Raw genomic sequence first — 248,770 nt, forward strand, 5'->3', positions numbered from 1 at the left:
AAATAGGATAATTTTCTCAACCCATGAATGTACACTTCAGTTCATCAATAAAAATCTAAATCACTAAATCTTGAGATACATGGTTTTCAAAAAAAAAAAGTAAAGTAACTACAGCTGTCGGACAAATGTAGTGAAGCAAAAAATACAATATTTGCCTCGGAGAATTAGTAATAGTGCATAAAATGGAAATACTCGAGTAAAGTACAAGTACCTCAAATTTGTACTTTACAGTACTAAATGTACTTAGTTACTTTACACCACTGACAATCACACACACCCTAAATACAGAAATGAACTGTATCAGCAAATCACCAAAAAAGAACATAAAGTAGATTTGCTGCCCCACTAAGCAGACGTTCAAAGCCTTTAGACAGGAGCATTGCCTGGTTTTAGCTAAGGCCTGGCGCAGTGCAGCAGGCCACACAGTTGGCCTTTACAGGCTCACTGATCCGATCCATAATAACTGCACGAACGGTTCAGGGTCGCACAGTTGGAGGCCCATGTCTGTCTGTCCACCCAGCCTTTTATATCCACCTCCCCATCCTGCCCCAAGGTCTCTCTCTGGGCAGTGTGTCGGTGTGTTTCTCTCCTGCCAACCAAATGCTGCAACACTGGAACAAAGATACTCGTTATCCTGCTGAACCCACAGGCCCCCACAACCCATCACAGACAACTCTGAGCCCCTCTAGTGCAGCCAGTCTGTAACTGGGTCTGACTTGTGTCCTTCAGTTTAGATAAATGAAGAGTGAGCGAGAAACAGTCAAGTGAAACAAAAGAGAAAAATGAAAGAGGAAGGTGGAAATGTGACCTCCACACTAATTTCGTGCTGACATGCTGCCAGTCAGCGGAGAGAGGAGGTAAACCAAAGTCTCAATCTAGCAAAGGGATCAAAGGCAAGACACATCGAGGAAAGCTAACTGGAACTCTGTGTGTGTGTGTGTGTGTGTGTGTGTGTGTGTGTGTGTGTGTGTGTGTGTGTGTGTGTGTGTGTGTGTGTGAGTGAGTGAGAGAGTGAGAATATTCACTATGAGAGGAGATATTTGTTCAGCCGGGGAATTCACTGATGAGATTAGGCACTGGAGCTCTGGTTAGGGGTTTTGGGGGGGGGGGTGGAATGTAAACAGAAGGCAAGCGGAGAGAAAGAAATACTTTAGATCCAACTTCCCCGCTCCCTCCCCATCACCACCATTATTCTTCCTCCCTCTGTGGCTGCAAAGACAAGTGGGGTTCAGGGACTGGCCCCTGTAGTTTGTGTTAACATTATTAAGTGTGTTTTCTGCAAACATTTGCGTGTGAATTTATGAATAAACATATGCACAAGTGAGACAAGAGAGCATGAAACATTAAAGACTGCAATGGTTGTGCACAATAATGATGGTTTGATAACCACACAGCTGGACAGTGTATAAGCCTTGACAGAGTTTCTTCTCTGTCATAACTAACTGGATGTTGGACACTTTAGAGAACAGTGACAGTGAATAATGATCTTTCTCTTTCGCGCACATCACTAATGCTGGTGCTAATGGACACTAATGGATGACAGTATGCTTTCTTCCTCTCTCTCTGAGAGCCGACCAAGTTTTGGGGGTACAGTGAGAAGGTTCATGTACTATCAGCCAAATTCCATAATTAAAGGATAATTCTGGTTTATTAAAACTTCAGTTTGCATTTTAGCAATTGTTTCTCTCAGTTAAGATGTCATTGTACTCACTAGAGTAAAGGCTGAGATTGGGAACAAGTTGACATAGCAACAACGAGGTTCGAGAGGAAAATAAATTTATTTAACAGTTTAGCCAGATTTGTGAAACTGAAAGTGAATGCACCACAACATGCCAGTAATATCCCTTATTGCACAGGAAGGATGTGTGTGCGTACACCTTTGACATGTACAGTATAGGTCAAAGTCGAATCAGAACATCCTGGGTGATCATTTTACAGTTCACCCTTTGTTTTCTCTTCCCCAAAGCCCAGTTTGACTAACTGAGAATCTTTTTGAAACCTGTATGATTGTCTGACTGCTCATATTTCTTGCCCACTCTGACTTATTTTTATTGTCGCCGCTTAATCCCAAGCAATTAAACTTGGTGAGTACAGGGTAATCACCAATTCACCAAATGTCTGTTAAAAACATTTGTGCCAATCCATCTAGTAGATTTGGAGATATTCAGAGATTCATCCTCTGGGCACCATTAATAGCTGTACCAAATGCCATAGAAATCCATCCAATAATTGTCAAGACAAGACATTTTACTCTTGAATAAAATGTTATCAAAATCAATGCAGCAGAACTAGAGATGTTGTCCTTTATATTCCACGCATTCTTCTTCCTTGTCAAAACCTGGCGCATACATTGCCCTCAATACAGTTTGGTTGGTGATTCGGGTGTGTGAGTAGCGTCTAATGTAGCCTCGAGCCTCAAGCAGAAATGAAGAGTGGGCTACAGAGGTATAATACACTCACTTCTTTCTAACTCCACACCCCCAGACTCTTTCATTTTCAAACTTCTAGCCTAGCCTTCAGCCCCAACACAGGCTGACATCAAGTGACACCACTCCGTGCAGCTCCTTCTGTAGCCATAAAAGGCTCAACACAACTTTTTCACATAAGCAGTGGTATTCCCCAAGACCTGCAAACAGGCTTTGTTGTAGCCTATTACATTGGTGGAGTTCCACTTTAACCAAAAAGTTCAACCTCACGGTGTTGCGAGAAGAAAAGTAAGGGGATAACCAACAGACCAGCATTTACATCTCTTGTTTATAACAAAAAGAACATAATCTGTAGGAAAACAGTAAATGCACTGTACACTACATATTATAGTATTACCCATTATCACACTGCTGCTGAATCCATCATCCAGACTTGAGAGCCCCATCGCATTTCCCCACTGTTTATTTTAGGGACCTCCTGATATGCAGCCTGACTGTGGCGAAAGAAGGAAACATTGATCCGCTCATGATCCGGGCCCCAGGAGTGTGTGGGTGGGGCTGTATGTATGCAGGAGGGTGACAGGCCTTTCCACAGTGAATGTGATTGAAAGAGTTATGGACACCGCATGACTCTGTGGTTACAAAACAACCTCAAGAATCTACTCTGTGGCCTCGAGATGTTCACTGTAATTTGGTGTATGTGTGTGTGAGAGAGAGAGAGCAGGGGGGAGAGGTAAGGAGACACAGATGCTGAGATTTCCATTTACCCCTCAGTTCCACGTTCATTACAAATCCGTCCAGAGCAAAGTGAATGTTAAGACGCTCCAAATCAACCCTGAGAGTGACAGAAGCTGCCTCAGCTGTCTGTGGTATCACTTTCCATCCAAATGGTATGGATGGGGGTCTGACAACTGTTACCCTGACCTTGCTTCTATACACCACTCTCCCAAGACTCACTAGACTCTCTGGGGCGGGGCGGGATGAGATTACCAACATTCATAATCTCCACTGTCTCTCCAAAAACACAGCCATCTGCCAATCACAGAGATAAACTTATGATGGGGTAGTTTCAAGCGTATGAAGAAGACACTAACATGTTAGGACCTCAGACTATGTCAACAACTGGGTTTATATTGAATAAGATTGTTTGTGTACCTCTCTTGCATGTCACCTTGAATCACAGCAGAAGGCGACTAAACTAGTCCGCCAGAAATTGCTGACTTGGTTTATTGACTAAATTGGCAAGCCATGTCTGATTCACATAACTAAATGTCACAGAGATAAGTCACATAATTTTCTCTTTCCACTTTACATCTTCATTAGGTAGCATATTACTTCGCTCTCTCAACTTATCCTCCTTGTACCTTCATTCTCATCTTATCATTGGTCCACATTTTGAGTTGAAATTTTCACAGTTCTTGTATTCCTCCATGGTCATTTTCTGGATTGTTCCCATCTCTTTCTTGTTCCTAAACAAAAAGTCTAAAGCCATGCTAGCAGCTCTTTTTTGCTGTTCTACAGTGATGCTAGGAGCTAAATGGTAACACATCTTAGTTTAGCGTGTTAGAATGCTAACATTTGCTAAGTCGCACAGCACTGCAGAAAAAGTTAGGGGGTCACCAATGTCATTAGGACACTTTGTCTGAGCACCATGGCATCTGTACCAAATTTCAAATTGCAATCCATCAAATAGTTGTACAGACATGTCACTATAAACAAAAATGTCAAGGGATCACCAATGTTATTAGGATTCATTAGTATAGTCGTTTAGTATTTTAGTTTGGACCAAAGTGGTGGAATGATTGACGGACGGACATTGCCATCCATAGAGCCATGCTGCTAGCTATCATAGCTAAAAACAGAGACAGTCCCACACCCCTGTCTATCACATATGAACCTCAGAGCACACCTAGTACTCACAATATCAAATGACACGGATCACCCCCTAAACCAACACTTCACATTACTCCCATCTGGTCGGAGATACAGAACGTCTGGGATATATAAATCTAAATCTAAAACAGAGGTAGCAATCTTGAGCTTAAACTTCACTGGGTTTTTCCATGAGCCCTGGTGGTCGTTACAGTTGTCAGGCCAATCAATGAGAGAGGTGACACAGAAAATGCAGTGACAGGAGCCCTTAATCCTGCTAATGACAGACATGATATTAGCTGTCGTGCTAGAATGAATAAAGTCTGTAGGCCTACATGTCACATGTACTGTATACTGTATATATGGAAATGGGATGATCCTTGTTGACACTGAATTTACTTCTTCAAGCTCAAGCTTCATTGGCTGCAGACTGTGACAACCAACCGGGAGCCATCAATTAAAGCCAGAACTGTGTCTTCACATTAAACTGGTATATGATATCCGATCGAGGCTACTGGTTTCAACCAAGGCCAAGCGAGGGGCGAGAGGAGGGAGGGGAGAGTCCTCAGGGGGATGCTGGAGGGTGTGTGAAGCAGTGGCCTGCGTGCCGTCGACCAGCCGCCCAAGAGGGAGGCACATGGTGCCAACAGCTGCCATGGTGAAACGCTAACCCCTCTAAATGCTCCGTCCAGTAAACAACGCCGGGCTGAACACATGCCAATGGGGGAGCCTGGGTGAGGAAAGGGTGAATGTAGCGACCCAGCTGACGCCGTGGAGAAAGGAGAATTGACCCCTGTGAAATGGCTTATTAAAGTGTGGTGGTCACCATTCTGGGGGGCCAACGCAGGACAAGACAGTGAGGGAAACTCAAAACCCTCTTTGGCAGACTATGCACTATGCACGCCACAAGCCGCAGACAGGAAGCCCCAGATTCAGGAGATACTTTTATTGGATGTATTTACATAGACAGAGCCCACCACATGCATGAAATACTGATGACAGATGCTTTTATTTTCATTGCCGTACCCAAAGACTAATCATGCAGATAGTTAATTTTATCTCAAAGCTGGATGATGGGTGGAACTCTCCAAATATCCATCCTTCCCCACCCAAATAAAATGCATTCAGATCCATGTATTTACTTATTTTACAACAGTTGATAAATGGAGTGCACTCTGTGAAGCCTGTTGCAGCCATTGGAGCTACTGAAGGTTCCCATGCTCTCAGGCCTGCTAGGGAGTGGTACGAACAGATGTGACGTCTACTCTGCCTTGCTTGTAAAACAATCCATCTTCCACTTGTAAAAACATTACCTTCCACCTCCCATAACTCTCGCTTTAATCAACGTGAAAACAAAATTACCCTTCATTTTGTAATGCAATAGTTGCATCCAGTCCTAATTGATGGTTAAATGTGATACAGGACCGTTAGAGTAATCTAATAAGTGTCCTTCAATCTGTCACTTCATTTTGCTCTCACTACTTCTATGTCCTAACATACACGCTCAATAATGCACACACACAAACACAAAACAGGAACTTGCTGGATCAACACTAAAATTAAAATAAATAAACTTCTTACCAAACTTCGTTCTCTCAAAAATCTTCAATTAAATAGCTCATCATGAAAGGCAAAACTAATTCTAAACCAGCACTTTTAATGTGTGGCATTTTTCCCACTACTTTTCATCTGTGTCTATGGACAAGCCAGCTGAATTCACCATTGTCTTGAGCAACGACGCCCCCATCAGGTTGTGTTTTCAAGAACCTGAAGGCTGCAAAGGCTGTTCACTGCAGGCTGAAATGTTTATGAGATATGATGCACTGTTATATATTAATACCCAACATCATTTAAAGCAGTTACAATTAGCTTCCCCTTGACCAGCTACAGCTACTGCTTACATGTTAACGCAGCATAATAATAATTCAATAATATACTGACAGGGACAATTCATACATATGGAGTAGTTTTACTTTATACAACTAAGTATATTAAGTATATTTTGACACTGCTTTACACTCAAAGTGAATATGCAAAATGTGTTAAGTATCATACAAGATTTTAGGCCAGTAACTGTGATACTCTGCTTCCTTCTAAATGACTGCATCTGTGCAAACTGCAAACAAAAATGCAGCAGCATGACAAAGGGTGGGTTTCTCATGGCAGCAACTTCATTTTGAAGGGATGTGAGAGATTCTCTGATAGGAGATGTTCTAATACCATCATCCTAATCTTTGCATCCTGTAGTGTAAAAACCAGGCCCACACCTGCCCATACAATCTTTTCTATCACTCTATTAACCACAACTGTGTGTGAGAAAGACAAACGATGCAACTCCACACCTTAGTATTTGTTATTCCCTTCTGACTATTCAAAAACATGATGTCTCTGCTGAGCTCCTATCTCAGACATCACACACCTGCCAAACGTGACAGCTGATTACAAGCATACGTGCCTCAGCAAGGATGAACTCACTCCGGGAATATTGTTCAGAGACCCTGGGCCATTAACAAACCGCAGGGCTCAGGTTGATATTCAGGGGGCTTATCAGGAGTTTAGACAGTGGTTAACCAAACATGAACCACTCTCCTGGCTTTCCTATAAACACGACCTTAATGACAGGGTAGACTGAGTCTCTAAGGACAAACACTGTCAGTGTCACATACACTGTGTACCCACAGGAAGTGATGTAGGCCACAGATATCACTGATTGGCCGTGGATTGACTGTAATGACGTGGTGGAGAGAAGTACCTGTTGCAATTTGAGTCGGGGGAAAATGAAACATGAAATGTGAACAGTGAAGTGTGTGGTTGTGGTGTGCATCTATAGGTGGGGCGTGCAGATGTTGTGTACTGTGGTGGGTGGCTGGGTGGGTGTGAGAAACAGAGTGTATGCATACCTGCATGTAAAACCTAAAAGGCCACTTCAGTTACAGCACTACATCTTGAGTTACTTCACTTTATCCCCCCTTTGGCATTGTATAAGCACTATGTAAACATTTAATAAATGTTTATCACACTAAAATAGTTGTAAGCAGATATATGAACATTTTACAGGTTTGTTAATTTGCAGTATTTGTCAGCTATTAAAACTTTTCCTATGAAGACTATATTCATATACCGGTATATTACAACTGTGTTTTACGGTATTTTCTTTTATTATGTGTTTATACACCTTTCTCCATTTGGATGGGTGCCCACACAAAGACTTATGGTTGTTGACAAATACATTATTAGACCTTATATCGGCTTAGAACTGCATTATGTAATAACTGTGACTTTATCTCTTATCATTATCAATAAATCCTGTGTTACATTAACTTAACAGAAATAATGTGAAACAATCAATTTAATAATGCATTACCACAGTATGATTCATAACATGTTTATCCTATCACGACAAACACTATACTACATTCTGACAAGTTGTTACATTATCAGCAGCTACAAGGCTTCACACAGACAGAGCTTAATATCACTCAACACACTCACCCTCACCGAGAGGACCAGCCAGTGGTTTTTAGGTGTTAACGTGAGGGTCTGTTCCAACCTGCCCCTTTGCCCGTAGTCTCCAGACACAGTCTAGTGGGAGGGTAGGTTTCGGTTGACAAGTCTGAGCGAAAGCAGAAGAAAATTAGGTGTGTGAACAAAACATAAATCTGCGTGTATCGTTGGTGTTTAAACTCTGCACTACGAGTGTGTGGTTTCTTGCATTTGTGCTATTTGACCAGAACTTTTCCAGGTGGACTTTTCCATTTCGTTTAAAACAGGGGGTGCATTTTATGAATTTTCAAATGTAGACTGCTGTATGGCTCATGATGAGGGACTGGTGGTTGCATGGAAATTTAGATAATGTTTAACTGGTACTAAGGTGGAACGTAGAATGGATGTATTATCACTGAATATTTAAAATGGTCTTTGAGTATAGTTGCTGGACACATGCTTCAAGAATGATTAATCTTTACATTAATATACATAGAATGACATATTATAATATATCAGTATCAAACACAGATCCCAAACATCTGTATTTGTAACTATGTCTTTTTTATATTTAGTCATACATTCAAGAAAAAAAAAAGCATGTCTTGCTGATATATTGCTATAAATCAGTCTGTTGCTTTAATCTTTATCAGCTAACCTAAGCCAAAGAAATGTGTACTTTAAACCTGCCAAAACATGACATTGATGGAAAGGGGCCCAGGTAGTATTTTAATACGCTGCTTAGTAAGATAGTGTAGCCCAGCCTACATAGCACCAGAGTGCCCCTTAGTGGACAAATGCCATATCCACATTGCCTGCACTCTTTAAATGTCCCTGGTTCTTATCTTTGATTTTTGGCTCTTATCTTTGGGAATAAAGTAATATACTATAATCTGGTGTTGCACCTACACATACATCTTGACTTTTTAATGTTCAATGATGTGATTGGCATACTGTTCTCATATATAATTCAGAATTTTGTTTTGTTGTATTCTGTAATCTCATATTAAATATATATATCACATATTAACTCATTTAATACATTTTGTCGTTATTTGTTGTTATTGTATTCATATTACTTTATGTTTGTACACATTATGCTTGAATATATTATTATGCATATACAGTATATATTTCAAATATACTGTATCTATTACAGTATATCTATTATCTATCACTTTGATCTGGAATATAGGGAAACCACTCCATTGGTTTTTGCAAGTATGTTTCATGTATTCACATGATGTAGGGTAATGTACATTATAGCATTTTAACTTGATTTATTTGTTATATACCTGTGTTTTGAGCAATTGCAACACTTAAATTTAGCCCCCATTAGCGTTATTGCGATCAGCAAAGTCTTATAATGATATTAAAGCTGCCTTAACATTTCACTGTGGACAACCCTTCAGGTGTAAAAAATATTCTGGCATGCACCACACATACATGACCACTTCTTGAGAACAGCTAGGTTAAAAGATATGGCTTGACATTTTTAAACATTTCCCTTTACTGCTCTGTAGCTCTCAGTACCCTATACACCACTTACAAAAGATCATTCATGCTGTCTTAACTAACTGCCTATATATATTGAAGGTCTGAGTGTAAACACCTGCTGTAAATATAATTAGTAATCCCCTTTACTCAAGGGTTTATTATAATTCCAGTTTTCCAGACTAACTGGGACACATTCACTTAATTTTGGTAGAATGCTAACAGATTAACAAATGTACTGGAATGACATTAACATAAAACACCAATCACTTTTTGGATGCACATAAACTGATTCAGATAAACACACAGAATTTACCTTTAATAAGCCCCGCGGTGACGCAATCGTTGTTTGGCCCGTGACGCTGCTTGTACACGTAGCCTAGTAGGATGTGTTCATTGAAGATGGTGGCGGTGTGTCAGACTCACTGTCCTGCACATTTGTAAGAATTTATTTATTTGTGTACACATTTCCGACATCGGGTAAGAGTAAATATATACGATCATTAGCAATATTTTACTCTGAACGTTTTAATGTGGTGTATATAACAGGCATAAAACTGTTAGCCCTGTAGTTAGCATAGGCTAGTTAGCAAGCAATGCTAACTAAGCACCGACGCTAATGCTAGCTGACCAGGCAGTGAACCTGTTAAATTATGCTCGACGAGTGGCCAGCGACCTTTAATTGCTCGGCGTGTCCCCTGTCATTGTTAAATATGTATAAAAAGATTAGGTCATTCGTTTACGGACAGTCTTTAGACGACAGGCGACTTTAGGTATCAGTGTTTTGCTGGGTATGGCGTTTAGGACATGTAGAGCAATGTAACGTTACCGTTAGCTGTTGAGCCAAGCACTCTGGACCTTTCCTTTTGAAGCTTAATGTGTAACGTTAATTTAATCTCGTGTCAGAACAAAAAGTGTTAACTACCAGTTAAAGTTCAACAAGTGTGGATAATGATCAGAAGTCGATAGTGTATATCTAGGCTAACTTTGTTTTGTTTCGTTTTGGCTGTCGGTGAGTTGGCTCGTCGACGGCGCTAACGTAACGAATTTATTACCCGGGGCGCTTAAAAGATCCGGATTCCGGGGTCACGTTTGTACAGCCCACCTGACCAAGACCACTTTCCTACTAACACTTTTTGTTATTGATCTTCCTATTCCGAATGCTCAATGTCAGCCCGTGCTGGCTCCCCTGAACCTCCCACTGACAGATGCACAGAGTACGGTATGTAGGCTATCTGGTAGATTTAACATCATGGCATAGTCGGCGGTTTTACGATCGTATGTTTTCTATTTAATAAGTTTATTTGATATAGCACCTTTTGAAAGAACAAAGTCACAAAGTGCTTCACACGAGTACAATTGTTACAAATAAGACCAAAACCCGTAAAAAGATACAAGCAACAAAGCAGTGAAATAAAACTTAAAAACACACAAAGACCACAGAACGTTTGAATATAGGAAGGACCTTCCACAGTGGGAGCCTCCACTTTAAAGGCATGGTCACCTTTTGTAACCATTTGTGGCATCTTTATTAAAATGTATCGCCAACAAAAGCAATACAACTGCACAGGTCAGAAGCAGGACTTATTTGACACTTGTTCGTTGGAGTTCCTGTTTAGAAAGCTTACTTTTCACAGATTAGTGAGTTCATCCTTTCCAAACCTCATTAACTAACACTTATTGCAATGGCACTATGTTATTTGTCAGTAGCTAGGTTCTAAAAGCTCTGATAAAAGCTGTCTGTGTTCCAAAAGCAGGTGCTTTTTAAATCAAATGCTATTGAAAAACGACCTTTGTAGCTTCACTTGTTTCAGTGATATTACCTTAAGAACATGGCTTTGTATTTTTCCCCTAAAACAATTCTGATTTATTTTCCTATTTTTCTCTCTTAGGTGATGGGATTTTCCAAATAAATGTTTGCATCCGTTTATGTGATCCTGTTTCTTCTGATTGTTTGAGTAAGATAAGCACCAAGCTCTAAAAGTAAAACCATTATATTTAGATTGCGTGATGTCAAGTTGGCATTCACTGCACTTAATAACGTACTGTGATATTTGTCATAACATCTTAGCGCTGATGTACAAAGTGCCACGTAGTACCCTTTGTTTAAATAAGATCATAGACCATTACACAAATAAAGGTGTGGTATCGCCATCAGAGAGGCAGGTGTAGCTTTTTGTTAACCACTCCTTTCCTTTTCGTTACCCAGCTTTGCCTGACTTCAGTCTCTTCAGTGACATCTACTAAAGTGACCTGGTCTTCGGACCTGTTAGCTCTGCAACCATGCAGCCCCCTCCTCGGACTGGACCTCCAGGTGCCTCTGGCCCACCTCCTTCTGGGCCCAATATGTTCCGCAGGACCAGGCCTCACAAGCATACAGCAGCAGCTACTGCCACAATGCCACCTGCTACTCAACCCATGATGGACCCTTTTGCTTTTGTTAGAGCTCCTCCCCCTGTGGCTGCAGGTGGTCTCCCAACAATACCCAACAGCAACCCTCCACCAATGCAAGCCCCACCAAACACCATGTATTCTCAAGCTGGCTCAGGGCTGCCTCCACAACCACAGACACTGGAAGATGTCCCAGCTGCTCCCCCTGGTCTCCCACCATCCTCTCTACCAGGGGTGACACTGTTCAACCCTCACAGTACAGCATCCCCTGGTGTTTACCCGGCACCTGGTCCCGCAGGATATGCATCCTCACATAGTGAACAGGGCTATTTTAATTCAACAGAACAGACTCCATCCATGGCCACAGAATCACCACCTGTGGCCTCAGCCCCAGCACCAGGTCAGGCACTATTTCAAGGACAGCCTGTGTCCTTCCAGCCTGTGCCTCCCACCACCTCCTATTCTCAGTGGGCCCCTGATAACGGAAGTCGCCCTCCATCGGTTCAGAACTATTTCCAGCCTACTAGTGACCCGCTCCCACAGCCTTTTAATTTACCTCCGCAGCCCCAGATGTACCCCTCCCATACCCCGTCACCCCATCACAACACCCCCACCCCTCCAACACAACCTGGACATCCCCAGATTCAAGCTCCTCTTCCTCCCCAGAACCCTGCAAATGTCCCCAGTTCTCAATGGGCTGACCCAAACGCACCCCAGCAGCATAATTCCCACTTCCAACCTCAGAGCTACTTCAGTCAGAGCTCTGCCCCCCAGGACGCATGGTTCAACATACCTCCACAAGACTCAGGCTACCACCAAATGGGGACTGGCCTGGCCCATCCTCAGCCCCGGCCTGACTCTGCTGGATCTCAACACGTGTCCAACACTGGGCCTGGGCCTAATTCTGCCCCTGCCCCAGTCTCAGTACCATACTCTCAGGAGTCTGGTACACTCTCAATGTTCTTCAAAGACAACGATGTGGAAAATGAAGAAACACTGGCTGGAGAGAGAAATAAAGCAGTGAATGGTATTCCTGGGTCCTTTCAGCATCACAGCAACCCGCAAGCCCACAGTGGCAATGCAGATGGTCCTTTGGATTACCAAGGACCTTCTCTGCAAGATCATTCACACCTACCATACATGAATGATGACAACCATGCACCGCAGGAAAGTATCCAGAAGCCCCCTGATTCCCAGTATGACCATGTGGAGAATTTAGAGTGTGTCCCGAACCAGGAAGTATTACCCAGTGAAATCCATGGCAGCCCTGCTGCTACTGCAGCCCATGGAGTAGACCAGTTTGAAACGGGGCCTAACCTGGAGACTCCAGATTCTATTCCAAGACCAATTAGATCAGCCAGTGTGTCCTCCAACTATAGTAATATGAGCCATGGAAGTGGAAGTGGCCCTCGTCGGCATCAGGGAGTAGTAGGTACCTTTATTCAGCAGGAAAGTCCACGTCTCACTGATGATGCTAACCTGTCTGCTGCCACTGGAGGCTACTTTGAGCAGATTGACACTTCTCCAGCTGGAGATATGGGTGCGCAGCAGAGCTCCCTGGAGCAGATGTGGCCTCCAACACCTAGCCCTCCCAAACCAACTGGTATCTTCCAGGCCAGTGCTAACAGCTCTTTTGAGCCTGTGCGCTCACATGGGGTTGGGGTGCGTCCTGCTGAAGTTGATAAGGCTAAAATGGTAGCAGAAGGGGGTGCAGATTCTACACCTGGCAACCTGGAGCAGCCACCAGATAATATGGAAAATATTTTTGGCCCAGGACATCCCCCGCCTGCCGGGGCTGGAGGTGGTGTTCCTCATCTGCCACACCCAGTTGTTCACACTCACTCTCGACCTTCATCCCGTGCTTTCGGGGCCAGTCGGCCCTGTGAGAGCCCTGCCACTACTCTGTGGGCTCAGCATGATCCTACGAGCTTGGGCGCTAACATCCTCCTAGCCCCTGCTGCCCCGACAGTTCTTGCTCCTTTACGAGAGCCCAGTGCTGATGTCATCCAACCTCCAGAGGATGGCCCACTGGACCTGCAGCCATCCCAGAGAATCCAGCCAACTTCACAGCAACACTCAGAGAACCTAGAGAACCCACCAAAGGTGAGTGAGGCAGAGCAAATTGACCCTCAAGGCAACCTGGGCTATGCATCTCTCCTTGTGTCCGACTCGCTCCACCAGCCTGTTTTAATTGCCCCGCCAGTATCCAATTACAGTGTGATTCCCCACAGTGCCCCTGCTCAACCACCCAGTCAAAGTAGCCTTAGGGAAACTACCCCCCCTGTAAGACTACTTGCACAGGGACATGGTGCCAGTACCTCCCAACCACCTTCAGTAACCTCTAATCAGAATCCAGTGTTTGCTCCTGGACCTATAAGCTTCAATCCTTCAGCCTCTAACCAGGGCCCGCTCAATCTGACCCGAGACAACACAGAAGCGGCAACGTCAGACATCACAGCTCCGCCGCAGTCTCAGACAGTCCGCCCTCCTCTTTCAAGGGGCCAATCACTGGGTGGAGACAGCCACTCTGCTCTCCAAGTTAATTCACAAGCTTCTCTCGTGACTGCTCCTCTCTCTAATCATAATCAGCCATCCAATTATGAACTGCTTGATTATTCTATGCACCAATCACAAGCTCAAATCCAAGCATCTGGCCATCCTTCCTCTCTACATGAGTCTCCACAGCCTAGTAATGGATTTTACCTACAGGTCACCAAAGACGCTCAGCAGGGGGTAGGAGCAAGAGGGAATGTCCCTGTCCAGACCCTGGTCTCTACATCTACCCCACAGGTACCACCAGCACCCTCCCAAGCAGCTACAAACATCCAGCCGCCACAAGCTGAACCTCCTAAGACATCAGATTCTCAGAATGCACTGCCGAGACAAAATTATGCTTCTCTTGTTCCGGTGAGTGGACCACAACCCTCCCGTGACCAGTATCCACCTCCAGCACAGGGGCCTGCTGCAGGGAGTGCTCCTCCTCCTGCTGCATACCCTCCAGGGCCTCAAGGACCAGTACCTCCAGGAGCTTCCCAGCCAGCTCCTGCAGAGCCACCTCGACCACCCTCTTCAGCAGGCAGCCAGCAAGGCTATGGGCCCCCTCCTCCGGTGCCAGGACAGATGTATGGTAGCTATTATAGTAATTATGGAGAATACCCGGATGGCAGAGCACCTTATCCTCCTAGCCAGTACCCACCTCCACCTGGGGACCCTAGAGCACAGCAATATTATCAAGTATGTTAGATATCCTTTTTTATATGCTAGCTTATTAGATGTGTTTATCTACTTGTTTTGTAAATATGCACATTGCAAAATGCACAAGATCAAGCATGAGCAACTGCTGCCATGAAATGTAAAAATTTGAACGGAAAATCCCCTATTGCTGTTATCTTTTAGGATGGTCCATACAGGGGCAGAGCAGATCCTTGGTATGGCAGATATGAAGGACAGACCCCAGCGTATCGAGATCCAAACTACCAGTACAGAGAGCCTCAGCCAGAACGACCCAGCTCCAGGGCTAGTCAGTACTCTGACAGGCCCTCATCCAGGTCTGTGAAACTGTTTCTCAGTCATACACCATCATTTATATGCCCTGTACTTTATGCCCAGTCAAGACTTTTTTTATTTAGTCGTTAATGTGATTAAGTGTACTACTTAATTAAGAGAATATTGAGAACTAAGTAAGAAATCCCACATGATGAGTTTGGTTTTGTTTGGTGTAAAATGTGTGTAAAATCAACTTAAGTATGTTTTGGATGGTTCTTACACTTGACCTATAAATCTGACCTTGTTCTTGCTTTCTCCCATAGGCAAGGCTATCCTGATGATTACCACAGAGCAAACCAAAGTGCCTATAATGAATATTATGCAGATTACACCAAGCACTATTATTATCCAGGTATGTGCCACAGAGTTAAAAGCTGTGATTACTTAACTAGTATGAATATGACTTATTTTCCCCCTTCTTGTTCACTGAATTTGTTGTAAATAATTAGTTCACAAAACACATTATTCCTTCTCTATATATAAATGTTTTCTTTTGGAATCAATCTCACCCTCCTCCTCTCCATATTTTCTGTGGGAAGGATATAACTATGGACAGTATGACCCTCGGTACGGAGGATACTACGATCAGTCCTACTGGGCTAATTATGACTACTATAATCCACAGGCGTATCCTGCCAGGTATGCAGAAAAAAAATTTGTGTACATGTGAATAAAAATCTAAATTACATAAATGCACGTTTGGTAAAAGTTGGAACTGTTTATCTGTGCCGTTACGGTGTATAGTGTCTGATGGGAAAGGGATTTCAAATAGAAGTTAAAGTAAAGTCAAATCTGTCAGATGATAGATAAACAAAATACTGTACACTCTATACACAGGAAAGAGGGCTATGATGATCAGTGGCGGTACTATCCTGGTTATGATGCCAGTTTTGATGATGATTTCCGTCGACGTGGAGAGACGTACGGTGATGACTTTGACCGACGCAGTGTCCACAGTGAGCAGTCGGCGCATAGTGTGCACAGCTCTCAGAGCCACAACAGCAGGCGAAGCAGCTTCAGCTCACGGTCACAACAGGTAAATGTGCAGATTTATTTTGTATGCATTGGTGTTTTTACCTGTTACTGTAATATAATACAGGGGCTCAAAGGCTGAGCTACTTGTGGCTCCGTCTGTGAGCTGTACTTGTGTTTCAAAACTAATCTGGAAAGAAAAGTGGGAATGTGTTTAACATTGCACTCATAACAAGCTCTTTATTATTTTTCATTTCCACTGGCCACAAGAAGAACTCGGACATGTCTTCTCCTACAGTACTGTATGCTTATTCTCTTTCTTGCATAAAGTTGAAGAGTGAGAAGATCACATTGCTAAATACAAAGCTACAGCCAGCAGCTGGTTAGCTTCACTTAGCATAAAGAGCTACATATATTCATATTTATAGACATCAGAGTGATATCGATCTTGTCATCAATCTCTTGTCAAGAAAGTGAATAAGTGTATTTTCCAAAATGTGGAACTATTGCGTTAAGGGATGTTGTGTTTTTACCAGGGCTGGGACGATATGCTTTCAATGATTCGATTCTTTCACGATACATGGGTGCCGACTCGATTTTTATTGCGATTCTAGAAGTATTGTGATTTGATAGTATTGAGTATTGCGATTTTTTTTTTTCTTTTTTACAAAAAACAAAAGTTGAATAATACACTTCTAGAGACAATATATCATGAGACATTTCTAAAAACTGTTTTCTAAAAAGAATACACATCACATGTCAGTCGGTCTGACATTTATTTCATTTGTAAAGAAGTACATAACATGTATTTTATGCATTTTCTGCTTTCGTTCAAAAAACGGATATGATGTAGTCGCCGTCAGTGGTACCGTATAAACAGAAAATATTAAGTAAATCATTGGTAAAAAAAAAAAAATCAATTCTAGGGAAAATAATATATTTTATAAATCGTGTCCAAAACAAATCCAGATACATACAATTTTTTTTTCCACTCTTAGTTTTTACTATTTCTTCTAAAGGATGCAGCCAACATGAAGCTAGTGGCTGCTTTCCCATGTCATCCCCTGTAGCATCTTCTCTTTACGATTAGCATGCTTTTAAGCAGTCTCATGATCATTCCTGGTTCTCAGCTGCTTCCTTTAACGGCTCCTTGACAATTTTGGGATGGTTATAATAGAGCTCACTACAGTGAGGTTCAAGAAGTGAAAATCCCATTCATATTCGTGATTTCAATATTGACCAAAATAATTGTGATTATGATTTTTTTTCCATAATCAAGCAGCCCTACACTTCCCACAATCATAAACGTAACATGGACGTCTCTGATTGGTGGAGCGCGTTCTCCGCATCATCCCAGTATTAGTAGCATATACTTAAGATATAGATACTGAACAGGCAGCTCATTCTGAAACCAAGTATCATAATTACCAAATGTTCCAATCTCTTGAAACTAGTTTTTAAGCTTATTTGTTGTTGGTCTTGAAAATGTGTGCAGCTTACAGTATGTGGTTGCTTTTATGTTTTATTTGTCTTCCTATTTGATTAATTACCTCTGTTTGTCTTTACACCCTACAGAGCCAGGTATACAGAAGCCAGCCTGACTTAGTATCAGCAGTCTATGACACCACATCATCCACTTTGGCTGTGGACTACACGAACCAGACTGATGCGACCCAGAACTACAGCCAGTACCTCTATCCGTCTGAGTACAACGCAGACAGCACCTGGATCACCCCTGATCAACGTTAGTACACAATCTTTATACTCAGAAAGTTGGCATTTAGTGAATGGTAATGCTTTAAAAACACCAACATAATTGACCAGTGTTCAGTCAAATACTAATTAAACCACTAGGTTTGCGACATTATACTGGTTCACTCTTTTGTCCACCTGTTCTTAGTCTGACTGATGTTTTCCCTCTAGCGCCTCCTCGTCCCGCAACTCCAGAGAAGTTCACCGTACCCCACCGTTGTGCACGCTTTGGACCTTGTGGTCATCTGATCCAAGTTCTTCCCAATCTCCCCTCAGCTGGACAGCCTGCTCTCGTTGATATCCACAACATGGAGGTACATTTTTAACACATTTTATTTCAGCACTTTACTGTGAAAGGTTTTGGGCTGAATATCAGTTCTCTTAAATTGTATCCACGGTTCCTTCACTTGCTTCCCTTCCTCGCGTCTTAGTCCGTCCCACTGAGGAAGCACAGGAGAGACCCTCTCACATAAACACTAATGTTTTTTTTAAAGGGAGCACGGTACTAAAATCCCTGTAACCCACAAACTTAAAACTAAATAAAATATAGCACCCTAACTGCTTATTCAGGCTATTTAGGTATGTTGCTTAGCCTTACAGGAAAAAAGTCTGAATATGGTAGCTTTGCTTGTGCATTTTGTTCTTTTTGTGCTAGAGAACATGCTTATGACAGTCACACAATGTTAAGGTCCTATAAAGGAATATTTTGAACCATATCTGTATTTGCAGACCATGCTGCAGGATACCCCAGAACAGGCAGAACTACGAGCTTTCCCTGGACCTCTTGTTAGGTAAGTGCGAGTGACCTTAAAAGCCAAGGCTGGCAAAGTTCTGTTTTTATTATTGTCAATATATCCCATGAAAAGACCAAAACCAACCACCATGCATTAGTCTGTCTCTCAATACTTTCTGACTTCCTGCGCCTGTCTGTGTCTTTCCTTATGAAGTCCATTGGTTCCTAGTGAAAGTGTAACTCTTAAAAATCAAATCAAGAGTTTATATTTTCTTTTTAATGTTTTTAAGTATTATCAAAGTGGAGTAGATAGTGTATTTGTTGGGGCTTTGGCTACACAGACAACACTTGCAAAGCTTGTTGGTTTTCGTCTTTTAATGGTTTTTTTAATAAAGAAAAAAAAATCACCACATGTATCCTTAAGACTTTCCCAGCACTCTGCAAAATTTGCTCCAAACTACCTATTTACACCAACCTTTTGATGTCCATATCGTGTATCAATGCATGCAAAACCAAAACTGTTATTTTGTGTCTTGATATGTATGTATAAAAGGTAGCACTGGTTTGACTTGTCACTGCTAACCTGTCTCACATCTTGCGTCCTGTGCATCAGAGAGGAGACCCACAAGGTGGACGTGATAAAGTTCTCTCAGAACAAAGCGCTAGAGTGTTCCCGCGACAACAACCTCTTGGACAAGGACTCTGCCCGCCTGCTCTGGGAATTCATTATGCTGCTCTGTAGACAGAATGGGGTAAGACTGTGCGAACATAACTGAATCTGTCAAAGTCTAAATGTGACTATTTTCCTCATGCAACTTTTTCACTGTGACGCTCTTGTTTTTTAAGACTGTGGTCGGCACAGACATCGCTGACCTCTTGATGAAGGAGCATCGCTCTGTCTGGCTACCGGGCAAAAGTCCTAATGAAGCCAACTTAATTGATTTTAACAATGAACCTCTGGCACGAGCTGAGGAAGAGCCAGGAGCTGGACCACTGTCCCTCCTATCTGACACCTTCATGACTGTCCCAGAGAACCTTGGCAAGGAAACAGAACGCTTCAGGGAGCTGCTACTGTTTGGCCGCAAGAAGGTAAAGAAATACCCTCTTTTTAATTACATTATAGTCTAACTATATAGTCTAGTCTAGTTTAACTTGTATCTTGTTAAATCTGAAATGAGTTCTACTTTGTCTGTGAAATAGGATGCGCTAGAAGCAGCTATGAAGGGAGGTCTCTGGGGCCACGCCCTGCTGTTGGCCAGTAAGATGGACAACAGGACACATGCACGTGTCATGACAAGGTAAAGCACCAGTGACAAGAAATGTTGTGTCTCCTAAAAATGGCTGCACCTATATTCTTTGATTTGTTTTAAAAGATTAAAAAAATATTTAATTTGTCTGTCTCTGTTGTTTAGGTTTGCCAACAGTTTGCCTATCAATGACCCTCTCCAGACAGTGTACCAGCTGATGTCGGGGAGGATGCCTGCATCAGCCACTGTAAGTATTTCTTTGGCCCTCTCTTTAACCCTCAACTATTTTTCATTATTATTCTGAATTGCATAGGCTCTGTCTTTAGGTGTGCAATCATGTGTGTCTTTATTGCCACTTCAGTTGAGTATTTTTTTATATTCATACAGTGCTGCGGAGAGGAGAAGTGGGGTGACTGGCGCCCTCACCTGGCCATGGTGCTGTCTAACCTCACACACACTCTGGACCTGGATACTCGCACAATCACCACCATGGGTGACACTCTCGGTAGGATTGCATCAAAAAACGCAGTCTTTCACTGCACTGAACTAATAAGGTTTTCATTCCTCACAACAAACACATTGCCTCACATTCTGTCTGCACTCATTTTGTGTTGTGGCAGCTTCCAAGGGGCTGATTGATGCTGCACATTTCTGCTACTTGATGGCCCAAGTTGGTCTGGGAGTGTACACAAAGAAGAGTACCAAGATGGTTCTGATTGGCTCCAACCATAGGTTAGAGATAGAGGCAGGCACAGCACTGTAAGAGACCTTCTTAGACCACATTTCAGTTATATGCCATAACCTCATCTTTGTCTCTTCACTTCAGTTTGCCATTTTACCAATGTGCGACAAATGAAGCTATCCAGAGGACTGAGGCCTATGAGTATGCTCAATCTCTGGGCTCCCAGCCATGCTCACTACCCAATTTCCAGGTAGATGTTTTGGTATTTACAGATAAATGAATAAACCAATAAACTCACAGTTTGTCACTTTATAGAGGTGCCTTAAAAACATAATAATTGATTATACTGTAATAATATTAAATAGGTCCGTGTAAATTCCTAAAGAGTTTGAGTGTTTGCATTTCCCTCCCTTTATGGCATAGAGAGATTTTGAGATTATACCACTGAGGAATAACACTGTTCTCTGCTCTTTGTTGTCTCTTATTAGGTGTTCAAGTTGATCTATGCATGCCGTTTGGCTGAAGTAGGCCTCAGTGCTCAGGCCTTCCACTACTGTGAAGTCATTTCTAAGAATGTCCTCATGCAGCCATCCTATTACTCTCCTATTTTCATAAGCCAAATTATACAGGTATGCACCTACTCTCCTACTTGTCTTTCCCTCTGTGCCTCCTCTGTTCATATACGTACCAGTTTTAGCATGATAAACAAATGTAATTTTATGCTGTTTGTTGACAGATGTCGGAAAAGCTGAGATTCTTTGATCCACAACTGAAGGAGAAGCCAGAGCAGGAGTTGTTTAATGAGCCTGAATGGCTGACCCACCTCAGACAGCTGGATGGACAGATAAGGGTGAGGAAACATGTTCGTAGTTATGTGTGCTTATTTGTATTTACACCAGGGATTTACAAAATGAAACATTTTGTTTTTAGTAGTGGCATTTCTAATGTTCTACTTGATTGTAGCCATAGTTGAAAACCAAGAATTCATCTGTTTTCAAAAAGGGTTGTATTTTCAAAATTCAGACATTTTTATTGATGTAGAGGTTTTTTGAATTGTTACTTACATTTATTGTCTTTGAATTATTATCTGTAATTTGTTCCCACGTAACACGTTTGATGGTTGTCTTTTCTTTTAGACGGGGGTGATTACATACAATGAAGACAGAGCAACTCCTTCACAGTTCGACTGCAGCAGCCCCAGCTCTGACTTGGAGAGATCACCTGAACCTTACAGCATGCCTGTGGAGTTGGATGGCCCCACCCCTGACAACCCACTAATGAGCTCATTACTGCCCGGGCCTCCGCCACAGGGAGTACAGCTGATGCCTCCAGGTGTGTGTGTTTGTGTGTAAATGTATTTGTGTTGCGTTTCTTGTCGTCTCCTTTTTAACCTATCTATACTATGAGCCAGATTCAAAAATTCATCAGATCTCTTCTCTTCTACTTTCCCTCAGCTCCCACCTCTATCCTCCAAGATGGGATGGCCCCTTCTCAGCCTTTAAGCTCCAATGATGTGCCCCAGTTCTACCCAGTACCCCCCAGTGGACCACCAGGCCAGATGCCCATCTCAGGCTACCCTCCTCAGAATCCTGGCTTCGCCCCTCCTCCCTTCCAACATCAACTTGAGCAGACAGAGATGTACCCAGGAGCCCATCAGCAGCCGTGTCCCCCACCTTCTCAAGTGGGTCAAATGTCACCACAAATGCCGCCCCCTCAGGGGCCACATTCACCTGCACAGTTGAACTACCAACCACCCCAGATGCCCCAGCACATGCCCCCTTCTCCCGGGCACATGCCATATGTAGAGCGCATGTCCCACGCCCCACCAGAGATGCACCCTGCTCAACCAATATCATCCTCCCCATCCAGGAGCTCCTTCACACCACAGATGGACTTGTATGACCAAATGGCTAACATGGTCAGTATCTGGCTGTCTGAATATCTAAAAAAAAAAAAAATCTTTAGTTAAGCCATCTTTTTTTCAGCAACCCATCTCATGCATCTCAATTCTCTCTCCATAGAAATGTTGTGTTGTGTAAATGAGGAAAACAAATAGTAACTACATTGTCTTTTCTGGCACTGCAGGGTCCTGGAAGGAGAACAAGGACTGCTTCGCAATCTTCAATGAATATGGTGCGTTTGTGTGTCACGTCTAAACTGCTACTGATACTCTGTGCCTGAAGGTTCTTCTGTTTAATCTGTCCATGGCTTGTTGGTATTGGCACTTGTTTTCAGAACTGATATGGAGCAGGTTGTTTTTGCTTAGAAAAAAGTAACTTATCGTACATGTATTTTAACTTGGCTTTAGTTTCCAGAAATTTAATTGAATCTTGACAATGTGATTTTTAAAAGACCGATCCTATCGATTTATCATTGCACTCCTTTAACATTGTCGGACTCAGAATGGACAGTAAAAACGAAAGGCACCCCAAAAACAAGCTCTTTCTACGTGAGGCTCAAAAGGAAGGTGTATATTATTTTGACCAGTGTTTTCTGGTCTACAGGCTTCAGGACGTCGCTCTCGCACCACCTCTGAATCCTCCACTCACTCTGGCGGAAGAGAGAGGAGCAACTCGGCTGTCAAGCATGCCTCTCCACCTCCACCTTCAATTCCTGAACAGCCCTGCATAGAAGAGGCCAAGAAAGTCAAGAAAGACTCCCCGAAAAAGGTTAATTTTCACACAACCACGCAGATCTTCAGTGAGTACTCCTACAGCATTCATTAGTGATCAGTGCTATTTCCTTTCTTTCACACAGGGTGGTGGTGGTGGTGGAGTTGGTGGCTGGATAACGCGGATCTGGAAGGGGAAGAATGAGGCTCACTTGCCAGATGACAAAAACAAATCTGTAAGTTGTAGCTGTTATATGCGCGGGTCTTATTTTAGCATTCCTCTGTATTCAGTTTCACATTGTTGAACGGGTTTTGTTTATGTACTTCTACATATGACCAGTAGTAATAAGTGATGCTATGTTGTTTAATTTCAGATTGTGTGGGATGAAAAGAAGCAGAGATGGGTCGACTTGAACGAGCCTGAAGAGGAGGTCTGTAATGTTGTAAAAAAGAAATATATTTAAGAAATAAATAATTTTTTAGATAGATACTTTATTCATCCCGAAGGAAATTTTAGGCATCCAGTAGCTTAGACAACCATAACACAACAAACACATACACATATATGTGCAGTAGATTATTATTAAATATTAACTATGACTATGAAGTATTAACATAATAACATTAACATATTAACTGACAGATTGAATAAGAACAATATATAACAGGGAATAAGTTATAAGATGTAGATGTTATGACCACAGTCCAGATTGTGTAGGAGGGCTAATATAGCCTATAAGACAGTTGTACAGCTGAAAAGTCCACCCCCCCCCTTGTGTGGTATTGAAGAGCTGGATGGCCCTGGGAACAAAGGACCTCCTCAACCTGTCTGTTGAGCGTGACAGTGACAGAAGTCTACCACTGAACATGCTCCTCTGTTTGATGAACGTGCTGTGTAGTGGGTGGCGGTCATTGTCCAATGCAAAGCAGACTGGCTTTGTTAAAAGCTTTATAGATCAACCAGTTCTGATTTTATGGTTTTCTTTTTAGAGTAAGCCCCTTCCACCACCTCCTCCTGGCTTCCCCAAGATGCCTCAGATGCCTGGCCCTGGAGGGCCTGCCGCACACCTGGGTAGTGGTCCTCCTGTCAACATGTTCTCCAGGAGGGCAGGTGAGATTGAGGGTTATTGGCTGTGGCTTTTGGCTTCACAAACACCATGCTTGACCTTGCATAATACATTTGACAGTTGAATTATTAGTTGTTGAGAAATTCATCAAGGAGTTACTACATTTTATAATTGTCTAACAAATACGTCAGTCAGCTTTCGCACCTGTTTGCTCTGTTTCTTGCCACTCAGATGTGTTTCTTTCTTCTCAGGCACGAAGGGCAGATATGTGGATGTTCTGAACCCCAGTAGAATTGCTAAACCAAGCGGGTCAGCCCCTGCTCCTGCAGACATCTTCGCTCCTTTGGCACCAATGCCCATGACCGGTAACCTATTTGTGCCTAGTTCAGGTGCGTGTCATGTGTCAAAATGAATTCAAAAAGTTGTAAAACAACTTGTCTTCGTCTAGATGTGTAACAGTACATTTACTCCACTGATGGTTTTTGTTTGATTTTGGAAGAAGCCACTGTACAATTTAAGGATTAAATTAATGAAATATTTTTTTCTGTATCCCTGGTTTAGCTCCTGACGATCAACAACCTTTAGAGGCCAGCGAAGGAGGAAATCAGGAGCAGAATTCACCAAATACCAGCGCTGCTCCACAGGTATCTATTTCTCTTTACTAGTGAACCATTTAAGTTTATAAAAGTTTAAAAAAATGTTTTCACATTGTTGGTCTAATGCTGAAAATACATTGTAGATTTAAACCTGTATCAGCATTTCACCTAATTTTCATCATACCTCTCAAATAGTAATTACCTTTGTAATTATATCACCTAATAATTACTATTGTTGTAATGTGAAATCTGAGAATAAGTTCAACACTACCATATCATGTATGCTGTGGAATGAATTGGAGAGCTTTAGAGGCATATTTCTATAAGTAGCTTTCTTCTTCAAATAAAGCGAGAGAGAGCCTTTATAACATGTCAAGATGGCAGATTAGAGTTTATTTAGCCAGTCAACATGAAATACAAAGCTGAAGCTTTACTCAACCACACTCCTTCTATTGCACTTGAATGTATCTGTTTAGATGTTCAACCCAACGTTGTTACCACCTGCCCCAGAAGGTGCTCCCGTGCCCGATGGCTCACACTCCGGGGAAGTAAGACAAATTTTCTTCTGTCAACTGTTACTGCCTAGCTACCATAGTATCATTATGCCACCACTGAATCATGAACAGCCAGTGCGTGCAGTGTGCTTATTTGTATAAATCTAAATGAATGTAAGAGGGTGAATGGGAATGCGAGCATGTCAACTTAAAATCTTTCCCCATAATCATGCTAAATGCACAGCCTTGGTGAATTGTAAAATCTGTGTTCCATTTGCTGTATTAATCTAATTCTCTCCATGTCTGTTTTTTTTCAACAATCATAATTTTATAACGATGATTTTATTTATTTCCATTCTGACCTGGTGGTTAGTTGAAACAAAGCAATGCATGTGAGATGAATAATATGGGTTTGTGTTTCTGTTGTCTACTGTTTATTTCCCTTCTGCTGTCTTTAGCTCTCGCGTTCTAGCTCAATGAGTTCTTTATCACGCGAAGTGAGTCAGCATTTAAACCAGGTACCTTTTTGCTGGGCCTCAAATGGTCCACTCTCACCCCTGCCTGCCCACCCACCTAGATCAGCACATCACCAGTAGCATGCTTCACCATTTGCACCTAAAGCTTCACCGCCCATCTAACCCAGACACCTGCCTGCTCACCTGCCTGCTGTCTCCAGCACTTCTAACTTTACTCTGTATTTGTTATGAACAACCAAACCCAGCAAATGATCAACAAATTAAAACTAATCAGAGTTGCAGTGACCACAAGGAAGTTCCTTATTTTTAGCCATGTAGTGGATGGTAATGTCAGCTTGACGCTCCAGTACTTTAGAAAGTATCTCAACAACTATTGGAAGAATTACCGTGAAATTATGTAGACATTCATGATCGTCAGAAGATTAATCCTGACTGACCTTTTCTGAAGGGCCACCATTTATTGACATTTTTGGTTTTGAATGAAATGTTTTGACATATATTAGATGGATTGGCTTGAAATTGACATTCATGTAACTACATGTAACCTTGAGCCATAGATCAGGCTGAAGTATGCTGGAGACTGTTGCAGGACAACTCCCTTGCAGGACAACTCCCTTGCTTGTTGTCATGAGAACACACAGCTTCAATAACCTCATCATAAAGCTTGCATGGTTACTAAATCAAGTGGAAAAAGTGGTTTGTAATGCTGCCTCGCTGTGGATCCCAGTCCTCTTTGCCATTACTTTTCCACTTTTCCTTAGCTTCTGTTGTATAATGTTGCCAACCATTTGTGTGGCAATGTAAGTGCTTCTTCCTCTCCACCTCTGCCCATAGAAGTGATGGGATAGTAACAATGCACACACTGTAGTAACACTCTGTTCTTTGCAGAGTCTACCTGCCCAGGCAACTGCACCCGCTGGAGGCGTCACCTTTTATAACCCTGCACAGTTTGCACAGGTGAGGATTTAGCAAAAAAAAAAATGTTGATAGTTTTGCAGTTGTAAAATGGGGTTCTCTCAATTACCTTCCTTTTACCTTCATAATGCTCTTCCCTTGCTGTTGTTTTTACCCCTTTTCTCAGACGAGTGCACCATCGGGAGGTGGACACCGCCCTGGACGTTTGGGCGGTCAGCGCCAGTACCCAGTGTTGAAATAAACATCATCTTGCAGAGAGATTGTGTAAACAGACTTGTTGGATAGAGTGATATCCTACCTGGACATGGACATACTGCTCTATGCTTAAAGGACCCTTTTTGCCCGCACCTAAGAAGGGCATAATCACAGTCTCCATCATGTCGATCTTTGTCTCACAGCTTAACCACTCTTTCATCTTTTTTTTCGGTTCAGCAGTTGTCACTGGTGTATTTTTTTTTTTTAACAGGCACGGTGTTTTCTTGAAGGGCTTTTTCCTGCATCTTAACAGAAAACAGACAGTTGTGTAATGTGTTTTAAAACACACTTAAAAGGTTTATCCATGGATGCATTCATAGACAAAACTGTATGTTCATGTACAATAAATATGTTGCTGTCCAGCTTCCCCTTAAATCTAACATTAACAGAATGATCATCCCAGATCCTGTTTTAGGTTTACCTTTGTGTCTAAAGTCCAAATGTTTGATTGATTGATTGATTGATTGATTGATTGTATGTGTGATGGATAGAAAGAAAGTGGCACCTTTTTTAATTTCCTCTTATGGACTTTTGCTTTTCAGCTCTTCCATGTTCGTCTGTCAACTGGAGCTGGCATGTTGTGTGAGAATGAATTGTGTCAGTAGTGCACTGTCTGCTATGTTGTTGGCTTTTTCTCAGTCGTCCTCCGGTTAAGGAAAGATGTTGGATGACACAGAAAAGAGACTCATACTGGCTTCACAACCTGAGAGTTGGGAGAAAGTCTGCAGTGTTAGGATGTTGCTCGTTTCAGATATTTATTTAAATGTCCTCCTGTCCATCAACAACTCCTGACTTTAAAAGATTTGTCAGGGTCTTTTGTCCAAGTTAGGCTTCAGTTTCTCTTCTGAGAAATTTGACAATATCACTGAAACGAGGGGTGGTCTTCAGAACAACAGGAATTGGGATTAAAACGTCAAATGTTAAATGTCGCTAAAAATAAATCTATCCAAATATTTGTATATCAGATTGATTGTATTTATGAGATGTAGGCATAAAGGTGTGCGTGTGTGTGAAGAGCAACTCATTTTTTCTGATTAGCTTTGAATAAATGCATTTATGATTCACTAGAGATGACGTGGATTCATATTGTAATTGTTTGTATTGGCCGCTTCTGCAGACAAATAAATCTTTATCTAAATTGTGAAATGAGAATGAGTACTCTAAATACTTGTCATTTTAATTCACTGATGTGATTTTTAATGCAATCATTTGTGGCCCAACTGTTTCCGATTAAATGATTTTGTAGGCATCCGGTTATGATTTTAAAAGGTCCCCTTTTGTTTCAGAGGAATTGTTTTCCCCAATGTTTTAGAATTCCTCATGTAAAATTCTTGACATAAAAGTTGAACACAAGATGTGAAAACGAAATGGTAATAAAGTTATTTTTGCGCTCTGTAGCACTTTGGAAGATGTCTATTGGTTTTTTTTTCATTACATTGTTTTCAAATCATTAAATTATATATATATATATATATATATATATATATATATATATATATATATAATTATATATATATATATATAATTATATATATATATATATAATTATATATATATATATATATATATATATATATATATATATATATAATTATATATATATATAATTATAATTATATATATATAATTATATATATATATATATATATATATATATATATATATATATATATATATATATATATATATATATATATATATATATTTATATATATATATATATAAAGGACAGTCTAACTGTCAGTTGGGAGTAAACTGTGGAGCCACTACCCTTTTTTTTCCACATAACTAGTAATGCAGATATGATGGAAAATAGCTCCAATATGATCAATAATAAATTTCATCAAAGATTTTGTGGCCCGGTAGCCAGGAACATTTGGATAGTGATGAAGGGGAATTACAGGTTTGATATACAGGTTAGCATTTCATTTCTACCACTGATGTGACCATGTTGAGAAATTAGATAATATAGATTCAAGTCAGTCCTTCATTTATATATAACCTGCTCTATTTTCTGTTAGCAAAGACATTTCACCAAGTTACACTTACATTATTATGTACAGTACAAATCCAAAATGTAATACATTGTCATAGCATGACTGTTGGCAACACTTTTACAGCCTTATAAGTAAATCCTCTCTTACTGTAAACATATTCATCAAGCAGCGACAATGATTCTGATGTCTTGTTGTGTAAGTTTGGCTCCCAGATGGAGCAATATTGATTGATCAGTGTTTTTCATTAGACACTGGCACTTATGTTCAGTCCACTTATCTGAGAAAGACAATCACCTGCTAGCAAAGTGAGCAAGGGGGTAATATATTTTGATACATTTGGGCTTACTAGACTCTTCAATTATTTACAGTGAGTCCAGTCAAACCAGACTCCACAGTCCGCTCAACAATCAGTATAAAACAAAGATAGCTGCTTATATAGGTAACTTGTATGATGTGCCAGCTCTTCCCAGAATTATATTATCCGAGTTCATCAAAGTCGTTCATTTATTGATGTCTTATTCTGTGTGTAAAATGGTGTTGTCCTCTTCTGTTTAAGTAGAGAGAGTTTGATTCTGTGTGTCCAGTGCTGCTTGTGCTTTCTGAACAGCAACCTCCAGCACCGTGTGGTCACTGAGCAGCTGTTGGAGAGCAGCTGGGTCCATCTCCAGTAGCATACCTGCACAAATAGATGCAGAAGAGCAGAACCCAAATATCATTAACGTTAACAAAAAAAATCCACACCTTGCATGCTTATACCGTAAGAAAAATGATAAACTTCCAAAGATATTACATCTAGGAAGATTGATGATATTTACAGGGAATGCTACCACAGACAGAGTATCAGGTCACCTGTAATATCATTTGCATGAAGTGGATCCAGCTCTTCCACCAGTGAGAAGATCTTCTCTCCCAGCCTCTCAGTGTCGTCGGCGTCCGACAAGTCACCAATGTCCATCTCCTCCATGTTCTGTCTGAAGAGAGGCAGCAGGGACATTATCTCAAACAAGGGGTTTAACTGTAATTTTGCAACGGACATTGGTTCTGTTTTAATCTTTTATTTTGTAGATTTAAATTGCAAGTTAACAGTACTAAGTCACATACTCCTTAAGTGTCTTCAGGGCGAAGTTCACCTGCTGTTCCAGCAGAGTTGGATCTGAAAGAAGGTTTAAAACTGCCTCTTTGTGCTGCTCCAGAAGCATTCCTGTTAAAAGAAAAAAAAAAAAAGAAGCAAATTATATTTTTATGCGTTACAGACTAGTAGCTCATACACTTATTTGCATATAAATGATAATACGACTTGAGTCAACAGCCATGCTTAGCAGCTCTATGGGGCTGTACTTAGGCACAGCAATGGTTTGAGCAGCATTAAATGCTGCAGCAATGGCAACGTGCTCACAACGACAATGCTAACATGCCAATGTTGCTTCACGTTCAAGTGGTATTTTAATAAATCATTTTAGGTGTTTGTTGAGTCACAGGACTGGTTGCTTTACCTGTAATTTTCTGTGAGTGGCCAGTGTTGTAAACATTCACCAGCTCAAACAGCTGCTCCCCCAGAGAGTCAGAGGACACAGACACATCATCCTCGTCCTTACATGTTACCTTGCTGCAAAGAAGGTGCAGGGACATGACAATGCACACTTTGAAAGGTTTTTGACATTCACATAAGAATCTAACATACACATACAGCAAGCAAACACATATATTAACTTTCCCACTGACCTAAACTTGGTGGTAAATAGGTGATGTTACCTTTGTGGACAAAACTACCCACATAAAGACACTTCCTCTGTTTCCTCTGTCTCTGTTACATTAAATGTGCCCTTGGCATCTAAATACTACCTTACTCCTCTGCTTATGACTTATGAGAGCCAACATACTCGTCTAAGACCAGACTGTTCATGATGATGGAGGTAGTAGGAGATCAGGTCTGGCAACCCCCTGGCCATAGCTGTACCTGGGCTCCTGCGCCAGCTGCAGGGCTCGGAGGGCTTTCTCCACGGCTGCGTTCAGCGTGGCCTTGTCCTGCAGCATCTGACTCAGAACAGGACCTGGCAACTCCAGAAGCATCCCTGGAACACACAGGTAGGCTTGGGAACTTTGGCCGTATGTCGTATTTTCAAAGTTGCTATCATACAAATACTTTTATAATGTCACAAAACAAACAACGTGCCATGCAGGTCACCTCACCTGTGAGTTTTCCAGCATTCTCTGCGTGCTTGGGGTAAATCAGAGTGTATAGTTTCTCACCAAGTGTCTCCAGATCTTCTGCTTGATCCATGTTTGACTTTTCACATTAAGACACTGCTTGCAGGTGCCATGTTACACCACACTGTATCTTTGTAATTAGAAGATTTACAGAAGACTTTGACCTCTGGCAACTTTTTGGTTCACAGCTTAATCCAATCACATTAACATGAAGACAACATCGACAAAATACTTGACAAAATCAGACTCATTAAAATCATGCGTCAAATAAAAAAAAAAAAAAAAGATGCAGACTTTAACTAAAATAACTGTCTTATTTTATTTTTGGGGTTAAAGTAGCTGAGATTTGGAAATTCAATTTTTGACGGCTGTCTATAAACACGAGTCGCGCATTAATGACGCTAGGCATTCACAAAGAGCGGCGAGGACGTGTTCCTCCGCTGGGCTTGTGGATAACTAGTACTCAATAAAATTACTTGCAAAATATGGTATATCATCATTATACAAATACTTACACTGCTGTAATGATAATTAGAAGCATGTGTATGTTTTAATTGTGTAAAAATGTGGGATCGATGGTAAATGTTTTATTTAAAAAAAAATAATAAGAGTCTGTAGGTGCGCAATGATCTGTGACAGAGGCTCCGTAAAGCGGTTTCCGGTCTCTCAGGTCCTCTTCCTCCGCTAAAAGGTAACGTGGTCGCCTCGGCAGCTAATAGCCGCTCACTTAAATGTGTTTATATGTCTCCTAACTTGTATTCAGTAATAGAAAGTAAGATATTTTCTGTGTGGTGATTATTGTACACCCTTTGTGGTAGGAAATGTCCCTATATAGTGTAGGAATGAAGAGATACATTTGTGAACGCGTCGCTCATGTTAGGCCTCGTCGTGCTCCATCAGTTCCTTGCGCTGGGCTATGGAGCTAACCGTGTTTCAGTGTAACAACAGCGCTGTGTTTTCTTGATACGAGTCCAAACGTAAAATGCACTCTGTAGTTTGTATAACAATACCTGAACACTGGCTAATCATTTTACCACGTAACTGGTGCCTAATTTTAAAAATCGTGAAACGAAGACGTGAACACGTTTAGCTGACGTTAGTTGCTGAGAAAATGGTAGGAGACATAAATGAGCCCTGTCAGTTGCAGGTAGTGGCCGTACGTCTAACCGCTGTTTGAAGTTGTCTTCAGCTGGCCACGTTAGTTATTTCGGTAACACTCCCATATGTCCCGTCTTGTCCAGGTTCATCATGTCGTCCCATTTGCAGTGGATGGTCATCAGGAACTGCTCCAGCTTCCTCATCAAGAGGAACGGACAGACCTACAGCACTGTGAGTAACGTTACACTGATTGACAGACCTGTGTCCCAACTTAGCATATTAGTTCTAACCAGGGTTTTGAGTATGTGGTGTGATCATGCAGTAACAGTGACATAATGTGGTGTTCGCAAAAAGTGAATACTAAAAGCCATTTTTGTGTGTGCTATTGATGTATAGTATGGCCCAATAGTGCAATACACAAAGGTAGTGAAAGAGGTGCTGGAAAACAATAAATATTAAATATGTGGGTAAAGTTTTTCTTTGAACTTTAATTGGCAGTGGCATTCCAAAGTCATAATTGAATTGCTCAATGTTGGCACTCATATTTCATAATTTCCTACTTTGATTTCTTGCATAGTAACAAGCAAACATCCATCCCACATACCTAAGCAAAGCGTATTTACTACTGTAAAACACTATGTGCTCAGTATAGATCTTGTAGCTAATATGATGGGGCTGGTCTTGATGTTGAAGTAAATACCTAATCAGTAATCAGTCGTTGAAGTTACTAACACAAGCCTAGCAGGGTTATCTGAATGAAATCATTTTACGTGACAGGAGCCCAACAACCTGAAGTCCAGGAACTCTTTCCGCTTCAATGGTTTGGTGCACAAGAAGACTGTAGGTGTGCAGCCAGCTGCCGATGGCAAGGGAGTCGTCGTCGTGCTGAAGAAGCGTGCAGGTAAACATTTGACTTGGTTTCCATCTTTGGGCACTTCCTGTGTCTGTAAAACAAGTGATTTATTGGGTGTGATAAAACTGGCTTTAGCTGATGTTCATAAGAGGTCATTTAATCCTTTCAATGAAAACAGTCTGAATGTATGTTGTACAACCTGACAGCTGTTCTTATTATAGTAAAATTGACCTATAATCAAACATCGGTGGCATTTTTAAGGAACAGCAGCTACTTTTTTTGTGACTTACTGATGCTTCCTTGAATCAAGTGTGCTTTCTTCCAATTAATTCAAATAGAGATGCTCATGCTCTTCCTGGAATCAGCTAACGTGCACTGAACTGTGAGGACAAGCAACTGAGCACTGCACTTTGAGAAAGATGTAGAGGGTTTACATAACCTCAGACTTTTTGCAGTCTTAGGTTATTTTGTTTGTTGTATCGTTACAGCTAATGAAGTAACATTGAAACGTCCATTTTGTTTTCTTGTTCCACAGGCCAGCACAAACCTGCAAGCTCTTACGAGAAGATTACCATCAACAAGAACTCTCGCGCCACCCTCAACAGCGTGAGGCACATCATTAGCAAGAGCAAGTACAGGAAGGACCTGCGCATGGTGAGCTACATTTGTGATTTTTTTTTTTTCTTTTTTTTTTCTTAGAAAGCAAAATCCCAAATGTATTACATTATTTGTAGTTTGTATTTCACAGCTTTCACGAACATCATTTGAGTTTAATTTGTTTCAACAGGCTGCCCTGCGTCGTGCCAGTGCCATTCTGAAGAGCCAGAAGCCTGTTGTGGTCAAGAAGAAGCGCACCAGGGCTGCCAAGACAGCATAAACTGATACACATGATAAATAAATAAAAGCTTCTTGTTTGGAGAAAAAAAATGAATGTTGATTACATCCGTGGTTTGTAATGTGCAGGATTTTGCAGGTATCTGAAGTTATTTGGTATGGAGATGAATCAAGTTATTCAAGTATTTATTATTCTATAGTTGTCATACAGTTAATACTTTTGTATGTCAAACACTTGACAAAAGTCGTAGTATAGCATGTTGAGAAAAGTCATAACCGGTCATAATGTATGTCGAAAGCCATATTATTCAGTGTTTTGCTCATGTACACTTTGACATGTGGCCTGAGATTGAGCTCCCAACCTTGTGGTTATGAGGCGACCACTCTACCTCCAAGCCACAAGTAGATTATTTAATATTTATTACTTCATATATTACATTATATAAGTGGTATAGTATGTCAAGTCATTGTACAAAATGTCAAAAGTAATTAACCCTTGTCTTGACCTCGGGTCACATTGACCCGTTTTAAATTTGTTTTATATCAGAAAATATGGGACGTAGAAATAAGCGCTGAAAATGTGTAGAAGAAAAATTTAAAACAAGAAAAAACAAATTGTGAAAAAAAGGCATCAAAAATGTCAAAGGTTGGAGGGACGACAACACAAGGGTTAAGTCATAGTATGTCAAAAACGTAATTATGTCCATACTGTCATCAAAAGTCATAGTATGTTGGAAAAAATTCAGTATGTCGATAAAAGTTGAGAAAAATCATAGTATGCCATGTCAAAAAAAGTCATCAAAAAGTAGTAATACAATATGTCAAAAGTTATTAGTATGTCAAGTCATGAAGTCATGGGGTAGGATAGTATGTCAAAAAAGTCATAGTATGTCAAAAAGTCAGTATAGTATGTTGAAAAAAAGTCATTAAAAAGGTCATAGTATGTTGAATTTTCTTTTTTTAAAGTCATTAAAAAATCAGTATAGTATGTCGAAAAAGTCAGAAAAACGTAATTAGTATGTCCATAATGTCATAAGTCAGTATATTATGTGGCGCCAGCTCTACCTCCGTAAAAATGTAGAATGTTGGGGAAAAGATGCATATTAACGGACAGTAAATGCCTTATAAGCAGGAAACATGTTTCTGTAGTATGTTAAATGTTACTAATATTTTTGTTGACTTGCTTTTGAGTCGTGCTATTTCCTTAGCACTAAATATCCTGAAACCTGATATAAGTAATGTAGTCGCTATGGATAGAAAAAGGTCAGTGAGTTAGTTTTACTGAGCTTTTGTTGGGCCATCTGCTGAATGATCTCAGCAGCACCAGAGCAACCTGTTAGGTTCATAAAGTTAAGATGAAATCTACAGAATTATTCAGGGAATATAAATGCAACATATTGTACTGTCCTCTTGACCTCACTGATCTGATTTCCCTGTGATGATGTGCATGCTGTACTACACGTGACAGAAATGAGCTGCAACTAATTAAATACCAGGAAAGTGTCTGTCTGCATCGATTATGTGTGCACCCAGCTGACACATTTTTCACTTCTTTACCCATATAGTTGAACTGTTTTGACCTACATTCCTGAAGAACTGAACACTTGTGTGCATATGTTTGAAACTTCATTTTCATCAGAAGTAGATTATACTAAAGCAAACGGGGCCTCTGTTGCTTTGGTCACAGTGACTAGTGATGTGGAAACATTGGATAGATTTTAAAGCAGCCCGCTGGCAGCTTTCCACCCATGGCTTTGGAAAGAAAAAACAAACTGTTGTCACCTCCCCTTGAGTTTAAGCAGATAACATATTCTGGAGTGAAGGGCATCTCTTTCACACAGGATTGGGACTTACCTATGACAGGGATGGCTTGGCATCTGTGAAGATGTGATAGAGGCTGTGGTCGCTATGAGGGGACTAAGGCCAGTGCTTTTCTTCATGCCCTTGGCTCTGCTGGTCTTGCAAAGTCGGAGCTTTGAACTACAGGATACAATTCATTCACTGATAGAGGAGAATATCCACCTTCATGACCAGCTGGAAAACCTCACCCAAGCCCTCAGGGAATTCAAACGAATGCTCTGGCATCACTCAAATGGTACAAATGGTCTTTTACCTTCTATATACAGTATAAAGTACTTGCTTAGTTATTTAATACACATAATTATAGTGTAAAGTTATTTAAGGGGTGCAACATAGAGCCCAATTAGAAACTGATGTTCAACAGTATTCAAAGTAATATTGAGAGGATTTATCAAGTTTTCACCATATTCACTAAATAGAAAACACTCTTAAACTAATAAAAATATATATTTTTTTATTTTATTTTAAATCTTTTCTTTTTTTTTCCAAACTCTTATTTTTACTCATATTGTGATTATTATTATGCATTGCACACTAGTGCATATATTGCTTGTGTCTATGCAAATAAAACCTTTAAATTGAATCTTAATCTCAAGACACAGGATGTAATCAGCAGGTCCTCTACTGCATTGTGGGGCCACTACTGAAATGCATATTATTTTTTTTGAAATGTAGTGTTTTTAATGTTTGGTCCCCAAGGTCAAAACAGCTGCCTGCTCTTTCCCCCGACTCTCATTTCCTGTTTATGTCCTGTCCGTTTAATCTTAATCCATTCCATGTTGTCTTCATTTATTCAGGTTCTTATGTGGCTTCTTTTTTATATATAAATGTATTACTCCTCCTCACCCGGAGGAGTAATACATTTATTCAGTCATGATTTGTTTTGTGTTTTGTGATTAATGCAGACCCAGATCACCATGAACACCATGAACATCACAATGAGGATGCCCAGCATCTGTGGGACGAATTTTCGGAACACGGTGTGTAACACAACGTGCTGGTCTCTTCAGCTAATTTAAAACATTTAATAACTTCCAGCAGATTATGGCCTACTGCAAAGTTGTGGCAGAGCCCATAGCATTATTGATTACATGGCCGTGTAGGCTGCAGGGAGGCCTACGGGTCACGTAGCCTGAGCACCAGAGGGATAATGAAATGTTAATCAACTCTGGCATATGTGAGCATTTTTAGCAGCACAATATGTTGCACACAAATGACAGGAATAAATCATTCCTGCACGAGATGATGTAACAGTATGTTTTCCTTCCTGGCAGGCATCAGTGCACAAACCCATCTCCTGTTGGAGCATGCCTTTTGTGGACCTGACCTGCATGGCTCAGCTGCTCCCCTCAATGAAGAAACAACCCTCCTGCTGCTGACGTTACCCTGCCTCACCCTGCTGCTGCTGATGACATATTTCTAGGCTACATTAGCCTGGTGTCCACTGAGGAGCTACACAGAACTTTAACTGTTGTCCGTGTCGCTCAATTTTTCATACAAAGTGAAGTTATTATCTTGTGGACATTGGGGGATAAGTACAAACTATGCCGTAATGATAAAAGAATAGTGAGTTGTGACATAGTTGCAGAGATTAGCTCAAGCCCCACCTTTTTCTCTTCAGAGTGATTATTGAGTGGAAAGGATTCCATGAGTTGACCTATCAATCTGTGTTAGACCAATCACCTCTCTGGAATTTACTGAACTGGAATGGAGCCTGTTGATGCTGGTGTATCATCATAGAGAAAGCTGAATTGTAGCAGGATAAACCTGGCGACTGGTGTAATTACTTCCATTGTGGCAATTTTTTTTCATCTATCAGTTAATTGTGTTGTTAGTTGTTTCAGGAACTGCATTTTTGTTTTTTATGATAGTGATGATACGAGAATAACTACATAAGATATTCAACTTTTGGCTACTCAATGTACCCAAAAATGTAATTCAGTCCAAATTTCAAGATGTTAACAAATACAATCGTGACTTTTACCTTTATTTGTCACGTAATTAAGACTATTTATTTGAACTGTTCAGCTATAAACACTGAGAAACATCGAGTAGACTGAAATAGAAATAATCATGGGTATAGACCTTTTTTCACAGCAGACATTTCGACTTGTCAAAAGCACAGGTGGAACTAATAACATTAACGATGGCTTTGTTCCAGCAATTAACATTAATTACACCTGTGTTTGACAAGGCAAAATGGCTGCTTTGAAAAAGGTCCACAGTGTCTGTAAACACCAGGATTCATCTGAGCTCATCTGTGAATACAATTAATGGTTACTAATGGGATGAACTTAGCAGCCCGGTGTGTTTAACTTTTGATTACTAACCGACCAACAGAATGAAAAATGCAGACAAAGCTGTAAACACAACACTGACAATTACCACCTTATAAAAGTTATGGGGAACATCTAGGCAAAAAGTTGTATTTAAACTAACCCTAACACATACGGAGGAACATTAGCATTCATTTGGAGCTGTGACTCAGGCCACCCTACAAATACCAACTGACCAATAATCAATTATTTCTTAGCTTTGTTGAGGGAAATAACTGGCTCTTTAGCTGCTAAATGCTCCACTGTGTTCACCAGCCAGTTTCTAAGTTAGTCTTCGTCTGTTGCTGAGCAGATAGCATACAGTGGGTTTATCAGACCTTTTTTTTTTTTTTGCTGAAAACTCAGCTAGAAACGAGGTTGATGAGAGCAGTTTGTGGTTTGGAAAACCCACACAATAAATTTAAAATGGCTAAAATGCTCAGTGGAGCTCAATGGAAATGCAGAGCTACAGTAGTTGACAATTATCTGTGGGTTCGTTACAAGCCTTTTTACATAACTCTTAATCAATCAATCCACTGTTGGTATAAAAATATTGAGTAGTGCAACTTTAACATTCCTGAGATCCTCCTGTTTATTTTAGTGTCCATCATACCTACCTTGGACAACTGCTAAATAAAAAATACAACAGGCAGTGAGTCCAAACATTTGTTTATTATTCCCACTATTTGAAATGGTACAGCACATATAAAAGTTATAAAATTAACTACAAGTCAGTTTGGGCTGCAGGACTCGTATTCTATAGAGTGAAACACATTTAATACAATGAAGATGCACAAGAAACAAAATAGGGAATGTGTTCTTACACAACGAATAAATAGTTGACAGTCACAGCTCAAACTAAACATTTAACCTAACATCTACATCATTCTCACTGTGAATAACAAGTCCTCGATATTATTAATGGCAAAAATGTACTTTTATTAATAATAACAACTTATGTTTACTATAGATTGATGTCATGATAAAACTCACAGGGCCATGATGTTTTGTGTGCATTAACTTTTGCTTCTGCAATGCAATCCTGGCTCAGTCCCTCATCGCTACGGGGGCCACACACATAAAAACGATCTATAGTCCATGTAGACTGTGTACGCATGTTTCCCAAGCATAATGCATGTTAGATATTATGGCTCTAGTCTATATCAAGGTCGGAGTCTTCATCGCTCACAGTGTTCTGTACGATAGCTCCATTGCGAACCGTCTTCGGGGCGATGCGGGCCTTGTCAGGCAGCAGGCCGTACTCCTGCAGAAGGGCCTCCAGGTCTACAGCAAAGAAGTCTTCCCCGAGCTGGTCCGTGACCCGCACAAAGTTGCCGATCAGGTCCCCACCTTTGTAAACAAGCAGAGCAGGCAGAGCACTTTCCTTGAACAGTGCACTGGTGCTGATGGCCGAGCTGCGTACGCTGCAGAACTTGACCAGCGGGTATTCCTGAGCCAGGCACATCAGACTGCCTCTCATGGCCTCACAGCCCGGGACGTCCGGCTCGTAGATGTGGATCATGACCAGTGTGCTTTGGTCCTCCCTGTCCAAAGCCTCCAGGAAGTCCTCTCCGCTGTTAAGCTCATAGACCTGCGCAAAGCGTTTGCCGCGGCAGAGCTGGCGCCGCATCTCTTCAATGCGCTGCAGACGGTAATGCTGGAGGAAGTCTTCGTCATCATCTTCTTCCTGGAGCATGTTGTACTCTTGCATGGTCATCTGTGCGGTAGACAAAGAGGAAAAAACATGCAGTTAGTAAAAGGAACAGTTTGAGGTTTTGGGAAATATGCATTCTTACCGAAAATTAGATTAGAAGATTAATAGCACAAAGAATGGAGATTGGGGGGGGGAGCGCTAGCTTGGCTCCGTCCAAAAGGTAACAAAATCCACCTACCGACTGAGACATCTAAAGCTCACTGATCATTAACACATTATATCCCGTTTGTTTACGCGTACAAAAGCCTGGGTGTAAAACCGCCAATTCCCCATTTTACATGGGTTATGTTTTGAACTATATCCTGGCCAGGACCAGTTGCTAGGCAACCAGCAGAGACTCTAGGAAGTTACTGGTCCCAGCCAAGATACATAACCCCCCATAAGATGGTGAATTGTTTGCACAACGTTTAAAAAATGTCCTAAAAATGAGCAATTTCATGGGCTGCTTCTTTTACAGAATTTTTTTTTAAATTATTACCTGCTTCATGTAGTTCTACTCAAACATAGGGTCAGTTTCAGCAAATATGACAGAAAGTTAGTTTTATAAGTCTTATCTACTGCAACTTTAATGCATAGCGAAACCAAATGTGTCACTAATCTATAATTAGACCGTGTCAGAAATTAGAGGATGAAGGTGCAGGGATTCCACTATGTTAATCAGGTCGTCCTTAATTAATATCTTGCCTTTATTTAGCCTTTTCCCATAGCAAGTGTTCCATTAGCAAGTGTGGCAAAATATCAAGAGGGAGTCTGAGGAACAAGACGTTTAAGCTAAGGGAGCTTTTAACAAGCCTTTCTTTCCCATGTTTATATATTTTGTCCTTCCCATGTTTATATATTTTGTCCTCATCCTACTTACTTTTCCTTTGATTTTGTCCTGCATATCTTTCTGTTTCTCTTTGTCTTTTTCCAGGTCGAGGTCTGAGCGGCAGGTCATCGACAGCTTCTTGATCAGTCTTTCCATCTCTCTTTTCTGCTCTTGTTTCTGCTCCACCTCCAGCTGCTTGTACTTCCTCCAGTCATTGATGACACCCTTTGGTCCTAAAGGAGAGAAGCCAGTGTCACCATGACTGTAATTCCTATACAAAGTTATGTACAGTGGTCTTATTAGGACAGTACTTTTGTGTGTGTGCTTGTATTAGTACCTGTGTTGACAGCACTTCCATCGGCGCTGTAGTCTATCTCAGGCTCAGTGACGCTAGCGTCCCTGATGGTCTTGTTCTCCCCATCCTCATCCTCGTTGTCGCTGCCTTCATCCTCACTACTGCTATAGTAGTACTGCAGCTTCTCTCCGAGAATCTTGTCATCTAAAGTCGTCATGACAACGGTTCACCTAAGGGCAGCAGTAATGTGTTAGATAGGGCACAGATCCAACTCACTAATACAACTTGGTACAGGACGCAACGCTAAGATAAATGCTTTCATATGAGATGGTATCATTATGTTTCTGTTTATTCTTCTTATTAGCATGAAAGAGCTCATTCTTCATCTTTGTACTGCATGCAAAGAAAATACTGTACAAAGTAATATTAATATGAACTAATATCCACATTGTTTTTACACCAATCTTCATTTTGTTGGGTAATTTGACTAATAATTTGCATGAGCATTGCAGTTGACAGTGAGACAATACTGCCATTTGCTTTATCTTTTAAGCCTCATAGATAAAACCTCTTCAGATAAACAACAGTTTTATCACACACTAGTAGGGCAGAGCACATCACTCACTGGATCACAATAATCCAGATTGACAGCCATCCAAGCTGTCATAGGTCGAACAGAAAGGGTTTATTTCAAAAATAGGACATCTAAACATAGCTTATAATAAGTGTGTCAACAAAACTTGGGCTGAGAGGCCTTTAAATGGTGCACTGAGTCGTATGTAAGCCAACTCATGTGCACAGATGGAGAGACAATGAGCCCCCTGATAAATCCCTCTTACTTACTTACCAGTGAGGCAGCAACATAAAAAGATAATATTATGCCCAACTACAGCTCTTTTGTTTAATAATGTTGCCATTAGGTGACAATACAAAACAATATATCTCTACTGCATTTGAATAAAATGTCTTCAATACAAGTAAACAGTAGCTAGGAGCGAAGGCCTACAGCCAACACCTAGCTAAATTGTCTGAGAATCCCCGGCGATGTGACAGCTAGCTAATGTTACAATAGCTAAATCGGGTAGTTATCGTTATCAAGCTCGTAACTGTTATTGCTATTTCCTCAAGTGTCTAAACGCTAGCTACTGAAAGAGAACAGAGACAATGCAATTATATTATTTATTAAGTAGGACACGGGCCGAACCGGTAGACACAGCTAGCGATTGCAAAAGTGAGCTAGATTAGCGTTAGCCAACTGAGCTAGCTAGCCTTCCTTACACTGACTTTCTGTGACAACCAGTAAACATTAGCTAGCCATTAACCAAGTACAGATTAAATTCACTCTCCAAATATAGACAACACTACAAAAGCTAAAAAAAAAAAAAAAAAGCCCGGTACTTATAAACGATTGGTTTTGATCTTACCTTGATTTTCTGACCAGCTACCGTTAAAAAAGTATCTCTAACTCCCAACTGCCCTCACTCCAGTTAATCTGCTGGTTTAGCTCGTTTTGCTGCAGCAAACCACTCTCCTGGAGTATGATGCCTTAAAGGTTCACGTAAATGTCGTAATTATTAAGTGCAAGTACATAGAGAACTGACATTTAGCTCAGGAGTTGCGATTAAAGATATATTTATGGTCACTAAATCTGGGATGTGTGTTACAACTTTGGAAACACAGATATTTCCCCAAATGCGCACATTTACATTTTATGTTTTAGTTAGTATCAAATAACTCAACCAAACCACAGCCACTCAAAATGAATGAGCTGGATAGGTCATTCTGGCGTTATTGCCATCGAAAGTTGTATTTCAAAGTATAAAGGGTAAATATTCTTTTCTAAGTGACTGTGCTGTTAAGTTGGACTTTACAGAGAGCACTTAAAGGCAACACGACAGCACGTTCAGGTTCATCCCACTGACGTATGAAAATGTAGGAAGATGCTGGAAGTGCAATTGTGCAGTTCCCACCTTTACAACTAGAGGGCAATATGACTGTGAAATATGACAGATAATACTCTACACTACTACTACGTTATTACTACTACTACTACTACTACTACTACTTGTACCACTGCTGCAAGGTTCACCAACATTTTCACTAAAGGTACCATAGGCTACCAATAATAGAATTATAGGTTCAGTCTCCCTTTTGTTACAAATCACTACATAATTTAAATAATTTGAAAAGACAGAATCTGTGGATTTTCTGGTGGGTCCCTGACACGAATCATCTCACATGTATCCTAATTTAACTAAATATTCGAAGCCAAGCGCTAACCCTGTGTTTTTAAACCTTCCTGTGCATCCTGTTTTACACTCATTTTTTTGTATTACCAGAAGTACTCAGCTTTAAGCCAAAAGAAACACATGATTCACAAGAAGCAGTGGGTGAGAGCTGGAAGTGGGAATGTAGCAATACGGAACAATGGATAGTCAACACAAAGATTTGAATACCTGCCAATTTAAATGAATGGACAGTAATCCACTTTGGGTCTATAGTTTTATTTCAATGAATGGTTATATAATTTCTTTTAAAATAAATCTACAGACAGTACATACCTTTATTACTGGACAGTGTGAACATTATGGTATTTTATCCTTCAGGCACAAAGTATTTACCAAAAATTATATATTTATGTCTTCACTGTTGTGTCGGTTGGTGTATGAGACAGAGTGAGCAATAGTTTTCATACTGAGGTCTGAGTCCTGTATGATTATCCAGTGTTGTTCAAACAACCATTAGTGTATCTTCTCAAATCTCCACACAAACATCCTGAACACTTATTTTCTTAGCAGCAGCCTCATTTACCTTAATATATGGATCTCAAAACCGTAACCTTCTGGTGTCTGGAAAATGTCATAGCTCATCAGTCCTTACTTCACTGTCATCATTCCCTCGTTGTGATTGCTGCTTTGTTGGTACTTTAAACGCCACATAAGGACACGTCCTGGTGTTCAGACAGACCAGCTTTTTCAGTGTGGCAGAGTTTACTATGTCAAAGCCGACTTTTCCTCCAAAGGTACTGGGCTTCCAGTAGCCTGGAGAACATATGGGGTTTCCCATGAGGCCTTTAAGGGAGAAGGGAGCACCCATCTCCACCATGCTTTCTCCAAATATGGCCCCCTGTCGTGTTTTCTCCAACAGCAAACCAGGATAAAATTCAAGAGCATCAATGTCACCGTAGAATTCTTCAAGCTCGTGTGCTATCTCCTCGTTATCTGGGAATGGAATCACAAGTATTGCATAGTTAATACAATTAATTAATTAATACAATGCATCAAGGACTAATATATACAGTAACCTTTTATCCATGCAAGCAGCATGGGACTAGGGATGCATTGCTCTGCTTCAGAGGATAACAATGGAAGATATTGTTAAAGCAAATGATAGCAATGGAGGATAGTCTTTAAGCAAAGGGAGTGGATACCATTCATTTTCTAGAATGTGTGCTCAGCTGCTCTCCTCAGGGACTTGTAAAAGTGAAAAATGACATGCTTTGTGCTTTGTTGCACTTTGTGTTGTGTGGTCTGTACACAGGGATTTTTTCTTACCAGTGAATTGTCTAAACGATGTGTACGGCTTGAGGTTAAAGCGCTTCCTGTACTGGTTGAAGGGCTGCATGCGGAGTTGGCGGGACTCCTTTATGGTCCTCACAGCCACATTGGTCACGGCAGCATTGATGTTATTGCCACCGCCAATCTAGTAGGACAAATGTTTGACAATTAGGCATCTAATATGAAAACTGGCTTATTCAAAATACAATATGGTGATTTTAAAATCTGTGAGATGTTGAGTTAACGTAGCCTGATCTAAATGGCAGATGAATGCATCATTGAAATATTTAAATGTGCAATTTGAAACATGAATAAAAACATACATCAAAATGTCAGACATAACCTATATATATATATATATATATATATATATATATATATATCAATCTTCATATACAGCATAATGCTTGCCCTTCATACACAAATTAAACCAGTCTAGACAGGGTTGTTATAGGGCACTAAGCAGCTCATGTGGATGTGCTTTAATATGTCTGGAGGCGGCTGGGTTGTGTATGTTTACTTGTGATTAACTTTCAAATGTAGCATGTATGCTGATGTAGGCTAGGAATTATATAATGATCTATGTGTAATTAACAAACATTAATGTTGTTTACAGGCAGTACATACATCTCTTTTTGTGGCAGGCAACGCAAAAACAATGGCAAATGAACCACCTTTGTAGCTGCGACTGTTATCACATTGTCTTCACTCTTGGTGTACTTTGGGTTCAGCCCAACATAAAGCAGTGTAAGTAGAGATATAGTATTCACAAACATCCTCAGTGAGTCACACAACTATACCAAAACATTCGTCACCCTCAGTAATTAACCACTAACAGGATACAAATCCAGCAAAACAGGAAAGCGTTAAGTGCAAGTGTCAAAAAAACCTTTTACATGGATATTTGAAGCACGTCATACTGCAGATTCTATCCCATAGTTAAAACTAAGAGTTGGTTGTAACTATGGGGAATTTCCAAACAACAGTACACTAAAAAATTAACATTTTTCACTGCATAGGTATGATGTTACATTGTCTGTAGTTTGTTACCTGGCCAGCGACTTGCCGAGAGAAGGCATCCACCAGCTTCTCAATGCCGTAGTTTGTGAGAACAGAAGTGTTGAAGATGAACTGTGAGTATGCCAGTTCCTCTCCGTTAATAAAGAAGCTGTCAGGCATCAAAGGGTGCCAGTGGTAGAGCTGGCTGAACTCCAGAGAAATACGGTTCCCATACTGGAAGTTGGAGTTAAACAGCAGGGTGGGATCAAATTTCAACTGCAGCAGGTATCCACTGAGATGCTGCACGTACTCCTCTATCACTATTTTTATTGTCTCACCTGAGGGGAAACGTGTAGAGACAGAGGGCAGACAGATTAAAACAAAAAAAATGCAATTTGGTAATGATTTTGACTGAGTCACGACGGAAGAGGTTCAAGTAGACTTGATCTTATGTGGGTGTGTGCTGACTAACAATAGATTACCATTAAACATCAAGCACACCAGCACTAGACAAACTAAATAAAAAAATAAAAAAATAATAATAAACTGTAAATTCATTGAAGAAATTGTTCAACATTTTGGGAAGTAAGCTTTTTTTTGCTGAGAATTTGTTGAAAAAATCAATAGCACTCTCATATCTGCCAGTTAAAATTTAAGCTACACCCAGCAGCCATTTAGCTTAGGTTATCATGATTGAAATCGGCAGCTAGCCTGGCTCTGTCCAAAAGTAACAAAATCTGCCAACCAGCACCTCTAAAGCTCACCCATCAACACAAAACTATTCCTTCAAAACTGTGTCCAGCTCACCAATGATGACGAGACGTGAGGTCTGGAAAAGCTGCTCATCATCCCATGTGGGATGCTCTGCCTTCAGGATGTCACATACTCGGTTATGCTCCCTCAGCCACAGCGTGGCGTACATTCCCAAACCGGGGAGGAGTCCAAACACTTCCTGACCAATAGCCATCTGACGCTTTAGAGGGATCCCAGCAGGGTAGCTCATCCTAATGGGTGCATCAGCTACAGAAGGAGGGAACATCTCGCCGTCAACTAACTGATGGGAAAAACAATAATTAATGATATAATATACGTTACAACCCAATGCCTGTCTTTCCCAACATCTCCACTTTATCTAACAGTATAGTGTTATCCATTTTGTACTCCTGCAGCAACATGTCATCTTAAAAAGCATGTATAAAATTATGTTTGTTCCAATTTTGATCCACATGTTGAGATAAGTCTTTGTGCAACAGTTTTGATTCTTTCACCTGATACTTGAGTTTTCCATCTTTGTGAAGCCTGAGGTGGAGCTGACGTTTCAGGTTGTCTCCATAAATGTGCCCTGCATCCACCTGTATGTGTCGCGGGATGAGACAAAAAATGAAGTGAGACAATGAGAGGAAATAAATGAAGGTATTTATTTATTTGTTCCAAGCATGCATGCAAAGTTTTATTGCAGCCAAATTCTGAGGCCTTTTCTACTCGGTCAACAACACTTTCACTTAAAAATATAAATGCTTCAAAATCAAACTCAAGGAAAACACAAGCAAGAAGAGTGCTATTCAAATAAGGTTTATTATTACTATATGGACAAAAGCTGTAAATGGACTAACCCCATGCGATAGAGCCTTCGTGAAGCCCAGACCCATGCGATTGTAGGTCTTAAAGAACTGGTGGGTGAAGTGCTGTGCGAAGAAGGCAAACATGAGGTTGGAGCCCTGGGGGTCAGGTCTGAACGTCCTTCTCTTCAGCAGCCTGTCAACCAGCAACTCAGGGTCAGGCAGCCCAGCCTTGCCTGAACAGAAACACCAGGACACAGTCAAACACAGCACGGGGCAAAACACAGATACACCACGCCTCTATAGGCCTAGTCATAACACTGAAATAGTGCATCAGTGAAAACAGTCCTGATACAGTTAACATATCACACTGCACTCCTGAAACATCCAAGGTCAGTAATCTGCATGCATGTCGCTGTGGTGAACTGTCTAACTTCACCAACTGAAACAATACTGAGCTGATGCTGTCACACATTTGCGCCTCGTAATGTAATATGTTAAATACTATGCAGTGGTGGAAAGTAACTACATTTACTTAAGTACTGTACTTCAGTTCACCTGAGTATTTTATGCTACTTTATACTTATACTGTAATACATTTCAGAAGGACATATTGTAGTTTTCCTTTACTATCCACACGTATCTTATAGCTACTAGATATTATTATCTTTTAAAGAATTTGTATCCAAAACATAAAACCATTTTAGAAAATACAGATTAAAATATCAAACTGTTATTTGTTATCTAAATAAAAGATAAATGAGTGGCTAACCTTTGACCCCCAGAGGTGTAGGGCAGTCCTCTGGCACTGGGGGCAGAAGCCGAGTGTAGTAGCTCAGATTATGGTAGGATTCCCAGCTGAGGTAGCCATACTTTGAGTTGAAGGTTGGAGGGTTCGGTATTAAGGTAGACCTCACTGTTCATAAAAAAAAAGTTATTAGATACATTTAATATGTGACAGCCATGAAGGAATTTCATTGAACAAAGGAACAGCTGACTCTGGACCTGTTAGAACCAGTCGCATTAGGACGTCCCGTAGGAAGGTGTAGTTGATGATATCCCAGAGCCAGTGGAAATGGGTGAGTGTGTAATGCACCACATCTGGGCTGGGCTTGAAAAGCTGACGCACTCTGGTCCAAAACTCCGCTGTGGTGGGAAAGTGAGACATGGGTGGGTGGAAGAGAGACATGAAAAAACAATCTTGTTCTTATTGGAAGTCAGGGCAGGTAGGAATTCGTTCAGGATAACAAAAACATTATGTCACAGTCCAAGAGGATACGTAGCAAGTTTGGCCTTGGTATTATAGCCTGATTCCAGGCCTCTGAAAAGCCAACCACATCTCTGAATTGCTCAGGGATTTTAAAGAATGAGGTAACACAAAATGGGAGCCCTGGGAGTAAGGCTGGATTACCAACCAGGCAAAGAGGCAACTGTCCCAGGGCCCAAGAAAGCTCCTGGCTTACTCTGTGTCAACAGGTTTGTGTTAATTAAACTGAACATTTGTTTGAGATATTGCTCCATTAAAGCACAATATCAACTGATATGACAATGACTCACAAAAGGACTTGCTTTATTACTTTATCTTAGAGCCTTGTGTCGAAATATCGTTTTTAAACCATCATTATTTTAGTTTTTTGAAATTAGCATTGATTTGGAGTTGTGTTTCTGAGCACCTGAAAGATGTAAGTCCAATATTCACTCTCTCCTAGCTCTGTCTTTGGTCTCCAACAACTCCTGAGGGAAATATTTGGCTCCTTAGCTGCTAAATGCTCCACCATGTTCACCAGCTAGTCGCTAACTGTGTCTGTCTGCCGGTTGGGATTCATGACCTCAGTATTTCTAAAATCCTGAAGCTTCGTAAAGATCTTTTAAAGTAGATTCTGTTTCTCTAAAATGAGCTACACATGTGGCTATTCTACCGTATGTAAGAAACCATTATATTAAGTGAAGGTTATCACTCAATCCCATTTCCCCTTTTCCTGTTTGACTTTGCTTGTATTTTCCTTCTTTTCTTCCCACTCTCTTTCTTTTTTCTCTCTGTACAATCAAATCAATGGTTAAATGTTATTATGCCCGGTGAGTGTGATGTAACTGCATAACTGTCAGCCATTTACATCGCATCTAATTAGGGACTGTGTGGACGTAGTGTGCCAGGGTTCCTTGTTAATGAGAAACAGAGCGACAGAGTTAGTAGGGGGTTCAGTCAAGGGATCTGCAGGAGCAGCTCTGATCCAGCTAGTCTTGTTCTGGCAGTTGCTCCTGTTAGTCCAATTTTTCCAAATATTTGGGTCTAGACAAGAAGTCCCAACTCTGTGAGCCATGAGATATGCTGCACTATTTCCTGATTTAATAACAACAAAATGAAACGGTGAACTTTTTCCTCAGCCTGACTTTTGATCCTTTCCATCTTGTGTACAAAGGAATAACAGAACATTTCACATTCTTTAAAAGTGCAATTATAAGGGAGGATATGAGAACTGTATCATGAGGATAACTGGACTTACGGACAGTGCAGTTTTCTCCGCTGTAGCCGGTACGAGTGCAGTCACACTCGTACTTGTCCTCACCATACCTTACACACACACCCCAGTGCTGACAGGGGAAATAACAGCATGGGTTCACTGTGGAATACAAGAACTCCTGTCAAATACTGTGAGAAATACTTATATAAACTTATAAATGTGACATTGTGAGACTGAAAATTGACTTGACACTGTTACTTTCTGCAAAATTATTTAGTTTCTATACAAAAACATCTGTCCAAGATTGGATCTTCACTCCTAAAAACACATCTGTCTTTTAGTCAAACAGGAAGCGCCAGATTGAGCCGCCAGGACCCACTTTTATTTAAAAAAAAAAAAACTCTTTAATGGCTAAAGTGAGTAAATCAATTAAATTCCTTCACAGTGCAGATTTGTTTTTCAGGAATACTTTAAGTATCTTGAATAAAGATTGGGGATTGTTGTGGCCGGTTAGCTCAGTTGGTACAGCGGGTGCACATATGCAGAGGTTTATTCCTCAGCACAGAAGGTCCAGGGTTCGAGTCCGACCTGTGACAGTTTTCCTGCAAGTCTTCCCCCTCTCTCTCCCCTTTCATATCTCAGCTTTCCTATCGAATAAAGGCAGAAATGCCCAAAAACTTAAAAAAAAAAGATTGGGGATTGTTGTACACAAATGACGAAAAAATAAAAACAGATTTTCGAGACGTTTATTTAGGCTGGAAAGAGGTGAAATAAGCCCCCATTGCCACACTTGGTAATTCAACTTTTACAGGTCCGTTATTTCCTCTTAATTTCTTTTCTAGAATAAACTTTAGTACACATTTTAGGGAAAATAGAGACAGAGTTCATAGACAAATTCAGTTTACTGTGATATCCAGAAGAATTTCCTTAAAAGAAGCTCAATTTAAACCCAGGAAAATGTTTATTCATCATTCACTGCTCATTGCATGTTGAATTGCATATGTTTGTATGTTCAGCTGACCTGCTGTGCACACTAGCTTACATCAAACTTAAACTGATTATTTGATAGTTTACCAAATGTAGCACTACCAGCATTTTACCTCTTAATTAGTTCAAAATTATATGATTCTTTCAAGGAGCCTTCCAGTGATATTATTAAGAGTTCATGTACCTGTAAAATAAAGTGTTACACCTTATTCTTTGTAATTTTCAAATACGTTTATCCACTTTCTGGCTGAAAGTTAGCGAAATGAGAAGATCACTCCTACTATGACAGTGGTTTCGATCTTCTCATCTAACTTTCAGCCAGAAAGCAAATATTTTAGAAATGTCAAACTATTTCTTCTTTAAGAAAATATGATTTGAGGACTCTAAGATGGATTCTGTATCTGGGGCAGCCTCTAGCTCACCCAGTAAGAGTGTTAAATCCAACCCGCTGCTCTTTACTGCGTGTCATCCCCTATCTCTCTTCCCCTTTTATGCCTATCCACTGTCTCTATGTAATAAAGGGAAAAGCCACAAAAAAATAATCTTAAAAAAAAAAAAAAAGATGGATTCTGTATCTAAAACCAAAATTGTACAACCACACAGATGTTACAAAGCAATATGACTAGCTCTGTCAGTGATGTATGGTTGAGTTTATGTTTGTGTAATACATTTACAATTCAAACAATAAAAAAAACTTTTGGCCAATAAAGTCAGACACATGAAAAGGCCTTTGTTCTTACTCACAGAGGAAGGAGGAGGGGAGGACTGTCTAAGACATGTATTGACAATATATAAAACAAGCAGATCATCTTAAATTACAGCATAATAGCAGATATGACTGGATAACAAATTCCTTTATCCTTAATAGTTCAGGGTGTTGCATTACAGATAAACATGTAATGTGAACCGTGCAAAAAACTATAAAACATTCAAGTAAAGGGCAAGCTCCGCTGACGATGTATACACTTCCCTGCACGTGCAAAAACATGCCTCTGTCTGCCCACGCAGCCCCCAATCCTTCGCTTTCTCCTAGCAGCACATCCAACAGACCTCATCTGCCTGCTATGTAAACTACATGGACACTATCTGATTCCATAGTTCACAATGAGTTCAGATCTCACATGCAATGGGGAAATTCAACTTGTATTATAAATGTAAATCAATCACTGTCACAGAGTCAACAGTTTACGCAGAAAGTTATTTCTCGTGTTTGTCTCAAAACCCCTTGAGTGCAAGTATCCCTGTGTGAGCCTTTACTGCAGCAATAGGTGCTTTCCGACTGGATAGTACTTGTACTTTTTAGAGGAAAAGTACACTTCTAAGCAGTTCTAAGAACTACTCTCCCCCAAAATCTTTTTTTCCATTTGCATTCCCACTGGCCAAGTGGCCATAAGGACTGGTAGGAGGGGTAAGGGAGTGAAGCAAGCACGGCAACGGTCTTTATAGCATCGTCACTAGACCTTAGCGCCACATACAACAACAACAAAGCAGCATGGAGGAGGCCGTACACCTCCGCATCAGTCCACTTTTCCGAGTTCCGTCCATTCTCGTAGTAATTCACGTAATGTTTTGCTCAACTTTAGGAGCTTCACACAGTCTGACGAGAAAGCGGCAAACTCCATACCCAGTGAAAGTCACCGTTTCTCGGTTATTGGACGACCGGGGCTTGGGGCTCCGCGGAGCACCGGAGCTGGCTGGCTGCCAGCTGCTGGCATAACTTTCGTATATTTACAGTTTGAATTTCGTCACGTCACTTATAAAACAGCTACCCCAAGGTCTTATAAAGCTAACCATGGTGTCCAATTTCAATTTAATGTATTTTTGTGAACATTAGCGGTCTCCTTAGGAGGAGCTGCTAGCTAGGCTATGTGTCCCATTTAATCCTATGGGAAAGATTGTTGCTACACTTTCGGCATAATTTTCGTATATTTACAGTTTGAATTTCGTCATGCCACTTATAGAACATCTACCCCAAGGTCTTATAAAGCTACCTATGGTGTCCGATTTCAATTTTTAATGCTTTTTTGTGAACATTAGGGGTTTCGTTTCAGAGGTCTAAGAGGAGGCTAGCTAGCTCTCATTGATAGAGATCCATCCAGCCGCAGGCTCTATCAATGAGACTCGCGGACAAGAGGCGTTTATTTCCCCGATCGTTTGTTTAAATAACTCAACACACCATTATAAGATTAACTGGAACCTGCAGTAAGAGATTGCGGGCGTAACAAGCTCGCTGACCGCGCTCTCACTCGCACACAGCGGCCATTTAGCAGGAAGACAGGAGCTGCAGGCCCTGGAGCTCTGTCAGGGCAGCGGCGTTTGGTAGTCCATTAACCCAAAAAACGGTGACTTTGCGTGGGTATGGAGTGCCGTGGGCTGCTAGCCGTGACGGAGCTCCATCTACCTCCTAGCAGGCCGGGGTCTGTGAAGGAAGGCAGGCCGGGCGGCGAGGCAGCAACACAGGCAGCACCGGCCGCTGAACTCCCGACACACAGTTGGACAAAATTTGCAATTTGCCATCAATTTTCGTAAAACGGCCCATATTTGACCTCTACATAGTTGATTTCTCTATCTATCTAAAATGTTGTCAGAAGTGAATTTAATGATGAATAAGATGGTGAAAATTGTTAAAAATGTCCCATTGTTGATTGTTGCTCCGTCTGCAAGTTCCGAGTTGGCAGTGGGCGTGACTTATAAGTTCGACCAATCAAGTACACCTAGGAAAAGGGAAAAGGGAAAAGACCCTGCTCTGAAGTAGGAGCTAAAAAAGTACGCTACTGAGGCCAGAGGAACATAAAAATCCCCAAATTTTTCCTGTTGGCACACAACGAAAAAAGTGTTCTAGGAACGTTTAGTTCTAAGAACTGCAAAAATCCCTTAGGACACAGCATCTCATTCAGGAAACTGGATGAAAGGAAGAGGTGGAGAAACTTGTTCACGTGTGAAAGCTGATAATGTTGGCCTGAGGCAGAATGGTATTGTGTGTATAAGGGGTGTGAGGGGAGGGGGTCGGTGGATCTGGAAGTACAGGTCAGGCTAAATATTTGCCCACAGGTCAGGCAGGAAAAGTCTGACTGGCGGTTTCACTGGTAGGAATATGCGCATCCAATTCCATGTCAGTGTTAAGTCTCGAAATGGTATCTATTAGGGAAGACTAAATATTCCTCTTATTAGATGAATAAAATATGCATTGGGAAAATCCATAATTATGCCTCCCAATGCTACCTTTTCCTTATCATAACAAATAAGGTGTCAATAACATGACACTAAATAAATTGTCTCTTTTTGGTTGCTGTGAATCTTTTGCTGACCTGTAATTCTACCAGGAGCAGGCTTGCCAGAGCCTGTCTTTGTTATCAGAGTTAGCCCACTGGAATGTATTGGCAGCTTAACCCGCAGTGCTAGAGGAAGACCTGATAAAACCCACAGGGAGAAGGAAAACAGCCACGCACATTGATAACTAATGTACATATGTTCCCTACATCTGACCAGTGGCAGCTATTAAAGCAACACATACTCTGAGAGATTACAATGCAGGCATAACACTCAGTTCAAATCCACTGACCTCCCACCTACCTGTGTTGGAAGTAACCTCATCACCCCAGCATTCAGGCAGCCACAACAGCAGGAGCAGAGCACAAACTGATCCTAGGACAGAAACTTCAACAACAGTTGGGAATCAATTTGTGTTTAGGAATAGAAAGGTAAAAGAAAAAAGAAAACCATACAGCAGCCACACAAGCAACAACCAGACATACTTACATTTCATTCCAGCAGCCTCAGTTCAGGATAATTCTATTCCAACTCATAAAACTGTAAGAAAAGTGTCCGAAAGAAAAGATCCGGGGCTGGTTTCAGAGAGTTGTGAGAAGGAGGAGGAGGAGGAGAGCCTGTTGTCGACAGACAGAGAGTGAGAGCATCAGAGAGCAGCAGTGCCAGAAATACAACTATATTTTTCCTGTCTGAGAGTGCTGCAGCCCCACCGCACTGCGCCTTTACCTGCAGTCACATGTAAAAAAGGAGAAAGTGGGACGGAGACTTCACCTAAGTGTTTAAAATTTCACTGTTTATGGTTTGAACTTCTCTATCACCCCCTGCTGGTGGACAAAGCCTCACTGCAACTGCATTCTTTCATTACATTGTTACATTACATTTAGCTGATCCTTTTTATCCAAAGCGACTTGCAATTGCTATATATGTCAGAGGTCGCACGCCTCTGGAGCAACTATGGGTTAAGTGTCTTGCTCAGGGACACATTGGTTGATGTATCGTAGTGGGATTCAAACCCAGGTCTCCCACAGCAAAGGCATGTGTTACATCCACTGCGCCATCACCACCACCACTTTTGGCTCACAGCAAACAATGTTGACATTCCATAGTAGGAAAAGAACAAGTGTAAATAATATCAGTTATAAATAAATTAATTTCATTTAGGTGTTTCAGATTCAGGGTCATGGTAGGCTACCGTTCATGCTGGCTCCCTGTCATCATTACTGGGACACTTTAATATAAGGAAGCCCTCATTAATATTATCAGTAACACCTGTGATTTTCCTATTACAGTATGACAAGTCAAAGTGCTGTGCAGTCTAGATCTGCTTTAATATGGCTTTATTTGGAAAGGTCATAATGATAATCAAACGTAATCTATAAGATATCCCATTTCATACAAGAAGGCTCCACAATACATTAAATACACATTCAAAAGAAAGATGCAGAAGGTAGCAACATTAAAAACAAAGCAGGGTGAAGTTTTTCCAACTGTTCCATGTTACCTTACAACAAGAACCACAGTAGGTGTATCACTCCCACTTAAGACAAAGACTTTACAAAGTAGGGAAACAGCACCAGCAAGTAGAGGAGGTCTGTCAGGACTGTGTGGATGTAATGGATGATTATGATCATCCATTACATCCACATACCCTGGAGTGTAGGAAGCCCGTAAGAGGTGGTGTTGCAATCTACAAGACTGGGGACCCAGGGCAGGAGGTATCAAATTATATCACTTTTTTCCAAAATACATTTTACACTGACTGTTTAAGTTATTGCAAAGCACATCAGTTATGATATAGAAGTTGCATTTTCTGCTTTGGAAAAAACGGTAGTTTAATTTGGAATTATTTGGATATTTGTACTTTCATTGCTGTAGTTACTAGTTATAAACACAACACACAAGACTGGCAACAGTGCTATACTGCAAACAGGAGAAATTACAGTTCATTTTTCATTATTTTTTCCTTTAACATAAATTCCAAATGTGTATATATCCAAAAATGGCAAATATGCACTGAAAACATAACAAACATAAAAACAGGACACATAAAAACAGATATGATACAGATAAACTGTAGGGAAACTGGCAGTACAATAAGTACAACTTTGAAAAAAAAAGAAAACTACAGTACTATTTCAGAGCTGGACAGTTTTTTGGCAGCCCAGGTGTATGTTGCAAAATACTGCTGCTGGGAAATCCATGCAGGCTTATTCCATGACCACTCTCGCCAACAGATAAAACAATGTTTGTTGATAAAGGTAGATACTTGATATCAGGGAAAGGAGAAACCACACCCCTGAAAAAGGCTTTATTGTTACTCGGAACAATCATTTTCAGTCATGGAACGGTCTCAGGACATTACACTAATTAAAATGTCTCTTTGATGCATGTTCAGGGTCACACTATCATGCTGGGAAATTATTCTTTTTCCTCACCAATTTCAGCTTGAATCTTGAGGCAGGCATTAGCAGAATAAAGCTTTAGGATACTTCTACTACTTTTGTCAATATGCAGTTGATGCTCCAAATTTCCACACCTAAACACTCCAGGCACATTTGGCTGCTGGTTTTCTTCACTGTGGCATCCTCCACTGGCGTTTTCCAGCTGCCACCATAAAACACAAACCTTTGACACATTTGTTAACTGACTTCCTTCCAGTCATATGATAAATATCAGTATTGTTTAGCTCCTGCTAAATATTTAGACTTGTTTTGTTGCTGAAGCGGTTTGGAAACTGCTGCATTTTTCAGTTTATTTTCCAGCTGCACTAAGTGAAGGAGACAGGGGCGCTGCTAAAAGTTCTAAGCAGTTTGGAAACAACTAGTCTGAGGCTCACTCTGCAGCCATTCTGTCTAAATGAGCTGTTGTGTTGATATACTAGTATTTAGATGATCTTGCGCTCAATACATGACTTGGTCTAAATCTTCAGCATATGAAGGCTCAATTTAGCGTAAGTCTGCTACTGAAACCATTTTTACTTAGCACTCAAGTGGCTTTACACATTTATTTCAGTCACAAACTGGACTGCAAACGTAAAACTTCAGGACGTTATTTTCCTAGTTTCCCAGTTGCAGAAGACAAACAAAATACCATTGATTAAATATACAGTACAATATACAGTACATTTTATTTAAAAATCACATTAAATTCACTGTACGGCTGAAATACATGGTGCGATTTCAGTGGAGGCTTTGCCAAATTGTGTATGAAAAGTAACTGACATGTTCTACATGCCATTCTCTGAGATATAAAAAAGGTTCTGCATCAGTTCTGAATAATGTATTTAACCGTTAGCATAAAAAAAAAAGTTTACGATAAATGAACATTGGTATGGACAATGGACCCAACCCTACCATAAGTTATTTTGGTTGGATCTCTACTTTCTATCCAAATATCAGTCTTGATTCAGTATTAATAGTGAACTGAAATATGGTTTTAGACAGTGGTTGGACCTCCAAGGTGGGTGATTGCAAGTTTTCCCCAAAAAAAATCTGTTACATCATGGACGTAGTAACTAGTTTAGTGCGTCGTTTCCATTTTAATCAAATAGATTTGTTCATACATTTATTCCAAGTGTAGCAGTTTGTAACAAAATAATAGTTCAGGTTTCTGAAAACACCATTTATTTCAGGTTTGTGTTTAGTTATTTTTTCAACAACATTTTTTTACTTTCTAGAGATTTGCACAAACGAATCAAGTGGAAATAAAGTCATTACAGCCTGTGTATATTTAATCTGTTGATAATCAACCACGGGGTCTGTCTTTTGCTTTTACTGGCCAGACATCAAGGCTTAAAAGATCAAGAGACAAGACTGAAACTCCTTTTTAACATCACATTTATTTAACAAAAAAATGTGTCTTTAGGATGAGCTGGAGGCAGCCACTGCAGCACGTCTGGGTTTGGGGGTGGTGCCTTCCCTGAAACCATTCCTGGAAAAAAGAAAAGTGAATCATAAAAATGCCATTTCAGTAGAGTAATATAACTTGGAGGTAAATCCTGGTGAAAAAGTCACAAGTCACTATAGTTCATATTCCTAAAAAAAAAAAAAACTGTGCTAAAAGCTTTACTTTATGCCACACGGTCTACCATCTTCTGCCAGTAGTTACAAGCTGGTGAGCTAGCTAACTAGCTAAAATAGCCACAGCTGTTGAGAGCTGATGATTGATTCTTCTTAATTATAAATGTTTAATTCTCCTTGACTTGCTTAAAACAAAAAAGTATAAATATAAAGTCTGTGGCACAAATGACAGATGTTAAGCACGCTAGTGCTTTTGGTAAGTAAACACAAATTGGCATTTCAGTAAAAAAAAAAGTCATCTAAAAAGAAATGAGTCACCAAAAAGAACTAGGAGTTTGATACATTCAGGCTTACTGAGATTTGGCATCCAATATCAATGAACAGGTCTTTTTCAAAGCAGACATTTTGACTCGTCACATCAGGGGAAGCACAGGTGTAACCGATTAAGTGTCTTAATTAACGAGCATACACAGTACCAGTATCCTGAACTGGCACAGCTAAATGAAATGCAGGCAGTAATAAATGAAATATGAATTACAATTAAAACAGGCGTTTGTTTTGCTTGACACCTGGAACTGTCAATTAGAGACACCATTGGGCTCACAGCCCTCCAGAGTATTGGTCTGTCCCTAATCTCGTTTAACAATGATGCTTACCTCAGAGAAAATACTGATATCATACTGAATTCATTTGTTCAGACATTTATTTTTCACCATCATTGGCAAGCAGCATTGACAAGGCTTATAACAGGACCATAGACCGGTTGCTAACAGAATCTCACTGTATTTGGCAAAGCACAAACATTTCCTCTGCCAAAATCAGTTATATTTTATAGTATGCCTGATGTAATGTGACAAAACAGCCAGCAAATGTGTTGTAAAAAACGGCACTGTTCACTATAAAGTACACCAGATTCCCTGCCACTGGCAGCACATTATGGTTACAAACAGCCCCCCCTTTCTGATTGAGTGGAAGAGGGAAAAGACCTGTGGGAGACTAAACTCCTTCACTTGGTGGTAAAAATACCCTCTGTTCACTTCCCCATTGCAAAAATGAGCAAGCAATGAAAGAAATTGTCTACTTGAGGCACACTTGCATTGTAGACAGGCCGTGCTACTAGAGATGTTTAGTTTACAGCCTTGTGTTTATAGTCTCCAATTGAAAAGCAGCTCAGTAATTGCATTAGTCTCGTGTTTTTGTAAACAGTTTTAAACTGTTTATAACCATGTTTTTGGATACACCATGTTTTCATGATGCAAAGTCAACTGAAGTCAAATGCAAAGTTTCTTTTAACCGTTTCATATCACGGCCTGAAATCAATATGACCATCTGAATGGGGAAATAAGCTGATAACAGCTTTCCCTTGGCAGTTAAAAGTAAGATGCCAGAATCTTGTTTATATCCCCTGATGGGAATATGTCAACACAGCATCAGAAGATCCAATGTTAGTAGTTCAAGTTGATTAATCAATGTAGTTATCTTAGAAAGCTGTAGAAGCCATTTCAAGCAAACACATTTTCACTTCTTTGGGTTAATTGTTTTGAAGTCTTAGCAACAAGATGACATTTCATCCTGTGTATTACTGATGCCAAGGCAATAAAAACCCATCACCACTGAACTGAAGCACATACAGCAAAAAAGACAACACATCTAGAACCACTTGCTCTGCGTTATCTTAACCGTGTACATGACATCTTAAGATCTTACCTGAATCTGCGGTAGACAACCTTCAGGTGTCTCAGACGGCCGGTTCCAGTGGTGTTCCTCCTCTTGGCCTTAGCGCTCCAGTTGTCTACAAAAACAAACATCAGTATGCATCAAGGCAGCTTGGCCATTCACATCAATGAAGAGCTGGATAACGTACCAACACAGTTTCTGGTCTAACACTTATATGTAGTGAAGTGATACAACATGTTGAGTATGTTCTATTTGACTACAATTAAAATGACTGTGCCCTTCTGGACATCACATCTGAGAATAATCATTTCTCAAAATACCACATCACCCAAAACTTAATGTGAAAGCTCCAACAGCAAAACATTCACATTAGGTCATAAATAAGTCACTGTGGGCTGTTACATTAAGGCAATCAAAACCTGCTCAAAGACTTGTACCTCTATTAAATAAGTACATAAAGCAACTTCCCTACGGGGTTGCCTGCCATTTTCAGTCAACAGCTCACTTGCATGGCATGTTTTGAGTAAAAGACAGTCTTGTTATTTAATGTTTCATTAGGTGACTTACACTTTCTCTTGCGCTTCTCGGGGTAGCCACACTTGCCACAGGAGGACTTCTGCAGGTGGTAGGCCTTTGACCCACAACGACGGCACAGGGTGTGCGTCTTGTTCCGGCGCTTACCGAAAGATGATGTTCCCTTCGTCTGAGAGGAGAGAATATTAAGAAATCAGAAACAATTCCCAAAGACTTAATAACGGGCCAAAGCTCTGACAAGTCTTGTCTCAGTACAGAAGAATGAATCATAGGAAATCATTTGTTCAGACATTTGTGTTTATAAACATCATTGACAAGACTCACAAGGACGCTATCACCACTAGATGTTGGATGCAAGGGATTTAATATTGATCACTGCCTCAGTGTTAGCAAAACTATAGGTACATTTGTCTGTAGATCCATAAATTGGTATAAAGCCACCAAAAGGTAGCATCCCGTCCTCAGGGTTTGCAATTCTGCATTTGTCACAGCTGAATACTAACAGTGTGTACATACAGAGGAAGCACATTCAACGCGAGTTGAACTAGTCAGAAATGCTAACATTAGCCGCTATGGAAAAGCTAGCACGCAATTTAGCTTGCTACCGTTACAAGACGAACAATAACAGTAATTCCTATGTGGTAACCTGCCGGGTTTAACTAATAATATTCAGAGTATTCTTAACGTCATCGGGTCTTTACCCGACTAGCTAATTTAGGCCCATTCCGTACCCTGAACCTCGATGCTACGAGCAGCAACTAAATGCTGGATGGATGCAACAGGAACAATGTTAATTTTATTAGAATGCAGCATTATCTGAAAAATACTTAACCCAAACGGTTACGATGTTTATCCGACATCGAAATACCAACAGCCCGTGTCAGATAAAGAGTACATTACACAGATGTTAAGAGATTTCTGTCTGCCAGCGTTGGAGCTTACCATTTTCTTCCAGTGGCTAAGGGAAAAGAGACCGGAAGAGGAGCTTGCGCCGCATCAAATCATATCCGCGCTGCTTCCTGTGTGACACAGAAATGTGATCCCATGTAGCATTTTGGTAACATAGTTAGTAAAACGAGACGTTAATTTGATTTCCCTGCCTACGACATATAGCATTTTAGCAACATACGTTATCATAACACAGTTACGTACCTTTTTTTCGAAACGGAGACAATAACACTAGAATCAGTGAGTTGACAGAGTCAAGAGTATTTTGTTGTTGTTTATGAGGCAGAAAATAATTACAAATAACAACTGACACTCATTCCCTTCTAAAACATCCAGCTACACGGAACATTACGACATATAGCCTATGCTTATATATTTTTTTAAATATCATTCTTATGTTTATGTTTATGTCTATATCTATATGTTGAACAAAATTAACTACAGACCATCTTGTGTTGGGATCACATCAGCTGCAATGCCAAATTGGGCCAGGGGTGCCCTTGGACCACACCCATCTTTAAACTCGACCTTCGTTTTGGTCTCACCTACACGTCTGTAAATCATTGCATTTTGCACGTTTGATTTCGTGGTGACAAAATGTGTCCACAGTCAGACTGAAATATAAACACCTAGCTAGTTCCTTATAGGTGTCACATTATCCTATAAGACACACAAGCATGCACACAAGCATGCACACGTGCACACACACACACACACACACACACACACACACACACACACACACACACAGTGAGAACAACACCAGTGTCACTGTGGTGGCTAGTATAAACCAACCTATGTACCCAATTTGTAACTCCCAGCATGCACTGATGAAGCAATCCATGGCCTTCTCAGAATATGAGGGATCCCTGTCATTTTGGGATGGTGTTGCTGCCCCAACTGATTGTGTTCAAGTAGCCTATGTAGTTTTTGTTGATGAGGGTAAAATGGAGCATAAGATTGAAAGGTGTTGAAAAGTGTTGTGTAGGTAGGCTTGGGACCTATAGTCTTGATGTCAAAATATAGTCTAGTTTTAAGACTACCTGGAGGCAGGTATTATTCTACTACTATCGCTGGAGTAGGCTACTTGCTGGTTTCTGGGCTTCTGTAGCAAAATATAATTGAGCTTGAAAAAAATAATGTAAAGTCTAGCTTTGTCTGAGGCTTTTTTGCAGTGTCGCCCATCTTGCCGTCTGGAGTTTGCTAAGTTGTTATCATCGACTAAACGCATACTCAGTTGCCTACAGAGAGTGAGAGTAAGCAGAGGTCAGTAGATCCAAACAGTTCCTTTTTTTACCCCATGCTATAGGTTAATCCGGCCATGGATATGTTCCAAGTCCACACACAAGCAGACATAAAGAATACGATTGTGGATACAAGGCAGAAAATAGTTTCCTTTGCAGAGTGTCAAGGCTCACTTATCTTTGTATTGAGAGGAGGAGTTGATGTCTTTGCACTCTGCCTTTTGGAGATATTCTGTGTATGTCCAATTAGGAGGAGCCTTATAGGGCAGACCCAGACCGCTGGAGGACTATAGCTGGCCTGGGAGTGCCTCAAGTCCTGAGGGCCATTGCTTAAGATAAGAATGTCTGGACTTCTTTGCTTAACCTGCTGTCTCACAACCTGGCCCAAGATAGGCTAAGTGACAAGAAAATAAATTGATGGATGGCTGAAAGTGAAAAAAAAAAAAAGATGTGTGTCCCTTGTACAATATATGTGTCACTAAAAGTGGCGAATGTGACAGGTTGTCGTTGCAAATGAGAATTTGTTCTCAATGAACTTACCTGGATAAATAATATAGGTTAAAATAAAAAAATAAAAAAGGAGTTAAAGCAGCCATATTATGCTCATTTTCAGGTTCATAATTGTATTTTAAGGTTGTACCAGAATAGGTTTACATGGTTTAATTTTCAAAAAACACCATATTTGTGTTGTACTGCACCGCTCTCTCTCACTGCTGCAGATCCTCTTTTCACCTGGTCTCTGTTTCAGCTACAGAGTGAGACCTCTTTTCTTCTTCTTCTTCTGTACTATCTTTGATTGCACTGCACATGCCCAGTAGCCCAGATGTAGATCATGTCAGCTAGCTAGCTCCATAGACAGTAAAAGAAAGGCTGTTTCTACAACTTTGGTCAGTTACAAGGCAGGATTAGCTGGGAGACTTCTAAATGAGGGCGCACATGGAAGTAGTTCTTTTGTAGATTATGGTGAACTTGTGTGTGTTGTAGCAGTGCTTTGCTATTGAGAACGAGGTAGCATGCTAGCGTTAGCATGCAAGCGTTAGCCATAGCGTTAGCATGCTAACGCTACGAGCTAATGGTTGCGGCAAAGAATTTCTAATAAGGGAAGAAGTTCCACTCTCTCGTTACTTCCGGCTTCTGAACTGGTTGCAGTTCCACCAGAGTTCCATATAGGGGGCGCTCACAGGCCAGTGCAGAATGAATGGGACTCTATGGAGCATACCCCTCAAAATCCACTTTTCTCAGGATATCATTTTTTGTCTAGTAATTTGAATGTTGCATTTGAAAGGGGAGGCTAAGAAAATACACACTGCTGGGTGTTAGATTTTTTTAAAGTGGCTTTTTTGTTCTAAAAAGCCTTTTAAAATGTCAATGACGTCATACACATATACGGCCAGAGATTCTGCTTTACGGCAAGCTTTGAGTCGCTTCCTTTTTTCTCTCGAGGCATCGACAACACAGCTGACAGATTAGGCTCTCCCTGTTAATACACGTGCTAGAAAGAGGTTTGCTAATGTTTTAAAGACCACGCCGAAATATTCACTCTGGCATTCTGGTTCTGCTTCGGATGCCGTCAAGCGGGATCTCCGATCGTAATCTGTCCTTCACTGACCAATCAGCATTCATTAGCAGAATGCTAGCGTGTTATGGGCAACAACGACTCAACCTGTAACAAATCGAAAGGGCATAAGTACTCGTTCATTCAACTTTTGACCTATAATCCATGTTGAACTTGCAAAAACTACAATCAAATCTGAGATTTCTCAACGACAATCAGGCGAAAGAGACAAATTTAGCCGTCTAGCTCCATAGGGTCCCATTCATTTTGCACTGGACCGTGATCACCCCCAGTGGAACTCTGGTGGAACTGCAACCAAAGTAGGTACAATGGGGCTTAATAGGGAGTGGAACGGCTTTCCGTAGACGGGCTTTGGTTGCGGTTAGCCTGCTCGTTTCGGTTTGTGACGTCACAAGCCGTGCCGATTTTGAACAGCTCACCCGGAGACTGAAGGCAGGACACATTCAGAAACTGTATCTCACTCTAAACAGCATGGGTGGATTTTTTTCAAAGTTTGTATGTGTGTGGAAGCACCAGAGACACAACATAACACCCCAAATCCCAGAAAAAGTGATTTTTTCATAATATGGGCACTTTAATGCATAGGCTACTGCTGAATCAGTCCAGGCTATAGATGTACTTTAATGACACATTTAAAAAGCTGTCAAAGTGGACACTGGCAGAAATGAATGTCACTAATACAGTTATCAGCAGCACTATAAAGATCCACTGGTTTCTGTCAGGAGTTTGGCTCTGGGGAGGTGCAGGTGTCACGGCATCGGGGTTGAGCTTTCCACAATGTTGCTGTTAAGGTTTTAAAGTGTCACGAGGCCCTTAACGGTGGGAAATTCAAATTAGACAGAAGATGGGTAGCCTATCATTAATGCAGTGCAGAAAATCTTTTGTCTTTGACATGAACTGCAATGAATGATAATCATAAAGGGAAATGCTGAGACATAAAACCAGTTACAGGAAGAAAAAGAAAATCATGTGCAGGGGTTTTGCAACAGCATGATTTTTAAAGACATTGTTGTGCTGATACTTTTTTATCCAGCCTAACGAGGTCAGATGTAGCCTATCAGGTGAATGTATATCTTCCGAGCACGGGTGCATCCTTGTAAAGGAGAGCATGACCTTGGGTTTTGGCTGAGTGAGGAGCATCTGAATGAAGCGCAGAGCGCGCCCCCGGCTGGCTGAGAAAAGGCGCATCCTCCTCCTTTTACATTTCAGTCACGCAGCTTTGCTCAGATTTGAGATGAAGCATGGAGGATGTGTGTTTTTGCTCGCATCAGTAGCCTAATTTAAATAAAGAAATTCGCGCTTGGCATCGATGCCTTTGCTTTATCTGATTTAACATTTGGGGGGTTATTCTAGAGCAATTACCTTTGGAGCGCGTCATTTTGGATAATCTGCATTGCTTGCATCCGACTGCACCTCGTCGAAGGACGTTTTATGCTTTTACACCCGTCCGTTTGCAAAATAGACTCTAGCCTAAATATAGCCAATAACAATTATTTTGGCTGACTTGGACACAGGGTCATTAATGATTGGCAATTAATGTCACAGCTGCCGATACATTGCGATGCTTATCATCCAACAGCAATAATGCTGCAGTACGAGAGCAGTATAGCCTAGGAAGGTGATGGACAATGTCCTGTCCAGCGGGTACACGACCCCTACGCTCCTGGTCCTGAATGCAGCGGAGAGAGACACCTAACCGGGTGTCACCGTCAACCCTGGATGCTGCGCCGAAGAATGGGATACGCCGACCCATCGTCGGGTAAAGATATACTCGGCAATAGATCCCTTTGTTTTATATTTATTTGCGCATTTGGACTCGTCACACTATTGCAACAAATTCTCTACGGAAAAAACTACATTAAAAGGTAAGTGTCGATTATCTCTGTTCAGTCGCCATTAACAAGTCAATTAGAGCGCAGGCCTTGCTGTCTATATACACTGTAAGGATAACATCCAGCTTTCAAAAGCATGCATTCATAGCCGTTTTGTGTGAGGCTTATTGCTCAATTTTGATCCCACATATTAACTGCATAGTGAATAACAAATCATGAATGATAAAATGATAAATTGTTCAGTATAAATGGGAGTAGTCTGGATGAACTACATGTCGGGAGGCATGGGGAAAACAAGCTTTCGTGGCTGAAAAGAACAATAGCAATTAACCATCCATCTTTTTTCCCAGTGCATAGAAACAATTTCCATTGGATTTATTATTTTTTGATATTTTCTGAAAACGAAGCATCACATTCATGCCATACACAGTGCTCCAGCTGTGTATGGTAATGTTTTCCCTTTCTTTCTTTTTCCCCCAAAGATCTTTATTTGATTTTCCGTTTCAGCCTTCTTGACTGGTCGTAGCCTACATCTTACAGAGGCATCAGATTATCATAATGCAACTGAAAGCTATTGAAGCGGATGATGATTACAGATATCAACAGGATAAGGATGATGTGTATTTCTTATTGGTCTCTGTTAAATACATAATTTACCAGGCTGCACTCACAGTGCACACACAGCCACTGCAGAGCCATGTTTCATAATACCTCTGCAACAGTATTTGTCTCCCTGATATGGGTTCTTGAGCTGGTTGGAAGTCCACTTTTGCACTAATCTACCCCCATTTAAAGACCAATTTATCCACTAAAATGCATGTGCTTTTCATTGACATTCTGAGAAAAATTTCAGTGTGAGACGAGCAGATGCTGAGAAGCTGGGATGTTTGATCTTTAGGTGGTTAAAGAAAATCTCACCAAATCTCACTCCAAACAAAAGAAACAATCTGAAAACTTTATCCCCACCTCCAGATATTTGACAGACAGGACATATATGTTAACTTCAAAGCAAACATATATGTGCTGCAATCTGAAAGCTACCCACAGCTAACCCCTCCCCTTCCACCCTGCCGGGCTGGTCTGATGGTACTCAATGTGGATTCATGGCATCGCCACCTCTGCGGTGAGATTCATGAATTCGGACCCAACACACACCTTCCTTCGCCTATGCCCCTCTAGGACAAAGAGCTAGAGAGAGAGAGAGAGAGAGAGAGAGAGAAAGAGAGATAGAGAGAGGGGGACATGCCATACAACAGAAACCAGTAGACTCCTGCAGCGGCAGCCATTTTGCTACAGTCTGTCTGCATACACACCTCAGTGCTAGTGGGGGAGAGAAAGGAGGGAGATGGCAAGAGTGAGAGGGAGTTATGAAATGTGTGTGTGTGTGTGTGTGTGTGTGTGTGTGTGTGTGTGTGTGTGTGTGTGTGTGTGTGTGTGTGTGATGCAGAGAGAGAGGGAGAAGACGTCATCTTATGACATCTCTCCAAGCGTAAACAACCAGAAGTCATTGTCCACATGGGTTCGACCACACCCAGCCTCTTTTCCTGCTAAACCCGAGCATAAGAACAAGGTGACAGGCTGTTTATCACACGCTCTTGTGTTTCGGGGCAACAAAAACAAACATCTTTGCAAATTACTAGAGGTGTCTAACGCTAGCAGAGGAGACATTTGGGTGCTTAGATTGGGAGAAAGCTGAGGGAATAACATTTCATCAATCTTACACCAGCTCACTTTGTGTATATGTCCATCGTACATTACCAAAGGGCAAAGGGCTGTCTTCTGAGGACACCCATTAAAGTCAGACAAGTCATGAACTATATTGTTGTACTTGATAATTTTGGCCATTCAGTTTCCATAGAGTCACACATGGTGTCCCATGAATCAACTTGCTGCCGGCCTTCACTCACATTAAGATGAAGTAGCGGAGAATGTAGGATTGTAAAATGGCAGTGCAGATTCAAGAGGGAAGCTTATTAAATGATCACAGTGAGTGACACACTTCTGCAAATTAAGGCATATTAACTTTCAACTCTATTTGACTTGAAGAGGGTGATATCTAAAAATACTCTCAGCTACAAAGAGTAGCACCAAAGGCCCCAGGCTGGAGCAGGTTGGTTAGGAACCATCCAAAAACATTGTGGCTTTGCAATTGCAACTAATGATTATCTTCATTGTCAGTTAATCTGTTGATAATTCTATATCTATATAACAGAAGAAAAAGTTAAAAATGCCTCTCACAGTTTTCCAGAGGTCAAGACGACATTCTTGAATTGCTAGTTTGTCTGACCAACAGTCCAAAACCAAAAATAAACTCAATTTTGAATTATTTAAAATAAAGAAAGGCAGAAAATTCTTAAGCTGAAACCAGCAAATATTTGGCATTCTTGCTTGATAAATAACATAAAAAATACTATTATCAAAATGGTTGGCTTTAGAGTAAATACAGTCTAATGTTGTATGTTCTTGATGCATCATGTATTTGGGTTGTATCTTCGCAATTCTGAGAGGTTTCTGTGTTTCTTTTTTTCAGGGCTGTGTATGAATATATTGATTCTAACACATAGCAGCACATAGAACCAGTAATTCATCATTTATAAGACACAGAGGTTACACCATTTGTGGTTCCCTAGTAAAAGTTAAAGCAAAAAGGAAACAAGAAAGAGATTGAGTGGAGCTCAAATCTGTTTTCATAAATTACAGCATTACATTTCCTATTTTGATAAAGACAATAACGTGCCCAGCTTAATAAGGAGCCAATAGTCGTTAAAGGAAATAACCCTGGACATAATAAATGGACATCAATGTGTCAATGTGCCAGGCCTACCTTAAAACCCAGCCAAGTCACAAAATCCATTAGTATAAATGTCCTTCCTGCTTTCAAGTACCATTAACAATGCTCAAGGGCAGAAACAGACACACAAATGCTGCAGAGCAACTTTGTTTGTCTGATCTAATGTTGAGATTACTGTCTGAACTGTGCTCATAATTAAGTCAATGGGAGATAAATGGACTCTTAATGTTTAAATTGAAAACACTGGATTGATCTGTGAGTTAGTGGAAGTCACATCAATCAATCAATCAATCAATCAAACTTTATTTATATACAGCAACCAGCAGGTATCCAAAGTGCTTAACACTACACTACGCTTAATTACTACTTACATGAGATTGATTAGGGTTTTGTTGGCAACCACACTATTGGAAAATATTAGTATTGTATATGTGATATTGATCAAGTCAAGCTTTAATAGGCATAGTGTTTTGGTGATGATTAAAATTAAAGGTATAAGTGACTAAATCTTCTGGTTTGATTAGCTTTTCTGTGTTACAGCTGTCCTCCTTTAGGGACACATCCTAAACCAAAGCTGATTTTAGGATGTTCTGTTATGCAGCTGTTTACAGAGTGTTATTGAGGTGTTGAAGTGGCACTCAGAGAAAGCGCCTGCAGATCAGTATTGACACGAGTCGCCAATGGTGAATGCTCGATCACATAATGTACCCAGAAAGGCTCTTCTGGTTCAGTTTCTCTGCTAAACTTATTACACCACCCACGGAGCACTCTCAGAAATGAGTCACACATGAATACTTGCATAATAATCAGTCGGTAATGGGAGGAGTTGTACACCCATTGATATTCAGATGTAAAATGTGAATTGTCTGTTCACACATTGAAAAACTCCTAACCTTTCATATGTTGAGCTGATTTTAAAGGATACTTATTGTCAACAAATCCAAACAAATCCCATGAAAAGACCAAAACCAAAAATAATCCCAGTCTGATATAATGTATTCCTTTGTGCCATAGGCCTCCATTTTTGTCCAAAAAAAAAAAATACATGAATGAGAAACACAGTTGCACAAGGTGACACTTTGCTTCATTACAATAGTATAGTACACCATCCTAGTGCTGTAAATACTAGCCCTTTTTAAAGAATATAAATATATGTATGTCTTATAGGAACCAATAGGCTTGGGGTTTAGAGCCACAGCAGGCTGGAGAGCTCAGAAAGTATTTAGAAACGGGAGTTATGCATTGTTGGTTTTGATCTTTTTATGGGATTTGTTGACTATAACAAAAATGTAGAATATTGTAAGCCATATCCTTAAATACACAATATATATGTTTGAAGCCTTGATATTATTTAAGTTTCCCCTTGTTCTCCCGTAAGGAGACTAAACCCAAAAAGATTACATTACTGAAAACAGGCTCTGAACATGATTAACTGATGCCCCTTATCTCTTTAAAGATTTGTTAGAATGCACAAGATTCTCATTACAGTAAGTATGAGTGCTTTATAAACAACCTGCACCAAATGGCCTCCTCCGATAAATCCACTGTGATAGTTATAGTGAAAACTGATGCAACATAGGTTATGATATCCTGTCTCTAGTAAAAAACCCTGCACTACATTTACGATAATGCAGCCACAAGCGTCTTTTAGACACAGATACAAATTTGTAGTCTCCATGTCCAAGTTGAGATATTCCACAAAGACATCACCTTTAAAAGTAATATCTGGCTGAAAATATAGTATAAATCGTTGAATCTGCTGGCAAGTCTGTTGTTGGCATCTCTTCCTCAGCAGTAATTTGACATTCACAGCAACATTATGGGGCAGTGGTGGTTTAAAGGTTTGAGAAGCCGGGAGGTCGTTGGTTCATATAAAATCTGGGTGGGGAAAGTGAAAGAACAGGGCTTGTCCCTCCCTCATTACCACCACTGAGGTGCCCTTGAGCCAGGCCCTTAACCCCAACTACCAGTGGAGTTGCTCAGTGGCCAGCAGATCAGACTGTGGTTGTACTGGGCAGCTTCCAGGTATGAATGTGTAACTGTGCATGTGATCAGGATGTTCCTGCAAAAGAGAGGCTTCCTCTCAGTGAACATTTCCCTGAATAAATAAAGGTAAAAAAAAATAAAAAAATAAAAAAAATGTTGGCAACTATTATTGTTCCCCCTTAAATCACTGTGGCTTCAATATATTGAACTAAAAGTCTAACACTTCTGCTTGCCAATATTACAGTGTGAATGTTTGAATCACACTCAGCATATTGGCAACAGCCCAGCATTTAAACCATGACGTCATTACCATTAAAAAGAAATCCATTCTAACCATGTTTGGTGCCATACTTTGACTTGTTTTTCTTGAGCCAAAAAGCTGGTCCCCTTAATGTGTGCATGTGTGTGTGTGTGTGTGTGTGTGTGTGTGTGTGTTTGAGAGAGAATGTGCAAATTTGAGTTTTATGAGTGAACACATTGGTTGGGTTGTATGTGTTTGACATTTGCACAGTAAGAACACTAAATCCCAAATAAACTGACTCATTTTCTTACTAGTGCGCAACAGTTTAGCCGACTCAAAGGGGACGAGACAGGAAATTGGACCGGTCCCATTAATTTCTCGGATGATGGATCTCTGAAGCCTGCCAGAAATGGAAGGAAAAGGTACCTTTCCAGCGTGACTGCACTACACCTCTGAGAAAGGGAGTGAGAGAGAGAGAGAGAGAGAGAGAGAGAGAGAGAGAGAGAGAGAGAGAGAGAGAAAGTAAGAAAGAGAGAGAGAGAGAGAGAGAGAGAGAGAGAGAGAGAGAGAGAGAGAGAGAGAGAGAGAGAGAGAGTGAAAGAGAACACAAGTTTAAAATACATGTGATGACCCAGCCCTGCATGTGTGGACTGGGCCGCTGTTACGCACAGCAGTTTACTCAGATGCTTTAGAGAGAATAGAAGCTGCAGCACATGTACACTTTTTTTTGCTCTACTTGTTTTGAAATCTGCAGGTTGAGTAAGTTAGCAGGGGTGGACTTCAACACATATTTAACTCTAACTTAACCTGTCTGCATGTTGACAGATGTTTCCGTCAGAATTTTCAGCCAGATTCACAGATCTCCGTAATAGTCACACCCTGCCTAGCCGATATTAAGAAGAAAAAAAAAAGGTAGGCCAGTTTGAAGGCATTTTTAGTATTTTCACAGAAACCCAAGAATGCCTCTTTCTTTTTCATTACTCTGAAAGGTATAAACTCTCATATTTTTTCAGTGGTGGTTGCACTTCAGATTTGCTCTTGCATGTTGTCTGATCTCGTCCACCTCGACCCCAGATCCCCATCCCCCCCTTCAGAAGCTGGTTGAACCACGGTCTCCTGTTGATGTACTGGCTTCTCCTCGTACGTCTGTGTCCCATCCAGCACCCATCTCCGAATGCCTTGTCCTCCTCAATCTGTGTCTCATGTGTTCTGCATAGCTCTGTGTGTATGCCATGTACATAGTGTGGCCACTTCTTCAGCTCCCCCTATCTCCCCTTCTCACATCTGCATTGTCTCTCTCTGCGACCTGGATTTACCCCCTTTTCCACTTTATTTTCCTTGTTACAATAAGACAGAAAGCTGCCGGAATTGTTTTTGCCCCAAAAGGTCCAAATCCAAATTGCACTGAGCAGTAGATGTCAGTATCTGTGGTAACATGCTGGTTAGTCTCATTCTGGATTGGTTTTGAACCAGCATTGTACGCTTAACCTAAGATGCCACATGAGATGAAAATCATCTCATCAAGTGAATTGCTCTCTCGCTTTCAGAACTACACAGAGAACACTTGCAAAGGTTTCATCATCTTAGCTAAAACAAGCATGAATAGCTCTATTCAGATATAAAAAACAGACACTCCTCTCAGTAAACCCTCAGAAATACATCATCAGGTGGATGTAGACAACCAGTTTCATCGTTCCTCATTTCTACGATTTCATCCGAGCATCTTGTTCCTTTAATGCATCTCTGCATTGTAATGCTTGTGGGTTTTTTTTAAAATTATGATTCTTTTTTTTCTAACTTGCTTCATTTACCTCCACAGCCACGGGTAATATTCTGCAATATTATCCATCTTCCAAAACACCACACTCCATCTACACACATCTACAGTATCTGATGTGACCAAAACCAACATTCATTCTTACAAATACATTGCAATTGCTGCCATTTTGGCATTTAATCCTGTCACTCTCCGTCAAGCATTGCACATGTAGATTTGAAAAATATATTAGGCCATTTAAAGCATTCCAAGATTCAGATGTACCTCAGAAGGGGTATATTTTAAAATGATGATCACTGTAGAAATATCTGATTTCATTAAAAGTTAAATAGAAAAGTAAAATGATCTGTATGGATTAGTATCTCTATTTATATAAAACAAGTTTATTTAAATTCTGCCAGAGAGAGAGTCAGTTTTGTGGCCCTCTGCCCTAATGTAAAAGGTAAATTATAGATCAGGGCTAAAGAGAGAAACCCTTGGGTGAAAGTATTGACAATTAGACCAAATCATTTGGCTGATGTAAAAACTTAATGTACATTTGTCACATTTTAGTGCATGTTAATTGCCTCATGCCTGTGTAGCAAAGATAAATAGTAAATTCAAACATTTCAAAGGCCTTTTCAAGGCTTTTTAAAGTTTATTTTGAAGCACTTATTTTAGTCACATTGTATTAGAGAATTAGTATTGGGCAGGCAGAAAAAGGAGGATTCTTCCACTCTATGAGATCCTTAGATATCTATATGTATATGGCAATTCCAATTTTGGGAACTTACATCTCAAACATCTAACTTAGTGATCTAACTGAACCACTTTATCAACAAATAACTTACACACATCCATCTACTAAATGTTTCAGCAAAGTGCCCGTAATCCCAAATTTCCTCTGCCCAACATGATAATAACACCGTTACGCTAGTGGTTCCCTTCTTGTCCCCTTTCAACCTTCATCTTAACCACCCCCACCATATCCCAAAACACAAATTGATCCAGACTGCTTTTATCTTATTGCATGTAAATACGTTGTTGTGCTGCAAGATATGAGGCATCAGTGAGTGCACGTATAAATGGCAACTTATTGACACTTTCACTGCAGACGCATTTTGTCAAATCCACCAAAACACAGTCACACCTAGCCTGGTTGACACCAGACCCTTGCAGAGCAAATCTCAAATTTGACGGATGTTCGTCAGGGTTTACCCAGGCTAAGTCACACCACCATACTGAAGATATTCTTTTTGTTTGGTTAATGTTGCCATTTTAATGTAATGATTGTTTTATATATGTTAAATTGATTGATCAGATTCTTTGACTCTAGTTGAAAGTATGAAATTCCAAAAAATTCTGTTGGTTATTGCCTCCATGCTCTGATAACCAGTTTGCATGAACATCTGTGCATGCGTTTATGTGCACAATTGTATCAATTAGTCCAAATGTCATGTTATTTCCAGCACAATTGACATACCGTATTACTTTTAAGCAGTTAATTATATAAATGTAAAAAATATATTGTACTGCCTTATGCAAAAGCACTCATACTCATATCCATCAGACACTGCACTGCTATCAAATCAACCATTTTAACAAGCTATGCAATGGAATTACTAATTTGCTATTTCAGTTTGTTTGTCTTCTAAATTAATATACATCATAACCAATCAAATAAGTGAAAATATGAGAGGTAATATTTTTCTTCAGTTAGTGTATCACATTGGTTTAGGCTAAGATGTAATAGAATCTGGTGCAAGTGTCCGGTAAACTGTAAGTTACAATCCTGTTTGTGACACCTATAATCAGTTGCATCACTTCTGTCATTTGTCATCCCACAATGCCACACTGATATTATTTCATAAAGACATTTTGAAGTAAATGTAAGCTATTTCTTTGTATTGTGTCTATTCAACACTGTTTTGTATATTGCATTTTATCTCCACAGTTTGTTTGTTAATTCTGTTTATGCTCTTTGGTGTGGAGAGGTTTAGGCCGAGGATGACTGTGTCTATCCCTCCAGGTATCTGGAAAACTATGATGGCTCATATGAATACAACTCCACTGCATGCAGGGAGCTCAGGCAGGAGATTATGGACGTCAAAGTCTTGACAATGTGAGTGTTCATTATGACGTAGCCCACACCTGCAGTGGACAATTCTATTTAGAGTAACATCTTTTTCCCCTTAGGTGACTCTCAAGCATCTGTCACCTGGTAGGTAGGGAGAAAATTCATCACCTGTTTTATGATCTATACATATACTTAAGTTGCTAAATATCTTTCAGGTTTGAGGAAGCAAATATGTATATAATAAACTGTCACTTTAATACTAATTAGTCTGTGGGACCTTAAAAAGAATGACAGCCTTTAAATTGTTTTCTGTGTTCAGTGAGAACTGTTAAAAACTCTTTTAGCTTGTTGATTGTTGTAGAGAATATAGCAAGGCTAAGAGAGGACGGCCATGCTATCGGCTCTGTGAGGCTGTGCTTAGGCACAGCATCGCTTTGAGCAAAATGCTAATGTCAGAATGTTAACATGTTCACAATGACATTGTGCTGATGCTAAACAGGTGTAGTGTTTAGCATTCACTGTTTAAAGCTTTAGTGCGAATTTTTTTATATTAAAGGTCCGATGTGTAGGAATTTCTCCCATCTAGCGTTGAGATCATATATCACAATCAACTTTTTTGCACCACGCAGTTCAAAGTACGTATTACAGCTACGGTAGCCTTCACGCTTCAAAAAGCAGGTCTCTTTTTCTTTTCAATATCCTTTTTCTTTTTCTGGGCGAAGAAGAAGACTCCTCCTGAAATTTGGATTTTGTGTGGTCCTCCATGTTTCCCTGCCGGGGGCCGGGAAGCTACGATACCCATTAGCAGCTTTAGCAGAACCTGTGAGTTTATCATGTGACAGCGAAAACGCGAAAGGCGGAGCAGTATGTCCTGTATGTCCCTTACCGGCTAACGTATTTCAAGATGGTGCATGAATATGGAGTGTCTACCCCAGTTCATGCGAATGCAAATGTAAAATTTCAAGCCAAAAGGAATACTTGGAATTGATAGTGGTGGTAAATATTCATGAAAAAGGACAAGTTTGTGAACGGGCAACACAGATTTTGATAATAAACAACTAAACAAGCTGCTACCCCCGCGACCCGTTACCGGATAAGCGGAAGAAGATGGATGGATGGATGGACAACTAAACACGTTACACACTGGACCTTTAATGAACGTCCATTACATTCAAGCCATTGCCAAATGAGTTGATACAAAGCTAGTTAAGACTATCAGCTCCACCAAACTCTCTTTCTGTATTTCTCAGTATGGCTATGTTCAGAAACTAGTGTCGTCCCGCGACTTTCGCAAAATCGAGCGAAGATAATTACCTCTCTTGAAGAGTCCATCATGTTTTCTTAATCCTTCATGTCCTCCTTGGCTATATGCAACTGCTGGAGGAGGGGTGGGGGTGGTGTGCCATCACGGAAGGCTGGTATCATGTGGATGCGCAGACAGTTTTGTTATCATTACTTCCTCATGGGGGAAACACAAACTATGCACTATAGCTTTTAAGTTTAGCATTCTAAAATTAGCTACCTAGCACAAAATACCAAGTGCAGCTGAAGATGCTGTCAACGTCATTAGTTTTGCAGGTATTTGGTCAAGAGAAATTAAAATTTTCACCTGATGGTGGTGCTAGATGAAAACTCAAAGTTATTACAATTCATCCTGAGGGGAACATGAATGTCTGCACCAAATGTCATGGCTATCCATCCAATAGTTATTGAGACAATTCACTCAAAAACATGTTAACCTCAAGGTGGCACTATAGAAAAAGTCAGGGATCACAAAAGTCATTAGGAATGATCATCTGAACGAATGATCCTCTGGCGAACATGAATGTCTGCACAAAATGTCATGGCAGTCCACCCAAAAGTTGTTGAGTTATTTCAGTCTGGACCAAAGTGGTGGACCAACTGGCCGTCAATGCCATCCCTAGAGCTACAAACTAAAATACACACAAGAGACAATAGACATGTGTAAATATATGATTAGCAGTATAAATTATTTTGTTAACTTCCAAGTTATTCAGTTTAAAATGTTATCATTGTAGTTTTGAAATGATGGTGAATTACAGACCAAAAAAGAGATGTGTTAATATCATTTCTAGAGTCTGGCAGGTCTTACATTCGATGCACATATTTTCCATGACTCTGACAGTAGCATTTCAGCTAAATATGGCTGAGATGAGTTGAATTTAAGTTGTGACCATGAATGGATTTGACGACTCTTGAGCCTATGAATAAGTTATTTCACCCACTTCTTTTTAATCATCATTAAGTGATCAATTGACAGAGACTCTGTGTATCTTATAACCAGCAAGTTGCCCACTGCAAATCCCCACAATATACAAAATAATGGGCGAGAACAATGCTTACAACACATAACATCCATTTTATCGCCAACATTTTACAGCTGAAAGTTGTCACTCTCAACTTTTATTGTCAGTTAAACTGCAGCACACTATAAATAACACATTATCACATTACGGAGCAGATGAATGCCTCAGTGAGCCGGTTATTGTGCTCAATGCAATTTGGGCAGCTTATTTCCTTAAAATACTGTCCAGTGACCTTTTGTGCGTGTCCCACAGGCTCCCAAGCTTTAATGTCAAACGCATTCTGGGCGCTTGATGAATGGCCACGAGGCAGAGAAGAGCTGCTGTCACTCTGCTAGACAGTCAAAGTAATGGTGCCACTCTGCCCCCCAGAGCAAAACACATCTCCCAATCATCTCAAAGGAAATGTCAGTTCAAGGACAGCTATTTACAGACATGCTTGATGAAGCCACTGTCTTTGTATTAAGAAGTCTAGATCCAGTGCTGTCAGTAGAGCCATCACAGAGTAACCACTGCAATTTTCTGCCCCCTTGTTTGTCTTTGTGAGTCGTTTTTATGTTTCTTCAATTTACTACCCTTATAGAGACATTAATCGGAAAATACATGGCCATGGGTATCCTTCCTCATTCCACAAGTCTCTCTGCCTGTCTGCCAGGGTGAAAACCTCAGACCTGTTTGAGCGATGGCGAAACCTACAGGTGTGTAGATGGGAGCAGAACAAGGAGGAGACCAGCAACTTCAAGTAAGCATTACTCCGTCTCAATGTCTAGATTTTTTTTAAATCTTGTACATGATTTCATTACCCCCTCAGTTTGCACACTGCATATTTCTCTACTTTTCATTGTCTGTTTTTAAAAATGCATTTGGTGCTTTCAACCTGTGTTCTAATTGGGTTCCTATACAGCTAAAAAAAAAAAATACTTAACACTTTTAGATTTTCTAATTTTATAAGAACTGCATATAAACAGGATGTTGAACCAGGGATATGTTTCAAAAGTTCACCACATAGGTGTTTGAAGTCTCAGAGACTCCAGCTGTAAATCTGTGGATTTTCATATTCTCTATATCTGTGATTGGTGTTGACAGCATTTTTTTTATGCAAGACTACCCCACCACACAGTCACAGGTTTGATTTCTGTAATGGAGTTTTATAAAGCTTGTTCATAAGAGATCAAACAGGTGAGTTAGACTCCTGCGGGGTCCAATTCACCCGAAACATAAGTAGAGTCTTCATGTAGGATAACATACTGTAGATTTCTTCATCTGTAATTGACTTACAAACAAACAAAAGTAATCTATATTTGTTCATACGTAGCCCTTTAACATTAACAATTTTATGTGGTGCAATAACTGTGCTTTATGATAATTTCTGCATTTTGTCACCTTCATCAAATGTGAAAGCCCAGTTTGAGATCTGACAAAAAGAGAAAAAAACATATATTTAAAGCAAAACAATTTTTTTATTTTGCAATTACTATTATATATTACTATAATAACTTCTTCCTTTCTTTGGTTTCCTCCTGAAGGATGTCTCTTTCTCGCTGCTGTAATGCTCCTTCCTTTCTCTTCACCACCAAGAGGAACACTCCTGCAGGGACCAAGCTGAGGTACGAGGTGGACACCAGTGGTATTCTTCCCATCACCAATGAAGTCTTCAATATGTTCCAAGATGTGAGTTCATCACCTGTTTATGAGAGCTTGTTGTTATTCTTACATTGGTCGGATGCTACTAAACCTGGTGATACGATCTTTTTGATTTCGAGAGCCCACAATGCTGTCTGAATTTAACAAAATATGTCTGTTTCATCCAGGACATGCCGTATTCCAAATCACAGTACAAGAAATGTGCTGTTGTTGGAAATGGCGGCATCATCAAGAACACCAAATGTGGGAAGGAAATTGACTCAGCAGATTTTGTTTTTAGGTATGCAAACGTTTGTTTTTGTTGCTATGAATATAAGTTGTTTTTATGCCAACAGAGCATGCGATCCCATAAAAAAGACCTATCCCTACATAGAACATTCTATATTACAGCTGAAATTTTGCCAGTGTAGTGTAAATAATGCTGTCTGTGATTGTACATTATTGCACTGAATTAACTGTTGGTAAGCCCCACCCCCCTTAGTTACTGTTGCTACGCCTGTCAAGCTTTCTGTTCTCGCACAGTACAGTTTACAATGAAAATTGCAGATCTACCTTTTTAGTAATTTTGAAACCCTAACTTCAAGTTCAAATCCAAGGCTAGACAGGCCTGCCTTGCTTGGTTAAGGTTTCTAAGCTATGATTGGACAATTGCTGTTAAGCAAACAGTCGGTTAAGTTTGATTTATTGTAGAAGCCCAACTCCCGATCACAACTATTATATGATTAATTGTGCAGCTCAGCAGCATAAATTTAATCTCCTTATCAGTGGACTTGTTCTTGTTTTTTTTCTCCAGGTGCAACATACCACCCATCAATGCGAAGTACTCAGCTGATGTTGGCACTAAAACAGATCTGGTGACAATAAATCCTAGCATTATTACTGAGAGGTACTGTAAATATGGGTCTGAGCGAGAAATCAGGCCTATCTCTCTCTCTCTCTCTCTCTCTCTCTCTCCTTCTCAATCTGTCTCTAGTCTCCTTCTCTTTTGGCTTTTGTCATCTCATGTTTTTCACTTCCTTTGCAGATTTCAGAAGCTGGAGAAATGGCGGCGACCGTTTTACGAAGTCCTTCAAAATTACGAGAACTCCTCAGTGGTGCTTCCCGCCTTCTATAACACTCGCAACACCGATGTCTCTTTCAGAGTCAAGTACATGCTGGATGACTTTGACTCCCAGAGAGGCGTGTTCTTCTTCCACCCGCAGTACCTGCTCAACGTGCAGCGTTTCTGGGCGGTGCAGGGTGTCCGGGCCAAACGGGTCAGCAGCGGCCTGATGCTAGTGACCGCCGCCTTAGAGATGTGCGAGGAAGTCCACCTCTATGGTTTCTGGGCGTTCCCCATGAACCCCTCTGGCATCTTCATCACTCACCATTACTATGACAACGTCAAGCCACGGCCGGGCTTCCATGCGATGCCCCATGAAATTTTCAACTTCATTCACATGCATACTCGTGGGATCCTCAATGTACACACGGGGCAGTGCACGTGATCCCTCACTCCTCTGCTTTAATGTGGTTAAACTTTTTTTTTTTTTTTCTTTTTTTTTTCAATCAGGTTTACATGTTGTGTTTTATTTCAATGAGACATGTCACTTATCTCTCTATTTAAAGAGAGTTGGCCTCCAGAGCGTACACTTATTCCACGACACAGTGAAGGTTGCTTGCTATCATTACCAACACACTTCTCTCCTTTTTTTTAACAATGTTTTTATTTATTTCATACTTCTCTTTTCGATGTGTACCTTAATTTACTTAGCCAATCAAATCACAATGGTCATCTCCGACTTTCTAACCATAGGATGCTTGTTTTTAATGTGAAAAGTGGTCTTCATAGTGATGTTGTTTCTGTGAAGTTTTCTAGTGGCTCTGCTGTACAGAGGTGTTGTTTTCTACCCACTGTTACACAGATATTTATGCTAAAATGGGTTGCAGTGGGTGTTTTTTTGCCCCCTCATTCCTCTTGTCTTCTCTCCTTATCTTGGACACTCTGTGGGTGTGGCAGCTTTTAATGTTTGTGTAAAACAAAACCTGAACCTTGATATTAAGCTAATATTTGAAAAAAAAGAAAATTAAAAAAGATTGTAACATTCAATTGTCTACTTTTGTAATCTATTTCCTATTCACCAGATTCACTGGGTGAATTTTTTTAAAACGCTATTGAAACAGCGGTTTTCAGTGGCCTACTTTCTCCCATCTAAAAATTTCCTCTGATATATCTGGTAAAAAAAAAAAAAAAAACGCTGTATGAGAAGAGGCGAGGAGGGTTTTTTTCCCCTTTTTTTTGGCTTGTCATGATTTTAGACAAAAGCCAGATAAATATTTTGAAATGACACCACCTGAGCAAAACGTTGTTTTCAAGGCCGTCTTATTTGTAAAGCAACATAGTACTCATAGTACTGTTGAGCCACCCAGCCTCTCGTGTCCTCTCATGTCTTAAGCCATGCTGCCTTATGAGATATCAAACCCCTCTACATGATATGCAATGCACACATGTGTTTTGCTTATCTACAAATACATTAACATCAAACTAAATCTTAATTTGTCTCTTGAATCAAAGGACATTTGGGACTCTAAGGTATAGAAATTCATGTGTGTTTCTTATCTTATATTCTATTGGAATTAGCAATGTTCCTGTAAAATCTATTCATAATCATGTAACAATCTGCATGACTTTACTCTATGCTTGGCTTTGTGTGTGCCTGCTTCAATGGTCACTGAAATATGTTTACACTTAAGCCTCAACTGAAGCTCACAGTGCTTTTGGAGATATGTATACGAACCTTTTCACAGAAAAAAATGTATGGGTACGTTGAAATGTATAATAGTAGATGCAAGTTCTCATTGATTAAAGATACACGAATGAAGATGGTTGCTGACCTTTGTGAAGTGCTACAACACTTTTATTACTATTTCACCTTCCCCTTTGAACTGTGAAGATTCAGTTTGCAAGCATTGTGCATTTAAGCACTGGAAAGCTGTGTAGGTTTTTAACGTTTACTTTGTTGTACATGGCTAAAAGGTTTTTAAGAGACTGTAAAATAATATTTTGTCACTCTTCTGTTCATGCTCAGCTGTGCACTTCTCCATTTCATTTCTTTTGTATTTGATGGACATCATTGCTAATAATAATATTGTTTCTTTCATAATTTATACAGACTATTTGTGTGTTTATGCACAAGAGATATAAGTTCAGCAAATATGAACACCAAAAATGTTTTGGCGTGACCACTAAATTGTTGCACAGACACAACTGAATCAAGAATGGAAAAGGATTAGAACTGGTCTGTGTACTAAACAGATGTAATATATAACACAGTACTTCTTAACCGACTCTGGATCATTCTTTTTAATGATATTGTGTTTGTAAATAAACTTGTTTGGATTTTCTCACTTATGTTTTATGGATTATTTATTATTGTGTGTGTAAATTACAGTGAGTGGGGAAGGCATAGAAGCACACTGCAATACCTGAGCTCATATTATATATTAATTATATACTGTATACCGTACTTCTGGGATGAAAGTTGGGATAAATAAGTATGTTTGTTACGAAAGGCAAGTAAGTAATAAATAAGTCACTAGATCAGCAAATTGACCTATGGTTTTGGACTGGACTTGAACCCCAACCTCCTGGTTAAAAGTCCTGTGCTTATGCACTCCACCAGCCTCCCTAACCACCAACCCAATGCACATATGCACGTACTTACAGTATGAACACACATACATGTATGTGCAATTGAATTATGTATAGGCTATGCAAGTCAAGTATATATTTATGAGAAAGTGAAGTATCCATGTATGTGCAAGTGAAGTATGCATGTGTGTGCAAGTGAAGTATATATGTAAGTGAAGTATATATGTACGCACAACTGAAGTATGTATGTGCACTGTATGTGTACTGGTTAGTACCAGTATATAGCATATGCGCAAGTGAAGTATTCAATTCTGGCATAAGCTGCTTCATTAGGCAGATCCCCGTTGATTCCTATTAGAGTTGCTCATTGGCGCATTAACGGAACAAACCCGGATGATCGGCACTACTACCTCCACATTGAGCATAATGTAATGTAATGTTGAGCGGCCCATAGAGCAGGCGCACTAGACCCGCGTCAACTAAAATAGTCTATAAACTTTGTTTTGAGCCAAAAGCCGTTTTCCAAGCTGTTCGCTCCTTCTCCCATAATAAAGTCAGGTGAGGAGACATAGTATAAAGACTGACAAAGTCCTCATTGAAGTTGTGGTGCGTGAATGCCTCCTGTGAGTTCTCTTAATAAATCCATGCTGTGAGTGCGTGAAAATCCAACACGTTGTATACGTGCTACGGGCTTTGCTAATTGGTTAACCACATAATGACAAAACAGGGCACCACCCACAGATCTCACCGTACTTTGTCACCCTCCGGTGTTGCTGAGTCCTGTCAAAGTTTCTCGTCTGTTTCAGCCAATGGGGTAAGCCTCTCCCCGCAACGGGTAGCTCCTATGGCGCCATTTTGATGCTAACAAGCCATCACCCGCCGTTAGCATTCCATTGACTACCATTCATTTTGGTGTCAATTTGACAGCGAATAACTTTACATCTGAAGCGTTTAAAGACTTTATTTGTCCATTGTTTATTTCTAAAGAAACACGACAATGTATAAAAGGCTCCATTACCTTGTACCTCACGTTATGGCTCCGTAGCAGGCGTTTTTGTAAAAATAGGCTAACGATTGTGTTATAACCAACCGACTTACTGTCGCATAGTAGAGGAATTACTGTACAGTACAGGAGAAGCTCGCAGGCAGTTTTGACTTACATTAGCTGTTTAAGTTTAATTACTAATGTTAATTAGCATTTTAGTTAGCAATAATTAGCCTGTGTCCATGTTATCTCCTTACATATACCTACACGCTCCGTCTCTGCTAGATTGGGAATGATTGAGATTTCTCTTGGCACAGCTACCAGAAGACTTACAACTTTCAGACAGGTTGCTCACGTCACATTTATGTCGTCTCTCTCAGTTGGAGGCTGCGCAGTAACGCTCAGCCATCACCAGAAAAGTGCTTCTAATGGCCTTTACTGGTCTCCGTCCAGAGCAACGGGATCTGTTGGTCCATTCTTATATACAGTCTATGGTTTCAGCCTACTCTCTTCCTGGACGCCAGGGAGAGACGCAGCCGTGCCGTGGTAACGTATGATGAGCGACCGCGACGTCGCACACTTTTGCAACTTTTCTTGAAATAGTTAGCTAAAAGTAATGTAATTTTAAAGCAATGATAAAATGTTTAAATAGTTAGCTAAAGTAGTTAGGTTAATATATAACAACAGTTGACGTTAAAATAGTTAACTAAAAGTAATAATATAAACGGTTGAAATAGCAAGCTTGCTAAAAGTGATGGATATCATAAAAGTAGGCTAATAGGCTAGCTAAATACACCGTTCAAATAGTTAACAAAAGAAATGGATAGTTTAAATAGTTCCAGTGGTTAAAAGTTATGGATAACAACAGTTGAAACAGCTAGCTAATGTTAGCTAAAAGTAGGCCTAATGGGTAAACAGTTTAAATAGTAGCTAGTAGTATGCTAAAAGTATAGCAAGCATAATGTTACGGATAAATGGTTAAACAGTCCCTCCAGAAAAACGCGATTATGCGATCGCATAATTCAATGCATAATCAGCCAAAGTCCGCATATTTATGCGGGGCCGCATTTTATAAATTGCAGATTTCCACGCAAAATATGCGGGGCTTGCATGATTTTATAATCCCCGCATTTTAGTTGCAAAAAAGTCACATAGGCTATCTATCTATCTATCTTAGCAGAAAGTTGAAAAATGTTGCGTTTACTTCACACAGGAGCAGCCATTTTCCCCTGTTGCCATGGGAACGTTATGAAGTGACTTAATTACGCGACGTGAAGGAACATCATCGAAAAGCTGCTGTTCTCTTAATACATCCATGTTTATGCGCTTTTAAGCACTCTCATTGGAACGTACGGGGCTTCCCGCCGGACACTGTATCCAGTTCTCTTAATACAGCCATGCTGCAAACCCCTCGATGAAGCCATGATGAAACCGCAGTTTATGCAAGTTCCCCGAATTTTTGCAAGTTCCCACAATTTCATCACATAAAATTGCATAAATATCCTGCATATTCTATCGCATTTCTTAAGAAAACGTGCCGCATAATCAAGGATTTTTGCCCGCTACAATCACAAAAAAACTCGGCATTTTTCTGGAAGGACTGGTTAAAGTTATTTTAACAATATCGGTTTCTGATGAAGGGCTTACGTTTAGTCTCATGATATTAACATGCAGTATTACTTCATTTAAATACAAGGGAAAAGTAAGAAAAAAAAGCATGCTGCCGCCTTGGTGGTCTGCAGGACATTAAGAATTATACAATCTTATTAGCCTACATGTTAAATGTGATTTAATCACTAATGCTACAGTATTCCTCACTAGTCATTAGTGAAGAACAATGTAGCATTTGGTCTGTATGTTAGGGGAATGATTCCTCAGTGCACTGGGTCAAATGAGGTTTGACGGTTTGACTCTGCTGTCATCCATAGGTTGGGTAATCCGATGGTGAAAGATCAATATGACCTAAATCTGCCCTTCCCCTTGATGCCTACATCATCAGGTGTCAGCAATAAGGCTAATAGGATGATTTGGCTCAGAGGTGCAGATGTGTATGCCAGTGTGATGAAACTGCAACACAAATTTGCATAGAGTCTTGAGAAATTCTAAAGACTGAAGTCACGCAAAACATATTCTGTTGCTTTTCTTACATGTTAATGTTGATATACTGTACAATTAAACTAGTCCATGTAATAACTAAACCTATGCTGGGTAAACAACTCAACATTTCTTTTTTAGGATTTCTCATTGTAAAGCAATACAGTATGCAAATGTAGGCCTATTAATTATCCATCATTTTAAAGCAATTTTCCCCCCTGAACAAATAATGGGAGGAAAATTTGATGTATATTTCTGCTCGAAGCATTGACTAGACTTGCATTTGAGTTGTCTTGAAAATCTACATCAGGAATGAAATGCTTAAGATTACTTACTTCACTGAGCAATTTACTGAACTATGATTTCAGATTAATCTTTCTCGGTAAATCTGGTTAAATCTTTGGGGGACAAAATAATGATGTGAAGCTTCATTACTGAGATGAGAAGAATCAGTACAGCTCACACTTGAGCTCTTATCAAAACATCCAACCAAATACTAAAATGTATAGAGTGCAACTTAGTTTAAATACAGTTCCTTCTCCAGACAGTATTACGCTCTCATGGGCCTTTTTTAAAAGGAAGTTGTTGTAGTTGTAAGGAATGACTGTGTTGGACAGAACCTGGCTAACTATTTCCCCCTGTTTAAAGTTGTTATGCTAAGCCAAGCAAACCACCTGCTGGCCCTAGCTTCATGTTGAGCGCACAAGTAGTATTAATCTCCTCATTCAACTCTCAGCAAGAAAGCAAATAAGCCTATTTTCAAAATGCTGGACTGTTGCTTTAAGTGAACACCGATGTTTGCTGAATGCAGCCATAGAAGAAATACATCCTTGAAGGATTATTTAATCATCAATGGTAAATCTTAAAATACATTCAGTATGTTGCCAGTCATGTGTTTCTTTTACTTTATACACATTGCTACACTTTGTTCTACAGTATTAAAAAAAAAAAAAAAAAAAAAGTTGTTGTAAGGGAGGAAGAGTTTGTGTGTGTGTGTGTTAACGCGTCTGTCTGTCTGTGTGCGTGTCACTGCAGGTAAAAGCGAGACTCCCCCGGCCCGTAAAGCGATCCTAACACCATGAATAATGAAGCGTGCCGTGGCAAAGAGGATAAGTTCTCTGTGCAAGGCTCCTTTTTCACAGGGCTTTCTCCCGTGGGTCACGTGACTGCTGAGGTGACAGTAATTTTTCATGAGTAGTGTGTGTTAGTCATATGGCCATAAACTGCCAAAGTTGGAGACGTCCAGGTAGCCACTGCACCCTCTGCGTGTCCTGAGTGTGTAAACCTGCAGCCGCACACACCTATGCTGCTCTGAACCCTACGATCCCAGGACCTCTCTGCAGCCAAGGGTCAAATGAATTGTCTTACACCATTACAAACTCAAGGCAGCACTTACGAAACTAAAGGCTAGGGAAGTGGATGAATAAAAGATGCCGTCGAAACAGAAAAAGTCCACAGCTTCGGAAGAAACCGAAGAGGTTGATGACGAAGTGGAGGAAACAGAGCCAAAGTTTAAGGAGAGGAGCAATGGTGTGACCCGTGCGGACACCACAAAAGGAGAGAAGAGTCGGAAGAAACACAAGAGCACAGAGAGCTCTGAGAATCAGGAGGCCCCAGAGAAAGAGAAGAAGAAAAAAGAGAGTGTAAAAGTAAAAGAGAAAAAGAAGAAAAAGAAACCAGATGATGATGTTGAAGCTGTTGCTGTGATTGAAAATGAAGCTGAGGAGGGTGAGCAGAACAATAATGACCCCACGACCAATTCCAAGAAGGAGAAATCAGAGAAGCTCAAAGAGAAAGTGACTGAGGGAGCGAAGGAGAAAAAGAAGAAGTCCTCCACAGAGAATCCAGAAGGAGAGGAGGAAATGGGATCCAAGGATAAGAAGTCAAAAGATGGAAAGAAGAAAAAGAAGTCTCACAATAATGGTGGTGATGAGGAGCCATTGATTGAGGAGCAGGAAGAGGAGGAGGACTCAAAGAAAAAGAAAAAGAAGAAGGCAAAGAAGGGATCTGCGGACAGTGACGAAGATAAAAAGAAAAAGGGGAAAAAAATCAAAAATAAACAGGTGGACTTTGGCGTGATCTACCAGAATGAGCTGCTGAACTACCACACAGACTCGTCTGATGGATATGAGGATGAGTACTACAAAAAGAAAGGTAAGGATTGACATTGTAGAGCTGACAGAGAAGCCACACATGTTGTATTTCAGGTAAGTCTCAGTTACATGACGTATGTATTTTCCTGTTGGGAGTGTCCCAACTGGTCAAATGTTGAATACAGGTTTCCTCTAGTTCACGAGCAGGAGCACCCCAGGGAATCCCTCTGTGATTGTTCTTGGGTGAAAGCTCAGTTATGTTCTACATGAATGGAGCCAAACAGAAGCTCGGGGGCAGACAGGTGCTGGGTGCCGTCCCAGACTACGGGGCTGAGAGATCCACCGGGGCCAGAGGCAGGGCCGGGAGCCAGAGGAGCTTTCGTAAAGCATATCAGAGGTTTTAAAATGGGGGAACCAGATCTCGCAGGAGGCTGCAAAATAGTTTTTTTTGTTTGGTTAGGGGAAAGGGGACCGCAGGGTGATTTATGAGCTAGGTAAAAAAAACAAGATGCAACAACCTGAACAATGTAAATGTTGACAACTACTCTGTCGTAACAATATTATATCGAACAGAATAACCATAGCTGGTAGATACGGTAAATTCTTTTTACTAAAAGTACTTTAATGTAACCTTGCTTCTGAGCTACTCAGTTGTGTGGGAGATGAGTTACATTATCTTCCAATCAAAACCATAAATTAGGTTATATCATCATTTGAAAAATCTGATCTCAAATGTCTATTTGCTACCTTTTCCTGATCTTTCAAACATTTTGCAGTTGAAAGACACTGCAAAAGCCAGTCAGTTTAGACTACTCTGTTGCACTGTTACTGCTCTGCATGCTCAAATCATGACCATAAACAACTCTGTCTGCAAGAAATGATGTTATGTATTTATGCAATAGCAAACGTTTTTTTGAGAGAAACATAATGCCACCTGAATTATGTTTTTTTTTAACAACATAATTGGGAATAAACGGATCTGCAAAGAAGCAAAATGTTCATATTCAATGTAGCTCATATGTTCACTCTCAATTTATTCTATGTTTTTCAGTATCTGCAATACAACACAAAATATCTACTCATAGCAAGTAAGGGATGATATTGATTTTTATGGTTTGGTTACAGTCAGAAAGATTGTGGTTTAATATTGAGGAGTCGACAGTGAGTTCAACATAAGACAGGAAGTATATGTATATATCTGGAATAACATTAAACCAAAACCACATTTCTTCCTTAATTCAACCAAAGTGCTTTTGTTGCCTAATCCCAACCACACACTGGACTCAGGATGCCAACCCGGTCTCTGGAATTAAAGTTTTTTTCTTGGGAAACGTATTTGATAAAACAAATTAGTAGAACCGGTATATATACCCAACTTCTAGAAGACAGAGTTTCCAAAAATGTGCATTTGGAAAGTACAGCACTGCGCTGTATTCAGAGGTGCTGGGTGCTGTAATTCGGGAAATTGCCCATAAACGCAAAACATCTGAAATTAAAAGCTTTTTATGTCTTACCCCCCCCCTCGTTTTGGCAGTGAGAGTGCTGGCAATGTGACATTTCATTATATTTTCCAGCATTTTCACTGTAAGATAATTGCTACCATAAAGTAGCTGATTAAAGTTAATGTATCATTAAGTATCATTATTTAGCATCAGTAGCAGTGGTACATGCCTGTGTACATGTCTTTCATACCTCACTGGCTGACTCAGGCCTCTGACACTCAAGGAGTTTATCGAGGCACAGTTTTACCAGGCCATTGTCTATCTGATTTTATCAGGTGTCTCTCTTTCTCATTTAATCTGGCTTTAATAGCTCTGCTCACTGTTAATTAGGTATCCATGTCCTTATCGGAGCGACCAAATTACTCTTTATCAGGTCTCTGCCTCTCCTTTCCTCCTCTCTTGAATGTTTTTTAAGTTATCTGTCGGTCTTCTCTTTCTGCTTCTTCAGCATGTCTCCCTCATTCAATGTATCTTCTCCTTCCAGTTCCTTTATGCACTCCTTGATGGATGTTTTTCACCCTGGATATCAGTGAACACAGTTTACCACCCCTCAAAAACACAGTCTACCTCTGTTCAGACTGGACACAACTGTATCCTTCATCTGATTAGGTTTGATCCTTAGTCCCAGACAGTGTCCCATACCTTTTTGTCTATCTTACATAACCACAGGAGAGAAGAGTTTACATTTGTGTGCAGTAATGCAGCAGGACTATAGACTATGGAATTACCACTGTATAGGCCGATCTATTAAGTCACAGGCAACAGCCAATTGCTGACTGTTCTCCTACTGAAGATTTAATGTTGCTACTGTAACTCAAACACAGGCTGTTTCACAAGTGTGACTTTCAAAATCCTCTCCAAATAATACAGATACTTTGTTTGTGTGTTTGGAATTAAAAGTAATCTGATGAGTCATCAGCTTATTGGATCCATGGAAACAAAAGTTAAATGAAAAAACACAATGTGATTACACAGACCATAATGCATTTTTGTAAGTAAAGAATAGTCACAAGCATAGTCTACTGTACGTAGACACAGTGGTGCTCTGAGCTAAATGCTAACTTGGGCGCAGTAACCATTAGGATTGGGTCTCGTCAATGATTTTCCGAATTGATTAGATTCCGATTCACCAGGTCCTATCGATTGTATTCCCGATTTTATTTTATTTTCGATATCAATTAGGTTACGAATATTTCAGACTACTGAGTTTTTATCCTGTTTACCTTCCCATCAACTCAGTAGCTTGGCCAGAGGAAGACACGCATTTGTGAAATGTGAGAGAGGCTTGGCTGGTATATCACACCAGACATGGATTCGCTGCAGATTCGCCGCATTGAATTCCCTGGCAACCGTGCATGGAAGGAAACATAATGCTCCCTAATGTTTATAGATTATTGGACACTGTCTGAGGATCTGACTTTGTGTCTTTGTCCTTTTATTCAACCTTCTACTTAAATAATTAAGTCCTTGTTAGATCTAATATAACTTATTCCCTATACATGCTCTCACTATTTCAGATTTGTGATCTTTATTGCAACATGAACCATGGGGCACACATTTTTGTTTTATCTCTCCTCTGTCTAATCTCCACTCTCCTCTCTCTTTCAGTGTATGAGGTGGTCACTATTACTGGTGATGTAAAGGGAGCTGGGACAGATGCTAATGTATTTGTCACCCTTTTTGGAGACTTTGGCATCACGCCCAAGGTTCACCTGGCAAGCAAGTGAGTTTAAAAGGGTTTATGTTGATGTCATTGTGTTATAATATGAAAAAATATGTAAGATCTAAATCAGGTCTCACTGACTTGCTCTAACTTGTTATTTCACTTATTAGGTTGTATGTGACACATAGAGTCAATTGGATGTCATTCTGTTTCAGTTCATATAATTAGTAAGCCTAGCTCGTTTAATACTTTTTAAATGTCACCTGTTAACTTTGAACCTTTTCTATTCCTTTCTGATCCTTCAGCACAGAAAAGAGGTATTTTCTAATTAGCCTTTTGAAGGATGGTTATGATTCTGTCCTTGTGTTGAGTTGTATTGTGTATATAACACTGTATGGGGGAGCATTCCTGCTCAGCATTAATCTGATGCCTGCAGAGCCCATGAATCAAAACAAAATCAGTTTGCACACCAAGGATCTCTTTGACCCATTTGTCAAAACTGTATCAAGCTGAAACTTAAAAAATCCTCAGCGGCACACTGATAAAGGTTTGGTTGTGGTGCAGGAATCCCTCCCCTATACAGTTTAAAATGTTGGACACAGAATATCTGGAGTAAGGAGGAACTACGTGACATGGCCGGTCTTCTTTTTCATTCAGAGGCAAATGAAAGAAGACCACGATGTCATTTCTGTGGATGATCAAATGACTCTCAGGGGAGCTTATCAGCAGTTGGCTCCCTTTATCTCTGCACACGTTGATTGATAGGGTTACCTGTGCAGTATATAGGATGTACCAACGTATTGTAAGCCACACTGGACCATGTCACCCACACCTGGTGGTGGTCTCATTCATCCACTTTAGACAATATCAACATGCCATGTATTCAGTATCTCCATGCTGTGTGGCCATAGTGTTGCTCAGCAGGTGAAATAGCATACAGTACATGGATGTTGATGAGTCACTTGATGAGTCATATAATAAACCTATTGCAAAGTAAGGAGTTTCACCTTACTCCGATATATATTAGGTCCTGCCTGTATTGTGTAATGATCAATAACAACTTTATAACATGATACAGATAAGGGAGGTTTTTTTTTTTTATGTCTCCAAGCATATTTGCCCTGATTGAACAATCGCAGCAGATTAAAAATGCAACTCTTTGGAAATTCATTGTAATTACAACAAATTCAAATTGCATGAATTCCAAAGTTTGCATTGGCTTTGCTTTTTCACTTAATCAATGTCTCCCCATCATTGTCTTACAGGTGATTTTACATGGAAACAGAGAACAGGGGCATGTATTTATGTGTGCTGGACAGTATTTCATTCTTGGCAGTTTTTTGACAGTATATGACACCGTGCACTTTAATTATTCGAGCACTGGCATTGTCTGTGGGTTGAATATCGCAGGGAGATGAGCATGGATGGAGATGTGGGTCAGAGACAAAGGCAGGTATTCTCTGTTAATGGAAAAGAGGGTGTCTGATTCACCATGGTTGGCAGAGGGGGTCCGCTGTGCACACAGGCTGAGCTCGGCTCTGTGAGGGGTAGAAGTACATGAGGAGGAGGGAGCGTTGAAGTGGCCGAGCCTCAGGAGAGTTTCAGATTATACAACTGCCATGAGCCCACCAGAGTTCCCTAAGCCGAATCAGTCAGGAGATGTAATTTACCGTTCCAGAGTTCAGTTCTGTCTGTCCGGACTGTTTCTTCAGCTCCTATAATCTCTGTCAATCAAATAGAGCATCTCTCTCTTTCGCTGTCACACACACACACACACACACACACACACACACACAAAACAAGTTATCTTTCTCTCAAATTCTGACATTTTCCATGTTTCCTCAATTAACAGAAGCCGAACTGCATTTGAGAAGAACAAGACAGATGTTTTCCGTATCAAAACACACAACGTGGGACCTCTGAAGAAGCTGAGGTACTGTACAGCAAATTCAATGTGACAGAAAACCACACAGCGCTCACTGTGATAACTTATATATATATATATATATATATATATATCCTATAATGCCTCTTTCAGCTACGGGTCACTGACAACATCACTGTCTATGCTTCATAGTTAAGTATACCTCACACAGGATCACAGCAGCTTACAGAGAGGATCACACAGGAACATTTCTCACTTATTTTTCAGCTGTGCAGCTGGCCATCAAAGGATTTCATCCAGTGACCGAAGGTTAAGCCCCATCTGTTGGGAGTTAGTGTCTTACTCCAGAGGAGACTGAGTTACATCACAGCCGCTACACATGAACAGTGAAATGAGGCAGCAGGATACATTTAGTCAAAGATTGCAAAAAGTAGAGATTCTGCATCATGGCTCAGAAATTCAGAACTATAGGAGTGTTTCTTTTTTTCCCAGCATGTTTTACTTCTTTTTTTCTTTTCTTTTTTTTTACAAAATAATCCAAACTAAGGTACACTTACCAGCATTTTTTTTGTCTCTTTTACTACTGATACTGCTGATCTCGCATGTTGGATCCATCTCCATAGTAACTGATGAAACTCTATCCACTGATAAAGATTATGTGATATGGTTGAAAGCTCCTGAAAAGGCTAGTAAGTGAACCATGAGTTCTGATTGTATTGTCAAACAACTACTTCCAAAATTATGATTGCTTCTACAATATTGTTGTCGACATCGCCAGAGGAGTGTGAATCTATCCATTTACTCAAATTATATTTCAACAATAAAGTAGTAGCAGATATTATAAAATCAGACAGTCAGACAAGGCTTTTCACTCCTCAAGTGCAATTCAGACTACTAACCTAGAAACTGACCACTGGAGAGTGTTTCTACTCATGTTTACTCAAAATTAGCCACAGGTCCTAAAGTTTATAGCAGCCTATCACAATTTATATGCTCATATGTCTACATTTAACATGGCAGCTACTCATAAATTGAGACTCGCCGGTGCTGTAAAGCTCTTGGAATTGTCCGGATTAATTGTGTGGGGGCTGGCAGGCACTATTATTCTCCTGTTTGGCTGTTTTTTTCTCTTTATTGTGTGAGTGCTGGCAGAAGCCCGTTTTTGGCATCTACACAACTACACAACTACTCCCAAACAATTTGTACAACAAATTGTGAATATTAAATCTGGTTGTAATCCAGCTCAGGAACCTTACTGTGTGAATCGTCCTGTTTCTCTCTACTGTCTGTTATTAACACATACAGTGACTCTTGTGCTTTAAAAGTTGTTAAATCAATATATGTCAAAACAAGTTGCTTGCGGCTGTATTTCATCGTCCCCCATCTTCTCCATTGTTTGGTATTTACCACTGCAGAAATTCAAAAAACCTAAAATAAATTAAAAAAAATGTAAATGCATTGGTGCATGTGATGTGGAAAACTCATTTGTGATTACCTGCAGGGTGAATTCATGTCACACTATGACGGTTGACTCCCCAGGATTGAGCACGACAACACGGGGATGAACGCCAGCTGGTTCTTGGACAGGGTGTTGGTGACCGACATGAGCCGGCCCCATCTGCGCTTCTATTTCGCCTGCAACAACTGGCTGAGTCGGGAGGAGGCTGACAACCTGTTTGTCAGGGACCTGCTGGGCAGCATGAACCCCATGGATGTCCCGAAATGTAGGTCACTCTGGGACAAACGCATAACACAAAGCCGACACAAAGGTTCACTAAGGTTAAAATGAAATAACAGTTGATTAAAATTCCAAATACCTCCACCACATTGCAGAGAAATCACTTGGTTTGAAATGTCACCAGAGGGACTACAGTTTTAAGATAAAATACAATATGCGTAAGCCTCAACAGTTCACAACTAATAAGACCAGGAGCTCTAATACTTATGCTAATGTTACTGTCTCCTTAAAACCAATGTGACACTGATGTTAGATATTCCAAATTACAAATGTATAGCCATGGCAAATGAACAGGAAAAAAAGCATTTTAGAAACTTGACAATGTTAGTATCATGTGTCTGGACAGTTGTAATAAAAAGGTGCCTGATAGCCTACAGATCTTCCTGCAGTTTCACTTTGAAATTGAATGCCTTCAGAGTATAATCTTCAGGTGAAGCCCATGTGTCCTCTGTTGCAATGTGATCCAACATTTCAGTACCTGCAGTCAGTCAAGCAGAACATTGTGAAGCCAAGGATCAGGTAAAGACGTGAGGACACTGTGCTGTGAGGGAGTGGTCTCTCACACACACACACACACACACACACACACACACACACACACACACACACACACACACACACTGTTATGAATATTTAACTTGGAAAGCATCCTAGGCTGGATTAGCAAGGCACCTGTCTAATGACAATAGAAAAGTCCAACTAATTATGATTGAATAGTGCTACTAGGTAGACAGTTGGTTTTGAAAGATCAACATTTACTACACTGTTAGTCTTTCTTGGGCATTGGTTATATAAATCACTGTATTCTTGATTTCCTAATTTATTTTTTGCAGTAAATAAATACATAGTAAGTGTGTTCACTGCTGACATGAAGGGAAGTGGAACTGATGCTGATGTCTTCCTAAACATCTTTGGAGAGAATGGTGACACAGGTAGCTAATGAGTTTTTCATCTGTTATTCTGTGGATCATTTTTATATTAATTTATCAACCACATAGTCTATACAATGTTGGAAAATATATTAAATAACTTAAATAAAATTTTTATTTCCCAGAGCCCAAGGAGACATCTTTAATTGGCTTATTTTGTCTTATTTACAGACCAAAACATAGTACATTTACAACGATATACACAGAGAAAAGTGGTAAATCCTCACATTTGTGAAGCTATAACCAGCACATTTGGCATTTTTGCTTGATAATTGACTTAAGCAATGAATTGAATATCAAAATAGTAGTCGATTTAGTTTCTGTTCTGGTTCTGTCCTGATCAAGTAATCACTAGACACAGGCTCTTATTAACCTCCAACAATAGCCATGACAAATACTGTTGTGTATTTATTGTTACTGTTATAATGTAGCTGTATATGATTTCAATGTTTGACTCCTACTCCAAAATGCTTTGTTTGTTATGAAAGGAGAGAGACGACTAGACAGTGACAAAGACAACTTTGAACGCGGGTCAGAGGACAAGTTTACGATAGAGGCGCCAAACCTGGGAAAGCTGAGGAAAATCACCATTGGCCACAACAATAGAGGATCATCAGCTGGATGGTTTCTAGATAAGGCATGTCAAATCTACACATGCATGCATCATTTATTTCACAGACGTGCACACATGCATAAAAACACTCATGGTGGTGCATTATGTGTCTTCCCAGGTAGTGATTGATGACATGGGGAATAAAGAGCTGTATGAGTTCCCAGTTAATCGCTGGTTTGCCATGGATGAATGCGATGGCAAAATACAGAGAGATGTGTTGGTTGGATCCGTGCAACCAATGGGTGAGAACAACACAAGCCACTATTTCACTGCAGAAAATTTTAATTTAATTAAAAAATGTACTCTTTTAGGGAATTACAACGTTGACCAAACAACTACACAATTCAAAACAAACACCAAGGATATATATGCTGATTTCTAAGAATATATTGTCACAGGCTATTATCACATCTCATTCCATTATAAATCATGGATACAAATATTTTTTGGTGTATTTTCCTGCATCTACTTAGCAATCGTATACAATGTACAAGTGATGACTGGAGATGTGAGGGGTGCGGGCACCAACTCCAAGATCCACATGGTCATGCACGGCTCCAAGGGCTTAAAGAACAGCGGCAAAGTCTTCCTGGAGGGTGGTGCTTTCGAGCGTGGTCTCATTGACATTTTCAACGTGCAGATTTGTGAACTGATCAGCCCGCTCAGCAGGGTCACCATCGGGCACGACAACGGGGCTGTTGGTGCTGGATGGTACTGTGAAAAGGTACTACACCTCTGTTTATGCTAACAGAGTGATTCTCAAAGTGTCATTCACTCATTAAGCATCCGTTTCCCTTCTAGGTGGTAATATATTGTCCGTTCACGGGCATTGAGCAGACATTTCCGTGCGGGAAGTGGCTGGACGAGGACGAGGGGGACGGACTGATTGAGAGGGAGCTGTACGAGATGGTCTCTCTCAGGCAGAAAAAACAGAAGAGTGGGTGGCTTTATTAAACTCATATATCTCAAATCACTCATATTCTCTTTACCACATAGAATTCAAGTTCCATTTAATCGACTTATATCTATCTACAGTATATGTTGGCTTCTAATTAAACTAGACTAGCCTACTTTACTATCAAATCTACTCTTCTTTTACTCCAGAGTACCCATGGTCCCTGTGGATTTGGACATCGGATGTGAAGGGGGCAGGGACAGATGCCCAGGTGTTTCTGCAGATCTATGGAGAAAAGGGCAAGTCTGACGAGATCAAACTGGAAAACAACTCAGACAGTTTTGAACAGGGCCAGCTTGATAAATTCATGGTAAGCCTTTGCTCATCTGCTTAACTGGGCACATTACAGTGTCTTCCACTGTTAAGTTCTCACACTGATCTACACTAAGTTCCTAAGGAATCATATCTGTTGTCTGTATTATCACTGTAGATTGAAATGCCAGACATCGGAAGGCTGCTGAAAGTGCGCATCTGGCATGAGAAGAGATCTCCATTCGCTGGCTGGCATTTAGCGAAGGTGAGACCCTCTTGCTCTTTGTGTCTGATCTGTAAGCTGTTCAGTCTGTTGTAGCGTGTCCCCTCTTAGCACTAAGTTAGACACTGAATTAGAGTTTAATCTTGCACCTGATCTCAGTAATAGAGAAAAGTGTATGTGTAAATAAGGCTGCAATGCAAATGTTTCGCATGAAAGAAATCTGTTTCTCAGTTATACTGTAAGCTTTCAGAAAAACCTTGGCAATCAATTTGGTTTGACGAGTATACGGTACTAGGAAGTAACTTATTTTTATCTTACTTTAATTTGGAAAATGTGTGTTAATGTCACTGCTTCAGTTTTCATTGTCTGAAGGTTAGATCATGAACCAGAGATGAGGATATGTATGATGACACATGAGGCTGTGACTTTCTGCAGGTCACTTTGCTCAAAACCCTGACAATGGAGAAATATTCTTTTGAATGTGGCCGTTGGCTGGACATCAATGAAGACGACAATGAGATCGTCAGAGAGCTTCCAGCTACCGGAGCGCTCATCAATGAGCCGCTGCCTTGTAAGAAACACTGAGGACACACACATATAAATGTCCTCGGTTGATCTTAAACACAAACAAGCTGTTTGATAGAGAGTCAGGGCAGATTTTCAAACTCTATGTCTGAATATACATGCTTTATGTAATATAATGAGAGTGTCCTTTTTTTATTTATTTTTTCTAGTGATAAAGTATCGAGTCACCATCTGCACTGGCAACGTCAGTGGCAGTGGCACCGATGCCAGCGTCTTCCTCAATATTGTCGGTGATCTGGGTGACACAGGGGAGCGACTCATGTTTATGAGCAAAAACAACGTCAACAAATTTGAAAAGGGCAATGTGAGTGCATCATTAATACACAAAAATAAATAAATATTGTCTGGGAAATTCACTGCCAACATTTTTAACCAGTTTTCTCTCTGTCTACCCTCAGCACGATGAGTTTCTCATTGAGTCCGTGTCCTTGGGCCGGGTGCGCAGAGTGCGTGTCGGTCATGATGGCCGCGGTGGAGGCTGCGGTTGGTTTCTTGATAAGGTGATGGTCAGAGAAGAGGGCCAGCCAGAGAGTTTGGCCATTGAGTTCCCATGTTTCAGGCAAGGCAATATTACTTTACACATGACTTAAAGGAATAGTTTGATATTTTGGGATATACAGTTATATGCTTTCTTGCATATAACTGCATTCTTCTGCAGGGAGTTGTGGGAGAAGACCACTCTCATGTCTGTATTGTACATATGAAGCCAGGAGACAGTTAGCTTAGTTTGGCATAATGTCTGGAAGTAGGGGGAAACTGCTAGCCTTATTGTTTATCTTTACAATGTATTTCTATGCCTAAAGCACTTGTGTATGAATTGTGCTATATAAATAAACTTGCATTGCCTTTGCCTTACCTTGCCTGGCTCCAAAAGTAAAACAAATGCACCTTCCAGGACATCTAAAGCTCACTAATTAACATCTTATATCTTTTTCTTTTTTTTATCCTTGAAACAGTATAAAGTGTAAAAATAGCAAATGGTGGTTTTGCAGGGAGTGCTTCCAGTCTTTATGCCCAGCTGCTGCCTGTAGCTTCTTATTTACGATACAGACATGAGAGTGGTTTTAATCTTGTTATCTAACTCATGGCAAGAAGGCACATAAGTGTCTGTTGAATTTTCTTCTTAGTTCATTTGTCTGTAACCCACCAAACAGCTGGACAAAATTGCCCTGAAAGCCTTATAAACGGGCCACGCTTACGTTCACTAGTTCTCCAGTGGTGTGTGTTTAAGTAGTTAAGCAGCTGATGGATGAGTTTGCTACTACAAATAGGCACTAAATGCACAGTGGTCAGCCAGCTCTCTCCTTCAGTAACTGGAGCCGAAACCGCAAGGCGGAGGTGCAATGTTACATCTGGAAAGAGGCTCTTCCTGTCTGTCTGTTAAAAGGGAAAGGTTTGGTAGCTTCCATTGTAATACAACATAGAACAGTTGTTTGTGTTGCTTGTAGTGATTGTGTTCTGTTTTGATCTTTTTTTCAGATTGGTTTATCTTGATGCTAATGGTGATTTAATTTCCTCACAATGATCAATAATACTTTAGGCTACTTTTACTTTAGGGTCTTAACCTTTCTCCCCTATTCCTTGTGTAAACTAAATATGTTTCTATGTTTATGAATTATTATAAGTAATATAGTGTATATATATATATATATATATATATATATATATAGTAAATATTCAGGGTGGTTTGGTAGTTTGGTGGGAGGGTTGATCTCATTCTTTGTTTAATGCTACGTGATTCAATTTGTCTGGGTCTTTGTGTTTTTCTTCAGATGGTTGGACCGTAATGAAGATGATGGACAGATTGTCCGTGAGTTAGTCCCAGCTGGAGATGGCCTGCGTCTCTTTAGTGAGTGCATTAATAACATTTTAAACCAAGGATAGGTTAAGCAAACTAAAAAAGGACAACATATCTTATTAATGATTTTTAAAATTACTTTTAATTTCCATCGGTCCACCCTTCCAAGATGTCAGCTACCACTTCGCAATCAAGACAGGCAGTGTAAATGGTGCCAGCTCAGACTCCAGGGTATTTGTCAAGCTGTATGGGGAGAAGGGTGATACTAACAAGACGATTCTGGCAGTTTCCGACAACGACCTCAGAAACTACTACGAGACGGGACAAACTGACATCTTTACAATCGAAACCTTTGACATCGGAAAGGCAAGTTCGGACACAAACACACTTCATGGAGAACAGAGTTTATGGTTCAGACATTTATTTGTGTTTACTAATTCTATTTTATCCTCTTATGTCCTCTGTGTTTACAGATCAACCGTCTCCTGATTGGTCACACTAATGAGGGCTTGCGGGCTGGCTGGTTTCTGGACAGTGTGCAGATCTCTGTGCCAGTTCATGGGATGCAGTACATGTTCCCGAGCCACCGCTGGCTCTGCAAAGACGAGGCTGATGGGAAAGTGGAGGTTGAGATCTATCCCAGTGAGATCTTGGACATCGAACAATGTAAATAACAACAACATTAAAAGTACATAAAATAGTACTCTATAGTTAAAATTCATAATTTTAAGAACAGTAACATTAGTTCATGAACATTATGAGTTGAGGTGTATTGCTCTGCTCTACATAATCTTTCCTCCTGTCATAATACTGTGATGCCCCTTCTGTAACAGTGATCAACTATGAAGTAACAGTGGTCACAGGGGACGTGCGTGCAGGTGGCACCAATGCCAATGTCTTCTGTCAGATCTACGGAGATGAAGGAAAAACTGAAGTTCTCGCTCTCAAGAGTCGCTCCAACAATTTTGAACGTGGCACCACTGAGATCTTCAGGGTCTGTATAAAGCCTGTGCCGTGTTTTTTAAATGTATGTAGGAGATTTAAGTTCCTGGTTTGACCACTGTTTGATACCTACAACCACGGTTCAAAATTAACTTTTCGTCTACCAGCTAAACGGCTAGCGAATGTTCAAATTTTACCAGCCACTCAATAAACTAACATTGTTTTTTTGGTTGGTGAGTGAAGCACATCAACCAGCCAATTGCATATTTTCCCAGCATTTGGCTGGCAGATGGTGCTAATTTTGAACCCTGCCTACAACCCAGATTGAGGCTCAGGATGTCGGTAAGATCTACAAGATACGTATCTACCATGACGGGAAGGGTATCGGAGATGGCTGGTTCCTGGAGACGGTGGACATAAAGCGGCTGACAATGGCTATGGTGCTGGTTGAGGTGAAGAAGGAGGAAACCAAGAAAGACAAGAAGAAGGACAAGAAAAAGAAGAAGAAAGAAGAAGAGGAGGAGGTGGAGATGGTTGAGGAGCTGCAGGAAGTGGTGGAGACATTTACTTTCCCCTGTAACCGCTGGCTGGCCAGGGATGAGGAGGATGGGGAGATTGTGGTCGAGCTGCTGACTGAGGACAGTGAAGACCTGGAGGGTAAGTAGAGCATACATGTAATGTGTTGACCCATTGTTATTTGCTTCCAAAGGCTAGGCTGTATGTTGTATTTGTGACATTTTGAATTATTGTTGAATTAGGCATGTAGGGAGCGGTCCGTTAATCAACGCACATTCTGTACTTCTTAGCGTCACAGTTCATCCGTTTATTAAAGCAAAAAGAAAAAGAAAAAAGCATAAATAAATCAATAAACTTCAAACACAAGTATTCTATAGTTATGCAGATTCTGTGTTCATGTGGTTGAAAATTGTTTGCTCTCACCCGAACACCTGTTCACCACGCCTCCAGATCACATCATCATACATACATAACAAAATGTAAACAGACATTCCAATTCATTATCATCATAATACACAATGGAAAATGCATGATGTCTAAGCATAATTTGAAATTAAATAAGGCAAATCTGCAAAATGGCTCCAACAAGGCATATGTCATCAGGTGCAACGTTAAAATGTCACTCATGATCATGCACTTTCTAACTTTCTAACTGTGTCTAACTGTGTCTAACTGTGTTTTTCCTCTTAGTGAACTCATATGAGGTTCATGTGTTCACTGGGACAATGTGGGGGGCGGGGACTGATGCCAATGTTTACATAAACATCTATGGAGAGATCGGCGACACTGGGGAGCGACGGCTCAGGAAGGCAAACAACCTGAACAAATTTGAGAAAGGCCAGGTAAGATTTCTCTGTCTTCTGTCAGTTCTATATGTGCTCTTTTTATGTGATAATCTGAGTGTTAATATGAACTTTTTTGTGCAAAAGAAATAGCCTGACATTTTGGGAAATGCTTGTTTGTTAAATATGAGGCTAGAGTCAGGAGACACGTTTGATCTGCTGTGTTCTGCATGGTCATGATTGTTATCATTGGTACTGTTTTCCTGGATAAGCCTCTATTGTCAAACAAATGGTGGAGCTAAGGAGCCATGCAGGTTAAATACAGACCAAATAAATAAGTAATGAGGTTCTCGTGGACTGCTAAACTGAGACCTGTGACTTATCTTGACCCTTTGTCACTGGTTTGTTTGCGTGTGACCTAGGAAGACATTTTCAACATCACAGCGGTGGACTTAGGGATCCTGAAGAAGCTGAGGATCCGACATGACAACAGTCAGGCCAGTGCCGGCTGGTTTCTGGACAGAGTGGAAATTGTAGACAACAAAGATGACACCACGTAAGTTATGATGACGTTAGAAAGAAAGCAGAGGTCTATTAGCACTTTAATTCAGATGTGTAACTGTAGCTTCACACAAATCCCTTGAATAATTCAACCAATTAATTACAAAGAAATGGTTAATCAAACAGGTAATAGATAAGAAATTATAAACACATCGCTGAGCCATTCTAGACACCAAATCATTGCCACAGGTTTCACAAAACAGCATCATCCTACATGTCCGGCAGAAATGTTGCACATAAAATGTCTGTAGAGCTCCACCGTGTGGCGTGAAATGTTACTCTGAAATATTCTGGTGAAGTGTGGAGACTTGGCATCAATCTAAAAAGAGATGGCCATTTTCTTTAAGTATTTCTGGACACGGACATTTGACGGTCCTAAACAGAGATTATTGTGTTGATACTATGCAGACTGCACACTGCACAAAATACATATATATTGTATATGGTGTTTTAGGTACTTTTTCCCTTGTAAACGCTGGCTGGCTACTGATGAAGATGATGGACAGCTTGCCAGGGAGCTCGTTCCTGTGGACGAAGCCTTTATGAAGAGAGGGGATGATGATGATGAGGAAGACTCTGAAGCCACACTTGGTCTGGAACAGAAAGGTGAGAGCAACATTATGGCTGCCCTCAAAAAGAGAGTGAAGAATCAAAGTGACCTCTGACGAAGACATTGAGCTTTTTTTTTTGTTATTAACTATGAATTATAACCACAAGATTGCCTAATGTTTCATCTGTGGTTTGCTGGTTTCTTATTATTACAGCCATGTCAACAACATACACAGTGAGGATAAAAACTGGTGACAAAAAGTATGCAGGAACTGATGCTAATGTCTTTATGATCCTGTACGGCACCAAGGATGACACAGGTAATACTTCCAACTGTCATACAGAAATTATATCTGTAAAAAAAATTAGATCTTGTATTTAAATGATTTAAATTACTCTATGATGTGTGCACATCTACAGGGATAATTAACCTGAAGGCTTCAAAGACTTATAGGAATAAGTTTGAGCGGGGTATGATCGACGAGTTTATTGTGGAAGCCGTGGACATTGGACCACTGAAGAAGCTGCGTGTTGGACACGACAACTGTGGTACAGTAGGATGGACTCCCTGCCTGTGCAGTGAATAATGCAAAATTTGTCTACATGCGCGACGACAATAATTTGTGTTAATGTTTAAGGCAGAGGATCAGCAGGCTGGTTCCTTGACTGGGTGGAGATTGATGCCCCGTCTCTTGGACAGAAACTGCGCTTCCCCTGCGGCCGTTGGTTGGATAAAGGGGAGGATGACGGGGCCATCGTCAGGGACATTTTCCCAAATTCTCTTCAGACGGAACTTTACACACCATGTAAATCGTCATTGCATGACAGTCTACATCACTCTCACAAAAATGAAGATATTTATCATTTGATGCCCACCATCAGTATTGTTTGAATGTGTTTTCATTTTGTAGTTGTTCCTTATGAAATTAAAATCTTCACGAGTGATGTGTTTGGAGCCGGCACAGATGCAGATGTCTTCATTGTCCTGTACGGGCGAAACGCAGTGTGCACCCAGCAGAAGTCTCTGTGTGTCAACAAGAGGGAGAGGATGATGTACTTTGAGAGAGGAGCTGAGGACATGTTTATTGTTGAGGTACATGTAACATGTATAGCCATAAATAGATGAATAAGAAGAATAGGTGCATTCATTAAGCTTGGTTGACCAGGGCAGTACAGTACAGCAAGGCCATCAGTGTCTTTAATGTAGTTAAACAATACTGAATACAGTGTTAATTTAGTAATGTTTTCTGCTCTCTGTGCAGCTTGAAGATGTGGGGGATTTAATTGAAAAGATCCGGATTGGCCATGACAACCGCGGGGTCAACCCAGGCTGGCATCTGGACAGAGTGGAGATCAGACGTCTGCTCAGGAAGGGAAAGGTACTGCCTATGAAGGACAGCTCCTTTTACTTAAGTTGCAGTGCTGCAAAATAAAAATACTCTTAAGTAAAAGACCTACATTGAAAATGTAACTTGCATTAATGTATGTATTAGCAAAATGTCCTTAAAGTGTCAAAAGTGGCCATATGTGAGTGTCTGTTATATATTATATTGTTGGATGATTATTACTGATGCAGTAATGTGTATGTAGCATTTTATGGTTGAAGTAGGTCAAGGTGGAGCTATTTTAACTACTTTATATACTGTTGGATACTGTCATCTATAACAATGCATCATATTTTATAAGATGATCATGTGTTTTGTACGGAATACTCTGTTAATAAATGTAGGGAAGTAAAAAGTAAAATATTTGTAAATCCGCTTGCCTCTAGAAGTGGAGTAGAAGTATAAAGTAGCACTGAGTTCAAATGAAAGTACATGTGCCTCAAAAAACCACTGATATTGATTTCAGTACTTGCACCTTTATGCTTAACAAACATCTCATATATTTGTTACAGAGGATTTACATTTACTAACATCTTACTACACAGTCTACTGGTAACACACAAACACTATTTCTGGTCAGCAGGTGGAGATGTTCTCCTCACAGACAGATGAGGGTAATCCAGCACCGTGGTTTCATTTTTCATCCTACTTACTGAGCCGAGACTCAGACAAAGACAATAAACTGTGTTCAATGATTCTTCTCTGAGGCATTGTTTTAGCCCTGTGCCTTACCTCTCTCTCTTTAGGGTTCAGAGACTATCATATTCCCATGTGAGCGCTGGCTCGCCAAGTCGGAGGATGATGGTGAAACAGTGAGAGAGCTGGTGCCCTCTGACATCATCACTGAGAAACTTTCACGAGACGGAAGCCTGAAAGTCACCGAAGTCGAGGTGGAAGATGCCCTGGAGAGTACGTCAACATATGCAGACAAACAATACATTTATACACACAAACATGCACAAATATGTGCAGGATTTGTTTTCCTGTCTTGGTTCTGTCTGGTCCCCACCTTTCTGAGCATTAGTTCAGAAAGACACTTTTCCCTTCAGGTCTTTCCTAATCCCTGAGTGAGTCTCTGTTATGACAGCGGCATCAAACAGCGATAGAAAATGGCTTACTTTTCACTCTATTTTCTGCCAATTGCACTCAAACCGTTTGTCTGTGATCATCGCCCCCACTACAGCTCACACATACAACGTGTCAGTGATGACAGGTGATGTGAATGGAGGCGGCACCGATGCCAACGTCTTTCTCACGATTTACGGGGAGCTCGGGGACACCGGGGAGAGGAAACTCAGCAAGTCGGAGACAAACAGCAACAAGTTTGAACGGGGATCTGTAAGAAAGCATTTTGTGTATTATCTAATGAAGTGAGGATAGACAAATAAGCTTGACACAATGAGCAACTTTACAAAAGAAAACCGAATTACAGCAAATATTACAACAAAAGTACAAAACTGCATGATTGAACTTGTGTTAATATTTCACCAATGGTCACGTTTTATCTTCCCAGGTGGATAAGTTCACTATTGAGGCCGTTGACCTCGGACAGGTTTTCAAGATAAAAATGAGGCATGATAACAGTATGATGTGTTCGGACTGGTACTTGGACCAGGTGGAGGTAGTTGACGGGGATACGGAAGAGGTCTTTCTCTTTTTATGTGAACGTTGGCTATCCAGGAAGAGGGAGGACCGACGCATTGAGAGAGTCTTCTATATTAAGGTAGCGTGAAAGACATCAGTGTGTGACAGTGTGTAGGAGCTAGAAATAGTAAAACACATTATTACACAACTTGGTTGAATCCGACTGCATTCTGCGGTCTGCTAATTCTTTATAACAGACCGTTCAAGCTGATTCAAGACCTGCATCACCCTGTCGGGGTAATGACCGCCTTGCTCTACATTATCCTTTACATAGTAGAGAGGAGACTCAAAGTAGTAAGGCACCTTTTGGGTCAGTTTACCCAAATTACAAAAAGACAGATTTTTTTCACTAACCCATCATGGTATCTACCTGACATGACATACTGTAATTTACGTGCTGTGAGGATTTGAGATAACGGTTTCTTAGGTTTTGGGTTTTCATCCTATTACAATGAAAGTGAAAGGATTTTTTTTTTGGGTGCTCACAGCATTGAAAAATTACATTTGAACAAGACAAGCATTCTACAGCCACGCCAGCAGCTATGTGTGGATGTGCTAAATGCTAATGTCAGAATGCTAAAATGCTCACAATAACAACATTAACATGCTGCCATATAAATGAATGGTAATGAATACCATGACTAAGTTCATATATTTACAAGGCCCTATTAAACACACATAGGCTTTGTGTTCCTATACTGTAGATCTTAGCATTTGTCTGTGTTGGTGTGTTTGTCTGTATCACTGTGTGTGTGTGTGTGTGTGTGTTGTGTTCTTTTAGGGTTATGAAGGAGTCAGAGAGAGCCTAAACAACAAAAAGAAGAACTCAGCCCCAACAGTAAAGAGTGTCGACAGTAACATGAACAAAAAGAGCAAAAAGAAGAAGGAGGAAGAAGAAATTGAGCTCCCAAGTAAGTAAATCTTCAGAACTGCATGCTGGATTTCTTTTTTGCTCTGTGAATGTTTGTCATTAATATTCTAACACAGACATCTTTATATAATCTCTTGCTGTCATGAATGAATAAGTGCTGTGCCCTTCCTGTGCAGTCATACCATACCACATCACCATCTGTACTGGACTGGAGCGGGATGCGAGCACCACCAGCAGGGCTTATGTGATCATTATCGGGGGCGATCACACCCAGACAGAGAGGCTGTGGCTGGACCTGCCGGACGAGAGGAAGGGCTTTGAGGCCGGCTCTCTGGAGAGCTTTCAGTCCCACGGTTCAGATGTGGGGGAGATTAAAAAGGTTGAGGTGAGGGAGGGGGGAAGCTTTTAGAATTTCAGTTATGATCTGGCATGCTCATGCATCCACACGCACGCATGCACACACATGAACATGCAGAAAAATACACCCACGGTTAGAAGTGATTGTTTCTCGTCCTCCCTGCAGCTCGGTCATGATGGGGCCACTCCGGAGAGCTGCTGGCTGGTTGATGAGCTGTCTGTTGCTGTGCCAACCAAAGGGGTCAAATATATCTTTGCATGCAAGTGCTGGTTGGCCAAAGATCGAGGAGATGGTTTGACTGCTAGAGTATTTAACGTGCTGGATGCAGAGGCCATTTCTATCTCCCAACAGGTATGTAAATGTGAGCAAGTTGACGCAAGCAGTCATATGGCTGATAAACATATATCACATATAAATCAAATTACCGCAGTGCACTAGTGATAATGAGTCCATTTCTATTATACTGTCACCAATGAAACCAGTGGAGCTATTTACTTTAAGAAAAATGGTGCACAGATATAAAATTCTGTCCAATTATACCAGCACTGTTGCCCCTCGGAATCATAATTAACATTAATTTCTAATCAATACATTTATCTGGTCAATATCTTGGTTTAGATGGAATTTCAAATTCATTTCATAAGACATTTGAGTTCATTAAACAACACCGTCCAGCCTGTTACAAATATTCAGATACATCTGAGATGGGGGAGAGTACCTTTAGTTTCTCGTCTTTTTTTTAAACAAGATGCAGTAGGCGTAAACATCCGATTTATCGAAAGAATTGAAGATCCCTTATTGTGCTACTATGACACTAGAATCTTAGAAATTAAAGTATAATTCACAACAAATGGATTTATTCAATCAATTTATTTGTCACATGAAATCATATACAAATACAATTTCAGTTGAAAATCTTTCAGTTCCTTCAATGTATGCATTAAAAACAGTGGGTGGTCTGGATCTTTATTGAGTCTCCTAGCCTTGCAGCACCTGGTGTAAAAATCTTTTAGGCAGGGTAGGGCTCCGCCTGTTGTATGTTCAGCCAAACGAACCACTCTTTACAGGTTGATTTATTGGTGAAGGTGTTAGACATCTCTGGAAAATTAGTTTTATGAAAATTAAAATGTTCTAGGGCTCATCCTGGTTGATTTTGAGAATGTTTCGAAAGCGTAAAATAGGATTACGTTTATAAATATATGGAGCCCCTTAACTTTGGTGGCCCTTTAATAAATTTGGTGAAATTATACACAGTCATATTTCAAGTAAGACTATACACAACGAGTATCTTTTTAAAGATATCTGATTATCAAGGGGTGTCGGACTGGGTTGTTCCCTGTCTCCATATCTATTTATGTTAGAAATATAAACATTAGAAACAATAAGACTATACAGTTACTACATTGCAATCTCATTGCTTGACAACTTTGGCTATTTTTGAATTGTCCCTTCCCATGTCCTGCCACTGTTTTAACTGTAACATGCTTTCCATTTATCATTCACTATTATTTATGGATGTTTACAGCATCAGCGTCAACCTCATACCTGCTAAAATATAATTAGGTATATTGTTCATTAGCTTCAAGATAAATTCATATCCTTGTCTAGTTAAGTTTTAGAGGTAATACTGCTTCTGAGAGATGGGTACAGGAGAAAATATAACAAGTAAAATGTCTAATATTTTCCTGTCAGATTATTTACGAGGTGACTGTAGTAACGGGAGACGTGCAGAACGCAGGAACAGACACCCTGATCTTCATGTCTGTGTTTGGAGCCAACGGCAGCACAGAGGAGATGCTGCTGCAGAAGAATGAGGACAGGTAGCACAAACATGACATCAGAAAACAATATAAAATAAAGAGACTGTTTCATTTTGCTGCAGATTATGAACTTCTGTGTGGTGGATAACAGGTTTGAGCGCGGTCAGGAGGACACTTTCAACATGGAGATTGATGACATTGCTCCACTGAGAAAAATGAGGCTTCGCATTGATGGCTCCGGGAGTCGACCTGACTGGTTTCTGGAAAAGGTCAGCTCATCTTAAAGGAGAACTATACACATCAAAGTCTGTGTAAAAGTATTGAGGAGTACTACTGCATATTGGGAAAAAAATGTATGAAACCTTTTGTGGCTCCAGATAAAAATAAATCTGGAGGTGTGGAGTTAGAAAGTAACGAGCTTACCAGACCTCTGTAGCCCGCTCCTCATCTCTGCTTGAGGCTAGCAGCTTAAGACAACATTAGCCACTACTAATATACCACACTCAACTGTCAGCAGTTGAGTTTTGTTGTGGGTAATGTAGGCACCAGGTATTGACAAGAAAGAACAATGCATGGAATAAGACAGACAATATCTCTGGTTCTGCAACATTGATTTTAATATATATATGTATATATAAATGTCCATCAGGAGACAGCATTGTGATGCTAAATCAGTGGTGGACGGGAGTGTTGGATGATTACATGCAAGAAAATTGTCAGAGATTACAGCAAAAGGAAAGCTCTACGCAGGTTTAATCTTCAGAATAAGATGACCATGCATGATGCACAGGTTTCCTTAAATCTTGTCCAGGGCTAATTGGTTATGAAGAAGAAACTGCAGATCTCATCCATAAAACATAAACCAGGAGCATAAAAAGCAGAACAGTAAAAGCTTCTTCAAAAATCAATAGTACAAAGCAGTCACAGGTTTGTGTTTTTACGCTGGCACTGTATGCTGTAGGTCACAGGATCATTCAATCTATTATATCATACAGCACACAGACAAATACACACATCTATCCCTGCCTGCAGGAGAATGGTCAATGATTCACCCACCCACAAAGACACACACACATTCACACACACACACACACACACACACACACACACACAAAGTAGGGCCCAGAGTTCCTGGAGTGACATATTGACCCATTTTAATCATCATGCTGTTTCTGGTATCATACACACACGCACAAAAACACGCAGTAATGAGCGATGTGTGTTGTTTCTGTATTCAGTAAAGAGAGAAACCATTTCACTTTAAATTTCCTTTAGTGTGACTTGGTGTGTGTTAGTGAAAAAAATCTCCAATTTTGAATGCTTTGTCCAGCGATATAATACACTGCATTAATATACATACAGTACGTTTCCCAAAATGGTTCAGTACTTTTTCTCTTTGGCTGACCCTGTGAGGACAACATCACTGCTCACCTCCAAATTCAGTCTGATGTCTCAGGCCAAATGCATTGATGAAACAGAACACATTTCCTATGCAAATGTCTTCTCTGGTAAAGGCACCATGCCTGCAGAGCAGCAGAGCAGTCAGGAACAATACCGAGCCCTGTCCGTCCGTGCCTGGGACTTAGCGACTGCAAACATCTCCTTGACTTGACCCTGCACCGAGCCTTGTGTGTTCAGCATCACAAGCGAATGTGCTGCCTTTATGAATTGTTGGGTCTATGTATTAAAATGGAAACAACAGTGCACCGCCACTTGCCAGCATGGTAATCTGCCCAAATAAATATGCAGAGTGGAGAGTTAATAGGAGTGTGGCTGCCTGAGCTAAGTCTTTGTCTAGTAATGAAATGTTCCCCAGGACTAGTGATCAGACATCATGGGAGAGCCAGGGTTTGTGTTCACACTGCTAACACATTAGTGTCCATAATATAAATATGTATGACACAATACTTATTCATATGATCATGTTTTTATCCAGCTAGTGGCATGGCTCTTGGGATGTTGGTCCACAGATTGAAATATCACACTATTTAATGGATAGACATGACATTTTGTACATTCATGGTGCCCAGAGAATAAATCCGACTGACTTTTTGGTGATCCTCATGAGGTTCATAACTGTTGGATTGCCATTAAAGCAGACATTGATATGGTTGATCCCTTATTGTTTCTTCTAGCGCCATCATCAGGTCAAAATTTTAATTTGTCTCATACTTTGGCTTATGACAAATGACATTTTCATCAGCCCTAGGTGTACTATAGTGCTAATTAGTAGTGTTGCTAAAGTAAGTTGGTGAACGTGGGAAATATTATGCCTGCTGAAAATCTGAATGTTAGCATGTCATTGTGAGCATGTTAGCATTTAGCTCAAAGCTCCATTTTGCCTAAGTACAACCTCACAGAGCCGCTTGCGTGGCTATAGACTCTTCCACATTATACCAGAGTTAATGGTTAAAGGTGTCTTTCTTGTACTGATTAAATATTCTGATTATGATTAATATGTTAGGAATGGATGCATATTTATTCCACAAACGCTGACATGGCTTAATCTTTGCAACACATCATAATAACAGTACCTATGATTGTTAAATCTATGTTAGAAAAAGTGTGCATTCATACACTTTTGGTGTCATACTTTTTATTACACTTCTCCAGTGGTTTATTTTGCTTTGACTGTGACAGTGGATCATAAAAAAAAAAAAAAAAAAAATCAATGACATTAACTTTAAAGAGCTAACTCTGTGCATCCAGGTGATCATGCGTAACCTGACCACAGAGGAGGTGTCTTTGTTCACCTATGAGGAGTGGCTTTCCAGGACCCGTGGACCCAAGAGAACCATGATCTGCGAGATGGCTGCTGTAGTGAACGAGGAGATGATGGTGGAGCCCACCACCTATATAGTCCAGGTCAAGACCAGTGATAATGCAGGTAAGTCTTTAACACATGCCAGCTGCTGTCAGCTTGATCATTAAAATGTTTTTTTTAAGTTTATCAGGTCGTCCCATCAAAAACCATGAATGTGATCTTTGGGAAACACCTTTTAACGTTATCATTTGTATCAGACCTGTGAGACAGTGGACACTTATTAGGCATACTGACTCCATCCATCCATCCTTAAATCTCTGGGTCAGTGTCAGGTCAGATCCAGGGACGCTCAGAGTGATCAGAGCAGCTCAGACATCCTCTTTCATCAGTAACATCCTCCGGCTCTTCATGGGGGATCCGGAAGCACTCAAATGTCGGATGAGAGACTTCATCTGTCAAGTCATGTCCTGGGTCCACCTTGCCATCACCTCTTGTGATTGTTTTCTTTCTAAGGCAGTTAAGGATAACCTACAGGTGCCCAAATGGCTAAGTTGAAAGTGGATGGTGGCTTGATATTTCTCAGATGAGTGAACTCCTCACCCTTTAATGCCAAATTAGCGCTACAACCTTGTAGAGGCTATTTATGTCTGTAATCTCATTTTTTTCAATCACTATCCAAAGCTCAAGGCAGAGTTCATGGATATATGTTACATAGCTCCTGGTCCTCATTTGACGCAACCTTGGGCAGAGAATTGTGTTTTCTAGGAGGAGCGAAGTGGGAATAATTGATGTTTGACTCCAACATGGTAATGAATGATATCCTCTTCAGAAACCAGCCACAAGGCTTTGCTCCCTCTTTTCTTCATGCAGTACTTTTCTATAGCTCAGTAGTGCTGCTGATCAATACGATAGCATGGCGAGAAGTCTGAGCCGACTTCAAAGGACTGATCTCTGCCCTTGGCTGTTACTGGAAGCTAAGATGTAGCCCTGCACCACCACTGAGGCTCTGGGAGGAATAATGAGCCAGGCTCACACACACACACACACACACACACACACACAAACGCACACACACACACAACATAGGCGATGTTCTGCACAAGGTAACGTCTCCCCATGTATAGTGTAAAGAGGCATTGAATGTCAAGTATGTAGGAGGTATATGAAAATAATAATCATTTAAAGGAAACAGAAACATAAAATGCAATTCTTAGTATCTACATTTCTTTCTAATTTCTATTATTGCTCATTGAAACTACAGGGCTGTTAAATAAAATATCAGATTTCTAGTTCAGTGTACAGACAGGTGAAGAACTAGAAAAAGTGCTGCAGACTGAGCACCGCCTAATACACATTCACTTAGTGCCTAACCCACTGTAATGAAATAATAAAGCACAGAGGAATTATAGACGTGCTGTCTGAGTCACGCAGCTTTCTCTGCTGCTCATTTTACTCTGCATATTGTGGCTGGTTGTTAGCGGATCAGTTTCCTCAGGGCTTTACAATCTCACTATTGATTGGCAATTCAAGAAATCCCTGCACTAGTTGAGCTGCATTGCAGTTTAAAAGATCTACAACAAAGTGCAAGCCCTTTTTAAATGTATAATATCTAGTGCATTTTTTGTAGTTAACATTACATTTTTATTGTAATTATTAACGAGTTAATAATTAGAATAATATAAAAGATACAATTGGAACAGTCATTACAATTATATAGTTTAAATGAAACTATACTGTGCTGATTCAGATGCTAATACAGTTTATTGCCAAGCTCCTATTTTGTCACTTTGTTCTTCAACATGTTTTGTTCTTGGGAAGCAGAATTTCTGATGAATTTTTCTAAATGGATGACTCTCTCTTGTCTTCTCAGGGGCAGGCACTGATGCCAACGTGTGGATCATCATTTTCGGAGAGAATGGAGACACAGGGACGCTGGCATTGAAAGAGTGCAACAAGTCCAACAAGTTTGAGCGCAAGCAGTTGGACACATTTCGCTTCTCGGATATCCTCAGTATGGGAGAGCTCTCCAAAGTGCGAGTCTGGCACGACAACTCAGGTTAGCCCTGAGATAATCAGTCACTCTGGATAGTGGGCCGATTAAATCTGCACTTTATAACTGGCATTGTGAAAAGTGCTGTATAAAGGAAGTTTACTTAAAGTTACTGTTGTTTCATCATCCTTGACAACATTTTTACTTAGTGTCTTTTTGGTTTCCTGATCACATCCCTCCTAGGTCCTGCTCCAGGATGGCACTTGGATTATATCGATGTGAAGGATGAGATCATGGACAAAACATTTCGTTTCCCCTGTGACCGCTGGCTTGCCAAGAATGACGATGATGGACAGATCATGAGAGAACTGGCGTGCGCCAACAACGACTACTTGGACCTCAACGAGAAGACGAGTAAAGCCAGCACATACGACACATTTTAAAGTTGTAATCTTTAAGATTGTAGTCCTGGTTGAATTGGCAACACATGTGGTTACCTTGGTACCAGCAAGCATGGATGAATACTACAGGTCACAGAATTCTAGAGGCAGCAAACACTGCTTGAGTAGCTACTTTGTCAGAAATATATTGTATGTTTATGTTTACAGTGCAGCCAAACATTTTTTTTTTATTCATTAATCTGCCTTATCCCATCATGCCATGATCAACCACAATCTGGTTTCATGCTGCACATGTAGTTTGCCACCCAACAGCAGGGCATAGTAACATTGATTACCTTTCTAAGGAGCTCACTGTGGCTGCTCCTTCTTGTTCCATCACTCCCTGCAATATTTAAAAGCGTAAAATGCACAAAGAACGCTGTCTTGTTTAGTAGACAGCAGTCCCTTTGGTGACAAATGCATTGTGTTTCCTCTGTCTTCTTCACAGTAAGAGTCACTCTGTGTTTTCCAGCACTTTTAATGTGAATCAGCAACAGCAGGATGGTCTGTTTGCATTAGCAGTTACTTACTAAGGGGCTGGTATTAATGAGACAAAATTGGATTACATGCTGCATAATTTCTACTGAGGAAATGGCGGACTCTGTCAATAACACTGAAAACTACCATATAGAGGGAGGACAAATACTCATTGTAAATACATTAAATGGCTGTTGCAGAACAAATGCAGACCATAAATAGAATCCAAAATGGGGTTTAAATTCTTGAAAAATGGTTATAACTTTAAATTATCCCATATATTTCTGTGCTAGGCATCTGTGTGGAAATGATGCGGTGCAGGACATCTCTGTTTGCAGACAACTGACACCATTTACTTTATGTTTTCTCACTAAAAGAGTACGAAATCTGCATCACAACTGGAGACCTTGAAACCAAAGAAAATGCCTGGATTGTACTTGAGGGGAGGAAGGGCCGATCCAAAGAATTTGTAATGGAGAACTCCTCAAAGAAGAAGAGGTTCTTGCGGTAGGTACTTGGTGCAAGATTAATTAAATGAGCTGCAACATGTTTACATGAAAAAGCTTAAAGAAATGTGCTTTCTCTCCACGTAATTTGGCCTCTCCGCTTATTATGATAATCCTACCAGCACCAAGCACTTGAGCTCAGACCAACGCTGCAATCCAAGATGATGACATTACACCATCCAGAACAAATTGGCAGTGACATGAATTTAAAGTATGTGGGCTAATTTAAGTGAACAGCTCCTTTTTCTAACGTGCTTATTTTTCTCTCTTCTTAGGGGCAATGTTGACAGGTTTGAGTTTTCGTCCAAGAACCTGGGGGACATCGCTGGTATCTGCCTGGGCCACACACCCAAGGATGGAAAGAAAGTAAAGGGGGAGGTTAACTGGCATGTGGAGGAAGTCGTCGTCACTGAAAGGGAACTGGGAAACAAGTAAGACATCAGTTACTGCTCAGACATCTACATCCATGCGGAAGTCATTCATTCTGCCGTTCATCATACCATTTGCTGGTAACAAATCATTGTTCCTTCTCTGTGTTATCACCTCCAGGTACATCTTCAGTTGCAATTCCCTCGTCCCTCTCTCTCCAAAGAGGGATGAGTTCTTGACCTTTGAGTGCACAAAGGCCATCGAGAGCTTCGCCAGTAAAGCTCGAAGCCTGGTGCCCGTCAAGTACGAGATTATCGTCATCACGGGTGATGAAAAGGGAGCGGGTACAGATGCCAATGTTTTCATCACTATCTACGGCTCCAATGGAGATTCGGGCAGCCGGCAACTGCGGCAGAAGTTTCGTAACCTTTTCGAGCGCGGGCGGACGGACCGTTTCCTGCTGGAAATGCTGGACATGGGAGAGCTGCAGAAAGTTCGGGTGGAGCACGACAACTCTGGTCTGAGCCCCGGCTGGCTGCTGGATCGCGTGGAAGTCACTAACACAGCCAATGGTGTCACCACCATCTTCCTCTGTGGGAAGTGGCTAGACACCAAGAGGGCTGATGGGCAGATCTCCAGGGTCTTCTACCCAAAATACTAGAAATACTATTTATTTATTTATACAAACTCCCATTGCAAGAGAGATCCCCTCTCATGTTTAAAAGTAATGACCAAAGAGATTCTGCTCTGGCAAGTTTTATATCTCAGGAACTGAGGCAGATTTTTACATTCTCAGTTTTTTATTATATTTATTATTATATTATAGTTAGATATTTAATACTACTTGGGAATATAGCCTGCAATGAAATACTGTGACAATACCCTCTTAGAGTAGGAAACTGAATGTGCCATTCTTTTTAGGTTTCATATGTCAGGGATGGTTTGTTTAGTTGTTTTGTTATAATTTTGGTTTTATAAAATATTAAACTCTTTTGCAATACTCAATACAGTTTTGAACCTGTTTGACTCACCTGGCTCTGCAGGTTATTGCAGCTCTACGGAGCGTTTTAGCATCTTTTAACTAAATGTTTTGTTTTTTACGGCCCACATCTCACCTGTTTTGGTTAACTTCCACCACTCTTTTCAATCCATTTCCAGCAGCAGACAGCTGATTTCAGGGGGAAAAAAAGCTCTGATAAACCAACTGTACAGCAGACAGAAAAAGTTACTAGCTGGTGAAGAAAGCGGAGCATTTAGCAGCTGTAGAGCCAGATATTTTACTTAAAACGGACCAAAAACAGAACTAAATGGAATTAGTATTCAACTCCAAATGAATGCCAGTGGTGCTCTGTGTCTGTTGGGTGTGTTAAAAGGGAACTGTTAGCTAATTCAAATTTATAAGGAGATACTATATTATTATTTTTGGTTTACAGCTTGTTCTGCTGCTCCCAAGGGACAAAAAAACAAGTATTGCTGCTTTAAAGTCTAGTTACCAATATGTTAAACTGGATTTCTTTAGAAACGTGTATACATACAACGGGGAGGGGGGGTGTTGAGACCATATCATACCAGAATATAAGACATAAAAACAAATACCTATCCATTTTATCCAATTTATTACAAAAAGAGCACATACAAAAGGATAATATACAAGCCATGAAATAAAATTAAAAAACAGAACAGTTTGGGTTTAGCAATGCAACTTTTGAAATCATTATCATTATTATTAGTAGTAATAATAAATAAAGTACAAAATTCCACCACATGTGAATCTAACATTTACCCATAATATGCTCATCCATTTCTTCATCAACACACTCATCACCATTAATGCGCTATTGCTTTAATATTAATGATAAATAGTTCTATTTTCAGATAAAATATCCTATATTGAAAAACATTGCGCAGTCACAGCTAAACAGCAGAGTTTCATACAAGGATGGCGGCAGCCCTTTCACTGGCACTGTTTGGGTTATTTTCTCTTCAGTTTTGTTTTTCAGTTTCAAACAGCAACAAAATTTATAATTTTTATATTCTTTGTATATATTTTCACCATATACTATTAAACCATTGAGACTATATTGAAACCTGAGAAAACATGCATTTTTAGAAAAGGTTGTGCTTTTAAATCCTTGCCTTCCTTTTAGACTGAAAGGAAACAGGATAGATTCTGAGAGTAGAGATGGACGGTAAAATAAAAAAAAAACAAGTGAAGAATTAAGGATAAAAGATAAACAGAATTAAAGAAGGATTACTGAAGTATTTGTAAAGCCCACAATGAAACATGCCTCTTTATAGTCAGAACTATTTCCACAATATGTAACGCTCCAGTTCTACAAACCAACAGCTAGTTTGGACAGTTTGACTTAAATTTTGAGGATAATGGCTTTTGTAGACACCTGTCAAATGTTGTCTTAGCTCCTTCACAACTCACTCTTTTAGTTAATTATGCAACCAATAAGGCATGGTGGCTTCATGGATTGATTGTTATTAATGGTTTCAGTAATATGGAAATATCTCCTAATACATAAAGCGAGGCACTTGTTATGCTTAAGTCTACAAACTGAAGAGAAACACCAGAGAGATGAAAATTCAAAGCTAGATACAAAGAGTTAAAGCAAAGTAACATGCTTCACAGATGATCGTTATTAAGACCCATAGTGCATTGTGAGAAGCAGAGCATAAAAAATAAAAGCTAGAGTTTTTAGTGATAATATTAAATTATCTAAACTAACCTTTTTTTTTTTTTTTTTGCCAGTGAGAGGGTTCCCATATTTAAACAAGTGAGTGCAAAACAAAAAGAAAATCACTTGATTGCAGTTTGTCCACTACATCACAGCATGGGGGATCAGAGAAATTGCATTGAATGGAATGTAACCGAGATCCACAGCACCACATGAGAGAGAGACAGAGAGAGAGAGAGAGAGAGAGAGAGAGAGAGAGAGAGAGAGAGAGAGAGAGGGGGATAGATGGAGAGCGGGCTCAGTAGCTCAGCCTTTGACAGTAAACATCGCACAGCCAGCTTGTAGAGATCAAACAGCAGGGATCTTTTTTTTTTTCTTCTTCTTTAGTGTTCCAAAACGTACAACTGCATGCAAAGCATTCCCAAAACAATGCAAAAATGAGGTAATAGTTTTTTTTCATAGCATTTTTGTGTTATTTCTAAATAAATAAATGATGATTCAGCCCCCCCACAAAAAAAAAACTATATAAAATTAAATACCCACAATATCTACAGTTAGTAATAAATTATGATTGTTAAATACTTAAGGCATCTCAACTGACAACACCCTGTGTAAACTATGAAAACTTCATCACAGATGACTCCACTACAGGAGGAGGCAGTGTCGACACTGGCAGTGCACAAGACAGGGAGTAATCTGAGTTAATTGATCCTTAACCCACAAGGCTAAAAGAGTCTCTGGGTTTAACCTTTACTATCACAGTGCATTGGACAGTGAGGGTCCTAAAGGCGTCCTGTAGAACTGAAACGGCAGGCTGACACAAAGGGTAAAAAACAGAAGAAGTGAAAACTGGTCAGACCAAGTAGAAACAGCCTGAATGTAGTCTGGTGTCTGTGTGCACTGCGAGAGGGAGGCTGCCTCCGTCGTACCACGTTCTACATGTTCTAGCAATACAGCATAGCAACCAGCATAGCAACCACGAGGGGAGGTCTGTCACACAAATACACAAGATCAATACGCAAGCTCCTCTCTCCGCTGAAACACTGCATGAATCTATACCTAAATATAAACCAACGCAAATGCAATACCAAGAAAAAAAAACTTGTGTTGCTATAACTATTGTCACATGTGCTTGTTCTTTAGGCAATAAGGTAAACATCAAAAAGAGGATCCCGTCGTTGCCACCAAAGGGGACAGGATGAACACACGCTACAAGTCAGGGGAGCAGCCACTGACACTGTTTTTATGTTTTGTTAGTTAGTGTTGAGAAGATAGTCACAGCTCAGATTAACTAAGTCATGCAAAGCCATCTCTGTACCTTTTTAAATTGAAGAAACGCTACCAAAGCTAACAGCCCAAGTCAAAGATGAAACATGCATTTTAGTACATACTGTTCTGCCACTGGTGGAAGATACAGGTACAAGGGCAGCGAAGTCTTCCTCCCACCTTGCTCTGCAGTGCCTAATATTTTCCATTTTCCATCCCTTTTTTTTTTTTTTGGCTTTGTGTTCTATAAGCACTCCAGTGGCCATGCTATTAACCTACGGTGAGTTAACGTCGAGGTGTTGCTTCGAACCCTTAAAACACACTCACACTCTTTGAACATCCACACATTTTTAGACATATTCTTTAAGTCACACAGAGCAGAGCACACTTACACACACCTGCGCGTCAGGTTCAAGCTATACCGTGACAAAATGCATTTTGGTAAAAACACTTTCTACCTATATTTTAAATTTTCAAAACACTTAACGACTCGATCACTGGGCTCGGTTTTCCACAGCAGTAAAAGAGACCTACTCACACGACACCAACCCAAGGTAAATGTACAACTGTATTGCAAAATGTCAAAGCTGCATGATAGAATTAAAACACTCAGCTAGCTGGTGCGTGTCCCCCCAAGAAGGCGACAGCCAGATATCACTTGTTGGTTACTGCTACTCTACTACGACCACAAATGATCTTTAGGTAAACATGGCATCAGAGCATTTGTTAAGCTTTCTTGTGTGGCAGAATATTCATTTTGATTGAAGTGTGTTTGAAAGAGAGATATATGTAGAAAGAGAGAGAGAGAGAGAGAGAAAAAGAGAGAAAGTAGCCAGCTCAGTGTGGGGTTATGTGTTTTCCACTCACAGGACTTTAAGTCATGGCTTTGAGGACATGCTACACAGCCCGGGGCTACCTACAGTACAACACCACAACAGCAACAACACCCCACTTACGACCAGCAAGCTACAAGTAAACCCTGTGTACATGAGTATGTGTGTGTGTGTGTGTGTGTGTGTGCCTGCGTGTCTTTTGCCTCCAGAGGGATGTGCTTCTATATAAAGAGAGTCCTTTGCGGCCTCTCATGAAGTTAGTTATCCTGGCTTGGCTCAGTAAAGCGTGAGTCAGAAGGGTGGTGATGTCACATGAAGTCTGGAGACATTTGGCAAAGCACCCAACAAGGGGGGGTGGGGGGAGAGCCGGCAAGCCGGGGTGGAAGAAAGCAGAAACCACACCAGACGAGGGTGATTGACAAGGAGGGGGGGGGGGTTAAATCTCATCAGCTGTCAGGGTTCAGCTGTGTTTCGATGTCAACTCGACAGATCGGACACTTCCTGCTGGTGGCCAGCCATTGGTCTACACAGCCTTGGTGGAAGAGGTGCATGCAGGGCAATCTCCTGGAGGATAGAGAGACAGGATCAATGTTAATTCACATTGACTCTCCCAGTGCAATACAGTTATGTGCTTGCAAATAACTTCTGAAACTAGCAGGGGGTTCATTTTGTTCATTCAGGCACGTAGAGACGACTTCTGTTGAGTCATCAATCCTACGTGCCTCTCAGACAGCTGAGACTCTACATGCTGTAAACTAAACCTCTTTCCTTATCACAGGACACGGTTCCTATCCCCTGAACTTTACATCCCAACTTGATTTGAAATGCATGTGTGGGTGCACATGCTCATGTCACTGCTTAAAGAAATAGTTTCAACTTTTTGGAAATATTTGCTTTCTGGCAGAGTTAAATGAGAAAATCAATACCACTCTCATATCTGTCCATTTAATATGAAGCTAGAGCCAGCAGCTGGTTAGCTTAGCTTAGCACAAAGACTGAAAACAGCTAGCCTGGCTCTGTCAGACAGTAGCAAAATCTGCCTACTAATTGTTTTATCTATTCTTGTAACAACTGAGTCAGGCAGATTAAGGCTGGACTTGTTATAATATGGAGTGACCCTGTATGTCTAATGTAAGCAAGAGGGAGGATTTGGCTGTAGTTATGATGATATATTTACCATTTGCTTACACATTTATTTAACAGCAAATGGTTCACTGAGTCAAGATCTAATTTACAAATAATGACATGAAATGAATGTGTGTAAAATTTTACAAAAATCCCACAATATCCCTTAAATACATGTGCATCTATAAATTATGTTAATTTATTTAAAGGAATAGTTTGATTCTATTTGCTTATAGCAGCGCATTAGATGAGAAGATCGATACCACTCTCATGTCTATGACTGCTATCAATCTTCTCATCTAACTTGCTAGCAAGCAAATAAGTGTATTTCCCAAAATGTCCAACCTTTTTTTAAAGCTTTTTAAAATCTTTTTTGAAAAAGTGATGTTTTAATGGAAACAAATGTCTGGGGCTGTGAAGCATTTCTGACCTGACATCCTCTCCGTCCTCCAGCATGGACAAACAGATGGTACACTTCTCATCCACATCTGTTTCCTCCTCCTCCGCAATCTTCAACTGCAGGGGCTTTCTCTGTTAGCAGGTCAGATTACATAGAGACAAAAGGTAGGGTCAGAAAAGGGAATATAAAAACTGTGATTATGTTCAATAGTGTAAGTCTCTGTGTGTTATGAACAGAGGTGGGCCTTTAGGGCCAGCAAGGCCTTCTCTGCTGGCCAAGAGATTGTCAGAATCAGAAAAATATATTTTTTATAATTATATATATATATATATATATATATATATATATATATATATATATATATATATATATTAATTTCTAAAATATGTATTTATTTATGTCATATGTTGTTTACAGAGTCCGTTCCCACGCGTCTATTACCGTAATTTCATTGCTGTTCTCTCCCTCGGTTGTGCTGCTTTCCGTGCATCTCATAAACCAGAGCTTTTATCCAATCAGATTCCCCCCCTATGCTGTCTCTGGTTGAAAAATCTGCTCTGAGGCCTTCAGAATTCCGAGTGAATCCCTCCGCTTTTGAAGCAAATAGGGACAATGTTGTTGATTGTCATATTTTTTAGCCAATCAAATTTCGAGTTTGCCCTGTTGGGCGTATTCTTTGACAAACTCCTAGCTGGCCTTGCCACCTACGTCGCATTTTTCGTACCAGTTAGCCAACTGAAGCAAAACAAGCTAGCATCACATAACTGTTAACAGTAATGTTCATAGGTAATGTTAGTTCAAGTTCGTTTCGAGTTTTAGATGTAAAGTTAATAAAAGAAAGGAGGATGTACCTTTTCTTCAAATGATGAGCAGTTTTGGTAAGTTTAATGGATTTTTCTGCATTTTAGTCAAATGATTTTACTAGCTATTACCAAAGAAGTATGCTATTACTGTTTGCTTTAGGTTGTTGCTGCTGGTGTTAAAGGTTTGAGCAGTGTCAGTGGCCAGTTTTTGTGTGCGTGGTGGCGTGTTTGTTGAGCCCAGCAGCTTGGCTGGAATTTGTGGGGAAGCCTGTTGATTCCTAATTGTGTTTTGTGTGTGTTTGTTGTCGTCATATGAGTTAATGTGACCGGTTGTTGTGGGGTTTGTTTTTGTTTCTTTGGTAATAACATTCATTTGGACTATATGTGATGCAGCATTATGAGTTATGACATATTGCGTGAAAGTGATGGCTTCAGTCACCGTGTATTCATGTCTCTGCTATAGTGTATTGAAACTCTCTAGGTGTTGAGCCTTGTGGTAAATCACTTTATTCCACACGATAATGCCCTAGTGTCTTGCTGAGGTTATTCAAAGGTGTTTTAATTGCTGTAGGATAGTACTGAAGACCCAGGTGAAAAACACAAGGACTAGTTATGAACATCTAGTTATCTGCCTTACCTTCTTGTATTTGTGTGGAAAGGTGAATCTCTCTATGGTTGTCTGAACTGCTCCTCTGCTGACACTCCCCAGCCGGTCCTCCAACTGCAACAGCTCCTGAGGAAAAGTTGGTATCCAGTTGAGAATAGTATAAAGTAGAATACAATATAATATAATAATACTAATAACAGCTACTAAATGGAGCTCGAGGTGAGATTGTTTTGTAAAACAGATTTTTTCAAGGTCAAGAATGAACTTGAAGCTCAAATTTCCTCAAAGTCCTTAAGGTGCACTCTTGTGCAACATCTACAATTCCATGACAACTGAGCAAACTCCATCTGCTGAAGACGGTCATGAACAAAAGCACAAGCACAAACATAAATTATACAAATTGAACTTGAGGTGAGATTGTTTTTTCAACTAGAGTAGAGTAGTCGAAACGAGAGCCCTGCCTTTGATAAATGCACGGGTGGAAAGTGCATGAAATGTATAAAGAGGGTGGTGATGGCGCAGTAGATATGACACATGCCTTTGGTGTGGGAGACCTGGGTTCAATTCCCACTGCGATACATCAATGTGTCCCTGAGCAAGACACTTAACTCCTAATTGCTCCAGAGGTGTGTTACCTCTGACATATATAGCAATTGGAAGTCGCTTTGGATAAAAGCGTCAGCCAAATTGACATGTAATGTAATGTAAAGAGATAGATTTACCTCATAACTTTCTCGCACAGCGGTGGCGTGCCTCGAAGGATTCAGACTTTGCAGTGCCAACAGGTGCAGCTGGGGGTACGGGTAGTTTCTGATTTCATGCACAACCTAACAAAAGAGAAATCGTTATCATATAACAGCAACATAATAGAAGTAAAACGGTGCATTGTTAGAAATAAAAGACTAATTTTTAAGAAAACCGAAGGTGACACAAACCCCAAAACAGCAAAAGCAGAACACAGTTGGCAGAAGTGCATCAAATCAATGGAGAAAAACTTTAACTTATAGGTCAAGATGTCTTTGGAATTCAGGACAAATAAAACAATTATTATGATAACAAAATTCTCATTGAAAGATAGAGGGCTGACCAACATACCACTTGTGCAGAGGATGTGTTCCTGGGGAAGTGGTGCATTCGAGGGGAGGCCAGGTAATGCTGATAGTGCTGCGGAAGCTGCTGGAGCTGGTACTGGTGGTGAGGGAGGCCGGCATCAACACTGAGATCCCTGCAGGCAGACAGACAGGCGACTAAATCAACATCCATGCTAAGCAATGTGACAGACAGATGGGTTCAGGGATGAGAGGGCGGGATAATTTCTCGACTCTACAGGACTCTCATTAATCTCCAACAGCAACTCACCAGTCTGTGCCTTCGGCCAGGTACCGCTGCTGCTGCTGCTGTGTCATTGGCTGGGGAACATGGAGGGCAGGGGAGTACTCATAACCTGAGCGCAGTCGGTGAGGGTTCAGGGGAATACGCTCCTGGGTTCTTCTGCAATGAGATAAAGATAAGATCAGAATGTCCGACATGGTTTTCTGTTTGTGTGGGAAACTGTATTTGCATGCAGGTAGTGATTCTACCTTGAGTGTGGGAGAATCCTGCGGTGCTGCGCTTCAAGAAGCTGCTGCTGGATGAGGTATTGCTGGTGTAAGGCCTGAGGTAGGAATGGAGGCCCCGGCACATCCTGGAACTGAGGGGGTGCAGGCAGGGCAGTGAGGGGTGGGTGGTGTGCCGGGGGCAGGTGGGTGGCCAGGCCTGTCTGAGGTGGCTGGCTGGTGTGTCCTAGAGGGAACTCTGCTGAGATGGGCACCTGGGGAGCGCCCAGGTGAAAGTGTCGGCAGGAGGTAGCATGGCTGTGTTGATGCCTGGTGAAGTGTGCTCCTATGGGAAATAAATGCAAGTGATCAGAATTGAGCCAGAAAGGCCTGCTGGGATCACTTTCATTCGGACAGACACCACAGAGAGACCCAGACAAACCAGTGACAAGTACATATTGACGCATATAATTGCCAAAACAAGCCCTTTCTGGCTCTCTCTCTCACACACACACACACACACACACACACACACAACAGCAGATGGAGGGCATAAGACCCCCTGTGGAGCACCATCTAAACCCACACACAGATTGCACCCAATGGCCTGCCTCTCCACTTGCCATAGTGCAGCTAGCATTAAGGATGGCTCTTCACTAACAGCCTTCTGTGTTTCCAAGAAGATCGAAGGCACTGAGGGTTGTCTTTGGTCCACTGCTAGTCAATTTAATAGATTTGGGGTCTGTATTATGTTTGCAGTTTAAAAGGAACAAATATTCAACTGTGGATTTCTAATTAAAACCTCCATAGCAACTGAGGCAGGCTAAAAACATTATCAGCCTCCATTTCTACCTTCCCCCACCCTTCCTATCAGGAGGTGGAGGAGACATGAGATTGTGTGGTAGTCCCACTGAATCACCTCGGTATCAAGTTGCACAAAACAATCAATACAAATTACTCCAAGCTCAGAGAGAGGAGGGCTGAAAGGAGGGTGAGGTGTGGACAAACAGGTCTGGAGGGTGGACTGTGCACTGTGTATAATGAAGTATTGTGTGTTTGCATGGTTGGAAGAAATAATTGTCTCATCTACTGTTGTGTCAGCTGTTTCAAGCAAAGTCAGGCACATTTAAGCTGAACTTGTTAAACAGTAATATCCCTTAAATACATGTGCATTTATCTATATATATTTAAAGGAATAGTACAATATTTGGGGAATTGAGACTGGTATCAATCTTCTCATCTTAGCATATTTCATAGCGCATTTCCCAAAATGTCAAACAATTCCTTTTAATTATTGCTTACATGACATATTTGCATGGCTGCTGCGTTGCATATAGCCTTGGGACATGGGAAGCCAGTGAACCTTGAGCGCCACGAGCAAACTGAAAACAACATTTGGCTGAGGAAGTAGAGCAGAAATGGCAGACTACTGGTTTGGATTGCATCACTTTAGAATACAGCCTGTGACCCGGTTAAGAATGGACTCCAAGCGAAGCTTAAAGTAAATATCAAATGATTTATCTCTGGGCTCTTTCGCAGCATGAACCACTGACATTAATATTTGACATATTGCAGTGCTGCCAGCAACAGCCCTGATGTTGTTATTGTTACGTCTCTACTTCGACTTACAGACATAAAATGCCTGATTGGTGCAGAACAGACCCCCACCCATCAACACACACATACAGCACACACACTCATACACTCCCATCCACCTCTGCTCACCCCTGAGCTGCTGCACAGGCAGCCCCTCCCCCACGGTGTGGCTGCGGCATGGTGTCCCTGCGTGAGTGACAGCCTGTAAGCCCTGCCCAGCCGCGACTGCAGCAGTCTGACATCAAACCTGTCTCTCTCTCTCTCTCCCTAACCCCTCCTGCTTCCATCACTGCAGCTTTACAATCGCACCCTCTAACATAATCCTGTCTTCTGCCTTGTGCGGTGGTCTTCCATCATGTGCCTTGTGTATGCAGTTTTTCATTGAAAACCCATCACCAGCTGATGTCACTGGTTGGCACACTCATAATCAGAGTGAGGGACTAATGAGTGAAATCAGCTTGAAAGCTGCACAGCTGGACAGAAAATCTACATACAAATGGCTGTACATGGCACATGCTTGCAAACCACTTACTGACCTTGATGCTTAACATTGTGCAAACAAGGACAGGGTGGAAGACAAAGCATCTGATATTAATGTGGTCTGTACCAGTGCAGCTACTGTGAAATAACGTATGCATTACAGCTGTTGAGTTATTTAAAAGTCTGTTGCTGTAGTTGGAGGAGAAAGTTGCAGAACACACATGGCTGTGCCTCAGACACACCTTGGGTCTGCACATAAATAACTTGACTATTTCAGACGCTGTGAACAGATGCAGGGCTCAAGTGGCTGTAATGTGACAGCAAGAAGTCCCAGACTTTAAAACTTAAATCACTGAGTTTACATTTAAAATGTGCAGCTCAATAATACTTAAAATAAATGACACCAGAGCCTGTGTTGAATGTTGTGACCAATCTACCCACTTCTAAAGTTATCACAGAAGCAAAAGGCTTGTTAATGCATTGTTTAAAATGAGAGCAACGCTCTTTAACCAAGGCACATTAAAAAAATAGTAAGTATATTATTGTTCATTAACAAAAAGGCTTTAATTTACGGAATTCCTGCAATAAATAATCAAAAGCCTTATCTGCGCCTGTGCTATCATCACAAGGTATAACGGCACAACTGGATAACTGGAATTTATTTTTAAAACTTTCTGTGTCAAGGTCTGTTCTACCACAGACAAGAAAAGGACGATAAATGAGGCCAATATTTTACATAGTAAGATATAACACTTTACAGATGAAATAGCTGCCACCTGCTGATTGCGCCAAATTGATTTTCTCATTATGATACACATTTGGAGACTCTTATTCAATTGATAGTTGGACATTATGGTGGAGAGTTATATGAGAAGATCAATACCACTCTTTTATCTGCCAGGTTCTTTGTCCCTTGTTTAATCCATACAAAATAATGGGTGGTTATGTGACAGACTATTTCTTGGCGACTATTTTAAAGCCAAGAAAAAGTCTGGCACATACTCCCCTGTACAACTGCAAATTAACATTTTTACACTTCGGTTTTTGTACAAATTAGTGAGCTTTACAGGTGCTGGTAAGTGGTCTTTGTTACCTTGAGACAGAACCAGTCCAGTTTTTTTTTTCTCCTGTTTTCAGTCTCTTTGCTTAGCTAACAGGCTGATGGCCGAGCTTTATGTTTCTGTCTTTATGTTACATCATTTAACTCTCCGCCAGAAAAAGGATTTCCTAAAATGTTGACCTAATCCTTTAATAACACAACCTACAGAATGTAACCCAGTGTTTAATATGTAATGAGGAGAGACTTGAAAAGCTCTTTTTGTGTTAAGATAAAATACCTAGAGGTAGAGTTGGGTGATAACACATTATATACCATGATAAGACGATTAATTTGCCATTACGTTATCCCGTGGTGTACAACAGTTTAATATCTTTGGAGCGTATTAGGCCATTTTAGGCAATGCTGGAAATCAATATTGGATTTTGATATGATTTGTGCATGGATTTTGCTGGATTAGCCAAAAACATACATTGTAGTTGTTGATTATTACAGAAAACTGACAGTTACAATATATATTGACATCAAAATATAAAATGATATATACCCAAACAGAAGATTTGATCCATATCGCCCAAAGTTGTTCCGATGCTAACTCGTCAATGAACACCAATGAGTGGATGTGAGGGAGGCTGTGTTTTTTTTTTTTTAAACAGTGTTCGGAGTAGGAGGGAATGACAGCGTGTAACGTTAAAAATCAATGCCGATGTGTTTCAGTATAAACATGCTTTTTTGTTTTAATGGATAGAAAAATTGGCTGCCCCTACTCCAAAGTAAGCAGAGCAGCAACTTGAATAAACTCTGTCAAAGACAGCTGAGAAATGAGAGCACATAAAGAGTGAGGGGACCGTCTCAGTGACAGCACAGTGTGAAGGGAGGAGGGGAGGAACACATGGAAATCAGCAAAAAGCACACTGAAGGTTAGAAAGAAAACTACAGTCTTTATTGGAAAATATTAGTATGTGCGGCACTGTGTGATAATAGTAATAATAAGAGTAGTATATCATATATAATCATAATAATACCATGCAAATAAAGACCAAAAGGCAAGGCCCGACCATGCTCTCTGTAGGGTTAACAGAACAGAAGCAGCATCCAATGAGTAGATGTGTATGCTTACAGCACATTTCAGTATAGCAGGGACATCTCTACACAAGGTTTACATTGGAATCTGCTGTTCAATGTGAAAAAAACAAAAGTGTAAAATGACCATGCATTAGGATCTAATACAAGAACATAAGGTAGAAAACCACAACCAAAGAATAAAAGACATTTTCATTCTAAAAGGAGTTCTACAGCAGTGCAGGATATAAACATCCCTGTAAAATGGATAGCATTCTGGAGGTGTCTGAGGAAAGACTTAAGAGGGGAGGGGGGGCTGTGCATGATAGCAGGGATTCTCAAATGGCAAGATGAGTTAGAGCCGAGTCTTGCCAATTTACTGTGACTGACTAAATCAATTCATCTAGCAGGAACAAAGGCGTTCACACATGGATAGGATTATGACCAGCCGTTTGGACAGGTGCAGTGGACCATCAAAGGTGAAAATGGCATCACACAAATCACTGTGGTTTTAGTACTACAGGTATTGGTTAATTGGTGAATGTTAGGAAAACCAAAGATTATTGGTCACAATTATTTAGAGAAGGTGATCATACAAGTGCTTTAATGATTACAAAAGCTGGTACAATGCACCTTTGCAAATAGGGGATGGAGACAAAATTGAAAGAGTTCGATCAAGCCTGGCTGTAATCGAATCGGGGAGGATCAAAATGTATCCACTTTACAGAAATTTACAGCAAAATGTAGTCTATCCACACTGAATGGGAGAATCACAATGACAGTTTGTAGTAAAGTCTAATGCTACAATGGGTTATTCACTGAAGAGCAACATGACAGTTTAAATAAAGACAAACTGTTTTCTACAGAAGGTGTTATTCTTTAGTCTGTTACACAGAAGGATACGGTATGAGTGAGAACTCGGTTTAATGCCAATGTCGTCTTCAGATGGAAAGAGGAAATGAGGAAGAAGGGGTTCACAATACAGCTAGATGCAGAGAACAGGCAGAGGCTACGGCAGACAGCAGCAGATGATCGTTAGCTACACAATGGAGGGGGACAAAGGTCTGAGAAATGCGGAATGTAGAGCCAGCCTCGATACTATGGAACAGGAAAAAAGAACACAAATAAAAGCACAATGAAATCATTGGTGCTACTGCATGTAGTTTTAACAATGCACGTCAAAGTATTACCACTACTATTATTATTATTATTATTACATAATCAGCACAGATAGCCTATACTGCAATGGATGATGATTATAGTTATTATGCCCAATTCAGCGAGTGTGATTATTCATATTTATGCTGTTCAGATTTTCACTGCACTTTCAGCGTAATTTGCAGGTTTAATTTGACGCTTTCCATCGGACAGTTTTGAGGTTTAATTGAAAATGACCATATTATACCATTTAAATTATCCAGTCATAGCCTCTTATCTGAGCTACGGCCATTACTCTAACGTTACCGGTCTTTAATGGCAGAGCAGAACCCTTATTGAAACTAACTCAGGGTAAAATGAGCGCAGGAAAACAACAGAACCCATGCCAGTTGCACACAAAGGGACAAACATCCCTTTTCATGTTATCAGTTGTCAGCCTCGATTCAGATACTTGCTTGGGCCAAATCAATGACAAATCCACACAGAGCGGTGGATATTATTAGCTGAAGCTGAGCTAGTATATGTGGCTGTATGAAGCTACTGGTATTTTTCAGTAACGGTAGCTTAGCTGTGACTGCACAAAATACGCTGCAAACAAACGTAAACACCGCGCAGTAAAATATAAACCAGACCGCGCTAGCACAGCTGAGGATAAAAGAAAAGAGGGGCTGCCATTTGACAGCTGCAGTCATTTGATGCGGTTAACAGGCCTTGAAACATCCTAAAAACAAACGGCCATGGCTTTTACATAAGATTAAACATGTCGTCAGTCAGACTAACCATGATTTAACGGTCTTTAACGGCGATTTCACGGCGACGCTACAGTTAGCAAGACAGCTAATGTTGTCTACGCTCGACTGTCGCTATTATGTTGGCTTGCGTTTTTTGCTAGCAGGTGTCAGCTCTGTTTACATCATTTGAGGACATTTAAAAGAAGGAAAAGCCGAGACATTTGTTAGGGTTAGGATAAGAAAATATATAGGGCTAGTCATACCTCTATTTCTAACTGAGCCGAAGACGGGGAGAACCAGATATCCAACATGTACTAACACCATCCTGGGTCCTTTGTTGTGTGGGTAGCCAGTGAGACAGATGGTCCATGGAAATGATCCCCTCCAGTCCCCAGCACATTCAAACGGAAAGGCTGCGCTGCAAGCACACACAGACCCGATCAACCAATCACTGGACCCCTCCGATAAGGACCCTCCGGCTTTGGCACCCTACACCACCAATGGGATGAGCAACGAGGCGGGGATGTCTGTGTTTTGGAAAGCCCGCCCCTCCATGACTGAACCAAATATTCTCAATTACCAGAGACGGTTATAGAGCATATTTTACTGAACCCACCAGCCCAGATAAGGAACTTGGTAATGACAGTGGGAGACCCTCAAATAGACATCTGGTTAAATTTCAGTCCAGTAAGCCATATATATTGTTTATTTAGAATCTGGCATGGATATCACTGAAATGCTTTTCAAAAATATTAAAATGGAAATTGTACTTTGATGCACTTTTTAAGATTAAAGGCCCCACAGGTGTTTTCAGTCATTGTGGCTGATAAGACCTGTTCATGTTTGACCATTGGGATTTACATGAGTTCACCAATCTCCTATTTAGCATTGGCATATACATCAGAAATAGGGGCCTGCTTTTCAAAATGAATTCAAATGCAATGTAAATATTACCCAATAACCTGTACTATATTATTCAGCAACATTTCCTAGCGACTTTCAATTGCTATATATGTCACAGGCCGCACACCTCTGAAGCAACTGTGGGTTAAGTCAGGATCACGTTGGTTGATGTATCACAGTGGGAATTGAACCCAGATCTCCCACACCAAAGGCATCTGTCATATCCACTGCACCATCACCACTCAATACTGTACATAAGTACACCTTTGAGGTACTTCAATTTGTTTCTACTTCCACTACACTACATTTGCAAGCCATACTTACCAGTGACATTCATTTTTACATACAAAACATATGATCAATTTATATAAAATGATACATCAAGATTAAAGGCCTTGCATACCCACACAGGTGTTTTCAAGCCACACTCAAAGCCACATGTTTGGAGATATTACAAGAAGATTGAATTCATTCATCGGATTTCAATCCTCACCAATTGAATTTTCTTTCCTTAGGCCACACTGGACATCCGACACTCCTTTTCAGTCTTAACACATGAGCAAAGACTACATAGCCTGTTTGTAATATTAATCTTTTTAAGGACAAGAAAACACATTTGATTCAATTAAATTATACACTTGGGGACCCACTGAATCAGTTGTCCCAGCCAGGATCGCTCAGTGAGAAGTAACTAACAGCCATCAGGGAAATGTAGCTGAATAATCTGGTACAGAACATTAAGAAATATTAAATTCTCATTATAATTCATTTGAAAAACAGCCTCTCCCTATGTTGTACCATTTTCCTGTACAGCAGATATGCTGAAAACTGCCTGTGTCCTGAAAACCTCTCTGCCTTTAGTGTTAAGCCTGAAGGGGCAAGGAACAGATGGGCATGGGGAGACTGAGGGGGTCACAAAACTCTTAGTCCCATATGTCATCGTCTTCCAGTTCCCACCATCTTAATGCTTTAAGCCTGCCGTGCCACACAAAGAGCCTTTCACAATGCTTTACTATCAGTGCAGGTCAAACTACTGCAATCAGATCCCTTTACTCACAAATAAAAGACCTTTAATACTGTCAAATTATCTCTTTTTACTACAATACCTTTATAAAACCAGAGCAACTGCAATGTTTGATTCTCTTGAAAAATGAATTTCCATTCTGTCCTCATGTTCATGAGTCACATTACCAATCTCTTTTCAGAGCCCAAGTGACATCCTCAAGTGTCTTCTTTTGTTTGACCAAAAGTCCAAAACCCAAAGATGTTCATTTTACAGTTATATATGACAAAGAGAAGCAGCACATTTTCTCTTTTGAGAAGCTTGGTTTCCCCCCCCCCAATATTGTTGCATGAAAAATGACTAAAGCGAATAATCACTTATGAAAATAGTTAACTAATTGACTAATCATTTCCAATGTACATATTTTACATTAGTTCATTTGAGTTCTAACTTGTCTTTTCAGAACAGAAATGATCAAGATTCATGATGGATGGAAGTTGGTTTCAAAACAGAAAAAAATGTTGAAGTCTGAAGTAAAACTAGTAATTAGAAGTAGTTACATGGATTTTTTGTTGTTGGTGTAAAGCCCTCTGGTGGTGGCTGGAGCATCATTAACAACAAGTGAGCTGTCATTTTGAATAAGCCTGGAACAACACAGAATCTAAAGCTGGATCATTTAGACTAAAAAGACATCTGCAAGAGGAAGGATACTTATTTCTGGCTTTTCAGAGTGAGCCAGCACATTCACTGCTCTGTGAGGCCACCACTGCCCTGTAAAAATTAGCATACAGCTGATGTTCTGCCCCGAGGGTGAAAAGAGCTGGCTAAAGGGCTTTGGTTGTAGGAAAAGGGCCCCGCAGACTGCATTGCTCCACTCCCTCATTGTCCTCTTCATGCAAACTCCATGTCCCCCTAGCGGCAGGTGTCCCAGTATGACCTCTGACCTGGCATGCCACTTTTGTGGGTGACGGTGAAGTTGTATTGTTCACAGCGAGGCAGTTGTCTAGACGTTTGGCAACAGGATAAAAGAAAATAATGAGACGTGTCATAAAGTATTGTACCTATAATGGCAATTATTCTCACTGCTACGCACAAGAATATACTTGTGCAAAACACTTTCTGATAGACAGGACTTTGGGCTTTTTATCAGTGTGCTGCCGTTATTATATTTAAATTTGAGGGAGAACTTTATTAGTAGAATTTAAGTGGTTTGCTAAAGTTGTAGTTAAAGTTGTCTGAAAGGATGAAAAACAAGCAACATGTCATTGTCTTCAGTTTAAAGACTTTAGCCTCAATTACTTTTGACAGACAAAATTGGCAGCCACTTTTGCAAGTAGGCAGTGATTCCAATTCAGACTTAAATGAAAAAACAAACAAATCCTGGACCACCAGTTCAATTTTCCTTCCCTACGCGTGACACTAGACATTTGATATCCTAAAAATCACAGCATGAACAAAGACTACATACCAGTTTCCTGCTTTTAAAATTAATTCATTTTCTAGAGACAAGGAAATAAATTGCTGTACAATTAGGTCATTAAATAACGCTCTATTTATTTAGTTTTAAAATAGTTTCTTGTTGTTCTACATACATCATTTCAAGGAAGTCAAGGACTTGCAGAAGCAACACAATAACAAATTGTTTTGTTAATTTAAAATACTGACATAAATGAAATAAAACAATAAAAACAGAAGAGCAAAGCTAAATTACGGATAATGAGGATTATATCTGACTTGAGGTTAAAGATGTGACCAAACATGCTATGTGCAACCATCGTCGAGCATCACCGCCCTAATTTTCTACCAAACCTCTATCACTAAAAGACATTAGTCTTACTAACATTTCATAATAATCCTAAGGAACAATAGCAAAAATGGATTTTGCAAGCAGAAGTGGCCTGGTAAAAGAACTGTCATTGCAGTGGTAGCTGTATATAGTGGAAAGAACTGGCCAAAGGAAAAACAAAAATATCACATTAGACTACACTGTATCTTGAGTTTGAAACAGAATTCAAGTCACCTCATTTCACAACACATGCATTGATTTCCAAATGAAAAGATTTTGACTTATAGCAAATTTAAAACAAAAATACTGGAAGCAAATTTCAAATCCAGAAAAAAAAAAAAAAAAAAAAACTGAAAACATAAATTCCATTTAGACTTTGGTTTAGTTCCATATATTTAGGATTTTCCCTTCCCTTCTGTGACCAGCAGAAGTAAAATAATTTGATTATAGAATTCTCAAGCATCACTTAGGAAAGTAGATGCTATTTAATATGAAATAAAATAAAGCTTAAGTGTTAAAAACAGTGGGTGGAATTGGATCATTGATACAAATTTACCAGTGTGGCTGCAGTGCTGCGAGACAAAAATAAGACCACAGGGAAAGAGAGCAAGCAAGCCCTGAGGATCAGGGTATAAACAGTTTAAGTTTCTTCTATAAACACCCCCAACACGTGGGTACAAACTCAAAACCACTTATACTTTTTGTTTTTAGTGTGCTAAATTCTCTCTATATATCTATTATTAAAATATTTATTGTTGAGATAGCAAAATCCGCTGCTTTGTAAGGTAAAAGAATAAGCTTTATACGATTCTAAAAGAAAATAGTGCACATTTCAAGGCATTCAGGCCATCTTGCTTTGCAGTATTCAATGGAAGATACAGTTGTTATAAAGGGGTCCCCAGAGGTTTAAAGGTGTTTGCATCCACTCAGGATAAGCATGCAAACAATAAGTGCACCCAGTCAGCACTGCAGGGTCATACATTCACTGAAAACGATGTCACCTGGGACACTCTGACTCTGTAGCAACACAGCAGACTCTGTGGCTTCCAACATACATGTTTTAAAACAAAAGACAGACTTTCTATTCAATACACCACCACCACCACATAGTAGTGTAGCTGTGGTGGAAATGAGTCATAGTGCGTTTGTGTTTGTATATTTCCTTCAGAGTCTTGATTTTAACCAGTGGTTTTCTGTTTGTTTTCATGAAAAAAGGAAAAACGTACAGGAATATGGTAGTATTTCTGAAACAAAAGCTGTAGATTTAAATCAAAAGACATTTTGGGAAATATGCTAGATGAGAAGATCGATACCACTCTCATGTCTATCCACTAAATATGAAGCTACAGCTAGCAGTGGGTTGGCTTAGTTTAGCACAAACACGGGAGACGTGAAACCGCTAAGCCTCGCTCTGTTCAACTATTTCTAGGCCAAAAATAGTTTGGCATAAAGACACCCTAAAAACTGTGAATTGTAATTTTCCCACTTAGTTTTTTTTAATGTGGATTAAACAAATGAAACATAACTAATTATAATTAATCAGTGAGCTTTAAAAAGGTGTTGGTCGGAGGATTTTGTTACATGTAGACGGAGCCAAGTTAGCAGTCTCCACCTGTTCCTAGTTGTCGTGCTAAGATAACGGGCTGCAATCAATCTTCTTGTCAAACTCTCTGCAAAAAAGCGAATACAGGTATTTCCCAAAATGTCAAACTGTTCCTTTGAGATAAACCAAAACCCTCCCTGACAGCACAGGAGCATTAGGCTATACCTTTGCTGGACAAAGTATAGTGAAGCAAAGCTATCAATGCAGACTGAACTAAATGTAAGACCAGTGGTGAGACTTTTGAAAACAACATTGACCTTAGGCAGGTACAAAGTAAACTTTGTGGTTCACTGTACAGCAGAAAGTGTACAGGCTGCCGTGTATGCCTTGACCGCAGGTGACTGCCGATAAAAATGCCAAATCTGAAAAATATGCCGTTCAGAATCTGTAGTGAAGCAGGTCAACACCTGTGTTGTGATACTGACCTGCTCTCAAGCAGCAACTTGATGTTTTCACTATACAGCTTGCAAGCACACAACACAAAGTGACAACCTACACCCGTTATCAAGGGGTAACTGAGGTATTAAATAAAAGATAGGATATTGCTATCATTAACAGATAAATCACTCTTACGTAAATTTCCACCTGCACTTGAAGTGCTGTGCCATTTTATTACAACTGAATTCAGCGCTGACAAGCCAAGATCAGGGAATCACGTCAGTAGAATGGCTTTGATACATGATTGTTGAACAGTAAGTTAAAAACAAACGGTGCTCTGGAGCGGGAAGAGTCCACGAGCGGTTACAGGCGAGGCCGCAACTATAGGAGGGATTTCAGTTGTAACATGGAGGCAAGACAAGAGGGAGGAGGAGGAGTGAGAGGGAGAAATAAGAAGTCTTCAGTGTACAGGTTGTTTAAAGTAGGTATTTGTGTCCGGCGTCCTCGTCCAGTGTGAGGTCCACCACTTCAGGAGGGGACACCCAGTTGGGCTGAGTCCAGAGCTGTGGTTGAATTGTGCTGTTTAACTGCTCCACTGAGTTGTCCTTCCAGGTGGACAGACTCTTTATCACCCCTCCGCATGGGTGGGTGAATCTGGATTGAGAAACAAAAGTTCAAATAAATTTGAAAAGTTAAATTAATTTGTAAAACAAATATGAAAAGAAAGTTTCCCCCACTTTACCGTGCTTTCTCTTGCACTCCGACTATTTCCACCTCACTGTCAGAGGAAGCGATGTTAATCTGGCCCTTGTTGTATTGAGAACTTTCCTGGTGCGACAGCTCTGCCTCCACGTGGCCTGAAACAAATAAGAGGAACAGAGTCACACATTGTGAGGAGGACCAGAGCAGTGGAGAGCTTCAGGCCTTGCTGACACATAAAGACTGCAGCTGCTTTGACACAGACAAGAAAAAAAATAATGATGAATCTGACACTTGTGTTCGAAAAGCTGACTGGATAGCATGGAGCTACACATTGGACAGAACTTTAATTGTGGACCTTTTATATTCATGTTTTGACAATGCCGGCTAGTCAGTCATAAAAGGTCAATTCTTTTGTCTTGAAGCAAGGCAGTGAGAGTTTTTTTTATAGCACCCAATGCAAGCAAGTGGTGTGTGGTTAGGGATGAAGGCAGTAGTACTTCAAAGGCGTCTTGCTGAGATTATTAAGACCGTTTCCCCAACAAAGCACTTTGCACCCATGCTTCTAAATGTACTGTCTTCACTGAGAGGAGTGGAAATTATCAGTTTGGATTCAGAGGGTTTGTAACTGACCTGAGATAGAGCACAGAGCTTTTATACACCCAGAGTGAGCTGCCATATCCTGGCCTCTGTGTGTTTTTAGCTCATGCTTTATCACCGTAGGCCGGACTGTCTCCACACTCTTACTCTCCTGGTTAGAATCAGTGTCTGAAATATCATAGTGACCCACTACTGGAAGCCCGTCTGCAGAAAACAAAGAAAACACTTCATTATTCAAATCATGCTTTGCAATCATAGGACTGTGGAACAGAGACTGGACACTGCATCCATAGTCCTGCTAACTGCAGCGTCTGCAATGCACAAAAGTAAACACACGCTATTTTCCAAAATGCAAAAGGTTTACATCAACAGTAAAATTAAGCATTTTGGCTCATCCAATCTGACAGCACTAGTTCGGCTGTAAAACATGAATAACAAAAAGCGTCCCACTGTGAATAAGGTTATCATCACTATCCAAATTTACACTAGTGAGGCTTTTATATTATAAGAGTAAATAAATAATCCTTTAGTGTTTTTTTCTCTCCATTTATTGCTTTTAAAATAACAGCCATTCACATAAAAACTACACTAGAATACAGACATTACAAAACACTTCAAAATGATCTTACTCAGTGAATAAAATGTAGTGGGATAATAACAGCCAAACAACAGAAGAATAACTATGGGAGCGCAGGAACACGTATCTTTGTTCTACCCTGTCAGAAGGAGTCCCTGGGTGAGACACACACACTGCTATCATCCAGACGTGTCCGTGGGTGTGTGTGAGGGGGTTCGTCTGGACAGCATGTACTATGAGAGAACACTTCCTATGAATAGCTGATTGGGTTGAAATAGGCAGGTACTAGAGTTACCAGAGAAACCAAGGATTTGCCAATGTAAAGGCCATGTATTGGAGATAGAAAAAGGACTAATGTAAACCAGGATAGTCTCTTTGGTAAACAATGGACTGTCCTTAGTGTTGGTTTTAATGCACACCGTTTGTGATTGTATGCACAAGGCTCCCTCTACCATGTCGACAAAACAGTTGATTTAAAGGTAATTTCAGTTTTAACAAATGCAAGACAGCAGCTGTTGGATCCATTTAAACCAAATGTAAGTAATTATGCACCATGAACCAAAAACACCAATATTCACACAACTGGAAACAAAACCATTAGGCCAAGAGAAAACAACTAAATAGATAAAATGTTCTGTCAGTCACCATGTATCAGCATAAGCAAAGGTATACCTTGCACACATGCTGCTGATGAAAACTAATTTGGCCTTGCACATTCTAAATACTAATATAACCACATGCAAACAGGTGGGGAAACAATGCCTCCAGCTTTACCTTTTGTAAAACCTAACAGACATAGGGCTACATATACACATACAGAAAATGTAACACTTTTTTTTGAACATCCTAACTATAAATATGATTAGGCCAAAGATTCCTTCATCAATGTATTTGATGGTTAGATAGTGTTAGCAGTGTTAGGAACTGTGACACTATGGCCATCTACATCAGTAAAAGTAGTTTGAGGAGAGGGTTGCGGTGGAGTGTTTCCGCTGAAAAGACCACAGGATCTGAACCAGAGAAGGCCACTTGATCACTCAGATCAGTTAGTTCTTAGGAAATCAGTAAACATTGCCATGCATCATACTGCAGCTGGATAACAGCTGTATATGTTTTAGTTTGACGCCTGGGTTTTCAGGTTAAAATCATGCTGCGGAACACGCAGCACCTTGTGGAGCACAGGCCAAGCTGGCAGCAGAGTGCACATAAAAAACTAACTAGGCGAATATTATACGAGTGAAAATTTGAGGCTCTTGACATTGCAGCTAATAGCCACAACATAAAACAACATGCCTTATCTGATGTCCATATACATAGGCTACTAAAAATAAACATTGGGAGTCAGAACTCCCTCACTAGTTTCTTGTTACTGCACAAAGGCAGCAATAGCAGCAAATGTAACAGAAACGCAAACATTACAAAATGTAAACACATCTAATCTAATAACGTCATAGGATTTTAAAAAGCAAGAAATAGTGTGGGTTAGTATAGTGTTTATATTTAGAGGCAAATTTATAATGTTATGTAAATGTTTAATTTGTTAGTAAAGCTATACCACCAAAATAAAGGTTGTCACAAGAATTTAAAAGTCCTGAACCATTTACAAGCAAAGTGCAAACATAGTTCAGGAGAAAGAAGGGTAATGTAGTGTTGAACCCAATTTCTAAAGAAATAGTACTACGATGCTCTAGCAATCATTCCTAGTGTGAAGTCAGAATGACAAGGCACATGCTATTAAGCAGCAGCACCCCACCCAGCACTGTCATGATGGCTGCCCAGGTGCTGTAAGAATGGCATGATCAGCTTCTGTGTGTGTGTGTGTGTGTGTGTGTGTGTGTGTCTGGTACACAAAAACAAACAAGCGAGACGATAAGCAATACAATAAGTGCCCTGACTCAACAGTCTATTGTGATATGCCGTGTGTCACAGATGCTGCAGAAATCAAACAGGTGAGTTGAATTATTCTGAATGTCGAATCTCACAGTGATTCAGTGCCGAAGCACTGACTGGGCCTCAGGTCTGCACAGAGTCAAGTTCAAATGACCAGCTCGGGCCCAGCTGCTGTTGATGGTGTATCCGTTTAGTGACCTCGCATCATTCACCTATTAATACCCATTGCCATGCTTTCTGCATCAAGTAGTTCCACTCTTGGTAAGATCAAAGTATGAAACAACGAGGAGTGGTGTAGAAGTGAAATCTAAACATTCAAGAGACCAGGATCTGGAACACCTAGATTTCCATTCTGAGTTACCACTTCAGGTAAGGCGTTGTTGTTGTTAGGGGTGGAGGTGAGACTGTTGTTCTCTCGTGCCAACATGTAGGCAGCCATAGTCTCTGAAGACTCTGACGATGGCAAAAAGGAACTGGGTGGGGACGGGCGTCCCCCACGGGATGGATGCTGCTGCCCGTCTACGGCATCACTTGAGCGCTTGGACGAATCGTTGTCCGAGTCGAGGTGTGCAAGCTTTTCCATCCAGATGCGGAAGCGCTCCTCAGTCTGGCGCTGCATCACAGCAAATCGCGTCATGGCCTCCTCCAGAACACTGCCGATGCTGTTCCTGTCCCACGAACTGGTGTCCAGCAGCCCATGAATCTGGGCGCCCACTCTGGATCTCTCCGATGCACGTCTGAAGCCAGCTTTAAAGACATTGAGGCCAAGCCATAAGAAAATACAGTAGCACTTTCATGCTTCGGAGGTGGACTTTTGTATTAAAGAGAAAATGACAGTTTGTTTTTGGTTACGTGCAGATCGACTCTTTCATGCTGATGGACTACATCATGCAGTTGAAGCACTCAAATCTGTGTGCGGGATGTAAAAATGGTTGAAAACATTTCATGTAGTACGGATCCCTAAAGGGAGATAACTGGATGTCTCGGGAGACTGATTCAGTTACCATGGTTTGGAAAATGTGTTAACTGGAGAGACTTTGAGGTAAAAACACCAATTTAAGGCAAACTCATTACAAACCTTTGATGAAGGGCATATGTTTTCTTCTAAAACTTCAATCATCTTTGTAAAATATGCAGTAGGGTTAGTTTCGGCCAAAACAGACACCTTGTACAATCGCTCTATAGTGCTTCTAAACAAAAAAACCTAAGACTGGATAAACTAGTTCCACTCTGAAAACACACTAAGTGACCTTAACAATAATTTGTTAAACAAAAACCTTGACAAACCACCAGCTAAATTCTGAATTTACCGGGAAAAAATAACTGCCTACCAAAACCAACCCAACAGGTTATGTTCCTAGGAAATGCAATCACAGTGAAAAGATCAGCCTAAAGTAAATAAAGTGACAGCCTGTGAATACCACCCAGCCAGTTGCTACTTATGGAGAACTCAACTCACCCAAGATATTTCTACATTTATTTAAGAAACATTAGCTAAGGGAAGAATCAAAGGGCCAATGTGCAGACAATACTGTCAGTGTTTATTTGTATTAGACACGTCTGTGCCTTAGTCTAATTTTGTAGCTTAAAGCCATCCTTAGTAAGAGCTGTATATGCATTTTTATTTTATAGTCGATGACCCAAGAGTTATGTGACATGTCAAAGGTGCCACAGAAGCCATTATAGAGAAGAGAACCACCTGTCACCTTCTACCAGCACACCAAAGCTGAACAGTAACTGTACAGTAAATGGTAACTGAACAGTGTGATCGTGCACCATTCATTGTCTATTTACACCAAACGCTGAGGATATAGAGCAAATGGCTCACTTGTTGATTTGCAGAGCTCGCAATATAGGTTAGATTAACACAACTCCGTTTACATCATTCCATGAGTTGAAGAATGTCCACTAGACTTCCACAGCATGCAAATGATGAGACAAAGTTCTAACAAAACATATATTGTTTTACTACAAGTGACTGGGCATAGGCCCTCCTACACACACACAGTTTAAGTATCTAAAAGCAGGGTGACTGAAGAGAGATGAGTGAAAATAAAAGAAAGAAAGTGATTGATAAAACAAACAAACAAAGCAGTGCTTGTACTGAGCTGATATTGCAAAGGCTTTGTATAACCCTATTACATGTTCTTACTATATGTGGCATGTGAAAAATTTGGTTTGGGTTGCCTGAAAATTTTAAGTCATGCAGGCTCCCTCTTATTGTCAAGCTCTGTGTTTGACTCTGATGGCTAGTCATCTTCGATTGTCATGTTCTTCTATCACTATGTGATAGTGTTTTACATGGGGTATCTAAGGGGCTGCTACTGTTACCCTGTACTACCACACAGTGGTAGTAGTACTGTGCTATAAGCATGTGTTGTGAACACTGGATGTTACCTGAAATATCTGTCTTGATTGTCTTGCTACCTCCTGAGGTGTCATCATCCTCGTCCTCAGAGGAGCTGGTGCTGGAGTCACACGTGAGCTCGCTGTCACTCGTACTGCTGTCCTGCAGCAGGTTGTACTTCTTCCGCGCTGCTGCCTCCCGTTTTTGCCTCAGCAAACGTATTCGCTCCTTGTGTTTCTGGCTCCGGTGACCTTTCACTTTTGCCAGCTTGCCATTGGTTTGTTTTTCCTGCCCTCCTGCTGCTACCAAGGTGGGCTGGCAGCGGTTTTTCTTTGCAGCCATTGCATTAGGCGGCATCTCGCTCTCTGAACGTGACCGCCGAGACTTCCTCCCCCCTGTGGCCGTAGCAGATGATTGCCTTCCTGCTGCCTGCCCAGGATCATTTGCAGCTTCCATGGTGCCCTCTCCATCTTTTCCCTTAGGAGGAGCAGCACCTTCTTCCCCTGAGGAGAGTGTGTCTGAGTCAGCAAGGTGGCCACTAGATGAGGGGGAGAGCATGCAGGGGTTTGAGGAGTCACTCTCATAGACATGACAAGATACTGGCTTGTCACTTCCTGTAGAGGCATGCTGGGACTCTGGGGAGTCTCGGCGGAGCTCCTTCATCAGGCATGGCATGGAGAGGAGACTCTGCTCACCCTCTGTATTCAAGGGGCTGTCTGCCTCCTTTGGTGGTGAGCTGGTACTGGTGGTGGTCTCCGTTTTCAGATGCTCATCCTGCTCTCCCTGGACAGAGCTTGTGGCTGATTGTGCTTCATCAAGGCACTCTGGGGGGCACTCAGCATCCACAAATTCTTCTGCCTTGTCTGAGTCAGCCATCTTCATGCTAGTTGAGCCCAGAGCCCAAAGGTCCATCAAACATGGACCAATGTGCCTGGACAGGAGCTCACCTGCTGGAAGAAAAACGCATCACTAATTCCCAATATAGTCTTAATCTGTGCAATATGCTGTATATGTGATAGCATAGGCAATTTATAAGGGTATTATTAAATATAGTGGGCATTCAGAATTTTATCACAGTGGCCCAAACATTTTATATTTCTTTTTAAACAACAGTAGTATATATATATATATATATATATATATATATATATATATATATATATATATATATACACACACACACACACATATATACACACACACACGATATATACTTATTCAAGCAATTTCCCTCCTTTACCAACCTGCATACGTTTTAAACGTATTCTGTACATTTTATACTGGGTTAACATGTTACTTGTTACTACTAACTTCACATACAAAAAACAACAAATAATCTCATTAAATTGCATGCAACAATTTGGCCAGAAATTCCCATTAGCGATATTACTGGTAAGTAATTAACGTTGGTTAGCTTCTAAGAGTTAGTTTTATTTTGATTGGTATTCTACTTTTACGTCTCAAACAGCCTGAGAATGATTCCATTCATTTCTGTTAAACCTCCTTAGCCACATTAAACCATGTGTGTGTACTATGAGACATTTATTAGTAAATGATTGAATGACTTTAGTTAGTTGTGTCTGTGGCTAGCTAAGGCTAACACAGGCTTGGATCCAGGCACTACTTATAGCTGCGTAGTGAAGCTAAACTCGACCATAACCTTACACTCTGCAGACTTGGCGAGAAGACGACAAGTCACGGCAAATGTTCAGGTTGCAGGGCAGCTGCCTAGCACGATCCTATAAATGGAAGCAGTATCTAGCCACCCAGAGGCGTAAACAAGCAGGATAATGTCAGCAGCTAACGGCTAACGTTAGCTCAGTCAGTGAGTCAAAGCGGTAACGTTAGCCAACTTAGCTAGCATTTAAAATCGGCCGCGCTAGTTACAACTTACCTCGGCGTTAGTTATATTCTTCTTTTCCCAGTGTCAGACTTTTCAACATCTTCGGTTATCTGTAGCCTCTTTGATTTACGATGCATAAACAATGTACTGCTAATTATACTTTACTTCTTTACAACTTGGAAGAATTTGAACGTGTTTTGGCGCAGTGCGCTCGCACCTTTGCGAGCCCTGTTAGCCGTTAGCAGTTAGCTGTGTGTTTATTTTAAAATGTCTCCATCAGCCGTCTGTCTTTCACAAAGCTACATGCGCCACTTCCGGGCATTTTCCCCTGGTCGAGCGCCTCCGTGGGCCGGATATTAAAACTACAGGATGGGAAAATACCATGGAAAATATCGCAGAACATGCATGGACAGCAGGGGGGTTGTACACAGGGGACAGCAGTTAATATAGTATGCATGGGACAAAGTAGCGGAAGAGCGCTGCTGGGTTTGGAGCTGAGCGATTTAATTCATTCCCTTCGTTGGGTTTTCACAGGCGGCGATTAAATTAATTCCCTATGAGAAAAGTGGCATGGAGTCCAGATGTATTAGCTATATTAACGGTATACACGCAATCCTTATCCTATACGTAATACGTAATCCTTGCAAATGAAAAGAACGTGATTTTCTTATAGCCTATGACAGGCCTATCACAGCGATGGTGGAAAGTATATTTCACTCAAGCACAGTGACCTACACTACTCTGAGGTACTTGAGTATGTAAATGTCATGCTACTAACTTCTACTCCACAATCTTTCAGATGTAACTACTATACTTTTTACTTTACTTTAAATTTATAGACAGCGTTACAATGTATTGTATATAAAATTCAATGAGTAAGACAACAAAATATTCGGAAAAACCAAGGTAATTTGACAAATTGTCTAGCTAGATCTCAATCACCCCGATGGCACCCATACTTATAAAAATGTGTTTCTACCATGAACAATAGCTAATCTATATTTTGGTGCAACATTAATTAAATTCCAAGCAATGTTATAAGGTGCCCTGAACCTGGGTCATAATTATATAACTATAGCTAGTTATAACTATACATATTTTATTGAATTGTATTAATGAGTAGGCATGAAATGTAATAAAAACAAAAGCAAGTAAATACTTAATTGTTTTATAATTTTGATTCAATTCATTGAACGGCATATATATAGGCATATAGTTTTAAAATAATAATACGTATCAATTTCTTTGGATACTACGTTATATTTCATTGGTTGTTTTTCTTGAATTGTCTCCTTATATATTTATATTTAGGGTAGCATATTTCAATCTTTTATTTCATTATTTAATGTGGTATCAACGTATTCATCCGTTATTCGTTTACTTACTTGTCAAATTTCATTGTCTATTTCTTAACATAATTATGATAAAGGAGAAAAATAAGTACGATAGTTTATTTTTAAGTACTTCCGGGTAGCTGTGACCTTTCTACAAATTTGTTGCCGTGTCCGCCATCCTTCTCTCTCCGAACCAGGAGCAGGACATACCCTGCAGGACATCATGCTGTCAGTACGCGTCGCAGCGGCTCTTACCCGCAGTCTTCCTCGACAGGCTGGATTTGTAAGCAACTCTAACGTCTTATGTGTTTAGATTTGTGTCGAATTCCTTTACAAAACTCCGAGTTTATTCAAATAAAAAGTCATGGCGGTGTTGCGCATACACACGTCTTTGCACCGGAGGACACCGGGCCCTTCACTTTGATAGTTCCCAGCAGTTCTATATACAGTCTATGGTTCCCAGTCCCACTGTTATCTTTTGACGCTGACAGACTGCAACAAGCCGCCACTATCTAGTACAGTAATTATTAAGCGTGACTAGACGATACAATTAATCTCTGAGCTCTGTGTTAATGTGTTGTCAATGAATATGACTAAGCTAAAGTGCAGTAATGACGAATGTAATTCGTTATTGAAGGTCAGGTTTGTCTCTCTTTAGCTTTCATTGTTCATGCTAGCTTTCATTGCAAATATATTTGCCCGGCTAAACTATGCATAGGCTAGCTGTTTATGTATATGGTGTGACATTAGCTGGATATTCTACTGTTCTTGCTAGTAACTGTTATTGGTGAGGACTGTCCTATGACCCTGCAGACTGTATGACCTGGGGCCCTTCTCCAATATTTTGGAACAAGCCCTAGTCATGTTGTAGAATGTTTATGAATGTCCTAATATAGAACTGCAATTATCATTTAGAATTAAATGTTTGTGGAAATGGCTCATATCAATTCAATGTTTGAATTAATCCCAGTAACTTAATATTACATTTGAGTAACAGACAAGCATATCACTTTCCCTAATAATTAATACCTGGTGAGGTTTGAAAACCCAGAAAGTTGTTCTCAGTATCACATGTTGCGTTCTGAAGGTGTTTCCAAAATCGGCTACACAATAAAACGATTTATAATTGTGCAGCTTTAACTGTTCTCTAAGTTGCAGCTCTGTTTCCTGTCCAGATAGTCGGTAATGACATATGTCATAAATATTAATGTACTGTTCTCTATAAAAAATACGAAATAAAAGAAAAAAAATTAATTGTATTTATTATATTATTTATAATTGTGTTTATTAAGCTAAGACGTATCAAAACTAGTTTCTATATTTGTTTAAAACAGGAAACCGTTAATCTTTTTCAAACGTCACTGTTTTTTAACAGTACTGAGTGTACTGGTAATACATTACAATTGCCATTACAATTAGGTAAGCTTTCTTAGCACCATGACAAAGTTATTTCAGGGCTGTTATTAGATTGCATTTGGTTGTACCCAATACATTAGCGACTGATATTATATTTGATTTTGCTGATTTTAAAATAAGTGATTCAGTTGAGAAATGCTACACCATATATATATATATATATATATATATATATATATATATTGATTTCTGTACTCTGTCCCATTGTCTTAAAGGTATCCAAGAACGTTGCTGCAGCATGTATAGGAGTCAAGAATCTACACACCACACGTCCATGGCTGCAGAAAACGGGTCAGTGTTTCAGGAACCCTGTTTTGGACTACTACTACTACTACTAGAACATTAAATAATTGGTACCCAACAGTGTTTCCAAAGTTGTTAATTAGTGTACCTTACATACATTAAAGGCACAGCCGAGGTATCGTCCATTCTGGAGCAAAAGATCATGGGAGCTGACACCAGTGCTAACTTGGAGGAGACTGGGCGCGTGCTGTCCATCGGTGATGGTATTGCCAGAGTGCACGGTCTGAGGAACGTGCAGGCTGAGGAGATGGTGGAGTTCTCCTCTGGTCTGAAGGTAAGACTAATGATGTAATCCTTAAGGCCATTTTATGGTTCTAAGCAGGCTCCACGCAGAGCTTTCGCCATAGCCTACGTAAGTGGCCTGATGTTTATGCTGGTGTGTGCGTCGAGCCGTGTGTGTGTGTGTGTGGGGAGTGTGTTAGAGCGAGGGAGAAGTGAGAGAGTGACGGCGATTAGCTTCGGAGCTAGTACCGACTCTAGAGTCATAGTGTGAGAGGAACAAAGTGTCTACCCTGTGTTTTCTGACCAAGGTGGGAAATCTGTAGCAGGAAAAGTTAACCCTCTCCTTGATTTCATGTTGTTTATGGAGAAGGAGAACCAGGAAATGAGTAAGGGGAAATGCAACGCTACCAAGCCACGGCCGAGCGGTGTGCATCGCTGCGACGTGTAGTTACATTTTTCAAGAGGTGCACGTCAGGCTACGGCGTAGACGCAGAGATCTCTGCGGGGGTATGCAGTCGATTCTACACAGAAGCATAAAAAGGCCTTTAGACGCGAACCTTTCACTGAATGGGTTGATGCTACAGCTTGAATGTTTTAGAAGATTGCATTCACCCAACCAGCCTCTAAATTATATATAGTCAGAGGTAATTGGCAAACAGCAATTCTCACTACTTTCTTGAAAACTAATGTCAATGGTCCCTTAAGTACATAGCCACTGCTACTTTGTCACTGGTTGCAATGTGTAGTACCCATGTGTAAATATACTGAGAAAAAGACTGTTCCTGGAATAGAGAAGTATGTCCATTACTGTAAAAACAATAATTTATCAAATCGTTACATGTTCATAGAATAATTAGTGCAACATATTATTTACTTGCTCTGGTTTTAATTATGTACTTGTAATATGGCTAAACTAAAGGGAAACATGGTAGTAAATAAATGTTCTTCTCTTATCTAGGGCATGTCTCTGAACTTGGAGCCCGACAATGTTGGTGTTGTTGTGTTTGGTAACGACAAGCTGATCAAGGAAGGCGACATTGTCAAGAGAACAGGTGCTATTGTAGATGTGCCTGTTGGTGAAGAGCTCCTGGGCCGTGTCGTTGATGCTCTGGGAAATGCTATCGATGGAAAGGTGAATGATGATAATAAACTGTATTTCTATCACACAATTAATGTATAAAATGCAACACAAAGTGCTTTACATAAAAGCAATTAATCATGTTTACAAGATAACACTACTAGTTTCACCAGTTGATAGCAGTCCGGATTTTTTTGTTCCACTATTTTCCCCACAGGGTCCCTTGGGCTCCAAAATCCGCAGGCGTGTTGGCCTTAAAGCCCCTGGTATCATCCCCCGTATCTCTGTGAGGGAGCCAATGCAGACTGGCATCAAAGCCGTGGACAGTTTGGTCCCCATCGGTCGTGGACAGCGTGAGCTCATCATTGGAGACAGGCAGACTGGGTAAGAGGACTTTGCTCAAAGTGAATACTTGAACACATGGCAGCATTTGATGTTATTCCAGCTGCCATTTAAATACTGTTACAGCAGTGGAAGTGCTAACACTGACAAGGGATGGGACACATAATCACTATTGCAATATATTATGATTATAGCTTATTGCAATATGTTTTTTTTTTAAGATTATTTTTTGGGCATTTTTAGGCCTTCATTGACAGGACAGCTGAATAAATGAAAGGGGGGAGAGAGAGAGGGGGAATGACATGCAGCAAAGGGCCACAGGTCGGAGTCAAACCTGGGTCCGCTGTGTCGAGGAGTAAACCTCTATATATGGGCGCCCACTCTACCAACTGAGCTATCCGGGCGCCCTTCAATATGTTCTTATAACCATTAATTGTTCTGTTTCCTGGTAGATCAGCCCTTCTGTCAGTTCGTGGCTGCTTTAAATTTGAATATTAACACATGAACACAAGATGGGGGTTGATTTGTGTACAACATGGATCTGTTTGTCGGTGAATCCACGGTGCTTAGTATCAAAATTTCTGTTGTAGCAAAACCGCAATTGCCATCGACACAATCATCAACCAGAAGCGCTTTAACGAAGGAACTGACGAGAAGAAGAAGCTGTATTGCATCTATGTCGCTATCGGCCAGAAGAGATCCACTGTGGCTCAGCTGGTAAAGAGGCTGACTGATGCCGACGCCATGAAGTACACCATTGTGGTGTCTGCTACTGCCTCTGATGCTGCTCCACTGCAGTACCTGGCTCCCTACTCAGGCTGTTCCATGGGAGAGTACTTCAGAGACAACGGCAAGCACGCCCTGATCATCTATGACGATCTGTCCAAGCAGGTGAGTTTTATTTAATCTGATTGTTGGAGGGGATGTTTATACAGACAAAACCAGCTGCTGTAAATCATTTTATTTTAACAAACTTTAGTTGGCAGATAAACAACAACCTTGTGTGTTTTCTTTCTGCAGGCTGTCGCCTACCGTCAGATGTCCCTGCTGCTCCGCCGTCCCCCTGGTCGTGAGGCTTACCCAGGAGACGTCTTCTACTTGCATTCCCGTCTGCTGGAGAGAGCTGCTAAGATGAACGACAACTTTGGCGGCGGCTCCCTCACAGCCCTTCCCGTTATTGAGACACAGGCTGGTGACGTGTCGGCCTACATTCCAACTAATGTCATCTCCATCACAGACGGACAAGTGAGTGTGTAACTCGTTGACCTGCTTCGTCCCAATTGAACTCCTGAACGCAGTTATTAATGCTGTTTTCTCACTCAGATCTTCTTGGAGACTGAGCTGTTCTACAAAGGTATTCGACCAGCCATCAACGTCGGACTGTCTGTGTCACGTGTCGGATCTGCTGCCCAGACCAAGGCCATGAAGCAGGTTAGCCTCCCTTGTAATCACCCATCTCCTAGCTTATATCACAGTGAATGTCTTTGATTCTGACTTGTTGATCTCGGTCCATCACCAGGTGGCTGGTACCATGAAGCTGGAGCTGGCCCAGTACCGTGAGGTGGCTGCCTTTGCTCAGTTTGGTTCTGATCTGGATGCTGCCACTCAGCAGCTGCTGAACCGTGGTGTTCGTCTAACTGAGCTCCTTAAACAGGGACAGTACTGTGAGTATTTACATTCAGTATTAAATGTCCCTTAGTAGGCTTCTCTTTCAGAAAATGTATCCATTCTACAGTTGTCTTATGTACTGTGATTGTATGCATTTATGTTTCAGGTCCAATGGCTATTGAAGAACAGGTAACAGTAATTTATGCTGGTGTGAGGGGACACCTGGACAAAATGGAGCCTAGCAAGATCACCAGGTTCGAGAAGGCCTTCCTGCAGCACGTTCTGAGCCAGCACCAAGACCTGCTGGCAGCTATCAGGTAAGTTAAAGAGCTTTTGGACAACAGCATTCAGACTTGCATTATACTGTAATGTATGCATTTTGTAACCAATCTCTTTTTGATTGCAGGTCTGATGGCCAAATCTCTGAGGCATCCGATGCTAAACTCAAACAAACTGTGTTGAATTTCCTCTCCAGCTTTGAGTAAAGTGATGCAGTTTGATCTGATTCTTTTCCTGTTCACATAGTGCAACCTCTGTTATACTTTCTATGAACTTAAAAAAGTGGCACTTGTTCTTTAATGTACAGATATCTCTTAACAGAGAATAAAGTATTCCAACTAGTTGACTTGATCATCTCTTTTTGTGTTTGGAGCACTGTTGGGTTCCTTTGATATACCTTGATGTGGCACTATTATATTGTCTCTTGCCACAATTTGCAGTTCCTACTGATCATATAACAGTAAAAATACTGAAGTCAGAGTGTGCATAGCTGACAGCTGGTTACTTTATTCTCATTTGTCTAGAAATAGAAGTGAAAAATTAGTGAGCGGCTCACTGGGGCTTTACCAATTGATTTACCTAATGGATAGGTAGAGGTAACAAGCTTTTGTGTCATACTTGGCCTATCCCACTTGGCCACTTTGAGTGAGGAACAATGTTAGAGTAGCAATTAGGGCAGACAATCTTAAAACCAGCAATTCAACTACAATTTCAAACTGACTCACCCTTTTTAAATGTGTTTTGAAAGTTCTTGTAGCACCACTTTCTATCTTCTCTGGAGGTTGCTGTAGTTGATGTTGCTTTTATGGCTCAAAACTCTTCAAGTTCCACTTTGTAAATTGTGATGGTCAACAAATCAAGGCAAGGCAATTTTATTTGTATAGCACATTTCAGCAACAGGGCAATTCAAAGTGCTTTACATAAAACAAACATTAAAAAGCAAAAAACGAATAAAAAATGTAAAACATAAAATAAGAGAATAAAAGTCACAGTGCAGTATAAGAAATTAAAGAAAGGCTACATCAAAAAGAAAGGTCTGCAGTTTTCTGGGAGTTTGTTCCAGATCACAAAACTGAACGCTGCTTCCCCCTGTTAAGTTCTGACTCTGGGGACAGATAGCAGACCTGTCCCAGACGACCTGAGAGATCTTGGTGGTTCGTAGTGCATTAGCAGATCAGAAATATATTTTGGCCCTAAACTGTTTAGTGATTTATAAACCAGCACAAGTATTTTGAAATAAACTCTTTGAGGCACAGGAAGCCAGTGTAAAGACTTCAGAACTGGAGTGATGTGATCCACTTTCTTGTTAGTGAGGACACGAGCAGCAGCGTTCTGAATCAGCTGCAGCTGTCTGATTGATTTGTTAGGGAGACCTGTAAGGACACCGTTACAGTAGTCGAGTCTACTGAAGATAAAAGCATGGACAAGTTTTTCCAAGTCCTGCTGAGACATAAGTCCTTTAACCCTTGATATATTCTTAAGGTGATAATAGGCTGACTTTTGTTATTGTCTTAATGTGGCTGTTGAAATTCAGGTCTGAGTCCATGACTACACCAAGATTTCTGGCTTTGTCTGTTGTTTTTAACATTGTCGTTTGAAGCTGAGTGTTAACTTTCAATCTTTCCTCTTTTGCTCCAAAAACAACCACCTCAGTTTTTTCTCTCATATAATTTAATAAAGTTTTGGCACATCCAGTCGTTATCAAAGGAATTGTCTTAGTCTACTGTTGTTTTTTGTCAAGCATTAAATCAGGTTATTTCTCTTAATATCACACAATGTAGTACAAGCCTACAGTAAATGGTCAGTATCAACAGTTATCTATTTGCATCTTTGTCTGTTTATACAGGGTAAAAATGTAATGCGGAGGGCAAAATCCACCAAACAATAAAACTACAGGGCCCTCTGCTGGTGAGTCAAAAAAAAAAATAAATAAATAAAAAACATCTTAAGATGTATTGATTAACTACAGGCCAGTACCAACAGGCAGTTTTAACATAGTAATATTGCACCCCATAAATGTTTTTTTTTTTCTTCCTATTTTTGTATTTGACACTTGAGTCCCTGATGATTTGCATTATTTAATTGGAAAGATAATCCAGAAGCATTTAATTCTAAATTAGTCTTTATTACTCAGAATGAATCAAAACATTTAAATCAAAAGCAGTGAATATAATATATGTGAATGTTTATGAACTCCAGAACTGGCTGAACCGCCCTGTGAACATTAAATAGTGACTAAATTAGATTAACATAAGTGAAGAAGTGCATAATAACTATTTCATAATATAAGTGAAGGTGCATGGTAAATATTTCACAGTTTGAACTAATTCAGTGACAGATTGCATTCCTAATAAAAAAAAGTGTCATTTAAACTAGTGATTATAAGTGAGACAAACTAAATAAATGAAGACTAAAACATGTATAGATTATTTAAATAAAATAAATAAAAAATAAATAAACATTAAAACTACTGATCACACCGACAGCTGAAACATATTACACCCAGTACTGTTTGGTGTGCACCGCAGGTCTGTGGTGTTTATGTTTGTTTATATTATTCTGTTTAACATAGCATGGGTCATAATAATCCCACTCCAGGGCGGAAGCCAGAACACCGTTGGACAAACTGTCACTGTCTCCTGACAGAATCCGCAAGGAAACACCTGAAATGAAATCGTGAATATTCCAGAACTTTAATTTAAAGATCCCCATGTTTTAAGTCATAAAAAAACTATGGAAAAGTGCAGCTACATACTACATAGGCGTACTTAAGTAGATCTGTTTTTATTGATTAATAAAGTGTGATAACAAACGTGAAAAAGTGCATGATGTCTAGCATGTGGACATTTACATATTTATTTGCAATAAAGCAGATTAAAATGATTTACAGACATCTAATTCAACATTAAAATATACTATATATATATATTGCATCAATAGGGCCTGTAAATGACATTAAGCTTGATCTTAACTTGCCCTCAATGCTCACATTGTTATCTACAAACTAACACATTACTCATAACTTTTTTTTTTATTACTCTTTTATTTTAAAAGTAGTGTTATACTGTAACTTTACATATGACTCTTTTTGAAGCAGTAATTTGTTAAACAAGCTTTCCATTAAACCAGCAAACAGGATTTTATTAAGAAAGCAAGATAATTTATGTTCCTCACTGGTGCCATTCTGTGTAATCAAGATAATAAAACGGCACCCTTTTACTTAACATGAAAGCATTTCTCCAAGCAAGATAAGGTTTTTTTCTTTATACTGTTCAACCAATCTACTTGTTTTTGATGCAGTAGTAGCAGTAGTTATTAATGACTGCCATATTGATTACAGTGCAGCGGAAGGAGCGTTTACCTGCACTTGCACCAAAGTCGCTGTCCAGTCCAGGACCCACTGCAGATGTGTTCAGGCAGGACACCTCTGAAGGCAGGTTGGTGTAGTCACACTCCATGTCCACTTTGTCAAACACAAGCACTGCAACACGTGGGTTCACATCTGTCAGCCTCTCGTAAGTACTGCTCCGACGCAGATTACCCACATGTTCTGTCTCATGCTGTGTACAAAAGAAAAAATAAAGACCTCACACTTTGAATTAGCATTAAGTTTATGCTTTATACTGGAGGTTAGATCTTGATATTTTTTTTGAAGTAATAATGAACGCATTTCCTGCTCACTACTCTTTATTGCTGATCTGCAAAACATAATATTGATTTAAGCTGCAAGTTAATGAAAGCAGGTTTTACTTTTCCTATTAGTTTGGAATAAACCGAATAAGCAGGGTAGGGTAGTAAGTAAAGCAGTGACAGCCAACACCAGACTTCCAGGGGCCCTTCAAAATCCCAACATCACAGTGTGGCAATTGGTTTGTGGTAATTTTATGAACTCTAACTTTGTTTGGTAATACAGGAATATGGAATGCAAATATAAACTGACATAAGGCCCGAAAGGTGGGTTCTGCTCTTGTTAGCTGATCTTAAGGGCCCAATGTCAACATTTAGTTGTAAGACCTTCACTATTTCACTTCATATTTAATCAAATTAAAACACAGGAAAACAGGCCAGATATTATTCTAGGACAATTGTAGACAATATACGTAGAGCAAGAGAAACAAGGGTTGATAGGGGCCCAGCAGCTAATTTTTGCCCCTGCGCCCCCAAGCAGGTTAACCCGGCCATGTTGTTTGAGTATAATTACTAGAATTTGGCACGAGCGGCCTAAAGCATTGTCAAAATGGGCATTTTTTTTGTTTGCCTATATGGTAGCATAACATGTATGTTTAGGCCTTATTTCCTGCAGAATTCTTGAATGATGTCCACCAATTAGTCAATCTCCACTTCTTAATAATAACTTCACAATGACCCTGGACTCATTAGGCCTCTTCCTGGTCATTTTTAAATATTGACACCCACAGTTGACCACTCACCGTTGGAGAATTTGGCGGAACAATGTTCACTCTGGTTTCAGCCTCTGAATCACTGGACTGTGGTAAAACCGGTGCGCTTTTACACCATCGCGCGTTACTGTATGCCCGTGAGCCAGAGGGCAGTTCGAGTCTTGTGCTGAAAGCAGCCGCAGATGAGGTGGCCTGGATGGTGCTCGGCACCCTCAAGGACCCTGAGCCGGTGGCACCATCTGGCCTCAGGAGCCGGATCCTGTGATCTACCCCGGCCCTCTCCCTGGATGAAGCCCTGGAAGAGGTGACAGGATGGGGCAGGATAGGCTCCGATAGAGACATATAAGCTCTCCTCTCGTCCTGCAGCGAAGAAAAACCCATGTCGGATACTCTTCTGACTCTTTGTAGGGTGGACTGCAAAAGCATCTCCTCTGCGTCCTCTCGCTTCTGTCGGGTCTTCTTTGACAGGATCAATAACTTGTAACCCAGGAACAGGCAGTTCAGTAGAAGCAGAATGACCACAAAGGGTATGAGCAAAAGGACGACTAAAGTCAAATTTGTCACAGGGTAACCTTCAGTCAGATATGATGGTGTGGTCTGACTTATCTGCGACATTTCATTCCAGAGAACATGAAGGATGAATTTTGGAGAATTGCTGATCTCAATTGAGATTTCACGTTGCCCCTGAACGCACAGGTGGTTTGGCGTGTCAATCAATGTGGACTACTATGTATGTTTGAAAAGTATTTTTGATCTAAAAACAACATGCCAGCCTGCTTCTTAAATGCATACAGTCTCCAAAAAGGGATGTTGTCTTGAACCACCCTTGTCTTCATTATTGTAGATCAACACTGTCAGTGTTAACAAAGCAAAGGCTTGATCTGAGACGACTATGCAACGCGCACTCAGTTGGCAGCGACATAAATTACAGATCAACAGGTGTGGCCTATTATGTGCAGGATGTTTGGCTTTGTCATAGCAACCAATCGCTACTAGATGGCAGCAGGAGGCCTCACTCCTGCATCAATGCATCTAAAGCTCTGCAGTAATGTTCATTCATGCTCTGAATTGAGTTTTTTTTTAAATGGACTTTATTTTATAATATAGTTTTGTTGAGGACGTTTGTAGTCCACTTATATGCATACACTGTACATGTTTATCACAAAGAACAGCAGACAACAGAAGTTAAATTGTAGGTTTTTACTTTATTGTCCATTCTTCCAAACATCTCAGGTAATAATACATCATTACAGAATATATACAAACATTTCAAATAATTCAATAGAACATTTGACCGATGAATCTCTCTTAGAGACAATATTTTTGCATTTCGTACACAAAGTAAATCCTTGTACACAAGTACATTTTGCTATTGTAATAAATCAATGCAAAAGATCAGTCATATGAGCACCATATAACTATGATAAAGTTGTTTTTTTTTCTTCATGTGTTTCTACCATTCAGGTTTAAGGAAGTCTATACAGACTTGAATAGCTCACTGATATCCTGCTATAGGTTTGCAGGTATAACAGTAGCCTACAGATAACCTTTTCATTCAAGAGAAAGGTTATTGAGTCAATGGACGCCCTCAGATACCAAAGACCCCATTCATCAGTTCTAAACTCACTGCTCAGTTGTACGTCATGCCTGCAGAAAGTCACCTCCACACCGAACTACAACTCACTTAAGCATTGCTTGCCATTTCCACACACAAGAGGCTGTGATTGGTTGTGATATTAGCACCTTGGGCAAGGCTGGGTTTGTGAATTGATAACAACATACACACACGGTGAAGCTGTGTCAATCAGGTCCTTAAATAAAAAAAAAAATAAGCAGGCTAGCACTGGGCCAGGCTGTGCTTGATGATCTCGCGGGACTGTGGTGGGATCCTGTCGGGGAAGAGCACCTGGAACTCCACCACCAAGTCGCCTCGCTGGGACGGGCTCTTGGGCATGGGCAGACCTTCGCCCCTTAGCCGGCGGACAGCACCTGGTTTGATAACATCGCTGCATGGTAGAGGCATCATCCGGTTGTCAAGTGTTGGGACGTTAACTGTGCAGCCACAGAGAGCCTGGAGGAAAAAGAAGGAAGAAACTAGTTAGTTCTGTAGACCTGTTAAATTTAGAACAAGTTTCGTAATGCTTCCTGAGTGGCCTCGTTATGACTGGAATGAAGCACACTGGGACAAAAAAATCAATTAAATGCCTGGTCTTTAAAAGTGTCAAGTTGCATAACGGATAAATATGGATTGTCTGTCTTTCTAAGAGCCTAACGATTTTCTGTGTTATGTAACAAACCGGTTTTACAGATGTTATAATTGCTGCCCTATTTACAGGCTGTGTGTGGGAGTTAAGTGCTTTAGTGACTGAAGGGGGCCATAGGAAGATGGAGGGAGCTCTTTGAAATGCCACTCTCTGTGACTGCTACCCTGCTAATCTGTGCGTGGGTTGGTAGAGGTGAGAGCCAGAGACGGAGCGAGCCAAAAAAGCTGCCTCTCTGCCTGCCTTGTAGGGGCAGAGGAGTCTGCAGCACACATAGTAGCTGAGAGTGAAGTGTGATTCGTGGGGGCAGTCAGTACTGAGGCTAAATTTAGACTCTGCTGCTCTCTCTCACTCTGCAGGGGCTGGAGAGGTAACGAAGGCGTTGGCAGGCTGCTGCTGTTCTGTAGGCGGGGGTCTGTCAGCCCATTGTAAGCTGGGGGCTCAGATGCCCATAACAGAACACTGTGTTCCGTCCTCAGACTATAATCAAAGATATTACCCGCCCTGAATTTGGCAGAGATCGTTCTGGCTTCTTATTAATGCCTTTCAGGAATCGATTTTCTCTGGTATTTCAGAGAATGCACCATTCTACAGTTACGTAAAAGATAAGAAGTGGTGGATGGATGTAAGCCTTTCTCTGAGTAGGTGTAAGCTGTTGACAATTACATAGTATATCTACCTATAGACCCATCATATGTTTCATAATAAATCAGGAGTGATGGCCTCTGTAGGAGTCAAACTCTAGACCTTTATGCCTGACATAATTGCACTAAACTCACCTCCTTGAGTGTGATCTGGGCAGTGAAGACGATGTTGGAGCCGTCTCTCTTGTACTGCGTGTGCTCCTTGTCCCTGAGAATGAAGGTGATGTCTGCAGGGGTGTTGTTGGGCGTCTCATCGCCCTCTCTGGGGAAGGTGATCTTGGTCCCTGCCTTCCAGCCTTTCTTCACCACCACATTTAACATCTTTTCCTCGGATCGCAGGCTGCGGCCATCGGGGTTGAGGCGGCTGCGGGTGATCTTCACATGCTTGGTGCAGCCTTGCATCACCTCCTCTAGGGTGACCAGCAGGTCATGCACCACCTCATCGCCCTGCAGCCGCCGTTGGCCTCTTCGCAGGCCGCCCTCGCAGCCTGAGAACCCGCCCACGTGGCTGAAGGGGAACCGTCGGAAGGGGTTGAAGAGCTCATCTTCGGCGTCAACGTCATTGCCAAAGATGTCAAAGTGGTCGGTGCCATGGAAGAAGGAGGAGAAGGTGGCGTGGGGGTCGGTGTGGAAATTATTGCGAAAAACGTTGCCTTGGCCCGCCATTGACATTCTATTTTTAAGACCTAAAAAACACAGAGAAAACAGAAAGAGTTCATTTAAATTCATTAACATCTGCAGTTTTACTTCATTCTTATTCTAATGTTGGTGCTTCTGTCATGCAAATTCTGCCTCTTTTCAGGAAAACTCCTACATTGCTGAATAATTTATCAGCCCCACAGCTGTATAAGCTGCACATGTTTAGCTGTTTTAATTGGGGTGGAACTGTTTCAGTCATGATCCTCCCACTGCACATCAGTATTAAGCCTTAATGATGACATGAATAGTTAATGCACCAGTCTTTGCTACAGTAATTAGCCGGATGCCAGCTACTATCCGAGCTATTTAACTCTCTTTATCTCACTCTCACCTTCTTCTCCAAACTGGTCATAGATGCTTCTCCTTTTGGGGTCAGTCAGGATCTCGTAGGCCTCTGCAATCTCTTTGAACTTGTCCTCTGCATCCGCATCGCTGTTCTTGTCTGGGTGATACTTGAGAGCCATCTTCCTGTAGGCCTTCTTGATCTCGTCTTCATTGGATTCAGGTGAGACACCCAGGACTTTGTAGAAGTCCTTGCCTGTGGGTTTGATGGCCAGGCAGGGCACATCCTGCTCAGACTTGGTGCTTTCCTGTGGAAACAAGAACCAGAATCAGATATTAGACCATTTACTTGTCATATTGCCACTCATAAAAACCTGGTCAAAGAATGTACTTTTTCTTGCATATTTATTTCAAATCTCAAGCTGCAAAAGGTCTTATGATAAATAACTAATGAACACTGAACAATGTAAATTTAAATATTCAAATACGAAAAAGGATGCTTTGTGTATTGCACATCCTCAACACCGACTGCTGCACTGTATATATTAATATGCAGAAAATTAGCCCCAGGCTTAGACACTCTCTGGGAAAACACCCTTATCTCCGTGCTGCTGTGCCACTGCATAGTATCCATGCATTTAATAGGTTGGTAGGGGGATAGAGTGGAAAGATTTCCCCCAACGACCGAGATTCGGTGCAGCGATTGGCTGAACGCGAATCGGCAACTCTTGCATTTTGAATGTACCCATAGCAACAGTCAATGATACAGAGAGATGCCGCTACACTAAAGGTTGCTATTTCAAAGGGAATTTACTAATATAATAGGCTATACCTTATATGACACGTAAATATTCTAACAGTGTATTTCACTTACTATAATTTGAGTATTTAATAATTAGTGATTAAGCAAAAAACAAAAAGGTGAAAAAACAATCAAAAAATGTACTTACCGCTGATGATGAGCCTGAGCTGTCCCCTCTGTGCATAACTCGCACTTTGCACTTGACATTGACATTTTTGTGCTTAACACCGAACTGAGTCCAGATGAGAACCATGGTGTCTGGTAGGAAGTTAGTTTCTTTGAGCTACGAGTCGCTGTCCTGGTGCTGAAATCGCTCCTGTTTGTTGGGCAATGCTTCGTCCTGTCTGAGGTCTCCTCGGCTCTCTGTTAAATAGCACCGCGGCAGCTCCTTTACTACACACTCACTCACCCACGCATCGTGACCGAGCTTTCCCCGGATCCGCCCGTTTCCTGACGCACGGTAGGGGATACCGGTGTCCTCAGATTGCTCGCTGGAAAGCCATTGGTGCTCCGGCGATGATCACGCGGATGTTGCAGCCTCCTTCTCCATCTCGAGACTTGTTTCCGGAGTTCTTGAAGGCAGAGCCGAGCAGACAGTCACGACACGGTACAAAGAGTGCTTTTTTTTTTCAAAGACAGAACAAAAAAAACAGACATGCAGTGAAAATATCCTGCTGGCTGCCCAGACTCACTCCAGACAGTCACCTGCTCAGTGATGGAGCCCCTGTCCTCAAATGACTTTTTTTTTTAATCTCCATTGTGTACATCAGAACACAGGCACACGCGTTGTACATATAAGCTATAGCTTTGCTGTGAATGAGAAAATGCAAGGAATTATTTTTAGTGGGATATTTTATAATAGCTTTTTTAAGTAGCCTAAAATTCTGCAGAGCCAATTTAAGCTCTTAGTAAAAATTAGTCAGATCAATTACAGATTGATGCAATTCAATGAAATTGCACCAGCAGTGGTGTAAGAGAAGTATTCAGATCTTTTACTTAAGCAAAAGCAAATACATTCAAAATAATCCATTACAAGTAAATGTCCTGCATTCAAAAAGCACATAATCAACACTGTTATTAGTATCATCAACACAAAGTATCAAAAGTAAAAGTACTAATTCTGCAGAAATATGGCCCATGTAACGACATTATTTGATTGTAGGGATGGATCAAATGTGTAAGTAGTATTTTAATGTAGCTGGTTGAGGTGGAGCTAGTTTTAACTACTTTAGATAGATAGATAGACAGATAGATAGATAGAAGTTCTGCTGCACACATTTATATTAATTGTTTGGACTTTTTTACCTTGGATGATGATGAATTAATTTAAGGAGCCCCAACTACTTCTGTAAGGGGTCTTAAGACAAAAAAAGATTGGATTGCATTGTATTTACACTATCTTAAATCTTAAAAATCAGGGGTGAGGGAGGAACAAGTTGCACTTTATAATTTAGCATAATTCAAAGCAAATTACAACTTTAAAAGTTTTTATTGACTGACTCTAAAATGTGTCCAGATGTATGTCCCGTAGCTGAAATTCATTGAACCTGAACTGTTCTGTTAATGGAGTTTTACTGATAAGGTCAGTAAGCTTTACAGAGGCTGTATTTATTTAATGGTTCTTGTATCCATTAGATTGTGCAGGTGTGCGTGTAAACCCACCCCCGTAGTTCTGCATAGCAATTATGTATAGTGCTAAATGCTAACCAATGCTAATGAGCCATTTAATAGCCACCAGCTGTGGAAGGAAAGGGCAGCGTTAAGTTATGTAATTGAAATGTGTTATAAACCTTGTGTTCTTTGGTAACTCAGAAACAATAATGAACATTTTTTAGAGAGTGATGAGTCCATAATAATAAGGGATTGTACAGCAATTATTGGGAGAAGGGTTGAACCATATAGTTGAACTTTCCCCCTAATAACTTAGCCCTGTTTTCAAGTTGAATATGTTAATAAAACGATAATCTTTACAAAGCCCAAATCGCATGTTAGGGGTGGAACTAGCAATTACCAAAATAACAGATGTGCTTCCTGTTGGCAGAGCATTCAAGCTGCTCTCTATTGTTAAACTAACAGCTACCAAATGAACAGTTACTACTTACGACATTTTTTCATAAAGCTCACAAGAAATAAGATTAAATGAAATATACATTTGGTTCAAGAAAAAATACTAAAGACCCTTCCCGGCTCTTCCAAACAATCAGAAAACCCTCCCTTCAGCAAAAGAAAAATACATAACCCTTCCCCTTTTATACTCTTTTGATGAAATGCAGCAAGTCATCTGCTTGAATGCCGCTTTCTCTGTCATTTAAAAGGAGTCAGTTTTCCATTTAGAAATCATACTACAAGATAACGACACAGAGTCGACTCAGGCAGAGTGCAGCCATGGATATGGAAATCAGTGTCACAGGGAGCGTACATACATGGCAATGCTTCCTGCTGTGATGCTTCATACATCCAATGGGGGATGGAGTTTCATTGGGATTCTCCTTTCGTCGTACAGGAAACGGCAGACATATTTGGGTTGAACATGTTGAGCCAGGAGCGTCATGCACCAGATAGCAGCTCTTACATACTATTCACAGATTGATCGAGAACGAGTGAATCACAACAGCCTCTTTCAAAGCGTTCATTTCTCTCCTGCCCACGGGAACAGTCTGACTGTGTTTTTCACACATTCACGCTGTCTCTCTCGAAACAAAATTGCCTGTCAGTCTCAAAATAATGCTAATTAAAGTGCCAAGCTGTACTGACACTGTTATTGTGAGGTGGTGAGAAGGTGGACAGCTGACATGCAGCCTAGTGTTCTTGTGGTGTTGTTTGGTCTTCTCACATACTCAGATGGATTGAACAGCCACTATCTCTGCTTTTGTTTGTGTCCCTGGTTTTTAACGACAGGGTAAAATATGTGTATTGTTTTTTTGTAATCAAATATGTATTGTTTTATAACTTAAAATAAAATGGAACATACGTCAGTACAATATCCCCTTTTGTCTGCTTATCCCAAAACATACTATGCCCATATACAGCTTTCACCAACCTTGTGTTAGAGTTGTGAAAACATAAATCAGTACATGCCGACTCACCTATATGGCATAGATGCATGCCAACTCTTAAATAAAAGAAATATAAATAATAATAAGTAAATAAATAATAAAAAAGCAGAATTACTTCCAGAATGACCCAGAGTACCAAAACTGTAGCCATGATTTTAAAAGTCCAACTTCCCCCAATCAGACCCCCTACCCATTATTTACATATATGTATTTTTAGCCTTCTGAGTGGCACGACTTTAGGTATGACAATGCCAGTCTGTCACTCAATCCATCACTTTATTCCAGTCTGAAATATCTCAACAACTTGCCGTGGCATTTGGTAGAGATATTTTGGCACTTGTGAAAGCAAGGGATTTAATTTTCTAACAATGGTAGATAAATAGATAGATAGATAGATAGATAGATAGATAGATAGATCCTTTGGACATCCCCATACTATTAGTATATAAATACTAGGCCTACTTCCCCTGTTCTTGTGCCACTTATGCTGTCGTTATGTTCTTTCTGTTGATAAACTACTGTTATAAAATATATTGGCCTGTTATGTGAGAATTGCTATTCTTTTTTTTCAAGATGATTTTTTTGGGGGCTTTTTTCCCCTTTATTTCAGAGTGAGAAACAGTGGATAGACAGGAAATGTGGGAGAGAGATGGGGGATGACACACAGCAAAGGGCAGCAGGTCGGACTCGAACCCGGGCCGCTGCAAAGGCCTCAGCCTACATGGGGCGCATGCTTTTACTGGGTGAGTTAGAGGTCGCCCCAAGAATTGCTATTCTTAACTGACAGGCACTAGAGTAGACAAACCAGTACAGAGAAAAAGGCACAGGCTTTTTTGCTCTGCATGTATGCAGGAGTACGTGACTGTGTGTTAAGGTTGCATTCTTCACAGCTTCAGCCTCGTTTCTCTCTCCTCTGTTGTGTTCTGTGGGAGCAGTAGGTGCTGCCTGCAGGGGACTCTGGAAGGTGAATCACATTGCTGTGTGCACACAGCACTGGCACAACAATCTCATCTCACACCATCCCACTGCCAACACTTATCCTGTCATTTTAAGGTTACTGGATGAATCAACATTGTGTAAAAGGCCACAGAAAAATCCACTGAGTTAGGTCTGTCTTACCTTCAGGTGCCGGTGGATAAGAGAAAATATAATGGCAGCACTGAGGAAAGTTTCCCTCTGTAATGACTTTTGAATATTAAGGAGAACATGGTTTGATCTGAAGAGTGGGTTTCAATGCAGAGCAGAAAAAAGAAAAAAACAATGTCATAACAAGTCATATTTTATCACCGGCCAAGAAAATGAGATGTTCTCATTTTCGTCTTCTTCCCCGACCCTCGTCTCACACCTTCTCCCCTGATGTACCGCAGCTCCCACGCATGTCTGAAAGTGTGACTGTCTCTTATGTGTAGCACCAGCTAGACAAATGCCATGTGCCTGGTGCACCAGATACACAGATGGCAATAAATACACACAAAGATTTACTCATAAATATAAATGCAGACACAGACCCAGACAGAGCTCTATAGACGTTTTATCAGATGATATGTTGGTGGCTTCTTTTCACTGAGATCAGAATCTTATTGCCTGAGGAGAAAGGTTGTCCTCAAAAGAGAGATGAAGATAGAAGGAGACAGATAATGGCATAAGAGAGCATTTGAGATCAGGGGAAGGGGAAAGTAGATAAGCAAAAAGGGTTTATAAAAACATGTCAAACTGAGAGAGAAGCACAGCAAGGAACCAAAAGAGATGTAAAGAGAAATGATAGGACACATTGGAGTACAGAAGGCAGTGATGGATTATGGCTGGCAGAGAAAATTGTGTTTTTGCTGGGGGAGCACTTTATGAAATCTCCCCTACAGCTCACTGTCTGCACTGATGAAATGCTCTGCTGCATTTTAAATCAACTGACAGCAACCACTAAAACTGTGCTATTGAGACTCGAGGAAAGACTGTTTACTGTTACTCTTTGCTTCGCAACGACTGTAAATGAGGAACACCACAAGATTACATTTAATATAATGTATATTATTGCAGACAATACACATAATTACATTCCTACATTAAAATCTGCTCAGTATTTTTCCTCAGTATTATTAGATTACAACAGTGGTTCAATCTTTCCTTGTGAAGTGCTGCCCTCTGCTGTGTAGAATAGCTATACTGCATAAGAAAATGTTTGCCATTCAGAAAATATGTCTCACTACAATGCCAGCCATTTTATATAACATATATTGTTATGTAAGAGATAAAATACCAAGAATGTATATCAACATACTATTCCGACAATTCCCACGATTTAACACTTATCTCCTCTAATCACACAGGTTCACTGCCGCCCCTATCCACTGCCAACTGGACATTTGGCCGTCCATTCTCCTTCAGCATGGCCTCTTCTTGGCTGTGCTGCTGCTGACTGTGCTGAACCTTCTCTGAGGCCTTTAATTGTCTCTGGTAGCGCCGGTTTTTCTCGGGGTAGGAGACCACAGACAGAGGCAGTCTGCAGATGGCTGGGATCTCGGAGGAAATGAGGAGGAAGATGAGAGTCGACAGGCAGAAAGGCCACGTGCAGGCTGGTAATGCGAGCTGAAAGGAAATGTCATAGGAGAAGCGAGCATGACACTTGATTTGAGAGATATTTGGGTGTTCAGATAACGTTTATAAAGTTTGACTCAGGAGGAAAGTTTCTTACTTACCACAGACATCAGTTTTGAGATGGCTGCAGTCATGTATGTGCTGAAAAGTGCTAGAAAGATACAGAATTGTAATGAAAAACATTTTCTGTGCTTTTACCTGAAAAAGGAAAGCGATCACATTTGTTGATCTTACCACATATCAGAGCCAGCAGGTGGGTTTGCCATGTTAAGACATAGAAGACCCCTCCGATTGCAATGCAGGATAGAGCACTGTTATATCCCCACAGCCCTGAGTAAATGTCCTTGTGAGGAGCTGCAAGAGCAAATCCTGCCCCACACATCAGAGACAAGTTTAAAATTGACCATGAAATCCATTGTTAAACAGCAAACAGTTGCACAAATTTTAAAACTGAGTGAACAGACAGGCTACACAGCATTATTTGTGAAAACATGCCATGGTTCATTTGCCATAATGCCATGGTGCCCTTTGGAGAGCCACTGTAGACATGCATATTTCTTTTGTACCAGACAGCGTGCCAGCAGCAGAGCCCCACATGGCATGAAAACAGATAGTTGGTGAGGAAAGCAGCAGGGCCAGAAGGATGAGACCTCCTGTCCAAGGACTGTCGCAGCCGTACACCTGGCCAACACCAACTGGCACTGACAGGAATAGCTGCAAATGGAAAGCCTCCTTTTACTTACATTTTTAACAATTCAAAAAAGATGTGCAATATAACCACTGTATTGATTTAGAGTGTGTGAAAATCTTCAAAGAGCTACTGGACCAATAACATTCCTGTTATACCTGAGAGATATTGAGGCTTTCCTTGGAGTCATTAGTAGGGTGCAGATGGTCATTTGGCTGGATATCTACCTGAAATTGCAGAAAAAAAGTCAATTTTCATTTGAGCCTAAGCACTGTGTATGTGCATCTTTGTTTGTTTAGTAGGGCTTTACTGTACCTCTGGAAAGTAGGGGTGATTGGCTCCGGTAGCTGCAACATGTAGACACACCAAAATATTAAAGGGCAGGGTGAATATCGGGAGGTCCCATTTGATGGCAACTGAGGACAAAGCACTGGAGACCACCGGGCTGTGAACAGAAGCAGGAAATGGATTACTGATTGGGCGGAAAGGCAGACTATAAAACGCTGACTTTATGATCCCGCCTAGATTGGTTATGTTTACCTTAAGCTGAATTTGAAATCACTTGTACAGCTACTTTATGGCTAATACGATCTCAGAATGACCGCTTCAACTGACAAAATTGTCTTTTTACCTGAAAAAATGTCTGGAATTTCAGGATTATCGTAGCAACAAAACAACAAACTCATGGAGCAAATGTTCGCTAGCAAGAAATCACAGGCTGCTTTTGTTTATCTCTGTCTGAAATTAAGTACCCATTGTTTCAAAAATGACTAAGAATTTGAAGTGGTAAAATGTGTGCAATTAAATGAGTCAGATTTATTGTGGGAGAAAACTTACCACAGCATTGACATGAACATATTTGGCATTAACAGCCACCAGTACCAGCTTCCTTTGGCAGAGAAAACAGCCATCAGTATGCCGACCAAGGTTCCATTGTAGCCATATAAACCCGCTGATATGGCTTCCCTGCGGCAAATGTGACAGATGCGCAAAACACACTTAAATAAGAAACACACTGTGAAAATAGCACAGTGTGAAAGCCAAATAAAGTGTAGCCCCAGGGAGTGGAAGAGACAGCGATAATGGCTAAATGGGGAAATAGTTTTTTTCAAAGATGAAAACAAATAAGGATAAGGAGATGCAATCTGACCTGTTTAGTCCCAGTAACATGGCGAACACAGTGGAGACAAAGGTTCCCAGCAGACCATTCAGAGCCCACCAAGGGTTCTGCAGGAAGAGGCCGGCCGTGATGAGGAGCCCACTGACAGGGTTGTTGACGAACATGACCTGGGCCACCCCTCGGAGGATCCAGTCAAGCAGTTGGATTACCACAAGCTGTCCTGTCATTGATGGATAGTGAACTTATTTTGTCATTGTCTACATTACAAAAAGGCTTAAATTGAACCACTATGAAATTCTATAATAAATTTGCTCAAATTTACTACATCTGCACACCTTTATTAATTCAAGATTAAAGCTTTAGTGCGTAACTTTTTCATATTAATGAACGTCCGTTACATTCAAGCCATTGCCAAATGAGCTGATCCAAAGCTAATTAAGACTATCAGCTCCACCAAACTCTCTCTGTATTTCTCAGTATGGCTATGTTTAGAAAATGGTGTCGTCGGGCAACTTTCGCGCACAGGAGGAGGGGTGGGGGTGGATGCACTGACAGTTTTGTTGTAATTACTTTGAATTCCTCATGGGGGAGACATAAACTACGCACTACAGCTTTAACTGACATGTGATTTAGAAGATTAGGCAGCTCATCACCTACTTTTCACCCACTCTCTGCAGAGATGCATGTCCCCAGTAAACAGCCCAACAGCTCTGAAGAGACAGGAGCGAGTTGGAGCTTCTTCATATGAAGGCTGGTAGTTGTTGTCCATACTTGCTGTCATTAGAGTTTATCACAGTTGTCATTTTAGCAGGGGTAGAAAAAAATGTCTGCATCTAACTTAAGCAGTGATCTAACGTTAATGCACCACCCGGCACACTGAGTGACACAAATCAAACACACCCATGTTTTTGCCTCACCAAAAGGTACACACACTGTGTTTTAGCTAACATACTAAATGCCAATAAGATGCTCATGATGGCTCCTCCATCGGCCTTCTGCGTTCACTGAGGACCGTTTACCTTCAGTAAGGTGTGTGAGGCTTTTCTGCTGTTTGTGACCATATTCTCCCTAACATTGACTGCAGAGCCTCATTCAGCTCCATTGTTTGAAAACTTTGAGGAGCACAGCGGGACAGAGAGGCCGTGTGGACTGGTTATATTTTGCTCTGAGAATGAACGAGCAGAGAAGCTGAACCGGGAGCAGATCGTGGAGGACTTTTGATTTTTGTAAGTCAACGTTGTGCTGTAGGCTATGCATGTATGCACGATGGAGGAGAGTCTGGCTTGGTAGAACATGTGTAGGTTTAAAAGTTGTTTTAGTCTTGCAGCAGACAGATAGTCTAGCTAGCTGTCTGGATTTACTCTGCAGAGATCTGAGAAAAGGTTAACCATAGTCCTTTTAAATAGACTAAATAGTCTTGCTATAACTCAAAGGATATCCGGCCTAAGTGTTCTCTTAAAGCAGCCATATTATGCTCATTTTCAGGTTCATAATTGTATTTTAAGGTTGTACCAGAATAGGTTTACATGGTTTAATTTTCAAAAAACACCATATTTTTGTTGTACTGCACCGCTCTCTCTCACTGCTGCAGATCCTCTTTTCACCTGGTCTCTGTTTTAGCTACAGAGTGAGACCTCTTTTCTTCTTCTTCTTCTGTACTATCTTTGATTGCACTGCACATGCGCAGTAGCTCAGATGTAGATCATGTCAGCTAGCTAGCTCCATAGACAGTAAAAGAAAGGCTATTTCTACAACTTGGGTCAGTTACAAGGCAGGATTAGCTGGGAGACTTCTAAATGAGGGCGCACATGGAAGTAGTTCTTTTGTAGATTATGGTGAACTTGTGTGTGTTGTAGCAGTGCTTTGCTATTGAGAACGAGGTAGCATGCTAGCGTTAGCATGCTAGCGTTAGCATTAGCGTTAGCATGCTAATGCTACGAGCTAATGGTTGCGGTTAGCCTGCTTGTTTCGGCTTGTGACGTCACAAGCCGTGCCGTTTTTGAACAGCTCACCCAGAGACTGAAGGCAGGACACATTCAGAAACTGTATCTCACTCTAAACAGCATGGATGGATTTTTTTCAAAGTTTGTATGTGTGTGGAAGCACCAGAGACACAAAAGAACACCCCAAATCCCAGAAAAAGTGATTTTTTCATAATATGGGCACTTTAATACATCCATGATGAAATCCAGCAGATTTTCCGGTGGCAACAGAGCAATCCCGGAAGTGGAACGTCAAGGTTATAGACGTATGCACTAAACGTTGTGCAAAAACGGCAGCTTTCTTTTTGCTTATATATGTGTGTTTGTGGCTTTTACCTTTTACATTTATCTAAGTTCATTTTTAATTAATAGTAATTTTACCTTTACTTAAGTCAATATTAGTACTCTTTCCATCTCTGCATTTTAGTACAGTATATTAAATAGCAAACCGTGCCAAACAGCTCTTGAGTAAACTGAAATTTAGACCCTTATATTGTCAGGTATTGTCTTCCCTGCTATTCACAAACAGACAAGTTGTTGCCTCCCTGCAGACAAACTAAGTGTGAACATGGCTTGCCACATTGTTTTCTATTTTTTTTATTAGAATTAAATTTTTTTGAAGTAGTGATCAAAGCAGATTTCCAGAAGAGCTTCCCACTGTTACCGTCAACATCCCCAGTCACAGTTCTCTGCAGGAAAGCCTGGGTGTGTTTATGTTGTTGAGTTAGCGGTAAACCTCTTGATCTCTCAGCTTTGCAAGCCTCTTTTCCTCTATGCCACAATACTTCAACAACAAAAATCAACAAATATGAAAGCTACTGAACAAGACTGCAGTAACTTTTGTGATTGAATGTGTGATCATATATAAAACAATCAATAACCTGTTATCTAACCATGTATGTGTCCTGATGTAGTTCAGACCATGATACTGTCATATTGTTAGGGCTTTGCAGATCTCTATTTCTTGATTAGGGTTAGGTTTGGTTTTGTGTTGGTTCCTTTGTTTGAGCATTTTTGATAGGGCCCTCGGGGATTGCTTTTCCTCCCTCAGTACTGTAGATTGCTGCTGTGGCTTACTAACTGTGTACCCACACTCAAAAACTCTTAAATATCAGGTTCTCGGTCGGTGCTTATTGATTAGGATAAACATAGTCTATATCCACAACATTCCACTTCTTGGGATTGCTCTGTTGCCGACTGAAATTCCGCCGGATTTCACTCTTTTCGGCCAGATGTTCGTTACCTTCCGCTGTCTTTGTGTTGGAATTTTAAACTCTGGTTGATTTATGAGGACTATGGTAACTGCTCCTCAGGTCTCGAGACAGCTAGTTAGACTATCTGTCCAATCTGAGTTTTCTGTTGCACGACTAAAACAACCTTTAAACGTACACGTTCCACCAAAACAAGTTCCTTCCCGAGGCTATTTTTCAGTGGCACCGTGGCTCTGTCCGGTGCTTAGCGCTGCCCATGATGATTGTGATTGGTTTAAAGAAATGCCAATAAACCAGAGCACGTTTCTCTCCCATCCCGGAATGCAGTGTGGACTAGCCAGACCCTCCTCCGCAGTGCTGTGGAGGAAGGTCTGTCAAAGCGAGACTAGGATAAACAGAGCTTGTTGAGTGATGGCAGCACCTTATCTAATAGTCTGATTTTATGTAAATTAAGTTTTACAAGTTCAATTCTGTGTTCAACAATGTTTCTCTAATATAAGATAAAACAGAGAGAACGTCAATCTTCATATTCAATCAATTAACCAATAAATCATCAGTCAATAGATAAATGAATACAATTCTTAAAGGGGTTCTTCCTTCATACTGAAAGCAAAGCAGAGCCCAGGAATGATCTGTAAGAATTTAAGTCAAGTCAGTAAATTTGATTATTTCTAATTAATACAATAGCACTTGATTTTCTGTCTGTTCATTTACAGATGAGTCATTTATCGTCTTATATAAGACATTAAAAAGGATTTGTTTCTTACCTCTCTGAATTGAAGTTAAATCACAGCTCTGTTATTTAACAGCTAAGTTATCAAAGGCACACACACACACACACACACACACACACATACACACACACACACACACACACACACACACACACACACTTGATAAAAAAAAAAAAGAAGCTAAATATGAAGGAATCTGCATGAGGTTACATAGCCTCTTCTTGTCTATATTAAAGCCCAAAAGAACCTCATCCTTGCCTATTCTCCAAAAGGACCCCCTGTCTGGAGTAAAGACCAGCGTCTCTCTATTCATCTCCGCAGCTAATCGGGAATAAGAATGTTCCTATTAGGAAAGTATTTCCTGCTCAAGCAAAACAGTGGCCTTTGTTTCTAGAGTACCTCTGAGGGTGGAGGAGAATGTTCCAATCTCATGAGGAAGTAGGGGATTATTATGAGAGGTCATTCTCCTGTGTCCGAGTGGTGTATTTGTGGCTTGTAGTCCAGTATGTGTGGCTATATGATGTCATATAAAACATCTAATCTTTAAAACATGTTAACATTTTTGAAGAAAAATAAAAAAGAATCCTGATATCACATTTTCAATAAACATCAACATCAATATACTTTAAAGCCCTTTATTTTGACCAGGTTCTTGACTAGAAAGATATTACATGATCAAGAAATGATGGAAAGAGAAAACGTGGTTACACCGAGCTTTAAGTTAATCTTCTACAGTACGTGAGACAAGGCACAGTCTGAAATTTTAGTCGTACAAAACTTGGTCTCCTCTCCACAAAAGGAATAAAAATACCACGCTGATAGTTAAACAAATACAACCAGTTTGTGATCATAATGAATGTCAGTATGAGGTTGATCCAGAGTGTTAACTTTCATTGTAGTTGTTTGAATATGTTTATAATGCTACACATGAGCTAAAATCCTCTGTTTGGGAGCAAAATAGTTTTTAAGTTTTAAGTTTTTATGATGATGTGCCCTTTATTTTGAAGATTATATATAGGAAAATGTCCATTATTCCATGGTTCTTTATTCTTCTGTCATGTCAAGTTGGATCATGTTCAGTGAAATCATCATAACTTACAATATTCAGCATAACAAGCTCAGCTGGAGTCTTTAAGAGATGATTAAATAGGAAGACACGATTGGGAAAAGAAAACGGACGTGATAATATGCACATACAGTACGAGAATGTGGTCACATATGCACTGAAACTGTACACATCAATACACAGATAAACACACACACACACACACATGCACACACACATACTCACACATTCACACACAGAAGCAGTCTTTAGAGATCTGGTGTCATATTTTTGTCTTGACTTTAGAGTGAGTCAACACCGTGCTGAGTGCTGAACTCTTGGAAATCCTCTGGGATGGTGTCTGTGGAAGTGAGAAGTCAGGTATCATAAGACAAGCTCAGAATCTAAAAGCCAAGCGAGCCCAAACTAATTCTATTCACAGCTGAAGTCTTGTTTATGTAACAACAAGAAAATAAAATCTAAGTAGTATTGCTGTCCCACTTTTCAAACACACGTTATGCGAAGATATGTAATAAAAACAAAAGAGAAAAGTGTTACTTAGCATGCCATTACAGCAATTCAAAATGGAAAAAATAATAATAAATGTGCGGTTTTGATTAAGCGTTCCTTCCTTACCATTGCAGCGGTATTTCAAATTGGACCAGATGATGTTTTCTTGAGAGAAACAGAACACACCGAGTCGTCCTCCTCTCATTGTCGTGTCAATAGTTACACCAGAGTCTGCCACCAGCTCAGTTCCTTCATAAAACCGTGCCCTAAACAAACCAGAAGAAACAATCTATGTTGTTTGTTCCACTCTTGACACTTTGGGAAATACGCTTATTCACTTTCTTGCAAAGAGTAAGATTAGAAGATTGATACCACTCCTAGTTTAGAGAGTGGTATTCATCTTCTCATCTCACTGTCAGCAGGAAGACGAATAGGTGTATTTCCCAAAAATGTTGAACCATTCCTTTTTATAATGGAGAAACAAATCAATATGTAGACGAATTTCTAAAAGTCATTTTGTCGTACCTGATGTATCCAACTTGTGGACGGTGCTGCAGGTACCAACGGTAGGACACCTTGTCCTTCCAGCCTACATTTCTCGGGTCCTTCCACAGCAGACGCACCTGGTCGTTGGTGTCTCCCGTGTGCCACAGCGAGTTTCTCAAGTGCTCCCCGGGGCCTGTTCTAGACTTCACAGCCTGATGAACAGTGACAGATAACAGAGAGAAGTGAAAGGCAGAAATGTGGAAATATGTCCAAGGATAAAAATAAGATCAATCTGCTACTGGCTATTTATGACATGACTAGTGCTTTCACCTTAAGCTGGATGCCAGGCTCGGCCACAGCTCTGAAGGGTGTTGCCTGCCAGTAGGTCTGCTCAGTCTGCTTCCACATCACCACGTAGAAGGAGGACGAATCCTGGTAGCCAAAGATGAAGCCAGCGTAGTCATCGTCAGTCACTGTATTCACGTGAAATGTGCCCTCAAAGTCCACTCCACTGAAAGCAGTGTAACCTGACAACAGAAAGTGTAATCAATAAATTATTTATGTTCAGACTGAGTTTTAGTGACTGATATGTAACTCAGAGAAAATATTTCTTACCAACAGCAAGTCCTGGGTCACTATTCATGGTCTGAACAATTTCCATTCCCTGTGCGAGAAAGAGAGAATGAGGAACTTTGCACTTTGATGCCCTCATAAGCTGATGAAGTGCAACTTAAATTATTAGGTCTATTGCAATTTGTTTTGCATTCACTGTACATTTAGATTTGACCACTAGATTAAACATGCAATAAACTGATTAGCAAACAGTTGCTTATTTGCACATCCAGCAGTTACGGAGCAACATTAACATTCATTTGGACTCTTTTAGTTTAGTGTTTTTTGGTGTCCTGAGGGAAATATCTGTCTCTTTTGCTGCTAAATGCTCCAATATGTTCACCAGCTAGTTGCAAACTGTGTCTGTCTGCTGTTTGGTGCTGAGCAGATAGTGTCCAGTGGGTTTTTAGCAGAGGGCCTTCTCTGCTGGCCAAGAGATTGTCAGAATCAGAAAATTATATATATTTTTCTAAAATATATATATTTATTAATTTCATATGTATTTTACAAAGTCCGTTCCCATGTGTCTATTACCGTAATTTCATTGCTATTCTCTCCCTTGGTTGTGCTGCTTCCCGTGCATCTCATAAATCAGAGCTTTTATCCAATCAGATTCCCCCCCTGTGCTGCCTCCGGGTGAAAAATCTGCTCTGAGGCCTTCAGAATTTCGAGTGAATCCCTCTGCTCTTCAAGCAAACAGGGACAATGTTGTTGATTGTCATATTCTTTAGCCAATCAAATTTCCAGTTTGCCCTGTTGGGCGTATTCTTTGACAGGCCAGAGCCTTCCAGCTGGCAAAATTACGAATCCAACTATGGCCTCGCCAAGACCCATTGGCATGGCCATAGTGGGATTCGTAATATCGCAGCCCACCACTGGTTTTTAGAGCTTTCTTTGCTGAAAACAAATGCTATGAGAGCGGTGGGAGGGAACCAAAACAGTATTGTTGAGGTCTGGAAAGCTAAACAATAAGCTGAAACTATAAAGATCCACGGAGCTGCGTATTCATGTGACGCCCCTAACATGTTGTCATTTGATCCGTTGTTATTATAAAAATATTGATTATGGCTGCTTTAACTTGTAGCCACTGTAGCCTAGCCTGACAAGCCAGACCCACATCAAGATGTTGTGTCTGGGAACTCACCATTGGCAGGGCTCAATCCGAGGGGTGGGATAAACGGTTGTCTGTCAAATTCCCTCTGCACTCATAGCCAACCAGAGCAACACTTGATAGATTTAACTTTTGCCGTATCCGGTCGGCAAAACTCCGAACACAGCTTCCTTTTTTAAGAATGAAAAGTGCTTAACTCCAAGTCTTCCAGAGTCGCGGCCAAAACCGATTTGAAAGACCGCTGTTTGCCAGCAGCAACAGCCATCTTCTTTGTTTTCAAGTAGCAAGGAACCGTCGCAACTCTGCCGTCCTTATGTTAAGCCCGCCCACCGACTCTATACATGATGTGATTGGCCTGACCAGAATTTGGTTTTTCCAGCTCGCAAGCCAACGGAGAGTTGCTAGACTGACCCTGGCTGCAAATTACGTACATTTGCTGCTGCTAAGGTGCGTCTAGATTTCTAGGCTAACTGTAGCCTACATGAAGAGGAAAGTTTCAGCACTCAGTAATCTCACCTGGTTCAAAACAACCCAGTTGGGGTCAATCTGGGCGTCGCCCTCAGGGTCCAGCACCACCGTCTGATAGGCCCTGAAGTCAGTCAAGGTAACCTCAGCATTCTCAGGACAGTTGTCAATCCTGTCAATCACTTTGTCCTGGTCAAAGTCAGACTCACACACGTCTCCAACTCCATCATCTGAGGGACAACAGAGCCGATTAAATTAAGAATAACAGCAAATTATTGTTTCATGATCAAGGTACAGCTGCAGACACTTGTTAACAGTTTTTGATTACACACACTAGCAAAGATTGTGTTGCATCAATTATGCAGTGATCAGCTCCTTTCAATCCTTTTAAAACCAATGTGTTTCCTGCCTTGTCACAATAATTAGGTTTTAGAATGGCTTTAACAAAAAATGTCAAAAAGGACTGCAGAGCTGCAAGGCCTGAATACAAAACATTGCAAATATGCTGCTGGAGTTTAAAAAAAGTCCTTTCTTTAAGTGGCTATTCACATTTTAGCAAAAGAACAAGGTTGTATTTGTTTAAGATGGATTGTATTGAAGTTCACCTAGTCTGCACCCTGCTGTGCGAGTGTGCTTTCAGAATTAGTAATGCTGTTTTATTATTTTATGTGCTTAAAAGTGATATGCTGTGTAGTTACTCTAGCACAAGGTTTTTTTTAAAGAGACTGTGGGCCTCCCCTCAAACAAAGCTTGGAAAAACACACATTTAGGCTATTCTATGTGATCTTCTTTTGATAACTAATGTAATAACTAATGTAGGCCTAATCATTTTTCAATTTCATTCACTGAGCCTCCCCTGAAACAGTTTGCAGCTGCCCTGGGGAGGCCTGCCTTCCATTTTGAAAACCTCTCCTCTAGCACAGTCAATGGTGTTTGTGTCTTGCAGTGTGTGGTTCTGAATCTGTTTAATGCATTTTTTTTCTCAGGATACACTATTAAGACTGTGAATGTGCTACAGCTATACAGCTACAACATCAAAAAGGTCCCAGACTTGGTGGTTCTTGGCATAAAAGCTTCATTCTGTGCTATTGATGCTTGTGGGCATCTTGATTACGTAATGTTTAAACTCCAAAGCAGGTGAATGCACTTTTTGTGTTTTTGTATATTCCAAAGTGTTGGCTCCACTTTACATCACTTAAATCCCTGACTGCCAACAAAAACTGCTTTGCCCCTCTTGATTTAAATTGACACTCCACTCCAATTGACTCCAGAGCCCTTCTTTTTAGGGCACAAGTCACAAATGGGTGCAGGCTTTTACCCAAACACAATTTCTACTTAATGTGCTCAGGGTTGTTTTTGTTTGATCTGCCTGGGTGTGCAAACTGGAGCCCATAATTGCATGTAAAGGTTAGTCAGGAACAGTTCAGGGAGAATATGGATGTGGAGATGAAATTACAGTATGAACTTTTAAAGATTATTTTTTGGGGCTTTTCCACCTTTTATTGATATGACAGCTAGATGAGAAACGGGGAAAGACATGCAGGAAATCAGCACAGGCCGGACTCGAACCCTAGACCTCTGCATCGAGGAATAAACCTCTACATATATGTGCGCCTGCTCTACCAACTGGGCCAACCCGGCCACCACAGTATGAACTTATATCTCTGATCACCACGTTGGTTTTCAGCCAAAGATATCAACAATTGTATCTGAACATTTCTGTAAACTGCTATAGCTATATATTTAAGACTAGCACTCACTATTGTCGTCAATCTGGTCAGGGTTTGGTACCAGCCGACAGTTGTCTGGTCCCGGTGGTATGGTGTCAGGGATCCCATCATTGTCGTCGTCATCGTCACACTCGTCACCTAGCCCGTCTTTGTCCGTGTCCAGCTGGGAGCTATTTATCACGAACGGGCAATTATCCTTGGTATCTTGGTGACCGTCGCCATCACTGCGGAGGAAGTGACACAATCACATGAATAAAAGCTGTAGTACTAGCAGTAGTGGAACAAAAACTAAGATATCCACAAGAGCCCAACATAGAGACTGTGACAATATTATTACCTGTCTTGATTTGTGTCACAGGAGTCTCCAACCAGGTCATTGTCAATATCAGACTGAAACAAGAGCAGAGAGTTGACGAAAAGCACAGAAGCACTCAGATCCTTTACTTTAATTAAAGTACCAATACAACAATGTAAAAATACTCCATTACAAGTACAATATTCTGCATTTAAAGTAGTATCAGCATATATATATATATATATAAGTTTAAAAAATAGAACTCGTTCCACAGTAAAATGGCCCCTGTGACTTGTAAATTTGTATATATGACACTATTTGATTGTTAATACTGAACCACTGGTTTAATCTTTAACAATGGGTTGTATTTTGTAAGCTTATATCTTTATGTAAAATCTTAATCTCAAAAGTAATTTAGTAGCTGTCAGATAAATGTGGTGGAGTAAAAAGTACAATATTTCCCTCTGAAATGTAGGGGAACAGGAGTATAAGTTAGCATAAAATGGTAAAGTACAAGTACCCCAAAATTGTACAGTACTGGAGTAAATGTACTCAGTTACTTTCCACCACAGCTATCCATCCATCCATCTGGCTCTGACTGACCTGGTTTGGGTTTGGGATGTCGGGGCAGCTGTCGCAGGCGTCTCCAACTCCGTCTCCATCCCGGTCCAGCTGGTCTCTGTTTTGGACACGCTGGCAGTTGTCCAGAAAGTTCTTCAGGCCTGCTCACCATTCAACAAGAGGAGACGGTTAGTGTTATTTAGCAGTCAGTCTGACTCCTTCTCAGCAGTGAATATAGATTATTGTCATGTATGATATATTCAGAGGCGGCAGGTACAGCCAGAGAATATTTACTGTCGTAGAATAAATACTGTTTTCATCGTCACTTATTCTGGACTTTAGTTCTTACAAAAGATATAAGTACATTTTTATGACTACAAAGTCTATTTTCAAGTTAGAGCTGCAACAATTAGGCGATCAACACAATATTATCCTGCAACAATTTTGAGGATTAATCGCAATCATTTTACCACCAAAAATGCCCCAAAAAAGTATTTAGTTCCAGCTTCTTAATTGTGGGGATTTGCTGCATTTCTTTCTCTTACGTGATAGTAAATTGAATATCTTTGGGCTTTTGGACAAATGTTTGGACAAAACAAGCTATTTGAAGGCATCACCTTGGGCTCTTGAAATTCTTTCAATATGTTTCTGTTATTTCATCGACCAGTTGATTTACGGTGAAAATAATCAGCAAATTGTTTATAATGAAAATAATCGTTAACTGCAGCCCTATTACAAAACAAGCCATGTTAATGCCCAGTGAAATCATTATTATATTGTTGCCAAAATGCAATGGTGATTACATGGATACAATCATGGGATGTTTACTTACTTACTATTTTAATTGAGTTTTGCTCTCTAAATTCAATCAAAGTGATTACAGTAAGCAAGATACTTTCTGTCATTTTCTTGACAAACACTCTTACACTGAGTGGAGTCAATCAGGGAATTTTCATTTGATTAATGAATGCTTAGAAACATTGAGACATTACATCTATTCTTCCATTTGAAAATTGAATAATCAATTAGCATGTTATTTGGCATTTCACCACTAGGTTGCACTGTTGCATTTCCTATGCCCGTGAACACTAGTTTGTGTTCAGATGCTATTTTTTATTCATCGCAAGGAGGCAGCAGCAGCCCCACAAATGCATAAAGGTCAAGCAGAAGCGATAGAGGAAAAACTATTTCTCTCCTGTGGGGTTTTTTGAGGTGTAATCATGCTGGTGAATGATCAAAGCTTGTGTTCGCTCAGGGGTCAGACTGCTTTTGGCCTTGACTTATTTCTTTTTTTTGCAATGCTATTTCTTATGCCTCAGCTGGCTTATAAAAGCAGCCATACTACTACACAGTGATATATTTCTACAACATGATTTAGAGAGATGTGTGTACTGTGAAATCTGTCTGTAATTTAATGTAAAAGAAGGATGGAAATGGAAAGAAGAGAACAGAGTAATACATCCTAGCAGTGAGAGCCTTCACTGCTGGTTATATAAGCACGAGCGTCAGTGTTGGTGATGATATTTATCTCCATACCATCTCCATCCATGTCGTCATCACAGGCGTCCCCTTTGCCGTCACTGTCGGTGTCCCTCTGGTCAGGGTTCTCCACAATGCGACAGTTATCACAGGCGTCACCGTGGCTGTCCTTATCACTGTTCCTCTGGTCCACGTTGGCCTTCAACCAGCAGTTGTCCTGAGACAGACAGAGAACACAAAGGTCTCATTCACAGCAGCTGTATTTCTGCGAGTGTATTTGTTTTCAATGAACAAACTTGCGTGTATTGGCTTTTGTATGGGTTAAAAGATATACAGTATAAGGTGTTAATTAGTGAACTTTAGATGTGCTGGTAGCCAGATTTTGTTACCTTTGGACTGAGCCAGACAAGCTGTTTTCCTCTGTTTCCAGTTTTTATGCTAAGCTAAGTTAACCAGCTGTTGGCTGTAGCATTATATTTGAAGGACAGATATTTGAGTGGTAGCGATCCTATTATATAAGTTTTAGCAAGAAAGCAAATTTCCCAAAATGTCCAACTATTAATTTAAGCCAAGCAAAATTGCCCACAATTCTCTGATTCCAGCTTTTTAATTGTGTTCTTAATGTGCTGCTTTTCTTTGTCTTAAATGATTGTAAATTAAACATCTTTGATTTTTAGACTGGTGGTTGGACAAAACAAGCATTTTAAAGACACCACCTGGGGCTTAAGAAAAATGTGATGTGCATGTTTCACTATTTTCTGACCTTTTTTAGACTAATCGATTCATCTAGAAATTACATCTATCTAGAAAAACAGATTAATCGATAATGAAACAAATCACCAGTTGCGGCCGTTGTGTGTTTGCATGTATTTGATAAAACATTTCCACCAACCTGCTCGTTTGGTATACCGTCACCATCTGCATCGTCATCACAGGCGTCTCCATGACCATCCCTGTCGGCATCCTCTTGACCGGAGTTAGGAACGAAGATGCAGTTATCCTGTGAAGAGATGTTAAGAGATGTGGAGTTTAAAAAAAGCCGGACTATCACAGCAAAGTTTCATCTGCTGACAATTAAATTTGCACTTTAGTTACCTTTCTACAGTTCAAATCTTTGCATTTGAGTTTGTCATCTGGGTATCCGTCAATGTCGGTATCCTTCCCACACAAGTATCCGTTACCAGCCCAGCCAATTCCACACTGACAAGGCAAAGGAAACTCAGACAGCGTGTATATGGAGTTGTGCTTATGTGCAGTTTGTGTGTGCAGGTTGTAAGTGTGTGTGTGAAAAACGTCTGAAATCCTACCTGACAATGGATTGACCCATCCCTCTCTGCTATACACTGGGCATTGATATCGCAGGGGTTGGTCAGGCTGTTGCCGCAGCTCATCTCTGGCTTACAGCCCTTCACCTGATCTCCTGTGAAACCTGACTTACAGCTGCCGCAGTGGTAAGAGCCCTGTGCAGGAATAAGGACATCTAGTTTTGTTGGACAGCCACACAAATGAATTAACTGTCCTACATGAGCCATGTGTGTAGTGTTCAGATAATATTCTACAGTGGTCTTACCACAGAGTTGTGACAGACTGAGTTTGCCGTGCAGCCTCCATTGTTGGGTCCTTTGCATTCGTCAATGTCGTCACAGACCTGAATTAATGAATGGAAGATGTGAAATGATCCAAAGTTTTGTTTTTAGGACAATTTACCTTTAATCGTTTTTTTCTGATTTTAAAGTTCCAATAATTATTACTGTATAAGTACTCAATGAAGAGCAGTGGAAAGTACTTAAGTACATTCATTTTAAGTAGTGTTCTTTTGTACAATTTTGAGGTACTTTTACTTTGCTTCACATACATATATATCATCTACTCTACTACATTTCAGAGGGTTATTGTTTATTATCTGTTGATATAATATGAAGCTTTTTTAGGTTCTTCTTTGATGTCAGTTTTCATCATCAGATGGAACACACAATGGATCCCAAAACTACAATTCTTGTCCCCAGTATTTTATTATAATTTGACATACACTAAGTATTTTATAGTGACAGCTATACATTTGTCCTTGCATAGGTGACCAGTTACTATTTTATGAATATCCCATATGTGTACTAAATTATTACACCATTATTTGAGTGATGTAATCTAAAGCATTACCTTGTATTATCTTGTTACACAACTACATGGAAAATCCTTTTTATAATAAAGTTTTATCTTATTTGATCTATACTGTAATTTACACGTGTCCCTTTTTTATTATAGTCTATAGCCATTCTTTTACCTGTTTGTTGGTCTGGGCGAACAAAATGCCCACACCCTCCACTGCCAGGCCGGAGTAGCCCAGCGGACAAGCGTCACAGCGGAAACCCGGGGCAGTGTTTACACACTTCACTCCAGGGAAACAGGGGTTAAACTGGCACTGCAGGGAAGGAAGGAAGACACAAGCTCTGTTGAAGCTAAAAAAATATATATGGTTCTCACAGGGCTTCTCCCCAAAAGCTTTTAGGTTGGATGACACTTTTACTCATGCAAAAAAGAGAATGCTGACGGGGTCAGTCCTTATAAAAAAAAGGGGTCAGTACAAACACGAGAAGACACACACACACACGCACGCACGCACGCACACACACACACACACACACACACACACACACACACACACACACACACACACACACACACACACACACACACACACACCCTTGTACTTCCGTGTTCCATGCTAATTATCTTCTTTTTGGCATCAAATTGGGGGAATGGACAATATATGTCATTATTAGTTTACGCTGGAAGTAAGGGTGGATTTAACAAGTTGTTGGTTACCTCCACCAGGGAGGTTTGGTTTTCTTTGTTTGTCAGCACGATGGAGAAAGTAATGGCCTGATTTAGAATGGGCCAAGGAAGAACCTATTCAATTTTGGAGCTAATAGATGAGATATTTTTCACTTTTGTTATAGGCATGGCCTTGGCGGAGGTCTGCGCTCTCGGAGTGCCTTTCTAGTTCACAATGTTTTTCATCTGGATCCAAAACCAGAATATGAATCTGCAGCTATGTTGTCATATGGTAATATATACACAACATATGATTTTCTTTGTCTGTATAGGCCAACATTACCTATCTTAAACTAACTGTAACTATAATCTTAACCAAAAACCCAAATTATAGCCTGAAAAAACAAGAATTGAGGTGATGCCACCTTATAGGAGTAGAAGTAAAGACACACACACACACACACACACACACACACACACACACACACTAAGCCATACCTCATTCACATCATCACAGTTGAAACCATCCCCGGTGTAACCATCAGGACAAGGTCCACACTCAACACCATCCGCTGTCTCTATACACATATCGTCACGGAAACAGACACCTGGGGCACACTTTGGTTTCACCACCTCAGTACCACCCAGACCTTTAAACAGCAGAGGAAAAACACATTTCATTCATCATCTGCAATTTTATTTTGTGTGTTGAAGAATCCAAAAATATTCATTCAGATTCATATTTACTGGTGAGTGACTGTTATTGGACATGATCTTACCGCAGGCCTGACACTCTGAGATGGTATTTCTTAGAAAGGAGGTCTCTTTGACCTGAAAAAGGTCAAACATAAACACCAAGTTTATATGCAGTCAGACAAGCTGTCAGGGGTTAGGAAGCACGGATTAAGTGGCCTCAGAGGAGATGTTGGTAGTCACCTGCTGAATGAGGACGTCTTTCAGCTCATTTATCACCTTGGTTAATTCCAGCATTTGATTAGACAGCTGCTTCGTGTTGACCCCTAAGAGAAAGGGACTGTTATTTTGCTAAGCTGGAGCAGAGGTGGGGGATTCTATGAGCCTGCGTTCAAGTCACTCTGACAAACACGGACTGTTGTTTTCCTAACACTGGGATTGTTTTCCTGACAACGTTTGGCTGTCTCTGTGGACGTTTGCTTCCACACAAAGAAACTTACCCAGCGTTTGGACAGAGTCTCTTTGTTGGAGATGGCAGTCTTGTAATGAAGCAACATTCTCAAATGTGTCCCCAACCACCAGCTTGAGCTCGTCTAAACTCTCCTGTTGGAATAAAACAAGTCAAAGTGGAAAACTAAGCCATTTGGAAACCATTATTGGAAAACATATTCATTATTGTATGGAAATGATGGGTCACCTGCTCTCTGGCTTGCATGGTCTTTAGCTCCACCAGACCATAGCCTGCTGGCAAACCCTGGAAGGCAGCGGGGAGATCCCGGATCGTCTCCACCAGCCTGCAGTCCAGATGCAGCTCGACCCCCCCCGGCCCCTGCTGCTGCATCCCCTTCAGGTGGAACAGCAGTCTGTGTTGCTGGCCGTCTGCCAGCACCAGGTTGTTGAAGGTTACTGAGCTCATCCTCTTGTCACTCCGCAGGTAGCGTAACACAGCTTTGAGAGGACAGAGCAGGGGGAGAGGAAGTGATGGTAGTAGGGAAGAGATTATAGCGAGAAATAGAGGAGGAAGGATTGTAAAGGGTTCAAATCACAATAAGAGTTTTGCTAGCTGCTCTGTGGGGCTGCTGATCTTAAGCGGGTATAATGTGAACAAAGTACAGCTGAAGCTCATGGGAATTCCTATTGTTAATATGAAAAGTATTGATTAGTGCACAGCTTCTTAAATTGACTCCTACCTCTATTGAGCTTCCCCATCACAGTGAATTCAAAGTACTTGCTGTTGTCCCTGGGGTTGTACAGGGTAAACACACTGGTTCCGGTGTTGGGCTGCAACTTGAAGGAGGTTAGGATGAAAGCCTCGTTCACCCCTTGCTCAGCCAGACCTCCCTGCAGCAGGTCTGGCAGGCAATCAGGCGAGGTGAGCAGATCATAGACTGTTGACAGGGATGGGGAGAGAGAGAAGCGGTAATGCACATGAGTAATGGATGATGAGATATGAATATTTACAACCTGCAGCCGCTCCGATCCCTAAATAAACATCCTGAGTCGACAATCAGAAGATGATGATGTTGACCCAGTGTTTGTTGCTCTTGCGAGACGCTGTTTCAGTCAGTCAGCACAAACTTGGCAGGCGGAGTTGGCTCAGAGAAATCAGAAAGATGTATATTTTTGAATCAAATCCGAGCTATGTACTGTGACGGTTAGGTGTATGGTGTGATTATTATTTTCTTGTTAGATCCACAGCGAAAGCTGCTCGGCTGATAAATATATGTGAGCTCTCATTTTCAGCCACAATTCATTCATTGTTCTCACAGAGGTATGGCATACTGTAGACATATCTACTGACAAGCTGCTTAGTGGGGGTGAAAAGCCAGAGGGACACTGTACACTTGAGCTCATGGTTAGAGTCCTTCTTTAATAAAGTGACTTGGGAGCTGGGCAGGCCACGAGAGGATGTGCAGTGAATTTCTAGTCCACCATCTGCACGCATCATGAATACACAAGCACCCTTAAAGCACTCTGAAAGGCCCACAGTCATGAGAAAGCAAAATTGCTCCCAAATGTTCCCAGAGAAATCACCGTTGTCAGCCAAGATTGCAAAGCCTAACCCAGATGAGGTCTGTACTTTTTTTCTTTTAACTCTCTCCTCGTGTTACGTCCGTCACATGCCATATTTCAGCAAAAACACCAGGGCTTGCAGTTAAATGTGGCTAAGCCACCGGAAATGCCTGCTTACAGTGTCAATATCCCTTTCACCGAAAGAGACATGAGCCTTTTGTAATATTATTGCCAAGCTCACCTGTTGAGTAATACACAAACAGATCTCTCTTTGACTCAGTGTGACTCAGTGTGACTCATCTGTCCAAAATTGACAAAAGTCCAAAAATGAACAAAACAACAAGAGAACAAATTAACTCCAATGCATGTTTTTAGAGTTACAAAGACTACTACACATGCACAGACGCACACACAAAGCACAAAGTCCTGCTGTCCATAACTCTTCTGGACAGAGGGCTTTGTGGGGGTCTGGGTCGTCTTACTCCAGAGATCCTGAGAAAGTACCTCAGTTCATCCCCTCATTGACCTCTGATTTCAGGCTTCATAAAACGAGTTCAGCTGAAAGCCATAAAGTAATCTGGTGTCTTGTCCTCTCCTTAACACCAGCATATAAACACAAAATCATAGATACAGAGTACTATAAAATGGCCAACATTCTTCTTTTTACTGCTTGACAAACACTTCACATTTGAGGGCTTGCATGTTGAAAGCTGTGATTTATTGTAGTTTCATGTTTAGAGGTGCATAGTCAACCATTCATAATAATGATGGAATTACATCATTAACATCAGCATGTAATTAACATAAACAGTGAAGTCACATTTTCACATTAGCCATGAGAGACCTACATACTAGAAGCAAAGATCCATTATAGTTCATAATGTAATATAGTTTAATAATAATATTATGGTCTCAGTTCCATTTAATTATGCTTGAGACAAAAACTTCTAAAGCCCCAATAACTGAATTGTTGTCGCCACCTGAGAGCAGCGGCAACAACGTGTGAAAAGCATTAACATATCATCACCTTATAAGTTAATACGGTGAACTTGTAAGCAAACTGTTGCTTATTTACACATCGAGCAGTTACGGAGAAAATTTATCATTCATTTGGAGTCGTATTTCTGTCCACCTGATGAAAGTTAGTGTAATATTCAATCTCTTTTAGTTCTGTTTTTGGTCTCTACCAACTCCTGAGAGAAATATCTGTCTCTTTAGCTACTAAATTCTCCAATATGTTCACCAGCTAGTTGCTAACTGTGTCTGTTTGCTGTTTGGTGCTGAGCAGGTAGTGTACAGTGAGTTTTTAGAGCTTTTTTACTAAAAAACAGGGAAACATTAAAATTGCATTAAAATACAAATCATATTCTTTGTAGCATCCATGTTGTTTCCACATTACGACTTGAAGCTCATGGGACACACTAAAGTCGGTAGAACGACTTCCCAACTCAGGAAATGGTAACATCCAAGGAGCTCATGAATGCACCATTTGCCTTGGCGGAGGTCTGCGCTCTCAGTGTGCCATTCTAGTTATTATAGATATAGATTATAGCAGCTTTGAAGGTGTGCTTTGTCTCTGGGCAAGGAGTCTTTGTGCCCAGAGTAGAAAGGGAGTTTCGAATTCCGGTAATCTGAGCTCCCAGTGAAGTCATCCTTGAGACATTCATATTGATCAATAACCCTTAACAGAGATTGAATGGCTGCTTTGTGCTACTAAAATCGTACTTACCGCAGCTTTAAATTGGTCTCTCTCCTTTTGAACAATTCTAGTCATGCAGACAATAAGTAATTTGCAAGGGAAATGATAGATGATGAACTCCATTAAGCTGGACTTGTTTTATACATAACATCAGGCGGCTATTGCCTAAAGATTGTAGGGATTAATGGCTGCATAAAAGTTATGCCATCTGTCACTGGAGTGATTTGTAAGAAGCTGAAAAACTATCAACAACAATATTTCTACATGTCATCTGCAGCTCCGGTTTGTGTGTGACCTTAATACATTTGTGTGTGACTGTGGGAGAGAGGGAGAGGAGAGTTTGTGCGTATGTGTGACTTGAAGTTTAATATTGCGCCCAGATCATCTCTGATTATTCCCATGTGTGTGACCAACTGGGACTTTGTTTGAATTTACACAAGCCAGAGAGCTGAACATCCGGAAGCCAGTGTAATCAAGCTGATCTGGCTGGACAGATACTAAAAGAAGTGTGACTTTACTTCAACAGAAAGAAGCCACTTTTAGTCTTTATCTGCTCCTGCCATAAACACAAATATATTTGACTGCCTCATCTCTTCTTGAACTGACAGGGATATTTAGCATTTTATTCGTACCTCAGTGAGTATCATACACCATGTCTAATCCTTTGTGTTCTTTGGGTCTGCATATGATATTCTCTTTCACAGTGTCTGCTTTATCCATTATGCATTGAACTCATACATAGTGTGTTAAAATACCCAGTAGTGGAGCCATTAAATCTTTTCCGACAGATAATGAAAATGGAGGATTACATCACAGCCAGGATGTCAGAAAAATGCAGCATTCAAATAAAATCAAAGACATCTTTCTTTATGCGTGTGTGTTAAAACTTAAACAGAGAATCTAAAACAATTATTTTCATTTTTTAATTGTTGTCATCTCTAGCAGCAACAATAGCTGTTGCAATACGCTCAATCAGTGAACCATTTTGTTAAAATTGTAATGACATTTAAATATTTGATATGAAAAGCAAATAAAAACACTTCAAAAACCACTCACCTAAAGCCTGGGCCTTCACGTGTAAGCTCAGTTTTAATAGCAGCTGCGAGGCCAGAATCAGAGCTGCCCACACACCCATTTCGTCCTTCCAGCTGGTCCCAGATCAGAAGTTTCTCTGTAGTGACTTATCAGTATGTGACACAGTGGCAGTTTCCCGTATGTCTGCGCCTGTTGTGAGTGGTGTGTTTGTGTCCCTGCCTCCTTTTTGAATCAGAAGTTAGACAAGACTGTCATGGTAAGACTGATATAAGCTGCTGACTGTTTGTGTGTGTGTGTGTGTGTGTGTGTGTGTGTGTCTGAATTGGTGTGTGAATGTGAAGATAGCAGGAGTCTTACTGAGGGAGGAGCATCAGGGCCAGAACTTGCTTTTAAAACCTTCCTCAGACGGCCCCATACAGAGAAGGAGTGACCTGGAGAAACTCTTTGCATTGGCTCCTACTGGCTGCTACCAATTCCCACAGGCTCTTATACAAATGATCTGTACATGACTAGCTAATAATCCAGTCTGGGAACTCATGTTTGGCCACTGAAATCATGTTTCAACTCAAATTGAGGCCAGAATATTTTTAGACTCTTGAGTTCACGCTTGGGGTGCTTCCCACCTCCAGCAATTCTATTTTGATTATTTATTTCACACTCTGTCTGAAACACAGGGAGATTCTTTCATTTTCCTTCCAGGGTTCAGATGTGACACCTTTCCCATGTACCCCCCCCCATCCCCGGGCAAAGTCAGGAAATGAGCGTTCTGGAGCCTGTGCCTTAACAAGCCGTGTTAACCGGCCAGCAGAGCTTCAGACAGGCTGCTGGCTCACGCGGCCTCCAGGTCGTCAGCAAGTCTGGCACCACGCGAGTTGCCATATTTGGCAGAGATGAGAAGGCTCAGGTCTTAATGATGTTTGTTTTCCGTCCCTCTTTGCAGTGTTGCATCTTTATTTTAAGCGAACAGAGGCGTATTCCATTATTGAGCAACTGCCATGAAGCATACAAAAATACAAAATTTGTATTGATGTTTCACTAATTGACAAAAAAGAAGAAGGCTGGTTTCAGTGGCTGCAAAATGATGTTCCCACTTGAAAGAATAAACACAGGTATCCGTGGCAACAAACAGCAGTAAATGAGTCATAGTTTCCATACGTCTACCGCAGGTGTTTCTTGTGGTTAGTCTGTACACCGCTGCTCCGGTATTTTGTTGTGTATACCGAAATGGACGCCATCCAGTCAGCAACAGTACACCCAGAGTTTTATCTACTATCTGACTGGTTTCCAGAATGAGCCTTTACAGGCGTTTGAGTTCTGGATCATAGAAAGCCCCAAAGACCTCTACTGTATGAATGGTCTGCTTCTGCGGTCAGGAGCTCAATAGACCACATCAGTCTGCTCAAGGGCCTCATAGTGCGGTTGATGAGGTCAGACAGTGAATGCTGCAGCTGGCTCGGAGATAAAACCAAACCCCAAATGTCTCTGACACCATCTCCGGACTATTTTTATTCGTGATACCAACATGACCAAATCCTGAGACATTCGCACTTATAACTCAGCTTCTTTTCACATGGTTCATTCTGAAGATTATAGCATTTCTGTGCCCACAATGACAACATCATGTACTGTGTTACCAATGAGTAATACACAGCCGACCTGAAGCAGTGGTTTCATGCAGCATAGAAAGACAGTATGGGCTGTTTGTGCTCTCAGCGGAGGTCTGACAATTAGCATTTTCCAAAAACCTTTAAACCGAAAGAGAGAACAAGACAAACTGGTCAGAAACAAGAATGATTAAAGGTGCATAATCGGAAGCATTCGGCACATTAATAGATAAACAAAGGACAATGTTTTGTTGTGAGCCACGAAGAAAAAAGGAGAAAAATGCTGTATTTATTCTCATCAAATCTACCCACAGAGGAAATTCATTCTATGTTTAGCTTTTTTGTTTGTCCTCTATCTTACCCATGTTCAAGTTCCTTCATTTAAACATTTGCTTTAACTCCTTATAAACACATTTGGTTTTGGTTATTCTTCTTCTGGTACATTATTGTAGGATCATTTCTCAAGATCCTTGGATTTATTTGTCAATGGTATGCTGTGCAGAAATGTTTGCATGATTTACTTATGGACTATTTATAGTAGTTTCACTCATTGTAGTACTTTGCCTTTATATATTGCCTTACACCAATACATTCTCATGGTTCATGAAACATAAGTATACAATTTATTACAGGAATGGTACACATAAATTTAAAGGTCCCATGACATGCTGCTTTTTGGATGCTTTTATATAGACCTTAGTGGTCCCCTAATACTGTATCTGAAGTCTCTTTCCCGAAGAGCCTTGGTGCAGAATTACAGCCACTAGAGCCAGTCCCACAATGAGCTTTCCTTAGGACGTGCCATTTCTGTGTCTGTAGCTATTGAGGAGGAGAGGGGGGGGGGGGGCAAGGTGGAGGGGTGCCCCTTTGCTCGTTTGAAAGCCATGATTTCTCTCTCTCATGGATGGGCCAAATTCTCTGGGCGGGCAAAGCAGAGAAAGGGGAGGTAACCTTTCCCCTTATGACCTCATAAGGAGCAAGATTCCAGATCGGCCCATCTGAGCTTTCATTTTCTCAAAGGCAGAGCAGGATACCCAGGGCTCGGTTTACACCTATCACCATTTCTAGCCACTGGGGGACCATAGGCAGGCTGGGGGAATGCATATTAATGTTAAAAAACCTCATAAAGTGAAATTTTCATGCCATGGGACCTTTAACTTCTAGCGTCTCTTCAATGACCTTTTCTGGCATAATTGAAAAAGATTTACAGATGTTGAATGTGTGGGGAAAAAAGGTTTTATGTCACAGTATTAAAGAAAATAGTTACATTCACCACATAAAGGTTGCTCTTCACAAGAAGTTCTTTCATAAAACGACTTACATCAGTGTCCTCGTGTTTCAGGAATGGACATAGACTTTTATAACACTGCAAACCACAGCTGGAGGTGACCATAAGTCTCCTTGCTCCGGCGCTGAGTGCTTAGGTGCTTATTACACTGTGGGGCGCAATGTCTTACAAGCTCTGCACTGTCTTACCTGATGACGTTACGTAACAGCAGCCAGTCAGCAAGTCAGAGCGGTCTGATCCAACACCTCATTAAATCTGCAGCATCTATCAAAACCTCCACCCAGTCTGGTGGAGGGGACTCACTCCAAACCCAAAATTACAGCATTAAATTGCCTGAATTTTTGGTATTAGACAGACTGTGGCTCTGAACTCAAGGCAGAGGCTTAATAAATGGACCCACATCCTGCAGCATATTTAGACTGCAAACTCTTGAGCCAAATTGGTATGTCATGGTGGATAAAGCTGTCGAGTTTCCTGGAATCGTCTAACACAGCATAAAGGGCATGAAAACAAATTATACATCAAATGTTATAGATTAAAAATTAATCAGAAAATTGACTCCGAGCTAATACGGAACAGAAAATATTTCGAAATGAGGCAATACAATTGTGAATTTATTTAGTCTTTGGCCTTGAGGTATTCAAAACAAATTGATGTTTGAGTTTGAGCTGGATGTGAGTTTGTGTCTGGTTTGTGTATAAACAAAACTGAATTTTTCTATTAATTAGAAAACCAACTTTAGAAAATAACAGGAAACAAATAAAACCATTGACATATTTTTTTCAATTCCATTTACTTGACCGAATTGCCCGCCTTCACATCTCTCTGTGAAATCACTCAAAATGATCTCAGTTGTGGACGCTGTAACATAAACCTTGACACCCTTCTTGGAAAAACATGGCTATTACGCTGGAAGATTGATGATAGGTGCACAAAGGTATTCTCAGAATAGCGTCAGTGCGATAATGGGGGGAACGTATCGTTTCTAAAACAACAATGTGGTTTCAGTGTCTCGCTACATTTGTCAGTATTATGCAAGGGTACGTAATGAAGGCCCCTGCAAAGCCGCCGGTTGAAGTTGCCGTTGATGGTTTTGCCATGTGTAAACTGTGAGTTCACTCTCAGACTATCCAGCTGCTCCTTCAGTCACTCACACCAGCTGGATGTGTTCACGCTCACTCACTCTACCTCAATGCATGTCTCACCTACACCTACACACCTCATATTGAAGTTGGAGACTGCTGAAAATCATCACTGTAGATACTTGACACCAAGTCAGCCATGCAGCTCTGTAAATCTCTCACACTAACGCCCCCGATGCTACCTTTTCCTATTTTTCGGACCTTTCTGTCTTTCCTTTTACTTTTCTTTTTGCCACGCTAGCAGCATGGCTCTAGGGATGGCAATGTCAGATCACAGCTTGGATCCAGACTGAAATAGCTCAACAACTGTTGGATGGATTACCACAAAATGGTGTAGAGATATTCTTCTTCCCCAGAGGATGAATCCAAATGACTTTAGTGATCCCCTGACTTAGCCTCTAACGTGAGAATGAGGTTCTGTGTGCAAAGGTCTTGACAAGTTTTGAATAGAATTTCACAAAATTTGGCATTTGACATTCATGTTTCCATCAGGATGAATTGTGATATCTTTGGTAATCGGTCTATTTTTCAAATTCTTCCAATACTTTTGTTTATGACTAAATATCTGCAAAACTAATGAGATTTACATCAGCCTCAGCTGTAGCCTACTTTGTATTTAGTGCTAGTTAGCAAATGTTAGCATGCTAAAACCTGCTAAACTACGATGCATGCATTGTCACTGTGAGCATGCTAGCAATACTGACAGTAGCTTTTAGCTCAAAGCACAGCTGTGCCCAAAATACTGCCTTATGGAGGCCACGTCCGGGCTGCCAGTAGCTTCTCACAGAAGGTGCTGATTGACCAGACCACGTTTGTCCAGACACAAACAATAAGTTATTAGAATTCTTACAAAATGGATTTTTGTGTGATATGAGATCCCAGGTGGCCAATCACAATGTGAAGTGGGCTTGAAAGTCTGATTGCCTGTTTCGGAAAGTTACAATAATTTGTTGTACACAGCCCCTCCAATTCTGCTGTTGTAAAAGGGTGAAGGGGGAAGGGGTTTCCGAAGCTGTTCGACCATCTGACATGCAGTTCTGATGAAGCATGCTGGCAGGTCTAGTATTGTTTCATCTCCTCAGTATCTATTATTAACCCTTATTAAATACCCTTAAATGTAAAAAAAAATACTGAATGTCCCATTTTACTCAGCTCAACAACAACAAGGATTCTACATAGAAACACATGTGGGCTATCAAACAATTGCCTCAGGATGTGAGGACAAAACACACCTACACTATATTGAGCCACTTGTTTACACAGTACGAACAGTGCTGCATTGTGCTCCATTGAGACTTATTCCAGGTGCTCTCATTAATCCTTCATAGTTCTGGCACGTTGAGACCAAACGTGTCTGGGCTAGAAAGGTCCACCACACGGTCGGAAATGGCACAAAGTGGGGGAGCACGGCATTTGTTCAGACACAGTCAAATTGCTGCAGTGTTCTCTAGACTGACGAGTATGAAAAATGCAAGAATCTCTCTGAAAATTTTTCCAGCAGGGCATTCATTGTGCATACTGAATGTCAAATCACATCTGAAGAGAAGCAGTGATCTCCTCCTACAAACATTAATTCTGTATTCATTGAAGCAAACATCAAATATTGGAGATGAATGTATTTATGGTGCATGAGTGCAACTCCTTGAGAACAAAATGTTTTTACTTGTGTAGGAGTGTGCTGGTTTGGTAAGCTGTGTGTTATTATGTGTCTGATTTCTGAGTGGGAGTACGTAATTCATGAGGGGGAAGTGGGCCACATGTGGTAAAGTGAAGTTACTTGAGATGGAGGCTCAAATTAGTGACCTTGTTTGAATGTTAAAGCACAGACGCCGTGCCAACTTAACTGAATTTTCTGTAACATCCAAACTCTTTGAAACTGGACTCTCTATTTCCTGTCAGTTTAGGAGCAGGAAGATAATGCATTTCCCAGAGAGACAAACGTCCGATCTCTAAAGTGGAGTCCAGGATATTAACAGATTTATTCCACATTTTGTCTCAGCTTCAGTGTCCTCAACCTTCAACAGTTGCAGGCTTTTTCGTAATGCCAAATGCTCAGACTCCTGCTGACCACCGTATTCCACATGTATCTGAAAGTCTGCTTTACGCTCAGAAAAATCACATGTGGCATTTAAGGCTGTTCGCTGTTGTAATTGTCCCCTTATTGTCAGGGAAGAAATTACAGGGTCGATAGATCTTGACACAGTCGGTTGCTATGAAGAGGTCACAAAGGTTCAGAGCAACAGGGGATATAACTGTGTGAGAACATGGTGATTTACAACAGCCTGTGCCACCTGTTATTGCTTTGCCCCAAGCTGAGGATAAACGTTTTGGGGGGTTGAAAAAGGGACAATCCACAGGCCAAAGATCATAGCTTAAAGGATAATTCTGGTCTGTTTTCATAGCTTTCCTTTTAATTCTTCTTGATCATGATAAAACTGTACTCATCAAAGCCAACACTAAGATCTGGGGATCCAACCAAATTATTGTTGGCCTGTTTTTAGTCAACAAAAGTCTACAGCTGTCACTATCTTTGTGTACAGTTACCAGGATTAGAGGTGGCGGCTGGAGATAAAGGAACATTTGCTTACCTTCTGAGTGGTCCCAGCTGTTTTTGCCACTTCTTGCCTAATTTGTAGCGAGACTGCGGATGCATTTAGCCTATAAATCTGTTACTTTATTCCTTCCTAGAACCGCTAATGTCAGCTAACATTACCGGCAGAAACATAAAGTTACAGATGATGTATATTAGTGAACTAGTGAGCTAAATCCACATTTGAAGAAGAGACATTTGGGGTGGTTGTATCGCATCACATTTTTTGTCTTAAAAAGTTACGTGTTGTTTAGTTTTAGTCTTTTTTTCCTGTCAACATTTTTCCTCATAGATTTTGTTGAAAAAACTAAAATTGATCTGAAAAACTTTGTTAGGACATATATCTGAAAGTGGGCACACCTAAAATGTTGATAATAATCTCTCACTGCACAGAAGAGTTGAACTACGATTTGTAAACCATGATGGGTGTTTAAAACGTACAAGTCGGGTAATAAGTTTGTCGTTCTCCTCTGAAAAAAATGATACTAATTGTCTGACTGCTCATATTTCTTTTACTTTTTTTCAGGGGTTGATTACGTTATTATTATGAAAAACTACGTAAATGACACAAAAGCTGTAATACACTGGAATTTTAACTTTGAAACTTTAAGTGCAACATTACAAAACATTAATAATTAATGGCAGTCGCAGGTGATGAATGGACGCTTCCTAAGCACATGTAAACATTCAACTACCGAAAAAGTACTTCCTGTTGTTCCTTGTTGTGTAGAAGTAATGCCAAAACATGTCTAACTACTGTAGGCATAGTTCACATGTGGGTGTGTTACGTGTGGATGGTTGTGAATGGAAACCAGGTGCTTTGTGCTCTGCCAACACAGGCTTGTTGTTGCATCGTCAGCTTGGTGTGTCTAGGAGTAGCTTAACGAGCTCAGCAGGACCCCTCACATCAAACACTCCGCTAATGGGTGATAAACTCATTGGGCTTGGTCGGACTGGACAACAAATGGGTACGTTTACATTCAAGGCAGCACAGCAAAACCTCAGTGTGCTTCTCAGGCCATCCGTTCTAAATCCAGGCCAGGTATTTTCATGAGATGTTAAGAGGAAATGGCTTTCTGGTTTATGGGAATGCTATAAAATGTCAAATCCTTGACTGGTCAAAGCAGCAGCTTGTTTAAAAAAAAAAAGTGAAAAGACTTTTGTAAGGTAAGGAATGACAAAGGCAGATGGAAAAAGACAGGCTGGTGTGATGTTATAACATCAACACACAACAAGAGGAAGAGTCAACGCTGGTGGAGATCAGCTATATAAAACACTAGTGAAATACACATCAAAGAGCTTATCAGGATGAATCAGCAGAGTGATTTCCAGTGATTTGCCTCATGGAAAAAGAGAGGCAACATATCTCCTATCGCAGTATGGCGGTTAACCGCAACCCCCTTACGAGAGTAGCGCGTAAGTTAGAGGCAGGGTGCCTTAAGTGAGTGACGTCAGTGCCCGTGTGGTCGCGCAAGGAGAGCGAGCGGTAACGGTGAGTAGCGTATGAGTGCCGCTGTGAGGAAAAGCGAGAGGAAAAAGAGATGGCAAAGATGATGTAAAGTGAGTTAAAAGTGAACAATAAAACAACAAGCTAGAGCTTCTCAAGACACGGTGGCTTTATCTATTGTCATCTATTGTTATCTATTGGCTTTACTGCCATTCCACAGACAGTTCAGAAAGCTCATTTGTCAATAAAGTAAAATATAAATAAAATAGTTTGCCGACAATGCCGAGTGCAGCCCGTCTAGCAGCTGAGCAGACAGAGAGCAGAGAGAGTGACTCGGCAGTTCGCTAACTTGTTGCTCTCTCTACCAATATAAGCCGCTCTGTTTTAGGCTACGAAACGTGCACGCAGGCTGAAAATCAACCGTGCTGTTTTATCGGGATAAAGCTATAAACAGAAGGAAACTCCGCTAGCTGCTAGGCTAATGTGCGGTGACGACGGAGACGAGCTCAGACCCACGGTAGGCGTCACGTGACAGTGGTATTGCGGTAATGCGGTAAACCGTCCCAGCCCTATGGCCCGAGCTTAATTCAGCAACTCTTTGTGCTTTTCCGGCTTCACTTTCCCTGCATTTATTAAACAAAATGAACATGTGTGCGACAAACACTGCCAGGTTGGGACTGGAAAAGAAGAATAAAAGACCCAAGAGGCACATTAAAGGTTTTGAGGAGTGAAGTTTAATGGGATCATGATTGTCTTTTTCAGAGGTCAAATATTTAATTAGTTTATGGGACAAAAAGCACAACCAGAGCTACTTCTACATTCACTCAGCCAACTAAAACTCTTTACATTAGTTACACCATCAGAGCAGAAAAAAACCCAAGGGCTACTTTCAGCAGCTCAGTGTTATAAAGGGTCATTACTTTTGACAAATGACAGAGATTTTGCTTTTTCAAAGGTTGGGCGAAAGGCTACCACATATTATCTTTCTCATTTCACCTGAACACACTGTTCCCATATAACCATTTTCATCTCCTTCTATCAAAAGGATTTCTTGTTCTAGCAGGGTAAAACTCTCTTTCTCTCCTTTCTCTTGTATCGGGGCAATCTCTCCTCTCTGATTATTCTTTAGCTGGTTGAGATCAGTATTACTCTCCGGGAGAGTAAAAGTGACCTCAGTCTGACTCATTGGTCATCATCCATCCGCTCTGCGAGCCCTACGGCACGCACAGTCTGGCAGAGTGCTGCTGGGTAGACAGATGAACAGAGAGACAGAGGTACAGACGGGCAGGGTCCTATGGTTGCCCTATGACGAAGAATGAAGGAGGCAAATTAGTGCAGTAACAGTGTGACCTTAATGGCCAGACTGTTAGCGAATGGGGGCACTGGGCTACAACCGACGTCACAGCGTGCTGGTCGTAGAAGCGGCCAATCGCTTTCCTATGTAGATCCTAAAAAGAGAAAGTAGTAATTGATAATTTGCTTAACCCCTCCCCCAAACAGCAGTTGTCAAATCATAGCTTAGCAACTGTAACTAGCTTCAGCTGGCCTGTCAAGCTTTGGATTTCTCAACATGTTTAGCTACAGATATTAAGTGAGTATGCGTGTGGCTCACCCGACTCCAAGTGTGAGCAGGTGTGAAGCCAGCAGAGAGGGAACAAGGATGAGGAGAACGTTGGAAGAGAAGATTCCTCTCTTCATCACCTCTGTTTTCCTCAAGCTGAGAGAGCCCTGCTGCTTCGGGTGCTGAAACACAAACTCTCTGCAGAGAAAGTGGAGAGATGAGAGATGCAGGGAAAGGGATAGAGATTGAAAGGAAAATAAATAAACAGAGATAATGAGAACACAAGGGAGAAGACTGAGAACGCATGAAAGGTAGAAAAGTACTGAGAGACCATTAAGAGCTGCTACCTGTCAAATAGACTTATTTGTATTGCAGAAAATTAAATGTCAAGTGTGGCAGTGTATAAAAATGAGGGTGATTTCATGTGCATCTCAACACTCAAATTCTTAATCCGTAAACAACATTTAAGACAGCATTGGAACATGCTGTCAAAGTTAAACTGAAGAGACACAGTGATGACAAGACTCACTACACCAAAAAAAAAGTTACAGAACATAACTCCCTATAAAACCACAAAATTGTTGTTTTTATGTTTCTGTTTCTTTATGGATTAAACACACTACATACAACATGTTAATTTGTGAGCTTTAGAAGTGCTAGTTGGCAACGTTTTGAACTTTGAAGAGAGCTAAGCTAGCAGTTTTCCCCATCTTGAGTCTTTATGCTAAGGTAAGATAATAGCCTCTAGCTCCTGCTTCATACTTAATGCACCGTCTAACTCTGGGCAATAAAGTGCTATTCCCATTCAACCGTTAACACTTACATCTACACAAATACTTACAAACAACTCTCAACAACATAGGGATGTAGAAAAAAATGACAGCAGACATGAATAAATATAAAGAAAATAAATGACTTTAAAAGAGCTGGTCTTACTTTGGTGGCATGTTTTCAGGTCTACTGGACCAGTCCCACACCCAGTCAGGGTCCACTCGACGCTCGGCTTCCTCCTGCAACATGCATATTGGATCAGATGATTTGCAACAGTAGAAAATGAAGTCAAAGAGCAGACACAGAAGAGGAAATCAGGACAGGCAGTGAGTTTGAAAATATGTCTTTTAAATCTTTGGGGCGAATCAACAACATACCATTTAGCAAGAAACAACTGATTGAAGACCGATCAATAAAAAAAACTTCCATGCGATTGATGACCAATCTCAAGCAAGTTTTATCTCTTCAGTCTTTGCAATTTTAAACTGTACTCAAATAAGCGGAAATCAGTATAAAAAGGTTATCTGTGCTTCAGTATATGGTCAGCGACAATATAAAAAATAAAATGTATTGAAAGTATACATACTTTATTTGATTTGGAATTAATAGGCTTTAAACATAAATCACCTCTACGATGCTTAACAACAAAAAACATGTCTGTAATTTTCAGATGTATCTGTTTTGTATTGCAGACTATAAAAAGGAGGATGAAGTTATCAGATGGATATTAACAACACATGTCAGTGTTAAAAAGGAATACCTGTATGGTGATACAGTCACTGTCTTGCTCACTAGTGGGTCTTGGGGAACCAGTGGACTGTGGAGTCCCCACCTGTGGAGGACTGTGGACGACAAACAGACATTTACAATGTGGGTTTGTTATCAAAATATAAATAGACTGCAATTTAATATTTATTCATTTCTGTTCAAACAAACAAACACAGAGAAAGTAAACACATATTGTGAAAAACAAGCAAAGTTCCACTGAGCACAGAATGAAACTCATTACTGTGCAAATTATTCTCACACCTCACTGTGCAGCATAAACCCCCAAACAAACAAAGCAAAATCCACACAAACAAACTGCACCATTACCTGTCTCTACTCCTCTCACACTCCATCTGTGCCTCCAGAAGGATCCTCTCCAGCTCCCCCTGCAGGGTGGACGAGATGCTGTCCTGTGGCCCTGTCAGACTCTCCCTGCGGCTCACGGCTGCGATCAGTTCCTCCAGCTCGACCCAGGAGCCTGATGAGGGAACAATATGAGCAGCAGAGAGCAGAAATTATGCTCAGGCAGTCAGCAAGGAGGCACTGCAGACAACGGTGGGGACTCATGCACATATGTTAGACAGAAAGGAGTCATGATGAGGAACATGAACAAATCTATAGCCTTAAAATTGACTGTTTACATTTAGTCAGTAGTCACATTTAGTTTCACTACACACCAGGCCTGCTATTAGCAATTATGGACAGGGGGACAACATTTTCCAAATTTAGGGAATTACAGAATAGCAACATATTTGTACTGGGCATCTATCTATAAATTGCAGGAACGTCTGTCTGTGTGTCTGTGTGTTATGCACATGTCTCTTGAACCGTTAGTCCGATTGATTTCAAACTTGACAGGTGTCTTGCTACGGGCACGAGTAAGTGCGGTGTCAAGTTTGACGTTGTTTGGATTAGAAATGTAAAAGATATTGTTAAATATATATCAGTAAAAGAAGCACACATTGGCTTTTGCTGCTCTAGCCGCTGGCCAATCCCCCTCTCACACTGCACACTGAGAGAGCACAGTGCAGGACCAGACACAGAGAGGGTCAAAGAAAGCAGCAGAGCTGATTTTTATTTTTAAAGGCCAGTTATTTCATGGATCCAGGATACTATGCATCCTGATAAAGTTCCCTTGGCCTTTGGAATTGAAATAGCCCCACATCATCACATACCCTTAACCATACCTAGAGATTGGCATGGTTTTATGTCAGTTAGCCTAATAGCTGGTTTGATTTGCATTGAGAGATGATTTTATGGAAAGTACCCCATGCCAATCTCTAGGTATGGTGAAGGGCATGTGATGATGTGGGGCTATTTTAATTCCAAAGGCCAAGAGAACTTTATCAGGGTGCATAGTATCCTGGATCCATGAAATAACTGGCCATAAAAATAAAAATCTGCCTGCCTCTATGGGAATTTAACATAGGGGTGTACTCACTTTTGTTGCCAGCGGTTTAGACATTAATGGCTGTGTTGAGTTATTTTGAGGGGAGAGCAAATTTACAGTTATACAAGCTGTACACTTAATACTTTACATTGTAGCAAAGTGTAATTTCTTCAGTGCTAGCCCATTAAAAGATATAATAAAATATTTACTAAATGTGAGGGGTGTACTCACTTATATGTATATATATTATGAATCATACCAATATTTTCTGTATATTCTCCCTTTAAACACATACATTCCTACAGTGATTTAAGTTCAGTTTCTGCATATACATTAATGGAATCTCTTGAAGACAAAAATGTGTTTGTGCTTTTGTTATCATACCAACTCATTTGAATTTTTGAATTATAATATTTTTGAATTTTATTTTAAATTACTGACCACCGCAGCTTTTGTTGTCTCCAAATAACTCAGCAATCCCATTTTGAGGCTCAGAGTGATGCATGTAGGGAACCATATTTCAGTATTACAATTAATCTTTGTGTCTGAACAATTCTAAAATTGTCAAATTATTATTTTAACCATAGCAGCCAATTAGTTTCCTTCTGAAATGTAACAGCTTTGGTGTGGAGTGGACAGTGAATGGACAGGTGTGCGCATATAATGACTTATCACCACAGAGGTACAGTGACATTAGATGACCTGCGAGACGGTGAAAGCAGGATGGACATCCTGCTGGACAGTGTTGTGTTACACATGTGCACACTGAAAACACACACAGCCTATAAATGAATGAATGGACACACTGGTTCATTGGATTCATGAGCAGGAAGAGATTTACACATGCACACACACATGCACACACAAGCACACTGATGTGTATGGCGTGCACACACCCACAGCCAAACACTGGGGCAGGGCTAATTCAGGCTGACAGCATGCTTGCTTACGTAAGATCTTATTTCTGGTAGAGATTAGCCATTTACCCTTTCCCTTCCTCCGCTTGTTTCTGTCTTGTCATGCTGCCTGTATCCCTTGACATACAGTAGGCAGCATTTACAAAATATCAACACCACATCTGCTTACCAAAGTGTCATCTGATCTCTCTCATCCTCACTTTACCTGGGTTTTTGACACTGTAATCACACGAACAGCAGCAGAGGGGATAGAGACATGAGTGGGCACAGAGCTGGAAGGAGGGGAGTGAGGGAGGGCAGAGCAGGGAAACTGTGCCATTGCCCTAGTTTTTAGTTTTTTTGTTTTACAGAGGGGAGTTATGACATAACAACTGCCTTGTTGCATGATTTATCTATCTGTCACCATTCTGCAGCACTAAATCCGTTTCTATGGTGCAATCCTGTACACATTCATCTGTGCCACTGCCAAATTAGCTTTAGGAAATGTGGACAGGAGCTGGATGCTAAAAGACTCAATGAACTGCAGCACAACAGGATCATTTTTGATTTTCCGTGCTATGGATGTCTGTTTAGGGACTGGGCAGAAATTATAAGGGACGGGGGCAAAAAAGGGGGAGGGTTATGTCTTGTATGTTTTTGCTGAAGGGAGGGTAGTCACATTGTTTTGGGAGAGCAGGGGAGGCTTGTGTCTTCAGTTTTTATCTTGCCATGGATTTATATTTCATTTCACCTTTTCTTGCAAGATTTACTGGAAAAAGTTACATCCAAAAAATGCTTTTCTGTGCGCCATGTACCACAAAGGTGCATTTTGTCATATGAAGAGGACAACAATCTAACTATAAGTCTGTGTTTCCATTCTATTTTATGCACATTTTTAATTTGTGCATAAAAATACCCTCTTCTACGCCATCAACTTTATCTCAATGCGCCCAACTACTAATAATCGCATGCAGAAAGTTACTGTAACTAGTGATAATAACTGTTTATTTAGCAGTCCATAGTTAGAAAATGGAGAGCAGTTTGAATTCTCAGTTAACACTACGCACATTATTGGCAGTTGCTAATTACATCCCTGATATAGAAACGGGCCGTATAATAATTATTGTTCCATTGACATATTAAACTGGGTGTTTACTGGATGAACATTTTCCATGTCAAAGGGTGTTGTCCACATGTTTTACCCAGGATCATATGTGCCAAGCAATGTGCAAGCAGCACAGTGGAGCTATAAGCTTCAGGAAATCTCCACATCTTAATTGGCTTACAGAGATACAAACAGGTGAGTCAGGGAATCCGTTTACACAAAGACAGTGTTAGTGGAAACAACAATAAAACTGGCAGTGCCTTCTTCTCTCTGTGGCATCCTCTCACACGTGCTGTCATTCTGAAATCCTGTTACAGTAGTATTAAATCTGCACTGATATAGGATATCTGGATATCAGATGTGATATCTGGAGACACAGAGTGAAGGAAAGGGGTCATTGTTTACCCACTTTGTTAGGCTATATTTGCCTTGGAAAATTACAGTAATTGATCTGTGCACACACAGCTTTAATAATGATCTTGGTTAGCTGTTTAATAATGTGAGCAAAAAGTATAAACGTCATGGCTGTAAAGGCAAATACATACACGTCATGATATAACAGCAAAACAAACGGCCTGCTGGTCCATGTACCACCATCACTCACCGTGGAGTCCATCCTCTGGTGTCTGCGAGCCGGACAGAGACATGCTTGAACGCCGGGGTCTGGATGGAGAGAGAGCGCGGAGAGATGCTGACACTGGCCGAGAAGGACTAGCAGGTGCAAATGGGTTTCCGCCCTGTATGCTTTTCTCTCAATCAAGTCTTGTGTTTGTTGTTGTCTAAAAAAGACACTGGGCAACGATGCTGCGCTAATCCCCCCACCCTCCTCCCTCGCTCCCTCCTCTCCTCTCTTCCCTCCCCCTCCCTTTCCCACGTGTCAGGAGGGAAGAGGTAAACAAAACATGCTGAGAGCTCAGCATCTAAAGCCACGCTGACAACTGTGCATGACGCAACAATGATGTTGGCAATTCATCAAAAAATACTTTCACACTTTCTAATAAGTCATCAAGTCTAGAGTTAGAAATTCAAAATGTTACTAAGTTGTTAATTTTTTCCCTAAAGGGTTATGGGTTTATTAGAGTGTCTGATGAGCTAAATAACAAAAAAAAGAAGATAAATCAAGCCTCCTGCTGGAGGAACAGACATCAGCTCCACTCATCTGATGAGGCACCCGTTTGAACAACAACTTGCAAATTCCCATAATCACATGGCCTCAGTGTCCTCAATAACAACTACAGCCCTGAACATGTCCCAAAGATTACTTCATTACAGTATCTTTGGCCAGCAACTTGGTATTGCATAATTTCTATTATAACCACTTCTTTGATTTGAAAAAGTAAAACGTTTTGATTTCTGGTCTTATGTTACTGTTTTTTAGGGGACAAAAAAAATCAAATACAACTACAACTTTTTTATCTTTTGGCTTTGAATTTCCTGTCTCTCCTCTTTGGATTTGTTTGACTGTTTGAACTACCTCATTATTCCTGTATCTGCCTGCCTATACACTCTAAAAAGTAAATACCTATTTTCTGTAGCTTACTTCCGCAACAAGGTTAAGTAGTTCAAGTTTTTAAGTAAGTTTCAAGTATATACCTTAACTTTGGTTGTAAATCCCTGTACTGAATCACACCTCTTTCTAACATACAGGAAGATGGTGCATGAAAAATTGTTCAGATACACTAAGAGTGATGTCGCGACGCGAGGAGGGGATGAGATGTATTTTTTTGGTGGCATTGGGATTTCTCCTTCTGCAAATGAGTACGTTTTCACAGTAAGTTGTTATTTATTCATAGCTAATGTAATTGTCTTAAGTTTTAATAATTTCCTCAGCTAGAATGATTAATTTATGTGTTTTATACAATGTGATATTTTTATGTATGTTGACTGCTGACTCAAGGGAAAACGGAAACCTCAGGATGTCAGCATCGATTTTGACCAATGAAAATAGGTTGGATGAATCTTGGATGAAACGCTTAGCTTGTTCGCTGGCACACGGAGCAGGTTAGGATCTTCATGGGAAAAACTGCAACAATCAGATGTTAGCGTCCAGTTTGGAAGAGGTGTCAGTCTGCCTATCCATCCATACATCAATCCATCTTCGTCCGCTTATCCGGGGTCGGGTCGCGGGGGCAGCAGCTCCAGCAGGGGACCCTTTCCCGAGCCACATTCTGCCTAGCTGTCTGCAATTGGGTCTTATCCCTGTTATCCTGCTCGCACCAGCCATAACACAGACATCTCTGACTTTAATTCTGCATAGATTTCTATAGACATCACCTTTCCTCATAGGTAGGGAACAGTTTGTACTGCATGTCATAATTACTAAACTCTAACCACTTTTTTTTTTAATGAACCATACAAAATAAAGATTTCACACCTTCCTTTCGATCTTTCTCATGGGCTGCAGTTCTAGTGCCAAATTATTAGGGTTGTTGCCAAAATCTAGAAAATATATATATATTTTTATATTTTCACTCCATTTCTAATCTTTGGCAAGCTGCATATAGGCTGGAGAGTAGATCCTTTTGATGTGTGCCTTAAAAACATCAAATGAAATGGACCAGAGCAGATCAGGATGGTTGCTGCATCATCACTTTATCCACATCATATACCTGGAGAACATGAGACCTCAGTGCTATATTTAAACTATTTTTAATGAATTGGATCAAAAAAAGTGTTTCAAATTTTTCTGTTTGTGTCTGTATCGAATGAGCCCTATGGCCCCAGTGAGTCATCTATTTCTGTGACATTCCTTTAAGACGCTTGGCATCAGTGACATCAGCAGCGCACAGACTCAGAGATGGATTTCATTCATGTAGCCAAGAGCAAACAGAGATAACACAGAAGGAGGCGCACAATAATCTCTCATGTTTTTACCCCTTCACTCTGATTACTTACTGAAAATGAACAATCAGTGAACACAAAAGGATCAAATGAGTAAACATTTGAGGGAAAAAAGATTTTTTTAGAACAACATCACCACCTGGTGGACAGAGTGACCAAAAAGCACTCTTGTGCTGAGGCAGTTTTATCTACGGAATCAAAATGAAAACTTTCATGTCACACAGCTCCATACTTATTTAATCAAAAAAGACTTATCTGAGGTAGACAAGAGGACCAAGCATTACGAATGATGCAATGTGTTGTTAGTTCCTTCTGGTGCATAGCAGCAGCCAGAAATCTCTCTGCTATCACAGTCTATCTTCATACCCATTTATTATGTTGCCAAGCAGCATTTCTCTTCTGACCTCCAGCCTTGTTTCGAGACAAGAGGACGGACACGGAAAGTCATTATTCGGCCCAGAAACAAAGCAGGAACAGTTCCCTCATCCATCAAAGGAGCTTAAGATCTTTGACAATGTCCTGGGCCCCGGCTCAGCTCAGATCAAAGAGAGAGACGCCAGCTGTAGTCAGGCCCAGCAAATGACTGCCCACCTCGTTCATCCATCATGCTTGAAACTGAAATAGCAAAATAATAAAACCTTTTTCAGGTAATGGCCACAGTTAGATCTCGCCATTAGGCACGTCCCCTATCCTACAACCTTGTATTAGTCTGTGATTGATGACTTGATCTGAGTGTACAATAACGTATCTGCTTAAAATTCACTCTTTTGTGTGTGTAGCCGATCAGACGTAGATCCTGATTAATGAATGCCAGTAAACTAGTGGTGTTCTTTGGGTGGCTCTGAAAAATATCAGACTGGCTATATGCAGGGAGCTTTTGGATTAAGTTTGATAAATAATTGCAGTTCCTGGACTCACCCCGAGTGGATGTTAACTGACTTCTGTGGACAACACAAAGTAGCGTGTTAGCATGCCAACAGTTGCCATTTGTTAGCATGCCAACATTTGCCATTTAGCACTGTTGCTGCCCGATCCATACCGTAACACTGATTTGTTCTACGCATGTGCAAAGATGGTTGAGGTTAGGCATTGACCTTGAAAGGGTATGGGTTAAAAACAAATCTGGTTTCCGGACTGGATTGGGTAGTGACACACACTAAACACACAGTACAGCTAAGACTGATGGGAATGTCATTAGTTCTGAAGGTATTTGGTCAAAAACCAAAGTATTGGACAAATTAAAATTACGACCTGATGATGGCGCTATATATTAAAAGTCAGGATCACCAAAGTTGTTACAATTCATCCTACAGTTTTTTTACAATCACTTTGGCACTAATTTCAGAACCTTGACGTCATTTTTCAAAACTCTAGACACAAAACTCACAACCAATGATCAAAATACACATTTTTCAAAACTCCAACACTTTTTTCAATTGCTTAGATACAATACACATGAACCAAATATCATTTGTTCATTTAACAAAGATCACCTGTTCAATATGACACAACTTAACATCAAAGTACTACTATTTCAAAAAGCAATTGAAAGTTTAGATCATGAAAGTTTCAAGATAACGAGATTCATTGTCACCAATTAGTGTGGCGCATGAACCAATTAGACTACATTATCTATGGATGTAATATTTCATCATCATTCTTTACTGTAATGTACTACTGTTTATCAGACACTGTTTCTATGGTCCCATGTACCACCTTTGAGACTATTTACAGTACTGCACTGTATACATGCAGGCCCTTGGAATTGCTTGTCCAATTCTGAAAAAGACGTTACTGATGATTGAGATATATATATACACATACATACATACATACATACATACATACATACATACATACATACATACATACATACATACATACTCGTACCACATTGTTCGCCAGGTTTTTTACAACAGAGGTTTTTTTTCTAAGATGTTTGGCTAATTGCAATGCAGATGAGAACCTGCGGCCAAATCCACAAGACGGAGTTGATGAACATGTAGAAGTACAGTAATCACTTCTTTGTTTTGCTTTTTACAGTACAATCAAGTTGAAGAACACTGCATTTGATGTTTTACAGTACTGTCTTTTCTATTTTGTAGCTAATTATTTTGCTTTGATTCAAATAAACCTATGTTGTGATCATACTGTATTGTTTTTCATCAATACATTTCAGGTTTGTCTGTAGTATTCACTCTACTACTGCAGTACTTTTACAGGGATGTCTTTACATCTAGTACCATAATGAAACACTTATCACCTATTTTGTACTACAATATTTAATGATTGTACGAACGATGACCCAGTGAAACTATGGGTAGCTTGTGTGTGGGTGATCTAAAGTAACGTTTCAATGGTATTTCACAATAAATTTGTTTCTTGAACCAATGATTGTGCAACTGCAAGATTTATTTAAAGATATGAATGCACAATGCAATGTTTTGAACATTGGACAGCCTGTGTTACAAGTGATGATCGTTTTGTGTCTAGAGTTTTGAAAAATGACATCAAGGTTCTGAAATTAGTAGCAAAGTGATTGTAAAAACTGTAAAATGGACATGAATATCTGTATTAAATTTCATGACAATTAACCAAATAGTTAAGACATTTCACTCAAAACCACAAATTTGAATTGGCTCTATAGGAAATTGGTTTCATCCTCTTGGGACCATGAACATCTGTAAAAACAATTTGACAATGCATTTTTCAGATAATCCATTGGTGGTTATTTAGCCTGAGAAGTAGGAACATTACTCAACCCATGAAGGATTTTGTTTTTGATAGACAGCAACAATATGCAGTAAATGCAATATATGAATTCAGTAAATACATGGATTTATTTCCAGCTCTTGAACTGTTAAGATAAAACTAATTTTCTGAGAGTCATTACAGTAAGTCATTTTTGTAATTCAGTCTAGGAAATGCAACAACAGTCTATAGTGGCCTATTAGCATTCTCATTTGTTTCATTTCACAAAGCCTGTGCAGAATGCTACTGTGTCTGAAAGTCTCTAAAACTATAAATAACTGCTTTTTAGCTCTTCAGAGATTATTTGACTCTCATGCAACTCCACTATAATCACCAGCAGGACACAGTTGAGATGGTGGAGAGCATCGTCAAAATATAATGGATGATAAACAGAACACCACCTATAAACTCTGCCAGCCGAAGCTTGTTGTTGTCTGTATACTCAAGGTCCTCTCTGTAGACGAAAGACTGCTCCACCTGTTTAGAAGCCTCATAGTCTCTGTCCTTTCATTATCCTCCATCTGCTGCTCCACCATGCTGACAGTCTCAGGCACAAACATTCAATGATTCTAACATCACTCGTCTTTCAACCCGTCACAGACGACAAAGTCGCTGCAGCCGTTCAAAGCAAAGCATATTATGACCCTGAACACCCCTTCAACCAGTGCGTCACTCTGCTTCAACCCAGCTACAGTTGCACATCCTGGGGCCTGTTCCTGAGTTATCTGGATAAGTTTGCACAACAGATATTAGTTTTTCATCTAATTTATGGGGGCTCCATGTTTAACTGTGTCTGCTGTTTGGAGCTGAGCATATAATGTACAGACAAATGTTTGAATGCTAATCTAGAATAAGATGGTAAACATTATAGCTAATAATATCAACATGCTAACATTGTTAATCCGCTGTCTATTTTTTCAACTACTGTTTACAAGTTCAACAATGAACGTTTTTCACATTTTTCTAAATTGTCCCTAGATTTGGACATGTACATGTGAGCGTGGTGAAGTACGGCAGCATTTTGCTGCCACCATGACAACAATGATTTGCTCAGTTTCTTGTTACGTTAGCATCGTTACAAGATTGTTCATATTATTATGACATATAGATAGATACAGTAATAACAACCTATCACTTTATCTTGTTATATCACATATATATATCATTATTTTTTAGAATGAATGTTTCTCATAACATAGGTTGGTATGTTATAACAAGAAACCCTGCAGATTGATTTGAATCACTGTGCTGCTGGATGTACTGTATGGGCTATTTTATTAGCTAAATGGCTCGACTCCATGTTCCTACATGTATTCCATACGTATATCCCATTACGAATCATTATTGCAGTGGATGGCCTGTCCATTCAACTCCTATTACTGTAAATTCCGTGGGAGTAATTGTGCTCTTTCCATTTTATTTGAAATCCATTCAAATGACGATTCCTAGAAATGAGGTCTGAAAGTGTAAAAGTAGAACATCTGAGAGATGTAAGAACAAGATTCATTGGGATGTTAATGTAAGTCTGATAGAGGGAGAGGATATGGGACAAGATAAGTGATCAGAGCTGATAAAATGGGATGAGATGTCTCAGCCCTTAAGGCATTTAGGTATAGACTTTATCTCTCCATCTCGGCTGTATAGAGTGGGTTCTACTAACCAGCCTCAGGTGATAACAGCCAGTGCAGTGATGATGGGGTCGATGTTCAACAATAGGAGAAAGAAATCAATTTGTTATAGTCATCAAGTCTGGACAAAAACTTGCTCAGAACTTCAGACAGAAGACAATCCAAGCAAAAATACATGATTAATTTAATACAGATGGTGTTTTGCCTTTTAATTTGCATGCACAACACTGACGCATGTTCATTTAAAGATGCCTGAAAACAGTGGAGCGGTTTAACCTTCGATATATGTGGATCTGCCTCTGCTTCAGAGGGCCATTGTCCATGTGTCTCTATTATCCTGCTGGTTATGGTTGCCTGGGTCTGCCCCCGCTCACAATGGAGATATCTGTACAATAATTCTACCTGTCTGTTCCTATCTCCTTCTCCCTACTTCTCTCCCCCCTTCTTCCTCCCTCTCTCTATCCATGACCTTTCTGCATTCCTCTCCAGCTGACCTTGGTGTCCTGTTAGCTCTTCAGTTTTCCCCACCTCACACTACTAGCTGCTCTCTACCGCCAGCCCCCCCTTAACCACCCCGTGCCCCTCATTTCCACCCCCTACTGACTGCTTCTTCCCTCCCTATCCCTTGGTTCCGCCCCCTAGATCACTTTGCTCCCCTCTCTCCACCCCTCTCCTCGCTGTCTCCCCTTTGCTCTCTGCAGCTGTACATACTCTGCTTTTTAATTAGACTTACTCTCTAGCTCCACCTCCGACTACCTCCCATTCTCCATCCCACCCCTCCCACCCCCTCCCTCCCTTCCTTTGCATACAAGGATACAGGGGCTTGCATGGCAACATGGAGAGGAGGTCATGATGAAGACACGCAGCGAGAAAGGGGGAGAGATGAAAAAGGAACAAGACAGGAGCATCTGAGAGGGTAACTGCCTGTTTACTCACTCTTTCCTTCTTGCTCCCCCTCCTGTCCATTCACTTCCACTCACAGCACAAACGTTCAGGCAGCTAGGTAGACACAGCGGAGCTCAGAGCTCTGAGGGATGGATAAAAAGGTTCCCACGTGAAAGGCATGAATCCACAGAAGAAGAGGAGAGTGAGATAGAAAAAGACACAACCAGAGAGGAAAGGAGAAAGAGAAAAGGAAAGGGAGACAAGAGAGGAGCAGATGGACTCTACACAGAGGAAAGGAAGCAGTGTGAAGCTCACCAAGCAGCCGTGACAGAGAGGTGGGAATAAGAGCAAACATGAACGCCGGAGGGATGGAAGAATGGGCTGAAGAGACGTGAAGGAATAGCAGAGAAGAGGAGCAAGCTTTTGTGGGAGAAAGAGACAACACAGAAGGGAAACGGGAAGAGAGAGATGTGGTATGTGTGACTCAGTTCTGTGTCCTGATGGAAGATAGTACAGCAATCTCCCCAATCATCCTTCTCTCAGCATCACCATAGAAATAACAAAGTGATAAAGATCAGGGCTGAGGACAGATTTAAAAACATCTCACAAGTATCTGTTTTCATTTTGGGCAGCTGGCATTAGCAACGAGTCTCTTTTACTCACTGTTTTGTTTTGGCTCTTTTTATATTCTGCTGAATTGTGCAATGGAAAGAGAGGCAGCGCGCGTCCTTGCATGTGTGCACACACGTGCATGCATACATTTTGTTTATGTGTTTGGCAGGTGTGTGTGGTGTGCGTATGTGCACATTTATTCTGACAATGGGGGTGTGTTCATGTGCTCATAACGTGCCTGTGTTTGTGTGTGTGAAATCCAGTGAAAAGGGAGCGTACGTGTGTGTATTTTTGATACTGGGCTTTGCTTTACTGCAGGTGTGGGAGTTATTTTCCGAGATTGTGCGGCTTTATGAGAAGCTTTAAAGAGTGAGGAGCTTAGATTGGTCTGTCAGTGATGTAGCTTTGCAGATTCTAGCAGCGTGCTTTCATTGCATATTTGTGGGGGGTGTATGCAGAAAGTTTGAGGAGGAGGCAGCACTGAGTGAGGGATGTGTGTGTGTGTGTGTGTGTGTGTGTGTGTTTCAATGCATGCTCTTTTCAAGTAAAGTGTGAAATTGTTAATGCACTTCAATGAAGCTAATGTGCTTTTACAATATGTATTTTAATTTGCACATCATTCATAACTCTCAATTAACTTATCTCATAGTAATCTTGTCATTGAAACACATGATACAAAGGTAATTGCACATGCACTCTCTCATGCATGCATGCACACCATCAAACACACATGCATGCACTCACCACGCACAGGTGCACATTTGCACACACACACATTTGCTGTGTGAAAAAAATGCTGTGCTGTTAATCTCGTCTGTCGTCACACAACTCTTTGCTCTTGTTCTCTCACTATATTTCCCTTTTATCTTATCTCATCAGCATGTCTTTAAGGGGTCAGCTCCATATCCATATCCCTTCTCTTATATATCTAACCTTTAATCCTTTTCTCACATTGCTTATAAATCTGTCTTCCATCTCCATCACTTAATTTTCTCTCTATACCCAACTGAAGTTAATGTACTTCTCTCTTAAACTTTTACTGTCTTTTACTCCACGCTTTGTGAATCTGTCTTTCTGCTGGCAAGGTGTTTTTGTTGGACTGACAGCAGCTGGGCTTTATAGGTAACACACCATGATGTATTCTTGGGACATTAGTTTGGACAGGGACATTGCAGCACGACAGCCCAGCAGAGAGTAACCCTCAGGGAGCAGTGTGTGCTGTATGTACCTACATGTAGCATGCTGCTGTGCACTGGACATGTCAGTCAAGCCACCTGTGTGTTGCTGCTGATTTTTCATACAGAGACCTTTGGAAGATTCTCCTGTCTAAATCCTGTGGCACACAAACACAAAAGCCAGAACATAAAAGAACTAACCAGCCAGAGATACAAGACAATTAGGCTGCAGAAGGCGTGCGAAAAAGAAAACAATGTTTACTCGGGCTTTCTTTCACAAACATCCTCAACTTTGCTCACAGTTGGTATGCTTATCACAATCCATTGGCCTACATATAGGGATTTCATATTAGGCAGAGGATTTTGGTCAGAGGAGGACAGATGGGACAAATCATTTCTGGCACTCACACTCTGACAGTTAGAAGTAATCCGGCCATCCTTCAAGGAAATTGGAACAAGTAGGGTGGCCGATGAGCTGGCCTTTGACTTTGCAAGCTGACATTTGTCTTTGTGTGTTTATAGTTCAAGTGATGTTTAACCTTGAAATATTTGCATCCTGTGCTGTTATATGAATGAAAAGAGCGTTACAGTAGAGTATTGAAATGACACAAACATGCAAATATTGACAAAGTTAGAGAGTCTGTCTAAAGAACAGCCCAACAGAGCATCAAGGAGACATTGGGTTTTTTGTATTAATTATGAAGATATTTAGACATCTGACTGAAAGTCACTAATTTGTAAAACTGTCTATCAAAACAAAACCAGCATGGAGTGCACCAACTTTCCTTAGTAATTTGTGCAGATTTCATTATGACATATGAACCTTTTCAGTCAGCTTTGTCTGTATTGCCACCGACCTCTCCAACTTTTTCAGTTAGTCAAATAGACATAAAAAATAAATGGTGTGTGAGGTGAAAAGGACTATCAGGCTAAAACCTCTTGACTAAAAACAAATGTTAAACTAACCAGTACACTCTTAAACCTGCAATAACTGACTTTTTTGGCCACTTGGGGGCAGCGGAAACAGGCTGTAATCACACTGACATATCGACTTTTAAGCATTGACTGTAAATATGAATATTAACAGTCTATGCTTTTAAGTTTATTTCACATCCAGCAGTTAAAGAGCAACATTATCATTCACTTAATTGTGATTCTGGCCACCTGATGAATATACAGTAAGTCCAACATTCATTCTCTTTAAACTCTATTTTGGTCTCTACCAACTCTTAAAGGTACCCTGCCACACATATTTCAATACTTTGTGGTAATGTCTGAAGTTCTACCATGGACTAACATTTTTTTGGAAAAAATGCCTTGGTTACCTTGTCTCAAGCCATTCTAGCGTGGTATAGAAAGCCTGCAGGAAGACTCAGCTCGATTTGTGCCAGTTCTCATTAATATTCAACAAGCTAAGCTGCTTGACTCTGATTGGCTAACAGCTAGCCAATGAGGTTTTATTCAGCACAACTAGGCGAGCTCATGAATAGTAATGAGCTCAGGCAACACCACGTCAGACTGACTAGCTTTTGTAATTGGCCTGATTTCTCCGCTTATTTCTTTTCAGTGGCTAGAGCTTACAGAGGAGGTAGCAGTTAGAGTTGAGCCGGATACTCGGCTGAAACGAGTATCCGGTACGGATAAAGCACTTTTGCCGAGTACGAGTATTATACGAGTAATACGAGTCAATATCTGTGCTCGGATTGAATAAAAATCCTCATTGGGTAGCTGACTGTGTCTGCGTTCTGTGATAGGCTAGTCACAGCGCCCCTCCCGCTCTGCTCACTCACACACAGAACACTGAGAAGAGAACAGCTCTCTCTCTCTCTCTGTCTCTCCCTCAGTCACTCAGGTTCGCGGGTCTTTTCCATTAACGTTTAGGGTTTCTTCAGCTTCAGGTTTGTTTTTTACTTCGGTTTGTAGTACTTACTTATTAACCAGTAGAGTTCTGGTAAACGTGGGGTTTGTTCAGACGTGGTGCTTGGTAGAATGCGACTCGCGTTGCGGCTCTGCCTGTCGGAGATTTTTTTTCTTTTTTAAACCGTCTGGCTCTAACCAGTTTTTTTTACTTCACGCACGAGTGTCTGACACTGTCTTGCTGTATTTCATAAAAAAAATAAAGGAAGTAGTGGTATAAAACTATATTACAAATTAATTAGCTACACACTCACACACACACACACACACACACACACACACACACACATACCTGGTGTGGAAATAAAAAAAATAAAAAAGAACCAAAAAAAAACAAACTTTGCAACTGCATGTGTTGTATTCATTGTTGCAAAACTTGTTCTGTATATAGTTTGTTATCGTGATCAAAACCATTGATCTGAAGCTCAATGCTGATGCTGTCATGTAAATAGTTTTCTAATCAGCAATAAATATAACAATTTCTGATCAACCATAACAATTGCATGCTTAAAATAACATACCGGTTAAAGCCCCGCCCATTTCAAGACAACCCGACCCACTTCCGGGTTAAATCCTGTCCACTTCCGGGTTAGGCCCCGTCCAGTCCGAGTACAGATACAGATACAGATAATTCATATGGTTAACAGATACAGATACAGATAATGCTGTACTCGCTCATCCCTAGTAGCAGTTCATTTTCACATTCATGACATAACACAAACACAAAACGGTTTTGTGTGGCAGGGCACCTTTTAAGGAGATATCTGTCTCTTTAGCTGCTGAATGCTTCACCGTGTTGACCAGCTAGTCGCTAACAATTTCTGTCTTTTCTGTTGTTGGTGGCTGCAGAACTGAAATGCGGGTAGACACGCTCAGCCGTGGTGGTTACCATTTGGGTGATAACTTTATTTTGATGAAGGAAAGATAAACCTTCCAAGCCTTCTGTTTGTAGAAGCCATATTGGTGAAATATGGCTTGCTGTGAAGGCTGACTGTAACTGGCCAAGCCGAATGTCAGTACACAGTCCTACACAAACAAACAAACAAACAAACAGACAAACAAACCAGCATTTACATCTTGCTGCTAGTACACAAGTGTCTGAGGAATAACAATGGTTGTGTTCACTGTGTTGCCTCAGGTATATAATGAATTAAGAATTGTAATTTAATTTGTGTTGTTTGTTTAATTTAATTTGCTTTAAGCATGATCAGGATTAAGATTTCATCAATCAGAGGCAGCTGCATCACTGTTTCCAACTCTGGGTATCAGCAATGAAAGATTTTTTCCCCCCTCAAGAGCAGATCCCAGAGCTGTGAAGATGATACCTTTACTGATGCTTTTTACTAATTTCTGAAAACATTTTGTTAAAGCTATTTGTTGTTGACATAGGTCAGCTTTTCTTATGAATGCATGCGGATCTAAATACATACAAATCTTTGTGCCCACAAAGTCCTTTATGCGCTGCATCTGCATTTTTTTTTTCATATACTTGCTGGTTTTATTAAATAAAACCAAACAGTCCCCTGTTTGAGACATTGCTGTGCTGCACACAATGCTTACCTAACAAAATATTCCTATATAGGCAACTCTCAAGGAGTTGTTCCTGAATTTGAGATGACTTTGGACAAGAATGCAAACACTAAAAAGGCTTCTGCACTTTACATCTGTTCTGGGAGCTGACTGTGTTGTAAATTCCTTTGACAGAGCGCAGGTATAATTCTTACCCTTCCTTTCGCTCACAGGGCCAATAACTGATCATATAGCTTTTCTTAGTTCCTCTCCAGTTCCCCCTTAAATGCCCTGACACGCTGATGCTCCTGATTTACCACTTCACTGAACCCTAACCATGACATTTCCTCTGCTGCCAGAGGTTGTCTCATAGCATCTCTAAATATAACCAAGCATGTCTACCTCCTCTCCCTCCTCTTCCTCTCTGTGCCTCCTCTTCATCTCTTTCCTGTCTGACAAATTTAAGCGTGCCTAGACAATCCGATCTGACATGCCTTTACATAACAATTCAATCCACAGCACCTTCCACCTCCTCAGCACAGTGAGACCCAAAGGTGTGTTATTGGCATGGATGCAATTCTCAACATCTTTTAAAGAATATTATTAGATCTACTCTTGGCTTTTTTGGGGTTTGAATGCATCAGATATGTTTCTTAGAGTCAGCACGGCTTAGCATAGGGAGATCAGATGTGACCTTAGCATTATCATCACACACACACACACACACACACACACACACACACGTGCACACACACGCACACACGCACACACAGGAAAGAGGATAGCCTATATCCACAGCAAAGCCTTCTCAGAGAGGTAGGCAGCTAGCAAGAAAGCTGTGGTATATCTTAAATAATAACCGAAAAGAGTTATGACCCTTGCTGGCATTATGCCGTTGCACACCTTCCTCCTCCTGCCTGGTCATTTATCTTTTGTCTGCCAATAAAGCTCAACATGAAAATGTCACATGTGGGAAAGAGCTGGCCTCAGCCACAGGACTGAGTCCATGCAGCATTAAGAGGGTCTGGATTCATTAAACTGTCAGCGTAAATTTTTATCCGAAGGTAGTTTGCAGACCAAGAAGGAGGAACTGTGGTGAGTGTGGGATGCGGGACAAAAAAGAGGCAGCGGGGAGAATGTGGCGGAGCAAGTGATGGTGGAAGAAAGAGGAAAGATAAAAATGTCAGTGGTGAGGAAAAAAATGGAGGGAAAGGAAGGAAGATAGAAAGAGGGTAGGATCAGGATGACACCCCATAGAATGAGTAAGGGAAATGGTCCTGCGATTGGTGGATGAAACTCTGAGGAAAATCTGTCAGGGTGAATGTTGAAAGTAGTGCTTTTTACAGGAAATGGGTAAGAAGACTGACGACCGGAGTGAAATGGAAGACTAATGAAAAATAGGAGCAGTGGAAACGATTTTATCCAGCGAGAAAATTCTCAAGGTCGAATGGACAGTGTAGATCAATAATATGCTATAGATATACATTTGCTTTTGTTGTTTAGCCTCTGTAGATCATGATCAGTCCTCCTTAGTGTACTATCTCCCATTTGGTCTTCTGTGTGAATCACAAGAAGCTCATCTGTAGCTATACACTGCAATGATAAGAAAGTAAAATGAGAAGGAATCCTGTAGTTGTTTTTAAATCCATTCATATATCTGAGTGTGTATGGTTGATATTTCCCCTCAAGGCTCTGTCAGCTGTGACGTTAATCATAATTCATCCTAATAACCACGTTTTTAAAAGGGGTTTGATGGTGGGGGCGCAGTTGTGACAAAGATCCTCCTTTTTAGAGCCAGAGAAAGAAAGAGGGAAAGAGAGGAAAACAGAGGACGTAAATAAAAGTGGCAGCCCCTCGGGTCTCTCTCTCCCTAAATAACCTGGGAGCTGTGAAGGAGTCACTAATTACCCCTCCTACAGAAAAGAGGGGAACAGAGTAACAGCCAGTCACACTCACACACAGAATTCGCCCGGGCCTGTCAGTGTCAGAGGCTATCACAAGGAGATAACAAGGCACAAATCCATAGATCGTGTAAGACAAACGACAGCATCACGCCCGACTGCCAGTGGCACAGACAGGAAATGGAAGTGATATATATATGTATAAAGGCCATAGATCGTCAAAAACAGGCTGCAGAATCAGTGTGACGAGAACATACTACTTAATACAGCAAGGCAGACAGACTGTCACACAGTGACCAGATGAATCAGAAAGGATGTCACCATGGCAGATCATCAAGAAGCTAACAGGGCCACAGACTGTTAAACATGGCGGAAAAGAAAAATCTGTAAGACACACATATATGAGGAATAACTGTCACAATGTGTGCCCATGAGCAGGAATAATACTGAATATGACCAGAACTGCTGCTGCTGCTGCCGCTGCCACAATACAGCTACTTTTAACAATAATGTAAGTGTATGCACGTGTACAAAAGACAGACATCAGATATAAAAAAAGGGATTACAGAGAGAGGAATATCAAATACACATAAACCATGAGTATGCCCTTCAGCCAATGTGAATAGGTCTTAATTACAATCTCTTTCACTTGTTTATTTGTGGCTGTTCTTCTAGTGCTGATGATATACCTAGTGTTTTTCCCTATACCCTGTTTTTTTTTTGTCACCTACATCCTTTCATTACTTTTTCTGATTTGATGTCTTCTTTTTCCATTTTGTGTTGACCCTGCGCTCATTCATTTTTTTTTAAATAGCTGCCTATCTTATAGCTCCTTCATTATCCCGAGGAACATGCACATTGTGTTTCAATGGAAGTGCATAATATGGAACAATTACAGTCTCTTACTCCTTTTATTTATCTCTTTGTCTTTCTGCTCTCTTCAGGAACTCACGCTGTCTGCAACCATGAGAGAATGAGTCACTGAGAGAAGAGCTGAGAAAAAAAGAAACCGAGAGAGAGAGTGATAAAATCAAAAGGAAGTTAAAACAGATAGGCCATTATGGGGAAGTACGCAGGTCCATCCCATACTTTGGCCATCCAATCTCCTGAGGGCCCAGGGGACACAGCAGGTGGAGAAGGAGGTGCCGCCAAGTAGACAAGCCAATGTGATGGACACAGTAAGGATGGACAGGCTGCATTTTCTTCCTTCCTGCTTATTTGCTGGTAACCTCTTTGGCATCATCAAGGGTTTGTCTCACTGGAAAGTTAAAGAGAAATAAGAAGCAAGAAGTGCTCAACTTCAGAAGACATGGGAGAGTATGGACATGTCTCACATGCTTATTCTAAAGAGTATTTGATGCTGCATATATTTATTTTTGTACAAGGGCTATAAGTATAGGGTATAAATTCTAGAGGTTAGCTTTTATCACAATGATTTTTTCCTTGCTGTGCTTAATATTACTACTCCTTGAACTGTGAATACAGTAATCCATCCTTTCTAAAGGATAGTCTTAGTTGCAAAAGAAAGTCCTTGGTGTATACATTTCAGATAACCTGAGCAGCTGCACACAATCCTATAAAGAAGTTTATCTTATAAAGTATGTTCTGTGATGAAACTAGAACTCAGTCAATCAATTGTACAAATCTCTCATTGTTATAATGAATATATAGTAAAGGGGAGATCACTTTCCTTGTTGACGCACTGACACAACTAGGCCTTCACAACATCAAACTGCCTGCGGAGCCTGTGGATGTTGGGGGAGCAAGAGAGACAAGAGAAATGGTGAGCAAAGAGCCCAACCACTTGCTTACAGGCCAAACCAATGGCAAGAGCACCTTGGCGGACAAGTTGCCTGGGACAATGACTGTGCGCTCTGTGCTGCTCAATCGAGACTCCCCAGATATTGAGAGCCGCCTCAAGCGCCGCCGCAACCGCACCCACCAGGTCCGCTTTAAAGACCTGGAGGATGGCAGCAGCAGCAGTGGCAACAGTGGAACAGGAGAAAACAATAGCCATCAGAAGCCTGCCACAAATTGTGACAGCCCACATCCTCTTCGCAAACACAGCAGCAGGTCCCCCAAGCCATGGACTGACAGGGATGGCCCACGGATTCAGAGTTTACCTGGCCAAACCTCTGTGGTGGGGGCTGTGCGTGGGGACATGGCAAGTACTATAGAGGTGGTGGCTGCTTTCTTAGCCAGGGCCCCTCCTCATCCATTGACACCGGGCCCTACACGTCGATGCTGGGCACCACCACAGACTAACTCCCTAACCTTGCCAATGACACGCAGGCTCAGTACGAGCACCAGCACAGCCATCCAGACCTCCCCATGCCTTAAAAAGCCCCAGTCCCTCTCTTCCACCCACACACATAGCCACAGCATCGGGGACTCAGTGGGTATGGATGGGGATGACGAGCAGGACTCTCAAGATGAGTACCTTGCACACAACCATGTGTTGGTGCCTGGGTCCAAGGATCAGAATGGTCCTCCTGGGCCTGGGGATCCAACTGTGGTGGAACGGAGGTCTAAAGCCTCCAGGACAGACATCAAATCAGCTGTTAGTGTGGTAAAAAGCTCCAGGCACAGCTGCCCCCCTTCAGTGCTTCACAACACTGAGCCATTTCACTGTTCCTCTGTGTCCTGTCAAGATGGCGCCAAGCGTCAGGGAAGCAGCACTCCCTCAGTGGTCAGGAGGAGAAAGCGGCTGAATAGGACAACAAGTGATCCTGGAAAGGAAGTGCACTTTTGCACCACTCTCACTCAGACTGAAAGCCCCAGTCCATCCCTGCCACCCTCAAATACCAATTTCTGTACAACTCAAGTTCAAACTGAAAGCCCTTTCCCACCTCAAAATTCAAAGTATTGTACCACCCAAAGTCAAACTGAGAGTCAACATAAATCTCTACCTTTGAATGACAAACAATGCACAACTCCAATTCAAATCTCCAACTCTCGCCCAACCCTACCTCCAAATGCGGAACAGTGCACCATTAAAAAAAAAACAGACTCGCCTTGTCACTTTGTCACTCCAAATCATGAACCTTGCACTACCCAAACACAAACTTGCAGCCTCTGTGCTTCCCCACCTCTGACAATATCACTGAGTGAAATGCAAATTCAATTGGAAAGTCCTGTATCCCCAACTGTGACTCAAGACCCTCCCACCACCCAAATAACTACTGTGCCTTACTGTTTCTCTCACCCACCTACAAGTGCACCAACACAGACCCCGGAACACTGCGCTAAACCACCTTGCTCCTCTCCAGCCAAACCAGTTTGCACCACACCACCTCCACCCATAGCACTGTCCATTCCTTGCTCCACTTCTGTACCTACTGTCGTCCAACACCCTATCCCCTATTATACCGTTGTGTCGCCACCAACAACACCCAGCACACCTGTTGTCTGCTCCAGTCCTTCCTCAACTGCACCATCATGCCCCACCCAAATCTGCACCTCCCCTATCTCAAACATAGTATCATCAGCTCCCCTAACCTGTTCCACCCCTACCGAGACTGTAATCCTCAATATAACTCCAAACGTAACACATCAGCCACCACACAATGCATCAAACGCTACACCTCCTACAAATTTAACACCATGTACATTTGTAACTCAAACTGCCCTGTCATGCACTTCCATATCATATTACTCTACTACACATTCGGTTAGTCACCATGCCCCTCACCCTAATTCTACAACACCTTCTTATGCCACTCTTATACAAACTGTGTCTCATTGCAACATCCCATGTCAAGCTCTGCAAAATACCTCTTCTTCCATCACAGGCATAACTCCCTACTCCTCCCCAGTCCCCAAATTAAAATCTTGCACTTCTCTGCCTCCACTTGTGAAAACATATGTGTCCACTCTTCCTAATGCACAACAATGTGCTACACCAACTAAAGCTGTTCCTCTTTATTCTTCCACATTTCGTGCTGCACCACCATACACGCCCCCCTCTCAGGCGCCCTACAACGCTCAGGATAAGAGGGGCATTCGACTTCCACCTCCTCCCCCACCGCCGCCACCTTACACACCACGCAAAAAGGGAAGTGATCCACCAGGTCCTGTAATCCGAACACCCATGCTCAGGGCAGACAGCATGGCCAACAAGAAAGATAAAGGAAAAAAGGAAGATATAAAATGCACAAACTCACCCAAGCTCTGTGAGAGAGCCAGCTCTCTGAAGCACAGAGCTCAAACTCCTCCAGTTGCTGTGATGAAGGGAGAGAAGCAGTCCTCCTCATCCTCCTCCTCTCCTGCCAAGGCCTGTTTTAAGTCCAGCTGTCTCAGCTCAGCCCAGGCTCAGCTTGGGGCACTACACAAAATGCTCTGCTCAGCACCCAACGCCAGGCCCAACACCCCCAACAGCCAACATCCTCTCCCTCCAAACCAGCAGGGTTGCTCTGGAGCCAGGGGCTGCTGTGCTTCTGGGGAGCGGTCTACAGTTGGGCCCATGACTGCCACCCAGGCTGACACACTAAGACAGGTCCAGGAAATTCTGGGAGGGTTGGTGTCTGGGGCCAGGTGTAAACTGGACCCATCCCTGGTGACAGAAAAGCTCCTGGGTCCAAACGGACCCCTGCATGATATTCGTAGCCTGCAGACCCAGCTCCACAGCCTGGAGGGGGTCCTGGAGACCAGCCAGAACACCATTAAGGTCCTGCTGGATGTCATTCAAGACCTTGAAAAGAAGGAAGCCGAGAGAGACGGGTGAGGCAATATTATATATATGAAGGAATTAAAAGGTAACTCCTGCACACTGACTCTATACCACAAATCTATTTTAATCAACAGTGTTTTGAGCTCAATCAGACCTTTGTCAGGTTGTAATACTTATTGCATAACAAAATAGCATTACTCCCTGTGTACTATAAGATCATAAACATCCAACTACCAACATTACAGTAGTTGCCTGAAGGCTTTCACGTTTAGACCGACTTTGGCCAACCCATAGACACAGTGGAGGTGCCAAGAATGCCAAGCATGCAGAGAGCTTTTGCAAAAAAATGCAGGGTTGCAATGCAATTGTGTATTTTTACTGTTTACCCCATGATGACAAAACTGCATTTGTGATAACTTTCAAGAGTTATACAATCCTTTATCATGGTATTATAAACTGCTGTACAGTGTTTTGGCCTTTGATAAGCCTTCAAATTCATTGATCTACTACTCAAACGGACCTTTCTGGATTTGTCTCACCAGTACCTGAAACAGCACACCCACACCAATGCAGTCTCTTGTGTTGTTTTAATGCTTCTAGGGCTTACTGCACACAATTTATGCACACAGTAACCATGTCGCAACAATTTGATTGGGCAAGGAAAGAGCCATCTTCACTGAATGGATGAATTCACTGTTCTAAACTCAATTCACAAAAAATGATGGTAAACATGTTTCTGGTTCATGTTCACTTAAAAAGTTGGGATTTAGTATGAGGCTTCACACTGATATATGTTAGCCAAATTGTTAATTTTGGTAAAAAAATACTTTACGTATGAAAAGGTTACAAGTTTTAGAATTTCACATCGTAGGGCAGTATTGTTTTTGCAACTTATGTCCAAGGTGGTGTTCAAAGGTAGAGTTAACAGTACTGTGAAATGTTGCATAGCCCAAAAGGGGTTTGTCTGGGTTTAAATATTGTGTGAAAAGCCCTGGGCCAAAAGTGGAGCTATCCCATTTTGAATATTGAAGTTGTAAATGTGAAATGACTGAAAGCCGTAGGCTGCTTAACCCAGGGCTAATGGGGGCTCTCAGCCCAAGGCCAAGTGTAGTGTGAAAAGCCATCTGGTAATCTGTGGCCAACTTTAACATTGAGTCTTCTGTTAACCCTTTATTAGACAATAGATAGATAGATAGATAGATAGATAGATAGATAGATAGAAAAAGGCAAGGAAGGAAGAACGATTGATAAAACGAGAAAACAGGAAAGGATGGAAGTATGAACAGTGGGACTACTTAAATTATGAGTGCCTGGTATTTTGGAGACCTGGAAAGTAAATGTCAGCATGTAGCCTAAGTGCCTGCTGTTTTATTCCCAGACAGTTAATTTCTCAAGTGAGCATCTGCTTCTATCCACATAAAAAAAGGAGGGGCAGGCATTATAATGTGATCATAGCTTTGCACTAAAAGATTGTCTTCTCTCTCCTGGAGTGAAGTCGACAAGTGGGTTATTGTAGGCAGAATATTCTTCAAACAGGGAATATCCACCACCCAGCAGTAATAACCTTGCTGCATCATGTGCTGTGTATATTACAGATAGATGGTTGTTGTGCCTAAGCTTTGCAGTGATGCAGCTCCTCTATTTATAGCCAATCCCAGCATTGTAAGCGTTTCAAATACTTTGGCAACAAAGCTGCACAGACAGAACACAATATAAATTTGGTAAGAATGAGAAGGCAAGAGAGACTGAAGTGACTGAAACAGCAAGGCGAGCAATAGACAGAGAAGAAGAAATACCAAACTGAATTCAACCCAGAAGGCAGGGGAGCATCTGTAGTTATTTTTATGAAGACTCATGTCAGTCATTAAACCCTCAATCTCAACTCTTGATATGCTGAAGAATTTATGTTTATGTCAGACGACAGGGAGCGGTTTGGTAACTTGATTGCACCCATTTCGCAGCAGCTCTTTCCTCATGCATGTATACAGCAGGCGGGAACAGATAGAAATCAGCATTTGGCTGTCATGTTGGTGGTTTCAGATGTGCCATGCCTCTTAGTGTAAACCCTTTACCATTCTCATCAAGTCTTTAATTAATCTGCTTTCTACATTGTAAGCTGCTTAGTAATTTCTCCCGCCTTATCACACCAAAATAGTACATGATGTGGGGACGAGAGAACTCTTCAGTAGGACAAGATAGACATGGATGGATGTGTGTCTACTGTATGAATCCATGGAAAGGCTTAACTGATATCTCAGCAGTGTAATACAAATCATACTCATAACATTAATATCAACACTATACTTTGCAGACTTTTTAACCTTTTTGACCGCATAGCCTTCTGTCCCATAAAGTGACAAATCTTGCATGTTCCAGTATAATAATTCAGTGATGGGGCTAAGTCTAATGCATGCAGATTTGACTTTTACCTCATAAGCATTGTTTCATGCATGGAGTGATATAGTGACTCATGGTTTACGTAACTGTTGGAGGGGGGATCTTTCATTAAAAAATGATCATGGGTGATTTCAGAGAGGATTAGATTGGTGTATTTGCAGGGATGTGTGTGCCAGAAATTTGGTTCAACAAGGGAAACGATAACCTAAATATGTCTGTGGGCACGCACGCACACACACACACACCATCGCTATTTTACCCCTGATATGTCATCTCTGTGCTTTTCAACAGAAGACATTCATACAGGACCGGACAGGACATTGAAAACTGTGGGACCTGCAGGGACTGTGCCTGCATCATCTACAGGTATGTGGATGGATATGTCCTCCTGTGAGTGAGAATTTCGGCATATTTATCGCTTGTTTTACATGTGAGCACCGAGAGCACAGTGCGTGTCTCGGCGCACAGTTATGTGCATCACGCTGTCATTTTGAATCATGTCAGTTTTGGGAGTTCAGTTTTATGTCCTGGTAGGATTGTTGTTCTTCTCTGTGTGACAGTACAGCCGGGTACAGCATTTTGAGTATGGACACTCATTGCAACCACAACACTGCTGCAGGTTTGATCACTTAACACAGTTATTATTTATTAAGACTTATCACACACACACACACACACACACACACACACACACACACACACACACACACACACACACTCTCAGATTTAATGAGGTGAACAACACAGATTTAAGTTGTGCAACCATGTGCCCACTTGTTTTCATCTATCCTCTACTCTTCTCATTTTTCTACTCTCCTTATCTCTCTTTTTCACACACAGATGCACACACCGTCAAATACACACACACACACACACACACACACACAGACACACACACGCACACACACACACACACACACACACACACACACACACACACACGCACACACACACACACACAGTAATACACATGATCATTCCGCTCTGAGATTTGAATTGAAATCAATCAATTAACAAACAGGATTTCACAGTTTAAAGGAGGGTGAAGAAAGGCAAAAAGAAAAGTGTGGATTGCTATGAAATTGAAATTCCTGTCTTTTAGTTGCAAATGTCACATTCACAAAAAAAAGAAAGAAAGTAAAAAGGATTATTAGTAGAAGAAGCAAGTCTTGCAGAGAGAGAGGCGGAAGAAATAGTGGAGAGAGAGGATATATGACATCCGGAGTGCATTACTGAATTAAACCTGTAAAGCCATGAGATATATCAGAATTCTATATACGTTTTTTTTAATTCAGGTGATTATTTACCCTTTGACAGAATAAAAAAAGCTATTTATTTTGCATATAATTTTCTGTTTGTATCATATTATACATCTGGCTTTTACTGCAATTTATTTATTTCAACTGAGCTTTTTTTAGAAAATCAAAAATATCTTTCTTATAAAGGTTTCTATTTGTTTATTTATTTATGATTTTTTTAAAATATCTTACATATATAATAGTATATGCGTGTAAATACTATATTACATATATTATATACACATGCATATTATAAATATATTGATCTGTTTTTTTATGGCATGCCATTTAGGAAATGTTATATATTATATTATATATATATATATATATATATATATATATATGATGTAAAAGTCTCGGAAACAAATGGCGTTATAGGGTTACGGCAGTACTCTCATTATTATAACTCTCATGTAAACCCCTTGGAGGGGTTATGTCAAATTATGTCATAAATCTGAGAAAGCCTAACCAAATTAACGGTCCAAGATTCATCATCAGTCTTTTTTAATTGTGGACTGGAGCTGTGTAATTTGGCGTGTATGCACCTTAGACTGATTGCTTTCAGTGATTTGATTGTGCATACTCACCTACTCACTCATTTATTATTTATTATTCTGTAGTGCTAATAAGGTGTTTCCTGTAGCTGCAACACATCCTCAACATTAACCAGATTGTCAAACAAATTATATTATGGCTGAAGTTTAAACAACTGTACACCACATACATGATTCAGTCTAATCTGGTTATTTTCAGTAATTTATTTATAGTGTGTATGCAAACCTCCTCAATCAAGAAATAGAGAGGTAGAAGAAGAAGAAGAAGAAGAAGAAGAAGAAGAAGAAGAAGAAGAAGAAGAAGGACAGTGGGGGAGGATGAGAAGAAAGATAGTTGAGGATAAGAAAAAAAAGCAGGGGAAAAAGTCTGAGATTTAAAAATGGAAAAAGACAGCACAAGCAGAGGGAGAAGAAGCCTAACCCTATAAAGAAAATGTTTCATTGAGAAGCTATACAGCTTCATCTTGAAAGATTATTTATATATATTATAATATTACAGCGAGGGTTACTGCTCAGGAATGTCTGTATAAAGCAGCGATAGTTCCTCATCTTGAAGAAAGGGAATAAGAAATACAGAGAGTGAATAAGTGAAATATTACACGCCGCTCAGTCGACATCCTGGGTTTTATGGTCAGATGAAGACTTATCTCTCAATCTACCTCTCAAGTCGACATGCTTCTTTCATGTGTGACAAGAGGATTTTCCTGCTTTGAAAAGGAAGGAGATTTTCTTTCTTTAAGGCTCAAGTTGAGCTGAGTCTAAAAAGAGAATTTGGCAGCACTAGAGAAGAAGCTGTTGGAGGAAAAAGGGAAAAAAAGATAAAGTGAAGCCCAGAATGGAGTGAGTGATGGAGAAGCTATAAAATCTGACAGGACAGATTCCATCAATTAAAAAGCCTCTTGAAGAAGTCTTAGCCCTCAAAGTAAAGGCACAGCTCAGCACATCACACAGTATCAATCTAGTTGAAAAGCTCAGACAGCAATATATTTGGAAAAATGAAAATCATTTTCATGCAAGAATATTTGTAATAAGCTGCTAGAAAATTCGACCCGAGTAAATCTAATGTCACACAACTGTATTTTAAAGCTGCTATAATCAATATTTTCATAATAACAGTAGATCAAACGTGTAATGTGAAAGAGGTCGCTTGTACAGTTGTGATGAACCCACAGATATCATCTGACTCGGCAGTTCACCTGAGCTCTGCAGAGTGTTTTAGCATCTTTCAGCTTTTTTTTGGTTTTGGTTTTCTGGCCGCAGCTTTAATGTTTTAATTCATTCGCACTGCTCTTATTGTTGTTTTCGGCTGCAGCAAACAGGGATGTAAACAAATGCGAAAAACATGCTAATTTTGGCAGTAATATTTGTATATTTCATCTGTACATCCTCCCATTATAAATCATGCACTATGCTCAATGCAATTCTGACTTGTAATTTCATCACTGTTAAACCCTCATATTCTATTTCAAATATTCAGTAACAGTCAGCTTTTATTTAGATTCAGTTTACTTGTTACCTGTTTTCTTTTTTCTTTCTTATATATATATATATATATATATATATATATATATATATGTATAACGCAGATTAATCTATTCCATATTGACGTTTGACCCGGAGCCGTTCTAGCCACCATTCGACTATAAAATGAAGGAGGGAGACGAGAATGTGCTGCCTGGATCATTAACTGGAACATTTACTTGTAAAAATCTTCTTCCTGCCAACCCTGGCTACCGAAATCTGGTGCCACTGATATGTCTGCGCTTCTCTCTGATGCTCTGAAACAGATGATACAGGCAAAACAAACACCGCTGCACGTGACGCTAGTTAACACTATACTGGACAGCAGCTAACGTTAGCCTACCGCTAGCTAGTAGCTGGATTAAACACGGTTAAAATGCTGACAGCTAACGCTAAACGGTGTAAAGTTTGACTGTGTTTTACTGTAGAGGATTCAACACCGGGATGTAACAATCTGCAGCTGCCTTCGAAGAAACAACACAGACGGTGCGTTCAATGACACTGGTAAACTACAGCCTCGTGGTGCATTTGAAGTTATTGTAAATGTCCTTTTCCCATCTGGTGGTTGTTTTTGTCGTTCAGCAGCAATTTACTAGTTAAATAAGTTATTGTTATTGTTATACATTATTATTAAATCATTTAATTTTGACCATATGGCCTTAGCAATAAACAAGCCGTTCTTTAATGTCACCGACTGCTGTTTAGTACCCTTTTTTTTTATTTTATTTTTTTTACTTTCTTAAAAAGTATCGGTTCAGGCACCGTTAATTATGTATGCGATTAATTTCGATTAATTAATCACAGAGTATGTAATTAATTAGATTACATTTTTTAATCGATTGACAGCCCTGGTATATATGTATATATATGTGTGTGTATATATGTATATATATATATATATATATATATATATATATATATATATATATATATATATATATATATATATATGTATATATACATATACAGTGCTGCTCATAAGTATTCATACCCATGCTAAAGTTGACTAAAAAGAGGAATAAAAAAATTATTAAAATTAAAAAAATGAGGAAAAATGAGGAAAAATCCGAACTTTTAAGGACACCAATTTTTTGTGAATATAGTGCCACTATGTTTTGTCTCTCTGACATTTTACATACTCAGTTACATACTCCACTATGATAGTGGAGTATGTAACCTCTAAAGACACCGATATTTCCCTTAGGAGTTGGTGGAGACCAAAACAGAGCTAAAAGGAGAGTCAAGTGGCCCAAAACACGTCTCCAAATAAATGCTAATATTGGTCAGTGTTTGCTTGATGTTTAAACTGTGTGCTAACAAGTTCCATATTACAACTTAATCATGTGGCGTCAGTGTTGTGTTTTAGAGCTTGTTGGGCTGCCCCCAAGTGGCCAAAGAAAATCACTGAATGCAGCTTTAAAGTGGAAAGCCTAATGTTTTCAAAGATAAAAAAAATATGTCACGATGAAAGTTTGGGCGAATTTGCACAGAATAATGCACGATACATAGAACATATTTACATTAGTTGTGTTTTAGTCCATTTAAAAAAAGGGAAAATTAAAAGTGCTTACATTTAAAGGAGGTAATTAGCAGGAAATAGCGAATATTCCTTTAAAAAGTACAGACAAAAGTCTAACAAAAACAATATGTCAAAAGTACAAAGCTATTATGATACATGTGTGTCTTTGTGTGTTTGCACACAGAGCTTTGTTCTCCAGTTACTCAGGGCATCTTTCAGGGCAAAGCTTATATAAAAATGCTAATGACACATTAAGCATGCAAATGTAAATACTAGTGGCAACAGAATGTAACATGTTGTACCCAACCAAGACTCATAAACACGTGTTTCATTTGTTCTGCTTTTTAAGGGTCTCACATTAAAGGAAAAATTATTATTATTATTATTATTAAAATATTATTAATTATTTATCTAGCACCAGTGGCACACTAACAGCATGTTCATACATGTATCTGATTGTGTGGCCGACCGTGCAGGAGGGTTAAATAGTGAGTGCAGTTGTTATTTTTCTTCCTTATTCTTTTCGCTAATGGCAAATGTGCCGTATGGAACAAAGTAGGGAGGTCTAACAAGAAACTGTTGTGCTTAATCCCCGAGGAGTTTGCGGAGACAGCAGCCTAATCAGATCTGTACTCTGCTGCTTTATCTCTGCTACTGCTCTGTCTATTGCTCGATCACGCATTTCACTGGAGGAGCTCGATGGGCTGCTACTCTGAGATGGATTAACGACTCTCCGGACCATACGTTTTTTGCTAAACTATGAGTCCACTAAGAGGTTTTTTTTTTTCAAACACAATCTGCCATCGCCTTCGCTGAACAGCAGATAATTGAGAAAAGGCTTACTGAGGAAGCATTCTTGCTCTTTCTCTCTTTTCTGCTAGCTGACTGTTATCTGTGGGGATGCCACTCATGCTTGTTTGATATCTGTAATGTGGCCTTGTTTCACACTCGTATTGTTTTCTCTCTATCCCTCTCATTCACAGTCTGTGGTGACTCTTTAAAGCATCCTATTTGTCAATGAACGCCTCTTCACATCAGTGATATGCAAATGCATACCAGGCGCGGTGGTGGTAGGGTGGAGGATTCCTCTACGAGTCTCCAAGACTCGTAGGACCTAGGCCGCAGACTGATCCATTTGGGAGGGCTTGAGATGAACATTTTGTGACAGCGCCTACAGAAACAACTCATCACTCGCCATCCTCACCACACACCCAACATGAATCAGCACTTCCTGACACACATCTCCACTGAAACATTGCATAACGGGACTGAATAATCGCACGCTATCCTTCGATTGCGATAGACCAGAGTGAGTTGGTGGAGCATAAGAGACCCTGGGCACGGGGAGGGATATTGGGCTGACTCTTGTATGCATCTCAATATCTCCAACTTTCTATCTCTCACTGTCTATCCCTCATTCATCCTCCTTTTTACAAATGCCTAACTGCAGTGTGCAGTGAAATATTCATCCACATTAAAAATGAATCACCAGCGACTTTAAAAGATTTTTAAAAGTAAAAACAGTGTTAAAGGAGACCTAGAGACATCTCACCGTTGGCACGGTGTGGGTAAAGGATGACTGCCAGACACGTTTGTCCGATAGATCCTCATGATGGAGCAGCGTTGCATGTCTTGCATGGTTAAACAGGCAGTATAATGTAGCCTGATAAATATCAGAGGGAATTAACTGACTGAGTTTTTAAAAAAAACAGCATGTGGGGAATTACCTGAAGTCTTTTGTGTATCTGAATGAAGGGAATATGGAGAGTTAGTACTCTAAAGTGGAGAATCAAGTAGGAACAATGTATAGTGTCTTTGTTGTCACTCAAGTCAGTGTTAAGAGCTGTGGGCTGTAGTGCATGGAGCCCTCATTCACACTACTCCTGCTCTCTATAATGTGCTTCTGTCTACTTCCCCATTTCCAGAGTGCTACTTCTCAGCTTGGGCTCACTTTTTCTTTCACTGCCTTTGATTCACTTTCTCATGTGACCCAGAAGGACATAGCAGTCCAATTCAAATACTCTCCACATCCCAACACTGGCCCATAGCTACTGACAGCTTCTCATTGTCCTGGTTTTATCCAGAGGTATACGGTACTTTACAGACATCAGAAAGAGACGCCTTTTCCAGTAGATTTCTTGTGTCATTTCCTCTGCTCTCTCGCCCCGTTTCTCAGTTTTTCTGCACTTTGAATATAAATACATTTCACACCTAAATGGGGATGAGGAGAAGTGGTGCAAACGCACAGCCCTGGATTGGGTATAGGAGCAGCAGAAAAGAGGGGTGAGAGGAGTGTCAGAGAGGAGATGAGGAGGAAAGATTGTCTAGGCAGTTGCTTATAGCTTTGCCTTCTCTTCCACAGCCAAATGAAGCAGAACCCGAGGTGTTTATGTGTACAGTTTATCCAGGGAAACAACATCTACACATATAGTGCAACATACAGTGTGCATATGAACATAAACCTGTCCAAAATAAATCTGTGCCTCTGTGTGTGAACATTTAGCAGAGCTCCTCTGCTAAATGTGACTGCACAGTGATGTGTGAGCAAATTATAGATGAACTTCTCATGTTCTTGATCACAAGGATATTTCTGAACCTGTATCCAGCCTCCAGCCATTCATTAAACATTGACTATTCCCTGCCATTATCATAACAGGCAGTGAAAATACCAGACTGAATAGAATATAAAATGAATTCCCAGGTTAAGGGAAAGGAGGAGATGAGTGAGAAAAAGAGACGAGTATAGAGTATATTACAGTGACAGAAATACCTGTGCGTGCATGCGTGAGTGCGTGTGCGTGTGCGTGCGTAAAAGACAGAGAAGACAAAATAAATTTTAAAAGCAACTTTAAATGAACAAATCAGGTTACCCAGTATCTATAGAAATTATGTTTATAGTGGACTATTATGCATATCACACAGTACATCAAGTGCTGTGTCAGTGCAGGAAGTAGCCTGTCCAATACGTTGAAACCATAGGATGAAACATAGAAAGGACATGTAGCGAGTCCAGCTTTCATGCATTAGACTGTTCCAGTTAATGTTGTGTTTTTTATTAACTGTAACCACAATCTTTCCCTGACCTTAACCGAGTGCTGCAACTGCGTAAATAACCATGCAAACCATAAACCAACTGCTTTCGTTGCCACAAGTGGATATTGTGTTGCAAGAGGGAATGCTGTAAGGGAAACATTGTCATTGAACATTTTACGCATGCGTTCTGTATCGACTTTTTGAGCCTCCCCTAATTATGTTAATAGAAAGTGTTGTCCTCGTTGCATTATGTTTCCTTGAAAACATATTTGCTGCTTACATAAATGTAATTCCTATGAGACATGGTTGCATTTCTTGTAAATCCCTTGTGTGTGGGCACCCAATTCCACATGGGAAAGTTGGACCACATATAGGCATTAGGTACTATATATACAGTATAGGCATTAGGTACTATATATACAGTATATATAGTACCTAATGCCTATATGTGGTCCAGGCAGTTACAGATTGCAAATACATTGAATGGGTATTGTTGAAAAATGCCAGCCATAAATAGTATCAAAATGAGGGTTCACAGATTAATTATCTAAACTAAAACATTCAAAATATTGTGGAGTGTTTAGGTTTTGAAGAAAAATAAAGTATAAATCTTAGACACCAAATAGTCAACACAACCAACTCAGTTAATAATGCACTTATTAAACCCTGAGGTTAAGTCCCTTCAGCTAGGCAACATCAGGATAATCTGCAGCTTGCAGAGCCTGGATTTGCTTTTCATTGATATTTCAAATCACCAGGTTGTCCATATCTGACAGGGAATTGATCCGAACACAAAGAGATTTCCTCCTCGCTGTGTATCTTAAACCATAAATAGAGAAAGAGAGAGTCAGAGATAAATAGAAACCGATTTAAATACAACAAGAGAGGAAAATAAGAGCTGGTGTATTTTCAGTTTAACTGGATATGAGAGGTTTTGTTTCTCTGAAGAAAGATCCGTCAGATTCTTGACTCTGACCTTTTGCTAACAACCCTGTCAGAGCTTTCAGACGTGCGTGTGTGTGTGTGTGTGTGTGTGTGTGTGTGTGTGTGTGTGTGTGTGTGTGTGTGTGTGTCGCTTCCCCCGTGTATGAGGCTGATAATGGAGAAGTGGTGTGTGTGAAATGTGTAAAGGGCAGGGCAGGCAGTTCTTCTGCAGTAATCCATCTTTACTTCAGGGCTAAGCCACGGAGCAACAGGCACCTCACAGGGGAGAGAGAGAAAATACACTGTAGGCATCTATCTCATTCATATGAAACTACACAGAGGAAATGCTCAGCCAGCAGGAGCACGAGATTTTCACAGCAAGAAAACAAGAAAATAGAAATAAAGAGTATTATTTGTTCCATATTCTCTGTTTTTTCTCTGACAGCACGACATCTCTCTCTGCAGCTTACATCAAAATTTGTTTTGTCTCAGCCCATTCACTGGCGATGTGAAACCGTAAAATTCTTATATGTCCTTACAAATCTGTATCCATCCACCCAGGAGTTTGTTTGTGAATAAATGACATATATAAGGCTGGGTGTGAAACAGAGGGAGAGAGAGAGACACACGGCAAGAGAAGAGGGAGAGCGATAACCCTTGTTCATGCTTTTTGGCAATAATCACAGAGCCAAACTTGTGCCAACAGTGAGTGCCAGATGGTGCCCATCACCATTGTGCTGTGTCTTTGTAACGGGGAGGAGAGAGGAAGATCAAGAGTGGCATGTGGAACAGGGGAGCACTGCCTAATGTGGATGATGTGTCATATAAATACTAATCACGCTAGAATCACACCCACAGCTAAATTAGATCCCTAAAGCTCTCCTACTTGCACCCACTCTCAATCTTCTCCCTGCTTTGGCACTGAGCTTATGTCATTATCAGAGATGATCGATAGATGAGATATTAAATGCTGAATGCTAACGCATTCATTAATGGTTAATAAATTGTTTCCTAATGCTTCATAGATCGTTATAAGCATTTTTTGGTTGCCAGGTTGAGAGAAACTATTTGCATGAAGGTGGGATATGCTCAAAATGAATTAGTTTTTACAACATGTCGTCTCATGTCATCTGCAAGCAAACATTTTTATTAGCTATTCCAACACACTTGAAGGCGTGGGGGTGAAAAGTCTGCTGTAGACACGATAGTTGTTCAAATGGGAATGATGGGGCACAGACAATCGTTTTTCGGAAAAAAGACAGCTTGAGAGACAAGTTCAAACCCTGCTTAATTTCTGACCTCCGTGGAGTTCATAGACTTTGGGGTTTTATTAATTTCCTCATATTTTGTTTTATCCTAATGATCTATTAAATGTCATAAATACAACTTAAATACATCTGATTTTAAAGATATTTTATCTCTAGACTCAAAACCTACATGTCTTGTTAGAGGCAACAAATCAATATAAACAAACCACTGTTATTCTGTTAGATATGTCTGTCATATATTTTTGACCTCTTTAGTCATCAAAAACATTTAGGTATAAAAAAATTGGTGTCAATCGGCTCCCTTTTTTCTTTCTATGCACGTCTTCCAACTATCCTCCCAGCTCACCTTAGCCCTAAATCTTCATTACCCCTCGTCTTCATCCATTCCACCTCCATGCTAGAGAGATAAAACTAAAAACACACCCCCTTCACATAAAGTGTAAAACTGTGAAAAATGCCTCCATATGTTAGTGTGTGTTTATGAATGGGTACGACAAAGATAAATATGGATCCTAACTGCTAGTTTTTTGTTTTTTTCAGGTGGCAAACTGCCACCCTGCTGTCAGACCCCTCTCTCAGTTCTCCTCAATAGCCACTCATCCATCAGAGCCTTCCGCTCCAGCAGCTATCACTCAATACCTCAGCGGTGCTGAGGACAAACAGCTTCTGTGTGCAACCTGCCATCACCTTTTCCCTTTTTAATTTACCTTAGCTGACTTACTGTACAGTTGATTTACCATGATAATGTCCAGGTGACTTTTGAACAAATCACAACTTACCCATCTATATCTACCCATCGCTGAGCATTGGATAAATATCCACTGTGGACGGGTGTTAAGGAAAAATCCTGGCTTGAATTGTAAAGACAGACTGAGTAAGCACACCTCATCACATATGTTGCACTAAATTTGGCCCACAACAGCTCCAGGAGACCGAACACTAGATTTTGGTCCAATACCAGCACAGCGCAGCTATTTTCGACACAGATCTACACTGACTTGAGTCTAACTGCACTGAAACTGTGAAACTGCAGACTTACAGTTAGACTAAATTGCAACAATATGTTCAGCAGTTCAGGGCCCGCAATAATAGGTTAACCATGCTACTGTAGCTCAAACTTTCCTGCTCAGTGGTTGTGAAACAAGGCAACTGCAGAGCGACACTATCACATGATCCTGCGGTTCTCTTCAGCTGTTCAAGCGTTTTTAGAGTTTCAGTTAGTTGTTTTCCGATCTGCATTTTACTTTTTGGTTCACTCTTACCACTCTCAAAGCGTTGCTTTCTGCCGCAACAGCAAAAAAAGCTCTAAACCCACTGTACACTACGTGCTTAGCACTAAACAGCAGGCAGACAGTTATCAACCAGCAGGTGAACATAGTGGAGCATTTAGCAGCTGAAGAGCCAGATATTTCACAAAGGAGTGCGTGGAGACCAAAACAGAAGTTGTTGATGTTTTAAACAGGTCGTTAACGTTGTGAAACAGTTGCAGTTTAGTTTTGTTTAGGTATACAAGACTACTTGGTTATGTTTAGGCACCTAAACTACTTAGCTAAGTTTAGAAAAAACATTGTGGTATGGGTTAAAATCAGACGCTACTTCACTAGGGTTACACACGAGACGCTCCATTTATTCCGTGAATTTAGAAAAAAACTTGCAGTTTACTTTTATTTTCAAACGGGCCTCGAATCCTGGTCTCCTTGGTCAAAGTCCTGTGCTTGTTTAGAAAATTGCTTCAAAAGATAATAATATGTTAATGTTGTGTTTGCAGCTTGTTTCTGCTGCCCCCAAGTGGCCAAAAAGAAGAAATCACTTACCATAACTTTATTTCATTTTCTCACTAATTGTTTTTCATTTTTGTCGGACAACAGCCACACATGGTGTATTTGTGTTGTCACCAGTCTACATCTCACCTACCACTCCCTCTGTTATGGTACATTTAATAATCAGGTCACTCAAAACAGCTACTGACAGACGCAGTTAGGTGATAGCAGCATGCACGCACAGTGAACTCCCAAAGTAAACCAGTAATGAGTGTGAATTCACAGTGAACAGCTTTTTCCCCCCACTGAGCAGATCCTGGATGCTCAGGACTGCCAGCCTCGCATTTGGCTGCTGGTTTAGTGTATACAAGCTTGTCTCATTTATACACTTTGTACAGCATCTTCCCATGGTACAATGAGCTCTACAGAGTAAACAAAGCACTGAGAGTTAGACCACAATAGCGGGTCAAGTCTTAAGCTGCTGTAGGCTATCTCTGATGGGACTGTAAACTGCTGGCCTACATCTGCTTTTATTTCCTCATCTCTAGCTTATGCTTCCTCAATAATCAATCTTAGCCTCACTTGCTCTTTATTTATGAAGCTATTTGATGCAGAGGACTTTCTCTGATCTTAAATATCCCAAGTTCTTCATCTGGTCTCTTCAATAAACAACATTTTATGTCATTTAGTCATGCACAGGGAGACAAATACAAACAAGGTGAAAGTTTGCACTCTCTCGCTGGGAATGGCTGTGCTGTTGATTTTTTGAAAAACAAAGCTCTGTGGAAAGTGCTAGAGGTTGCAAATAAGGTTACATTAATCAAATTTGTGTGGGTAATTGCTATGAAAATGTAAATATTAGGCATTCATAATTACACAATGGAAAGAAATGGAGGGAGAGACAGTAACGTTAAAGCTATACAAGGTTATTTAAAATCATTCACAACAGGTTTCCCTTTGTTTATTCTGAATTGCTGCCAAGCACTTCAGCACTCAGTTATGAAGCCAAATGTATTGACCTTGAAAAAGGCCAAATTTGTATCCCAGCACACATACAATACATTGTTCTGTCTCATGCAGGCATTTTCGAGTAATGTGATCTGACTACTTGTAATGTGCATTTAAGGTTTTAGCATCCTATGACATAAATTATATCGCATACGTAGATAGCATAAATCATATGATGACGTGTCCCAGAGGTATTAGTGATGTTTACAGTGTCTGTGTCTTTCTTTTCCTGCTCAGTCACACAATCTCCTTCCAGCGATATAAACTGAAATAATACGTTGCCTCACTGTTCAGACATCAACTTCCCTTGGTTCTTGACTGAGTCTGCTATCTTGTTAGTGAAGCCTTCTGTACATCTTTAGTTTTTTTTAATGATGAATGGAGGTGTGGATATTTAAAGTGCTCATATTGTGCTTTTTGGCTTTTTCCCTTTCCTTTATTGTGTTATATATATTTTTGTGCACATTATAGGTTTACAAAGTGAAAAAGCCCAAAGTCCACCCCAAAGGGACTTACCATCTTCCAGAGAAAACACTGTTCACAAACTGCTCCAAACTGCTCTATTGTAGTCCAGCCTTTACTTCCGTGACAAACGTGCGTCACTTTGTAACACACGTCATAATGCTCGCCTAGCTGCTAGCGTGGCACGGCCTCATACTCTGCTTCTGACTGGCTAGTAGTCCTTACCTAGTTACTGCGGATGTGCGACTCCCAACAAAGATGGAACAGAAGTGAGATGCCTCACTCTGTAGCTAAAACAGAGAGCTCAACACACAGGGTGAAAAGAGGAGCTGCAGCAATGTGCAGTACAACAAAAATATGGTGTTTTTTTTTTTTAATTAAACCACATAAACCTATTACCTCTAAATACAATTATGAACTGAAAATGAGCATAATATGAGCACTTTAAGATTACAGATTTCAGCTCTGTAGTTACACTGGGAGCGATCCTCTGTCAATTCCGATCAGTTCAAGCCATCAGACATAAGATGCCTCAGCCAGCTGTCAATAAATTGAACCTGACAACAAGAACACTGACACTATCTGACTGGGTGTCTGGCTTGAGATTGCACCTTAATTATTTGATTAACTTTAGATATAAGACAATTTCTTACGATTAAAACTTAATTATCTGGAGCTCATATTTTGTTTTTAAGCTTGTCCATGGCCGGCGACTGCTATAGGCGAACTAGGCGATTGCCTAGGGCGACAAATTGGTGGGGGGGGGGTTTGGGGCCTCTAGTGGTGCCCTTAAGCATACATCTTTCTCTTAACAACATTGATTAACAAAATAAAAAATGAAATAAAACCCTGGTGAAATAAAACCCTCATTAAAACCCCCCCATGTTGAAATGAAAATACTATATGTGTATGGGGGGGGGGGGCGGGGGGCTGTCACCCTGAGATACTGATTTAATTATATTTTTCCAGCTAGCAGACACTTTTTAAAAAACTTGTTGTAAATAACTCATTGTGTTGAGACAGTTTTATAGCCATGCCAGCGGTGTGGCTCTATGACAGTCTGATGTTCTGTTCACCACTTTGACTGAAATATCTCAACAACTATTGGAAGGATTGCCATGAAATTTTGGACAAACATGCATGGTTCCCAGACGATTAATCCTACTGAGTTTAGCAATCGTTCAACTTTTCCTCTATCGTTGAATAAAATACCTCAACAATTGGATGGATTTTATTGACATTTGGTACTCAGATATTCATGATCCCCTCAAGATTCATTATAATAATGTATCTCTTAATTTTTCATGAGAAGCCATCGCCAGGTCAGAATTTCAATTTGTCCAATACTTTGGTTTTTGACCAAATACCTGTAAACTGATGGCATTTCCATCAGCCCCAGCTAGACTTTGTGTTTAGTGCTAATTAGCAAATGTTAGCATGCTAATACTCAAAGCAAGATGGTTTACATGGTAAACATTTCACCTGTTAAGTAGCATTGTCATTGTGAGTATGATAGCATGCTGACGTTAGCATTTAGCTCAAAGCACTGCTGTGCTTGAGTATAGCCTTACAGAGCTCTTAGCCCTGTTTTATTTTGTGGTTTTCTTAACTCTTTTAGCTGGCTTGTGATTTCACTTTAGTAGTGTAATTCTCTTCTCCACTAATTGAATCTCTGTCCAGTCAGGTTTAATTGCTTGGCCAAAATCTAGGCCTGCAAAATACAATTACCCTTACTGTCCAATATTTCTAAATGATGCCCATAGAGTTTCTGCTTGACAGAGGCTTCACCTGACTGCCTTGAATTACTTCTGAGGTACTGATCAATGCTGTACATCCCCCCTACTATAACCCCTAATTTTCCTATAGTTTAAGTCTCCATATACCTTACCTTTTGCATTAAGAGTAAGAAAGAAAATTAGGCTTGCACTGTGGCTTAACCTACAGTTAATTAATAGTTTGGATCCTACATTGTGAAAATATACAGGACATAGACAAACATGTACATACATGCTCAAACAACACTGAGGATGCATGGATCAGTATATGAGGAAGAACTTTATTCTGAACCATTTAGTATCATACTGCTGCAGATTCTATTGAAATTGAGGACCTGAACAAAATTACACCCTGTTGGATTAATTAATATCTTGTGCCAGAATTAAAGTTTAGATTCAAACATTAAGTACACACATGCTCGTTTACATCACTCTGCCAAATCCACTGGACCACAGTTTGGGATGCTCTGTGACAGCCAAGCAGCTGGTGGGACAACCTCAAAATAATAGTCAGATGAGAGGGTACAGCCTGTTCTCCTGAGTAGTAATAGGAATTTTGTGTGTGTTTCTCTGTGTGTGTGTGTGTGTGTGTGTGTGTGTGTGTGTGTGTGTGTGTGGATGTTGGGGTGTTACAGTAGATGGTGGAGTGTCTATCTGCACATGTATCTGTTGTATCAACCCAGTTTATGTGTTGGCGTACATTCATTTGCAGGTGGAGTACTTCAACACTGCTCTGCCGAAAATGAAAATGTTCTCTCTCTCTTTTCAAAAGAATATTCAGTCTATAGGAGAGCAAATTGCAAAGATATTTCGAGTTGATTGCCTTTGCACTGCTATAATTCTGCTGAAGGTCTCTCCTCCACCCCTCAGCAAAAGCACAGAGGAGGAGAGACGGAGGAGAAATGATGATCTCCTGTTGGCGTTGTATAAATGTTTTATAGATGGAAGGATGAAAAAGAGATGAAGCCCTGCTCAACTTCTATGCTTATATTATTTTAAATTACTGTTTTAGTTTAATAATTATTTTCAGCTTGTCAAATTTTCAGCCTCTATCCAATCTGACTGCACCTAACATCCTTATTTACAGAAAAGTAAGTGTAAGCATCCTGGTCTTTCTTCTGACCACCAGCCCGTACTGTGTTTAAGTTCACCTGACTGCAGTAAAAGATATGGTACTATAGACAGCAATTTGTACTTTGTAGTGCCAGTAACACATTTCAAAAGTTACTGCTAATTCCCTCTAATTGTTTTAAACTGGCAGTTGTGAATCACCTTGAATTCCAGGCAAATGATATGGTAACTACAAATCTGCTGATTCAATCCCCTCTAGAGATGCGCTGGGGTAGTGCTCTTGGCCAAGGTCGCTGTCTCCAAAATTGAATGATTAAAAAAGAGATTTATACAGTAAATCTCTAAGGATGGAATGACGTGCACAAAGTAAGGTCGCACAGTGGGAATGGATAGTGTACTGACACATGTTTAACTGCAAGATGTATTAACTTTTCCAGCTGATGTGTAGTTGACTTGTAGTCACTTTGATCCTCCCACTGAAACTCTGAGTCATTGTTGTCTCAACCACCAAAACGTGGAAGTATAATACAATTAGATACATGAAAGGAGACAATAAATAGCTCAAAACGGTCTCCTAAGCCCCTCCCCCCACAAGGGAGAATGAATGTGTGTGCATGAGCAGTGATTGACACGCAGTTAGACACCCCCCCTGGCCCTGATTGGTGCATCTGAACAGGGAGCTGTGGATTTTTGCAAATCGCACTACAGGTGGTGCCAGAGGAGCCGGATTAGTTTTTTTATTACCTGCTTCATGTAGTTCTACTGAAACATAGGGTCAGTTTCAGCAAACATGACAGAAAGTAAGTTTTACCTACTGCACCTGTAACTTGTTAAACATTATTTAAATGACATCTACTTCTTTTCCCTCATTGAAAAATCCAGAATCTATAAAAATGCAAATGTATTTCATTTTAAAAGTTGAACTGCTCGACACAAGATGTCTACTTCTTCGCTGAAAAGTCTATTCCACCTCCAGTGTAAGGGAACTGGAGGTTTCAAGTTTCACCATCACACTTCTGTAAATTGCATATTAGAAAAGAAGATGGCTACACACTAAGCTTCAATAATTTTATTGTATAACCAAGATTTGAATCCCACTTGGGTCCTAAGGCAAGTTCAATACAAGATATATCAGATACAGCCTCTTATATAATCCACAGTCGGTGACATCATCAACAAGTTGGAAGGGTACACCTTTTTTTCTCTATTGATTTAATTATTTTAATGTTGTTTATATATTATATATTATGTCTCTGTATTATTTAATTGTTCTAACTATACATTTGTTGTAATGGCTAAATGAACACAGAGACATGCATTTCTTTGTAGCCCTTTTAGATTGTCCTCTTTAAAATGGCTTATTGAGGCATTTGAACATCTGTTGGGATAAACTTGAAAAGTTGTAGTCTTTATTGTGTGTCCCTTGCAACAAATATATATGGATAAAAATGTTGTTAATTCTCTTAACTTGTTGTAATGTTCAGTGATTGTTATAAACTCTGCTGATCCCTCGTAACTTTTTGAGGATGTCACTGATTGTGGATTACCACCAGGTGTGGGATGTCTATACAGTATATAAAGCTGTATCTGACACTTCTATTGAAATTGCCTTGAAAAAGAAGTGTTTTTAAGCATCAATAATAAAATCACTGGAGCTAGGTGTGCTGTCATCTTCTCTTCAGTATATGGCACCAGACAACTCTTGCTGATTCTAAGTTGCATATTGGACCATGATTGACTTCCTTGAACATACACATCAGATTTAAGGCGATGACCTTTTCCCCTTCAGCAGAGGAACATGTAAACAGCTTTCTAGTGTCAAACTCTGCACAAATATCATTCTGCACAGTGAAGGTCAAATATCCAAGTGATGTAACTATAACCAAAACACATTTTTGACTTTTTTAAGGCTATATGATTTCTATTACAGAACATCAGGTATACACACAGCAATTACAAAGAAACTACTGTGAAAACACAATTCTATCAAATTCAGTTACACTAGTGTTAAAATGAGCTTGTAGCTGCCACCTATGGCTCACGTCAACACACTAGCACGATCATTCTCTCCCACACTCCTATAAAACCTATAAAAAACCTATATTGCATAAACCGCAGCTCTGACACTCTACATCTAAATTATGGCCTGCATTATCTGTAAAACACACCTACTGTAATTTGCCCACAGGCAGGACCTGAGGTGGGGTGCAGCCTATAGCCAGAAAAGGTCTGAGGACAGAAGAGGAATAGCGGAAAGTACTGTGTTAGGTCCACAGCTCCCTGCCTGCCACAGTTTGTGGGCTCAGTGTGCAGATAATTAAGGTTGAGGGTGGACAGCTCGCTACAGCGCCACTGTGCCTGAGCTGTGGACTGGGGCTATTCATTTTCACAAAGAGGGAACACAGCGGACACAAGGCAGGAGCCACTGGGGAGCTCTATAGGGAGCTGAGCTGTATGGTGGCACACATAGGGAGGCTGTGAAGATGTGGGAATGGAGTACTTTATTTACTCTATTCATTTCAGGGCAGTAGAACAGCAGAGATAGTCTCCATCGCCTACTACTGACTAGCGCCTCATTTTACAGCTTCGGTTTCAATCTGTAAAGCAGTCCCATCTGCCACAAAAAGGTTTAGTTGAAGTGGCTTTTTTCCTACCTGCTGTGAATATTGCGGAGGGAAGAAATCCTCTCCACGGCTCTTTGTACCCACTCACTGTTTTACTGTTTACTCTGTCCGTACCCGTTGCCTGCACTGTGCTCCTGTCTGGAGCTTGATGTTTCATTTGTTTATTTTGTGCATTAGAATACCAGTGAGCACCCAGAGTGAAGTGGTTGAGTGACTGAGGGAGTGGGAGCTATGAAGCCAGATGGATATGAATGTGAGAGTCCTCATTTTTCTTGTCTGAAAACTCCAGGCCCTGCTGCTGCTGAGCTCAGTCCTCATTGCTTCCTCTGCAGCACTTCTCAACCGAGGGAGTCCTCTTTATTTCTAGCATCTGTGCTGCTGTGATGAGAAACACCAGCTAACTAGGCCACTGCATAATAAGCAAGAATAGTAGCAAAGTAAAATGAATAAAAAAAGAAAAGAGGGGAAAAGAATCAGTTCACGGGGGGAAAGCTTACCCAACATGTAACTGCTGACAAAAGTAATTCACTAAGCAAATATTGTCCTTATTCCTTTATTGCAGATGCATTCAGTTATTATTGCTTACATTTACCTATAGCTTCTGCAGAGGTGCATCACAGTTCACATCTCATTTCGGCACTGAAGCCCCTGAGCTATACTGTCATGTGACTGACAATGCACCTTGCTGACTTTTTGTTTGGTGTGTGTGTCAACTGCAGTCCTGAGATCCCTCATGGTGCTGCAACATTTCTGTGATACTCAGCATTTTAGCTCTTGATTCACTTTGTCAACAACTTCATTATTTTCTACTAGGAAGTGGCAGATAAAGTAGTGTTCGCTGCTACTCTTTCATGCTTTTCACACTAGTTCTTTCTTGTATCTTGCACTTATTATCTTTATTTCGGCAATGTTTAAAATGGCTATAATTGATTTTTATAATAACAATGTGACAATGTGCTCGTACTGATGAACCTACAGAGAATTATCACCTAAACTCTCAGCTCCCCTCGGCTTTATTGAGCTTTATAGTAAGCTTATAAGCTCATTGTTTAGCTGTCCAACCTGCAGCTTACTGTTTTGGTTCACTCTTAACGCTCTCACACCATTATTTTCCGCCGCAAAAGGCAACTGTTTTAAGAGAAAAAGCTCCAGCAGCTTAAAAACAGATATTTCTGACTGGAGTGGGTAGAGACCAAAAATAGTGCTAAAAGAGTCAGTCAAATCAGTTACTGCAGGTTTAAACAAACATAACTGACACTTTCCCGCATTGTCTCTCTCTTTCTAGTGTAGAGCATGACTTTCGTCTGCAGGAAGGGCAAGTGGTACGCACATGGAAGGTGGGTGACCCTCCTGAGGGATCGCCACAGACTCCCACTCCCCAGCACTCTGAACCCCACCAACAAGACTCCCCTCAGCCAGTGCGACCCCCTGCCACCAACAAGAAGAACAGGAAGAAATGTTTCTGGTTCCTCTGAGTGCTGGAGGACATATGATACTATAATGCACTGTGTACCCCCTAAAAAAAACTACAAATGATAAATTGTGGAGATTTGATTATGTGTGGAATGAACTAAAGAATTAAAATGCAAACATGAAACTGTGGGAGGATAAAGGGTTACAAAGGTTGCAATTTTCACTGTTATTGTTGGAGATGATGAGAATGGTTTGACTGGGGCACAAATGTTGTTACTGCTCTTAAAATGCCTCTTCAGCACTTGCAGGTTTGATACTGGCGCAGGGAAGTAAAAGTGCTGAAGTCAAATAAAAGCAAAAGTTCAGTCCACAATATGACTCACAGTTAGGAAGCAATTAGAAGATATAAAGAGAATATATAGCAGGTGGAACAGGGCAAGGGGCACTGTACAAGAGGCAATACAGCAGAGAGGACGGAGAATATTTATAAAAGATGAAATGAATAAAGACAAAGAGAAAAAAAGACAGAGGGAGGATTCATCTTCATTAATGGACTAATGAGGGTCAGAACACCAGCTTTTATATCCAGAGACATTTAAAAATAATTATTATGACCTGTATTTCAAACTTTTAATATACTGTAATTGATGACAAACTACTACACGTCTACATGCACATACAGCACACACACAGTCAACATATAAACAAATTATGTGACATATTTACATAAAAGGCATATATAAATTGAGAAAATGAGTGAGTTGAGTTCTCTACATATCAGAGCTATTCTGCTAGGATGCTATATTTCAGATATGGATTACTGCTCTATAAAAGTATTTTACCACAGCTGGTTGTGTGTGTTTTCTTTCCTAGTTCAACATGTTTAAACCATTATTAGTGGTGGAAGAAGTATTTGTATCCTTTATTTAAAGCAGCTATAATCAATATTTTATAAGAATGTATCAAATTGTACCACAATATTAATGTAAATATACTCCATTACAAGTAAAAGTCCTGCATTGAAAGTCATAGGTAAAAGTATAGAAGTACAAAAGGATCACAAGATAACTCTGAGGGCATGTACAATGATTAGTGGGGACATTGCAACAAACTTGTTATAATTTTTGGACTTTTCTCTAATATTTGCTCTTTTTGGTCAAATATTAGATCATTTTATTTCCTCCATCTTGTGAAGGGCTCATTGCATGGGGGAATATGGTCTCAAAAACATATAAAATGCAAGTCTCATTCAAAAACAATCCAAGGCACATAGGGTCTGTGCAAAAAATGAAAAAAAGGAAAATGCCTTTATTTTACATACATATACATATGTATTAAAATGACCAATCAAGGTCATTGTCAGCAGTAGCTTGCACACCTGAAGTATCCAAAGAGTACCTGTATGTGATCACCACAAAGACCAGCTGCACTTCTACTCTATTGTCTTCACATTGGACAATTTAACCACTTTGGGCCTTAAACAGTTATTTACATGTGAATGAAACCATCCAGCACTCATATACCTCTGGAATGTGACAAGAGAGTAGAAATAGCTTTCAGTCTAATACAATGCATTGTATTTTATAAGCTTACCATATGATTTAAATGTAGACTTTTAATATGAAAGTAAGTAGTAGCTACAGCTGTCAGATAAATGAAGAGGAGTAAAAGGTAAAGAACAGTTCACTCTGATATGTAGTGGCGTAGGAGTATAAGGTAGCACAATTGCAATCCAAAGTGAACTAGTTAATGTACTCAGTTACTTTCCACCACTGGCTATTATTATTAGACATTTTATTCGTCACTTTTAAGACACAATGATATGTAAATGATTTTGGATCTCTAGCAAAACATAAAACATGTTACACATTTCTAAGATATCACAACTCAATGCACTGAGCAGACGCTCTCAGTCCTCAGATGGCGGCTACGATCAGCCCACTTTCCTGGACACTTCAGGGCAAGTCTCAGGGAATTAAGCCTCAGCTGTTTGATGGCTGTGAGAAGCCCCAAATATTACTACTTAGTAATTCATGACACACATAAGCTGCTTCTATGAGCCTCTGAGGTGGTATGAGATCCTGGCCTAATTTATTCCAAACTTCGTAAAGTGTTAGCTCTCAGTTTGTTTGCCTGCTTGTTTGGATTTGTACAACTATTGCCAGCTTCCACTTTGCCTCAAACAAAGCAATAAGAAACAGACTCTGTTTTGTTTTTGTTGGGAGGAGTTATTGGAAGTATAAATCCGTGGCAGGCAGGAGTCCACAATCCCTTATGTACTGGTCTTGTAACTGCGTACACAAGCATGCATATGTACACATAAGTGCACACACACACACACACACACACACACACCTACGCTTGTTGAGCTGAGGCCCCCAACTTAACTCTGTGTCCTGCTGTGCTGCACTGAGGTGTCGAAGTTGAAAAGCTTTTGCTGCACGTACCGCCGCTTCAAAATAACACATTTACACACAAACTCTGTCGCGCACACAGTCTCACAACCACACAATCACACAACTAACATATTGTTCTCAGACCAACACAATGCATTATCTCCCCCGCAGTTGTTCCTCTCCCCATCACAACCAGGCACACGCTCTCTCCTAGTAGCTCTGTGTGTGCCGCGCGATGCTGAGAGGAGTGTAGAGTTGTCAGTCATTAATCTGCTACAGCACAGCCTGTAATCCTGATGACAGAGCAGAGCGGGCTTACAGAGAGCAGAGAGGATCTGAGCCCAGCCTGGAGTGGGGAACAAAGGAGCCAGAGAAGACTGGCTTTGAATCCATGAAGAGAAAGGAAGTGTGTGTGTGTGTGTGTGTGTGTGTGTGTGTGTGTGTGTGTGTGTGTGTGTGTGTGTGTGTGTGTGTGTGTGTGTGTGTGTGTGTGTGTGTGTGTGTGCGTGTGTGTGTGCGCGCGCTAGCGTGCACGTGTGCGTGTGTGTGTAGGGATTCTGGGGTGAGATAGGTAACTATTTTGTCAGCAATGCTGCAGTGCCATTCAAGAATGCTGGCGCACACAAAAGGGAGAAAAGCCTTAGATGGAAAGCAACCCTGGCTGGCGGTGTGTCACACTGACACATCAGGTAAATGGGCCCTGGTCATTATGGAGCTCCGGAGAGGCCTGCAGGGAACCAAAGAGAACAAACCTATTTAGAGGCCTCTTCAAAGAAACATCAAGGGTCAAAGTTGGCTCACGCAATTCGCTGCAACATCAGTCGAGGCTCGACTTAAAATGAATGAGAAAAAAATAACCATGTCTTGAGGCATCAACAACTGTGCATAATGGGCATGTGAAAACAACTACAACTGCCTCTGCATGCTGAGAGGAAGCAGCGAAGCTAATACGGCATGAGTCATTGAGCTTAGGCTGCTATAGAGATATTATGTTTCACTTTACCACATTACATCTAAAGAGGTCATTTCACAGTCAATCAGATGGAGAAGTCAGAGGTGTTGGAGACAGAACCTGTCCAGAACGTCCAGTACAGAAATAATATTATTTGAAGGCTAATGAAATAAATGATGCAACATAGTCTGTCTTTTCTCAATGCCTTAATAATGATGCCAATAAACAAACACCAAAGATGCAATGATACTTGAAAGAATTTTCTTTTCTTTGAACTGAAATAGGAGCCTCATTAGTGACCAAATAAAATAAAAAAAATATGGATTGAATGTGGACCAGGGAATCCAAATTAAAAATACACCCAAATACACACACAGAAACACACACATGCAGACACAATGCCTGGGCACATTCTCTGGCTCTGCTCTCTACATTTCAGAGGAATTACAGACAGTATTCCGGTCATATCTAGCATTCTGTGTG

The 248,770-nt window shown here is 40.6% G+C and overlaps 16 protein-coding genes and 2 non-coding genes across 55 annotated transcripts; 6 read left to right on the forward strand and 12 right to left on the reverse strand.

Moving 5' to 3' along the window:
• The first annotated feature begins 9,610 nt into the window (after positions 1 to 9,610).
• On the forward strand, positions 9,611 to 28,417 carry sec16a (SEC16 homolog A, endoplasmic reticulum export factor). Of its 6 annotated transcripts, XM_035991395.1 has the most exons (32): positions 9,611 to 9,715; positions 11,485 to 13,769; positions 14,376 to 14,900; positions 15,063 to 15,214; positions 15,476 to 15,564; positions 15,752 to 15,851; positions 16,050 to 16,248; positions 17,760 to 17,928; positions 18,108 to 18,250; positions 18,666 to 18,727; positions 19,283 to 19,421; positions 19,516 to 19,758; positions 19,870 to 19,967; positions 20,082 to 20,163; positions 20,304 to 20,421; positions 20,537 to 20,648; positions 20,743 to 20,848; positions 21,087 to 21,227; positions 21,335 to 21,448; positions 21,735 to 21,930; positions 22,053 to 22,516; positions 22,684 to 22,731; positions 23,103 to 23,267; positions 23,356 to 23,445; positions 23,584 to 23,640; positions 24,200 to 24,320; positions 24,528 to 24,665; positions 24,838 to 24,920; positions 25,349 to 25,420; positions 25,825 to 25,884; positions 26,731 to 26,799; positions 26,924 to 28,417. In XM_035991395.1, the coding sequence occupies exons 2-32, from the start codon at positions 11,559 to 11,561 to the stop codon at positions 26,996 to 26,998; spliced, it is 6,441 nt and encodes a 2,146-aa protein (XP_035847288.1). In that variant the 5' UTR covers positions 9,611 to 9,715; positions 11,485 to 11,558; the 3' UTR covers positions 26,999 to 28,417. The 6 variants fall into 6 exon arrangements, with proteins under 6 accessions (XP_035847288.1, XP_031173377.2, XP_035847286.1 ...); XM_031317517.2 differs by having other exon boundaries at positions 11,485 to 14,900; XM_035991393.1 differs by having other exon boundaries at positions 11,485 to 14,900; positions 25,825 to 25,863.
• Positions 28,418 to 29,002: 585 nt separating this feature from the next.
• Positions 29,003 to 31,648, reverse strand: LOC116062980. The gene is made up of 6 exons (XM_031317800.2): positions 31,200 to 31,648; positions 30,967 to 31,081; positions 30,503 to 30,615; positions 30,111 to 30,210; positions 29,859 to 29,980; positions 29,003 to 29,685 (listed from the first exon to the last, which is right to left on the reverse strand). The coding sequence occupies exons 1-6, from the start codon at positions 31,288 to 31,290 to the stop codon at positions 29,561 to 29,563; spliced, it is 666 nt and encodes a 221-aa protein (XP_031173660.1). The 5' UTR covers positions 31,291 to 31,648; the 3' UTR covers positions 29,003 to 29,560.
• Positions 31,649 to 31,856: 208 nt separating this feature from the next.
• rpl28 (ribosomal protein L28) lies at positions 31,857 to 34,095 on the forward strand. 2 transcript variants are annotated; one of them, XM_031317801.2, is made up of 5 exons: positions 31,857 to 31,908; positions 32,459 to 32,546; positions 33,093 to 33,216; positions 33,704 to 33,822; positions 33,956 to 34,095. In XM_031317801.2, the coding sequence occupies exons 2-5, from the start codon at positions 32,466 to 32,468 to the stop codon at positions 34,043 to 34,045; spliced, it is 414 nt and encodes a 137-aa protein (XP_031173661.1). In that variant the 5' UTR covers positions 31,857 to 31,908; positions 32,459 to 32,465; the 3' UTR covers positions 34,046 to 34,095. The 2 variants fall into 2 exon arrangements, with proteins under 2 accessions (XP_031173661.1, XP_035847546.1); XM_035991653.1 differs by lacking the exon at positions 31,857 to 31,908 and having other exon boundaries at positions 33,976 to 34,095.
• Positions 34,096 to 38,829: 4,734 nt separating this feature from the next.
• On the reverse strand, positions 38,830 to 54,041 carry pdcl (phosducin-like). The gene is made up of 13 exons (XM_031317873.2): positions 53,867 to 54,041; positions 49,614 to 49,730; positions 48,115 to 48,255; positions 47,882 to 48,025; positions 47,164 to 47,345; positions 46,819 to 46,902; positions 46,358 to 46,604; positions 45,602 to 45,888; positions 44,549 to 44,696; positions 43,857 to 44,215; positions 41,037 to 41,220; positions 40,751 to 40,932; positions 38,830 to 39,894 (listed from the first exon to the last, which is right to left on the reverse strand). Exons 1-13 carry the CDS (start codon positions 54,024 to 54,026, stop codon positions 39,331 to 39,333), a joined length of 2,799 nt encoding a protein of 932 aa, XP_031173733.2. The 5' UTR covers positions 54,027 to 54,041; the 3' UTR covers positions 38,830 to 39,330.
• Positions 54,042 to 57,431: 3,390 nt separating this feature from the next.
• On the reverse strand, positions 57,432 to 61,083 carry rpl37 (ribosomal protein L37). The gene is made up of 4 exons (XM_031317766.2): positions 61,001 to 61,083; positions 60,092 to 60,227; positions 59,555 to 59,639; positions 57,432 to 57,758 (listed from the first exon to the last, which is right to left on the reverse strand). Exons 1-4 carry the CDS (start codon positions 61,001 to 61,003, stop codon positions 57,689 to 57,691), a joined length of 294 nt encoding a protein of 97 aa, XP_031173626.1. The 5' UTR covers positions 61,004 to 61,083; the 3' UTR covers positions 57,432 to 57,688.
• On the reverse strand, positions 58,497 to 58,575 carry LOC116063058. Its single transcript, XR_004108166.1, has one exon. It is a non-coding gene; the product is annotated as a small nucleolar RNA SNORD72 (small nucleolar RNA).
• LOC116063059 lies at positions 60,299 to 60,378 on the reverse strand. Its single transcript, XR_004108167.1, has one exon. It is a non-coding gene; the product is annotated as a small nucleolar RNA SNORD72 (small nucleolar RNA).
• A 3,880-nt stretch (positions 61,084 to 64,963) lies between the features above and the next one.
• st8sia5 (ST8 alpha-N-acetyl-neuraminide alpha-2,8-sialyltransferase 5) lies at positions 64,964 to 81,864 on the forward strand. Of its 13 annotated transcripts, none has more exons than XM_035991518.1 (9): positions 64,971 to 65,691; positions 70,991 to 71,098; positions 71,502 to 71,588; positions 74,462 to 74,554; positions 77,417 to 77,575; positions 78,360 to 78,504; positions 78,645 to 78,757; positions 79,271 to 79,363; positions 79,502 to 81,864. In XM_035991518.1, the coding sequence occupies exons 1-9, from the start codon at positions 65,546 to 65,548 to the stop codon at positions 79,962 to 79,964; spliced, it is 1,407 nt and encodes a 468-aa protein (XP_035847411.1). In that variant the 5' UTR covers positions 64,971 to 65,545; the 3' UTR covers positions 79,965 to 81,864. The 13 variants fall into 13 exon arrangements, with proteins under 13 accessions (XP_035847407.1, XP_035847408.1, XP_035847409.1 ...); XM_035991522.1 differs by having other exon boundaries at positions 64,973 to 65,691; positions 77,489 to 77,575; XM_035991514.1 differs by having other exon boundaries at positions 64,964 to 65,691; positions 79,271 to 81,864.
• Positions 81,865 to 85,714: 3,850 nt separating this feature from the next.
• LOC116062988 (lipoxygenase homology domain-containing protein 1) lies at positions 85,715 to 116,342 on the forward strand. Of its 3 annotated transcripts, XM_031317809.2 has the most exons (41): positions 86,618 to 87,341; positions 90,391 to 90,505; positions 92,298 to 92,378; positions 93,870 to 94,054; positions 94,902 to 95,000; positions 95,486 to 95,634; positions 95,729 to 95,852; positions 96,084 to 96,334; positions 96,412 to 96,547; positions 96,715 to 96,875; positions 96,996 to 97,082; positions 97,476 to 97,611; positions 97,775 to 97,929; positions 98,024 to 98,184; positions 99,398 to 99,474; positions 99,593 to 99,789; positions 99,897 to 100,089; positions 100,257 to 100,417; positions 100,689 to 101,022; positions 101,572 to 101,723; positions 102,086 to 102,219; positions 102,679 to 102,830; positions 102,989 to 103,093; positions 103,194 to 103,322; positions 103,412 to 103,579; positions 103,685 to 103,866; positions 104,036 to 104,152; positions 104,905 to 105,067; positions 105,342 to 105,496; positions 105,672 to 105,881; positions 106,584 to 106,713; positions 106,850 to 107,058; positions 107,197 to 107,382; positions 108,724 to 108,851; positions 108,943 to 109,060; positions 111,501 to 111,678; positions 113,426 to 113,611; positions 113,789 to 113,959; positions 114,840 to 114,969; positions 115,244 to 115,399; positions 115,518 to 116,342. In XM_031317809.2, exons 1-41 carry the CDS (start codon positions 86,618 to 86,620, stop codon positions 115,996 to 115,998), a joined length of 7,266 nt encoding a protein of 2,421 aa, XP_031173669.1. In that variant the 3' UTR covers positions 115,999 to 116,342. The 3 variants fall into 3 exon arrangements, 2 of the variants coding, with proteins under 2 accessions (XP_031173669.1, XP_031173670.1); XM_031317810.2 differs by lacking the exon at positions 86,618 to 87,341 and having other exon boundaries at positions 90,488 to 90,505; positions 93,832 to 94,054; XR_004895052.1 differs by lacking the exons at positions 114,840 to 114,969; positions 115,244 to 115,399; positions 115,518 to 116,342 and having other exon boundaries at positions 85,715 to 87,341; positions 111,566 to 111,678; positions 113,789 to 113,808.
• Positions 116,343 to 116,936: 594 nt separating this feature from the next.
• On the reverse strand, positions 116,937 to 131,182 carry rnf165a (ring finger protein 165a). Of its 6 annotated transcripts, none has more exons than XM_035991729.1 (10): positions 130,938 to 131,182; positions 128,749 to 129,883; positions 128,271 to 128,355; positions 124,636 to 124,936; positions 124,415 to 124,546; positions 124,151 to 124,280; positions 123,778 to 123,882; positions 123,086 to 123,181; positions 121,676 to 121,776; positions 116,937 to 120,684 (listed from the first exon to the last, which is right to left on the reverse strand). In XM_035991729.1, the coding sequence occupies exons 3-10, from the start codon at positions 128,290 to 128,292 to the stop codon at positions 120,567 to 120,569; spliced, it is 1,005 nt and encodes a 334-aa protein (XP_035847622.1). In that variant the 5' UTR covers positions 128,293 to 128,355; positions 128,749 to 129,883; positions 130,938 to 131,182; the 3' UTR covers positions 116,937 to 120,566. The 6 variants fall into 6 exon arrangements, with proteins under 6 accessions (XP_035847622.1, XP_031173473.1, XP_035847623.1 ...); XM_031317613.2 differs by having other exon boundaries at positions 128,491 to 129,883; XM_035991730.1 differs by lacking the exon at positions 128,271 to 128,355.
• A 2,932-nt stretch (positions 131,183 to 134,114) lies between these two features.
• On the reverse strand, positions 134,115 to 144,631 carry c14h18orf25 (chromosome 14 C18orf25 homolog). 4 transcript variants are annotated; one of them, XM_031317506.2, is made up of 5 exons: positions 144,355 to 144,622; positions 142,511 to 143,410; positions 137,680 to 137,850; positions 137,090 to 137,204; positions 134,115 to 137,001 (listed from the first exon to the last, which is right to left on the reverse strand). In XM_031317506.2, exons 2-5 carry the CDS (start codon positions 143,370 to 143,372, stop codon positions 136,824 to 136,826), a joined length of 1,326 nt encoding a protein of 441 aa, XP_031173366.1. In that variant the 5' UTR covers positions 143,373 to 143,410; positions 144,355 to 144,622; the 3' UTR covers positions 134,115 to 136,823. The 4 variants fall into 4 exon arrangements, with proteins under 4 accessions (XP_031173366.1, XP_031173367.1, XP_031173370.1 ...); XM_031317507.2 differs by having other exon boundaries at positions 142,511 to 143,407; positions 144,355 to 144,619; XM_031317510.2 differs by lacking the exon at positions 137,680 to 137,850.
• A 1,134-nt stretch (positions 144,632 to 145,765) lies between these two features.
• Positions 145,766 to 151,231, forward strand: atp5fa1 (ATP synthase F1 subunit alpha). The gene is made up of 11 exons (XM_031317759.2): positions 145,766 to 145,920; positions 147,269 to 147,344; positions 147,461 to 147,630; positions 148,537 to 148,710; positions 148,874 to 149,040; positions 149,589 to 149,889; positions 150,019 to 150,243; positions 150,322 to 150,429; positions 150,518 to 150,662; positions 150,773 to 150,923; positions 151,013 to 151,231. Exons 1-11 carry the CDS (start codon positions 145,861 to 145,863, stop codon positions 151,089 to 151,091), a joined length of 1,656 nt encoding a protein of 551 aa, XP_031173619.1. The 5' UTR covers positions 145,766 to 145,860; the 3' UTR covers positions 151,092 to 151,231.
• Positions 151,232 to 152,994: 1,763 nt separating this feature from the next.
• Positions 152,995 to 156,245, reverse strand: hwa (huluwa). Its single transcript, XM_031317803.2, has 3 exons — positions 155,316 to 156,245; positions 154,247 to 154,445; positions 152,995 to 153,548 (listed from the first exon to the last, which is right to left on the reverse strand). Exons 1-3 carry the CDS (start codon positions 155,898 to 155,900, stop codon positions 153,382 to 153,384), a joined length of 951 nt encoding a protein of 316 aa, XP_031173663.1. The 5' UTR covers positions 155,901 to 156,245; the 3' UTR covers positions 152,995 to 153,381.
• Positions 156,246 to 156,473: 228 nt separating this feature from the next.
• zgc:122979 (uncharacterized protein LOC641576 homolog) lies at positions 156,474 to 160,388 on the reverse strand. The gene is made up of 4 exons (XM_031317802.2): positions 160,122 to 160,388; positions 159,221 to 159,479; positions 158,326 to 158,876; positions 156,474 to 157,356 (listed from the first exon to the last, which is right to left on the reverse strand). Exons 1-4 carry the CDS (start codon positions 160,224 to 160,226, stop codon positions 157,123 to 157,125), a joined length of 1,149 nt encoding a protein of 382 aa, XP_031173662.1. The 5' UTR covers positions 160,227 to 160,388; the 3' UTR covers positions 156,474 to 157,122.
• Positions 160,389 to 165,016: 4,628 nt separating this feature from the next.
• Positions 165,017 to 171,487, reverse strand: LOC116062976 (urea transporter 1-like). Of its 3 annotated transcripts, XM_035991502.1 has the most exons (11): positions 171,390 to 171,487; positions 168,449 to 168,594; positions 168,087 to 168,203; positions 167,460 to 167,649; positions 167,147 to 167,275; positions 166,625 to 166,754; positions 166,468 to 166,536; positions 166,188 to 166,335; positions 165,856 to 165,990; positions 165,723 to 165,772; positions 165,017 to 165,612 (listed from the first exon to the last, which is right to left on the reverse strand). In XM_035991502.1, exons 3-11 carry the CDS (start codon positions 168,196 to 168,198, stop codon positions 165,346 to 165,348), a joined length of 1,230 nt encoding a protein of 409 aa, XP_035847395.1. In that variant the 5' UTR covers positions 168,199 to 168,203; positions 168,449 to 168,594; positions 171,390 to 171,487; the 3' UTR covers positions 165,017 to 165,345. The 3 variants fall into 3 exon arrangements, with proteins under 3 accessions (XP_035847395.1, XP_035847396.1, XP_031173654.1); XM_035991503.1 differs by lacking the exon at positions 168,449 to 168,594 and having other exon boundaries at positions 168,087 to 168,199; positions 171,390 to 171,485; XM_031317794.2 differs by lacking the exon at positions 168,449 to 168,594 and having other exon boundaries at positions 171,390 to 171,485.
• Positions 171,488 to 171,975: 488 nt separating this feature from the next.
• On the reverse strand, positions 171,976 to 188,227 carry thbs4b (thrombospondin 4b). Of its 2 annotated transcripts, XM_035991501.1 has the most exons (23): positions 187,884 to 188,227; positions 184,306 to 184,503; positions 183,813 to 184,063; positions 183,616 to 183,718; positions 183,359 to 183,441; positions 183,202 to 183,253; positions 182,921 to 183,072; positions 181,932 to 182,069; positions 181,221 to 181,298; positions 180,958 to 181,110; positions 180,746 to 180,850; positions 180,543 to 180,650; positions 179,708 to 179,867; positions 178,214 to 178,332; positions 177,653 to 177,705; positions 177,346 to 177,539; positions 175,637 to 175,815; positions 174,013 to 174,061; positions 173,728 to 173,924; positions 173,437 to 173,609; positions 173,038 to 173,177; positions 172,658 to 172,762; positions 171,976 to 172,627 (listed from the first exon to the last, which is right to left on the reverse strand). In XM_035991501.1, exons 1-22 carry the CDS (start codon positions 187,960 to 187,962, stop codon positions 172,704 to 172,706), a joined length of 2,823 nt encoding a protein of 940 aa, XP_035847394.1. In that variant the 5' UTR covers positions 187,963 to 188,227; the 3' UTR covers positions 171,976 to 172,627; positions 172,658 to 172,703. The 2 variants fall into 2 exon arrangements, with proteins under 2 accessions (XP_035847394.1, XP_031173651.2); XM_031317791.2 differs by having other exon boundaries at positions 171,976 to 172,762.
• An 8,417-nt stretch (positions 188,228 to 196,644) lies between these two features.
• Positions 196,645 to 203,299, reverse strand: zgc:73226 (uncharacterized protein LOC402792 homolog). 2 transcript variants are annotated; one of them, XM_031317822.2, is made up of 6 exons: positions 203,029 to 203,299; positions 199,361 to 199,511; positions 199,026 to 199,107; positions 198,431 to 198,504; positions 197,546 to 197,692; positions 196,645 to 197,381 (listed from the first exon to the last, which is right to left on the reverse strand). In XM_031317822.2, exons 1-6 carry the CDS (start codon positions 203,069 to 203,071, stop codon positions 197,333 to 197,335), a joined length of 546 nt encoding a protein of 181 aa, XP_031173682.1. In that variant the 5' UTR covers positions 203,072 to 203,299; the 3' UTR covers positions 196,645 to 197,332. The 2 variants fall into 2 exon arrangements, with proteins under 2 accessions (XP_031173682.1, XP_031173681.1); XM_031317821.2 differs by having other exon boundaries at positions 202,970 to 203,069.
• A 7,046-nt stretch (positions 203,300 to 210,345) lies between these two features.
• LOC116062965 (mucin-5AC) lies at positions 210,346 to 245,785 on the forward strand. 6 transcript variants are annotated; one of them, XM_035991592.1, is made up of 4 exons: positions 210,347 to 211,002; positions 218,588 to 222,362; positions 225,004 to 225,099; positions 244,812 to 245,785. In XM_035991592.1, the coding sequence occupies exons 2-4, from the start codon at positions 219,424 to 219,426 to the stop codon at positions 244,999 to 245,001; spliced, it is 3,225 nt and encodes a 1,074-aa protein (XP_035847485.1). In that variant the 5' UTR covers positions 210,347 to 211,002; positions 218,588 to 219,423; the 3' UTR covers positions 245,002 to 245,785. The 6 variants fall into 6 exon arrangements, with proteins under 6 accessions (XP_035847486.1, XP_035847485.1, XP_035847483.1 ...); XM_035991590.1 differs by having other exon boundaries at positions 210,348 to 211,002; positions 225,001 to 225,099; XM_035991591.1 differs by having other exon boundaries at positions 210,348 to 210,560; positions 225,001 to 225,099.
• The last annotated feature ends 2,985 nt before the right edge of the window (positions 245,786 to 248,770 follow it).

This window comes from Sander lucioperca, chromosome 14 (genome assembly GCF_008315115.2).
Source record: "Sander lucioperca isolate FBNREF2018 chromosome 14, SLUC_FBN_1.2, whole genome shotgun sequence".
Lineage (NCBI taxonomy): Eukaryota > Metazoa > Chordata > Actinopteri > Perciformes > Percidae > Sander > Sander lucioperca.

Coding starts and splice junctions, on each gene's coding strand:
- sec16a (XM_031317517.2), top strand. CDS start 11,559: ATGCAGCCCCCTCCTCGGACTGGACCTCCAGGTGCCTCTGGCCCACCT. Junction 23,641..24,199: donor TGAACGAGCCTGAAGAGGAG/GTCTGTAATGTT, acceptor TTTTCTTTTTAG/AGTAAGCCCCTTCCACCACC. Junction 24,921..25,348: donor ATACCAGCGCTGCTCCACAG/GTATCTATTTCT, acceptor GTATCTGTTTAG/ATGTTCAACCCAACGTTGTT.
- LOC116062980 (XM_031317800.2), bottom strand. CDS start 31,290: ATGGATCAAGCAGAAGATCTGGAGACACTTGGTGAGAAACTATACACT. Junction 31,082..31,199: donor GAATGCTGGAAAACTCACAG/GTGAGGTGACCT, acceptor TGTGTGTTCCAG/GGATGCTTCTGGAGTTGCCA. Junction 30,211..30,502: donor CCACTCACAGAAAATTACAG/GTAAAGCAACCA, acceptor TTCTTTTAACAG/GAATGCTTCTGGAGCAGCAC.
- rpl28 (XM_031317801.2), top strand. CDS start 32,466: ATGTCGTCCCATTTGCAGTGGATGGTCATCAGGAACTGCTCCAGCTTC. Junction 32,547..33,092: donor ACGGACAGACCTACAGCACT/GTGAGTAACGTT, acceptor TTTACGTGACAG/GAGCCCAACAACCTGAAGTC. Junction 33,823..33,955: donor ACAGGAAGGACCTGCGCATG/GTGAGCTACATT, acceptor TTGTTTCAACAG/GCTGCCCTGCGTCGTGCCAG.
- pdcl (XM_031317873.2), bottom strand. CDS start 54,026: ATGTACATTAGTTATCAATGTGCGTGGCTGTTTTCCTTCTCCCTGTGG. Junction 44,697..45,601: donor CTCGGCAAGTCGCTGGCCAG/GTAACAAACTAC, acceptor TTGTCCTACTAG/ATTGGCGGTGGCAATAACAT. Junction 44,216..44,548: donor ATCGTTTAGACAATTCACTG/GTAAGAAAAAAT, acceptor TTCCATTCCCAG/ATAACGAGGAGATAGCACAC.
- rpl37 (XM_031317766.2), bottom strand. Junction 59,640..60,091: donor CGAGAAGCGCAAGAGAAAGT/GTAAGTCACCTA, acceptor TTGTTTTTGTAG/ACAACTGGAGCGCTAAGGCC. Junction 57,759..59,554: donor GTTGTCTACCGCAGATTCAG/GTAAGATCTTAA, acceptor TCTTTTTTCCAG/GAATGGTTTCAGGGAAGGCA.
- st8sia5 (XM_035991514.1), top strand. CDS start 65,546: ATGCTGCGCCGAAGAATGGGATACGCCGACCCATCGTCGGGTAAAGAT. Junction 65,692..70,990: donor GGAAAAAACTACATTAAAAG/GTAAGTGTCGAT, acceptor TTTTCTTACTAG/TGCGCAACAGTTTAGCCGAC. Junction 78,758..79,270: donor TCAGCAGATTTTGTTTTTAG/GTATGCAAACGT, acceptor TTTTTTCTCCAG/GTGCAACATACCACCCATCA.
- LOC116062988 (XM_031317809.2), top strand. CDS start 86,618: ATGCCGTCGAAACAGAAAAAGTCCACAGCTTCGGAAGAAACCGAAGAG. Junction 95,635..95,728: donor CTGGATGGTTTCTAGATAAG/GCATGTCAAATC, acceptor GTGTCTTCCCAG/GTAGTGATTGATGACATGGG. Junction 106,714..106,849: donor AGAAGAAATTGAGCTCCCAA/GTAAGTAAATCT, acceptor CTTCCTGTGCAG/TCATACCATACCACATCACC.
- rnf165a (XM_035991728.1), bottom strand. CDS start 125,057: ATGCGTCAATATGTACTTGTCACTGGTTTGTCTGGGTCTCTCTGTGGT. Junction 124,547..124,635: donor AGGATTCTCCCACACTCAAG/GTAGAATCACTA, acceptor ATCTCATTGCAG/AAGAACCCAGGAGCGTATTC. Junction 123,883..124,150: donor ACACATCCTCTGCACAAGTG/GTATGTTGGTCA, acceptor CTCTTTTGTTAG/GTTGTGCATGAAATCAGAAA.
- c14h18orf25 (XM_031317506.2), bottom strand. CDS start 143,372: ATGGACCTTTGGGCTCTGGGCTCAACTAGCATGAAGATGGCTGACTCA. Junction 137,205..137,679: donor AGCTCTGTGCTCTATCTCAG/GTCAGTTACAAA, acceptor TATTTGTTTCAG/GCCACGTGGAGGCAGAGCTG. Junction 137,002..137,089: donor GGAGTGCAAGAGAAAGCACG/GTAAAGTGGGGG, acceptor TTCTCAATCCAG/ATTCACCCACCCATGCGGAG.
- atp5fa1 (XM_031317759.2), top strand. CDS start 145,861: ATGCTGTCAGTACGCGTCGCAGCGGCTCTTACCCGCAGTCTTCCTCGA. Junction 149,041..149,588: donor ATTGGAGACAGGCAGACTGG/GTAAGAGGACTT, acceptor TTTCTGTTGTAG/CAAAACCGCAATTGCCATCG. Junction 149,890..150,018: donor ATGACGATCTGTCCAAGCAG/GTGAGTTTTATT, acceptor TTCTTTCTGCAG/GCTGTCGCCTACCGTCAGAT.
- hwa (XM_031317803.2), bottom strand. CDS start 155,900: ATGTCGCAGATAAGTCAGACCACACCATCATATCTGACTGAAGGTTAC. Junction 154,446..155,315: donor TTCCGCCAAATTCTCCAACG/GTGAGTGGTCAA, acceptor TTTTGTACACAG/CATGAGACAGAACATGTGGG. Junction 153,549..154,246: donor CGACTTTGGTGCAAGTGCAG/GTAAACGCTCCT, acceptor ATTTCATTTCAG/GTGTTTCCTTGCGGATTCTG.
- zgc:122979 (XM_031317802.2), bottom strand. CDS start 160,226: ATGGTTCTCATCTGGACTCAGTTCGGTGTTAAGCACAAAAATGTCAAT. Junction 159,480..160,121: donor GCTCAGGCTCATCATCAGCG/GTAAGTACATTT, acceptor TTGTTTCCACAG/GAAAGCACCAAGTCTGAGCA. Junction 158,877..159,220: donor TGACCAGTTTGGAGAAGAAG/GTGAGAGTGAGA, acceptor TGTGTTTTTTAG/GTCTTAAAAATAGAATGTCA.
- LOC116062976 (XM_035991502.1), bottom strand. CDS start 168,198: ATGGACAACAACTACCAGCCTTCATATGAAGAAGCTCCAACTCGCTCC. Junction 167,650..168,086: donor CTGCAGAGAGTGGGTGAAAA/GTAGGTGATGAG, acceptor CATCAATGACAG/GACAGCTTGTGGTAATCCAA. Junction 166,755..167,146: donor ATGTTCATGTCAATGCTGTG/GTAAGTTTTCTC, acceptor TTCTGTTCACAG/CCCGGTGGTCTCCAGTGCTT.
- thbs4b (XM_035991501.1), bottom strand. CDS start 187,962: ATGGGTGTGTGGGCAGCTCTGATTCTGGCCTCGCAGCTGCTATTAAAA. Junction 184,064..184,305: donor GATGGGGAAGCTCAATAGAG/GTAGGAGTCAAT, acceptor GTCCTCTCAAAG/CTGTGTTACGCTACCTGCGG. Junction 182,070..182,920: donor ACTGTGATGATGTGAATGAG/GTATGGCTTAGT, acceptor CCTTCCCTGCAG/TGCCAGTTTAACCCCTGTTT.
- zgc:73226 (XM_031317821.2), bottom strand. CDS start 203,021: ATGGTGGTACATGGACCAGCAGGCCGTTTGTTTTGCTGTTATATCATG. Junction 198,505..199,025: donor GTGACTGTATCACCATACAG/GTATTCCTTTTT, acceptor TGCATGTTGCAG/GAGGAAGCCGAGCGTCGAGT. Junction 197,693..198,430: donor CCTGAAAACATGCCACCAAA/GTAAGACCAGCT, acceptor CTTTCTCTGCAG/AGAGTTTGTGTTTCAGCACC.
- LOC116062965 (XM_035991590.1), top strand. CDS start 219,424: ATGGTGAGCAAAGAGCCCAACCACTTGCTTACAGGCCAAACCAATGGC. Junction 222,363..225,000: donor AAGGAAGCCGAGAGAGACGG/GTGAGGCAATAT, acceptor GCTTTTCAACAG/AAGACATTCATACAGGACCG. Junction 225,100..244,811: donor GTGGATGGATATGTCCTCCT/GTGAGTGAGAAT, acceptor CTCTCTTTCTAG/TGTAGAGCATGACTTTCGTC.